Consider the following 288,358-nt stretch of genomic DNA (forward strand, 5'->3'; position numbering starts at 1 on the left):
AGATCCACCCCCCTCCCTCCTGCCTCTCATACCCTCCCCCCGGGCTGCACTCGCTGCTGCAGCGGAGTAGCTGCTGATTCACCCCCGGACAACCGGCGTAGCGTGGCGTAGCGCGGCGCGGCGTGGCGTATCGCACCGTCACTCTTTATATTCACGCTGCCCTGGCTACTTGGCATTTTCCCCTGCTCCCCGTCAGGAAAGTTTGCTGCGGTTTGTTCTGGACTAATTGATCGAACGAAGCGTTTGTTTTTTTTTAAGCCCACAGAAAGAGAAACACAGTAGAAAAGAAAAACAAAGTTTATTTTATTTATTTATTTATTTTTTGCCTCATCATGACCGCGGAGATGCGGCGAAGCAGCGGTGCATTTTCGGTAAGAAGATCATGTTTGTTTCACTCATTCAGCCTGTGGCTCTTCTGCCTGCTGCAGTTGCAGGCAGAGTTGTCCATTCATTGCTGATTCGAGTCTTTGTTTCCGTCTTTATTGGGCTTTTCTTCCGCTTGTGGGCAGCTTTGTTTGTCTCTCTGTCATTAAACTTCCTTTATCTTCTGGGCATTGTTGCTTTAACACGCTGGATATGTGGCAGCTTGGCTTAGTCGCACCGTCTGAACTAAATTAACAATCAGCGGCTGGTTGTTGGACGCAGAAGTTGGCGTGCAGCTTTTAGAATGACTTTCTTATCCTCACCTTATGTTAAAACGTGAGATACTGAAGCGGGTATTTGTGTTTCTCTATATTTAGCCAGGGTTAATCCCGTGTTATGTAATCTGGATGATTCGTGTAAAATATGGATAGAATTGCTCGAAAGGCGATACAAGCATGAAACTTTGCGTAAATGTTTTTATTTTTATTTTATCCAACAATGTTGGGGGGTAGAGACGAAAAAATGATTATAATTGTCTTAGCAACGGTCTCTTGGAAACCATTTTATTATGACCAACTGTTTGCACTCATTTTGTAGTAGTTAAAAAAAATTAAACTATTAGCAGAGCATAATTTATTGATGAAAATGCAACCAAACTATTTTCAAACTTAAACTTTTATTTGGTTCCAAATGAACATGGCGATGACTATTGTAATGCTATGAGAAATGTTGGAAGAACATGGTAAATTGCTGTTTATGGAGGCTTCATTGGGTCTTTGTGAGAAATTGAGATCACTGTGACAATGGTATGTCTCTGCCAGAGTTGGACCTCAAGATACTGAAATATTTGTGAGATGGTTCAAGATCAGATTTTCAAGCATTTCCACAAATACCCAATTGGATCTGACTTTGGACTCTGAATAGACCGGGGATGCCCAAGTCCAGTCCTTAAGCTCTACTGTCCTGCAGCTTTTACGTGCCTCCTTTCTAGAATCAAACGGCTCATCAGCATCTTTTTACCTCTGCAGAGGCCTGTGAGCATTCATGTGATTCTGGTTTGTAGAAGGAAGAATGCATCTCAAAGTTGCAGGATGGGACATGTTGAGGACAGGATTTCAGCTCTCCTGGCCGAGACCAGACCTGAATGTTCTCTGATGTAAACTGTTACTCTGGACATGTGCTAATGGGTGTCGCCATGCTGAAGGGTGAACCTCTGCCCAATGTTTGAAGCCTTTTGGAGCCTCTAGGGTTTTATCAGCGCCCCTCAAATCTCACCACGTATGAATAGAAATCCCCAGAATGCAACGTTACAACCACCATGTTTCACATCTGTGCTTTAGCCAAAATGTGTACATCTTGGTGTTTACCAACCATCAAACGCATTCTTTCATGTTTGTTTCCCCAACCTGGCTTGACTTTCCTTATTTTCTAACCAAATACATTTTCATGATTCTGTATGTTGGTGACTTGTGTTCAGGATAACATTCCCATTGGGAGTGAACCTCAAGTTTTAAGCATGTCTTATGGTGGAAACGCTGTTGGTAACGGAGTCCTCCGCTGCCAGGTCCCGATCAAGAACATCGAGCGGGAGCTGATCTGCCCCATCTGCAAGGAGCTCTTCACCCACCCGCTCATCCTGCCCTGCCAGCACAGCGTCTGCCACAAGTGCGTCAAAGAGCTGCTGATGCTGAACTATGAGGACTCGTTCGACGCTGGCTCTGAGAGCTCAGTGCCGGGCAGCCCGCGGTCCAGGGTGCCTTCCCCCTCCATGGAGAGGCTGGACAGGCTTGTCAGATCAGGTGAGTTTGGGCGGTAAGGAAAGCAAATTGATTAAATTCTCCTGTGGCTGGAGTGAATTTTTTTTCTCTTTTTTTCTTTGTATTCCAGGAATGGGATTTACAGTTGAGGTGATTAGCGTTGGGGATCCACCGCGTTTAGTTATTAATGGGAGCTGCTGTCGGGGAAACGGTGCTTCGACCTGATTAGCAGCTATTTGAGCTGATGGAAATTAATAACCAGACCTTGGGAAGAGATGGGTGTTGGGTCATGTCTATCGGCTTCCACTGAAGTCAAAATTATTTTTTCCACAGTAGTGTTGACTTCCTGTTATTCTGTTCCTCTTGCAATTTCCTTTTCACTTCAGCTTTTAACTCTGCTTTCAAATCGCACGTAGTTCAAAATCACATTTACTTTATAGAAATGTACATTATCTTCCACGCTAATGAGCAGAAATGGGCAGTGCGAGTATTTTGTGAACAATAAGCAAATTTTTAGCTAATGCAAATGACTGGTTCAGAGTGAAAAGGCTTAGTTTGAGCAGCAGGAAGTAGGACAAGTATCTGTGTGTTTAAATGTGGTGCAGACACAGCCCTCCCTCCTGCTCTTGTCCCACATAAACTGGAACAAACTTTAGAAAACTGTTAATTTCAGTCAGCACCACTTCTAATCTCATTCTTTAAAGGCACAATGGAACAGAAAAGGAATTTGATGGGCTGCTGGGGTAAAGTGCAGAGACGAGATCTGTCTGCCTCCTGATTGTCTCTGTCGGCTGCTTTTAATGCACCTGCGGGGAAACGAATGCCTCCTGGTCATTTATTTTTTATTTTGGGAATAAAAGAGTAGCTGCAACCTTCCAATCCTTCTACAGTTGTACGAAATGTATGTTTACTCGTTTAATTTAAACTTAAAATTCAGGGTTGGTTGAAGTGAGGTTGAGACGCTGCATGCTCAGATATCTTGATTATCCAGAGTTGGGGATTAGGATGATGGGAACGAGGCCTTTTGAGATGAATGAATGAATGCACTTTATTAATCGCAGAGGAAAATTCACATCCAAATTAACATAAATCATCCAAATAAAACTGGAACAAAGCACAAAGCTGGTCAGCAATTAAAAGTAGGATTAGGCTGGTGTAACTGCAAGAAATATTTTCATGTTGATGAAGGGTATACGTTTTTAACTTGACTTTTTGAATAAAATTTAAAGCTGTAGCCCTCAATTATTTTGAAGAGATGCATGTCTGATGGAAATTTAAATCTTAATCTAAACTGTATAGTTTTTATTTTTATTCTTTCAGAACTAATTCTCTGGATAATTTATCATTGTATAACTTGTTCCTTGTTTCTATAAATTTACTCAGAAATTGCTTCCAAGTAGATTCAACAATTTTTATTTTTTTGTTTTGTTTTTTGGTTTGATCGTCTCTGACCTGACATGGCGTTCGGGTCAGAGACGTGCCGGGCATAAACTCAAGAATGTGAATTCTTTCTGGTCCGTGAAAGCGTCATATTCAAATGCTAAAAGTTAAACCAGCCACCTTTGACTCTACAATTAAGAGTCTCCTCAGATAACCCATCAGTAAGGTATTCAAAAAATAATTGCAAGAAGGATAAATTGTCAATGAAACTAGTTTAAAGAGTTTATTTTCTATGACCTGTTGAAACATGTTTACTGTCCACTTGGGCTTTTTTTTTTTCTTTGGTTACTTTTTAGTTTTCAACCTCTGTCGAAAATGTTCAATCAGAAAACATTGGCAGATGTATGAAGACCTGGCTTTATTTTTGGTAGCGAGATTCATCACCGATATATTTTTCTAACAGACTGTTTTAAAACTCAAATATGTAGCCATGTTGACTCATAAAGTGTCAGTAAAGCAGTTTCAGAGTAACGGCTGTCACACCTCTGCTCGCAATAAAATAATCATTGACTTATTGCAGGAAGTTTAGAAAAAATATTTTCAATTGCTGTTAAACCTCATAGAGAAATTGGAATAATATAGAACTTCCCTCAGGAGGTCAAAGTTTTCCGAAAACAGATAAGAAACCGAACTAAAAATTCAGATCGATGAATCTGTTGTGCCTTACTTTCCAAAAATGCCCCTGGCTATTTCAGATTTGACACGCTGTAGTTATGAACCCGAGATGCCACGTTGCCATAATGAACCAGAGGAACCGAAATCCCTGGAGTACAGTGAGGTGAATGGCTTTCAGTAAGTTATTCAGCCTTGGCTGAAAAAACCTCTGCATGCTTTCAGACTCTCATTCAGAGCCTGCTTCAGCAGCCTGAAAGAGCTCATTCTTCACAGACAGGACTGCGTCTGTTGATGCAGGAAATGATCAAATCCTCCTTTTAGTAAACAAATGACACAACTTGCTGGTGCAGAAACTAACTTTGTATTTAATATTTGTTGTCACTTTTTTCTTAACTTGGGCTTTTTTTTATGGGTCTTGTGGAATTCCCTCTGTGATTAGTGGTGAATTTGCTCACGTCTTAAACGCATCTAATCTGCAGATTAAGAGGCTCAGGTTCTGTGGGATTGGGGTGTTTTTTTTGCTCAACTTTAAGCACACTGCTGGCTCAAACTCACAAATGGGGAGACTTGTTGTTGTTCTGCCCCCACTCCTCGGAGATCAGATAACGTGTAGCCATAGTGATGCGACTTGCCTGTGAGGAATGAATGAGGGATTAGATGAACGGAGGGAAAAAGACTTAAGCCTATATTTGTCGGTAGCCAGCTTGGACAAGATGTACTGGGAAGGAAGTCGGTGGTCACAAAAACCTTTTCTTTTTGACTATTGTTTAATTTTGATGATGAAATGCATCAGTTAAGATAAAGTAGTTTAAATGTCATGGAGATGTTTTATACAAAAAAAACTCAATTGCACAAAATTGAGAGGTCAAAACTCTTGCGTGAACAAATCCAAAAAAGAAACTAGCGTTTATTGTTGACCAGTAAGAAATGTGATGAATTTATCTCCATAACTGATAAGTTTCAGGTGTGAAATAAGAATGGCTTTATCAGCTGTATATAATTGGATTAAAAAGTTAATGGTTGGGCTTTTTGTCTGTTGGGTGATATCTAAAATCTCTGCTTTCAAGGACTTTCAGTTTCAAAGACCAAAGTTTAAAGGCCTAATATAAGGTTTGCTAAACAAAGATGATGTGAAGCTTTACCTTGGTCTTTCTGGTTGAAGGACAAGAAAAAGCTACAAAGATTCTGTTTGTTTTGTTTTTTTCCACAGGAACTGAGCCCCTTCACGCTACTGAAAATGTTTCTTCCAAGATGTTTTGGCACTCTGATTTACTCTGTAGAGAATTGTAATGTAGGAACAGCAAGACACAAGGTTATTTGTCGCCGTCCCTGCAGACAGATACTTTCACATTCTATTTCGGTTTCTATTCCTGAATGTTTATTTAATGACTTAAGAAACCAACTTTTGTAAATCAACACGATGCTCTGCATGTTAACTGGTCATTTGGCTGCAGAGACTGGCATTTAAAAGCAGCTTCATAACGGAGCTACACAAAGGATTTTGTGACAGAAATTAAATTGGTTCCAAGGAATCTCTGCCCCTGGTTGCCACTAGAACTAGACTGTAGGGAGGGGGGGAATGCAGTAAGCCTTGTAGTGCTTAAGTAGAATATTGTATTGTCTAAATATTAGCCTCTCAGATAATATTGGTTCACATTGATTTGAGGTCGATTAGTTATGACAAAATATCAAATCGGCAGTATTTTGAAAAACGGGTTGTAGGTAAAACTAGTTGTACAAGTTTTTTAATCACTGTCAGACTCTTCTGACCTGATTCTTAACATAAAACATGTTTGTGGTGCCATCATTTTCATGTTAAGCCCTTAAGCTTAAAGATAACCAATCAGAATTAAGCGTTGGTTAAATATACTTTTTATTCACAACCTGTTGTCACGTTTTGTTTTCTTGCCTTTTCCTTAGTTTAAGTTTGCTTATCCACTGTAATGCTTCTACCAGCTGGATTCACTCGTCACTTTCACATCATGTATCATTTAATTTTTCTTGTTGGTCTCATCTCACCTCTCTGTCCATTGCTTGCAGCCGCAGGGCGAAGGTCGTTTGGAAGTCGAGGTAGACGCGGGATCCGTGTTTTCAGTAGCTATAGTAGTGAGTACAGTGTTGCCATAGAACCCCTCTAAGACCCTAGTTTGGTTGAACCTCTGCCTCTACATTTCCAACTTTACCTCTCAACACAACCATACAAACCCCACTCTGTCAGATGGAAATTGAAAGGAATATTTATCCGTAAAGAGGCCAGCTTGATAAGAGGGTTGTTTCATGCTGATAAAGGTTTTGAAAATGTTTTAAAGCAGACAGGGGCCCTCTGCCAAAAAGAACACAAAGGACCAAAATTGGTGAGGAAGTTTCCTGGGAGTTGGTCTAAAACTGGAATGTGTGTTCATTGGCTCGACTTCATAAATCCTGCTGGCGAGTAGAACAGTTTTATTAAGAAGGATTAATGTCGTTCTCAATGTGAAAAGATAACGGCATATAAAGTTGAAAGCCTTAAGCATGTTTAAGCTTTCTGTGAGTCTCAAGTATTTTATGGACAGACATGTTTGCCCTCCAGCTCTTTCTCTTTAATCCCAAACCTGACAATCATACCATAGCTAGTAAAACAACTAAACGATAAAAATGTCTCGTCTACTGCTAATTATTTTATACGTTTGAGGTTTTAGATGAATCACACCGATGACTTAGAAAACAGACTCAATATCTACTTTGTTGATGCTCAGCTTTCGTTAGGATCAGGAGTAACAAACTATTCAAAAAATATATTCACCTCTTAATCCAAAAACAAGATGCCTTGGAGCATAAATAAGTTTGAAAGAAAATTGAAAATGGGCAACAAAGATGATTTTGAATTTGAAAATAAAAACCAACTTCTCACAAAATTACTTGGTCAGAGTCGGATGCCATATAATGCCAAGTATTGACTCACCCATCCATATCAATGGCATGAGCATTTCCAATCACATCCATTCATACATGTACATAAAATCAGGACCGAGGCAAGCAGACTGCCTCTACAAGCATTTGTGAAAGAATGTGTCACTTTAAAGTCTTTGGTAATCTTCAACGTTGTAACATGAAATGCCACCAATTTTCTGCAAAGACGAAAGCGAAAGACCTCCAGGGATTGGGAAAGTATAACAGAAATGTAAACTTTTTGTTTCAGATAAGTGATTATTATTGAATAAGAAACAATTCAAGGAACTTTTGTTTTCTTGATTGTGGGGACAAATCTCTTGGAGGAAATTGTCCCTTTTCAGACCTTCAATGACTTATTTAAAGCTCTTTCTTCAGCTCTAGAAAATAATTCATACATGGATAGTTTTGCTATAGGTGTATTCTGTCTGCAGTCTATTCACACACTCTGTCCTGAGTCGTCATGCGGTCCGAAGACATCCATTTATTGATCATAGAAATGACTGTGGGGTTTATTAGTTGCTCTAAATGAGGCTTTCATCATCCAATGACTTATGTTGCCATAATGTGCATTTATCTGTAGGAAGGTTTTGGTTCATATTTTGCCCATATTCAGAGTTTACCACCTTCTAGTCAACCATCCCCACACAGTCACCATCTCACCTAGCATGCACATGGCTACACAAATCAGTTTGCTGCTGCTGTGTCACAGCTTTTTACTTTCCTTCAGCTCCACCTTATTCCCGCAGAAGTGCTGTTTGAAGTGGCCTCCTTGTGTGTTTGGCTTACCTGAGGAGTGTTTGATTTAATTTCCAGGTCCCAGGAAACGAAGTGGAAATACTGGCTTGCAAACTGAGATAAATCCAGCACTCCTCTCTTCCCCTGTCCCCCAAAAACGTGAAGCAATATTTTGATTTCTGTGTGTTTACTGACTTAAGTTTGCTGGCTTTCAGTGTGGTCATACTGCTTGTCTCTGTGATGTGATCTTGTGAACAGTTTGTGCTGCTGCCTTGTTGTGATGCTGCTGCAGCATCGGTAACAAGATGGGTATTGTGCAAATCTCTTGAAAGCTCTGCTGCCCCAAGAGATTTTTAGTGTTGAACTGGACATTTGTGCATTTGCTTGACATTTATATCTATAGCATTTTACTACTTTGCCTCATGGTTATGTTCTGTTAAGATAATTTTTATTTTTGCAATGGGAAAACTCATTCAAATCACTGATTGCACTTAAAATTAGCATCACTTTCATTGTAGGTGTTGGATGACATGGATATATTTTTAATTAGCTGGTAGGTTCCAATCTTCATCGATTGCAGTCTTCATCTGATGAATCCTCACTAATGCTCCATTCTTCCCAGTTGGTTCCCCTTCTGTACTTTTTTCCTCTGGGTGACCTCTGCTCCCTGCATTGCCTGTGCTGGTGTTTTGCTCCATGTTTCTGAGCAGTTGTCATTGTGGAAATAAAGCACAAAAGGAAACATGCAGAGGCCCTATTTGTGAAGGCTGCGCACAATGGCATTTTGGCCTTAAGATCATAGCCGGCATGTCACCCCCAATGATGTAATGACCCAGAATCTAGCACAGATGAGGTCTCGGATTCAACAAAGACCCCCATTTGACTCTCATGGAAACTATTCCCTTCTTGTAATTCATTACATTGATGCTCGCATGTCCAAATAGAGCCTCTAACAAGACTGGAACCATTATGGCCTGAGGGTGTGAATCCAAATGGCACATGACCTTTACCTAATGCATGGCTCTTTGCTTTCCTTCAGGTTCGATCTCATCCCCGGGCTGGCGCCGAGGGTCTGTGACTCCCCGGGTCACCGCCATCCCGTGCCCCGGCTGCCAGCATGACATCGACCTGGGAGAGCGCGGCATCAGCATGTTGTTCCGTAACTTCACCCTGGAGAGCATCGTCGAGCGTTACAGGCAGGCTGCCCGCGCGGCCGTTGCAATCATGTGTAATGTCTGTAAACCTCCAAACCAGCAGGAGGCAACCAAGAGCTGCATGGACTGCAAAGCTAGCTACTGCAACGAGTGCTTCAAATTACACCATCCCTGGGGCACGCCCAAAGCCCAGCATGAGTACGTTGGTCCCACCACGAATTTTAGACCAAAGGTAAACGACAACGCTACATGCGAGATGTGATTATGTGAAGGCTGCACATAATTTTTTTTTTCTGAACAGTTTTTTAGTTTTTGACTGCCAGGTCTTGGATCAGTTTTGGACAAAACTTGTGGTTTTAAAGCTTTTTTTTTTTTCCTCCAACACTCTTTAAGTGTTACTAATGTTAAAAAAAAAGCTGATTTTAACTTGCCAAAATTAAGCTTCTATTGAGTATCTTTTTTTAAATTTTATTTATTTATTTGTTTTTTAGGTTTAGAGAACAAACATGAAAAATACCCCTCGTGATTTATGTAGTCAGTATCTTTTAAATTTGAGTCTGTAAAATATGATCTTCTCAAATGGAAACTTTGTCTGAAACGGATAAATGCATTGAATACTAGCGCTTATTGCTAACCGTTAGCCTCGCCATTAAGCAGCGAGGCTAACATTTACAGCAATTAGTAAATTTTACTGCTTCAGATAAAATGCAAAGGTTACCGTGTGAGGATGAAACCTAAAAAGATTCATAGACTTTTAGAGAAGCTAAATTTAATCAAACTGCTCAACTTAAAAATGCTTGACCTCTATGGGGGACCTTGGCATTTAAAAATGCAGTTTCATCTCTGTGTATTTTAGGACTTATTATTATTCAGAACTTCCTACTACTTAAAGTTCAGATCCTCTTCCCGTTTCCCTTCAGCTCATTTTTGATCTGTGTTGCTTCAACCTTGCATGCAGTTATCTGCTCTCCAGCCGACTGTTTCATACATTCTTCAGGTCTAATTTTAACTCCTTGTTTAAATGGATGCTGTAACTCTATAGTATGCAGCTGTGTGCAGCACTTGTGCCCCAGACGACTTCCTCAGACAATAATGGTGTGATATGTTGAATTTCTCAGGTGCTCATGTGTCCAGAGCACGAGATGGAGAAGGTGAACATGTACTGTGAAGTCTGCAGACGGCCCGTGTGTCATTTGTGCAAACTGGGAGGGTCCCATGCCAACCACAAAGTCACTTCGATGAGCAGCGCTTACAAGATCCTCAAGGTACAAAGACGGTTTGCTTTCCTGAAGAGAGAAAAAAAAAGATGAGTTGGAATAAACTTAAATTGTTTTTCTGCTTTGTATTTGGGAGTGCTACAAAAAACTTTCTCCAGATAACAAAGATTATAGTCTGAGTGAGTCAGTGGTGATGTTGTCATGGGCTGAAAAGCACTTTGGACTATTGATATTTTTGCAATAAAATCCTACATGTTGGACCTCGTTTGTTACAGGGGAATGCGTTCAGTGCGTATGGTCACACATTACAAAACTTCCACTGTTGTATTTAACTTGAGTTCGATTAAGTGTCGTATAGAAAATCTCATTTGCATTTTGTATTTTATCATCCCGTACCATGAATCGGCGAGTCGCTGGATCTTTTTCTCCTGTTGTAATATTAATGCTTCTTCTGTGTGCACCAGACTGTTGACGATTCCTCTGTGGAAATTGAAACCCAAGTGGAGAAACATCAGATTTATGTCCCCAGCATAGTTCATTCTTGTCCTTTTATATTTTTCAAAATGTATGGACCCCCCTAAGAACCCAGAATTTAGATTTGAGACTTTGTTTGCTGCGGCTACGAAAAAAATTCTGAAAATTAAACCTTAAACGGAATAATCTTGGTTTAAAAATATGAAATGGTTGATTAAATCTCTGGTGCTATTCAGAGCACGTTCACTGCAACCCTGTGTGCTCGTCTGTGTGGCTGCAAACAATGCATTCTTACATATTTAATGAGACCATTTGTTCCTCATCATTCTGCACACATTGTAACTTCAGAATAGATTGTGTATCAAATGATCTGAGCGGCTCTGGAAACCTCTGTCAGTGAGTTGTTTTGAGTTTCTGCTGCTTCTAACACTAATGTACACTCGGAACTACTTACAGTTGCTGCTGTGAATTGTGGGATGGGAGGTAAATATTGATCTGACCCAAGGCTACACAGGATGAGTGTTGGCACAAACAGAATTACACAAATGAGATCTTAAAGTGGTTCCATGTTTAAAGCATTAGTAAAAATATACTTGAATGCATGATGTTCTACAAGTTGTTTGAAATGAAATATTCTTTAAATGCTGCTGATCGTCTGTATCCCTAGGAGAAACTAGCGAAGAGTATCCATTATCTCATCAGTAAAGAGGACCAGGTCAGGACTCAGATTACTGAGCTTGACCGGCTCATCAGTCAGACGGAGGTAAGGGAGAGAGGACGCTGACTCATGCTGCTGCAACTCCTTCATTCTCTGCTCTGCTCAGGGTTTTTTTTTTTTTATTATTGTACTTGACATTCTGAAAATATTTTCTAACATGTTTTTTTATGCAATTAAAGAATACTATAACATAAAAGAGATATGGGGAAATTCATGAATATCGATGCAACCTATCAGTTGGTCGGATACTCTTTGTATGAAGATGAAACTGAGAGGAATCCAAAGCTCAGTTTGAACTCAGTTTCTTTAGACTACTTTTTATTTAAAATGCTCTACCCTTTTCTCTTTGAAGTTGGACTTTAGTACACATCCTATTAATATATCTGAGCACAATGAGAGAATTTTGGGATGCTCTTGAGTTTCAAAATGAATCAAAGCTGTTCTCTGTTGGAGACTTCAACACCGTAGTCTTCAGAATATTTGGATATAAAAAGCAGTTGCATTCATCAACCTTTCATTTATCTTTTGCATTTTTTTTATATGCATTTTTTTTATTTTGGGGGGGTTTAAATTTGTTTTTATTTATTTATTTTTTTTCCTGAAGGAAAATGGACAGCTTGCAGAGCGTGAAGCCAACGAACATTTTGAACGTCTGTTTGAGACTCTTCAAGAAAGAAAATCGGAGATGCTGAGATCCATTGAACAGTCCCGTAACAGACGCATAGACCAACTGAAAGGCCAGGTAGAAAACATCTTGATATACGTTTGGCCAATTAAATTAAACCTGGATAATTTAATTATATGAAACTAACTGAGGCGTTTTAATACGTTTAGAAACTGTATGCTTTTATTTGTGTTTTTAGAGTATGTATTTTATTATTATTTTTTTTTTTTTTAATGTGTTGCTTCTTTAAAACTTTTGCAGGTGGAGGAGTACCAGGGTATGTTGGAGAACAGCGGCCTGGTTGGCTACGCCCAGGAGGTGCTGAAAGAGACCGATCAGTCCTGCTTTGTCCAGACTGCAAAGCAGCTACATGTCAGGTACACAGCAGAATATTATTGCTAACTGGATCGATTCAGAAAAATGATCAATACTCGGGTTGGCAGTTGCACGAAGGATCTTCTGCAAAGTTAAAGTAATATTACAGCTGTGTTTAAACGGAGCTTAATATTACAGTGCAATGCCTAAAACCAGGAAACATGAAACATCTACTAAAACACAGTAGCTTTTAATTTTTTTTTCATGTGATGCGATGAGATTAATTGACTTAACTTTTTTTAATGTTTTTAAAATAGTCTGACATTCATTTTTGTGAGCTTTAACCTCTCGGCCCCTTAAACATGCATATAAATTGTGGGATGGAATATGATTTATTAAACATTTTAAATTGGCATGCAGAATTTGCATGCATAGCATTTGACTCGTGTTAAACGTTGCATGCAGACAGGTTGATTCAATATAGCTTGCGTTAATTTACCCATTAAATATTTTGTGCAATATAACCAGCTAAGCAAATGGAGAAGTATGTATCTAACCGAAAGTAAAAACCCTGCTAGAGTTTTGACAATAGTGCAGAAATCTACAAAAGACAGGTGTGTTACTTAAACTTGACATTGCAGACAAATATGGCAACAAATCAAACTCTGCAACCAATGTGTGGCAATGGGAGTAAATGGCTAATTCACCGTTTCTATAAAATGGGCTTGCATAAATTCTTAACGCAGTATAAAGACACTTAACTACATAAGATCATACATCCCCTCGTTTCCTCTCGACCTCGTCATCCTCAGAAACTCGCATACCCGCTCACATTAATGACATCTGCTCACACAGACGCACAACTCCATTTATGCTCTTAACAATAAAACACAAATTCACTTATTCATACACTCCATTTACTTTCTCACATATGGAAACGCATTACAACTGAACGCATCTTTGTTTGTTTTTTTTGGTCAAGATTTAGTCATGTGGATGAACATTTGGAAATCTGTTATGGCCTCTAAGTCCAGGGGCAAAACTTGTGCAGATCTAATGCAATAAAAATGCTTTTAACTGGAATGTTGCAATGTATCAAATCACAATTATGATCATAGCTACAATGCTGCCAACATTTGCAATCCCAAAGGCAGCACTTACAGCACCATGCATTCAGACTCTGCTGGCCAATCATAATTGTGGCCAGAAGGATAAACTTTTATACCAGTGCCAGATGTAGATAAAAAATTGCTGATGGAGTGATGGGACCATTGTGATGATGTAAAATGGAGGAAAGTCTGACTATTTTATTTATTTTTGTTGGATGTCTTTACTTGTTCCCTTGCTGCTGTTCTTAGTTGGGTTGGGTGGGTTTATTTTGGTGTTCAGCCTATTAAAGTGGTTACGTATGTGACTGCGATGTGTTGGGAACACAGTCACGTGCACAGAAGGGCACTTAAGGAAAGCTTTTTGCTGCAGTGGCCCATCGGCGCTGAGTGTTGCCGTATCTTCTGCACTAATCTGCTTAATTAATCTGCTTTAGCAGCTTTGGTTAATCTGGGAAAGTTTTCACTCTGGGGAATTACAGTGGCGAGTTTAGTTTTCTTGTTAAAGCTTTCATTTAGTTTATAGTTGGTCTATATTTGATTGCTTAGACGACCCCAGGCTAAAAACTGTGAAAGATCAGACCTCATGCAAGATGGTCTCTTCAGTAAATATCTGTGTTGATTCATTTTAACGTTTGTGGGATTTTTCTTGATTTCTTTCTTGCTTGTTCTTCAGGATTCAAAAAGCCACCGAGTCACTAAAGACCTTCCACCCTTCAGCTGACCCTTGCTTTGATGAGTTTGTGCTGGACACGTCCAAAGAGGAAACTTTGCTGAAAGAGATGTGCTTCGGTGGAGGTATAGCCACTCTGTTGCATTTTCTTTGCTTAAATCTTCAGTCTTTGTCTGCTTGTGTAATGTTTCTGTCGTCAAACTTAAATTAAAAATATGCTTAGAATTTCAAAAAATATATAGATTTTTGTCAATGAACATGCAGCTCATTCTTGGACAACTCCAAAAAAAAAGCAAATAAAATAAAATGTAGTCTTTTTTTGTGTGTTCATTAAGCATGTGGACACATTCCCTGTACTCGGCCTTTTGGTTTAATAGTGCTGTTGATGGCCATAACAAGTGGTTTATAATCGCCTACATGTCGCATGCTCAGCTCTGTGAAAGGGCAAAGAGGTCAGAGGTCGTCTAGGGTAAGCAAGTTCAGCAACGGATACAATGATGGCAATACGATCTACCATGCTCTGTGCCGTCTATGAAAGAACATTAATAAATACATGCACATATAGAATGGAGCCCATTGACATATTCAAGATGCAATAATTATATATTATATAAACGGAAAGCCGTATACAATTATCTGTTCAGATGAGCGCATTTGAAATATTATACTGATTTGGGAGACAGCTGAGGTTAAAATTACCCGACTCTTATGAATGTTGTACATCAACAATAAATTTCCAAAACCCTCTAGAAAATTCCAGAAAAGATTGAAGTTAATTATTTTGTCAAGAATGTGGGAGATTTTCTTTCCTTTTTCTTTTTTTGATGTAAAAATAAGCTTAAATGGCCTTTTAACTCCTCGTTTAAATGCGTTTGTCCAAAACCTATATTTTATATCTAGCTCAGTGGCAGCTGTGTCTGAAGTCTTGAATGTATGTAGGAGCTCTCTGTCAACATTGATGTGCATCAAGCCAAGATTTCTAATCGCTCTCCTCCTCCTTCTGTCTCTGCTTAGTTTGATTACAATCAGAAATACCTTTAGTCTTTAATTATTAGAGATGGACTAAATCTAAATCGGCAGTGCTTTTTTAACACCAGGAAGCTGACTTGATCTTTTTTTTTTTTTTCATGCTTTTTATGTGAAAGTGTTGCCTGAATCGGTCCTAACAGTCTTTAAGGGAAGAGTTTAACAGATTTAATGGAGCAGTTGGGTGGCAGCTGTATCGACGTTACTCTAATCTATACAGCCTGCAGGCCTTTGCTGCAGTGACTCACTCTCTTGTGTTCAGAGGGAAAAGATGCTGCAGAAGCTTTTTTGTGCTGCAGTAAATGAGTTCAGGTCTTGGTGGATGATGCATCAGTAAACACAGAACTGCTGCATATGTGGAAGAGTGCGCCATGCTAGGAGTTTTCATGTCTGCACCTGTTTGTTGGGGTTATGCAATAACGATGATCAGTGATTTTTACAGAATTTTTTTTCTTCATGGCGATTGTGTTTCCATGTCTTCTGGTTCTGTGTTTTATGATTGAGGATGATTAATCTACTCTTAATAGCCCGTGAAAGACTTGAACTTGATTCTCATTTGTGCTTCTTTTCCAACATTTTCAAAAAATGTTTGGTCAAGATAGTTTCACTAACATCCTCAAAACAAGCCTAATTTTGTCAAATCTGTACTCGATCTTACATTTGTCACAACCTTGTTGCCTGATTACTCATCTGCAAAAAAGACAATCCCTCTAGCTTGGTGTTTGGTTTTCAGAATTATACCAAGTGGTTAAGTAAATAAATCCAAAATGAGATCCCCATCTTATGCAGCTTTAACTGATTTTGCAGACAAAATGTGAAATCAAAGCACAAAAAGATGTAAACGGTGGATTGGCAATGGTGCTCTTATTGTATTGTGATTTTCAGAAGTTAATTATTTAACTCCATTTGAAAATGCACAGTGCCTTTTTCAAAAAGGAGAGCAGGCTGTAAAGAAATGTTTTCCAGACAGGTTAGTTGAGTAAATCTGCATTGGTAGAGCTTTTTAAAAAGCAGCCAGCAAGGATTTGAAAAGATGAAATGAAAACTGAAATATTGAACGAGTGAGAACGTCGCTCTGTCAACTTTTAGAAAGTTGGCGACCTTTCAGGTTAGTGATGTGAAGTGTAATGTGCTGAGAGTTTTCCCTAAAGTTTGTTTGATCTCTAACGTCGCAGTATGACAAATGAAAAGCAAAAGACAGATTTTATGGAGGAATACTTTCTCACAGCACTGTAGAGAAACAATTAAGAAATTAAAGAGCTGTAAATGTTTTTAAAGCTTCTGTGAGATGGTTGCTGTTTCTTAGGCAAGCTCTACTTCCTGTAAATGGAGAAATATTTTAAATGTGTGGAGGAAAGGTCAACTGGGAGTGAGAAGGAGAGGAAGACTGTCGGTGCACGGGGTGTTTCTACTTCCAGGCAGCGATTCTGTAAAAACCTTTTAAGCTCCATTAAGCAAAGTCCTCTTATCCTTTCTGCTGAGTGGGAAGTGATGATCCAACCCAATACGTTTCTTAAATTAGGACAGTTTCATTCTTGTCAAAGTTGATAATGAAGGGCAACACTTCACATTATAGGAAAACTATTTCAACTCTGCTTTGTCTGAGACAAATTTCAAGAATATATGTAAACATCATGGTCTTTTTTATTATTTATTTTTTTGGACATTTACCATTTCATGTGTAGATTTAATTCGTTCTTTCTGCTCCCCTCTCTACCAGTCCCAGACCCCCCTCTGATTGACTGGTCCCACAGCAGAGTTTACAACGAGGCCTCCATCTGCTGGAGGCTCTCTGAGGACCATCTACCAACAGATCACCATGTTCTAGAGTATCGCAAGTACGTTGAATTATAACAGTCACTCAACGCATTATAATGAGAAGAAATCTTAATTCCATCATCTTGTCTTTCAGACTTGGGGGACAAAGCCAGTCTCCATCTCCTGGGAATGGAGAGGACAATGGCGTCTGGAGGGCTGCAGACAGGGTGTATGGGTCCAGTGCTCTGGTGCACGACCTGGAACCTGACAGTCTGTACGCCTTTAGAGTTCGAAGCTGCAGGAACTCCATGTTCAGCCCGTACAGCCCAGAGGTCTCCTTCCACACTCCACCTGCACCTGGTAAGTTATTTTTACCCTTTTCCACTTTTTTTTTTTTTTTTTTGGCATGGGAGTTTTTTTTTTTTTTTTTTTTTAAACGGTTTCATCTCTATTAGAGAATCTTTTTTTTTTTTTTCTTGTGTAGTTGAGGAACTGTATGCATTCTCTTGATAAAGTTGGATTTCAACTTTCATCATTAAAAAGATCTGCACTTGCAGAGCTACTGGAAAGTATGTCCATGTACTGTATAGTTTATGCAATCAGTATCTGGCTGCGCCTGCTTTTGCATAAATCCCTTCATCAACTCAGCCTGTAGGTGCTCAACTTCTGGCCCTGCTGAGGTGTTGAACAAGCGAGGGAGTTATTCTTTTTGCTTGGGCATCTTTTACTACCACACTTTTCCTTCTACTCAATTCTCCACTAATATTTGGTTACATCACTCTGAATAGCAGCTTCTTGCGCCAAAAAAGTGCTGGACAACTGTCATGCCATTGTGTAGGCCGTAACATTGGTGTTAAAACATTTTCTTGGTTTAATAACTTAATTTTTGTTGGAAAGAATTTTTATGAATCTGTGATTAATTTGTCAATTTCACTCTTGGAATTAGAGAAATGAATTCATTCAGGTGTCAAACTGCACCTCTCATCCTGCTTGCACAGTGTGCTTGGCAATATTGAAAACAAATTCAAAACGTTGACAAAAAAAAACATGACAAACGAGACAAGAAGTCTTCAAAATCCACTTGAATTAATGTTTTATTCATGTTTTAATTTGAGAAGCACCTGTACTTCTAAAACTAAACTATTACAGAGATGCAAAAATGTAAACCAAGTAGAAAAATCTTTTACTAAAATCCCCCCAACTTCAGCCACTTCAATAGATTGTTGATGGTGTCAAATGCATTAAAGGGCAAACGGTCTACTGGAGCCACAATCCCCCTTTGTTGGCCTCATTTTGGCAGAAGCAGCTAAGCTCCTTCTCGCTGCAGTTTCTGGGAGCAACTGGTGACATTGTGATCATTTATTTTCTCCTAAAAAGATCATCAGATGACAAATTAGTTTTGTTTCTAAATACTTAATTGTGTTGGCGTGCCTACAGCAGGAGGTAATGAAGCAGAAGGGCTGTTTTTTTTTCTTTTTTTTTTTCTTTTTGTCTTTTAATGAAATTGGTTACCATGGTGATTTTCTAATCATTTTTGATGTAGCTAAAAGCAGTGTAGGTCATGTTTGTGTGGGAGGGAACAGTCTGACAGGTTGGAAATTCAAACTGCTGGCACATCTTTCTTGGCATCGTTTGCACTTGGAAGGAGGTTTATCCAAAATGTACTTAAATTCTCTTGTCTGGACTTCAATATAAACTGAAAAGATTGGAATCCGTCCAGTAAGTTACCTTCACTATTGTCTCTGTTCTGGTCTGGGTATGTTGGATTCAGATTTGTATGAAAATGCATAGATTTATTATGGATCTTTTCAGACACAAAATCATCTCCCAACATATTTTGCAGTAATTAAAATATTAAACTTTTTCTAATCATATAATTTAAGTGTATAACATACTGTAGCTTTGATTGTGTGTGTATTGTATCAGGATTATTTTTTTTTTTTTGTGTGTGTATTGTATCAGGATTATTTTTTTTTTTATTTTTTTTTTTTTGGTACAACATATCTTACTGGATCTTTTCTGTCCCTATCTCTTAATATATTAAGGAAAAGCATCTTTACTAGACTGCTGCTGACCCAGATTTATTCCATATTTTATTGGGGATAAATAAGTTTTATATTTTCCTTCAAGCATTTATTGCTTAGTTGTTGGCTTGCAGCAGTCCTGCTATTTCAGCTAACCTCAGTACTGTGGCAGAGCTGCTGTTTACCCCTCAGCTAGATTCATCTATTGTGTTCATGCCCTAGTTGGTATGAGGACTTCCCTGATAAATGCAAATGGTTTGGTTTTGCCTAAAGACGACTTGAGGTTGCGGTGGGATGGCTGAGTGAACATGTCGGCCCATGTGTCCTGGATTACTGTAATCATGGCCTTCGGCCCAAAAGCCATTTATAGACTTCATTTAATTGTAAGGAGATGATGTATATAAATGGAGCAAGAGATAAGAGGTGGCGATTCTGTTGGTGCATAAACCTTTTATAAATTTTAAAATGGTGTCATAGCGCCCTCTTGTGTTGGTGTCAACCACTTGCCTTTTAAAAAGTCCAACTATTTACATCCTCAAGGTTTCTTCTAAAATTAACTATTAATATTTTGACTTATAGGACTTTTATTCCTGATTTCTTTTTTTCTTTTTCTTCCCATAACCATCCCCATCTCCTCTTTCTTTCCATGTGCAGTTTTTAACTTCCTGTTCAGTGACAAGTGTGGATTCAGTACCGAGCGCCTAATTTTGAACAATCGTCGGGATGCTGTGGAGAGCGTGGCGGGAATGGCTTTCCTCCTTTCAGCAGAACGTGTGCAATCCGGCAGCTACATCGGTCTGGACTACATCATTGGGGACACGGGCATCTCCCAGGGGAGGTACGGAAAAAAATAATGGCATAAAACAAAATGCTTAATTTGCAACATCAGCATATTCATTAAGGATTAGGGGAGTCATATAACTGCTATTGTGTCTGTTCACAAAATTGTGGGGGAGAGAAAGTGAATAAAGCTTTGTCTTCTCCAGACACTACTGGGCCTTTAAGGTGGAGCCTTACTCCTACATGATTAAAGTTGGCGTGGCTTCTGATACCAAGCTGGCTGAATGGTTCCACAACCCAAGAGACACCAGCAGTCCAAGGTTTGTGCTAAACAGACAAGATCTAGGTAACAAACACAAGGAGTTCTGCTAAACGACTAAATCTGCTAACATAATCCTATTTATGCAAGAGAACTAGTGTGAACTCATAAAGAGCTTACTCACAGACAAAGCCGACCTTTCACATTGGATCCACTCGCGTTAAACCAAAGAAAAACCTTATTTTGACAATTAAAATCTGTGGTAATTGCATAAGGTGATAAGCATTCAGTAAGTAATTGGAGAAGAATTTTATTGTATTTTTTTTCATATCAGAAAATCATGTGTGAAGAAAACTGTTTGGCTCCAATTTTATATATATTTTTTTTTTGACAATTTGTTGTCAGGAAGGAGAACTGTAAAAGACATCAAGCTGGCCTCTAAATTAGGTGTAAAAATATTCATCTGCAATGGGTGTCGCCTTAAAATAATTACAAGAACTTTTGTGTCACAAGCTCAAGTATTTCAGTACAACTTGGTGAAATGCAGGTGTAAGGATCTGTTGGGAAAGAGAGGATCATCCTGAATCTTTTTTTCCTTTCTCCAGGTATGACCACGACAGCGGACATGACAGCGGCAGCGAGGATGCATGCTACGAGCTCTCCCAGCCCTTCACACTCATCACCCTGGGCATGGGTAAACTCTTTATCCCCAAGGCCTCTTCTTCCTCCTCCGTTTCCAATGCAAATTTATCATCCGGCGACCCAGGCAACCGCGTGCTTCCCATGCCCCAACGCCTGGGCGTATGCTTGGACTATGACGCACATCGGGTGTATTTTTACGACGCCGACACCATGAGGTGCCTTTTCGAGAGGCAGGTCGACTGTTCGGGAACGATGTTTCCAGCCTTTGGTCTCATGGGCAGTGGAAAGGTCCAGCTGGAGGAATTCATTACTGCTAAAAAACTGACCTTCTGAGAAAGAATGGAGGGAAGATGTTGATGCATTAAGACTTTAATAAATTACCTTTTTCTTGGGTATTTTTCTGTGAAAACCTAGGGGGTACGTTGTCCTGTGAGGGTAAAATTCAACCTTTTTTCTTAGCGATGGGCCAGTTATCAGCAGGGCTTCTCTCACCCCCCCCTCTCTGTGAATGAGATAACTGGTCCAATGTGTCCACATGCAGAGGTCTTCAAAGATTGATATGAAAGGTCATCTTTGCAAACCAAAGTCTCTGTATCTGAATTGTCATTGACCTGCTTTTATTTACCAGCTAAGATCAGCCGTTACTGAACTGGCTACAGAATATGTAGACGCTTTAAATATTTTAACCTGAAACAACTTACACTGGGACACTGCTTTATTATTCTAGATCATTTCTTGTTTTTTTTTTAAATGGTTGATGGTTCTGTGTGAAGGTAGCAGCAAAGGTTTAGATGTTAGAGGATACGAGGGAAGGTTGCTGCTAGTTTTGAAGCTTGCGCCTTTGTGCCTTTTTTCCTCCCCCTCCTTTTTTTAAAATAAAAAATAATCACACAATTACACAATTGTTGTATCTACCAGTTTACTCTAGTTTATCACTGAAAACACTACTAGTTTCAATGTTGGCTGTTTTGCACATGAGTAAATTGATGGACATAATCTCTTGCTTTCATCACTGCGTATATATTTTTTTTTCATTATCGATAATTGTGAGCACAGCAGTAAACAAATGGATGTCTTGCATTCACATACAATTTGTTCTTATATTTAATTATGTGACACTCACTTTTTTTATTAGCACAAAACACTAAATTTATCTGCAGTGTTGTCCAGTTACCAAAATCTGCTGTACTTTATAACTGCGATACCATGAACAGCCTGAAACCTTTGGCTATGGTGCTTATTCAAGTGCAACACACAGCTTTGTCACCTCACAGCCTTTTAACAGTTTAAAGGAAGCATTTATTCAGGTTTGTCCAAAAAGTGCCATCACAAAATGGTACCTTTAATTTTGGTGCACAGCCTTTAGGTGTAGCATGTTAACCTCTTTACTTTTCAAGTTTGGCTGGCATGGTGTAGTTGCTGTTGAATTTTAGGGACACATCAGATGGACTAAAAAGTTTTCGGACACCACATTTCATTTGGTTAACTTTGTTTGTTTTTTTTATGTGCCTGCACATGGGTTGGTTTGTACATCTATGTGTGTGTGTATACATATATATTGAGATTTCTGGAGGGTTAGGGTAACCGGTTTGTGTGTGTTTTCTCAGGTTTTTAGCCCAGATTTGGGTCTGAAGCTACCTACCTCTGTCACTCTGCCCTGGAAAACCTTAACTGCTGTCCCTTTCCTGAAAGAAACTTCTTGAGTTTGTTTATAGCTCTTCTTTTCTTTGTAATGGTTTCTAAATTTTGGTTAGGGTAGGACATCAAGCTGACATTTTTTTTTTTTTTGTGTACATACTAATCTGGAATTTGTTTTCTGTGGAATAAAGTAAATCATAAATGTTTGGGTGTTACTGTGCGGAGATGTTGGCCTGTTCAGCTGCCTTTTGTCAAGGGATTTTTTTTATTTTCCAATGGAACAAACTACTTCTCTTCCTGTTCAACGTTCTTTAGACTTAATCAATTTTTGGTGTAAAATGTTTTATTATTATTTTTAAATCAATAACTGATGTCTCCAATTTCAAAGAGGAATATTCAATTAGTGACGGTGTGCGTATTTTGTCCCACGTGTTTTGCATCCGTTTTCACTCCAGTCCTCACAGACCTAAAATCATATCAAAAAGTACACAATCTCCAAAATCTATGCATTTAATAATTGGCTGAAAGAGTTCAGTTTTATTCATACACAGAATGTATTGATCACAGAACAAATGGCTGAATGTTCTATATGCAAGATTAGTTAAGAGTTGCAGCACATATGTCATAATGCTTAATGTATTAGACTTTAAATAATAATGCACCCTGTATATTGCATTTGTCATAGATTTGGTCCTTAATGAATGCACAGATTGGCTCCATGCTTAAATACAATGTTGCACTTTAGTGATCTGCAGCACATCTGCTCTGCAGGTGTGTTTAATACTAGTGTCGTGTGTGTGTGCAATGGCATCAGAGGGGCTGTGAGACTGAAGAGTGGACGCCTGAGCCTTTAGTCACAATTTGCACTGTTTATAGGCTGTTTAGTGGTTGTAAATGGGCTTCTTAAAGAAAATTTTAAATGCTTCTAATCGTGTCTTCTTCTGAGATTGGATGTGGTGGTGAATTTCTGTGTGCATATATATATATATAGTATGTAAACATAATTATGGAAAGGATGTTTTTCTTTTTCTGTGTAGGGGATAAAGTGAATAAAACATTTCAAATCAAATTTGCCTGCCAATTTTTTTTTGTGCGGCTGTGGTGCTATTTAACATTTAATTATAGAGCCGAAGGGGTGAGTGAAGCATCTTTTAGCACATATAAATTGTGATGAAAACCTCACAATTTAGATTTTCAACATGACGCTCCGCAGAACACTCAGAGCATACAAATGCTGTTTGACATTACACCTGCGAGTAACAACATAGATTTTCCATTCGAGTCTTATCTGAAGCATATCAACTCAATTTTTATTTTCATAAAAAGTTGGAAGTGTTTTGATGTTCTATTCGGATGCACAACGTTGTCAAAAGGCCTGAGATTTGTGCCTCTACACAGACTATTCTCTCAGCAGTGCATGTGAGGTTGGATGAGAAGTTCTGGCTCATAGTCTCCCACAGGTCTGAAGCCCAGTAGCAAAGTATTTTACGCCTCCATATCCAACTCTTCATGTGATGAAATGCTCAGAGGCAGCTGCTCAGCCATGGAAACCAATTCTCTGAAGAGCGTTCATAGGTGCTTGATATAATCCACCTCTGGTCACAGATGTGATTTGAACACATGAATTTAATCATTTTAAGTCTCAGTACTTTTGGCAAAAACAATGCTTATGATTTTAACATTTGGTTTTATCTCCCAACATTTTTTTGATGCCTTTGTGGCTCAATGAAACAGTTGATTTCTTCTGAAAAGTTATTAGGAGCAGTTCTCTAATACACACCGTCAGCATGTGATAGTCTATATTATTGTAGATTATTTGTCAAAAGAAATTTTAATTTGCTGCAATTTCCCAAAGAGCCTGGAGAAGAGCTTTAACCTAAATTGTCATATAAATTCAAGTACATTGCTCCTGCTGAAGAGAGCTAATATGGTACTGGGTAGTTTGCTCCAACATACCAATTGGCATGGACCAGAGAATGCAAAAGTGAGCGCTGTCTGGGGAGCTCCGAAGATTACGGGTATCAACGTTAAAGGTGAAGGCTGGAATGTCATCTTCAATCAGCTTAATGTTCCAGTGACGTTCATGAATATTAATATGAAGTCTTCTCTAGTCCGCAACTAACCTGCCAGAATGTGGATGCAAGAGAAAATGCATTTTAAAGATGATCAGATGAATGGGTAAAGGTACATCACTCTCCGATTGCACCATCTGTTGCATTTTAAACTATAATTTGGTCCACAGAAGCTCGCTCACTAAAATTAAAGTTGCAGGTTTGCCAGAATGCATGTTAACAAGTCCCCACATTTTGGGGGTAGTAGTGGAGACAAAACTGGAGTTCTTTATTTTTTTTTTTTAGAATAACTGAGGACAAAACATGATACTGGTTTTTTCTCTTGACCAAGTACAGATCCTAATTCTATTAAATATAGAAGCTTTCAGTGTCTCTTCACTGAAATACGTAGAGCTGAAAGGAGGCATCGCTTCACAAACCTCAGACATGTTGGCTAAAGAGGAATGGGCTACAGTACCTGTTGACAAATGCAAACATCTCTTTGTGAAGTACAGACATCGTTTTTAGAAGTAACTATTGCAAAATGTGCCGTCGTAAACTATCAAATCAAGTGTATCGTCTTCTTTTATCCATGCAATTTAAATTTTTAAAAAAAATTATATAAGTATTCAATTTAAATAGTCAAGTCTGATTTGTGTTAAACATGGTGTAAGTGATGCTCACTAAGCCTGTGTCATACTATTTCAAATATAGTTATGCTTTTGCTTTTCATCCATTGAGGATAAATGGAATCTGATGCCATGTATGAGAAGCAAGTTCTCAGGTTTCTGTAGTGCATTTTGATGTTATCAAATTCTGACGGGTAATAAAGTCATGTCATTTCAATGGGTTAATTGATTTCATTTGTCTGTGTCGTTTCAGATATTAAGTCTTTAAATATCTACTTAGTTAAGATAGTGTGTGCTGAAATCACTTAAGAGAACAAAGTACTTTTGAACAAACATAGATATTTGTTTGTTGATAGGTGTTTGTCCTGTATTTCTTTTGAAGTAATCTACAGGCAGGAACATGTTTCATTGAATTGCTTTATGAAGTTAATTTCTAAAAAATAAGTTGCGAAATAAAAAAGTTAGGATTTTTTTTGCCTAATAGGCTTTGTCAGGATAGATTTTTCCTAGGATTCACTTCTTCTTGCAAACACCTCCATTGTATGTCTTCTTGTATTTTTACTGTTCCCCCTTCCTCCTTTGTTTACATATTTAAATTTCTCTTAATTTATAATCTATACAGCAGAAGCAAAAACTCAGGGAAGAGAACCAATGTAATAATCTGTGAAAAATGCCTTATGCTGTGTGATGTTTATCATACAACATGTTGATTATCATGCTGTATGATGTTTACTAATGCCAGCTTGATTATTGTTCCTCTCAGAGGCCATTAACTCAAACCCACACAATGCAAAATAAGCTGTTTTTTTCTGCAATGGAAATCCACCTTTCATTTCCAAACTGTTTTTTTTACAGTGGCCCAGAAGAGCCAACAAAATGCTAAATCCACAAAACAAAAACGATTTATAATGGAAGCAATGGTAAAAGTGCTAAAATATAAAATAAATACACTATTGAATAGGACCTCTTCGTTGCTGGTTGGTGGCCCTAAGTAATCACTAAGACTGCTATTGCTTTAGTCTTGCTCTGGTTATGAAGGTCCTATCTCTGCTATTATTTTCTTTGTTAGTAATGCATTAGAACAATTAAGTTGTCCGATATATACATTTCTCACATATCCAAGATTTTCTGTTTTTACTATTTGACCTCATTCAACTGAAATATTTCTTTTGTAAAAGGTTATGCAATGTGTAAATATCAAATTTCAAAAATGAAAACATATTACACAAGGATTAAGCATAGCAGATACTGCAGTTTCTAAGGCAAAGGCAACCTTATTCATCTTTAATGTTGATTTTAATTAATCTATCACCTGCAGAAAATTCAGGGAGAAGCAGCAGCAGCAGCAGGAGTAGGAGGAGGAGAGGAAGGAGGAGTAATGGACGTCACACCGCACAGGCTCGCTGTCAGTGACTGCAACGCGGAAGGAGGAAAACGACTCTCCGTCACTGAGGTGTAATTTCGGCGTCACCGCCTCACCAGGTGCACCCTTTAGTGTAATTCCCAATGCCGCTGTAAGACCCCTGACTTCTTCATGCCAGTACTAATTCATTTTAAACACAAAGCGGACATATATCTCCCCCCGGTTCTCCACTGACGGGCCTCGGTAAAGACTCTAACAAGGCGCTGAAGGTAATGTACGTACGATGACGGCCGCTTGTGTTTGTCCACTACCTGCTGCTAGCTTGAATGACCGCCTGAGCCACCGGGGCTGCTACTGTATTTCCGGACACTTATTATATAATTAATATAATTTCATTTCGATGCAACGTAAGGGGAAACATGAGCGCTGGAGTATGAGCGCTTTGAGGCAGCTAGCTAGTGTGGGATTTATGGTCGGCAGGCTTCAAAGCGTTGTTGACGTTGTTGGTTTGACAGTTGTGGCGTCCCGCAGGGCTGCTGCTGCTGCTGCTGCTGCTGCTGGTGGTTGTTAGCTGCTCTTAAATCTCTCCAGCTTATCCATCAAGACTGTTTAATATGCTTGCTAGCTAAGGTTCTGAATAGAATATAAAGCAACCGGATCTCTTGAATGGCCATTTATTACACTGTAAACACATTAAGGCCCATCACTAAGGTTAACAAGGTGTTAACAATATATACACCAAGGTTACGCAGCTCCTGTTACAGGACAACTTATGCGACATAAAAATAGTCAGACTTTTAAAGATGACAGTATTTATTGTAAGAGCTTGTGAGAATGATTGTGATACTTCTTGTGGTTTGTGGTTCAGTAAAGAGGTTAAGCTGAAACATGTTTGCCAGTTCAATTTCATAACCTGTTTTAGCAAAGTTATTATCATTATGTTTTTTTATCTACCTTTTTGTTACATGGTCGATATAATGGTGCATCGACTGCTGCTATCAGATTTACACACTAGACTATGAACTTTGCCTTATTTTTTAGATACGTAACAGAAACATACTGAAACAAATTTAGAGTTTGTTTCCCCCACTTTTCAGTAAAGACATCACACCTGAAAACTCCCACTTTTTTCAGTCAATAAATGCTTACTTTTAGATGCACTTTGGATCTGCAACACATTTTTTATGATGCAAGTTTACATTTGCTAAGTTAAAGCACTTGCAGTTAGCAGTTAAATGAGTTTGTGTACAATGAAATCTGTACAGGATTGAATGATTCTGGTCCTCCGTGGTCAGTGTCCTGGATCTTTTAGACATCTCTTTGATAATTAAAATCAATTCATGATTTCCAGGTTCTACTCAGAACGTGGTGACCCATGGAGGTAAATCAGCTAATTTTCAACATGCACACATCTAAAATCTGCAGAATAATAACCTCTAAGGCCGGAATTGCTTTTCTTTCAAAAAGCCGAATCAGCCAGAATTGTAATCAGCGGATCAGGCGTCTAACAAAACAAACATCAAAAATATGTTTGAAAAGCCCGATTGGTGAATTTTTACTCCTTGGAATTCTTTATCAAATTATCTGTTTATATATATATATTTTTTGTCAAAATCACACTTTGTGGACATATTATGTAACGTTGAGTCTTACATAAATTATTCTATTTCCATCATTCGGTGAATTGTGAGGAGAGCAGTGTGATGTAAGAGAAGACCGCAGAGTGTGTGATCTACAGCGTGTGGTTTCTGTTACCCGTTAAGAACTTGTTTTATTGGAAACACCCAGTTACTTACACCCAGCACACACACAGACACACACATCTAAGTATTCTTTCAAACTTGAGTAAAGCAAATGAATCTCTGTTCACTAACAAGAATATTGGATGAGTAAGCAAGTAGAGCTTATATATGAGATAGTTAACCACTGTTAAAGTGTTGTGATTAAAACACAGGACAGCAACGCTCAAATCACCCCATCTGAATCCGCCTTATTTGTTTAGTACCAGTGACGTGCTCATTTTGGGTGTGGCAGTGTGGAATAAAAATAAAAAAAAAAAGCTGAGCAATTTAGAAACCTACTGATAAGTATTGCAAATTCTGCAAAACAAAACTATTATTATTTTTAGATGAATTTACTGTTTTTCTATTACATTTCTTCATCTGTGTTGAAGGAGGAAATGATGCAAATGATCATGATCAGCATATGAACTTGTGTTTACTGACCAGTACAGCAGAACTATCAATAACTGGAAAGAGGAAGGAGGAACTGGTATGAAGCTTTGCTTCTCTCACAAAGTAGATGCACCTTTTGTCCTTTGGCCAAACGGGGAGGAAGTTTGCAAACTAGTCAGTGCAAACCAAGGTTTCATTCAGCTCTTATTTGAATTTGTCCTGGGCAGACTTCATGTTGAGCAGTTTACACATCAACATTTAAGCTGAAATATTGATGCATTTTTTAAAAATAACTTAACTTTTCTACTCCTCTGACAGAGTGGGCTGGTTGGAGCATAAACTAAAATTCGTGCCTCAACATCTCATTTTTAAACCATCAGAGTTGTATTGGCTGATGTTTTTTTTTTTTTTTGATCTATGTGAAGCAGCATAGTGCAAGTGCACTTAACCTCAAGATCACAAACTTGTGAATGGCCATTTTATTCCTCAGGATTTTCCGAAAGACAATAGAATGTATGATGCCATCAAACTACTGGATGTCATCCAGGCCACGAAGCAACCAAGCAATCTTTTCAAACTGACGTCTGTCAGCGACTTTGTCTCTCATTTGTTGAAGGGTTTCTTTAGACCGGAGCGTCCTTATATCCTCCTTGATGTTTTCAGACAGGCTTTAAACCATAATCGAGTCGGGGTGTGGCTAGTAAAAGCTGAGGCAAAAACTGTGGACTAAGTGTGTTAAGTAATCTGAGGCTTTTTACACAGCCTCAGATCGGTCTAGGTTTGATAAATTAAATCATGACAAAACAGTACTTGCCTGTGAGTAAATATTTCTTCATACCATTTTACTGGTCACCCAGTATGATTCGCCACTAATAGCATAATCTAAATAATCTTCAAATTAGTGCCCCGTTTTCCTCCCTCTTCGATGAGCTACATGATATTTTTTTAACTCTGGTATAACCGTCTAAAGAATTGTAAGCCTGTCTTAATGAGCTGGGGTCAAAGGTCAATCACCAGGTCAAATGGTTGTGGCAGGCATCCCTCTTTCCTGTATTGGAGGCGATCCCAGCCGATCTGGGAAGACAGCAGCTGAGGATGTATGCATGTTGTGTCTTCTCTACTTTCTCTTGCTGTTGAACTGATCCATGTGCTTTAGCTATCTGTGCTCATCCATTACATCAACTAACACATGAAACAATTATAATTAACTCCCCTCAATGTGTAGTGAGTTATATGGACAGCTATTTGCTGCTCTACTTTAATTTTTTTTAAATTAGTCAAAAAAAGCCCGTAGTTTGTTGGTGAATGTTGGGCCATAGCTGTTAGCTATAATTATGGACCCATGTGTCCGTTGCGTTGTGTAAACATTTGAGAAAAATCGATCAGCATCACATTTAGAACTTGATCGAATTTACTGTCCAGAAGGTGAGACTCTAATTAGCCACTTCACTGCAGGGTGTTACTGTAATCTTATTACTCAGAGACCAAAAACAAAACACTTCAGTTGCCTCGGACGTTAGAAGGTAGCTTCATCAGTGTTAGCAGGATTGCAGCGTAAGTAATCCTCCTTTGCGTAAGAAAACATTTGAAATCACTGGAATTAATTGGCTGTGCTGAAGTTTGACACCGTCTGTGTTTAAAATGTGCAAACAATAAGACCTGCTGGCTGTAGCTACAGTTTGCACAAGCAGGTTTAATGAATAATGTTAAGTTCTGCTTTCTGGGACAGAGGTGAGAGATAATTGACTTTTCTACTTGTTTGCTCAGTTCAAAACCGCAGCTGATTTATATTCCTCTTGTTGTACCTGCAGAGAGGAACTGTATCAGAATTTGCTCTTTTTGTTTTTCAGGCAGTACCGTGTCGATGCTTAGCAAGCCGTGGGAACAGCTTTGGTTTGCTAAACTGAGACTGTGCAGGTTGACCAGGTATTCTGTCCACAGATAGAAGTGTCTCATGGATTAGTGGTGTCTCTGCTTCATTTACGTGTCTATTAGTATTCACGGAAATGCACTTCCTGTCAGAAGTTTATATGCCGCCATAAAACATAAATGTTTTACTATTTTGAATTTTTTTTTTGCATAACCATGGAGCGACTGTGAGAAGAGGGCCTTCTCCAGAATCAAAACATTCTTGTATTGAAGATCATTGAAGCTATATTCTACATTCAGTGCTGAATGTATGCCTGCATAAACTCTAATCTGTCTCAGAAAGTTTAACGTCATCAACACGCTTTATGTATCATCAGTCCACCCACCAAACTACAGAGCAGTTCTGATCATAATTTAACAGTCCAACTTTATGAGCGTCTGTAACTTCTGACTGGAGCTGGATGATGAATCCTTAACAGAAAGTCAATTCCTCCCACCTCATATGCAAATAATGAGGCGGATTAGAGCTTTTATCACCTTGGGGCTGAAGGTTTATGTTTCTACATGGATCATTTTCTTTGACTTTATTGTTGATATAAAAACTCTGTGATACATTTTATGACGGATTGCAATTAAGTTATTGATTAAAAACATTGGACAACTAAGTTTAAAAAAAAAAAACAACTTCTTTCTATCCTGGCAGTTTTAAAGCTTTAGATTTAGCAGGTAGAGATGTTGCAGAAACCATTTCTAACTCTTTCAAAGAATCATGTTTTAAGAAAATTGTGGACTTCTACAATTCTGCTTAATCTTAGGTGCAATTTCCAGTAAAGGTGGCAGCTTAATCTGTTAAAGCAATTCGGTCAAAGTAGAAACCGCATGGAAATGTCCAGCCACCAGATTGGATAGTGAGGAGACAGGTACTGGGTCCCAGATATGAAAAACGTGCTAATCAACCTTGAACAAAAAACATACCGTTGAAGCTGCTAAAAGAACCTCTCTTTGAGTGCTGTACTGATAGGGGCTGAAAAGGCACTCAGAGGAAGAAACCATTACTTCAAAAGCAACATAGAAGTAATTCCAGTTAGTGAATACACTCAAATAGATAACATTGTTATGTTTGAATACTTAAAACATTATCACAAGTCAACAGCATTGAGGTTAAAGCTGGAAATAGATCTTCCAAATAGAAATTATCAGTACCAAAAGTGCTGGTAAAAACTGAGGCTTAAAAACAACAAAGTGGATGTTTGGGATTGGCTATCAAAAGAAAATTTGTCAGTTTAAAAGACATGTGGGAGCAAGGCAACCTAATAAAAACATTCCTCCCCTTATTTTGCCATTTTGTGTCTTCTGCAGAAAATTATTTTCTTTTAAAGTGTCATATTTTGTATATATATATATTTTTTTGCAGGCTTTTTGTTAATTTTTTGTGATGTATGCGTGTTTCTCCAGAGTCGCTCACCGCCTCAGCTTCTCCATGGGTGAATCGGGCTCACGCCGTTCCACACTTGTTTCACGCCTGCCAATCTTCCGCCGCAGCGCCAGCAAGCGGCAGGAGTCCCTCCCCTCCTCCCCGTCCTCGGGGGGAGTGGGAAACGGCATTCACACCTCCTCGCCCTCCAGCACCAACTCCAGCTCGGGCAGCACCGGCAAACGCCGGAGCCTGTTTCGCACGCCGTCTCTCAGTTTCACGGCTAAGAGGAACAGCGATCCACGCGTCCAGCCCATCAACCTGAACCTCACGCCCCCCCTGACGCAGACCACTGACGCAAACGGAAACAACCAGCAGACGGTAACCTCGTCGGCGTCCGCAGGATTCGGCGAGGGTGGCAGGCGTTCCAAGTCGCGGCACTCATTTGGGTTTGGGAGCCACAAGCAGAAGAAAATCCCACGCTCACAGACTGAGGACTTTGACAAGGCCTCCTCCTCCTCGTCCACAGCCAATCGAAATGTGTTCATCAACTGCATCAGCAGCTCTGGAGCCAACGAAGGTGACGACTCGGGTTTCCTCGATGACTTCAGTGGGGCCAGTAATAACAACAAACGCTCTTCGCGGCAGAAGAAGCAGCTACTGCCTAAATCATTCTCAGCCCATCACCGCTTCTCTCGCACGTCCGACCACCACAGGCCTCCAGAAGTCAACCTGGAACCTCCCAGCTCGGCCACCGTCACACCTGGGCCAGAGGGCCTCACACCTGGGTCATGCCCTGGAGAGCTAATGGGAGGAGGGGGTGAGAGCTCGCTTCAGTCCCCCATGATTTCAGAAGATCGAACAACAGCCATCACTCCCTCAGAGTTCATTCCCATAACAGAAGACTCTGTGTCGGAGGTGGACGCTCTCCCGGCGCCCAGTCCAGGATCCGGCTTGAACTCAGGGCCTGTCTGTGTGTCTGAGTCGCCTGCTGATGCTGCTCCACCTGATCCCCCAGCTGCACCTGAGAACCTCAGCGTGGCGGTCTCCACCTCTCAGGTACTTTTACTCGACAAGCGATAATCTGAGTCGGATTTTCCTTGTTCAGTGATTCAGTACATTTCACACAATCACTGACTAAGCCTAGCTTGTTGGTACTGATCTGCAAACATGTAACGTTTGGAGACTGAATCCACCTGTACACAAGCAGATGTAGAAACGCTGCAAAAACAGAACCGCCACGATCATAAATGTGTATTTGGAATCCTAGAACAACACCGCGGGGGGTCTGTGGCTCTCTCTGTTAAGTGTGCATGATGAAAACCAAAGACGGAGTTTTTCCTGCTTATGTTCAGAATTTTAATGGCTGTGATTATTCTTTGAAGTTTGATATGAATCACCCTTTTGTTGAAAGGTCCCAGGCTTAGAGGGGAAAAAAAAAAAAAAACTGAAGAGGCTCTCAGATACAATATGTGTCATTCCCCGTCACAATCTTCAAAAAGAAATTCATTTACTGAGTAGGTTCGCACTCTTGTGCGCTCTTAAGTTCACTTTCTGGCCTTTGAGAAGAAAATACTGGATTCAAAATCTCTCTCTGGAGATACTCACAAACTCTCTTCTTCCTTCAAAAGTATTCATGCCTCGTTAAATTTACATTTTACCACATTAGAACTTGAAAGCATTTTTTTAAATATAGGGCAACACAATGTAGGGGATGATGTAAAGTTGAAGGAAAACAACATATTTTATTTTACCAATGAAATAAATAAATAAATAAATAAATAAATAAAAATAATTAGTAGAACAGTGTTGTTGCAACATTGCTGGAATCACACCTGAAACTCTTTTGATGTTTGTCTCTATTGGCTTTGAAAATCCAGCAACTGCTGATGTTTTTGACCATTCCTCATTATAAATAATATTAAAATTAGTGACAGTGTATAATGTCTGGACATGAAGCCATCCTTGCTACAGTTTCTAGATTGGAGATTCAGGTCTGGAATTTTAATTGTTTATAAATAAGCAAACATACTCTAAAGGAATTGTATATTATTGCATTTTTCTATTTTGAAAAGGAATTAAATTATTTGTTTATTTACATCTTCTAATGCGTTTCTAAGATATAAAAAAGGCTTAAGTAGTTAAACGGAAAATATGCAGAATGTACAATTTTTTTAAATTTAACTAATCGTCAGACTAATAGATTGATTAATTACTAAAGTAATCGTAAGTTGCAGCCCTTCAGAAAACCAACGTTTGTTTTATATATTTATAACCTAAACTTACTGTAAGCTTCAAATCTCCATTCTGGACCAGAAGGCTTTGCTTTCGTGAAAAGTTATAGTTTTTTATTCTCCTGTGAGGTACTGTTGTGTCGATTCCCCTCCTAACTCTCAAAAACGGCAAATATTTACGAAGCAGAAGTTTTGCGCACTAAAGTGCTACTTTCTTCACTGTTTGCTATTTAAATATGAAGCAACTTTACCTGTGGACATTCTCTAACACTCACCTACTTAATACTTGCTGTAGCAGGAACATCTCTCTTTGTGAAGCATATTTTTACACATATTCAATAAAATATCCTCTCCTCAGGTTTTCTTCACCCCAGTCCAGTCCAGCGCTGAGAAACCCTTACTCCCTGACACCAGCACAGCCAACAACACAGACTATGAAACGGCCGTCTCCCTGTCCGAGCCAGAGACGGCCGTACCCTGCGCGCCTCTGCGGGAACAATCAGTGGAAGAGAGGAAAGAGAGGGAGGAGGAAAGACAGGAGGCAATGAAAGAAGGCGCAGTAGAGGAGAGGAAGAAGTTGGTGCAGGAGAGAAAGGCAGGCTACCACACCGAGACCACAAGTGAGAGCGAGGTGTGTGGGGCGCGCAGCGAGGGCTGTCACTCAAACCCCGAGAAAGCGGATAGGAGGGCGAGACACACTCTCTCTCTTCAAGAAAGAGGAAGCTTCTGCGGCTGCCACGAACCCAGGTCCTCTCATTTGAGGAAACCACATGCAGGTACAAAACTCAGAGCAACAGAGGGAATCACAGATTTACATGCAGAGTCACTGTCGCGCAGTAGCACTGCCAGAATAATCACTTGGCTTAGAAAATTCGACGCAGACTAGACTCATGTCTGGGAATCCATTCCACTGAATCTCAGACCTGTCTGACATTCCTTTGTGACGTGGGTTATTGAACCATTTCCAGGCAACTGCAGATCTTTGTCTGATGGAAAACATTTATTTAGCAGTGAAGGCGAAGCAGTGCTGGTTCTGCTTCATTCTTCTTCAGTTTTAATTATTCTAAATAATAAAAACGATCAGGTAAACCCTGAGAGAAGCCGTTAAAGTTTTTACAGGTTTGTAGGTATTGCAGACTAAACAGTGGAGATTTAAAGTTGTGTTGAAGAATAAATAATTAACCCTGTAACGTGGAGAAAAGGCTCCCTTTGCCCTCGCTTCTAAATTATTCTACATTTTAAAGTTTTGAATTGTTAAAAAAACAAACTTTGCAGCTGCAAAACAGGTAACATTCTCTGTTTCTGCCTCAGGCTTTAGTACCATTTGCTCTTACTGGATGAGAGATTAAAAAAAAAAAATCTTATCTTGAGCTTATTGTTACAGTTGCATAGCTCTACAGATTTATTCATTTTAAAACCACTGGTTTTGCAATTATAAAAATCTTCACACTTGCATGATGCGCCCTTTTTTTAATCTATCAACAAGTTTTTCAACTATTCTCTGAAAATCTGAAGTTTAATTTGCAATTTTTTTAAACCTTATTTTGTTCTTTTGTGCTTTTAAAAACCAAACATGAAAATAATTTTCTGAATGTCACTTATGTTATTAGAACAAAAAAAAATCCTTATTTTTTTAGCTATGAATGGAACTAGAGAGGAAAAAGAATTAGTTTCTATTTAACTTATTTAAAACGGAATAATGGAGACATTTGCATGTTAACATTCAAAATGCATTTATTGTATTAGTAAGGATTTTCTCTTAATACGTTGGGATATTAACATTATCTGTCCTGTAAAAGGCTTTAGAAACAGGCAAAAAGAAAAGGATATTGTTGACTGCATTAAGCCTGCACATCCACACAGGCAGAAACTGCTTTATTCAGTCAAGCATGATCCCAGATTTGTGCCTAAATATTTCTGTAAACATTTTTTTCAGCGGACAATGTAGTAGACGGAGAACATGCCAGACTTAACGGGGGGAATTTTGCAGCTTTAAACACCCTTAGAGGGAGTTTGTCCTTTCTGTCGGCTCATTCTTAGCCCCTGGGTGTCGTCTCGTTGTGTGCTTGTGCTTCTGTGTTCAATAAACCTTGTAGACCCCCATTTTTAGCTTGCAGTGCTCCTGTTTATTAGGCCCTTTTTTTTTGTTTTTTACCAAATGTTTAACAAAAGCAAAAGAAATTTTTAAAAATTTGTGTTGACAAAAAACATCAATGTCACAGTCCCATAATTTCTTAAAATAAAATAAAAATAAGTACATTATTCTTTTACAAACTCATACCCGACGCCTGTCTCATTTTGCTGATGAAAACAATTTGAAATGTAAATCTCCCAGGGTTATGAATAATTTTAGATCTAACTGTTTATACTGGCGGTTTTATGTTTGCAATATTAGAAACTGCTGTTCTGAGTGCTGAAACTGCACAATAAATGATGTTGTGGATTACAAAGTTGTCCAAATGGCAGAACAACCTGCCATCATCTACTGTTGGATCCCTTAACTACAGAGATTTGTTGCATTGATTCAGTATTGCAGGCTTTTTGTTGTTGCTCCCCCACGTGCTGTAAATGTTTATGGTTATAAGAGACTGAAACTATGGTAAAATGTTCAGGACTTCTTTCTGCTACGGATCTTATTTTATTGAGTGAGTTTACAACAAAGAAGCTGTTTAAAAACGAGCGCTTTATTACACTCTGGAAAAGCGCAGTATGTGTGTGTGCAGGTGGGTGGAGTGAGAAAGCACAGAAAAAATTGTTGGCATGGAGTCCTGTTTTTTTAATAACCTGTTGCTCTGTAAAAGGATATGGTATTGCTTCTCTGTTTCACTTCTAATTTTCGGTAAATCACTGTAGAGCAATTATAGGCACCTTCCTCTTGCTTTTCTGAGGAATATTCCCCCTGAAATCTGGTGTGCATGCTTCAGTTTTATTGTTACAAAACAACCTAGCTGTGGGGAGCCTGGATAAATGTGATTATTGCAAAACAATAAAAACAGTCTGAGCAAAACCAATATAGCCGAACGGCTTCATGAAGGAAGGATTTAACTTTGTTTAAAAAGCTGAGTAAGTAAAAGTGACTTTGTCATTTAGTTTTATGAAAGGAGGTTCATTCTCTGGAGGGATGGATCTTCCCACATTAGAAATTAATAAAAATAATATTGCATCTCGACAGTGTCATCTAATTTCTACAAATCTCTTTCTTGTTTAACTGTTTTTTGCTTTTTGTTTGCTGCTGTTCTCCTTCCATCCTTTGTGCAGCTTCTGTGTGCAGCAGTGCCAGCCCTTACCACGAGGTGATGCGGCTGGAAAGGCGACTGCGCTCCTCATCTGAGGGGGCCGGTGGGCCTCGTGTCCATGGAAACTACAGAGATGCCCCAGGCATGGAGGGAAATGGTCTGCTCAAGCACAGAAACAACTCCTCGTCGTCTAAACTTGGAAGTCTGGTAAGCCTGAAGCTGTTTCTCTCTGTTTAGGTTGCACCATAAATATAAAGACTGACAAACTGTTTTACTGCCCTGAACTTGTAAGTCAGGGCTCAGTTATTAATATATTATAGCTCTATTTCTTAGCTTTTTTTTTATTGTTAATGCAAAACACCTTAAACCAAATATTAAATTTTAATAATGCAAAAGGATTAATGAAAACTTTTGCTGGTGAAATAAGTAAAATGTATTACAATTAAGCATTTCTTAAGTCTAGTAAGAAATTAGCTTCTACATAACAAAGTACCTTAATGTTCATAAAATCAAATAAGTGTCTTGCAGTTAAAAAAAAAAATCCTCCTTACATAATATAGCTTAAAAATAATGAATACATTTTTGGGTCGATAAATATAAATATTTATCTGCTTTTCAGTGAATTTTCAGCATCCGTTCTTATACGTCAGCAAGATGTGGATAAGTTGGCATGTTTAACTCAGTTTGTTATTACTTCTCAAAGTGGAAACTGCCAAAATTTTAACTGTTGCATTTGCCTCTGCACCTGGTTCTTGGTTGTTTTGGTGTGAGATCGATGTGACCATAAATGATAGATATGAAATATGCAGACTGGATATAATTTGATCATGGACTGAATGTGATTATGTTAAGTGTTTAGTCTTTTTATTAGATCAAAACTCAAAATTTTTCATCTGAAATAGAAAATTTAATAAGTATGTGCAACAGGTTAATTCACAAAGGTGATTGCATTCACACGACAAATTTGCTGGTTAACAAACCAAGAATCACAACCTCCACACTCATTTAGTGATGGGCGCATTTTAAATGAAATATTGTTTGTGCTGCTCTGACTTTTTTCTGGTGTCAATACTCATGATGGTAAATGTAGTCTAAAATGATGGTTTTAAAGTCTGCTCGGCCACTTTGGCCCGCTCTTCGATTTACCGCTCAAGGTGTTGTGTCACAATCAATAAGCAGATGGACACTTTAGTGATAACGAGGTCACTTATGCATTGAAATTACCTTACAGCAATGTATGGTGCTAAGGAAAAAAGTAGGTACAGACTTTATTTTCCTTCACACATAAATGGCTTTGAGTTTGTGGTTGCACAAGAGGTGTTAAAAAAAATACATCTCCTAATGCCACATGGTGATCCAATCTAACCTGATATAATTCTGTAAGCTCGTTATTGGACTGATGCCTGATATCTGCGCTTTACTGTGTTATTTTTGTGTTTGGTAGCAATGTGTTACTTTTAGTGTATGTTCTAGGAAATGTGTACAATACACAACGATGCCAAATTTGACCGAGTGTTACTCTTTTATCCCTTTTACCCGTCGTCTCTAAAATTCTTAGTACATTTGAAAAGAGGGAAGATACACAAATGAACTCGCAGGTATTTAATCTCCAAACAATTATTCTGCAACTTCAGCTGAGACGCCATCTGCTTTTATCCAAATATACATTTCTTAAGGATTTTTCATGATAGAAATTTGCATGTGCTTCCAAATTTGTTCTCGCAGCCACACAATGAGCAGCAGTCCGAAAGAGTTTAGAATGAGTGGGGGGCAATTTTACTGTAATTATAGCCAGCTGCTAGGATACTCTGGTAAAATACTAAAAGACCTCCTCTAATATGCTTGCTGATTCGAGTCGGTGCTTGTGGCCCTGACCATGAAAATATGAACGCCGTTCCTTGAATTTAGAGTACACTCGTCTTCCCTTTTTGCCTCTCCATCACACAAAAACAAAACGTTTTGAAGGACAAACAGGAAGTGGTTGACATTTAAGCAAAATCCAACAACATGACACCTTTATGGACCTTTGCGCTTCCATTAATGCAATGTTAATTACCTGAAATGATATTTAGACAGCAACCAGAAGTGTTGAAAAAATAAGCAAAAGGCTGTTCTTGACTTCATCCCGTTTAAGGGAAACGTTAGAAGTTTAAATTGAGTGCGAATGCGTGAAGGACTTAGAAAAACTTCTTCAGTCATCTAACAGGTTTAAGCCTGGTGTTTACTTTGTCTGCCTGCTCACATTGCAGCAGTCTTTGTTGGTGCAAGATTTAGCAACATCCATTTTTGTTTTTGCCAATAGGTTTTAGCTGCGACTGGGCTGCTTTTCCCACAACATGCACAGGAAAAGCTCCATAGGAGGCAAACCAGTTTAAATCAATCCCATTTATTCTACCGGAGACTAAAAGCTTCCTCTGGGAGATTACACAGTGCAGGGATGTACGCTGCACATTACAGTGTATATTATAGACTGCTGCTGCCTCTCCACTTCCACTTTGCTAAATATTGTATAATCTCTTTCTCACCTCCTCCCTGCCTATGAAGTGCCCTTCTGGGCCTGAGTAATGGAGGAAAGGTAGAACCCCAGCAGTGTATATTAAACTATATCCTATCGCCTCTTGCTTCGTAAAATTTTATTGGTCAGTTTTATGCGCTTGTAGCTAATGAAAACCTCAGGATTTAGACACCTTTATCTTAACCTTGTCTGAGTGTTTTTCTAGTTTTATGCAATGATTGTATGCAAGCAATAACATGTTATGAATACAACGCCCTCCACACTTATTAGCGCCTTTGGTTGAGATGTAAATAGCCTCAGAATAAACCCCTCCTTTTACTGCTGTCGCAAAATGTCACTGAGGAAAGTGCAAAATCTAATGTTTGTTTTAAATGTTTAATACCAGCATGTTCATAGCCTCAGTATTTGGGAAACATTAATTAGTACTCTACAGTTGTTTTCAGAATGGGAAAGACAAGAGAGCATGTCGTTCATGTGAGGCAGACAGGTGTTGAGTCGAATAACGAATAATAAATACTGTAGCTATAAAAAAAATACTATTTTCCTAAGTTTGTACTTTTCTACATTCAAAGCAAGAATTTAAAAGTTTAAAATAACCGGTGCTGTCCATATTCCCTACTACGGTGAAATCATCTTTTTGCTACATTTGGTATTTGTGCTTTAATATTTGTGAGAGCCGGAGCTGCCCAATGTATCCAATATCAACAGTGACCTCAATATCGGTCTGTGTAATACTGCCTTTGCAAAGAACTGTTTGCATGTGGTAGGATATTGAACTGATATATAATAAGTGTTATATATCAACTTCTATAATGTATTTGGCCACTTGGAAGGACTTTGGCAGCCTTTAAAGCCTGCACGTCTGCTTTATTTCTGGTGGTGGAGACGCTTTACGCTCATGGAGAGGATGGGACGTCATGCCAAGGCAAAGAAATGGTTCATCTTAATCAATATTGTCATTGCAATTTTTTTCCCAGTAGCATGGACATAACTTATTTTCCTGCTTCTATGTGGCTCTCTAGAGTAAACCAAGAAAGGAATCAAGATTTGGACTGCAATGATAAATGCCCAATTTATTTACTTCTGTGACGAGAAGCAGTGCTATTGATCTCATTCTGCCTGCTATTTTTTTTTTTTTTTTATCGTTTCAAAAGCTGTGCATTTTCAGCCGTGGGTTCTCATAAGTCTATCAGTGACAGTGGAGATAATACCTTGACAGTATGGTGGTGATTACACTCAGAACTTGCTCACAAAGGAAGCATTACATGAAATATTCTCCTATCTCAGAGACAGCCAGAGCAAACACTTTTGTTGGTAGCTCGAATGACACACGGAATATGACAAAAGAGCCCAACAACATTTCCTTTCTCCCCTCCTGTATTTTTTATGTGCATTTAAACAGTAGCATAATACCCTGCTTGCTAGACATTGTCCCAATTTAACATTCCTTTTATTTCCATGCTCTCCAGTTTGTTTAGAGTGCATAGAGGGAAATTATTATAAGTGACTCTTGAATTAATCATACAAAAGACAAGGATACTTTATCGTTGGAACGGATAGTAATAGCTACTGCCAGATGGTAGAAAAACAAAATTGTAGCTAATATTTGTCCCTAATACTTTGTCTAAATAGCGCTAATAAAAAAAACATGTTTTTATTAGAGATATTTGTAATTGTCAAAAAATGTGGAAGGGTTATAACTTGTAATATTCAGTAAAAAAAACAAACAAAAAAACACCAAATTTTTAGCACAAGTTTTCCACATGAAAACATGTTGCGTACAAGAACGACAAAAACACTTTTGAGCAGATTTGCATCCAGTGCGATCTTTACCAACTTGTCTAGTACAATTGACATTTAATGCTCAAGAGTTGGAGTACTCTTCAGTCTCAAGCTGTTTGGCCAAACTCAAAAACTGCATTTTATTTTATTTATTTTTTTGTTGGAAATACAACAGCAACACACAGGTAAAGTGCTCTCCTGCTGCAAAAAGCCATTTTATAAAGTGGAAGAAAAAGGAGGAAAATAAAAGAAGTCCGTAGAACATCACCGAACAGAATATGACAATTTCTCTGTGTTAGGACTCTGTCAGCAGATGTGATCTTTACATCAAAGAAAAGATTCAGAATAATTATAAGTATAAATTAAAGTCACTTATTAACTTCTGAAGTAGTAGATAATATAATTGCACTGGCACAGTGGATGAAAAGCCAATGAGACCATGACATCAAACTCTATGTTTACACAGCTTCTCTGCAAAATGTTTAATCTGGCAGTGAACAGCTTTAGTGGAGGCATCTGAAGCAGAAAATCCCCCAAAATTAGTAGGAAAATGAGCTGACTCTGTGAATTGGAAGTGCACGTGTTTGGGACCTTTCTGTTTGGTCAAACTTTATTAGATGAAAGGAAAAGTGTCTTGATCGGTTTAGTCATAAGTCTTCAAAAGATGAGGGAAATGTATGTTCACCACAACTACTGGTTGGAGAGGTTTTTTTTTCTGTGAAATGGGTTTTAGCTGTCACTACTTCTAGCAGAAGAAAGCTTTTATTTGCATAAAATGTGGCTTTGCAGTTTTAATTTTCTTTATTACCTCGTTTTATCTTTTGTTTGCATTGTTTTCACTTTTATCTACTTTCACTTTGAGTTCTTTTTCTTACACAAATTCTGGATAGTTTAGTACTTTTCTGTCAAGCTAAGATAATTTATCTCTGACATTTCACAGGAAGGAAGTTATCCTACTGTAAGAGCTAATCCTTTATGATTAAATATCATCACATTTTTCATCCCTATTTGGTACCTTTAAACATCTCATCATGGCCGTCTGGAAAAAAGTCAAAGGATGAAGAGCAATGTTGCTCTTAGTATTTGAATTCATGGTACATGAATGAACAGAAAATAGAAAACGCAGTCATAACTCATTTCAGTAAATTTTCTAGGAACTTTTCTTAGTGTCCAATCTTTGTCATTTTTCTTTCCTGTGTTATTTGGTTAATTACATCCTCTGTGGATAAAAAATACCAAACTTTAATGCCCCTAAAAGCTTTTATATGTTGTGTATAGTCAAGGAAAAGCTTAAGAGCAAAAATGCTCATTAAAATCTCAGGAAGTCCAAGGATAAATCAACTGCAGCAAATATTCTACATTATACCTTTTGTTGCTGTGACTAATGCAACATGAAACAGTCTCAGTCTGCAGTATGATGTTTCCTCTTAATCCTGTGAAGGGAGGATGCGTAAAAAAATATAATTTGTGAAAGAATTCAGATATTTTTTATTTTTTTGCTTTAGCCTTCTCTCTGGCAGCCACTTTTAATAGCCAACTCAGCACTTGGGACACTAATCCTGTAAGATTAAGGTTCGCTCTCAACAGAGCAAACCAACTATTTAACCGACAATGTTTCGTATTAGTTGCGTGTTGGCCTTGATTTTGCAATGAGTAATGACTCCACATTGATACATTGTTCTGTCGTTCTCGGAAAATGACAAATGTCAGATGATAAACTGAGCGATTGCGTGAGGGAACTTCTCCGTCATGTGGGTTTTATTCAAGAAATGGATTTCCAATTTGACTGGACGTTCAATCCTCCGTGCCCTCAGGCACACTGTAAACACAAGTGGCTGGGAAGTGCCTTCTCAGGCAGGTTGAAGCCATTTGTTAGTTGGTATATTTTTCTGTTGCTGGAGGCTGTAATACCTGCCTGAAAAGCTAAATCGCTCTCACTTCATCTCAACGCTTCTGCCACCCAAAGCACTGAAAACATGTAATTTTCTTTGATTTAGGCTGAGTGCGAATGGAACCCAGTGTCTTTTAATGGAGCGAGAGAAACGAATTCTTCCTCTGATCTCTGTTTTGGGTGTCATTTTGCTTGGCAGTTAGGAGAAGGAACCATCTTTTAATGAGACCTGAATCTAATATTATCTCTATTAACTCAAGGATTATACTCAATCAAATCACAAATGTGAGGTAAAAAACGTGACATTGCTGGCTTGTAGGATCATATTTCTCTGGAGAGAGAGGTGCATTAAAAAGGGCAATTTAGCTTCAAATGCAATCTGTGTGCTGTAGTATTAAACAGGCTCTTCATTTCTTTTCCAATACCGTTTTAGCTTTTTGCTGTAAAATCTGAAATGAAGTCTCTTACTTTTTTTTTTTCTCTCTCTCCTATTTTCTGTAATGATCCTCCAATTGGGAAAAGCAGCAGTGTGATATTATATGTTCATCATACACAGCCTGTGCTGAGTTCATATTGCCTCTGGTAATAATTCTGCTGAGGTATGGCTGAATGGTCAGGACTGACTGTCCGTGGCTGCTGCTTTCAAGAGGTGGGAGATCAGCGTAAAGAGTGGGCTGCAGGTTGTTTATATTTATATTTGACTGATTTGTGAATCGATTTGTCCGATCCAGGTACAGATATGTTTATAAGTGTGGGTTATTGCACAACAGGAAAAGCAATTAAATGCTGATATGAATCTTTAATAAATTATGCATGATTTTACTGTGTTTTATTATTGCGCAAGGGAAATTTAATGAAGGTCAAAGTCCAACGAGGGTAATTAGTCCATAGAAAAGATGAAACCGCATCTTATTTTTCTTATTCATCATTGTTTTTACTTATTAATTTGGTTTAGGAGCTTCTAAATTAACTGGTGTTATGAGGTACTTAATTTTGTTTCAGATATTATTCAGATATATTTTGGATCATCGGTTTGTTCTAAACTTTTTTTGGGGGGGAAATGTCCTTCACATGACCATTAGGGGGCAGCATTGATCTTTGGAATGAATCTAACCAAATTAACAATATTTTTCTACATTATTATAATACTAAGATTATTAAATTTCTTTATTAAAAATAGTATACGTGTGTCATCAAGCAATGTAGCATTACACATTGTGGATTTGACTCTAGCATACTAGGTTGGAGGCAATATTAAAATGCAGCCTTTCCCTCAACAGTCCCGAGGCTGCTGATCATTTAGGATTTCTGAGGATTCAAGAAAATCACACTTAGATCTTTTTAAATAGGCATAGGCTTGGTATTAGTTTGTAATTCAGGAAAGGCTATGGAAACATGTCTTTTTCAGTTATCTTATTTTAAAATGATCCTGATTTAGTTCAAATCTGTTAGGGGAAAATAGCATTACAGGGATAAGTGTTTTAATTTAATCAACAATGTTTTTAACATATTGATAATTTCTTTCAGAAGAGCATACTTTTAGAGCTTGCAAGCATCATAAAACCAAAACTCAGAGTCCATCTTCGGAAGTTACATGAGCGCGATGCTTTATCTCGTTGTCATGGGAATTAAAAACTGCAGATTAGCAGAGTTTATCTAGTTTGCTCAGCAGCTAGTTTTTGCTCATCAAGCAAATAGAAAGCTGACAGATGTTACACAAAACTACAGGCTTATTTGTCATGTTCATTGCTTTCTCAAACAAAACAGTTATCATACTAAGATAATAAGATTCACAATATGTTTATGAGGTTCCTAAGCAATGAAGAAGGAATAAACATCTCAGTGGGTGAAGGCGGAGGAAAAAAATCTAATATCATAATAAAATGAGCTGCATTGTTTGATAGTTTGATGTCGTGCAATATTGTGAAAATTAGTTTTATTGTTTTGCCAACCAACAATAAAACTATGCTGCTGGAATGATAAAAAGCATATTCTATTGGAAATACAGAGGAAATGGTTTAATTATTTAGTTCAAGAAAATAAAATGATGTCTTTGATGCATGCGATTTTTCCTTTTTGCTCAACAGGACGTGCTGAACAACCTGGGCTCCTCAGAACTGGATGAAGATGACCTCATGCTAGACCTGGACCTCTCAGACGATCAGCGACATCGGCATGGTAACGTCTTCCCTGCCACCTTAATGTAGCTACGCAATCTGCGAAAAGCAACAAAACTCCCACAACAGAATTCAGTCGCCAAGATCAGTTTTCATTCTCTTGCTTTTGTTTATATTTTCCACATTTTCTCATGTTTTATCTCCCCAGATTTTCTTAGTCCGTCTGCCTTGATTCACCTCCTGTTTGCACTTGTGTTTTCTCCCTCACTATTTTTTTTTTATTTATTAGACCGTATCTTTTCCATCACTTTTAAAACATGAAGCCAGTATTTTTATTCCAACCAACATGCACCAACAACTTTGATCCAGCCGGCTCATTTGCAGCAATTTTTCTCCTTTGTTGTTTTGGCATTTCAGTCACACCAATATGGTTTGTGGTTGAAAAGCGACTGTCAGAGGAGAGTTATTTATGCTGCCGTACCTCAGTGTGGCAAGGACTGTCAAACTATAACTTCCTATAAAAATGTTATTATATTGAATGAGTGCAGTGAGTTGCTGTGACCACACCAGATTATAATGTGTGGAGTAACTTAAATAAATATCTCATTCATCAGATGTGGTGAAGTTAAATGACTCCCCTTTTTGAAAGCATTAGTGTTAATTACAGAAACATTACAGTAAATGGCCCATTTAGCAAGCTATTGTAAATACTGCCATAACTGATTATGTAACTGATTATTACCTGCAAACGTTTGCTTCATGAAAACATTTTTCATTCTCTCCGTGGACTACATTTAGGCTTGGTGTCACTCTCCCTTGTTTGTTTTTAAAGTTACTGAGAAGCTGCACAACTGATGGTTGATGCATCAAATTCAAACTGTGAGCCACAGTTGATTCTGTAAAATCAGTCAAACTCTCTTTAAGACATAGTTTGACACCTATCGAACAGCATGTCGTGTTATTTTTTCTCTGTGTTCTGGGTTTTGGTTGTAAATCTATCCTCTCAAAGACAAACTTACAAGCACTCGTAGTCCTGGTGACAAAACACAAGACAAAAAACTGCTGATCTGAACACTTTCTAGTATGTTTATATGCATGTTTTTATAAAATTATTTGTTTGAAGATGTCTGTGTTGAAAACATTCCTCTGATAGACTCCTGATTCCTGCAGACTGTCAGTTGCACATCCATAATCCAAAGCTCTTGTTCTGCCACATCTTGCTCTTTTGGACTCATATCTGGTGACTATGGAGCCCAGTGTTACCAGTTTCAGTTGACTGGAGGTTTTTGATATTTTCCTGCTGGAAGTAGCCCTCAGAAAATTGATTCATTGTGGCCATAAAAGTATAGATAGCATTAAGACGTCTGTGGTGTTTGCATGATGTTCAGTTTGTGCTCAGTGTCCCAAAAAGTCTAAAAAAACACACATTTCAAATCTTACCATTTTATTAGTTTATGCTTTCATTATTTATTTTTATTTTTGTCTATATTGTTTATTTATTATTTTATCTACTGTCACTTTTTTCTTAAATCATGCATTGATTCATTTCGTTGTATATTTCTTAATTGCATTTTCTTGCCTGTTTTCTTCTTTGTCCTTTATTTGCAATAAAATGAAATAAAATAAAATACCTCATGAATTAAAATAAAATAGTTAAATAAATAAATGGTATGAAAAAATTTAGAGCAAAATAAATAATGAAATAAAGAAAACTGATGAATGAATAAAAAGATTGGAAATTCAACTGAAAATTGAAAATGGTAGTAAAAAATGTTGAATCATTAGTTTTGAAAATGCTTAAAAAATATATGAATTTATGTTAAACTATATAATCGAATAAGTTGGAAAAATTATATTTTGGATGGAATATTTTTCACATGAATTGCTTCGTCAAGCCATTTATTTATTCCTGTGTCAGGATCCATCCTCTGTAGTTTTCACCACCTCTAGGTAATTAAATGATTTGTATGATAGCCTGATTCACAACTGGTGTTAGCAAACAATTGGACAGCTGCACCTTATGAAGTGGCAGGTGAGCGCATGTCACAATTTGACAAAAGCTAATCTGCTGTAATGTCGCTGAATGCCTGCTGATCAACTGATCGTGTGCGTCTTGTGATGTCATCGACCCAAATGCACACGAGGCAGAGTTCCGAAAATCTTTGAACGTTTACAAAGCTCTGTTAAAATGAAGATTAAAATGGAAACCTCAGCTCTATTAAACCAGATAGTGATGCTTCCCTGAGTGTTTTCAGAGGCAGGCTGGGTTTGGGCTGAGCCCCCAGTGCACTCACACCAAATACTCACACACACACACACACACACAAATAATGAAGGCGTCTCTACAGGCACTGGCTGATGCAGAGCTAAAGGAGGCACCATCATTAATACATACTAGCGCACAAGCGTGGATGCTTAGTCATTAGACCTAATGGTTTGCAGACTGTAGCATGAAATTAAAGGTTTGATGAATTGTTCTCATAAAATCAAGGGACTAAGATTTTGTGCTTGCTATAAAAGAGTGGGGTTCTTCTACATAATCAAAGTGAGTCATTTAAAGACACACACTCAAACGCACACCGCTTTCAGACAGCGGTCTACACCACCTCAAACACTCATATAAACACACACGGTCGCAAATGAATACACACCTGTCCCACAGGGTTCACATACACACACACACACCTACACACTCTTATTGGTGCTTCACATTTTTACCTCTCTCGTGTGGCCTGTTGAGGGCCTTTATTAAAAAGAAAGCTGTTTCACTGCAATTTATGACCAACTGAGTTCAGCAGCCATGGACGGACAGATGGACCTCTGCAAAGACTGGAGGAAATGCAAACTCTTGTGTTTTTCCTCCATTTTACTCTTTTCTTCCTCGCACCCCATCTGAACGATGGACCAATGGGTCTGTTAAACACGGCATGTCATTAGAAATCTGTGAATCTCGCTTACTCCTACATTTTTTTGTGTTTTTGTTTGCTTCACTAATAAATGTACTGAATAATGTAATGATTATGTATGTTTATGTTGATAGTGTCCAGGGAAGACTCGAGCCAGTCCCTCACATCCTGCCTCAACCTGCTTCCTTCTCCCTTGGATCCACCCGCAGATCGCTTGGCAGGGAAAGAAAACGTTCAGAGGTAAATTGCATTTTTAGGAATAAATACATCCGGCTGCTTTGCATATTTCTTACAAAGTAGCGAAAAAAATACAAAAGTACGATGTGTTATACTTTGAAAGTTTTGCAAGTGCAGATAATTTGAGTAGAGATGTCTTGCATTTTGAGACAGCAAGCACAGTAGTTGCAAAAAAAAGAGAAAAAAAGTGTCTTTGATGTGTTTTTAATAAACAACAACTTGAACTGAACAGAAAATAAAAATGAGTAGGCCTTTGATATTATAAGTAATCCTAGGAATGTTTTTTTTTATTATTATTTTACTCACTAAAAATTCAGAGTTTAGTGCCTTATCTCTTAAAGTGTGTTTACCCTTTTAATATTTTCACCTATTATCCCATCACAATCACAACTGTGAATGCATGATTCTGAAATAGGAAGAAAACTACCTATTTACTGCAATTCCATGAGTTTATTCAGCTGTTTCCTTCTCTCTATATATTAATATTGTCAGCATACGGTTTTGCTTCCTGTAACAATAAAGGGCTGAACAGTACATTTCAAATATGTCTTAATCACACTATCAGTGTGTGCAATATTCATGTTTCAAAGGACTGTTTGGAAAGCAATAATTGTTGGCAATTATATTCCAAGTGTTGTGAGCTTGCAATTTTGATGCTAATGTAATATTTAGCCAGTTGGACAGAGTCTGTAGGCAGCAGATGCTCACACTGGACTCAAACATTGCCCAAAATGCTAAAGGTCACTGAGCGACCTGAAAAAGAGACAAGGAATAGGCACGTATTGCAGCGGATGTTGCCATTGCAATATTTACCTCATTTTTGTCACAACACTTTCTAATATCATGCAGCCACACCTAACAGTTTTCTTCCTGGTTGTCCTGGAAGCTCCAACCATCTTCCCATCAGCTCTGGCAGGCTTCCCTGATGTCTTTCTGAAGAAAAGCATCCCCACTAGCGCCACTATGTTTCATGGTGTGTTCAGGGTTTTAGTGTTTCTCTAGACATTGCGTTATACGTACAGGCCAAAAAGGTAGCCTTTTGGTCTTATCTGTGTGGAGCACCCTCTCCACATGTTGGCGTTGTTTCCTACGTGGCTTGTGGAAAACTGCAAAGGGGAATTCTCTTGGCTAGGTGGCCAGCCAGGTCTGTGTAGGTTTGCCATACTTATTTTCAGAAGGTGGATTAAACAGTTCTCTGTGAGATGTTCAAAGCCTGGGATATTATTTCAAAACCCATCTCGGCTTTAAGCTTCTCCACAACTTAATTTCTGACCTGTCAGGATGTTTTTTGGTCTTCTTTTTTACTCTGTTTGTTCTCTAATATTCTCCAGCAAACCTCTGAGGCCTTCATAGACAGAGGTTAAACACACTGTGTTCCCCAATTAGGTGAATTCTGAGGGCAGTTTGGCTGTTTTTATGCAAACTGCATAAAATGTGAAAAGTTGTGCAAATACCCACAAACATACACACTAACAGAATGTAAAGGGAACCAGATGTTCGAATCAAATGTCGTGATTTAGGATCATTTTTTCCCCCTCGGTCTTAATGACTGCGTCAGTGGTGAAATCAGAAGTGATAAACTAAATGTTTTTTTCCGTCGCTCTTTTTCATTTGCAGTCGTCTTTCTCCTGTTATTTTGCTGTGATTTACAGGCACCATTTGTATATTTGGAAGCGCTTCTGTTATTTGTCCGAGTGCATTTTTTATTAGCATCAATCGACCGAATGTACATGATTTAGCTGCAGAGCAACAGCGTCTCTGGATTGCTCTGCTCATTTTGTCTCCAAAGCAAAATGTACCAAGAGAAGGGGCGAAATGGAGAAGACGATTAATCAGCTTGGCATCAAGTGGGGCCTTTGCTAACACGATTCAAAAAGGTTAAATAGTGAAATAATCAGAAACAGAATTACGATGTTGCTTAACAATTTGTGCATAACAAATAATTGCAGAGTAAACCTCCTGGATTATAATAGCCCTGATCATGCCATCTGTTACGGAATAGTATTATGTTCATGGCATAACAGAACAATAGCCACGGACACAGAAAGAAGACGGGCTATGGTCTGGTGTTGGCTGACAATGCTCAGCATCCAGCTGGAGCATGCAGTATGAAGCGCTCCTATTTCATACATGTACCAGTGGGCAATTACACTCTGCAAAACACAGCTTCATTTCAGTAGAGCTGGGAAGCAATTTAATTGATTACTTTTTAATTTATTTCCGATAACATAAAAACGGAAGGGCATTGCTTATTCCATGAACTCCCCTTCTTTGCTGTTTTGCATAAATGTGTGACGTGCTTAATGCTTTTTCACCTCCTTTGAGATGAAACGGAAAAGGTGAAGGCTGAATAAATAAATAAATTCCCCCAGAATAAATATGCAGGCTGTCTTCGTTCGCTTCCATTTTCCTGCTTAAAGAGAAAACAAGGGTAGAGTCTTAAAGGGAACATTTAGGCTTTGTGTTTGTACATGTGAGTGCCACTGTCAGAGACTGTTTCTTACGTATGTGATTTGATTTGGCCACTTAGCTTCTCTCAGAGCTTAGAGTCTGGATGCATCTTGTTCATATCACACAGTTGCTTTTCTCCAAGCATGCACACACACAAACACACAAACAAACACACACGCACGCACGCACGCACGCACACACACACACACACACACACAGAGGGAGCTGCTCTGTGGATGAGGCTTATTTGGTTTTATGGAGCCAGTGGGTAATAAAAGGTTGTATCACCAGTGGTGTCTGGTGGTCTATCTGACAAGCCTGCACTGATTATTACTTTACCTTTCATTGTTCCTCTCTCTGCTCGCTAGTTGAATTTATTTTGTTCCTGCTGGTGGCACCCATTGAGTAAATATACAGTTCTTGTCGAAACACGCTTACTCCGGAACAAACTGTCAAAGACTGTCTTTTGTTTTTCAGAGAGACTGGTCAACTTGTGTGAGTGGATTGAAGTACATTTTGAAAGATTTATACTGAACAGAGAGACTCAGGGCAGACCAAGGCCTCTCTTTCTGATTTTTGTTTTTACTTGTTGAAAATTTTAGTGAACAGAGTTTCTCCCTGTCTAGACAGTGTCAGTGAATCATCCAGGTAATGTTTTCAACCCACCTAGGCTATTTGTCAAGCACTTCATTTGTTGCTTTATTTATACTGATGCCTCACTTGTCTTTAAAAGCAGCTCCAGAGATACATTTCTGCCAGCACATACTTTATTTCTGCTTTCATAAGAGATTCAGGCTAAAACGTCTGTCAGCAAAAAAAAAAAACAAACGAAAACATTTCTTTTTTCAGCTAGATTGGATTATACGTACTAGGGTTTGGTGATATGGACTTAAAAATTTTTTATCACAATATTGCAAGAAATCTTTCTGTAATAATGAATATTTTGGCTGTAATATATGAGAGAAGAGAACCACATGAACACAAATAACTCTTAGAAATAGAGCTTATCAGCTATCAGCAAGGATACAATTACATACTATAACAACAACAAAAAAGATAATCTTTTATGGATACATTATATTGTAGCCTTCAGAAAATGGATGGATGGATATATTGTAGCCAGAAAACAAGAACAATAACCAGGTTATTGTGTTGTGGATTTCTGCCCAGGTCTCTCCTAAGAATTACATGTGGATCTCAATGGGGTTTCACCTGGTTAAATAAAAGAAATAAAATAAAACTATTATGTGTAGCTACTGTTTAGTAAATTAATAGCCTTTTTACACCTTTCAAATAAAACCAAGGTCATGCTGTGCGTGGAAAAAAAGCAACAGAAGACATATTTGGTACAATTTGTGGCGTAAAGGTGGAGCGACTGCCCCATATATGGAAACTGTTAGTCCTCCATGGAGCTGTTCCAGGTTTGATTCCTGACTCTGGGATCTTTGCTGCATGTCTTCCTCATTCTCTCTATGCCCATTTCCTGTCTAGCTCTGCAAATAAATGCCACTAGTGCCAGAAAAAAACTTCTAAAATAGAAGAAAACATTTATTTGACCAACATCTTTTGAAACACAACAATCGGTTTTCTTGCTGGGCTTAATAATTTTGAGAAGCAGTTTAGTGAAACAAAGATGTTTCCTTTCTCACCAGCCTTCAGCATGAAGGCCACCACAAATTTAGGTTTTTATTCTGTTCCTGTCAGATGTGTTCACAAGTATGCTGTTCAAAGCCCAACCCTACTGAGTGCATGCTGTTCAGCCTAAAAAATACATTCTTCAGATCATGAAAACATTTTATCATTATTTGTTGTTGAAACAGTAAAATATTTAAACCACTAAGATGTGAATAAGAATTTGTGTTTTCCAAAAACTTGTGGAAATAGATAAGTATTTGTTAATGTGGACTTTCTGCTTGAATCAAACATAAATAGCTTTTAATATGAAGATTAAAATAAAACATCAAGTTATTGTCCTTATTATTACTAGAAATAGCGGTCCCTCACTATGTTCATTCTGCTTGTTAAAATAATTGTTGAAGTCAGATGCTTCTAAGATGATCAGGAAGCAAATTTCAAAATTTAAGTTGCCAAGGCACACTACCAATGAGAAGATGTAGAATGAGGAGCATTTAGTGAATGAATGTGGAAACAAAGGGAAGTGTAATAAGCCAGAAATCAATTTGTTGCTAGTTTAGGAATGTGAGAGGCAATTTAAGTATTTAAATTCAATTTCACTATAAAAGTTCTTTGAAACCAGATTTTTATCAGCCATTGTTATCCCACAGTTTACGTCAGAAGTCTTTGTTTTCTCAGTGTCATCTCAATCTCAGGTTCACGTAGCGCTCAAGCATTTTTGCATAAAAGATAGGATTATCTACAGTAACCGTTCCAACCATGGCGGTCAAACATCAAGCGCTGATAAATCTGTATAACAGCCAAATTAATGTCTTACTGCAGGTGTAGGAAAAATATTTAAATGAGCTGAAAATGTTGCAAATTGATTCCAAATGGAAAACAGTGGCTGTAAATACTAATAAGCATAATTCTGTGGACATAAGATTTAGAAAATGTGTTGCAGAGGTGGCGAAGAGTCGTTAAAGTTTTCGGACAGATTTGACAAGCCTTCATTACCTCTGTGACAGCTGCTGTTAAATGCGCATGAGAAAATGGGTGGAAATTAGCGTTTCTCACTGGCTAAGGCGCAGCTGCTGGCAGGTGTTAATTTCCCACCATTTTAGTTCAGCATCTTAACTGATTTCCGCTAACAAAACATTTTCATACAACTTTTGTTGGGAATTTTACTAAGGCAGTGTCTAGAAGCCAAAGCTGGAAGAGGGGAGAAAGGCGAAATGTGTTTGCCCAGGGCTCCCTCTATCTTTTTCACTGCCTTCCTTTTCCTCCAAGTCTCTTTTGCTCTTTGTCTCAGGTTCCACATTCCCTCGAGGGGACATTGATTTGCTGCAGGCAGAGCAAGCTCCCTTCCTCTCGCACTCAAGAAAACACAAACACGCTCACACACACACACACACACACACACACATAAAGTGTTTTTCCTATCTCTTCGGAGGACGGTGCACAGATTTAATATAATTTTCCTGAGAGTTCACCTAAAACTCTTCCTTACATAATCCATCCCGAAAATAAAACTTCTTGTTTAAAACCAATGATTTGTATCATTGGGACTTCAGGGGCGTTGTGCTAAAAAAAGAAGCCAATCTGCACATTGTGTTCGAGTAAACAGATTCCTGTCCCCACAACACAATAGAAGCGAGTCCACAAACACACCTGTCAGTCAGTCAGCTTGTCCAGAGAGAGTATCGGCTGCAGGAGACCGACAGACGGACTGCGCCGAACATCTGCTGTAAGCTCACAAATGAAAACGCACAGTCTTGCATGCATACATCTGTTTAATGGTTGATGGTTGGATGATTTTGTTGTCAGGTATTTCATTTTCTGTCTTGAGATACAAGTACTACTTCTATAAAACCGTGGCATTAAATCTCTACGTGTTGAATCTAAATTGCGTCTTTGCTCGGATGAAAAGGAATGCAAAACGATTTTAGTGAAACTTGGAAGAATGGAGATCTGGGATTGTAAAGGTGCATATCAATGAATTAGAACATCAAAAAGTTAATTTATTTTGTTAATTTAGTTAAAAAAAAGTCAGACTTGTATTTATTCATTTCACGCAGAGTGATTTTTTAACAATTGTGGCTTACTAATGAAAACACAAAGTTTCTCAGAAAAGTAGGATATTAAATAAGTTAAAAAATGCTCATAAATATAGCAGAATTTCCCAAAACAATCAGGTGATGACTGTATTGTTTTGACACTTAACCAGCGGACAATTATTGACATTCTGCACAAGGGCGTTGCTAAAGACGACAATTATTCAGAGTGTTGTGTGTCAGTATTAAAGGAAAGTTTACAGGAAGGAAAAAGTGTGATCAAACTTTAAATTTGACTTTGACTTAATTAGAGCAAGTCCAGTCAAGTACTGAGTACATATGCTGCAGTGTACATACTATTCAACAGGTCAGTATTAGGATGTCGGAGCAAATGTCTCTGCAGCACACAGTGTAGATCACTAGAGAAATGCTACGCTGTGACAACTTTTATTCACAAAAGAAATGATTGATTGCTGCAGCTCTAGATGGCTTCACTGTCATCTACATGTGTTAATTCAAAACCTAACAGTTCATTCTGTAAGAAGAGACTGAGTAAAGAGGAGAATAACTCAGTTATTCGACAGATTTGGTTTTGATTTATCTTACAAACTTATCTTGTACAAATATTTAGATAGTGAAAACAGCCGGCTTAATGAAATCCGAATGAGCCACGTCTTGAAACAATGCAGATGGCATCAGTTACATGACATATTAATAAGGAGGATTTAGTTCTATTTGCTTTTTGCTAAATAAAGCTTTCCTTTGTCCTTTGTGCATGCTTGTATCTGAAATGGCAACGGCTCCTCCTGACAACAATAACTGTTTCCCAGCACCTGAAGGAGGGCGCATCAGACCAGTGAATATTTTGGTGATGTATCTTTAATGCCTGTGTTGCATTGTGTGTTGCGTTAAGACACCGACTCTTCCCCTGTCTTCCCTATAAAAATGACGCAGAGGAAATTAAATTTTGACAGTCGGGATATAGCTTGCCAGTTGCTATGGTAGCAGCAGTCTGCCTGTTGAGCACTCCCTGTCCATTCTTCTATCCCTCCTTCTTTTCTGAATTTACCACTGTTGATTACCATGCAGAGGACAGGTAGTCCGAGGCGAGGACATGCAAAGACCCAGAGGTGTCCCTGTCTGCCAGCGTGCAGCGGGCAATCAGTAATGTGTCAGCTCCCGATTCTGCACTTTCTGCTTCAGGACTGATGTGCAGACGCAACATATGAGAGCCTGTTAGGAGCATGCCAACTGTTGTGCTGCTTCAAGAGCAAGTTTATTTAAATGCAAGAAAAGAGAAGCTACTGAAACTGAATTAACAGGTACATTAGATGTAGCACATGCATTAGGTGTCAGCGGCATGACTACGAAAAATAAAACAAAAATCAAGGCTCTTATAACACCATCAGCTGGATTTTAGCACACTGCTGAGAAGCAACAGGAAGTGGAGAGAAAGTATAATTTCAGCATATTTCCTTCTCTTAAGTTTGGTTTCAGATGAGCCATTGTAAGCATCGGCCATCATGAGAATCCATTGAGTAAAAATACCACATTTTCATGGAATCAGAGTATTTAAACAGATATTCAAAATAAAAAATGTACTAACTGCTTTGATTAATTTTATTAAATAATGTAACATTCGAGTTTATTATGATACATAAAAGTGAAATGAAAATATTGAATCAGAAATCTCAAAATTTAGAAGAAATTTAAAGTAAATCCGCTTATTGGGCCGATTGGTTGTACCTTTACTGCCATTCTGCTTGGTACATTACCTGATTTGGATATTTTTTTTTTTTTTTTGTCTGTCATGGTACCCACTCTGCAGTCAGACATTGCCCAAACAACTATCCAATTCCATTTTTACAACTTTGCCATTTTAATAAAAGTTGGGTTACGATTAACTTAGATTATAGTTGCAAGCAGTTGCATTTTCTTGCTATACCTTCTAAAAAGCTTTACTTTCATCAATCCACAAAAATGTTTTCCCAAAGTCATCAAGATGTTTCTTGAATAATGTAACCTTGATGCATTGTATTTATTTTGTGTCTGTGGAAAAAAGGCTCTCAGTGAAGTTTGCTGAAGTCCTGATACGAGAAATAACTCTGTGCCATTTCCACATACTGATGTCAGCGGCTCTGATTCTCTTCTTTTGTTGAAGTGTTTTTGAACAGGGCATTCTATGTTTGTTTTATAAGATCTCTCAGCTTACTTCAGGTTGTCAAATGGAACCTGTTTGAGTGATGTCTTGATTCTAGGGTTGGCAATAGAGTTTAGCTTGTGAACTGGAAGTCAGCTTTCCAAAATGTGATAAATCACACATTTTTCACAGCAGATTGCATGAAATCGTCAATAAATGGAGCGATTACTTTTCAAAAGGTGACGAATACAGTGCAGTTATAGGGGAATGTTTAGATTTGTCTTTGTTGTTTTTGGTAAACCTGTTACTGTAAGCAGTAATAGATTTCTGTCATAATAGGATGAAGATTTATTTTAAAAGTAGACTTTCTCATCCTTTTTATTGTCATTGCAATAAATAGCACACAATCTATATTGCCCATCCCAATCTTTATCTATAACTGGCCCATGCCCAGTCCTTTGTATAATACTTTCAGCGTCCCTGTTCGATCTCATTATCTGTAATGAGATTATAGAACTGCCTCATGTACTCATAAACTAATGAGCAAATTGGTTTTAATGTTAATATTTAGTATAGAATATACCAGCTGTGGTGTTGTAAGACCCTACCTGATTTAACAGGTGAAACAGTGAGGTCAACACAAATAATCCATATGCTTCCCTCTATTCTCAATCACATAACATAACATTGCACATGTGCAACTTAAAAACAGATAAAGGAAAAATCCCACTGAGTCCTGGAGTAGTACAGGGCACAGATAAACACTGCTGCACGATTTGCCGACAAAAAGACGCATGCAGTTTAAGGAGGACGTTTTGGGACAAAGAGTAGATTTCCCTCCCTCTGTGTTCACTTCGCTAGTTTATAATGATGCAGAATTTCTTTATCCAACAAGAGGTGACATGAATCTGGCTTTCACTGAGTCTGGGGACTTAACATTATAATTTAATCAATATGTGTTGGTTATTTTGTTTGTTTTTCTTGACCTTGGCATATTTTACCTTGGGAAACTTGTTTTCATAATCTTACAGCACGTCTAGAAATCCCTTTTTTCAGCTCAGCAGCATTTGGTTCTCAAGATGCTTTAGAGTAAAAGTCGTGACTATTCAGTCTAATGAAAGCTCTGCCATGTTTACATCTGCTGCCATGCATGTCTCTTTTGAGACTCGTTGTTTCTGTCCCATCACCTTCCTTGCTCAAAGTGGATATGTGTTGTTCTAATCTGGCACACATAGAAATTAGGGATGCTCCAATCAGGCTTTTTGCTGCTGATTCCGATTCTGATCCATTAGGGCCGAACACTGCTGATCGCTGATCACTGCCGATCACCTGGATCGGCTGTTGATGTCTTGCGTTAGGTATAATAAGTGCTACTATGTTATCTGGCAAAATGGAAAAATTATCTGGCAATAAATTCACCTAATTCTACATAAAACATGCAAAATACTTACAGGCACAATACAGGCTGTGAGCGCAGATAACTTAATCCTTCAGGTGTTTTTCAGAACACCTGAAAAACTTGCAATCAGTAAAATAATATTTAACAGTAAGGTTCTCAACAGCCTAAATTATATACGAGTCAAATAAATCTCATAACAGTGCCCATATAAAATAACGTCAAGTAAAAAAAAGGAAACATTCACTCAAAGTCAAATGCAGGTTGCATCAAAATAAACAATCCTGAGTTACTAAATCAAAACTTCCTGACAGCGTGGCTAGCTGATTAATGCTGGTTCTGATTGGTCGTTTCTGACCGAGCGGAGTAATTCTGCAGAACACACAGAGAGTTCTGCAGAAACGAGGCAGAGGAGATAGATTATTTTTATAAGTTATCTGTCTTGCTGCCTTATGTTAGGACAGCGAAAGTTTAAAATATGTAAGTAAAATATTTTCTTTCATTTAAGTTACAAGCTGCAGCTGTAAGTCGACGTTGGTTGTGAGAGTTCGCTGCCGGGTGGAGCAGAAACGGCATGATGCTTTTCCGGGTGAACGTTGGTAGCTGTGCACTGCTTTACCTGCTGTCTGGCCACTCCGGATGTCTTTTTTTCCTGCAGTGAGCCTCGGCATAGCCAAAATCCGTCAAGTGTTTGTTTTTTAAATATCATATTAGACTCATTGTGTTGATGCATTTTGACGTGCTTCACCTCCGAGGTATTTATCCGTTGCAACACGCAAACTTCCCCATTCAATCGCAGTGTTGAAGTTCTTCACCACCTCAGGATTTTTTGCCACACACTGGTGCAGTGTGAAGGAAACACGGGATCAGCTGCACACACAGGCTGTGAAATAAGATAAATTGTTGTACTCTCATTCTATATTATTATTTTTAAGTTCTAGAGCCTTGCTTTTCCTCTTTAACTTGAATGTTTTGTAACTTTGTTTGTTGGAATTATCCATTACACACATTCTACTATCCCAGCAACAATTATAACTTGTAAAAGAAGATTTTCCTTTAAGAGTTAGTTTGGTGAGCTACTTTAATGTACGTCAGTGGTGCAAAAAAGGATCTGAAAAATACAACCTCTTCTCCATAATAGTCCAGGATCTTTGTCAAAAGTTTAGATATTATGAAAAAGATGTAATTATAAGAAAGTATAGTCATTGTTGACAAGATCAAATACATGCATTTTATTAACTAGAATAATTATAACTGATGTACAGAAAGGTTAGGTTTCCTTTGCATTGAGATTCAAGTAAAAAAAAAAGAAACATGTAGTTGATAAAAACTTGAAACAATAACTCTCCTTTAAAATAAAAATGGTGATAAAGTTTGAATTAGATGCCCTTACTGACTCTAAAAAAAATCCCCCAAACTGCTGAATACGGTTTCTGTGCAAACTATTTAAAGACTTGTCACAGTGAATATTTCTCAGTTTCGCAGTGCCGCTGTGACTCCTTAAACACAACAACCATAAAAACTCGACTCTCTGCCACGGAAGGACTTAAATAGATCCACAAGAGTTAAGAACTGAGTAGAACATAAAGAATAAACTATACGTTTTGATATGTTTGCCTTAACTGTCACATTTATATAATTTTCTATTCAGATTAAACAAGACATGGTCTGTCAAGAGACACATTATGAATGATTTACTCATTTAGCTTCAAATACAGATTATGTATTTATAGATGCTGTTATCAAATATTTATTTCTAAACCTTATTAAACTCTGTAAATGTGAAAAAAATGAAAGAAAATATTGCAGTCATACAAATTTCTGATAATTTACTGTCTTTAGTATTACTTGTATCGACATGCACTTTACAGAAAATATATTAACTGTTCCCCATTTTTTTATATTTGGAATATTTTATATCTTAATGCTTATCAGTCTGAAGTTAGTCATTGTTTAAATGGTAGATGGGGACAATAATTGAAGATCAAGTTTGAGATTAGTGAAAATGTCGTCTTAATGCAGAATAGACCAGCTGAGAAGTCTTCTGTGTGGGTTGCCAACATTGACAGAATCTTGGTTATACTTTTGTCATATATTGAGAGTTATTTCACGTTTCTCACACTGTTGAGTGTTTTTTCCGCTCCAAACAACAGTCAATCTAAAAACGCAAAATGTGAGTGCAGATAACTTAGTCCCCTATTTTGTCACACAGTGGTTGAGATGTTCTAACAGAGATGTTGCTATTCCAAGAGCCAGAGAATGAATGTGTACATGCAGATTAGTGAAGCTGCCATTTTGAGTCGAGAACAAGAAATTATGTTACTTAGTAGGTTTAGAGTTGGGTTTTAGAAGCTCTACGACGACAGAGAGGATGATGCTCAGCTCACAAGCACTGGGTGCTGCCCCTCGGCAGGCCTCCACAAAGCCTGCCAGTCAGAAGAAAATGGGCTTTTATGGGCTTTAAGAGCCCAGAGCTAATATTACAGGCGACAGCAGAGCTGAGGGGCCACATAACAGGCAGCACGAGATAAATAAGGATTTGTTTTGAACTCTGAATCATGCAATATTGTGCAATAAAAAATACGGGGCTTCAAATATGTATTATATGTCCTTTTTAATATCCTGCTCTTAAAAGGCTTATTTGTTGCACCATTGCATTTTTTGCCATGTTTAAGGGAGGGATAATACCCCTCATTTTTTCCACAAAATTTCAAAAAGTCTGAATAAAATATCTTTCATCAAAACACTTATGGATTACAATACGAATGGCCTGTTGCTCGTATTTTCTATAAAGCTGTGTTTCTAAATTTTAGAAAGTATAAAATATTTATATTTAAAGTTCAAACTTTCTTGGCTGCTGTAGTTGAAGCTTTATCATCAGTTATGCTTTTAAATTATTTGGGCCATCCCTGGCAGATTTGGATTTAATCTGTAACATAGTATTTTTTCTTCAATTGAAAATAAAAACAAACCCATTATTCTTCAACATTATCTTTCTATCTTTTAGGAAATGTCTATTGTTATCAGAAACAAATGAGATGAACAAAGATAAATTTAAATCCATCTTGGCTAGGGGTATGGATAATTTTAACTATATTATGGCGTTGGTGTTTCAGTTAAAGGCGTCCTCAATAAGCATGTAAGAGTGATGGCTAAGGATATCTCCTGAATATTCTGAATGAACAACTAAAGTTATATGCTACGCAAAAAAGTCTCGGTTTAAATCGCATGTCAATAAACTAGTGTCTTCTTGTTTTATTTAATTGCATATTTATTATTTACCAAGAAGATAAAATGGCCTTGGAAGGGAGTGTGCCTCCTCGGGTTTCTCTGACAGCTTATATTCATTGAGCCATAGACTTTGGTAATAGGAAACAATATCTTTCATCCATCAGATTCCAGCTGTCTTGTTGTTGGCACTTGACAGATCAGGTTTGCAAGCTGATGCCATGCCAAGAACAATATATTTCTGTTTCAACATAAATTGTTAGTCTGATTGAGGTCCAGGCTGTTTACTGGTCATGTCAGAGAGTTGAAGCCTGCTTCCCAAGAAAATGCTTTGAAGTGCTTTTGCTCAGTTTTATCCCAGAACATGTGATGTCATTATATCTAAGGCTGTTTTTATTATTCATCCTCCCATTTTTCCTCATTGTGACCTTGTTTTCTCCAGTTTAGGAATTAATGGGGCTTTATGATTTTCCCTTATGTTAATCCTGTTTCTCAGTGAGTTAATAATTTTATATTCAAATGATTAACTCTTCATTTTCCTCCTGTTCCTTTTTTGTTATTTATTCTTTGTTTTACACATTACCAACACCCACTTACAACTTACAAAACCAGAATGCAGAGCTGTGATATAAAATCCTATTAATAGCTTTGTGATGTTATTAATTTTTTTTTTTGCCTTCAAAATAAAACAGTTGAATGAACATACTCTAAGAATGCTGATTCCTTCTTTTATGATATGTTGTTCATAGCTTTTTATTAGAATTACTGCTTGTGCAGCCTATAGTTGACAAGTTTCTTACAATTGCACGGACTCAAAAATCAAAATGAGTGAAGATCTAGAGTTTACCATCATAATATAGGGAGGACTTATATTTGGAATGCTAAATGCTAAATAACTCAAGCACAGACATTTCATAATGTTTCTTCTTGAAGGGAGAGTTGGTGACAATAGAGAAGCTAAATCTAATTTAAATCATAACTTTGCCCTGATTCAGTTGGAAAACCTTTGTTCGCTAGTCCTGTTGTTCTGTGCAGGTGGTGACAACAATGCAACAAGAAACTAACAACAAATCAGAATTATGATTCATCTTAAGCAGTATCTTTAGTCTCTGTCAGGAACTAAGGCAGCCTTGCTGTGACAGGAAGAATGGAGATGGAAAGCTGAAGTGCATATGCTTTTATTTTTGTTTTTCACAGTGACAGCACTGTGGAACCATCTGCAGACTTTGGTACATACAAGCTCAAATTAAAAGCTCATTATGCATTTAGCATCTTATAATGTGGGAAATTTTAATATATAACATGTGATGTAATAGTTTTCTTTTAACATGTTAGCTTTAATGGCTGTAGGGTCATCCGAAGTATAATGAGGCAGCACTTTATTTAAACAAACATAGTTGCGATGTAATTATACTGTCATTGAAATTCTGGTTCTTCATTATCGGTGCTTGAGAATAAACAATGGGATACTAAGTAGTAAATAAGATGAACAAAATGCATCATCCAAATGATTTTCTCCTTTGGATACACAATTTACTGATTTAAGATAAAACAAAAACAAAAAATCAGCTTTGTGTTTGTTGGGTGCATCTGTCACTCATGGCATTCTGGCCATTTTTGATTCAGTTCTAATAAAGAATTACAAAAGGGCACTGTATCTTTAAAACATAACAGAGGAGAAGATCCTTTAGTGCCTGCATAACAATGTAAACTCAAGAGAGTAACATGTGTCAGAATGTCTCAGGCAGAAAGTATGGACAGCAGACAAACACACAGCCAGCCTTTTGAGCTATAAGCAATAATACTTCTCTTTTTTGGAATATTGCTCTAAGGCTTCCACACAGGAGAAAAATATTTATAAAAATATAGCTTGGCAGCATTCTCTGAAACAAGAATATGTTATGTGGCACATGGGATGTCAGTAAGATTGTTCTCTCCAAGCAACAACAAGTTGTAATATTAACTAGCACAAGTCTCTTCTGTTAACTCCCCCTGGTTTCTTCTTTGGGTCACCGCATTTTATGGAGAAAAATGAATGGCATCACAGCTGAACTTTTCTGCACTAGGGTTTTCAACCACCAGCCAAGTCATCAATTCATTTAAATTCCAGAGTACTTACAGTTACTTTATGTTACAGCACTAAATTAGCCTTTTTCCTTAAAATTCTTGGTTTTCTATTCCTAATTAATTTGTTTTTGTGTGTAATTTTGTAGGAAACACTTAATTTAACATGGAATGAGGCTGAAACATAACAAAATGTGGGGGAAAAAAATTAAATACTGTGAGTACTTTAGCCTAGAAGGAAAATAAAATTGGTTATCACTCAAATATCCGAGATGATGATGGTTGAGATTGGGAAAGATCTCATGTTGCAGTTATGATGTAGAGCTATCATACCAGTAGTATCATCATAGCAAAGTGTTTTTTTTTTTACACATATCCTCTATATTTGTAGTGTTTTGTTACCAATCAGAATGTCAAAATCCACAAATCCCTCTCAGTAAGAAACTCCAACAGATGATGAAAATAGTGCTAACAAATGAGCCATGTAATTTTATATCAGAACTTAAGAGGATTTTCTGTCATTTACAGCAAAATTTTGATTGTTTATTAACTGAAATAATTTAAAAAATGTATGAAACCGAACAATCGTAAAATATTGTGTACATAGTTTTTGTCTATAGCATCAATCTTTGTTGATGTTTTAGGCAAACATCAACAAACATTTAAAAAATATTTATATTTTAAAATGAACATATATTAACTAATACATTTTTATTGCATTATACATAGTTTTTGTCTATAGCATCAATCTTTGTTGATGTTTTAGGCAAACATCAACAAACATTTTAAAAATATTTATATTTTAAAATGAACATATATTAACTAATACATTTTTATTGCATTATATTGCCTTCAGTTAATCTACTAATAAAATTTTTTGGAATGAAGTTAGTTTTTCATAAAAACACATCGTAGTTGATAGTATTAGATCCAAATGAGGATTTTAATTTCGTTAATATATTAAGTAGATCCTATATAAAAAAAACCCGATACTAAATAAATAATTTGGCTTGAATTAACTAAAAATCTAATCTAGGTTTGCAGAAACGTCTCGGACGTATTCACATAACAAGTAAGTTGCAAGCATTTATCATGGGAATATTCACGTCGAGGACATGTTGGAAGATTTAAGTGACCTCCACGTAGGATGAAGCTATTCTCGCTCTTCCGAGAAGTCCATCAAGGATATTTTCAAGGAACTTGAAAAGCAGTTCTTGTTGCCGCATGTCCCATAAGAGGGTGGGGAGGGGGATGTGTCTCGGGAGTTTCTTTCCTGCTCTGCACTCACAGAACAAGCTCTCTGATTGGCTTGAGTCCTGAATCTTAGCAGGATAATGCTACATTCAGAGAAACTCGGGGAAGCACAATTTAACTGTCAAATGGGGACAATTCTGTATTGAAGCGATGTTTGGTAACTTTTTTTCCTTCCTCTTTCAAGGCTAGTGTGGTGGTTAGACAAGTTGACAGTCTCTGAAGATGATAGGCTTTGCCAGAGCAAAGTAAACACTCAGGAAGCCTTTCGTGGACCTCGTTTAAAACACGCATTGATTCGGTGTGCAGAATGCATGGGAAAGCAAAGAGGACATTAGGGTTAATCAGAAATTTAACCCTGCCATATAACATTAGTTTAAAATTTTCTTCCTCTCTCTGTCTGGAGAGTTGAATTCACCATTAGATTCACTGCCTGGAGCTCGGCTTGTGCTCACTCTTTAGTCACAGATGCACTTTATGTCGGAGATGAGTTTAATGGCAGCATTAAACATCCGTAGCCTCAGGTGCTGAATGCAGATGACTGCGCCGTTTCTGTCAGGTGGAAAGAAGGAGTGACAAATGAGGGTGATCATTCTCTTATAGCCGTGCTATACGGTTGTACTACTCTTGCACAGGCATAGATGTCTGCATTTCACACATGAGCACAGCCATACACACAAATTGGATTCCCCCCCATAAACGTGTTCGCCGTTGTCAGTAATGTTTAATGATGAAAAATTTGGCAGGGGGAGACCGAGTGCTTTTCTAAATGTGCCTCAGTGTTTAAGTGTCCCTTGCAATTATCATCCATGAGACAGTGTCCTTTTTTTATTGATGACTGACGAAGTTGCAGTCCAGTGTTTCTCACTGCTGCTAAAGATAACACACCTGAATCCCCCGCGGTTTGTTTGACATGAAGTCATTATTCATCAACTGAATATTATGGAAACCGAGACCTGGAAATATGCATATAGGTGTGTGTTTCTTGCTGTGCATGTGTTGTTTATTGCCTGTGTGTGTGTGTGTGTGTGTGTGCGCGTGTGTGTGCGCGTGTGTGCGTGTGTGTGTGTGTGTGTGTGTGTTCAGGTGTCAGCACCAAGAGCCAACAGCCTTGTAATAAAACACTGGTAAAATATTGAAAGTCATAAAAAGACAGATAATTGGCTTTTTCAGGTTGGGTGAAATGGATCACTTCTAACACAGCAGTTGAAAAATGGCTGCTGAGAGGAGTGAGTCAGACGGATGGAGAGGACAGTGGAAGTTAGAGAATGGGCAGAAAAACCTTGTATGTATAGAAGAGTACAAAAAAGGAAATGAAGAGAAGAGAGAGGAAAATGCATGTCCTCAAAAAAAATGAAAGATTAAAGAGAGTGGTGCACACTTTTAGAGAAAATTGGTGCACTAGAAAAAAAACATTTCTTTATTTTTCTTTCTTCTTTCTCTGAATAATATAAAAAAAAAAAACAAACTTCAAAAGAAACACTACTTTAACTGCACTTGGACATGCACAAGTAGTACCAGATTCTGCCACTAGCTGGTGTAACAGAACATACGCATCTATCAATTCAAATTAGGACTTTGTATAATCTCTTAATTGCTTACTCTCACCGAGTCCTATTCCCAGCAATCACATGCTTTGCAGATGTGCTGTGTGTGTATTTGTGGCCGTGTGCATGTGTGTGTGTGTGTGTGTGTGTGTGTGTGTGTGTCTGTGTGTGTAAGAGAGAAAGACAGAGAGAGCGAGCGAGGAAGAGAGAGAGAGTTATAGAAAACGTGAAATAGAGTGAGAGTGTCTGGCTACCAGCTCATGACAGTGAAAAGACAGATGACCCTGAGTGGAGGAACGGCCTCCCTGCCTGTATAGCATCTATCATCACTGAACAGACTTGTCTTCTACTGTTTGCTGCACTTCCTTTTGTGTGAGTGTGTACGTGCTCGTATGTGTGGGGTAATTACCCACAGATGAAACTCATGCTTAGCTGGAAAATAACTTGTCTTCCCTGTAACTACAGACCACAAAAATCACATGCATGGATGCACGTGCACCCACAGATTCACAGAACACAATACTGATTCGCTTAAAACTCCTGGAGGGAATTTCAACCGGGAACCAAGTCTTTGAGATATCCGTGATGTGCAAGTTTTGGCCCCAACATGAAGATGAGTCACCATATTTCACCAGTTTGTTTTTCCCCAGACAGCAGCTGTTATGCAAGTGTGCTCATACGGCGCACAAACAGCATGTTCTTCTTTACCAAAGCTGCTGCTGTCATTATGCATTAACCACTGGTTTTAAAGTTTTGTCGTTCTCTTAATGAGTTCGTCCGCCCGTCCGTCCGTCCGTCCGTCCGTCCGTCCGTCCGTCCGTCCATCCGTCTCTACCCTCTTCAAATACAGTCGCAAAATAAGTGTGAAAAAAAAAAAACTTAAGTTTGAAAATTTGAGTCTAAAGAGTATGGGATTTTGAAATGGAAAATTTGTAGGAATGTGAGAGAAGGTGGAAGTAGCTACATTAATTCTGAAACACTTTTATTTTATGTGATAGAACACAAAGCACAAATTATCTGTGTTAGTGAGGGAAAATGATGTGTGGTTGTAAAAACCTTTTTCACACTGAAATCTGAAGTGTGTTGTTCGTTTGTACTCAACATCCTCTAACTTGACACCCCTAAATAAAATCTGTTTTCAGACGCATCAAAGAGAACAGCTTCAGATTTACCTTTAAAAAAACAACGATTGAGCTTTACAAATTTTTAAGTCACTAAAGTCTCAAAAGAGAGATTAATATATTTGAACTATTCAGTCGTAGAATAACGATAAACCATCCTTGCTATGTTGCGTACAATCTAACTCAAATGTTTAAACAGTTAATGTGTGAATAAAACCTGATGTGTGAGATACAATTAGAAAAAAGTGACATTTCAGGAGCTGTTGTCTAATTTAAGTGTTTTACTGTGCTGCAATAAAATTATTATTAATTTCTGGGCAGCAATGAATAAGAATTAAGAAAAAATGTAATGAGTTTTCCTTGTCTTTTTTTACAGTTTCCCTCATGTAAATAATTTGCAACACTAAGACGGCTAACAAAAAGTGTCATGAAGTAGCTGAATTTATTTTATCAGGAGAATTTGAAGTGTTATTTACAGAAAAAAATAAAATAAATAAAACTTCAAAACCTTGTAAAAGTCAGACAAAGGGTAAATGTGTTACCCTCTGAGAAACCTACACATGCAGTAAGACAAAATACAAAACCTTTTGACAGAAAAGGGGGAAAAAAAACAACTTTGTTTTGGCGCTGCACTCTGCTATTTGACGCAGCGCTCAGAGAGAAGAATAACTGACTGATCTTTTGTCATTTATTTTTGCTCAACTCATCCCTCTTGAATAGCATGTGGGGCAACTGAGAAAAAAAAAAAAAAACACGCCGATAGTTCACCTTATCCAGAGATGTCAAACAGGATCAAAACACTACAAACATTACCGTTTTAGAGTGGGGACAAAAACACCCACAGCCTCTTGACAGACACCGTTCACCTGTCCTCAAAAGGCTGCCTGTTTCCTCGACATTTGTCTGAGCGGCTCAGCAGAATCCCCAGAGGGCGACCTGAAGCTTTGATACTGCATCAACTCAGTGGAGTGGCTGTCACGACAAGAGGGGGCGGGGGACGAATGGGCTAAGGGGAAGCTAAAGAGTTGGTAGACAAGGGCTGAGGAGCAGGGTTGGGTGGGGCTTGCTTTGGGAGGAGTTGCAGATTTAAAGAAAAAGGAGACGTTATAACTTGGAGATCTGGTAAAGACAAAAGCAAGTCGAAGCAGTTCCATCTTTTCAGAATATACAGTTCTGAATTATTTCGGGTTATTGATATTTTTGTGATATTCTTTTGGTCTAAAAAAAAATTGAGTTTCCAGCAGAATTTATTGTCTGACTTAACGCTCTCTGCCGCTGTTTACTTGGTCATTTTTCTGGGCGAATGAGACAGAAGGCCTCTCATCTCCTCTCACCCTCCTCTAAATGGCCATCAGTCAAAGCGAACATGCTCGCCTGATGATAAAGAGCTCCACGTGCTACTGACTGCCTCTTTTACTGCAATCACTCCCTCTCCACCCTCTCTTGTTATGCAGAGTATGAACTCAGAGGGTGTCTGTGTGCTTTTTCAGACAGGAAGGTGGTATTTCACAGCTCACCTTTTCAAAATGTCATAAAAAAGTGGAGATATGTATGCTGATGTCAAAGTATCACAATTTAACTGGGAGTTGTTAATGCATAAATTAAGGTCACGTCAGCATATTAAATTGTTTTGTTTTTTAACCAGTTTCTTGATGTGCATGCGAAAAAAAAAATGCATCATGAAATGTACACAGTCGGTATGCTTTTCTTATACCTCTAGTTTGATGTTTTAAAAAATTAAAGTTCAATCCTTTTTAATAAAGCAGCTGACTAAACACCCATTACACCTCTGTGTATCTGTCTTTTGTTTCTGTGGTATAGTAAGATGATTCATAGGAAAATAACACTCCCAGCATCTTTTGACTTATTTATCAAAGTACGATACACAATTTGATCACCAAAACCACTAAGGATACACTGATTTATCAATGCCAATTTCCTTAATTTTGGGAAATCGGTGATCAGCCGATTTTTACATGAGAAACCGATCTTAACCACCAATTTTATCTACCTCGGCAAAGGTATTTAAACCAACTGTTATCTTCTTCTGCTCTGCTGTGCGTGAGGTTTGAGTTGCAGACCGGCCCAGCAGTTCAGGTCTGTATGTTTGCAGTTAACAATAGTCATGTCACTGTTGGCAACTCATCAACTTTCTTGCTACATTTAGCAACATTTTAGACAAAAAAAAATTGCGATCTGCCAAAATCGGAATCAGCAGGTCAGGATTTTTATTAGATCGGCATAGGGTGCAAAGGGTGCATCCCTAAAAACCACATGCACAGTGAAAACTTTGTAAAGAAAAATTGAAAGCTGAAATTCAAATCTAATAACTTTTTGCTCCAAGCAAGAGGGTGAACAACTCCTCTACGGTGGTGGCCCGCAACCTTCCAAAAATCAGCTCAAGAAACCCAATTAATTTTAACACAGTATTTTTCAAATGGTAGAGTTAATTAAAACAGTAGTTAAGTTGAATTTTTTGTGATAAAGTGAGTGAAATTGACTGAGCTTTAAAGTGTTATCACTTTGTAGAGAGTTTTGGAGGCTAATTAGTCATCAGGCTTTACAAATGTGCCTTTTTTCGAAAGATTTTTTGGACTATCTGTAAACCTCGTATTTAAAGTTTCTTGTGTACATCTCTTCTACTGAGAGAGCTCTTTGAACACACACACACACACACGCAGTCACACAATTGGACGATGTCTGTGCCTTTTTCACTGGTCACGTACGATATCACACAGGGTTTTTGGAATTACTTGGATACCACAAAACAGCTGGTATCGCCACATTACTGTAGAATGTATCATCTACACTATCAGTGCTCACCAATGGCAACAAGGACAGCAGCAGGGAGAGCTGAAACCAGGTCAATGATCCTGTTTTCACGCTGATTCATGCTATTATTACTTTTTTTTTTTACTTCTCTTTGCCTCTTCTCCAGGGAACTGAGTCGACCAACCAGTCTGCTGCCCACTGAATGTAGCGTGGGGCCTGGTTTAGGAAAGGATGACGACCCTCTACCGCCGGGGCTGGAGAGCCTTCCGCTCAGACTGATGCAGCAGGAATGCACAGCGGTCAAAACCCTGCTTTTAAGACTGAGAAGGACATTACAGGAGGTGGGTGATGTATTTTCACACAGTAACAAGTATATGGTCACATTTGATGTGGATTTACAGTGCTGCCAAAAAGTAATCATTCCCTGATCACAGAACTTTCATATGAAATGCAGTTTTGAAGAGACTATCCGTTTTACTGACGAGAAACAAAGCTTTCCAAACCAATCTGGCCCTCGGTGAAAAAGTTATTGTCCCCTCAGACAACTTATTTTTAAGTGATTGCTTAATCCTATGGGTCAAGCAACTGAATAATGGAATTGTTGGCAAAAAAAAAAAAAAAGATTCTGAAAATTAATGACTTAACATTGGGATTCTCCTTTGCACAGTGGGAAAGTTTGGTTTAGACAGCTAATTCTTAAATAGTTTAAGAAATTAAACCATTTAAAAACTGTGCCTTACTTAGGTTATTGTTGTCTGTTGATAAAAGTTGTTCAATAGTCTTGAACATGTAGTGTGGCAAAAACAGTCAAAATCTTTAGAAATCCTTGAATTTCTCCATATTTATTTCTGCATGTTTTGTCCACTTTAGAAAATGTTTGCTGCTTTGTCTTTGTGTTTTACATAAAACCACCAATAAAATACATTGAAGACTATTGTTGCGACATGAGAAAATGTGAAAAAGCTAAGTGCTCTACTTTGGACTGATTAGGTTCTAAAAGCATCACATTATTATTTTTACTGGCATAAATTTATTTCAAAACTAGCACTCTCTCAATTGTTTGTCTCAATTAATCAGCTTTATTAAATCTCATAAAAGTGGATTCCTTATTTTTACATTGTCTCTTTAATCTTTTCTTTGCGTTTCTGAGGATGAAGCTATGATATGTCTTTAAGTGCCTGCCATGATACTGTTTCTGTGTTCTCAAGCATGCAGGCAATGCATGCAGAAATCATCCAGTTACAGACGATAACTTTGCTCCTTAAATGTCTATTTAGAGCTTTAGCTTTACCTCAGGCAATGAAACCATCTGATTATGAATGTTTGAAATTCAATAAAATTACCTTCACATTACTATAGGTTTGATTGATGCTAATGGTCACTTAGTAAAGCATTGACACGTTGCAATAGTGTAGTTTTGCAAGGTTTAACTATGCAGACCATAGGTTTGTATTAACTGCCTACTCATGCAGTCTTGTGAGTCTTTAAATGGTTGAAGACAAAAAAAAAATTATTTAGTGCCAATTTCTGTCAGGAACATAATTATCTTTTTTAATTTTTTGTTGTTGAAGATTTTAATTGTAGTTATGCACCACTACCAGTTATGCAGTTTCATAAGTGATAAATGTGGTTTAAGTTTTGCATTTTTGCCCAAACCATGCCAGAGGGAAATCTGAGTTTTTATGTGAAATGACAGAGGCATCAATGAATTGACTATGTTTCTGGCTGTGAGTTTATAGTAATTTGAAATCAAACAAATAATAGGTAATAGGTCACACCATAGTTGAATCAGTTTAAGACAAAATCACACCACAGACTGATACTCCCTCAGAAAACATAACTTTTTTTTTCTTCTATGATGTAGCTGTTTTTCCACATAAACGGTATCAATTATGCACCTCATACAGATAATTTATTTTATTTCATATTTCATACATATTACTAGATTTTAATAATAACACAACATAGCATGTTTCACTTGGCTCAGGTCTGTCCCACACGTCACATCACAAATACAGACAGGGGACCCCCCCCCTTTCACTGCAAAGGTTTTAAAAACACTTGCAGAAGTCTTGGGGAAAGCATATCATGGTTAAATATTTTCAACATACACAGATATGTTTGTTGAATATGTTGTTTTGTGATCTAATGCCTTTTTGTCCTTTAACTAAATCACAAAAATGCATGTTTAAGAGTGGTAAGACAGGTTCTAGCTGCCTTGCTTCTTTCCCCACTTTGTGCATTTGCAGTTTTTGGTACCTGTATTCCTGACTATTTTGGTGAATCAAAGTGAGACGTTTGCCACATGCTACTTTGTACATGATACATGCCCTGTCATAGAAGCTTTCAGGTCTCTTTGTACCCACTTTGACAGCCAATGATTTAAAGTTCTAAGCTATAATCTACTCATATCTTCTCCGTTGAGATGGGGTTATATGCCACCCATAATGCAAGCTTGCTTATAGGTCTTTTGGTCTGCTGAAGGGATCAAAATCTGGTATATTTCATTAAAGCCAGTTGACCCAAACAGTGATTATACCTGCAATGTAATTGTTAGGTGTTATACATTTTCAGAAAAATAAATGTAATTTATACTAAAGGAATACTTGAGCAATGTGGTTTCTGAACATATTTACTCCACAATTCAGTAAAAATACTTAGTTATCAAGATAAATAGAGTATTCTTTTGCTTTTATTATTGCAGCATTTAGCAAATAGAAATACAGTAACTTTGGTAATTCTAGCTGACCTAAAACAAGAGACATCTGGACTCATTTAATTTCAGACAGTGAGAGATGTGTGTCTTTTTTCGGTGCATGTAAAGTTCTGATTTCAACTGTAACTTCCTGGTTGGTATGATAGCTAGGAGTCTGTCATTCTGATCTTATTAACTTACCTAATTAAAAAAGGTTAGTTTAAAAAAAAGACAAGAAATTGTAAGTTACTCTGCATAAAAATGTTTGTAAATTGGTACAATTCAGTTGGCTGGACTGTTTAAGCCTTGACTGGGTGTGACATGGTACAGAAAAAAATGAAGGAGCAACTTGGTCCAGAACCTGGCAAGATCCTTTTAACAAAACAACAAAAAACAAACAAACACTTCAATACCTATATAATCTTCTAAAGATCAAAGCGAGCAGCTAACGTCAGCCCACTGAGGCATATGTACGGCTTTCTCCTGATCTGTTTGCTGTTCATAGCTCTGTTTTCTCTCCAAGGGCCACAGAGACGGAGCAAGAGAAACACGAAATAGTAATTTATAGAGTGACATAAACTAAAGGGATGATGAAGTTGCAGAAGAGAGAAGGGGTGCACAGCAGCAGAACATGAATATGAAAGAGGAGACACTTTGCCCTCTTTGGTTTCTCTGTTGCATCATTAACTTGCAAATTATGTTGCTGTCACGGTCTTTGGGCTTTAATTTGTGTGCTTTGGTTTGGTGTTCTTGCTGTATATCTATAGTATGGTTGTTTTTGTCAGTGCTGCTTTCTTCTTTCCCTGCACACCTGGTGTTAGTTTTCTAAGCACCACACCTGCATTGTGTAGGTGTTTCAGCTTCTCTGGCATAAACAAGGTGTGTTGGAAACATCTAGTATTTTAATGTGTGCTACGCTTTAAAATGAGTCAGTCACTTAGGGTTAGTGTATATTGTGGTATGTTTTGTCCACTAGAAATTGAAATCTTTCGGAAAAGTAGTGAAAATATGTTGTACTAAGACTTGGCCATACGCTGGACATATTTTATCTATCATTCTTTGTTCTGCGGATGAGATCTCGTGGAATATTCCAGAGCAACAAGTTGTTTACCAGATGAGGAAAGGGAACATTAGGACACTGTTAGAAATATGAACCGACCAAAAAGGATTACAAGCATTTCAGATCTGTCTTGTATGCACAGAAAAGCAGGCCTTGGTCAAAGATTGATGACAAGGAAGAAATGGTAAGCAAACGGGGCTTCATCCTGGATTGGAAATTTCAGCTGGTCTTCATTAAAACTGATTGGTTTCGTTGAAAGTTACAAATTGGCTGAAAATCTGACAAAAGAAGAATGACTTTTACACCACGTTATTTATCACATTGTAAAGTGTTTTATTTTAAACGTACAAAGTACTATTTTCTGTGACAACATGACTTGTGCTAGTAGGCTGCAGTCCTAATTGCTCCTTCCTGAATAGTTTTCTGAAGTGTCAGTGCTCAGCTTGTGTCTGTGCTATAATATTGTGTCAGGTCCTGCTATTTCATTATTTGCAGTGTTTTCTTGACGAAGCATGGCTTGTGTTTAAAAGACTGCTCTTCCAGTGATTGAACACTGAAAATTGTCTGTTTTAATTCTTCACTCCCACGTGCACCATTGGACTGTATCAATTGTTTTCATTTGTTTCATGTGTTTGACAGAATATTTTTGGTCAGTTGAATTTGCAGCTTAATTTGTTAATTTTTGAAGCTATGTTTGCCAGCCTATCATTTTATGCTGCCAAACTGCAGCTTTGTTTTGGAGTTTGAACTGTTTTAAAATCGCTTCCATTGGATTTTTAAGGAGAACAGCTGCAGACTTAGTTGCTTTTGTTCTGTTGCTGGAAGGAGGGTCATAGTCTGGGTCACAGCTTTATTAAAACCCACAGCATTATCATGATAAGAAAGAGCAGATTTTAAATACTGCAACATATGTTGTGTATCACAATAACCCCAAACTGTATCATGATATTAATTGTAAACTATGTCATCCGTCCTAATTGACGGAGCTTACTGTTGCTAGTGTTAGCATGCTAACACATATAGCTTATCAGCCCAGTGTTATGCCGGAGCTTGTTAATAACTCATCAATTTGTGCAACATCTAAATTCTAAAATAAATATGGGATTTTTGAAAGAAATTAATAAAAAAAAAACAACAAAAAAACAAAAAAAACACGTCAGGATCTGAGATCTTGCAAAGTATCAGCAGACACAATCAGTACAATTAATGATGTCACAAAAATGACCACAGGCCTTATATCGCTAAACCTCTTGGTATTCCTAGTGTTTACTTTGCACATTTGGCCAGCCATTCTCCGTCTGCTCCTAAATTATTTCTCTTTCAGCAGTTTATCCTCTTGGCTGCACAGAGGGAACATTTCTAAACTGCTGCTGTCTCGTGTGTGCGTAAAAGCAGCCTCACACAATGATCCCCATTTGTCAACGTCAGCCATGGTTTCTAACTAAAGTGTGATGTACCATTTGTTACAGTACATAGTCACAGCTCTTCCGGACATTGTTCTGAATCCCGACATACCTGTTCCAAGTCTGTTGTTTGACTCTAAGCCCTGCAGAATTGCTTGACTTTTTCTGTAATTATAGGAACAAGTTTGTTGCATTCGGGTTCCGGTGCTTTCTGAAAATTCTTGGACAATCTTGGAAGTCTAGTTTATAGATTTATTTGATGGAGTATAAAAGGGACATGCTAAGAAATAAAAAAATAGAAAATAAAAATAAAATTCTATGAATAAAGTAAAAATATTATGAGAATAAAACAGCAAGAGTATAAAGCTGAAATAATATGATAATAAAGTTGTAGTATCACAAGAATAAAACAGTTACATAACTTTATTCTCATAATTTTATAAATTCTATGTTTGATTTAGATAAGGATTGATGAAAAAATATATATTTTTATCCATCCAATCAACTATCCACCCTCTGCAGTGTCTCATTTTTGCTGGTTCCACTGTTAAATCCTGTCCACTGTAGAAATATTTGTTGTAAATTTATACTGTAACTGTTATTCTTTAAGATTGGTAAATAAATAAATAAAAATATTGGCAACTTTGGAATGTGAGCCCAGAAAGTATGAAGTTTTGACATGTGTGAGTTGTGTACACAATGTGTGAACATTTCTCTGGACTCCTAGAGCTAAATAGTGTGCGGTATGGTGCGAAAAGAAATGAAAACCAGCACCGTGCTGGAGAAAGGCTCGCTAATAAGCATAGTATTTCCTGTCTAGTCTTTCTACCATGTTGACCCAGGAACTATGATAACCCTGATATTTTGAAAATGGCGCTGTTGTCCTATAAAAACCCTGAAGTCAATTAGAGGGAGTGAAAATGAATGTCCCTTCTCTTATTTAAAGGCTTTCACTTCTTGATTTAGGAGACGTGAGTGTGTGATTAAAGGTGTGCATCTAACTACAAAACCTGCTTTTCTTTCTGAAGCCATTCATCATCTGTAGACATTCAGTTTCAGTGCAGTGCAAGTCATTAAATTCATGGCTCCCCAGCAGCCAATTCTTAAATTTGAGAGGCTTTTTACTGAGCCACATCTAATTGTAGGGACAGTTGTGTGTTAAGGGCTGTGGGACAGAGGTGACCTTACAGAGGATGTGTTTGTGTTGGAGAAGGAAGGAAGGAGGGATGCTGTGTCTGTGGGTGTAGTTGTCAGTGAGTTCACGGCTGTCTCTCTATGTAAGGAAAAGCATTGATCACAGATGACACATTGATGGCCTGGCGCCATAGCACACCTATAATTCTGATAGGGAGGTGTGTGTCTCTAAAAGGTCAGCCAAACCAATAAAACATCAAGTTTTTACCCTGCAAAGATTTGGACTCCAGTGTTTCTCCCAACTTATTTTAAGTAGGTCAAAGCACTATATTATCGGGGATTTGGCTGTAAAAAGTATGTTTTTCCAGTGTAATCTCCCACCAAACGACATACAGTATTAATCTGAGAAGGGTCAAAATGTGGCTAGAAATAAAACATTCATAAATTTGTTAAGAGTCTCTCATGGATGCCATCTTTTGCCCGTCTCTTGCTCCATGCCTCCTGCTTTATTTTTGTTTCATCCCACTGAATGCATTAAATGACCACACACAGGCCTGGCATATTTATGAATTATGAAGATTTTGGGTTGCTTTTCTGTTTGGATGATGACATTTTTAGGCATGACGTGTTTCATAAGACATGGTTTTTGGAAAAAGTACTTTTTTACGTCACCAACGCCTTAGAAACCTTGAAACAGATGCATACCTAACAATCAGCCTGCTAAACTTTGCATGGATGAAAGAAACTTGTGTAGGCAGTTCATCAAAACTCTGAGATTTAAATCCTCTTAAACCAAGTCCAGCATGCTGCAATTAATCCTTCTAAAGTAATGGTTACTCATAAGTTGCTCGGTGAATGCATGTGTCCTTCAGTGTGCATGTCCATCCATTGCCTGCATGGGTCATGTGGGTGTATATGTGTGTTTGACTTTGCTTTCTGCCTGGTTTTTGCTTGTGTTGTTGTTTGTTGCCAAAATGCCTCTGATCACGCTTGACGTTAGAAGCCAGAAAATGAAAGAAACCCGGTAAAATAACAGCAAGAAAAAAAAAAAGCCATGTCGCCCACCTTGACGTTTTGTTGAATCAATAGTGACTCCAGCTGAGATCAGTAGATGCATGTAAAATTGTCTGTCAGATATTTGGGGAAACAGTTATGGTATAGAGATTCGTGCTTCAGATGAAGAATTTCTGCTATATAGTTTAACAACAAAACAAAGTTCAATCAGTGCTAAATAATTCAGAGAGCTCCACTTCCCTCACACAGTAAAGCATAAATTGAGTCAATTTTATGAAGATTTCTTCACATGATAATTTTGATGCCTTTCTGATGTTTTTGTGAATGTTTCTGCAGAGCACAGAGACGAGTCCAGCCAGCAGCCTTCAGTCCCTACCCATCAGTCCTTGCAGTGAGAAGTCACTTCCATTAAAGGTAATCACAAGTAGGCCATTTTATCCTGTTTCTGCATTATGCCTGTGTATGCCGTATTTTTTATTAATTGTCACGGTAAACAGCCATGTCGTGAGAATATAAGTAATAGATTCTGGTGGTGCTGTTTGGCACTGTGCAGAGCCAGTGGCTCATTCATTTAGGCAGATGAGTCGATGATTGATATCAAACTTCACACAAACAGGAGACGACACGCGTAGATTCAGACTGCGTGGTCGCTGCATATAGCACAGGCTAATAAAGTGTTATTTATAAACCCTGGACTCCACTGGTCACACTTAAAGTACAATGAGACACATCAAGTCAGTGCTTTATAGCTCCGCTGATTGACTTAATCTGTTGTTTTTGTCTATAACAGCTCCTTTGATAACACATAATTTACCCTCAAGCCTCATTCATGAACTGCAGCGCTCAGTGACTGAGACGGTGGCTTACTGTGTACAGGAGAGAGAGCAACACAGGAATAGCACTTTCAGTTTTAGACCAGTAGCTATTTGGGGTCGTGTGGAGTTACAGATTGAAGGTCAAAAATAAAATATTTTAGACAAGATGCCGATCCTGGATCGGTCATCCATAACAATTATTAGTGCTACACAAGCCACCCTGCCGTGTGTCCATATTTTGCAATTCCGTTTTTTTTAATACTGACATGTGTATGACTTGTAAAACTGTATTGTAAGCTGTTAACGCTACGTCAATGATCAAACAAATCTGGTTTTCAACACAGACACCTTTTTACCCTTTACAGTGAGGTTTGTAGTCAATGAGCAGTGAAAGTATGACCGTGTTGGGGACTGGCTGTAGCTCACTGTGCGTGTCTGCGCTCAGCTGCAGGTCTTCCCCTCAAAGAGCACACAGCTGTCCATGCACGGCAGGGGTCTGCAACCTGCGGCTCTGGAGCCACATGTGGCTCTTTTGGCCCTCTACGCTGACTCTTTTACGCTTTGGCCAAAATCTATGTAAAACTGAGCAGTGTTTTAGATAGAAATGAAATAAAAAGGCTTATTTTAGCAGCTTTTCTGGGTGTTTTCATGCAGTATTTCCAAAGAACTTCCTTAATCAAAGGATACAGTAATATTTTCCTATGAAACACTCTATATAAGAAAATATATTCCATCTGTTTTTGTAAAGGTTTGATGTTTTCTTTGTTCAAAAACCAAAGAATGAAAATAAAATTATGGCTCCTTAACCATAACAACAGTGTTTAAATGCAAAGCATTTATACATTTAAGTTTTTGCTTTACAAAGAGTCATGTAGTTTTGGGGCTCTGGGCCATTATTACTTATTTTGCAGGAACCATCACAAAAATTGATCTTTAGATTGTAAATGTTGCTAAGACAAAAGTCATTTCTGAAAAACCCTAAAATGAATAAAACCTGAAAACCAAAAATGTTAACATGCAATGGTCAAGGCATTTGAGTTAAAAACACAAATTTTAACAAACAGCATCTTTAGGATATGAAAGTTCTTGCCAATTCAGTAAATGGGGCAAATCTAATTATACAATATAAATAGAGATGAATCCAGATAATAGGTGAGATAAGATAATAAGAAGATAATGAGCCTGACTGAACAGATGTTTGCTTTAAAGCACAAACTCTCATCTGCCCTCAGGTCCTCAGGGAGGCTGTTCAACAGGTGAGGGCCGTAGCAGAAAATAATTGTTTTAATTTTCACTTTAGGTTTCTACAGAAGCTGCGGAGGATCAGCGCATATCGATTAAAAAGAGTAGATTAAGACCATTAAGAGTTTTATTACTTAAAAGCATTTAATGCTAATCAGAGAAACCTGCAGTCATTTCCTAAATGGTGAGATAATTGATACAGACTACGCAGTCTTTATGGTCTAAAGTGTGTGATGTGAACTCGCTTTTCATTTCTTGTCAGCATTTATTGCTGTTGAATTTCAGTGTATAGAGGCGGTCTATAAATAAATGTATTTTTTATTCTTTTTATTTAGGAAAGCAGAACATTTCAGTAATCAATGTAAAATAAAATGGCATTACAAATTATGTGAATGTATTTAAAATAAACTTTAACCTGTCATAGAAGTTAAAAAAGAGCGAACTAAAGTCTCGGAGTTGGCCTATAAGAGAGATGGTGAGACACAATACAGTGTTATGACACTGACAGCTATGAAAATTATTACCATGTCTCCTGATCACAACACACAATTGTAGCAAATAACAACACTTAAATAAGAGCATGCAGAATAATTTAGTGGTTTTGTATCCATATCAGGCCAACTTTGTTTGCTTTTTCTCGATGAATTAGTTTTTTTTCGGTGTTGTTCGTCACATGTGTCTCCCTGAAGTGATGGCCTGTCCACAGTGTACTCTGCTTCCCTTTTTAGGAGAAGCTCTAGCTCCGTGTGACCCTTACAAAGTCAAAGCAGGTAGAGAAAATTGATGCATGAATGGATTTTTATTCAAACAAGGCACAAGCTCAGTTCTACTTTAAACCAGATATCAAACCACACACTCACTGATGCCTAAAATACTCTGGTCCAGCTTGTTTAGTTAAAAGAGCCCAGAAAAGAGCACAGCAGTCTGTCTGTGATCAAAAAATATAAAACTGAACCCTCCTTTGATCTGTGCGTCGTCTTCAATTTTAGCCTTATCATTGCAATTAATAGCCTTTTTTCCACATCAGCTCCTGCTGAATTATGAAGAGATCAAATAGGAAGAAAGATTGGTGGGGTAAGGCATGCAGGGTAGCGGCGAGAGCGAAACGAAGAAGAGGATAGCAAAAAAGACAAAAAGACAAAGATGAAAAGCGAGTGGAGAAGGGCTGAGCTGAATGAGAGAGGGGCAAAGTGCCTCACTTGCCTCGACAGGCTGCAGACCCCCTCTGTCAACCAAGTTCATCAGAGCCGTGTGATCTGAATAAGATTTATTAATCTCTGCAGGGAGCATATGTGTGGGTAGCTGCTGAACTGCCTGCATGTGTGTGAGTGTGTTAGCAGGGTTTAAGTCTACCCAGAGAGGGCTTTTGGCAAGCTTTTCTCTGACATATACCCTAGTTAGATCGCTGCAGACTTCTTGTTGGGGTGTCACATGGGAGAGTCAAGTCCCAAGTCTGCAATGCTGCCTGTGATCGTGTTTTTTTGTAATACTTTATGCACAATCTCATACAGTACAGCCAGAAAGTGCACACACCGCTAGTACGGAGAGGATTGTGGCTTTCTTTCCAGTGTGCCTCTGCTCAAAGTCTGCATGGGTCCATATCCGTATCCTGATGTGTGTTTTAACGAAAGCTCCATACTGAATATTACATTATCACACTGCATTAGAGTGTGCGTCTGTGTCAGTGAGAGTGTGCATTTCTGGCCTCCTTACTGACCTACATGAAGTATCAGTGGCTGCTAGATGATAAGGAAAAATTAAAAATGTAGGCTGGGACACAGCTTGAAGACGGCCTCTGTGGTTTAAACCTTCTGTGAATATTTGTAATAGGTGGACAGAATGAAAAGTAGGATCGGGGATAATGGTTTTACTAAACTGTCCAACCCTCTCTTAAAATCATTAATCATTAAAAGATCCCACCACCATAAATCAGTGATGTCGAAACTTGTTGCCATGGTGTCCAAGATCATCAGGTTGAGAGCGATAATAATTTTACTGTGAAGTGTTTTCTTTTTTTATCTCAAAAAAATGTTTTGATGAGCGTGGAAAGGTGACACATTTGGCAGCAATAGGGTCCTCGGTTCAAATCCCTGCTTCGGGTTTTCATTCAACACATCTGGATTCCCTCGGGGTACTCCAACGTCCTCCCAGAGTTTGAAAATAAAAATGCCTGATGGGTTAATTGTTCTCTCTAAATTGGAGTGGGGTGTGTGTGAATGGTTGGTTGTTTGGTTGGTTGGTCGTTTGGTTTGATTTTGAGGCATCAGAGTCAAGGGGAATAAATACATATGAATGCTGCATTTCTTTGGTATTATTTATGAAAAAAATCATGCATCACTTGTCTTTCACTACACAATGATGAGCTACTTTGTTGGTCTATCATGTAAAATCTCTAAAAAAAACCTTTGAAATTTCTGGTTTTAACATGACAAGATAGAAGGATAAGCAGGTTTAGAACATGGATGAATGGGTGGATGAATCTAAGAGACACAAAGGGAGAATGTGAATGACAAAACCCGGCATGTCCAAAAGAAAAGGTCACACATTGAATTCTGAATGCTACACTGCTGGACAGGACAGGTTAGGAAAAAAAAAAGGTCACATACCGTAATAATGTGTTGAATCGCCTTTAGCTTTGATTACAGCGCACATGTAGCAGTGGCATTGTACCGATAAGCTTCTACAGTAGAATACTGGATACAGTTTTTGCTGAGAACTTGTGGAGATCGTGGGAAAAATGTCATCCCAAATATTGTCCATGGACTTCCTGGTGGCCAAGCTATGTGTGAAAATGACATTTCAAGTTTCTTGAACCACTCTCTCTCAGTTTGAGCACAGTGAGTGATGGTATTGCAATCTTATAATATTATTGTGTCATAAAGGGAAGAAGTAAGGAGCTGATGGAACAACCTGAGCATTTTCCTGCTGTTCTAGCATTTTCCTGCTTACAACAGCAGGAAAATGCTGTAGGAGGTCAGCATTTTCCTGCTGACCTCCTACTTGTACAGTAGACACTAAACATGGTGGGTGCATCACTACATATAGCTCTCTTCTTACCCTGACACACCCTTCACTCTTTAAGAGGGTAATTCTGGACTCATCAGACCACACGACCTTCTTCCATTGCCAGTCCAGTCTTTATTTTTCCTATCGAACTCAAACCTTTTTTTCCAGATTAGCCTCACTACTCTGTGGTTTTAAACCAGCTTCATAGTTGTTTACTCCCATCCCTTTAGTTTTACATGAATTTTGTGTTTTATCTATTGAACATATTTGTTTGTTCTGCTGTTGTTTTTTGGGGTTTGATTTTAACCTAACGTTTAAGTGATTGCTGATTATGAATATATTTTTTTCCCTTCACAGTTTTTTAGCGCAGGTGATCGTCACTGACTATTCTTCCAGTTTCTAAAAATGCTTTGCCATATTCAACCCAATTCTAGTCCTTTTATATAATATCTGTTGATTTTTTTTTATGTCCCTGATGAATGTCAGTAATTTGACCAAATTTAGATAACCCAAGGATGTCTTTAAACGTGGTTATTTAATGAGAATCTACATACTACATGAGTTGGGTCTAAATAATTTGTTGCCAGATGAAAAGCAATCATCCATGCTGTAATTATCCAATGGGAGGCTCTTATTGATTTGCTTTGTTAAATCCAGGTGGTGATCTTATTTGAACAAGCAGTTGATCTTTCTAATGGATGTATTTAATGTTTGTTTTCAAAGTCAAAGTGATTAAAACATATGGTGTTCTGATTATTCTTTTATGTGCCATTTTACTATGAGGAGCCAGTAACAAAGTGCTCCTGAATAGGACATCATAAATGGTTCCAGCTCTTTTTGTAAACCAGCATGAAGAGGGGACTAAAGTAGGTATCCAAGAGGAAAGAGGGGTTTAGTTTATCTTTTGAGGATTTATGTATGTGTATTTTAAATTTGCCTTGAATCCAGTTTAAAGTCCCTGATGTCTGGACACTCATGAAAAACATTATTCACTGCTCTGTTGTATTGTCTGAGTTATCAGCTTATGGTGCCTCTGATATCAGCGCCGCATTGCTCCGAAGCCATCTGGCATGTCGTTGATTCGTTTTTTGATTGTATTGTCATACAAAGTCTTTCTTGATTGTATATCAGAGCCCAGTGTTACCCTGCATTTTCCTGCATAGTGAATGAAGGTCTCCACATGTGCTGTACTGTATGAGGTTTTTTTTTTTTTCCCAGGCAAGCAATCAACTCAGCTGGGAAGCAACTTCCCAGCTTTGCTTCATCAGACATTTTTTATGCAATTCGTACAGTTTCTCCTGTCCTTATTTAGGGTTTTTAGCTCTATTGAATAAACCCCTTTTTCTCCTGCTAGTTTGAGCTGTACCATGCTAGTATTGGAAAGATAGTGTACTTGCTTTTTTTCTTTGGTTAAACATGTCCTGATGAATCCTTTACACAGGCTTTCTATTTTGTTGAGGTTTCTTTGAATGGAAAGTGAATCATTTAACTTTTTTTTTATTTGGTGAGGGATCAATAACAGACATTGTTACATAAATGTCACAAAACGAGCAATTTTTAACACCGTTTAGACCGCTGTCACAAATCCCCTCAACTGCGTCCAGTTTTAATGCAGCCACTGTGGTGTATTTATCCCACTACTTTTCATACAAAATGTACCTCTCTTCTATGTGCCATTGCTAAATTAACCTGACCTACTTAAGCTTACATCTTCTTGACAACAGATTTTGTTAATCATTCAGCAATGATGATTTATTAAGAGGCTAATGTGTCTTTTTTTTCTCATTTGTGGTTGTAACTCTCCACAGACCGGACCACGAGTTTCCGGTTTTTAGTTACTAGAACAGTTGGTGATAAATTTGGCGTTAAAATGTTTTGCCATCACACAGAATTTTCACATAACTATTGGCAGTCCATGTAAAGTTGCACAAAAAGCTTGACGTTAACAGCATAAACTGACACAGCATAATTTAGACAAAACCAACTTTTAAAATTTTGTACATTTATTCAGTGGGGAAAAAGTTTAAAAATAATTGTTTTAGACAAAGCCACCGATTTTCAATTACTGGCAGTCCTTACAATAAGTTTCACATACAGAGAAATTGGCACATGGTGGGATTTGCAATTGCAAATTCAGGCGGTCCTGTTTATGCACTCTGTTCTCCAGTTAATTTTGTAGATTTATAATTGGAAATAAGTCAGGGTAGTGGACATTTTGTAACTGTTTGACTTTCTTCCTCTAAAATCAGTTTGCAGCTTCCATATCCGTGTGTTTGGAACTATTATTGCTTGAAAACCAACACTGGTTTAATGTTTAGATTCTTATTAAGAAAGGTTTGTTTTTAATTTGGTGTTCATTTTAAGTCACTTGTTCCCATTAGAAATATTTGAAGTGAGAAAACCATTAATGTGTTCAGTTCTTGTTTTAACCATTGTGTTTAAGGCACAGCAGTGACAACAATTCTTCAATTAACTTCGCTGTTGCTGTATTAGCAGCATTTTTGCAACATTTGCCATCCCGCTGATGGTCACAGTTGCCAGCGCTGCCCTGTGAAAGCAAGGTCTTGCTCTCTTCATGTCGTCTCTCCTTTCTGCTCCTGCGGTGTCTGGCAGAGACACTCTTTCAACAACAAATGGGACTAAACCTGCCCTGAGACTGAGGCTGCATGAGAGTAAAAACTGAAACAAACAGTGTCCCACTTTAACCTTTCTTAGTTTATGATCATTTGTGTACATTTACATCACAGCCATAGTGTTCATTCTGGCAAAGCCCTCGATATATTACACATAATTTGTTTAGCTATTCTCATCTGATCCAGAGAAGAACTCGGTTTAAAGAACAGGAAGTGAGCAACAGCAGCTGAAGGGTTTTAGACTGAGCAGGATACAGAGGTGTGTATGTACATATACAGAAAGGAGCATGAGTAACACGGTGGGAGGAAGAGATAACCTTTGACAGAGCTGAAGGCACAGAAAATAACACAAATATAAAGACATATCGCATGAGAAAAAGCTGAATTTTGGGGGGAAAAAGTCACAGTGTCAAGAAAAACACGCTACTTGACAATGTGATAAACTGGAGAGAAACTGGATGAGGAAGAAGGCGTCTGGTGAGGATGTGTGAGCTACAAGGATTCCAGGTTTATGTAAATGTAGATTGGTGAAAATGACATATTTTTTTTTATATATATATACAAAAGAAAGTAGAGAAGATCACAGTAGAAAGGTTGCAGAAAAAATGATGGATTAAAGGAGTGAGTTTGTCCTGGCACTCCAGAAGACGATTCTGAGTGTAAAAATAATCTACGGTAGCCACCTGAGAGGCTGCTGTGTCACAGTGCGCCCTAGTTTAATTTAAACCCAACGCATATGACACTGTTTCTTTTTTCCTGTTTTTAAACCAGATTTTGTCCCAGTTAAAGTTACTTACTGTATTTTAGAAGAAAGAAGAGAGAAATCGTCTCTGAGTTACTGTTAGAGGTCTGTTGCAAGCAACAGTGTGTTACTTTCAAAATGTCTTGGATAGCAAGTTTTGTACAGACTTACTTGAATTGACATTTGCATTTATTACCCGTGCTGCATCAGAGATGGATATTTTCTTTACAATGAAATAGTCGCCACTCTATCAAATGTGACAGAATTATAACTTAATATATAATCTGGTGAGTTTTAATGTTTTTATGGGCTTGTGCCCAGTGCAGTGAAAAATATAAGAAGGTGAAAGGGTTATATGATTTCAGGAAAACATAAACATTCAGGTACATCACCGATACAGGTTTTTCTATCGACGATGCTGGCGTTTAAAATTCAGGGTGATCGACTGTTTTAAAGAAAGACCCATGCTTTGTTTTACTTAGTTAAAATGTTTTTTAGACCCAAGTTTTTTTTAACGTGCTCAACATTTTCCTGCTTTCTTTCTCCTGATCTGCACAGTCAGTTTACGTGAGCTGATTGAAGCAGTAGTTTATTTTTCCTTTTGCAGTTTTATTCATGTGTTGGTGCAGATATCTCATATTACTCAACATTTCTGTGTTTTTAATCTCCCACTTTAGAACAATATATACTTTTAGAATAAACAATACATTTAAACACCCAAACGTTATTGGCTTCTTTGTCAGTGAGAGTACATTTAGATTCAAATTTAACATTTTTCTATTGCAGTATTTCCGCGCAATATTTTGCCTATGTTTGCTCGACACAAAGCAGAACATCACAGAGCAAACAGAGTGAGTTTGGACCCACGTAGTTTAGTAAGTAAAGCTCAGTAAATTTACTATGCAAAATTCGTCAGTAATTCATGTTCCTTTGTGCTGCATTTATGTCGTCCACTCTTAGGATCAGCTTATGTCAAGTTTATTCATGCTTTTTTAACACTAAGCACCTTAAACATCTTTGATGACAAGTCTCTGAGCATTCAGCAGATGGAGCATCCACAGCAAAGTGTGTACCAACGTTCCCTTAGAGGCTGAGAGAGCTCTCCTACTGCTCCGAAACTTGATTGTAACTACACATGTGGTGCAGCTCATGTTAGTGTGTGTTCAAATGCATGCATAGTCTGTAGCTGTTCCACCTGTCTTCACATCAATTCAATTCACCTCTTTGCCTGTTTGTACTCCCACTTTATTCCCACAAGTTCAGATTTTGTCTCTTCCTCCTTTATTGTCTTCTCTCCTGTTGAAAGAGTGAAATGAACAGCACCTCCTTTTCCTGGCACACACTGAGGGTTGGATCACTTATGTGCACAACATGGCAGTGAAACTTGTAAACATGCCAGTGGTTAAAAATGGCAACGATCCTCCCTTTGTCTGACCTTAAATTTTTCTAGCCTTGCAATTCACACAAACTTCCCATATGCTGCCACAACTTTAGCAGTGATGATATCAGAAACGATTTAGAGATTTTATCAAAAGTATCATCAGGACTTGAAACTCTATGTCTGCCATAAAATTTCCACTCCCCCATATGATTTTTTCCTCTGACAGTTCTCCTTGGGTTAGATCTTCAAACCTGTAATTGTGAAATTTAAAAAGGCCTTTTTACATGCTAAATTATTCATTGCTCCAACATCATATAAAACCTTCTCAGCCTTGGGCTAATTGCAGAAAGAAGAGTTAGACTGATGTGATTTCTACACAAGGGAGCAGAAAAAAAAAGTTTCCTTCTTATTAGAAGCCGTATCAAAACATTTCAGTAAAACTGTGTATCTTCACTTGATGGTGTGCCAACTGAAAAATTTAATAGCTATAAAGGCTAGACCAGATTAGCTTTACAATTTCAGAAAAGTCCAGCATGAATCGGAACACACTGGCTGGTAATCCAACATAAAATATTTAACTGGACTTGTACAGCTACATTCACATGTGATCATAAATAGTGTGGTTTTTTTTTTTTTGTGCCTGCACATATTAGAATATATCAACAATTTATTCATCTCCAATGCACTTTTGCACTGCAGGCTTGCATGACCCTATTGTACTCAGGCCTGGGTTGTGTTTGCTCTGACCAGAGTGTCGCCTCAAAAGTGGGTGGTCACATTCCTGCTGAAGCTGCCTAGGCCATCTCCCCCGATTACAGAAATTTACCTCAGCTCAAACTTTAATTAAATCAATCAATCAAAAAAAAAAAAAATCATGTTCATTTTATTATCCTGAAGATTTGTATTTGGTGCAGCTGAACCACTGATACGATCCCCCTCATTCAGGCATTCTTTCAGACTTCTGATCACTTGGATAAACGTTCCCTGATTTCAAAACTTTTACTGAAGATGCGCTTGTAAATCCAGTCTCTAGTGGGACAGCAGAGTGTGGATTCAGCCTCCAGATCAACATGAAAGATACATTTGGTTAAACACAAGCAGATGCATATAATTTATGTGCCACCTTTTAATTTCATTGTTTGTATGTAGTCACTGGAGCCACAGTCGGTGTCTTTTTTTTTGTCACTGTGGAGTAGAAAGCTACAAGTATTCATCTTCTTGATGTGTGATGGGACGATGTGGATTCTCTATTCATCTTCCTGAATATTAATTCAACCGCATACAAATTAAATGCAATTATATATGATTTTATTTACAAACACAATCACAGACATTGAAGAAAGTCTAGCACAACGTCTGATCGAGAGATCTGGAAGATAACTTATCTTTGTGACCTCACTTTCATGTTAAAAAAAAAAAAAACTGTCTGGGATTTGAACTTTGTGACATTGTGTTATCCTGCTGAGCGAAGCCCTGATAAGATGGAGACACTATGGTCATAAAAGGGTGAACATGGTCAGCAATAACACAAGGGTAGGAGTTTTTATAAATTGCTCGGTTGTTGCTAAGGGGCCCAGAGAAAAGTTACCTACAACATTACCTTACTGTTGATACACAGCCTGACGGATGCATAACATTGCGTTATGTCAAGTTGTAACTATGTTATTTGTGATATGCTGTTAATGGCAACAAACAACTTAACAGTTTTATCTAATAAAATGTTAATGTGTTCAAAAAAACGGTCTATTTTGGATATCTATATTACCAGATTTGATGAAAATAAACTCAAGGTAAAAGCTGTGAATGTGTGTTTTTCTCAAAATTGTGCTCTTGGTTTTGACACAGAAAGTTGCTAAAATGAAAAAAAAAAACATAAGAAGAAAATACTTTAAGATTTTAATTACATTTTTGAGTAAATATCCGTATTTAGCTATTCAGAAGGTCTTTGTATTCGTTATTAGTGTGTGACTTCATTAATAAAAAACTGAGTCTTAAAGTCAGAAGGGCAGTATGTTCTTGGAGTCAGAGCAACAGGGCAAGGACGTAGATAATGAGATCAAATCTTTGAGCCTTACTTAATATTCTGGCATCTGTATCTGCAAGTTTTCATTTTAGAATATTTTAGCTCACCACTCATGCAATAGATAACTACAGTTAATGAGATGCAATATAAACTGGATTTGGTTTAAATTAGCCAATAAATAAAATTATGATTAAATGCCCTCAAGAGAAATTGTCTATGCAGTTCTAAGAGATAAATTAGATGAGATTCAGAATTGGTTCCATTTTTATTGCAAAACTGTTTGTCGTTTTCTTAATTTTGAGATAATATGCACAATGAGTCTTCTGATTGCAGTTCAGCTATAGTTGATTTAGTTTTCTGTCTTTCTTGTAGTTTTTCTCTAATATGACCAAGAAATCTTGGCACAAATACTGTTAATACTACTACTAGTAATAATAATAGCATCGCTGTAAAACATGACACGAGGTTCGTTGTCTTAGACTCGACTTTATTGCTTTTTGATTTGGGTCTATTTTCTAAAATATTTTCTAAACAGTAATTGCTTTTCAGACACATGAACAAATTGGCCTAATGTTTCAAAGAAAGCAATGATGGAAGACAATAATGGCCAATTATGGTGCAAAGGCAACTGTAAATGTGGTGAAATGTACACTCTAGCTTCGCTGTTTCACAAGAACTTGTCATAAGAGTTGCAGTGATAGATGCTGAATGTCTGTCATAAAGATATTGACAGAAGAGGCGTGATTGAGAACGATTTGTTGCCCATCTTTCTTCCCAATGTGATTTGCAATGTGTTGGTAGAGTAATAAGAAAGAACCGTTGCATTTCTGACGGTGTGGTTCTCATAAAAGTTAGGAAAATGACAGATTTCTGCTAAAACGGTGCGATGCAATTCATCTCTGTAGCCTTTCAACTGGGTACTGATTGCAATTATTAAGAGGTCTCAACTTCTATACGAAAGCACATCTTTTCACCGAAGTGGACGCACTCCAGTGATTCTGATCTGATTTATCCCTTCAGAGGCCATTCCAATCACATTAGAAACAAATTCACATGCCCCACTTTTCTTCCACAGCCTTCTATATTCAATTCAGCCTTGAAAAATTGGTTAGAATGCCACCTGATGGGAGATTTAATTCTCCGCGTGGCGCTTCTTTCGACACTGGAGTAAACTTTGTCATTTTTACTGTTGAGTTTGTTGATCGGATTCCTGCATGAAATGATTTTTTAAGCCTGCTGCTTGGTACAGTATCAGCACTCGAGCCAAATGACTACAAGGTTAGGCTATGGATAATTTTTCTGACAGTTCCACAAAAAGTTTGTTGCACTCACACAAGGTGCAGACGGACGCTCGATGTGTGGATTTAACCAGACAGCTCATTTAGTTTAGCCTCCATTCCTATTTGGGTGAGATTAATTTTAGAGGCTGACTAATGTGGTAAATGTCGCAGCATGCAGCTGCTCTTCCTGTCCAATCTAAACCTCATGCTAGTCATTTTGGTGCTGCCTCTGTCTAAGCAAGCAGTGGAGAAAAAAAATATTTCTATTATCTATAAATAACGTTATCTTCTGTGTAAAGGCAGGGAAGCGGGGGGCCATTCTGATTCAACACCAGTGGGTTTTGTTTTTGTTAATTGTTTTCCTATTTGCTCTTGGAAAACATATGCTATTGGTTTTATCACTGCAGAGGCACTTAGCAGAGCTTTTAGTTTGTTAGCTTTTGAGGTAAACACAGACCTCATCATTAGTTGGGCATGTAAAATGGGGGAAGTCAGGAAACAAAATCATCCTAACTTTTCTCCTTACTTATTGCAGATTTTGTGTGTGTTGCCATCTAAATTCATTCACAGTGTCTACCACATTTGTTGCCATCAGGTTTGTGTTGAAAGTACTTATTGGCAAAGTTATAAGGCAGGAGAACAACTTCTGAAAACTTCTTGAGAGTCAAACCTTCTCCAGTGTTTCCTACTCCTCTGTAAAAAAAAAAAAAATAAATAAAAAAAGTAAGTCATTAGCAGTCTGGGGCAATCAGTCCCCAAAGGTCTGTGTAGTACCAAAAAGAAAATGTAAATTTCACTAAGATGGTTGATGGAACAACACCAAATTGTCTGACCACTTTCAGATGTTTGGACTTCTGATTTTCTGACTAGCTTCATTCTATAAATGATCAGAATTGCAGCATTCATTAAGAAAGTTGTGCCTGCAGCCTTCTCTTTGGTCATTATGCTATTCTGAGAAGTGCATCAATTAGCTTTTTCCAGTCCAGCACCCATTTTGGCTTTTTCTGGGGTCTGGCCAGCTATTTCATAGTTTTTTGATGAGTTTTTCTGTACTTGATGTCACGATTCCCGATTTTTTTGTTTGATATGATGATTACGGATTAGTGCTGATCTGTAAACAACAGCACAAAGAAAGTGAAACACAAACTGTATCAATTAAACAATAGAAAAGCCCTGGGCAATAGAACACAGGCTCAAAGAAACACCAGAGAGAAGCAGGCTTTAGGCAAGCCATACCCTGGAGCATCAGTCCTCCCCTATGGCCTAAAGTGCAGCACACTTAATCAATTTTATTGAACCTTAAAAAAACACTGTTGCTGGTATTTTTCATTGCAATTAGTAAACAACAGAGAAAAACACAAAGGAGACTAAGTTTTGAGTGGAAAAGAAAAATATTAAAGTAGAACAATTAGGAATTACTTAATTTTTCTAAATGAGTACCCCACTGAAAGGGACTTTCTCAAACTTACATAAAAGAAGAACCACAGACAACATATATGAGTTTTCAACCAAACTTCTGCAGAAGGAGAAGACACAGCGAACAGCTTCTCCAAGCCGCTCTCCATGTGTTCTGAAAACCTTCAGTTTGTTTGTCTCTTTTATTAGCAAGAAGGTGTGAAAAGGAATGCAGGGGGTGAAACCCCACATCTTCACAGTAGGATGCGAAATCAGAAACAAAGAAGGGGGGCACAGAAACTGAATTAACACACAGACAGGTTTGCAGCTCAGGAGTATCCCAGGAAGATCTAAGTCACCCTCTCTAAAAACATGCTTGAGGTTAAGGAAAGGTTTAATTGTGTCTCCACAGTTTTAACAAATTTGAACACTAAACCTCTAAAAAGAAACACAACTAGTAACATAAAATTACAAATGTAAGAATGATAACATAATAATTCTAACACCCACCACATAATTTTGCTTGGGCAAAAGAAAAATGAGTTCTAGGGTACCAAAAGTGTTGTCAGTCATTTTCATTGGGATTTTTTTTTTAACCACATGATTTCTGAGGGCCTCTGTAATCATGCACAGGTTGCATTTTTTTTTTCTTCATTGAATTTTGATGTACTTCAAGGAAATGTTCCAGGGTAGGTATCTGGTTTTGCATTAGCAAGGTCATTTAAACGGATGGGGAAGTAGATATATGCTTCCCTGCGGTCTCTCTGACTCTCCGTGTGTCCTTTAGCAAGACAGCTCCCCATAGTTTCAGATCATCATACCCAGCCGCAGGCCCTCTCTGTCCTCTCCTTCGCTCCATCACTACCCCCACCTCTACTTTTTTCCTAAGTTTCCCTCTTCATTTTCCTCCTGTTATCTTGCCCCTCTTCCCTTCTTTTCTAACGATGCCCTTGACGAGGTAATGACTGCCTGTCAATTTGTTCTGTCCATCTTTTCACTCATTACTTCTCGCTTGTCTCTTTCTTGTTCACTTTGTTATTCTTTGCCGACAGTTTAAATGCCTTTCAATTTTAAGAAACAAATTGAGTATTTTTAACAAAAATTGCTTGGTCTAACTTCTTACTTTTGACCTTCATGGGAGCCTTGTTCTCCTGTTTGCCGTCATCAAAACATGAATCTGTGATGGTTGCAAAACATTGGACAAAAATAGTGGTCATTTTCAGAATATGCATACTATATTACACAATATGGGGGAGCATAAACAATTTTATATATAGATAGATAGATAGATAGATAGATAGATAGATAGATATGCCATGAGGTGTGGTTTGTGGTGGTGAGAGAGAACGCTGATGACCCAGGTTGTGATGAAGATGATGAATTTAATAATGAATGTGGCTCAAAACAGTCCAGATCAGGCGGCACGGCAGAGACGATAGCGCACAGCAGAAACAACAGAGACTCAGGACAGAAACTGAACACAGAAAAACCTTAAAAATATAATATATATATATATATATATGTGTGTGTGTGTGTGTTATTATATGTTATTATTCTAAATTGTATGTCCCCTGTCTTTGTTGTGTCTATTTCCTTATAGTAATGTCCCATGACAACTGAAGGTCATATTAAATCGCTGTGTGCTTGTGATGGTGCCCCTTATACACATAGATCTGATCACTGAGCTGCAACAAGAGGAGATCGCTATTCCAAAACAGGCACAAAATGACAACTTTATTACATGCACAGAAGCAAGCAATACTACCTTCAAACAAACTCAAAAATACAAATAAAACACATGACAAACATAAAACCAGCTCCTTCTGCCATTGTTATGTTTGAGTATGGCACCCAGGAATAAATCTCGGCTACCTTTGGGTTTATGTCTAAAACAGTGTCTTTTCTTGTGCTCAGGATCTCAACAGAGAGGAAACCCTGCTGCTGCAGCTGAGAGAAAAAGATGAGCTGATTCTCAGACTCCAGAGTGAACTGGTAAGATTGACTTACAGGATAAACATAATTAGCCTGACTGTAAAACCAGGCATTTGTCCTGGTAATACAGGAATCCGTGGGGTCTTAAAAGTCAGAATCATCCCAATTTTGGGGGCTTTGAAAGTCTTAAATTTGCGTAGCTTTGAGTTCACACTCAAGTTTAAGAAACAAATTCAATATTTTTTAAATCAAATTTGCTTGTTCTAACTGCTTACATTTGACTGATGAAATTTCAAAATTACATCAGTTAGGTGTTGTCATATTGCTCAAAGGTGAGGGAATTACAGCGCATGTAAATGTCTGAATTTGAAAAAAGTAATAACTATTCTTAAAGCTATGTGTCTAGTATGTCTAAATATCTGGTTCAGATTAATGTTACTCATTGCTTCTTCCATTCTGTTTCAAACATTCCCTTTAGGAGGAATCTATTGTCAGATATTTAGATTTTCCAGTTACTTATTAAAAAAACCCCTCTGCTTATAAAACTTTCTTCTTATTGTTTGTTTAGACAAATTAAAATCAAAAGTTTTTTGTTTATGTTCCACTCCCAGCTCATTTGTCATGAGAGTGTAAGATTTATAAAGTTTGGTTTGAATTCAGACATTTCAGTCGTTGGCTAAAACCAGTCATCAATCACTGTAATGGAGCTTACTGGCATTGAAATTAGCAAACCTTGGTATAGAAGAAAGGGTCTTATATGCCAGAGTCAATAAACATAAGTAGACAATGTTTAATCCAACTTGCAAATGTCATTAAGTAAATTAAATACAAGTTGTCAACAAATTAAATAAGTTAGCTTACTTGTTGAATGTTGAATTTAAGTCAAAATGTTCTTAAATAAGGTATTCAGAAATCTTTAGTTTACTGAAACTTGCAGAAATACTGTTAAAGATGTAAAGCAAAACATTTTAAGTCTTTAAGGTGCTGAAAAGAAGACTTACCTGGTACAAAAATATGGACAAAGAGTCTGGCAGTCCTGCTTTTGCTGCCAAAGGAGCCCTGACCAGTCGAGGCATGGATTCCACTGGATCCCCTGAAAATTGACTGTGACGTCTGGTAGATAGAAATGATCAGCCTGTCAGTTGTGAGGTGGGGTCCTCATGTTACTCCAGCAAATCCACCAGATGCCTAATCTACCACAAGAGAACGTACCACAGCACAACTTTACCGTGTGTTCTTTTTTTTTTTTTTACTATTTTATCTTAATGGCAGTTTTATCTTGTAAAATGCTTTCATCAACTTTATTAAAAATGACTTTGACAATTGGTTCGAGGTTCCTGAGTCGAACATTGCCCAAAGCCTCAAATGTAAAAACTGTACAAGGCTTAACATTTTTAAGTTGAGCAATGACCTTTCTTCAAACAAAACAACTTTGAGGAAATCTACTGTAGATTAGAGTTGTTCACCTCACCATTCAGTTCTTATGATGTCAACACTGATCCTTATATTAGAAAATGTAAGTTTAGGAAGTAATTATTAATTAAGTAGTTAATAAATTAACTTACCAAACTTCTGTTTTGTAATGCATGCCAAACATTTTTACCTGACAGGGTTTGGTGAAGTTAAAGCAGCTGCACTGATGGCTGGAAGATGATAACCAGACTTGTTGCACAGTTCTGGGAAATTTGAAGTGATTTTGTGCCCTGACATTTTTCTGTGCAATCGTGTTTTTCTTTGTAGCAGATGCTAACCATTTCGAATTTAGAAGTGTGTAAAAATAGGTTTTGACTGTAAAACTGAATAGAAAAGTTCAGCAAACTAAGACGTTTATCTTTCTCAGCAACATGTTTATCCTTGCCATAGAGGACAGTGGCTGGGGGGAAAAAATCCACCATTAAAGATGAGGAAAAAGAAATGCAACAATGGTGCTGTAGAATTTTCATAATATAAGTATCAGTTGACAAAAAAAACCAAAAAAAAAAACCTTCTCTGTCTGTATATATAAGCTGTTCTCTCATGCGTGCACAGCTGAACAGCAGAATTATTGTACTCGGACTGAAATTTCTCCCAAAAGAAGATAAAGAGCCAAGGACGGAAAGCAATCCCTTAATTCCATCTTGTTCCATCTTTCAATACTCATATAACACAACACATTTAGTGAAAAATATATTGTATTACTGTATTTTTCTAGTGCTTTTGGTACCTTGATTTCTGGAACAGCCACTGAAATGCTCAATACAGTAAAATCTGTCATTTGTCATCTGCATGTCTGTAATTTGTCACCTGTTCCATCAAAGTAATGGAATGCAGACATTATGCCAAGCCTTTGCAGAATAATGTGTCAGTGTTAAAGCAGTGAGCGATGCCAGTACAACCCACTGACTTGAGTCTCATACAACATCTGTTTGTTTGATCACTTTTTGGCACCCGCATCCTTTTTTTTTTTCTCTTTCATCTTCCTCTATCACCCCGGTTTATTTCCCTGTCAGCAGCCTCTGTTTTAATCTGTTTTCCATTTTAATTTTGTTTGGTGCAACTGATGTGGACCTAATACTAAAGTCAAGCAAATTGGCTATCATTATGACATTTATATTACTCATATAATTTCTCTCTAGAGCAATATAATTAGTGGTGTCGTGTGCTGTAGCGATAGAACAGGCGCCCCTTAGAAAAGGGTATAGTTCTTGACTCAGATGTCCTGGGTTCCTGACCTGCAGGCCATTACTTCATGTCTTCCCCCTACTCCTCCCCATTCCATGTAAGATTTATGTCAAAAAAAGGCCACCAGAGCTACAAAATACTTTATAATAACATTGTATATCCTGCTGACCCTAAAAATTTAGGAGCCGGTTTGGTATTCAATGCTTGATGTATTCGTTGTGTTCAGATTTACAAAAAACATTGTCTTTAGACTTGTGTCGCTATTTTAAAACCACCTTTTAATGAAAGTGAATTCAATTTTCCATCAGATTATGTCTGCTCATTTATCCTAACACATGCCCCTCCCCGTCTGTAACGGCAAATTAATCCTGAACAAATTAGAGTTAAACCGTCTGGAAAAAAAATGTTTTTAGCGTACAAGTACATGTATATTCCCCAAATGGCTTTAGCCTGAGTCCCCTACAGCTAATGTGCGGTACAATGAAATACTCAGCCTTCCTCCAGAGAGTTTTTCTGACGCCATGAGTGTGAGTGAAAGGAAAATGTTGTTGCTGTTTTCTATATTGGCTTTGTGGGGCCATCTGGGGAAGCCTTTCTTTTACTATATGATTGCAAAAATTCCTCAAAAGTTTTCTCCTCTTTTGTTCTCCTTGTTTTTATATTTGTGTTTTTTTCCCCCCATTTGCTTGCAAAAGTGTAGGACATGTGGTCATTTATGTATGCTAAAATCCCTTGAGAATCTGTGCATTTGTGTCTATAGCTGTCAGAATATAGTAATTCAAGCTCATATCTGTTTGAAACTCTTAATAAATGCAAGCATAATCTTGCAGTTTTCCTAGAAATTCTGGGTCCTTAAAATATGAAGGAATGATAAAAATCTTTGCATATTCTGTATTTGTATGTGCATTATCACTTCCTGGGTTGTTTCTCTACTGTAACCAGATCTTTACCTTGTTTCTATCTGTATGTGATAACCAGGTCTTTTTTCAGATTCAGATTCACTGAACAGATTCACTGAACAGATTCACTGTTGTGTTTGCATTGTATGCTTGGACTCTGGCTGGATAGTGTAGTGTTTCTGCCTTACACTGCTTTAGATAAAAATTTATTTCAAAGCAAAGTTAAAGTGTAGCATCAGATGTAAAGGGCAGGCCACAGACAGTTCTCTTATTCTGTAAATCTGCCAGTGAAACCCTATTTTATTATCTCAGAAAAACTGATTCACTTTTCATAAGTTTTCTGTTGGTACTTTGAATGCACCATTAAGCTTTAGAAAGCCGATTTTGCTTTTCATGTAGTCAGACACGATTAATGGAAACTGCTGTTTTTAACTGGATTTGTGCTGAATTTGAAGAGGACTATAAATGCAGGTCCAGAGCTGGAATATAAATGCTTTTCTTTTATTTCCCTTACGATAAACCTTGTTTTAATTTGGTTGATTAATTTTTATCGAGGTTAATCAATTTCTCCATATGTCATATTCACTGCAACTTTCAACCCGTTCTGTTCTCCAACCCATGAGCGGCTCAGGGAGAAAATGTCAGAATGATTAGTGACAACGTCGTAAAGTGCTCCCAGTGGAAATGGTGCAGGGTTCCTCTTAGGGCTTGCAACCTTCGTTTTAAAAATAATCACGTAGAGGTAAGAGAGGAGTTGGCTGGTTCTTGGGTCCAGATAAAATTGCTGTATTTTGTCGAAAAGTGCCAGTGCTTCTGACTACAACCATCTATAAATCTGCCAGATAAAACCCATTAATTATCTCCTTGAAGGACCTTTTTTCATGTTGACCAGCTTTACCTTTCCATTTCTATTAATTCCTCCCCACTTAAGCAGTGCCGCCTTATGCCCCTGCAATTTGGCCCCTTTTTTTTTATGACATTTGTGATTTCCAGACAAAATACTTGATGTTGTTTTGAGTTGCTTTTCATGTTCCTTATGACAATTTGCAAAGCATAGATACATGCTGTGATGCATTGCTATTAAAAAGTATTTGCCCGCTTGAAGATTTCTTCTTATTTTTTTTTTCGCACTTAAATGTTCCATGTCATCAAGGCAAAGCAAATTTATTGTCTAACGCATTTCAGCAAAAAGGGAATTCAAAGTGCTTTACACGATGACAACATAAAACATTGCATTGCAGTGGCATAGTAAAGGAAAGAAATGAAAAGTTGGAATGCAGACTAGAATTTATGCCATTCCAATTACAAATACAAAACAGATGGATGTTTAACCTTGATTTAAAAGAATTCAGTATTTCAACATTTTTGCAGTTTTCTGGAAGTTTGTTCTGTAAGAGAGGAACATAAAAACTGAACTCTGATTCGACATGTTTTAAGGTTGATACAAAAACAGATCTGTGATGTTTTGTATGCAAAACCAGCAAAAGTATTTTCTTTGTTCTCTGAGCCACAGGAACCCAGTGCAAGGACTTTAGAGAGGTGGCGATGTGCTCTGTTTTCTTAGTTTTAGTCAGATCTTGATCAGCAACATTCTGGATCACCTGATTTGTGAAGACACAGTTGCAGTAATCAAATTAATCTTTAATAAAACTACATCTAAACAGAATCACAAGATCTCGCTAGTCCTTTGATCTCAATTTTCCAAACTAAAGAATTTCAAGAACAGATTCTAAGGAGTAGAATTCTACCAAAAATAATAATAAAGTTCATTGATAGCTCCACGAGGAGGTGACAAAGGAACCCAGAGCAACATCTTAAAGCTCTGTCGGCCTAACCTGCCTCCGTTAACATATGTATTCATGATTGAACGATATGAAAGAGCTCCAACAGGAAAAACACTGCCAACTAAAAAGAACACAACAGAATGATCACATTTTACAAAAACAGTTTTGCTGTAGATTGAGGAGAAAGAAATGGAGGAGAATTTTTTTTCTCCTAAAATGCTGGTATAAAAGTAATGCAGCATTTCACAAAAACATGATCACACCTGCAGAAAGTTTTTGGTGGCAGTGCTATGGTCTGGGTCTCTGAGAGTACTTTACGTCTTCAGGATTTGGATATATAAAACATGAACTCTGCTCTTTACCAGAAAATTCTGAAGGAGAGTGTTTGGCCCTTAATTTGTGACCCTAAGCGCAAACACACTTGAGCTATGCAGCGGCACAATGATCCACAGTATACCAGCAGGTCATACTTATAGAGGCTCAAAAAAAAAAAAAAACCTGAAATGCTGTTGCATGATGTTAAATAGTCCATTCATGCTTGAAAACCCTCTAATGTGCCTGAATTAAATCAATTACTCCAAGAATAGTGGGCCAAAGACCTCCACAGTGATGTGGAGGTCTTTGCTGGCAGTCGATGCCTTCAATGTTGGTAAAACCAGTTAGAGGAAATAATTTGTTCACATAGGACCAGAATGATTAGGTTTTTCCTTCAACAACTACAGTCATCATTGAAAATTACTTTCTGCATTTACTCAACTTATGTTTAGTATTATGGTAATTGCTTGAAATATTATGACTCTGACAAAATGCAAAAAAACAGTAGAAATCTGTGAAGGGGGCAGTACTTTCTTCAGAGTGCTGTGACTGGAGGCAGTCAACAGGTCTGCAGGGGGAGCAGCACCTCTCATTTGTTTGTATTTGATGTTTGTGGGTGGGTTGTGGACATGACTGATGCATGTGTGTTTGCTTTGTATGCAGGAGAGCGCCAGAGCAGCCCTGAAGATGAAAGACTGCCAAATGACTGATCGCACAACGCAGACAGAACACACAGGGGCAGAGGTAAGATGCTCACAGACAGCACACTGAGTGGCCCTGTCAGACTGAAACACAAACACGGCATTACACACTTCATTTTCTGACACTTCCCTAGCCACTAAACAAAGCACAGTTTTAATACACATTTCCTTTTTGTTATGCTATGGCCCAGCTCATATCGACTTCTCTTATTTTTATTTTTTTTCTGTTGCGGTCCAAGTTTTGCTCCAACTCCATTTTCTCTCTCCCAACGTGTTTTGCTCTGTATTATAGTCCGCTACCTGCTCCTCCCATTCTGCCTTCAAAGTCCCGCAGTGCTCAGAAAGAGTGCTGCTTCCTGCCTGCCTGCTCAATGCCCTCAGCTGACATGGCCTGTTTGGCTTCTCTAAAGGCTGACAGTATGAGCGCGCAGGAGACTTAATGGATGACTGTCTAAAAATGGCTGCCTGTAACGGAAACCGGAGCAGAGTTTTTGGGGTCTGTCTCCTCTTCTCCCTTTTCTTCCTTTTAAAACACCTTTTCTTCATCTTCCCTGCTCCAAAGGTTCTTTTATACCTTTAATCCTGGTGTGTATAAAGTTGGCAAGAAACATTGTGAAACGGAAAAAGCTTTGCCATTGTGTGAGCGAGTGGGTGCACAATACCCACACAACACGCTGACTTATCCACACAGATGCAAAAGCACACAAAGGCGGTGTTTGAGTAAAATCATGCAGCGTTGAGAGCAAAATGAAAAGCATTATTTGGGTGAGACAGAAATAGATTAACAAAATAGAGGAAGAAAAAGAAAACGCTTTTTGAGAGTGCATTTTTTATTATTACATTATTACCTTGTGTGTTTCTTTATTTTATTAATTGTGTGAAGACCAACGGTGTACAAGTTCTGCACTTGTGCACGTAGGGTCCTCTAGTATAGTTTATGTGAAGAATATTTAAAAATCATGTGTGCACAGTTTGTTAAAATCATAAAACTTAATGCATTTTGCTGGAACAATTTGAAGGGTTTTCACAAATATCTTAACTGAAAAGTGTGCCATAAATTGTTATTCAGTCCCCTGCACCATAAATAAACTCTTGTGCAACTAAATACTTTCAGAAGTTGCCTAATTAGTAATTGGAGTCCACCTGTGTGTAATTTATCCTCAGTATAAATCCAGCTGTTCTTTGAGGGTCTCAGAGGTTTGTTAGAGATTTGTTAACAAATAGCATCATGAGAGCAAAGAACACAGCAGATGGTTGAGGTGTAAAGTTACAAAGCTGTTTAACTTTACCATGATCTTAAGAGACGGGGTCTGTTGACCACGCAAATATTTTACCCTGTGCACATCCCAATGGGGTCGCAGCAGATGGTACGATTGGACAACAGGGGAAGCAATGAGGGTGTCCTGTCAGTCTTTCAACCTGACTGGCAGGCAAATCCCCAAAAACTTGCAGCTTTACCAATAGTAGAAAATCTTAATTCAGAGGAGCTAAAAAGAGATATACACCAGACTTTTCAGATTTTAATTTGTACATAAACTCTTACTAGAATCTTAAAAAGAAAACAAACATTACAAAACAGTTTTTAATGTTCCAAGGCAATGTATATTAAAAAAAAAATACATAAATTTTATGATATTATGACAGACGGATCAGCTGAAACATTTAAACCCAAAAGAAGATGCCATTGCATCTTCTTTTGACGCCGAGGCTCAAATCCAGGCGTGGGATTCATACAATAATAATGAGGCCTGTTTTGAATGTTGAAGTCTGAAAGATCAGTTTAATATGTTCTGTTTATGTGTTTATTTTACATGCTGGTGGTGACAGGACAAGATCTGATAGAACTATTTCACAAAGGAGTTGGCTTGTGGGGATGTTATAACATTATAGCCTACAGATAAAACGTACTCAACATCCAGAGATGGGAAGGGAAATGTTTTCTGCCGCATGTTGAATGTGTAGTAAATAAATGTATGTGATATTAGTTGGAAGGAAAAAAAATACCTACGGTAGATTAAATGGATAGTCTTAACATAAAAAAAAAGATTTGAGAAACCTTGCATTTCTGTTTTGGTGAAAAGTGAAATCCCTCAGTTCTAGTAGCAACAAAACATTGACTAAGTCTACAGGTGAGCTGTGCACAATGAGGCACAGAGTGAATCTTGACTCCATAATTGCAGTGCAGCACATGATTGCTGGTGACACTCCCCCTCTCTGTGATTCACAATAAGTCGTCAAAGCAGGTGCAAACAAGACAACTTCTTACCGTGGCTCTGGAGAATGCCACTTTATTGTTACATCCGAATTCAGGTACAGCTCTGAATCCTGTAATTTTGCCACACTTGTCATCAGTCATCATACCAGTTGTTTGTTTTTGTACATCTCTTCCTTTCTGCATCTTAGTTTATTTATTTTTTATTTTTTTGCATTAGGATACACCACAGTGTATGAATTGAATGACTGCATTGTACTCCAAGTGCCAGGACTGACTAATGCATTTCTTAGGTAGCCTGAATAGGACCACAGGCTATTGTGTGCTCGTTGGTACTTAAGGCTGAAGAAAGCATAAGTGTGGGAGTCTTGTGTGAGCTCCAACATTGAACAGTTGTTTGTGTATCGTTCTGTTTGTATTTGTTGTTCTGAAGCAGCCATTAGTCCTGGTGTGAACAGCAAAGTCGATAAAAGGCTGTTTTGTCAAAGCAACTTAAGTGTAAAATATTTACATTTATTACCCAGACAGTACAATTTGTTCATTGTTATGTTTTCTGGCCTCATCAATATTATGAGCTATTAGCACACTATAAATCAGGTTTACCTACCTCATCACATACTGCCTGTCCATATATTTAGTTTTCCTTCGGAGCTCTTTATAGTTTGTGAAGTTGTTTAATGCTCTTAAATCTGATATTTGCTTTCTTTCTTTTTTACATTCTAATTAATTAAAAAAAATGTAATTAAAGCTAATTTCTGACAATTAACTTGATTTGCCTCACCAGGAGCGTCACAAAGTGAAAAATATGCTCTATTTCTATTCCACCACCAATTCAATGCATTTAAAAGAAATTCAGCTTAAAAGATCCAATCAGCTGTATCCCCTCTCTGTGGTGAAGTGGCTTGATTAATTGGTGAGTAATGATTTGAATGCAAGAAGTGTGGCTAAGTGTCTCATCTGCTCTGCAGGTAGAAAACTGTAATATTAGCATACCAGGTATACTTCATTCATGCAGTCAGTAAGTCGCATGCAGTTTTTGCTTCAGAAGTTTACATATGCTATGTTGGATGAAATGTTTAAGGTTTCTTTTGTGTTTTCCTTTTTATATTTTTTTTCTGGAATTTGTCTCCTGTCAGAACTTGTTTACATGACTTCACACTTCTTGGCAGACGTCTTCAGATGTTGCTTCAACATTTCAGCAGTGTTCTTTGCCCACCATGCCGGTCCCTCCTATAGCAAAGCACCCACACAGCGTGAATCTCCCACCACCATTCTTCGAAGTTGGGATAATGTTCTCATGCTTGCCAGCTTGCCCCTTTTTTCTCCAAATGTAACAATGGTCATTATGGTTAAACACTTGAATTTCAGTTCCATCAGCCCATCATCTGGCACCTCCTGTTGTTTTTGGGGTATTTGCTTCTTTCATTCTGAGTAGCCTTTTAGCTCCTGCTGGTACAGGCTCTGGATAATGGCACTCTCTTTCCAGCTTCACCCAGCATCTTCGTCATGTCCTTTAGTTTGTTCTGTGGTTGATTTGCATATTTTCCACCAAAACATGTCCGTTTATGGTACACTGAAACCTTCTCCTTCTTGACAAAGCTGGAAATTCCCAATGTATTTGAATAAAGAACTGGTCACTCTTAAACATCTGAAAATTATATCCAAATATGAATCAAACTTGTGTATGTCCGCAATTCTCTTACATTTTGTGAATAAAAAAATCTGTAAGTTCTTGTGTTCATGTTAAATCCACAGATGTGCCTCCACTAAACTTAAATTTTATGAATTGACCTGAGAAGCTTGCATGCCATGACGCCATTCGCTGAGAAAATTATTTAAATTCAGCATAGTTTCTGTTTATATAAACTTCTGAACTTGAGAGTAATAATTTCTGAAAACCATTATCTCTCATTATTCAGCCATTTAAAAATATTCTGTATTTATATAACGTATTAAAACATCTGGTCTTGTCTGTATCTATTAAAGATGCTCATAAATGAGTTTTGAATTTGGAAATTGGACAAAGTAGTTATTTCTTGCTGGTTTTGTAAAACTACCTTTACAATGCTATGTCCTTGGTTGTAAATGGCTTTGCTGCCTATCATAAGACTATGATGGAGCTAAAGAGACCTCCATATGTAGGCCCCTCTGGAAGATGAGCTCTTAATTAGAGGAGCAGCTGCCTGCCCGCTAGCAAGCTATGCTAACAGCACAGGTGACTTAACTCAGCAGTAGCTTCCAGCATGTGTGGCCTGATTTTAGCCTCCCACCCCTCCCCATGTGTGTATGAAGGAGATAAAGGCCAAATGTGTTTTCGACTAGGTTCAAGACTTTGTGGGAGACGTTGCAGCATGTAGCAGGGCTATATAGGTTAGCTACCCCAGTGCATCAAGGACAGTCAGTGAGCAACCAGAAAAGTGTGTCTACAAGTGGGGCAGCTATTTCTACTGCTTCTACCACTTCTCAGGGTCGAGCAGTTCCCTCTCTCTTTCTCCCTCCTACTTGTTCTCCTTCTTTTCTAGAACGTCCTCTCACTTTTTCTCACATTGTTCTTGTTCTCTTCTTCTGGCTTCAGTTTGACAATCCCTGAAAGTGAACAACCTAGTCTGCAAAAGTTTTCTTCTCTCCCTTGTTTTCTTTGAACATTGTGTCCTGAGGATGGTCATTTGCACCAACTTTTGCTAGTTACATTTTCAATTTTCAAGACATTAACAGGTCGCAGGCCGGATACGTTTTAATCATTGAAAGGAAGGTCACAAAATGTAGTACAAATAGGTGGAGTGAATGTTGTAACTTGTGAAAAAATTGATTATCCTTTGAAATAAATTTTGGATAAACTGTTTTTTGCATCCAAAGAAATAAAAAAAAAAAGTAGTAAAATGGACTGAACTTGTATATCGCTTTTCCAATCACGTTGACCACTTAAAGCACTTTACTAGAGTCACACTCACCCATTCGCACAGACGCTCATACACCGTTATGCACATTGGTAAGCAAGTTGGGGTTAAGTGTCTTGCCCAGGGGCACATCAACATGTTGGCAGGAGGAGGCTGAAATCGAACCTGCATCCTTCTGGTCACAAGACAACCACTATGCCCACAGTCGCCCCTTAAAATCTACATCACAACATTATAATATTATATATATTTTACAGTTTCTATACACCATAGAAGTCATAGTTAATATGCATTTATTTGCTGATATTATTTCAGTTTTTTATTGTTTTATGTATAGACAGTAAACTAAAAACCAATGCAAGAAATGCAGTAGAGAATATGTCAACACTCTCCAAACTAACTAAAGTGTACGGTAGCAAAACAAAAATAGGGTTGGTGTGGTTGTCCATGCTCTAAATTCTAATGGCAATGTATTTCTCAACATTTTAAACATTAATGCACTACTCACGAAAACCTAGGGGCATTCAGTTTTCGGGTAAAAATTTCAGGATGAACCTAAAATGCACTATGACTTTACAAGTGAACTTAATATGACCTTTTCTCAAATTTTGAATGCACATATTCCACTGTTCAATTTTTAAGTACTTTTTGCACAACTTCCTGTTCTTTCACAAGGAGCTAACAGCAAAATTCATTGTGGTGATTGATCCACAAATCAATCTGTACATTTCCTGCTTCAATCAAAATTGGTATTTAAACAGCCCTCCTAATTATCCTCACATTTTGGCATCATGAGAGCAAGACAACATCTAATAGCTGACCAACAGTACCTTGCCATGGAAAGGCTTCAGACGGGTTGTTCTAAGACGGAAGTGGCCACTGAGCTTAGAGTGTCACCAGCAGGTTGCAACAGAGATACAGAGAGACTGGAAGAGTGACAGAAGACAGAAATGTACATCCTTTGGCTACATCACCAAGTGATTCAATGAGAACAGTGTCCTGTGGAAACAAATGGATAAATGCCATTCACCTTGTGGCTTACTAAAGGGAAGTGAGACCAACCCAGGCACTAGTGCCATCGTCTTGCATGGGCCAGAGAGCATAAATATTGGACAAGGGAGCATTTGGCCTCACTGTTGTTCTCTTGTGAAAATCAACTTATGGTGAACAAAAATTTTGGCTGCAAATGAAGTTGGAGATCTTAAGGAGAGTGTTATGCATTAACCACTGCCGTCACCACGTGAGCCTTTGGTGGTGGTGGTGTTACAGTAGGTGCTTTTCCACTGGCAAGTCACGCTCTAACTGGTTAATATGTGGTTTAATTCTACCCCAGTGGTGAGCATCTCCAATCTACAGTCTGTTCCTCACTTTTGTGCAGCAGCTGTGGTCAGCTCTCTGCTGATGACACCCAGTGATGGAGAACCTTCAGAGTGTGATTCTGATATTTCATTTGGTCTCATAGAAATTCAGTGCTTTCCGAACATGATGAACGGTCAGATCAGCTGATAATTTCACATATAAATACAATTACGGATGCAGACGAAAGACGTATTCAATCAGATCACTTCTGTTCAGTGCAGCTAGTACACCCATAAAGTAGGTAGGAAAGTTGGGACACAATTTGTTTTTTTCTTGAGTTTCTGATATGGTTGGTGCCTAAACCATGTGGAGAGAAAATTGGTAGATTAGAATAAATAAGTAAAGAGTAAAAGGGCTAAAATGTTCAGAAGTGTAATATGCTAAACAAAAATAACTTGAGCTAAAAGTGTAGCAGAGTACCTTTGGAGGAGAGGAGGGAGATAAAAATTTATTCCGACTATGGGACCTTCAGGGCCCCAGGTGTTTCACGTCACTTCAGTCGGCCAGCTGTTGAGCAGAGATGGCTAAATTGCCGGCTCAACTATTAGGACATTCAGGGGTAATAATATTTGATCTAGTTTTTATTATGAAGAAAGGGGTTTTAAAACTGCATAGATAAAATACCTGCTGTGCAACCTAAAAAATTCTCACCAACGGACGTCTGTTCAGTTACACAATGCAATGTAATCTTTGTGACGGTCACAAAGCGAAGCATTATTTAACAGAGCAGTCACTTTATAGAAAAATGAACACATATTTATACCTCTTATTGTGAGATGGTTCGTATGTAACCAGCTCTCTTTTCCCTTCAGAAGTGACGAGACAGAATTTGTTTGAGTCCAGGCATGGAGGGCTTTGTGAAAGAGGTTAAACTTTCCATGTGTCAAAATATTGCACCTAGACAAAAAAAAAAAAAACTTATCAAGTAAGACCAACTCCACATCAAATTGACTAGTCAGAGTTTTAACAGATACTTTTTTTCTTTTTTTTTACCTTTAAGGTCCGTCTTTCTGTGATTGGACATTACAGTGGTGAGGTGAAAGGGAAACTGAGAGAGTATGAAAGGAGAGGATTTAGAGAGAAAAGAAAGAAGCTTTCTTATGTCCGTTAGACCCTCTTTTGAATTGGAGGTATGGTGGTTGTTTGAATTTTTAGTTTTTCTTTTTAGGGGGGATTGAATCGATTGAGATTGCGTTCTTTCAGCAAGCTAATTTCATGGGCATTCTTAAAAGCATCGTTTTAGGGGAGAATCAAAAGCGCTTGGTGGTGAGCTCAGTCTTGTTCCATTTTTCCACTCTTTCTCTCTTTTTCTCTCACTATTTTCCTCTGTTGGTTTCTATACTCAGTAGATTTGAGCAACTTTTCTTTGTGGCCTTCCACTTCTGCCTTGCTTTGTATCCTCCTTTTTTGTCATTCCTTTTCTCCCCATGAAAAGAATGAAGGGAGCAGAGGGATACTCGCTTATTGTCTCCTTGTGGGCTGTATAGAGAACTGAATAGAGGAACATTTGGGTTTATCATGCAGATTTATCCCTCTTTGTTTCTCACTGTTTTTAGAAGTTGATGCAGATATAAAGGGAATATTTATGCAAAAAAACATCCTTTATGCTTCATGTATCATATACTATGTATAGGTAAAAATGGAGGGCCCTTGGTTTTTGTCTGTGTAATAATTTATCATTAGTAATTACTGTAGCATATGTGGCAACTTGTCCATTCTGAGTAATCATCATCTTTACATGTAGGATGTTTATTAGAGAAATAACTTAAAATACACTGTAAATGAAGCATGATCAGATTTATTTATGCAGGCTTACCCAGTTTTCCTTGTTCAAAATAACAGATTTATCAGTTTCCATGGTTTCTGGCATTCACAGCTCACATTTAGATATGTATCCCTATGACCCTGAAGCGTGAGGTTGCGATTGAAATTTCTAACCAAGGGCCAAATTTCCTCTCGTTCTTTCTTATTTTTGTGTGGGAAAAAAAATAAATAAAAAAATAAATACAACTTTCAAGATGTCTGTGGAGGCAAATAAACAAAGAAAGGCGGGGGAGTTTTGCATCCGACTTCAGTTCGGGAAAAAAAAAAAAAAAACTCACAGACCATTAAACACTGATTCTTAAACTTTACTCTTTTCCAGTAAGCATTTCTGCTTTTTCTATCATACGATATTCATCTCTTGAGTGAACTGCTCCAGAGAGCAGTTTGACTCAACAGATGTTGAATACTGGAGTAAGTTTGCTTTTTGGCTGCATTACTAAGAGATCGTCTCCGTTACCATCTTCCACAAAAGCTGCCACACTATAAACAACCTTCAATGGAGATATTTTGTGGATCATCCAGTAAGACAGATCATACAATTGTGAAGTTTCCAAAAGAAAAAAAAAATTGAAGCATTTTTTTTCTCTAATCACTAAGCATCGGCCTGCAGGAAGTTCTTTCTGCATGGCAACCTTGAGTCTCATAGGAACAAAAATGTGTGCCATCTAACTCCCCCAAAAGAAACACATCAACTATCTATTTATTTTTTTTTTTTACTTGAGAAAAAAAATATGAATTCAGCGTTGTAGAAAGGGACATCAATAAAATTTAATTACTGTTGCTTTGATTTCAGTATTTAGACTTAGACAAAAATATTGCATAAATCTGTTGCTGCTTTTAAGTAAACCAGGTAATTGGGCAGAATTTTACGTCGTGTGGAACTAGAGGTCCCATGACCTCTAGTAAGACCTCTATCTGCCCGACTGATATTTAATCAGTCAGGCTAAATGCAGAGATTGCTTCCAGTCGGAAGCTTTGCAGACAAAATGCTCCTGGCTTCCCCACTGTCGTTTTGAAACATCATACAGACAGATGGCACTCGCCCAGTTTTCATGGCAGATTGTGTTTCTAAAGGCCTGAAATATTTTACTCATAAATCATGGGGAAGTTTTACAGCTATCTTTCAGCCAACCAAAAGGGAGTGCACAGCAACAAGTGGGGGAGGGGCACTGCTAGGATACTCTATGCTTCAGCCACTACAGCATCTATTCTTACATGCTGTTTAAAGGATGGCTACTTCTTGATACCAGCAAACAAAACCTTGGCTATTATTTACCTTCTCTAATATTTTCCACTGGTGCCATCAGATCAATTATTTTGGTTGGTTTAAATATAGAGGGAGAAGCTGTTTCATTTCTACTGAAAAGGAATTAAGGGAATAGGGAACTCACTGCTGTACTAATGTGCTACTTTAAGCCTTAAACAGTAGAAACCTTGCTGCACGTAGTTGCATTATATTCTTGATAACGCAGGTAATAATTATTTAGAATGTTTTTTTTTTAATGTTAATATTAGTCCTTTAATCACCATAAACTCCTTTAAACACATACATGGCTGCAGTCAGTTGGGGTTATATATAGCACAACCACATGTCTCCTTTCATCTTTGTAAAAATTACAGTAACTGCGCCCTCAGGAAAAAAAAGTACATCCATAGGTTATTTTTCTTTGCCTTTGTTCCGGGGATGTTTTGTCCATTATTATCGATCCATTATGTCTGGGGGGAAAAGAAGCCTTTGGTCTTGCACGCATTTACTTATGTCTACTCATTACTCCTGTGTAAAGTGTTGACACAGATCATGTTCAGCTACCCCCACCCGCTTCTTAATGAACGCTTCATGCATCTCCCTGGGGCTCACAACCCGGAATCAATATGTACAATGAGATATGATTCTGCGTCACCAGTGCTTTCCACATCTGTTCCACTTTCAGGAGAGGGATGGACAGGTCCGGTGATGAGTATGACTATGTAGGTCTTCCATTCCTATTCCTGTAAACTAGATCATTTTGTACAGCCTGGTCCTTACTGAGTAATAGCGCTGCCTGGATAGAATTAAAAGGAAGGCTGAGAGAAGCAGGAACTGGAGAGAGGCGGTTTGCTGCCCTAGATGGAACATTTTACATTATTCTTCTCATATCACTTACAACTTTTTGTTTTTTCACTTTTACCCTTCATTGAATACGTGTATTTTTGTCTTTCCTGGTATTAACTTCTTCTGCTTTTTGGTTTTCTTGCTTTCATGATACAATATTCATTCCCTGGCAATGATCTGTTTTGCTTTCTACATATTACTTTTCCTTCTCTCTTGATGTGTCCCATACCACCCTTTTCTCCCATCTCATTTTAATCTTTTCTTAGCACTGCTATTGTTTTATTACTTTAAGACTCCATCTTCTTCTTCCCAAACATGTTTTCCTCCTGTCTTGCTCACTCTTACTTTTTTCCGTCATCTCTTTTGCACTTTTTATAACTATTCCTTCATATCACTCCTCTCTACATTGTGATTGTCAAAGTCAGCCTTTCACCTGTGTGCCTCTCTGCTCACCGTACCTCCCTCTCAGCTGTTTTATTACTGTTACTCTTTCACCCCACCTTTGCCTTTCTGCTCGTTGCTCATCTTGTCTTACTATTTCTCACTGACTTTTGTTAACCCTGTGGACTTCTCCTGGTATTTGTTTTTAAATATTGCAAACTAAGGCAGGTGAGTATAAAATAAACACCATGTCAAGGTAAAAGGGAACAGTAATGGTTATTGTCTAGCTATAAAAATAATAGCTGAAAATACTGTCTTACTGCAGTAATGCAGGGAACTAAAATGAACAAACCTAGTATTTAACATCAGTTATAACAAGACTAACACGTTACTAGAGCAATTAAGGCCTGATTTGCAGTCAAACGTATTGTTCACACAGGATTACATAACATTGGTTTTAGCACTACAAAGCATCCTCACATTAATGTGGCCCACCTGCATCTCCTTAGCAGATCCTCAGATTATAGCTCAAGGACCTATTATTATGCTCTATTAATATGCAATCAGCAAAATACTGAAAACCTACTCAACTTCTATAAATATACTTCTTTTGCTGTAGCATAATAACCAATGTTTATGTAAATACAAATTTACATAAAATTATCCTTTCCTGGTCCCCCAAAACAGGAAGATCTTGTTTCTCTCATTTTATGAATCATGTTTTCACATTAGTGTTATAAATTTAAACTAATCTGAAAAGATAAATATAGTCATCAAGGATGATAATCATTTTAAGGCCATACAGTTTCAGTCAGAAGTTTACATACCGTCATCATTGGGATCATTGTTTTTGGAATGATAAATACAACCTTCTGCTTCACTGAAGTTCAGTTGGTAAATCAAATTTATTTTGAATTTTTTCTCTAATCCACAAATGTCAAACTAAGACACACAGGCTCTAATTTTGTATATAAATACCACAAATTGGTGGAAAGTCACAAAGAAAGCACATGTTTTTGCATCTGTCAATGTCCTCTTCGTGACATAGTTGCTACTTAGTTGAAACTGATTCAAATAGCTTCCAATCAAAGACTTGGCATTTAAGCGTTATCCCTGCACTTTCCAAAAAAACTGTTTTTAATATGTTTGAAGGCACTTATTTCTTGCAACACCCAACTGTGTCCAGGTTTCAACCAGAGAAGGGGAAATAGGTTATTACGTTCAGAACTCACCCTGAGACAAACAAGACTCAAGCTTTAAAGATACTAGAAAATCAAATGGTTTTGATTAAAATTAAACAGACATGCCAAATGACAAAGATCAAGGTATTTAGCCCCAAAGACAAAATTACCATTTGGAGGAATCAAGGTAAGACGTTTAAACCTAAAAATACTAAACCAGTCAAGCATTTGCTACCTATGATGCGGGTGCATTGGACAAAGTGGATAGAATAATAAATACAGAGGAAAACCTGCAAATTTCTTAACTTTGCAACTCAACAGCTAGATGGTTGAAACGTGACCCATTCAGTGAGTCTTTCAACCGCAGTGTCACAAATGCATGACAAAACTTGTTCCAAAAGTGATCTTGATGTCAACACTGTTCAAATTGGACTATTCTTTAAAGTTTGGTCTAAGCTAGGAAACCAATTCGTATAAATGATCCCTGCCAGTTCTGATAAGAAAAGTGTCATATAAGATGGTGGGAATGATACTTGGATCATATTAATGACTATTAAAAAATGCATGGTTTCCCTGCAACTTGTCAATGCACTTTTAAACATTATATTTCTATAGTTATTTAAGCTTGTATTTATATCATTATTATCTATGATATTGGGGGGAAAAAATCCATAATGAAATCTGTGCTCTCACAGCGGTCATTTAAAATGACCGTTGTGTATTCAAAGTTCTGAGCAGAAAGGTAGGCGGGCGCAGAAGAAAACATCATAGAAATATGGTTTTACAGGCATTGGACCCACACATTTTATTAGGTGGTCAAAGATTGCGTCCTTGTCCCATTGCCATGAAGCTTATTGTCAGTGAAATGGTATAAGAGTCCTTGTTTTTGGCGAGCGCGTCCGTGTGTGGGTACATGAAGAACAACCTTGTGTGGGAATATGAAGAACAGACCAGCAGTATTTATAAACCTTTAGCTGAGGTGTCAGCCACTAGCTGGCTTTTTTCTGTTTGGTTATCAAATCATGTGTCAGTGGCAGAAGAAAAACCCTTACACAGCTCATAAGCTGGTAGAAATTAGTTTAAAAAAATGTGGTCAGTGCTATTTTTGTATAAAGAGAAACTCCATGTTTAGCATAGCTGCTAGTGATTGAGTGCTTGAGTGAATCAGGGCTTAGTTAGTTGCCTTTTTAATGACTGGCACAATGTTTTCTGTCATTTTGGTATTAAGACGTTCCTAAATATGGAGGTTTTTCACTGATTATTCATCTCCTTGCTTCTATTTTATATTATACTAGAAAAAGTCAGAGGTGCTGTTTGACGGTAAATCATTATGGTGTAGAAATCTATATTTTTTCCTTTTTCCCCATTGCCTCAGTTTTCAGTCTTTCTAAATGCATTTTTTCTACTGGTTACTCTATGTGTCATCATGTCTTTTGTTTTCAGGGCATCAAGGCGCATGGGAGCGCCACTTTATCATCAAGGAGACAACTGAGTGAGTGTCTCTGCTCTGATATCACCTGACTGGACGTGACTGTCTTGTAGTGGTCTCCCTTGATGTAACAGATTGGAATACAGGGGGTCTTGGTACTAAGGCTTGATTATAACCTGCAGGTCTAATCAAGGTTGATTAGACTTGGATCTGCACTTGTTTTACTTCACAAATCAGCTAATACTCTGCTTATGTCATTTGTTTTCCATAATTACAATAGATGGAAGTTCGTAAAAACCTTTAGGCGCAGTCATAATTTGGATTTACGCACTTGAGTTTAGTATTTAATTGTTCATTAGAGTGGATTACTCTAACAAATAATAATTACTATTGAAAAGTTCAGAAAATTACTGATGCTAAGATTTCGATGAAGTTTGGTTATGTGAGGTAAAACCTTGGTGGGTTAAAAATAAGCCAATCTTTTGCATAAATCAAGTCCTAGTATGGAGACCATTAGTGTTTTGCCACCTGCACTGCCTTGTCCTGTAAGGTCTACAAGAATGCTGCCTCATGTGCCGTACTGAGTTAATCCTACCCAAAGGGAGGCGGATCCACTAATGACTCTATAAGATCACCTATTTTCTGATAATGTCAATGTCATAGAACAGCTCTGTCTGTTGCAATTCAGTCCAAAAGCCAATGTAATATTTTCTGTGGATTATATCAGAAGGTATACAAGAAGAGAAAAAAAATATTAAGTGAGACAGTGGCTCAGAGCAGATCGCTATTTCACAACATTTTGTTCTTATAAGCCACTGATTATCGCTAAATACATGGTTTTCAGCACCAAACATTGGGTCTAATCTCACATGATGGCGAAGTGCTCAAAACCCAAATCAAGATTTTAGCTCGTTGTTAAAACTAAAGCACACATTTGGTTAATGACTTACATGTTTTATTTTTAGGATTGTTTTTGTGCTGTAAGATGCATTGAAGTTTTAATCGGCCATAGTGACAGCTGGATAACAAACTATCGGGAAAGACAAACAAAATGGCCACTTTATTAGGTACACCTTGGTAAAACTGAGTTGGACCCTTTTTTGGCTTCAGAACAGGCTTTGTTCTACAAGTCATAGATTCGACAAGGAGTCAGATCTCTGAAATGTAGGTCCATATTGACATGAAAGCATTATACAATTGCTACAGTTTTGTTGGCTGCACGTCCATGATGTAAATCTCCATTTGATTGAGAGCTGGTGATTGGTGTGCAGTGCGTAGAAGATGGGTAGTCGATGGCTGTACGGGTAAAGCCTTAATTGGCAATAAAACTCAGACTGGCACAGCGGTAACAAGCACAAAGTGTGCGCCAAAAAGAAAATCTCACACACTTTTACACCACCACCAGCTTGAACTACTCACACAAGTCAGGATGGATTCCTACAACAAATTCCGCCCCTCACAATTAAAAATTTCATCTAAAAATGACACTCGTTAAACAAGGGAACTTTTTTCTCAGCTGCTTCAGTCAAATTTTACTGAATCGGTACAAACTGTACCCTCAGGTTCTGTCGTTAGCTGAGATGTATTGTTTCATGTTCCTTTTGCCTACGTTCTTCAAAGTTTAACGGAATAAGTATAATAATAACATTGGTTTCAACAAGTGGGTATTTGAGGTAATTGTACCTTGTATTATCGTAGACTAGTCTGGCTATTAATAACCCATTTTCATCCAAACCCCTATTGCTCACTAGATATATTTCCCTCTTTGGAACATTCTCCATAAACCTGTGAGGTTCTCGTTTTAAAATTCCAGCTTATCAGCAGTTCTGAAATGCTCAAACTAACCTGTCTGGTACTAATAAAACTTCATGTTCAACTTCAGCAAGATTCCCAAATTCATAGAGCTTTTGGCTTGTTAGTGGCTGATCTACTCCCTGTGCAAAGTAGTAAATGAAAAGGTGTACTATACTAAAGTGGCCACTCAGTGTAGTTGATTGTGAACATGTGAAAGTAACACACATAAATGTCATTTTAAATCACAGAAAATGTTATGTTGAAAATATGTTGTCAAAAAGGGAGGTCAGAAATGTAATAAACTAAAAAATGCGCCAAGGGAGACAAGCTGAACAGAGAGTGCTTTTTTTTAGTATCTGTTCCTCGCCTACCTTCCTGCACTGTATTGAGTTGTAATCAAGCATGCTGTAGGCTTTAGAGCACCAGTGTATGAATGCAATATTCCCTCCTGTTCGTGTGTAAACTTTACCCTGTTCCTCTTCGCACTTTGAGCTATAATCCCTAAATGCTCTGGCCTTTGGTTGACCTCTATTACTTGTGACTTTATCCAAACCAGCTTGACGCTCCCTCCTCCCTCCACTCAGCCACATTCCCAGAATATAATTTCACTGGAAGTTGTAGGCGCAGGTCTTACCACAAAACATGCACACAGATCACAAGTCTTCACTTAAAGGCCACATCCATTTTAAACATAAAATATAAAAGTGGCTGTTTTCATATTGTGTGTGTGTGTGTATGTATGCGTGGATGTGGATGTGTACAAGGGGCTTTGAGATCCTGAACCCCCATGTTGAAGGTTAAAGCATAAAAGGCAGTAAAAGCCATTAGCGTGTCATTTGTTTGCTCCATTTACGCAAGGGCACCTATGCACTTTGATGCCTATGATGAATGCATGCTTGTTTGTCTGTGTGTGGGTGCAGTTAAGTTACTTTTTTTTTATTTAAACATTCAAGCAAGAAAAATGTCATCATCTTTGTGAGTGTATGCATGTATGCCCCCGATTTTTCTTCCTCATTAAACTCTGTGAGGCCTGACAGTAAAGCTGTTAAATTATTAGTTGCTTCTAGACCAGTTGCATGGAAAGCAACATTAATAAGCTCAACTTTTTTATTTGAGGAGATGAAAACAAGTGTTAGTCTCTCTGGCTAAGTGTTGAGGCGAGGGGTACTTCTTGATTAATATTACGTTTAATTTGAACTAGATGATGGCACCAATGGAAAACCTCCATTTTGTAATATATTATGGGCCAAAAGTTATGTCCCTAGTATTACAGTCGCCCACTTGCATAAAGATGTTGGTGCCATATTTTATTGTTCAAAATGTAATTCATTTGCAGCATCCACATTTTTTAGCTAAAAGAAAAAGTGTCTTTAAACGGAAATTTTCAAGTTAGATAAATGAATGTTTGAAGCTGGTTCACATTTTGCGTTGTCACATTGCAACCACTGACCGTAAGCCTACAGCCAGAGCTGTCCAACTGAAAATCTGTGGCAAGATTTGAAAAATGCTGTTTATAGACTGACTCCATCCAGACTTATTCAGTCTTACTCACGGGTCTTGGTTAGTGGATGGTAGGCTACAGATGAATTGGGAAGCATAAAGTAGTCTGGATTTGAATCAGTTTGATTGAGCTTTAGCTATTTTGCAAACGGCAAAGGGCAAAAATCTTATTGTCTACATTGCAAAGCTTTGGTTAGGGTGAGTTTTATCTCTTTTTTTCACCTCAGTGATGCTTTCTAAGGTGGGAAGTGATAATATTCCATCCAAAACCTGCTTTTTCCTTTTTGAATAATGAGACAACTTATAGAGGCCTTGGCATAGGGGCTACATTTTCTGAAACACACATCTGTAAAGGGTTCCACTCATTCACAACACCAATGATTCTTTGAGTTTCACAAAATTACACTTTTCATAATCTAAACCAATAGCCTCAATACATTTAGTGGTAAAACTTAAAGGCCATGACTTGGAACGATCACATCCCATGTCACAGAAGTCCCATGCAGGGACATGAGGATGAAGTGCATTGCTGTGCAAGGTATAGGGCTGGCCCTGGACTCTCCAGGCATACCAAGGCCAATGAGAATTCATTTGAATTGTAAATGCCCTGACTCTCTGTGATTAAGTGCCTTGTGAAGCATACATCTGCAGCTAGCAGAGCAAGTAGTTAGGTTAATATACATGTGTGGGGTACAGGTGGTCCACTGATACAGACTTAGTGGGGAGGGAAAGCAGGTGGAAGAACTGATAGAGAGACAGTCTCTCTCCATGTGGTTGTGTTTCTCTGTGCTTTTATGCATGTGTGGAGGTTTTCAAGCCTGTCCAGTGCTAGTCAAGCTGAGATGAAAGATTTCTTCTCGCAGGTTGGGGTTGCATTTTTAAGAAATGTGGTGTGTGCGTGTGCTATGTTTGTTTTATAACTCTGAGTTGAAAAAGGGCAGGAATTATTCCCAGACATGCCTCCATTTGTGAGCATCCATGCATATGTGGATGAATCACATGTTTATATCACTATTTCAGATACCTTTCGCAATCCTGTTGTTGTCTGCCCAGTAGTCAGGCAGATGAGAAAGTACAGGTGTGTAGGTGTGCGGATCCGTGAATGTGGTTTCCAGCTAGAGCTCTATGTTTTCAAGGCAACACTGGATACATTCAGTTGGTCCCTCCAATCTGCAGGTGGGACTTCAGAGGGGAGAGAAGCCGCATCATCTTTAACAACCTCGATTCTATGTCATACCAGAACACAGACGTGAGAGCTGCCTCTGTGGGGGTGTTTGTATGTTTGTGTGTGCTCCAAGGCTGGCTAGCCGCCAGAGCACTTATCTAACTGTGATCCAGCACACCACTCACTGTGACTCCTAATTATAGACAGAGGTACTCAAACAGACACATATACACACAGTTTGTACATCCTCTCTTGTGTACCATTCACACTAATGAGGAACACTCCCCAAGGAAGTACCCACACTACTCTCGACTCCTTGATAGAGGCCACAGTGAGCACCTCCTCTGGCACCCTACCTCCCCGTCTTCTACTTGTACAGAATGTCACACCAACCCATAAACACACAAAGAGACAACAACAATGTGAACAAGACTAGCAACATGAAAGGGGGGAATGTAAAGAAAATTGGATGGAAAAAAAGATTGAATGAAAACTGCTGTGGGGAATTGAGGAGATAAAATATGGTTTGCCAATGAGAGAACAAGCCAGCAGATATCATGTTGAGGGAATGGATAACATGGGACCTGGAATGACTGGTGAGACAATACAACAAGGAGGTGAAGAGATGGAGAATATTTGTTCTGTTTACTTATTGAGATCCAGAATGCATCATCACAATCCCCTCACACTCCCAATGGCTTTTCTCCAAGTCCTTCTATCTTTATGTCCCCCTTCCTTCCCTTCTTACCTCATTTATTTCTTGCTTTTTCCTTTTCTCTTTTTCTCTCCTTTCTCTGTCATATCACAACATGCTGTTATGTGGCTCTCAGGCAAATCCCTAAATCTTTCAGTATTGAGCTCAGGATGCATTAGACTGTTGTACGTCGCTGTGCCATATGTTATGTTCAATAAAATATCTTTTTACATACGATTGTTTACTAGACTGCTTCAAGCTCAAATTAGGATTTTATAGGAGAATATTCTGTGAAAGCTGTTGATCTCTTACTCTACAGTACAGGTGTGACACATTACTTAAAGGGCAACTACTTGCTGGCTACTTTATAAGATTCTCATCCATTTTGCCTTCACAATTGAGATAAGTCTTCATAGCATAGATTCAGCTGGGGTTGGTTTGTCATGTATTTTGGGAAACATTGATATGCCAGTGCTGTGCACTTACTGCACATTTTTAGGTTGCACATGCATAAAGACGATACCACATCCTTAAGATGCTCTGTTACATTGAGATCTGGTGACTGTGGAACCCACTGGAGTATATTGAAGGGAAACTGGTCTCAAACAAAACCAGTTAGAGATGATTTGAGCTTTGTGCTATGGTGCATTATTCTGTGAGAGTCACCATCATAAGGTGGGTACAATGTGCTCATAAGGGGATGGACATGGTCAACAACAAACACTCGGGTAGGATGTGATATTTAATGAATAATGCTCAGTTGGTATTAACAAACCAAGAGTCTACCCAGGAAATACCCTGCATGCCATTATATCATCACTAACACCCTGAAACTTTTATGCAAGGCAGGATGGAACCATGGTTTAATTGAGTTCGTAGTCTGAATGTCAGCTGAAGAAGAGACTCATCAGACCAAGCAAAATGTCTTGAAATTGTTATTGTCCAATTGTCTTGGGCGTATCAGAATTTTAGCCTCAGTTTCTTGTTCTGGGCTAACAGGAGCAGTACTAGATGTGATGTTTGGCTCCAAGTGCTTTTGATGCAACAAGCAACAGTATCTATTGCTCCTGCTGCTGTTACTGTGATTTCAAAGCAGTCTGCCCATTCTCCTCTGACATCAGATAAGCGTTTTCATTCTCATGTACTTTTCTCTTGCTTGAACAATCCTCTGTGGTTGTGCATTAAATTTCCAGTAGATCAAAAGTTTCCGAACAGCCCACATAGCACCAACAACAGTACCATCAATAGTTACTTAAATACTCTGCCTTCGTTATGCTGATGCTATGTTTGAACTTCTGCAAGATTGTGTTCAAATGTCTAAATGCATTGGGTTGCCACCGTGTGATTGGTTTGTGTTAACGAGCAATTGAACAGATGTTCCTAATAAAGTTGACAGGAGTGTGTGTAATCATTTTCACATTACTTCCATTTCAGATGTGTTTGGGCTTGCAGCTCATGCTAGAAAGGGGAATAAAACACACCAGATTAAGTAGCAGAGCATGCAGCTGAAATCCAAACCTCCTTATATTCTTGTGTGATGAATTGTTGGTGAATTATCTGACCTTTGTGTGATAGACACAAATCAACCGTAAAATGTTGACTTGGGATCTCATATTTTTGGTTTTTACATTGCTGTGCTAATTTTACATTTTGGTGTTGAGAATGTTGTGTGTTAACACAATGAACCAAACATGTTTGAGTGGCGTATTTTTATTAACGTTCAATAATAGCAAGTCAGTTACTGTGAAAAAATAGCAAAGTTTGTACTGAGTTAAAACATGTTAAACAGTTTTCATTACAACTGATGAGCAGAGTTCTCTGGTTGATCCAGCTGTTGATCTCCCTCTTTAAACATCTGTTATGGTCGGAGGATGAACTTTGGGGTATATATGTTTTGTCTGTTATGTTATATTTGTATATGTTCTGTCTGTTAGAATCATGTTCTTTACATTGAGGTTAACACTACACAATGGATGTGCCTTAGTCTTGTGCCAGGGGGTATTTGTAACTTAATTTACGGAAGTATGGATACAAACCCCATCCTTGGATACTTTGCTTTAACAAGTGGCTACATCTATTATGCATATTCCCTTTAAAAAATATTTTATCTTTTATAATGAAAACACAAAGTGTTCAATAATCCATCAATGAGGATCCAGATGATATGTAATAAATCATATATGTTATTCAGTTCCCGTTTGCAAGAGTGGCTAAAAAGGATTGTTATTGTTCTCAACAGAGCTTTTAGAAGTACTTCCAGTTTGAAAAAAGAAAAGAAAGGCTGGTGATTGTGTTATGCTTCATGCTTCAAATATTTATAGGTTTTATGGCTCTAAAGTAGGATGTTTGCCCTTTAAATAAGCTCTTAGATTGATCAAAAACATCCTCCAGGCATGTGCAATTAGTTCTCTAATGTGTCTTTCTCTGTCCTTTAAATAACTTTGTTAAGGTGCGACCATTTTCTGTCTTACATAGTGCTGACAGAAGAGAACAAAGCAAACAGGACAGGACAGAAGGGACTGTGGTGGCCACTGCTGTGTGCCTCTCATCCTTTCTAACCCCACCTGTCCTGAGGGGCAGTGCAGGTGGACCATCGGGGCTGTCAGCAAAATGTTCATGTGTGTGCCTTTCTGCATCCCCGTGTGTGTGTCAGAATCTCTGATCTGTGCCCCCGTGAATGGCTATTTTCCCCCCACAGGCAGGACACTGCGACACAGGGAGCCAGGCACCTAACTGGGCACAGATGGCAGCGACAGACAGAACGGGACGTCTGTGACATAAACACGTTAATAAATAATTATCTGAACAATGACAGAGGGTACACCAGAGTAGACGGGAGGCGGAGCAGAAGGATAGGAGGGTAGGCTGGAAGGATACATCATCCTGATGGAGGGATGTAGATTTAAGAAAACTGTAAGAAAGAATGGAATGCGTTTAAGGTGGAAAGAAGTGAGGCAAAAGAGGATGAGATAAAGTATAAAAAATTCTAACAAAATTGCGGAAATTAAAATGTGCACCGTAGCAACGACTGTTGATCACATAGTGTCTAAGTCTGTTAGCTTTCTGTCAACTGTTTTTCTAAGTGGCTATGGAAGTATATTATATCATGTGACCAAAATGTAACAACAAACCTCTACAAAGAATATAGAGAGGTGAGACAGATCAGAACGAAGGGACTCGGTTTCAAACGTGGAAGAACAAGGTGGTGGATTTAAACCTCTGATGATAGAAGCGAGTAAAACAATGAGGTGCATTGAAAATACAGAAAAGCTTCAAAAGTCGGTGAATTACATTGAACGTATGCCACACCAAATGAATGAAAAATGAGTTGTGAAGCTTGCAGAGATCATGCAAGCTTCGCACTAGCTTGTGCGAGTATATGTCCTGCGCTGACCTAGCGTAAAACTACACAAATTTGCACAGAAAAGCCCCATTTGCTCCCTCTTCTCCCCTTGTAAACACTGCCTTGCCCTCTGTCCCCTTTTAATCCTGCACCTGTTTGGCATTTATTCAATTTTTCTTTGTTTTCTTCATTATCTTCTCTCTGCCAACTGCTTTTGCCAGTTACTCCGGCTTTCAGTGTCAAGCACCATATTTGTGACCAAATATTCATATGTTTAAGTAACGGCTTAACATAATTAGAGCCTCAGAGTTTGACTGCAGTGGACATGCATGTGTTCACTGTTCATGCAACACCACTCTATTTTTTTCGGACTCATCCCTCCTTCACAACCTCTTTCCCTTGTTATTGTCATATTATTTGTAATAGTGAATTGTAATTTCTGCTCATTTATGCTTTTTTTACATTTACTTCTAATTGCAAACAAAGATGGCATTTTAATTAATCAATGCTAGCTGTACCACTAATTCTGATCTCTATAATGTGATCTTAATAATCATCTTCTTTCCTTTATAATAGTAGCTAAATCCAGGTGTTGTTCTAATTTCTTCTTGGATTATAAAATAAGGTTTTTCTGAAAAAAAAAAAAATTGCTTTGTATTTAAATGATTCAATTTACTGTGATGTCAATACTGTTTGTAGTTCACATCTCTTTATATCGCTGATGCAATATCTGAGCTTTTCAGTGCTTAGAGGATAGAAGCAGACGCAATTGTTTTAATTTAGAAATACATTCAGCTGGTCTGACCCTTCACATTAACCTATACAAACATATTTACATCTACCATACTCAGTCATCCCCATTTTCCCCTTAGTATGCCTCCCATGTTTTCATCTCCTCATTTGGACTGTGTCCATATGTGTGTTGACCATACTCATATTACACCATCTCTTTTGTGTCTTTTTTTTTGTTTGTTTTTCCATTCGTCTACCTTCATTTGTCCGGAAAGCAGTAAGCAGCATGGTGTGACGGAGGAATGCAACAGGTATGCATGTCTGAGATGTGTCACAACACAAACCTGGGCCTAAGTGTTTTCTTTCTAAAGTTATTTTCAGATCAGTTTCATTTTCAAATTATAAGACACTGCAAAAAAGAAAAGAAGAAGAGGTCGGGAATTTGGTGTGATCATCTTCCTCTTTTTTTATTTTTTTTATTTTGATCATCACTGACTGATCTATTGTGGCAGGCCATAGAGTATGTAATGGCTGATGTGCCCTCTGGAAAGAAATAACCTCACAACTGGCCCAGCTTTGTGTGTGCCATCTGCCATCTATCCATCATTTTTCTAGCCATATACCGCTCAACCTGTTTCTCTCTCTAATCAAGACAGCTGAACATTTGATTTACCTTCGTTATGGTAAATTTGACCCCATGGGTGTAATCCAGAACATTCTATTTCTGTGTCGGTCTCAGAGCTCTCAAGTGGCTTTCTTATCCCTGCCAAATCTCCTCGGCTCTCTTCCTTTCACTCCTAAAGATGGAAATCAAAACCCATCTGTACGTTCTGACGGCATGTATGAGAATGCAGAAAAAGGGGACTCTTGATTGACTGTGGCAACACAACTGCTTCAAACGACTGAGACCCTATTTTCAGTATTGATTGACTGAGCTGCGTAGATTTCCAACTGTTCCAGAATAAAAGATTTAACTTTATGACTCCTAATGATATTTCCTCATCACATTTTCCGTGCTTGATGATGACGAATGCAAATTTAAGAAGTCTGTGTCTGCTGGCATAAAAAATCCACAGGGACATTTATCACTACAAGCTTCATTGTCTAGTTCTCATAATATAACATGTGATTGATATTTTGATAATCATATTATGGTGTCCTTAAAATTGCTGCTGTTTATTATTCATTGCTCTTTTCAAGTAGTCTGTGTCTGCTGGCGTAAAAAATCTATGTGAATGATTCTCTTGAGATTTGTTGTATGTGGCATGATTCTCTTGAGATTTATAAAAACAAATTAATTTGCCTCAGCAGTCATTTGCATGCCTTAACTACCTGTCTGGAAGTAATTCATGCTGCGTGAAACCTCAGGTTGGCTGTTTTGATTGATAGCAGGTGATTTCCATAGCTGTGATTGCATTACTTTGTTTTTGGCACAGTTGGGCTTCGGGACTTGTCACAAGTCAAATTTCTCACTAAGTTTAAACTGTTTGAACTGCACCTAACACGGTGTGCAGAAATGTTTATGGAGCTATTAATTCATCAAGAATAAGAAAATAATATTTTGTTCCTACTAAAGTCAGTGTCTTTTTTTGTGATAAATTGCTTCGGCTCAGAGTCTTGAAGTAGAAATAAAGGTAGTGAAAGCAATAAATGGGTTAGGTAAATTACCACTCAAAGGAACGTACACCATATGCAAAAAAATAAAACAAATAAATACAGCAAAACATATAAAGTTACTTCTTCAACACATCTGAATCAGATGAACTGGAGCCCTGATTGACTGCTGATGAGGAACTTAAACTATTTTATTCTGGATGGAATAGGGTTTCATCTAAAAGTTGTAAGTCCATAGCTCTTGCGGACGGGTCTTGGGCACCCTTCATTCAGGTGTTTTAAATGACGTCTGAAGAAGCAGAGAGATGTAAGAACCAATTAAAAGAGCTTTATGAAGTACTGTAAAGTCACTGTTTTATCAATTTAAGCTTATAAATCCTGGACTCAACTGTATTGTGTTTAATAACTGAATGCAGTTGAGTTATACCTCATTAAGGAGGGTTGACAACTCAATACAATCCATCCTCCTCAATAAGGAGGATGGATTGCTCCAAAGTCAGTAGCTTAAAATGACCAACTCGGCTTTGAGGTTGAAAACATTTTTCCACCAATTGACATTATGAACACATTTTGAATGGATTGGATTAAAAGTCATTTTGTCTTGTAAACTGACTCGAATGAGTTTAAGTGATGCTAATTGAAATGAACTAGCTCTGGAAATGCTGGAAATCTGATGGAAATCTTAAGGGCCTGTATTCTCTCAGCCAGTGTTTTCCAACCCTGGTCCTTGAGACATGCTGCCCTGCATGTTTTATTATTAAACAAAAGCAGCAATAATTCTGATATAATGAAAAGCATCAATAACTATTTTTAGATCTTTCAACATGAGAAAGCAGTTAAGCTTGCAATTCATAGTTTGTAGCAACTATTTTAACAGTGCTGATCTATTCATCCAAGCGTAGAGCTGAGTCTTAAATTACCCTCAGATTTTTCACATCTGGAAAAGTATGTTGGTTTAGTCTATTAGTAAAGTCACTTGTGGAATAACTTAAAGCAATAACTGGAGCTTTGTTTTCATTTATAAGTTATCTCATATTCGTGATTGCATGCCCTTTTTAAAGAAGGCATTAATGTCAAAAACAGGCCTTGCTCAGTATTCATCTTAGTGTTCATTCTCTATTATCGGAGCTTAGCAGCGTTTGACTATCAGCTGAGACACATAACCATGTTCTCATTCGATTAGCCTAAATTAGACAAAATTGTCTGAGTGTGTCTGATTTTGATTTAAAAAATGAACGACTAGGACAAGGCTGGGCAAATGATCAAATCAAGAGTGAGCATGGAGGATTTAGAGTAATGGGTTTGGAACAGCATAAAAAAAAAACTGAGAAATATTTCAGTGCTCAGAAGAAGGCCAAGTTGCTCAGTTTTGTCTCTAGAGAGAAGTTAGCATTTTATCTGCCCTTTTCTGGTGATGTGACATGTTTTTTCCATCGCTGATGATTACAAAACAGATGTGTTGACTCAATATGACAAGCATGGAAAAAAGAATAATGTGTTGAAACAAACAAAGCAACAGTCATTTTTTTTAGGAAGCTGCAAAGCTGTCGAAATTCCTGATTCTGTCCTGCAGAATTATAGAGGCTCACTGAGATAACAACCGATGGCTCACAATATCACTAGAGAGTTGCTCTTTAAGTCTTTGTTTTTCTTCGACTCACATTTTCACCCGGCCCTTCTTAGTTCACCGTTTGATTGATCTGCTCTGGCCTTTCCGCCTTAAGATACTTCATGTACTGCACTGGTTTGCGAATTAAAATGTGATTGATCCGTTGTAGCAGCAGACAGCTCACAGCGCCGTAAGCTTAATATCGAAAGTGTGAATTTGTGCCATCATGCTGATGCATCTGTGCGTCCATGTGTTATCAGCCATCTCTGTGTTTGCCTGTGTGAAGACGGTGACCATATTTGCAGAGAGCCTGTGCTGGTGTGAGAGTTGTGGAACAGCTGGTATGTCTCAGCATGTGGGGGCTCTCATGAGGAAAGCATGTGAGATTATCCTGAAACACAGCAGGAAGCTACTTAAACTCTCCTTGAAACTAACCAAGCATTTCCTTTAGCTACAGTGCATCTTATTGTCCACGAGGAACTCTCTGTGTTTCTGTGGCTCGTTGTTTGGCAGCCTCATCAACTTTGTAGATATTTTAGTTCATCTGTGCTCAGCAATGGGTTAATATACATTTTGCTAGCCACTTTATTAAATACATCTTGTTAATACCAAATCAGACCAACTTATGCACTCAGAATTGCCCTTATTCTTCAAGGAAAAGATCGGACTATAAGTCTAAATCATTCTCCACAGATTTTTGTCTGTATTGAGACAATTGCATTGTATGGTTAAAAGACTTATCAGCTGGACATCCAGGATGAGAATCTTCTTTTTCACCACATTGCAAAGGTGCTTTATTGGATCAAGATCTGATATTTATGGAGATTTCAGGAGTCCAGTGAACTCATCTTGTTACTGTTACATTGTTATTTTGGTGAGAAACAATTTCAGCAATCCTCAGTTGGTACTACGGCTCCAAAAGTCTGCCAGAAAAGTACCACCCACATCATAACACCACAAGCATCAGCTTGAAATATAGGTACAAGGCAGAATGCCGATCATTAATGCCAACTTCTGACCCTGCAGTCTGAAATTGAGACTCTCCTGACCAGGCAACAGTTTACCAGTTTGTAATTGTCCAGTTTTGATGTGCTTTGTGAAATGTAGCCATAGTATTCTTTTCCGTGACCTTCTGCTGCTGTAATCCCATCTGCTTGAAGGTTTGAAGCATTGTGCTTGAAGAAGGAGCAGACATTGACCAGGTATTTTTATCATTTGCATCTTTTTTTGAAATACTCTCTATAAATGTAAGGCAGGATTATATATGAAAATCTCAGACGTTCAATACTCGGAAAAGCCCAAATGGAACCAACAACCCATGTCACATTCAAAGTTACTTAAATCACCTTCTTTCCCCCATTCCTGATGCTCTGTTTGAACTTCAACATGTCATATTCATCGTGTTTTTATGATGGTTTAACTGAAACCTAAATAGTTTGACTTGCATGACAGCAACTTAAACCTATGGTTGCTACTGTATGTGATAGGTTGATATCCTATATTATAGGTTGATATCCTACTCACATTATCAAACAGTTGAATAGGTGTACATAATCAAGTGGAAGAACATGCGTTCTGGCTGCTAGCATAAAAGACATTACATATCATCTATGCAAGATTTTCCTTCCCTTTTTCTCGGCTCCATCCTTCATTACCCTGGTGTAGCAGGTCTTTATTAATGAAGGGACATCTGTTTCATTAAAGCAGAAAGATGCCTGGGAGAGGAAGGGATGGAAAAGCTTTAAAAGGGAGCACATGCAGAGTACAAAAATGAGCGAGGGTCAGACATGGAGAGATGCTTGATGGCTGCAGGGGGTTTAGAAGCAGACCAAGTGGACATAAAAGGCAAAATGAAATAGACATGCAAGGAGATGTCAGACCTTTAGGCAGGAATGCTCTCATTAAGACTCATGCAGTGTAGAATTGGGTCCTGCTTTTTACACCCATATATGAATTGTACCTTCACTAACAATATCACATGAATCATGATACAACAAAAAAATACCACACGCCAATTTCAACCCAAACATGTGGCTCTGAGGCAGGATCAAGCGGTAAATCATTACATTTATCATGATTATGGTAGCAGAAACGATCAACACAAAGGACAATAACGAGAATTGAAATATAAATTTTAAACTCAGGGTTTGAACACCATAGCATTCCCTGTTTCAGTATCTGATTTTCTGACTGCTCGTGAAGAAATAGCCAACATACAAGGACAAGGGCAGCATTTTTAAGAGAGCTTGTTGGTTCATATGCAGCAGATTCAAGGGGCACTGCATCTAACAGAATTCGAAGACAAAGTAGCAGGCTGTTTTTTGGTCTTGTTCTATGCAACTGAAATATTTTTGACACTGTCCTTCGGTGCTGCATCTTTGAAGCAGTGAGTGTCTGCAGGATTCACATTATATATAATAAAATGAACAACATACAATATAATGTAGTTACTCATATTTAAAGTGAAGTAAATGCTTTGTCATAGTAGTAATAAAAAACAATTGAATGTAGCTGTAGCAATAATTCCAAGTGTAGCACTAATATATTAGAATTTAATTTACTTAAGCAAACCTATAGAATCAAATTTGCTAAATGTATTTGTTTTGGGGGTTTTTTCTCAAGTAAACAGGCTTAATGTGCAAAGCATGACACTGTTTTGTTGTGATTTTATAGAGTAGCACTTTGCAAGTACAGAAACTTGTTAGCTGATGTCAGCTGCTATATTTATCTTACTATATGACTAAGTAGAGTTTGCAGTTAAGACAAACCACTCAGCTTTCTTACCGTTTTAAAGTAGTGCAGCAGCAGCATTTATTGCTGTGACATAACATTTTTGGAGTTGTTAGTATCTTAATATAGCTTGATGTCCATGTCTAAAACTGACAATCAGCCTAAGATTTTACAAGCCAGACTTTATATCACCTGAGGCATCACATCATGCCTCCAGTAGAAGAGATGTGATTTTGCATATATGGAGGTCTTTTTTGGAAAAAAGAAAAAAAAAACATTTTCTTTCCCACAGAACACCACACAAGTTCAGCAGCTTCATTTTGGAATGAAATTATTCACCCAGTAGCTTCATCAGCATTGTGCCAAACAGAAGAAATTATAACTGTACATACAAATAAAGTAAAATCAAGAGCGAAGCAGTTTTCCATTTGAAAATATAGTACACAATAGACAATACATTGAATCATAAATCACCAAAATGGAATCAAAATAAATAATTTTCTCAAAGAGTTGTAAAGTTTTGTCATACTATATTACAGCTGAAATCATTTTGCTTGTTGTGGAGTAGCACTGGAAGTATACCAAGCTCCTATTAACTTGTGATTTAATTTGGCTGTCAGCTAGCAATCAAGGCCGCAGTCAGCTTGTTTTTATATTTAACTGGGAAGCCTCTTGCGATTACCATTTCTTTTTCAAAGGACAGATGGCCAACACATGACACCATTACAAGTTGGGGGGGAAAAAAGCATGAGCTAAAAATTTAAATTAACATCAACACACATAACAACAAAGCACACGATGGAAATCAAACATCTAAAAGGTCTAGCAGCGTTACCCTTAAGTTACAGAAGTATTTTGTAAGAGCTTTAAGCGAGTAGCTAAAATGTTGAGCTTTGTGGTATTCTGAAGATAATTCCATTAACAGTGTTTTAAAGAGAAAAAGATGTTTTTTCCAAGTTCAGAAAATATTCTGGGCACGCTAAAAAGAAGCCAGCTTGAAGATGCTTAGCAGATTTGTCAGTCATATCTCGCCATATGCAGATTTAACAGAGCGTTACTATAATAAGAGTGATGGGTGGTGCTCCATTAGTTTTCATACCATGACTGTTTTTGACGCTGATTTCTATGTCTTGTAGGCCGGGGTAATGAGTATGAGCCTTCTTTCAGCCAGCTGACTGACAGTGAGCAGCATTAGGTGGTGGGGGTCAGCTCTGTGATGTTCTATGTCACAAACAGCCTCAAAAAACCTAACCAGTAGGTTAGGTAAGAACATTTTTTGGAAAGCCTAACTTTTTTAAAAATCTTGCTATACTTTGGTAACAACTAACACCTTGTTGGTGTATGCAGTTTGTGAAGTTTAACTTTAGAGATTTATAGTTTCTTCAGATTCAAACACACATAGCTGTTGGACTAAATATGATCAAATTAAATAAGATTAAAATTATCTTTGGTAGGATTTTGTGCTAGAGCAGATCACCTCGCCTTATGTTTCCCTGATCACCTCTTTTTTTTCCCTACACATTAACTAAAAGTGACAAACCACACTTGTATGAATCATCTTTTTTGTCATATGAATAAAAAAAAAACTCTTTCCTGAGAAATGCAACCCATTTTACTTTGCTTTTAAAGCTATGCAGCTAATAAGCACAGTTAGATACACATAATTACAAAGAGCTTTACTCTTATTCATAAGCAAATATGAGCAACAAGAACACGACTTTACCTCCTGAATTAAAGAAAGATAGCCATTCTGTAATTATAAGCACCCCTTTAAGCTACAGCTACCTCATGCCAGGAGTTGATGGCCTCTTCTAGTACTTTATAGGGTGACATAAAATGCAAGTAAATGGGACATTTACAGCTTGCATTCAGCACTGTCCTTTAAAGGGGAAAACACAACACATTAGATTTGAGTACACATGCAGTGTGAAGGACCTAAAGAGCAGAACAAATGGAGATAAGTGCACCAAAAGCTACTTTAACCACATGTTTAATTTGAGGTCATGATGACAATTACAAAAGAACCTCGCAGGAAAAGAAATGTGTTGGATTACAAAGTAGAGTAGTTGGGGGGAAAACAAACTAAAATAGGAAAAAGGAACATTATGTAGTGCTTTGAGGTCGCATATGGTCACAGAGTTACTACCCACATGCACATGTTAAATGGCCAAGGTCGGATAGAGTCACAGTAGGATCACAAGGTCCCTGCAGAGGACCATGTTATAACTGACAATTATAATTAGGCTAATTAGTGTAACAAAACCATCATCACAGTGGGTAATGACCTGGGCAGGTCAGCAAGTGTGACGGATGGATGGATGAAAGTGAGAGAGAGGCAGGTAGAGTATTAATTGGGGTAGGGCTAAGGAGAATGATGGATGGGTTAGTGGGGGGGAGTCATAGGGAGACATTTACAATTTGAGGAGATCAGTTTAGCAGATGTTGAGAGATGTATTGAAGCCAAGACAGCATGGGTGTTAGACACCTTTAATCCGTCTTTCTCTACCTTTTGTAATGTTCACTGCCACACCAACAATCGACACAATCAAAGTAGATTTTTTAACTATTTATCTAGTAGCTGTTATCTTACTGACATCCAAAAAGAAAACAAAAATATCAGTTAGGAGAAATTTTGAAAAAATTCAGTGTTGTATGACGGCACAGGCAGAGTGAAGACAATATTTTCAAAATAAAAATATTGGCCACAAAAACAAGACATTTCTCCATGAAACAAGAAAACTAATCAGGCAAGCTGTCAAGCGGTCAAAAGCAGCACCAAAAGAGCTGGAGAAATGGTCAATACTGGTTGTGTTCTTCATCCAATACCAATCACTTCTTTTTTCAGCAGTTCTACACTATCTAGTAGTGTAAAGTAAAATAAATAAATAAAAAAAACAGATTTTCTACAAAAATGCTGAGCTCTCAAAAAAATCTAATTGGCTAAGTTGAGTTATGGTCTGACAAAAGGACACTTTGAACTTTTGGACTCCACTTCCAAAAAGTATTTTTGGCTCCAAAACAACATAAAGCACCACCAAAACATTACAATACTTGCAATGAAACATGGTGCCCAGAGCATAATGATCCAGGCTGATTTCATTTCCTGATGAAAGTGGAGTATTAGTCACGATGGATGAAAAATCCTAAATATCAGTGGCTTTTGTCCCAGAACCTTTGCGCGTCTACAGAAGATAAAGTGGGATTGTTTTTTTCCATGACCACAGAGTGTAAATCAACAGAATAATGGCTTTAACAGACAAAAAAAAATGACTGAATGGCCTACTTATTGTGCAGAACTAAACCCAGCAGAAAATCAAGGTAATGACCCGAAGGGCGCATTGGCCCTAAAAATCTCATAGATTAGGAGAGCATTTGCAAGGTAGAGTTGGCAAATATTGCTAAGTAGAGATGAGTCACACAGATGTATTTGTTCCAAAGATACACAGAATACATAAACTGGCTGAAAACCTGCTGAAACAAAGTATCAGTTTAAAGGTTTGGATACTTATGAAACCAGGTTATTATTTTTATCTTTTACAGTTTATCGTGTTTTGTCAACACGATAAACTGTAGCCTTCATGCAATTTACAAGTACCTTGTTTTCTGACTGAGAGTTGTTAAATGATGTTTCTTCACATAAGGCTTAGCACATTAAATATTGTGACCCACCATCCGCAACTTAAAGTTTAAATGTTGAAATAATTAGGCAACATTGGATTATGTCGATGTATTGTGAAGCTGAAATCGGATAACTTAAGATTCTTAGTTCAGGACAGAACTGCAGTGAACATGGGTTTCAACTACATCTCAAAACCAGATTCACAATCAGACACCCATGCTTGTTAGTCATTTGTCAAGAGGAAAAAAAGAAAAATCTATCAAAAAAGCATACCCTTGCTAAATTTATTTTTTAAACCCTCGAGCCAAGTTTATACCCAGTAAAACTCCACCAGCCCGTCATCTATTGTGACTCAGTTGGCCTCATACCCACCCACACACTCAACCACTCGCCCTTCAGCCTCACTTCACACGGGATTAAATGTCTTAGAACCAAAGAACATGAAAGAACATGACATGTGAGTGAAAGACTGTGACACACACGGGGGAGAAAAACGGGGGAATAGAAAGAATAGTGAAATAGAGTGCAAGAGCAAGTGTTTTACTCTGAAAATGTTCAAAACATTTAATACTTGGCAGGGGAATCTGAAAAAAAAAAACATCTAGTTCTTTTGTGCTCCATTGTTTCCCTCATTCATTGATCCAACATAGTTCAGTCTTCTGTAGGTTTTTAATGTAAATCTCAGAACTCTGACATCCATTTAGTCGTGTGTCATTTCTGTAATTTGCCTTCCACCCCACTGAAATAGTACGGAGCTTCAAACAGGCTGTTGCTCCACTTTAGGAAGTCATATGAAGCTTCTTTACATTACTCTGCAAACACAACTTGAAGTCTAGTAGTTGTCATGTGTTTTTTAAATTTGTTTCCAGTCATTCTGAGAGCAAGAATCTACAGTACATCAGGAAAGTATTCGCAGTGCTTCATTTCTCCTTCCTCTTTCTAAACCTGTATAAATAACTCATGATGACACTGTGGAACAATTTTAGATTTTTTTTTGCTAATTTATTAAAATTACAAAACCAAGAACTCACATTTACATCCTATCTAAATGATTTTATGATCAGTCCCTTTAAAGTCTGAACTTCTCAACACATAGTTGAGTTTTTTTTTGTTTTTTTTTGATAAATACAAAGAACGTATTGAGGTTAATCATACTATAAAAATGGCAAAATCTTCTCTGAAGTGTTTGAACTCCACAAACCCAGATTTTGAGAGGTTGTAAACGAGCTTAAAATCTTTGTGACCTCCTTAATTCAAACAGCAAAAGATCAATCCTAGAGCAAAGTGGAGAATACTTACAAGATTACTGACGAACTCTGGGTTACTTCTCACATTAGCTTACATCAATGTTTCTGAGTTCAAATCACAGCACTGACCGCTGATGTTTTTGACAGGGTGCTAAAGAAATAACATTGTTGTGCATCTGCCATTTCACAAAGATCACCGGGGAAAGCCAGACGCCTACCATAAAAATACATTTAATCACGAGAATATAATTTTGAAAGATATTTTATGCTGTTTTGTAAGGAGTAAAAAAAAAAAAGGAAAACACTAATGTGATTTTTTTGTCACATTTTGCAAACTTCTCCCCAAAGCTGTTTTCTTAGAAAATGCCCGCTGAACGTGGAGTTGATGCCTAAATGCAACACTAATCTAACACAGGCCTCCAGACTGCAGCTGAAACAGCAGGACAGAAAAGTTTGCGAAGGCGTTTGTGTGTACATGTCATGTGTGAGTGACTGAGCATTGAATAACGGTAGAGCTGTTGTCTCTGACACAATAATAGGTGTAAACAACACTTCCTCCTGCTGTTATTGCTCTTTTCGTGGAACTAGCATTTTTCTCTTTTTTTCGACGAAGAATCATTAACACCAATGTGAGGAAATTTGCCAAATTTCTTATAAATTTGGACCTTCTTAAAAATGTATTTCAAACTATGTAACTAGATCTGAGAACTACCACAGTTTAACCCTAACCCTAACCCTTGCAAAAGTTTGAATGGCCTGTAAACTTCTTCAAATGGTCATCCTCCTGAACAAAACAAGGTGAGATTTACTCAAAATCAGCCAAGAGGCCCATGGTAACTTTGGAGAAGCTCACATTGGAGGATCTGTTGATGCAGATTTTGTTATGAACATACAAATCTGGCCTTTATGGAAGGCAAAGGTAATAACATGGCTGGTATGGTAGAAAGTGAACTGCGGTAAGTAGTACATGTACAAATAGGTCTGACTACATAGAAATAAATTTCTTATGTTAGAATATTTTCTAAAATTATTCAAATATGACTTACGGGATCTTACTCAGTGATTTGTTCTTGTTAAAATACAGTGGGTTGGTATTGCGTAGCATTGCATGGGATTTTTTTTTTTCTGACTCCAGGTTTTTAGGAAGCTCAAAAGCACAGAAGATTATTAAAGGTTCACAACCCTCAAGCACATTTACCAACTCTTATAAAAAAATAATCCCATGAGGATTCAAACGCTACAATCGAACACAGCGGCGGCAAAGGTAATTTAGGAGAGAGGTTGTCAGGAAGGAAGAGAAATTAGGACGTCTTTAGAAGGAGCTGGAGAATTGGAACAGACACGGAAAACCTCATAGTTGCCATGGTACCAATGGAAAGGAAAGAGGAATCCCTGTAGTGTTAAGCATACACGTCTTGTGAAATTCTCCAGGGCATTTAACCCACAGGCCCTCAAAAGCACTTCGTCCTACAGGTACAGTCAGAGTGTTTCTTCGTCACGAGGCTCAGAACAGTGCAGACAATGTTAGATGCTACAGGATGCAGTGGCATATTATGTCATGTGTGATTCAGTTTTGACTATATTGATGATTTTGTTAGGACATGAAAATGGCTCTCATGGTTTCTTTGTTTCTTTGTCCATTGATGTGCTTTTCATGTGAACTTAATGCTGTAAAGGCTCAGGGCGGAAGTGTGATTGTGCTTAAGTGTTAGTCATTTCTGTGCTTAAGTGTTAGCTATTTGATGAAATGATTGAGTACCAAGATTTCCTCATTTCTTTTCTGATGCACTGATAGCTTAAGAAGAAATATCCAAAAATAAAGTAGCTTCAATCTTTTAATCTGTATTCCAGGGAGATTATAATTCATTTTAGAAAGACCATATTAACTAAAAGGATAAAAAATGGCAGTAATTCTTGGATGCTGATATCCTCTGACACATGCTTTTAATGTTTTATTAAGCTGAATTAATTTGAATAATATCACACTTTATTAACCCTCAAAAGTGAAATTGGCATACTTGTTATTACCAGGGGGAATAAAGGGGAAATAAATCTGTAAAATGTAAGAATAAATAAGCATTATAGACAGCCTTGATGTAAAGCTGTCATTAAGTTTGGAATGTAAAGGTAAGCAATTACACATTCATATTATGCAATGTGTCCACGTCTGTGCTTCAGTCCCTTCCATTTCAGTTCTTTGTAAGAAGTTTGAAACTCCTCCTCAGAGCGACAGTATTTAGTTAGCAACTCTTACCATCTTATATCTGCCAGATCTACAAATTAGCTTGTTTAGAAGTTAGGGGCCTCATCCTGAGCTTTTGTGGTTTTGGACAGCCTCTCCTCATGAACAAATCTCCTACTGGCTGAATTGCACATCGAAATGGAGCTAAGAATGCCAGAAGTCCCAGTGAGCACACTGAGCTGCATGATCCTAATCTTTTTGTCAAACAAATAGTTAAATAGATTTCAATATTGCTTGCATCAAACGACATTGCTGTTTTTTTTGTTGTTTTTTTTGTTTTTTGTTTTTTGTTTTTGTTTTGTTTTTTAGCTTTAATTAATAAATTGAAAATAAATGTAACCTTGGTGTCTAAGAAAAATTGTTACAGAATGTGTAGAATACAGTTTTGGACCTCACAATTCTCTTTAGATGCAAAGTTACACCCAAACCTCTGGCAATGTGAGGTTTGGGTGTAAACCTAAATATTCCAGGTACTATGAAATAAATAACTATATCACCTAACAAAATACTGTGGTGTGGACTGTAGCAGGACCACATTTAATATTTTTATTAGGGTTTAATGTAACCATTACAACAGAAGGACCTGCAAATCCGCAGATAGTAATTATGTTCAGTTTAGAGAGGTGGACCTGCGGTTTATGGGGCATGAACACTTCAGGCTTTATTACAACAGTTACAAATATCACCAACAAGCACTAATTAAATTATAATATTGTAATAATTAACTATTGTAGATCATATTATGCTCATTGGGTTTTTTAAAGGTTTTGTAAAATTATTCTATTTGTGTTGGGCTTTTTTTTAGTTGAGCTTTTAATCTTTTTACTTTTTATACTTTAGTTATTCTTTTACTAGATTTTGGATCACAGTTTTTATCTTCTCAGTTAAATTCATTACTCACTCTTATCCTCTCACCTAATAACTGCTTCTTGGAGCAATTACCCTTGGTCTTTTCAATTATTCAGACTCATTTCGTGTATGTCTGGCTTTGTGGTTCAGTTTTTCTTCCGTTCATGCTGTTGCAATCCAATCCCAATGTTTGGTCTTTCAGATTTGCTAAAAAAAAAAAAAGCTGTGTATTGTTTCTTTGGTATTCTTATTATATCAGGTAAACACATGTCCTCTCTCTGTCATTTGGTCATCCTATATTGTGAGCCATCTTTATCTAGACTAAAAAGAAGTATACCATGCTAATAATAATAAAAGTCTATGTAGTCGCACACAAAATTGCAATCAACTTCTATGTAATTTATAGTACACATCAGTACATTTTCACATAAACTCTTGTAGTATTAGTTTTGTTTTCTTTTTAACCAATCTTCTTTTTTTTAATGTAATTTCCTTTGGAACATTTTTGTTTCAGCATAGATCTATTTTGCCTTAATTTGCAGAAAGCCTAAATGTGAACAGATTAATCTTAAAATTATAGAGTCAAGTGATAAGAATTCATCAAAAAGTAAATTACATGAGGAGATTCACAGCTTCTTGTTCATCCTTTAAAACCATATCTCTGTAGTAGCACTGAATTGTGCCTCTGTGAAGCCTATGGAAACCAGCAGTTAATTGTCTCACCTTTAACATCGTTTTTTTTTTTTTTTTTTTTTTTTTTATAAATCCATTTGTCGAGGCTTGTTTTTGGTATTTTTTAATTGCTCTAGATAATAGCTTATAATTATATCTGCAGTAATTCAGTTTTGTAAACAATAGAAAAGGGAAAAAAGCCCTAGAGGATGAATATATTTTTAGGAACAAATTGTAAAGAGAAATGAATTTTAGCTTCCGCAGGAAAAAGATGAAAGACTATTTCCCCTTGAAGGACAAGCCTATTTCAGATCTATACAACTCTACCTGCAATCTAAAAACATGGTTAATGCTTTCTATTTATCTGCTGCTCAAAATTTATGACAATTTGGCTGTATTCTCTTCATAACTCTGAATATTTATCAGATATCTTGCTATGTCTGTTGGAAATAGAAAAAAAAATTCTTTGTATAACTTGTCTGGGATTTGCGTCTTTTAAACTTACTATTTTTTTTTTCATATAAAAACATTGCCTGGTCTATTAACACAACAGATTTTACAATACTCTATAGAGTCATCGAAAACACGAAACATATTCACGCTGTTATTTGCTTGTTTCAGTCTATCATCCAGGCATCCCCAAGAGTTGCATTCAATAATTTGAAAAAGATTAGATTTGGGAATTATGGAAAAGGTCAATTTTCACTCTGAGAAATGAGAAGACAGCAACACAGTGATGTGTTTACTGCATTTAAACTGCTGATGTACTGAAGAAAAATAAGGAAATTGACAGATTTGTGCACATAAAATGATATGTATAAAGATGTTCCAGAGATGTACATGAGCACCTTTTATGTGAGGTTCCTGTGATTGGGTAACATGTTTAAGACTGGAGGCAATTAAGCCAGAGGAGGGTATATTTGTTAGGGAGGAGTCTATTAGAAACACCCTGCTTCTAATCCGCCATCGACAATCACACTTTGTACTTATTGAGTGTCACTAGTATTGGGTTTTGTACATATATAAATATGTATATTAAGTACATTATTTCTACTATAGTCACACAGATTTCAGCAATAATTACTGTTACAGCTTTCTTGGTTTTCATTCAGTTAAATTGTAATTTCCATGGTATTATTGCATCTTAAATCTTAGGTTTTAATTGCAATATGTAACACTTGATTTCTGTTGTTTACCCACCAGTGTGTCTCCTCACACATTTTTATTTTTTGCCTCAATATGCGCAAACCATAGCTGGTCCTTGACGTGTCGATTATTTTTCTGTTGAGCCTTTTTCTGTGATCATAAAATGACGAACACGGTCATCAACAATACTCAGAAATGCTGCGATATTTAAACTTTAATCGGTACCAAGTGCCCCAAAATCTGCCATGTAAATTTCTTCCACACCATTTCACCACCAGCAGCAGCCTGAACTGTTCATAAAAAAAGTCAGGACAGATCGAAGCTGTGACACGCAGCTTTAGTTTTCAATCCTTAGTTGATGAGATTAACACTCAGTTTGGTGTTCTGCCTCAAGTTTCATGTCAGTGCAGGTTCAGAGAGGGTATTCCTCACAACCTGGTTGTAACAAGTGGTCATTTGACCTACTGTTGCATTTGTATCATTCCAAACCTGTCTGGCTATTCTCCTCTGACCTCCCAGGTCAGCCCAAAAAATGTAACATTAATCTTTACTACTGCCTCTCTCCGGATATTATGTCCTCTGTAACCCAAGAGTTGGCAGTTCATAAAAATCTCAGTAGATCAGCAGTTTCTGAAATACTCTGACCAATGCATCGAGTTGCTGCCATGTGAATGGCTGATTGTTTACTTGTGGTAACTAACACTTGGACATGTTCGCCTAATAATAAAGTGGCCGGTGAGTGTTTATCAGTAGATTATTTCCCTAAACTTTGCCTGGCACCCATTTTCAAACATAAGATGCAATACTTTGTTCCTTCTCCACACACAGAAGCCAATTACATGGCTCTTATTAATGTAGTCGTCCCATTTGAACGCAGTTAATCATGCATGGAGTGGCAGGAGGATAGAGATTAGGCAGCATGGGCTTACATATCTTGTAACATGTCATGGGGATAGTTATTTCAATAATGGAGCACAAGTTACATAGAAGTTGTAGGGGTAGAGTTAACTTACAAACTGGTTGTCATGGTGGTGGTTAAGTAAAAATTTCATTTTTTTGTGTGTGTTTTTTATGTTTTTGTGTCAGCATGTCAACTTTCATAGAAATTCATGGAGATCTCACAATCAATCTATTAATCTTGCAAAGTCACTAAACATAAAAATTTCAAACGCTTACATGTGGCCATGCAATGGACACGTTTGCATGAAGCATTCTGTCACCATGTTGGTATATGAAGCAAGGTGACAAGTGGAGGCAAGAACACATGCAGGGCATTGAGCTCACACTCGCATGCAGCTTCAGGGTACAGCGGAGAGAGAAGCACATTAAATCAGGCTCACATCAAGTGTAACCCTCCCTCAAACACACATCACATGCTTACAAACATGCCAGGGGAAACACAGACACAGTCTCAGAACAGGGTGGTCTAACGAGCCTCTGGTGATTCAGGACAGATTCGGGACACTTTGGCTTCATTAGTCAGAACAAAGTAGGCCAGATACCTTTAGAACTTAACTCTTCTGTTCCCGGGCCGCCTCCTTCCTACTTAGTATCACTGACTCTTTTATCCCCTTCTTCCCTTTCTTCTCTTGACCTCCCACTTATTTCTCCTCTGTCTCTGCTCATCTGTTTGATCCTTTCCCTTCTTTTTCAAAGTTTGCTCTTATCTTTTGGAGACATTCGACCATCTGTAGCAGTCTTGTCCCTCTCTTTGTTCCCCACCATCTTCACCGTCCACCCCCCTCTGACAAGTCTCCCTCTCTCTTCAACCTTTTTCTCTCTTTCGGTCTGTGAGATGCCCCAGTGTGGACACACCCACATGCTGTGAGTTTGATCTGATACAATTTGTTGCAACATTAATGAAAGCATAAACCTATATGAATATTGATAAGCTATTCTTTTGCAATCTCCACATTCCGGATGGCCTTGAGGCCAACTAGGGAGACTCACACCAAAGATAGAATATTAAACTGACAAACATTGCTAATGAATATTCAGTGACGACATGAAATCTGAAATTGACATGGATTCTCATGTCTTCCCCCCTCTGAGTGAGATAATTCTCTGCACTTGCACGGCTGCACATACTTTGGGCTGTGGCGTGTCCAAAAGGGAGTTTTCTGCTTGCACAATCTCTTTAGTCAAACAGACATGGACAAGCCTTTGCATCATGATCCTTTTGTCTGTATCACCTTGTTGATTAAGCTGATTGTCTGTGTTAGAAAGACAAAAATTCTGCAATGCTTCTTCATTCTTATTCAAGATTTTGAAACAATATATTTACAATATGTTCTTGGTTCATTTTGCTGTGTACGTTCTTATGAAAATTAAGATGATCGGTGTAATAAAGTTATTTATTTTTTATCCTTTTAACTGTCAACCTCAAAATGCTTGGGTCCAGGAGGACACTGCTGTCTTGACAGTTGAGGGTTTTAAACAGGAAGCTAGACTTTTTCTTTTTACTGTTTGGTCATTTTGCAGTTTTTGTCCTTTTAGACCCGAGTTTTTTTGAGTAGGAAAACGAGGAAGATGTTTTTTAAATATCTTGGGAACGTTTTGTCAAACTGGTAAAGGTACAAATGACCCAGTGTCAACTTCAATAGATGGCAAAGAACAACAAATGCTTGTGAAATTGCTGCTTTAAGTTCTTGTTGTTGTCAACTTCTGTCATCGAATGTGTTTGAAAATGATGACAACCTATTAAAAAACAAGGGTCTGCTTTCTCAAGGGAATATTCACATGGATTGATGATTATGTGAACCACATTGTATATATCTAATATACAATGCTAAATCTAAATTCCAAAGTTTTTGGCTTTGGTAAAAAATAAGGAAGTCCCTGTTTAATAGCATCTATGTTCTGACACACTTGAAACATTTTAGGTTTTCTGAGATTAATGCTCTATGAATGAACTGCACTGACTGAATTTACAGTCCAGCGATTAAATGGTATCCATGTCCTGACGGCTTGCTGTGTTTGTTTTCTAGTACTGTACTACATCTCTTAGTAAATTATCTGGAGTATTTTGTTTTTTACAAATATTCTCCCCCAATTTACAACATAGTCAGACACATAAGCTGTGTGAATACCCCCTCTGGGTGTTTGACTGTGCAAGGTTACACAAAACACTTAACAGACATAACAAAGTACAACTTGAATCTACTTGACTACCGATTTGTTTTCCAGTGGACAAAAGGGCTACAGTATGGTGAACGCCAACAAACCAGCAAAGAACAAAGGAAACCATGCTGAATGTATACGGAGAAAGAAAATTACTTTTAGTGAATAGATCAGGATCAATCTGTGACAATGGCTTGGCATGGAGAAAGGCAGAAATCAGAAGGGAGCAAGGGAAACAGTTTTTTTCTAAATAAAACATGAAGGCAGACAAATCTAAGTGCAGGAAGCAGAGAAACAAAGCAAAACATAAATAAGCAAGATTTAACAAGCATTGATTGACATTAACCCAAAAACTCTGCCCAAATTCACTAGTCATACACAATGAACAACATAACTCATGTCCAGTGTCATTCCATGCACTTTATCAAAACTTAGTTTAAGAGAACATGATTCAATTCAAAGATGGCATATGATTCTTTATAATTCAGTACTGTGAGTTTCTAAGAACGTACAGAATAAGCTCGAGTTAATAAAAAGACATTTACACTGCAAGAGTAAATGATCAGATAAAAGATAAAGGCTCTAAAATAGCCTTCACTGTTTGAAATAAGGAAAAGGAATACGTTAGATCTAGTTTGCAGTGAAAGTATAATGTAATGAATTTCCAGCACTGTCTCAATGCATTCCTAGTGATATATAGATACAGATTTTTTTTTCTGCTTATATAAGCTGCTAAAGATGTTAAATCGTATATATACTTTGTTCTAGACTCTCCCTTATGTTTAAGGGAGTTTCAGGTGTAAAGATAAAATAATGTATTTCAATCACTGTAGTCCAATCTTTTCATGCAAGAACACTGGTGATTGTCAGTGAGCCTATGTCATCATATATTTTTTTTTACTGTATTTTCTGGAGTTTTAAACCATTAACAAAACTGCTTGACTCGGTGTACAGGTGTTTGTAACACACTCTCTATAAGAGAAACTGTTGGCCTCCTTACAAACCTGAATCTTGTCTTGATGTGATATCTTGGCTAATTTTGACACCAATAAAAAAAACTAGTTATTTTGGATGAATAATATTTTTGTAAACATTTAAAAGTATTTTGAAATAGCTCCTCTTGTTTGGATTTATGTAGGTTTAGATGAAGCTCTTCATCCCAGTGGGAGTGGTCTTTGGCCACTCCAACTGGTTGTTACTTAAATGTCACCTTTTTATTTATCAGTTGATGAGCTTAAAATGGGACAGAGCACAATCAATGACAACATCAATGTTGAATGTAGGCTAATGATCTCTGTGGCTTTTATGTGGGGAAAGATCCAATTATTCTGCACAAAAATAGATAATTAAAACATAATTAGAGCAAAATAACTTTTGCAAACTCATTTTCTTTTTCCCACCCCATTTGGAAATCGTGCCTCATTTGAAAAAAAAAATAAAACGGCTTTCTGAATTTTTTCCAGAAGCTTTGCGAGACCATCTGCGCTCAACTTATGCTAGTGGAGATCCTATAATCACAAGTCATGCTTAAAATTGTGTGGACAGAGTCTTCTGTTCTTTGCATTCGGTTGTTTTCCTGATTAAATTTTTTGTAACAGTCAACTGTGAGGATCTATTTTCATTATGCATGCTTATTTAGCTGTAAGGGGCTCCAATATACCTGGTGAGTAGTGCACAAATTCATTTATATACACCATAAAATAATATAATGTAACAGAAACGCTCTATTTAGACATTTGAAATTAGGAATAAGTTGAGATATTAGTTCAGAATACCAACATGCATCAACAGAGATTCTCTGAAATTTATGTTTTGAGAGACTTCACATGGTTGAATGTGTTATTTAAAGGGCACACAGTCTTTACAGAGTATCACTTTATGTACAGATCTTTGGAGATATGACTACAAGCCATGTGTACCTGAACCAAAGAAGTGGCCTCTTTGTAGACTTTTGACATTGTCCCTTATGTTAATTGTCTGTAAAAATAGTCACTTGCCTGGAGTTAACTGACCAAATGAGGGTTGTTTATTTTTGTAAATGAACACCCATGCTGTTTTGCACAAGCCCACACTGCCGGCTCAGAGGACAGACTCACTTAGCTGTGACAAACAGGTACTTGGTAATTTTATGACCTGAGGTGCTGATGCAGCAGAGGAACAGTGGGGGCGTAGATGTGAAATGGGTTGAATTAGGACAAATTAATTGGAGTTGCATTCGGAGTTGGTAACTGCCATTGCTGATCAGATCAACTAATCTTCTTCAGAGTAGTGTGTCCCTTGCAATCACACACTTGCAGATACATCATGAAGAGCATAATGTCAGACAGTTTTGCCTATGAAGAGCACTCTGTTTTCTCCAGCAAGGTCCAGTAAGCACCAAAGTGCAATGAAAAACCAAGCTTTCTTTATTCAGTATGTTAATGGTCATTTTAATGTTCTAGTTCTGAAAGCTTAAAGTTGTCTTACTTGTGTTACTTTGAAATATTGTAATACAAAATAACGTCCATGAAGCAACATATTTTTGCCAAAGTGACTAAAAAGAAATAAAGTAATGTTCCCTGCGATAAGAAATATTTTCCCAGCGGCCGGTGTCGCGTAGTGTTAAATATATGGAGGAAATCTATCATTAGAAACATCTCTGTCTACTCTGCCTTCTCTTTCTGTCCTAGTGAGTGGATTGTGGGTGCAGCGGGGCACTCAGTTGTTTTTAATGTGACGACACAGGTGGCAGCTGCAGCACTACCATCGGGCCGAGCAGACATCTGATGGAAAAATTTACCCAGTGCTTTTTTTTTTCCTTCCTGGAAAGCTCCACTCTTCCTCTGTGTTTTCTTCATGCATCGTTTTTCAATCTCTTCTTCTCCCTTACTCCCACCTTTCACATCTCCTGTAGTGTGTCAGCCCACCTGGGCTGTCACACAGAACAAGATGAGAAATGGGAAAGCAGCTCATCAGCTGCACCAACTGACAGGAAAGTAAGTGTGTGTGTGTTTGTGTGTGTTTGTGTAGGTGAAGGTGTATCTATATTTATCAGGCTGGCATGTGAAGAAGTAATAATTGATATTTAAAGTCAATGCATAGCAGTATGTTCTATGAACATAAGCACATTTCTACATGAGTATGTAGATACTGAGCTAATGCAGCATAACTGAACTGTTTGGTTTCAGACTGTTTGGAAGGACAACATCACCACCACTCTTTTATTAAAGAACTAAACCTATGAAAAAAACTTTGATTCAAGAAAGTAAATAACCAAATGATTGACAAAATGTTGTCCACATGGTGTTGACATCTGTTTAGAGCAGTGACATCAATGCTTTGCAAAAATCGTGTGTGAAATGTACATGTTCTCAAAAAGACATTTTATTTAATTTTTACAACTTTTATTTGCTTTTAGTGCTACTTGACAGTAAGACCCTGCGTTATTTTAGCACTGGACAGCATGTAAACATGGGTATGTGGAAATCTTGGCTCAGAGTTAATACGATCACCAACATGTCACTGAAGCTTCAACATTTCCCAGCCTACTTGTATTTCCTGCCCACATACTGACTCTGTGCCCTTGGCATTTCGGATGGCAGATAGCTTATTTTCATTCCCATAAAAGTTTAGGATGAGGACATTTAAATCACCCACCCTTTTTCACCCTCCCTCATCCACCTTATTCCCATTACCAATCACGGTTTGCCTAAATTGGGTTCACAACTTCCAGACCAGCATTACTACCTACCTTCCCTTTAAAAGGCGTTGAACATAGTGTGGTTGTCGGTGTCAGACAGTGCTTATCTACTGGGGTTTTCATACAACAGCATTTCTTTGGATGACAGAACATTGTCCAGCAAAGAGAAAATGTCTCACATGCAGGATTGTGTAGGTAAAAATACGGTTTTGATGTTGGAGATGAATGGGCAGACTCTTTTGAGATTATAGAAAAGGCAATAGTGGGTCATATAACCATTAATTTCAACCAAAATATCTGGGATACCGTTTCTGAACCTGCAGCATCTTAAGTCTTGAATCAGTTGCAGAACTCCAGACCAGACACCATCCTGTCAACCGAGAACAGGAAACTGAGGCTACAATTCCCACAGATTCACCAAAATTGGACAATGACAGACTGAATAAACATTGCCTGGATCGATAAACCTCAATTTTAGCTCCAACTTTCAGGGTCAGAACTTAGTAAAAACAGCATGGGGGATATAGATCAGTCCTGGCATATATCAAGGGTTCAGGCTGCTTCTGCAAGTACCAACTGAGCACAACAGTCTTTTTAAACACAACAGTCTACCTCAATATTTTTGCTGACCATGTTCATTCCTTTACAACCACAATGTACCGTGTTTTTAACACAATGATGTGATCACTGTACTCCACTGAACCTCCATGTCTACATGTACTGCACCTGAGTGATTCTGTCATGTAATTATGGACCAAAGTGTCTGAGGAAGATTTCTGACATGATGTTGAATCTATACCATAAACAATAATGGTAGTTTTAATATGAAAAGGTGGTCCAATCCATAAACAGCAAGGCTAACACAGTTGCTGTTGAGTTTATGTGGATGTACATGATGTAGCATTTGGTGAGAATTTTGGTGTATTCAGCTTTTTCTTTCCAAAAACCTGGAGGTTAGCAGCGTGTTTGTAATTGTTTAAAAACACAATAAAACCAGGAACAGTATACGGCTACAGCCATATTTTGCATTAAAGCTTTTAAAACTTGTTTGCCGACAGTTTCAGATTTTATGGCAGATTAATTTGTACCAGTCAAGACCCAACATGTTTTAAATATTCGTGGCTGGTGGTTTTGTTGTTGTTTTTTTCCTTGAAACTGATTTTAGTTGTGACTCTTCCTGGCGTCATGTTGCACACTGCACATGGCACATAACTCAGCAGTCTGGTGGTGAATGTACACATCCATGTACAAAGGGTTTGTGCTCACACATAAGCATCAGAGAATCTACAGTTTCTGAGTTTTCCCACATGATGTATCAGCCTGACAGCCTGTACCGCACTGTCATAACTTCATACTTCATTGTTTTCCCTGCTGTCAGTCCATGAATCTATCTTGTCAAACTGTCAAGCCTTTATACTTTATTGCTGTCTTTGATCTCATATTTTCTGTATGCATTCATCAGATGCAAAATGTTGTATACAATGACACTGATTTTAAAGAAACTTTATTATTAAGTTATACCTAAGAGTAAGCGGAAACAAAATTCTCAATGTCAGACAGCTGAGTGATCAGACCTCTTTGTACTGATCCCTTCTCCTAAATATGTCCAACCTAAAGCCATTGATTGATGTGATTGGGAATATAAATTGAAATATAAGTTGCAGAGCCAGTATTCTAACATTATGCAATGTACTCAACGATGCAGCCTCTTTATAAAAAGTTTTTGGAGACATCCAAATTATTTTTGCCTTAAGTCTATAGCAGATATACTCAACATATTTAGCTGGAAGACACTCCCTTATCGAGGAGGATGGTACATTTTTGCAGAGTGACACTCTACACTCTGCATAAAATAGCGTGTTTACATTTTTTCCCCCTCTCTGTTGTTTGACAAGGTGCCAATTCAAAACACGTCTACGACCTTACTGGGGGAATAGAATGAGCGACATCCAGTTGTGAAAGTTGAAGAATTTAGAGACATTCCTTGGAAGCGCAGTCAAATGTTTGGTGTTTACCACCAAAGAATTTAAGAAATTTAAGATTCTTTGTGAAGCTTTGGGTTTTAATGAAGAACAACGCCACGGTTACAGCCCTGTTGCCTTTGGTGGGGCTGGTAGAAAATAGCTCCTACAGTTTTACCCTTATTAAGGTGAAATAACCTCAGGCCTCCTGCCAGGTCTCAAGCAGATCAAAGAAATGTCAAACCATGGAAATGGAAAGAGTCCAGCACACTGTGTGGCTTTTCTTATCATGACACCTGCTGAAATAATATTTTTTTACTCTACTCAAGAACATGGCACTCTAGTTTTATGTAAGCAAATATTATTTATCAGTAGTTCAATCCGGCGGACTTATATATATATAAAAAAAATAGTTAAATGACACAGGAGAGTATTGTGGAGATTTACATTGACCATCAATGACAGTTATAGAAATGCATTAGGCTTTAAAAACAAGGTGTGGATGCATCACAGCTTTTGTGATAATTAGACAACTAGAGTAAGTGCCATTTTGACACATAAGGGACAGCCAGGGGCAGCAATCAATCCAGAAACTGAGTGCTGAAGTACACAGAAAAGGGAGTTTGTTTCAGTAGCTAATATGGAGCTAAAATCACTTGGATGCAGTCCAGTTAAAACATCTTTGTATTCATTAAACAAATGGCTGTCGTTATAGCAATCAAACTCTTGTTTACATTTGCTGACTAGATTTTTGAATGTGTGAGCTGTTAATTTGATAACTTATCTTGATGATGAGCTTCATGTCCTTAAAGTTAGAAGGCCTCATTGCCATCACTCTAATGTTTAGCTCCTTCCACAAATTCTCAATCAGATTTGAGTCGGTACACTTGCTGGGCTGCTCCAAAATGTTATTATGTCCAGTCAGAAGAAATGTGTTTTTGAAATTAAAATGTACTTTAAGCCTAAATCAGCCAAAGGTATGAATAATGTCTGGACTGTAGCTTCTTTTTCTGTGTTGGATTCCTTGTGGACAGAAATTGATGTCAGATTCTTCTCTGTCCACCTTGTAGCTGTCATGGCTTATACTGATGCTAACATTCACACTTTCTGTCTCACTACTTTTTTCTCTTCATCCCAGTCTCTAGCTTTCTAATTATCTCTTTCTTTCATCTTGTGTAACTTTGGTTCTTTGCTGTCACCTTTTACTCTCACTTCGCTCTGCAGTTCCCATCATCTGTCGAGCTATCCGCTTCTTCTTTGTTGTTTTACCTCCGTGTCATCCCATCACCTTTATTCTTTGACCTGCTCTTCTCTCCTTATTATGTTATTTGCTTTTGTCTTGATCTCATATTCCCCTTCCTAACACTTTCCCCATCTACTTATATGTCCTTTTTTTGTGTTTCTTAGCTCCTATCCTTACTTCCTTCTTTCTGTTCATTTCTGATTTGTCACCTATTCACATATTTTACCTTTTCTACCCCTCCTGCTTAAGATTTTGGATGTTATTTCTTTAGCCTGTGGTTGACGAGGGTGTTTTTTGTTTTTTTTCCAACGATTAGGCTCATACACACTGAGTCACGAGGCTTTTTGGAGATATGGTGGTTGATGAGCTTTGCCAGACTCTCAACATCCCTGCCCAACAGAGATGCTGAAGAAACCTCATTGGGCCTCGTGGCCACAGCATGGCACAGACTTCGATGCTGGCCAGTCTGTGTTTTCCATTGTGGGTGGATGTTTAAAACCCTGGGGCAGCGCACTACTCAACTCCCCCAATCATAAGAAGTGACTAAGAGCTGCTCGTCAGACACTTGTTCAGCAAACCTAAATGTTGGCTGCGATCACATTTGAGGCTTTTACACAAAGCTGTATTTGGATGGTTCTGATGCTAGCAGACATCCTGATGTTACTCATGCATTTTATCAGTGAAAAATATCATGCAGTTGCCAGGCAACATGTAATACTTTATAAACTGGATGGAGCACTAAGTTGGATATAGTTACTGTTAACAGAAAGTTCAGGAAATTACATATAAACACAAATCTAAGACTTAACTTATCTAATATTTTTAATGTATTTTCACTCCTTCTTAGTGTCAATATCTTGTTGAGTTTGTAAAATTAAGCTGCACTAATTGTTGTTGGCTCCCCAAAATAGTCTTGTAGACATTCTGCAATAATTTGCATAATAAATATACAGAATCAGTTGTGCTGTCAACGAGCTCTTGGGGGAGGAAAAGAGAAAAAATAAATTTTATGGCACAAATGAAAAATGAATACGGCATTTGAATGCACCAAATAGAAGCATACGGTTATTATGATGTACTAGATTGTGCAGTTCGAAGTATAGCACGTTTGGCATACCAGCTCATCCGTCAACAATGTCCAAGATATGACATCCAGCTTTCTGAGTGACAGTTTGCTGCTGTGTGGGCTGGATTGACTGCTCCTTTCATGTTTTCAATCTTTCTTCATTATTTTAGACCCGGCCCCACCCAAACTGTCATCAGCAAATGTCAGTGAGGGGCCTATCCATTGCTTCACCTACCTCCGCCCTTCCCCCTACCTTCTGTTTTTAATCTTTAGTTTACAGTAACATGTGCTCTGTCTTCTCTATATAAGATTCAGTGTAGCTATCATGGTTAACTTATGCACTGCAGAATAAAAACAGGGCACATCTGTTTTGGAGTTCATGTTCACTATGAAGTGAAATAAAGATGGTATTATTCCAAGGTTTTATTGGATTGCGTTTACATAGTCACGGAAATAGTACAAAGTTTGGCCAAACGTAATTGGGACATTTTGGATGCATTTTGTGGAAAAGCAGAGGGAAAAAAATGCATCAAATTCAAAAAGACCAGAGCTAATTGTGACAAACAGTTAAGTTAAAATATTCACCGTTTGCTGAAAGATGGTGTTAATGTTGACGCAAAAGTTTAAGGAGATTTTAGTGTTGAATAAAAAAAAGCAAATTAACGATTATATATATTACTTTGTGTTTACTTCCAAACTAATGGCACTTCTTTTCTCCAAGGCAGTTGGCCACATTTAACAGAAGCCTTTTATTCCTGGATTTAGAGGATAATCCTGCCATATTTATGTTTATTAATGTCTTTCAAAGGTGGGCCAGAAAGTGTCAGATTCTGGAAGACTAAATCTGCTCTTGACAGGCAAGTAGGTTAAATATTTAGTCTGCTGAAAGCAGGTGATAATTCAGATGCAGGAGAAAAAAAAAACAAGAGAAACACAACCTGCTGCATTGCTGACTGTAGGGAAAGAGGGCAGGAATTTCAAAGAGCACATGTTGCATCCTTACTTCCAGTGCAGCCAGCCTGATGTTTAGTTTGTCTATTCTGGATTATAGCTTTGGGATTTATTTGCATTCCTCCCTGCTTCAGTTACATGATCTGACGTGTACACTTGCAGATGCTGTTAAAAGCATATTTTTAAAAGCTTCTGCCAAAAATATTTTAAGTCAAGTCATTGTCTTTTATTCTCAAGCAAACTGGTAAAAGGAGAAAAGAAAATTTTGCTTTTTTTTGTTTGTGTTTTTTTTTTTAATGATTTGCTGCTTTGCATTTAAAGTCTAGTTCTTCTATTATTTAAAAAATTGATCTGTGACTATCGGAAACATAAAAATGTAAAAAAAAAAAAATGTTCAGTTATTCTACTTATTTACTAACTCAGAGTATTCCATGCTTACAAAGGTTGAAAAATATAACGAAGTCAAAATTAAATGAGTGAAGTGAGGCAAAGATTCTGCTACAGGCCGTACAACAGAGATTCACTTCCTAAGCAGTTCATGTATCGATAAAAACCAGCAAGTTCAAAGTGAAGGCATTCCAGTGCCTTGAGACGGCAAACCCAGGCTTAGTTTCACCTTTTGTTTGACTGTATTTGGATGATTTATCCTGTTAACTGCCCTCAGAGACTCTTCGGAGCACAGCATGTCTGTGAAAAGTCCATTTTTCAACTCAGAATAAATCGTGGAAAATGCTAGTTAAAGCATTCTTGTATTCGATTGGAACTGAAATCTCGTTTCTCAGCTTTATGTATCACTTTGTTTATTTTTCAGCTACCTTGTAAATTTACTGTTAAGGCTTTATGCAGCAGGAAGCGGTGCAATAAAATATTTGATAAAAGTTTGATCATTTTTTATAGATTTACCGCAAGTTGTTTGTTTGTTTATGTCCTTTAGGATCATGGTGATCATTCAGAGGCTACATAGTTAATTTTTCCCATAAATCCTGAATATTCACACAGGGATTAGTGAGATACTTTTCTAGTATGAGGGTTGGTGGAGTAAGAAAGAACAATTTAAATGTTTTATGCTTTAGTAAATGTCTTTAATTATTGCCAAATGAGAATTTACCAGTGTGGTACCTTGCAACATCATTCATACGCCTTCTGTAGCTAGTTATTATGGAACAATATCCCAAGCTGTTACCATCACGCATTGCCCTGTTCCATCCAGCGTAATAAAATATAATTTGTGCACTGTCCAACAGTGTAGAAATGCCCAGCTTCATTCTGTGCAAGCACTTTTTCTGAGAATGAAATTAAAGTTTCTATAAGTACAGAGATGGTCAAGATTTAAACCAAAAGAAAGCTCTTACTAGCAGCAAAAAATAGTTTTTTAACCCTCCCGTGGTCTTAGTGCGATGCTCAAGAGGAGTGTCAAAAATGTCGTGGTCGGAGGGCGTGGAAGTGGAGGGGTCGTCCTGTCAGACCATAAATTTTGGAAGCTATGCAAAAAAAAACTTGTAAAATCACACGCAGCCTCAGTGCGACCCAACCGGACCGCGCACAGAGTAAAAATCTTGTGGGGTTTAAAGACCGTGGGAGGGTTAAAGTAGTGACGCCCTCAAGAGGACTTGATAAAAATGCATGCCACACTTTTCAGCTTTTTTTTTTTTTTTTGTAAAAATCCTGGTCTTTTAAGTCTTGTTCAAAGTTTGACGCGACTTTGCATTATTCTATTCCCCCCAAAATACATCCATGTTTGTGGTTATAATGCAACAAAAAGTTAAAAAAGTTCAAGCGATGTGACTATTGTCACAAAGCTGCTTTTCCGGTGTTTCCCTCTTCCAAAGATCCACATTAGCTTTTAGATCGTATGACGTGTTCGGCATGAAAGAAGCTACATAATTAATACCGACAAAGTGTAACTTCTCTAAACTCGGTGGGAAAGATTTGCTTTTTAAGCTTCATTTATTTTGTAGATGTCTTTAACTAGACTTGACTCAGCTTTCCGTTGCTTTATTTTTCAAGTTATGTCGAACTGAGATTTCTAGGAGTTGCAGCTCAGTGTAAACATAGATCATTAATTTGTTTCTTGTCTAAGACAAATGATGGCAAATATTACATAAGTGAAGTTTATTAGGATCTGCTAATGCAAACTTCTCCACGGCCCCTTTGCTTTATTCTTCACGACTCTATAAAAACGAACTCTAGAGGAGCCCCATCTGATTTACCTTGGTCTGGGTGTGTGTATGACGGTGTAATTGTGTCTGTGCATGTGCGTGCACGTGTGTGTGTGTGTGTGTGTGTGTGTGTGTATTCCTAGGACCATGTGTGAGACCGAGGTACTCTCCAGAGTGTTTGCACACAAACACACACTGGCAGCCCGGTTGCCGCAGAGCGTGTACTTGAGAAAGGACACCTGAGTTTGTAAATCAGTCTTGTTCTCTTTTTTCCTGCACAGTTTGCTATTTGCTCCAGTTTTAAAGTCATTTTTCTTTATCTCTGCGTTTAATCACTTTCGAACCAATTCTCTCTTTTTTCACCTTCTGTGTTTTTTTTTTTTCATCTTTTCTTCTTTGGTTTGGCTGTGTATTGTGTATTTCTCTTTCTGTTCAACCTTAACCTGTGGTGCCTGTGTTCATTAGACCCACATGCACTCAAATTTAACCACCAAGGTTTTATTTGATCCATCGAAGATGATTCATGGTGTCATTTTCAGATAGACCAGAAATCTCCCTTTGATACGCAACATATGTTTCCTCAATCAGCACTTAATGCAGTCTCTGGTAATTGTTTTCTTCCAAGGCGCCTGCCAACTTGTATCTCACTATTTGTGCCTTACCTTCTGTTGTTTTTCCTCAGATGTCTATGGGTGGAAAAACAACTACTTTTTTTTCATAAGATTAGTGATTTAGCCCTAATTAAGCCGCCCCGCATACATTGACAAGTGCGCAGCAGATATTCAACGCTGTAACAATTCCCCCATGTTTTCTTCCCAACGCCCCATGTTGAAAATGTGTCTGGTGAGTTAATTCTCACTCCCCTTCATTAGATCAAGGAATGTGTGAGATGTGTTGTAGTGTTTATCCACCCATTAGAGTCCATTAGAAAGTAGGGATGCACTCCCCAAGCTCTTTAAGAAAGCTGTATGGACAACGACACTGTTTGATGTTTTGGCAGAGTGTGTTGCATGAAAGCGTATTGCAGCTCAGCTGCTAGAGAGCAGATTTCTAAGCTTCAGTTCACGTTTTTATTTATTTGAAGCTAATGAGTGCGTCAATTAGCGTTCCTTTATCCTGCAGGTGTGGTGTAATGTATGTGACGGACATGCAGAACAGCGGTTCTAAGGATTTACCAAGGAGAGTCCTTTTTGAACTCCTTTTTTAAAACGACCTACGAGTATTCATTCCGATAACACTAGGTGTTTTTAGACGGAAATATGCCGTTTTTCTTTTCTTCCCTTTTCCTCTCGTTTTAATCCAAGCACTAAAGGTGTTATGAAAAACACAAACAAACAATCGCTTCACAGTCTACTTTGTTAAACCCCACAAACTGAGGATCCATATCATGAACAAAGTGGTTCTGAAAGAGGTTGTCCTTGTTCCCGTTTCTTTCATCTTGAAGATCATCCTTGAATGTGTTTACCCGATCTTGTTCTTCATACAGCAGCTTGAATAAGAGCTTACCCTATGCAGAATCCTTTCATATGTTGGAAGATAGAAATCGTACATCAGAGCAAGATTTCTAGTCTGGCGTTGAGAAAAAATTTGCCTACTACCTACATTTCGTTGCGTTATCTTTGTTGCGTTGAAGTATTTTCTAATATTTCATCTGTCTTAATACATATATATATATATATATATATATATATATATATTGCCCTGCAATGGACTGACAGCCTGTCAGTCAGGGTGTACCCCGCCTCTCACCCATTGACAGCTGGAGATGGGCAGCAGCACCTTTCCCAACCGACTGAAGTCGCTGAATTACCTCCCTGGTATGTCACAAAGTTTTCCAAAGACCTGCTCATTAACCATTCATTTGGTTTAGACTCCTGTCCTACTGGAAATATGCTAGACTTTGTGCCAACAACAACAAACCAGCTCTTTTGTTCGTTTCACAAGGACTGTGTAGTTTTTAAACGCACCTCTGGCACACTATACTCCCACAGCACACACCCCACAAAAGACCTTGGGGGGACCTAATTGTAAGAGTTGTCTATACATGTGGATGGAAAATCAAGCTCTTATGATCCCCACAGCAACTTCTCAGCAAGATTTGGTCCCCTCTTCCAAAGCCAGGATGAGAGCCACATCACTCCCTCTAAACATACTAACCTAGTTATACTATCTTATGTTTATATCTTTTTTAGGAAAAAATGGAAAAAGTCAGACGGTTTCTTTAACCCTACCTGACCCTAACCCTTCTTTAACAAACAAACAAAAACTACACACAGTGTTATGCAATCAGATTTGGTAAACATGTTGCTGTGGTGATCTTAGAGAAACTATTAGCTTGCATTTCTAATGGTCTTTAGCTGGTCACCTGAACATGTCATTTTCTAGATCCAACTGTTACACTTTAACCCCAAAATGTAATTTATACCAAAATCTCTACCAGTATCAGTGGCACTTTTACCAAATTTTGGAAAGTATGGATCCGAAGCATCAGCATAACACTAGAAATGGAACTTCTATAGATAATTTGGCCTGTTAAACATATAATAGTAGCATTTTCTTCTGCCTGAAATGAAAGTATGATTACCTTGTTATATTTGTGGTCACTGGTTTCCGAGCAGCTCCCCTCTGTTTGCAGGTTAACAATAGCACACATGCAGCTGGCAGTCTAAGCACTTCATGCTTTCGGTTAGCTGTGTGCTGGCTAATCACATTTCTGCTGACAAGTTCAACATGGTTTTTCTTTTTACATTAATTTGTAAGCAGGGGTGCATGGAAACACAATGAAAGCACATAGGCATCATGCTGCCCCCATGCACACCAGGAGCCTATATACATTACACAGACACATGCTCATGCATATGCACAGAGCACAGAGGGAAAAAAACACACACACACACACACACAAACAGAGAAGCATTGTGTTAGAAAATGTCAAATCCGCTCACTTTCCCTCGAGGTTCAGTGTCAGATGAGATTTTGTTTCTTTGCTGAACACTGCACAGTTGGTCCCGGCGTGATTTCGGCTGCAAGTGTGTGAGATTGAGAGCTACAGAGAAGAGGGGCAGTGATGAGATATGTTGCATAAGGGGGTGCAGTGGAGTGTGAAAGAGAACAGGTGGCTCCTTTTTCTGCCATCTAGCTTTATGTGCCATCTTCCCTATTGTGTCTCTGTGTGTGTGCGTGTACGTGTGTGATAAACAGTGAGATTGCCTTGTGAGTTAGGACTTAAGCGTACCTTAATAACATATCTCCATAAATGCGCTGCCTTGTTCTGCTTCTCTTTGAAGGCGTACGTTTGCTCGTTGCAGAGTTATGGTCGGTTCGGAAACAATTAGATGAGACAACAGAGGTCCAACGAGATGATTCTCCAAATGTCATCCAATTAACAACCTATCGTGAACACGGGACACAACTCTCTCATGCTGCCTGTCTCTTCATTTTGCTCTGTCTGACTGTGTTTTGTTCTCAAATAATCCCTACTCTCTTGAGACAGACATGTTCGGTGACTAACATTTGAAAAATGGCAGGTTGTGTCACACACTCGCTGCCAAAAAGAGCAGAGTGAGTTGTTCTCAGTGAAGTCTCTCTGATATCTGTCTGTTTTTCTGTGTTCCTCTCTCAGATCAGCCTTCCAGGCCGGTGGTCAGGACTCGGCAGCAGCAGCATCAGCCTGGCTCCAAGGGAGCGAAGGGTGGTGCGGGGAGCGTCAGCGGCACAAGGAGGGGACCACTATAACCAACACCACCCTTACCACTGTCGGCCCACTGCTGCCGCAGAGCGCCACGCTGCCAGGGAGGAGCGCCACCACCAGGGCGCTGGGAACACTGCAGGTCATCTGGCTTCAGGCTCCTCAGACCCGTCCTCCGTCCAGACCTCACCCACCACACCAGCCCAGACCAGTACATATCAGCCCCCAGGTTCCACCTCGGCTTCACCTCCTTTCTCCCGGCAGCCCGAGAGGGCGTCCTCCTCCTCTGAGTCCTTAACTCCAGGAGGAGGAGGAGGAGGAGAAGGAGGAAGTGGAGCGAGTCTGTCCGGCGGGGTGAAGAGAGGAGGCGGGGATCACCATCCGCCAAGCCTAATCCCCCGTGCAGTCGGGGCCAGCGCTTCTTCCAGTCTCCACAGCCTCGCAAGCAGAGGGAGCTCCACACAAAACATCTCGTCATCAGACCGGGCCTCGCCAACACCTCCCACACCTTCGTCAGCTTCCTCCTCTTCCTCCTCCTCTGCGTTCACCGGCCGTTTAGGACAACCACCTCGCGGCCCTCTGTCTCTGCATAGCTATAGCCGGAAAAACGTCTTCCTCCAGCATTCCCTGCACACGGCCGAACTGCAAGCCCTCACACAGAGAGACAGTTGAGGATGCCAAAAAAAAAAAAAACAGCCATAAGCAGCCATATCATCAGCTCAAGTTATCATAAGGGTTAATATTTAGGAGAAAACACTGCTGCTGCTTCGCGCCAAACTCACCCTTAAAAATAAAAAAATAAATAAAAATCCCCCACCCGTCCCATTGCGCTTACAATCACTGTGCAATCCAGACCAGCTCTTGATTCACTTGTTTAGAAATTAGCTTGATTTTTACACATGCGCACACACGCATCAGGCGGTGAGATTGAAAAAAGGCACTCACCCGTCTATCATCGCTCCCACGTCGTGTCATGCTGACAGTTCAGATGAGCTTACGCCCACAGACACACAAACTCCACACAAACACAGTCACCCACACTCAAACTCACACTTTGACACAAAGACATCGCCTGTGATATCTCTGCTTGGCCATCTGCACCAACAGCACGGCGGCAAAGCTGAATGAAAAGACGAGGCGTCTGCATTGTTAAAGCTCGGTTCTTTATTTGACCGCCTGTAACAGTGAGCCCCATTGGCCGCTCAAGAACTTTGGGAACCCGACTGTGATTTTTGCTCGTGACCGTGTTTTTCTCAAGCTGCCAAATCCCTCGTTGAATCAAATCCTCATTCCTCATTGGTCCAGGTTAAGAGACTGCAGTCCTTGTGATACAGCATGCTTTTTTTTTTAAACATTTTTAAAAGAAGGGAAAAAAAACACAGCCGAGCATTTAATACAGCAGCCACTTAACTCTCATTACAGTATGAACTTTCATGTCAGTGTTTTTAAAACCAGTCAAAACTTCCATGACATTAATTAACCTGTTTGTATAGTCTTTGTTTTTTTGTTTTTTTTGAGAGAGAGAGAGAAGAATTTTTTGTTCGAGAAAATGACTTGTGTTCTTTCCTCAACATTTTATAATTGCAGGAATACAAAGTTAAGATGCAACATACGTTATACTGGATGGAATAATGAGTCTCACAAAAATAGTAAAGCTAAAATAAAATTACATTTTAAATTTAAACGAACCACAACCTGTATAAGCTATTGTTGCACTCCAGTTTGAGTAAAACAGATTATTACCTCTGACAGATTTTTCACAGAAATTCCTCAGTGCTTGTGATAAAAACCTGAGCCGGTCATTGGCAGCAGATGTCTATGGGCGCTTCGTTGAATAACGGCAAACAGAATTGTACTGAATAAACACACTTGGATGTTTTTTTTTCCTCTTAAATTTATTCTTAATAATACCTCTCTTAACCTGCTGCAGACAGATACCACATCACAGTTAGTTTGTAGAAAAGTAAACATCGCAGTAGAAGGGTACCTCCTACAGACGACATGAGGCCGAGAACAAAATGATGCAGCTTTTGCTGCGACGGTGGTAACAGTTTGACTTAACCATGCGGAGCCCTTTAATGCCCTCATTTGGGTTGAGAATCGGCCTTTAATTTAAGAGGAACCTGACAACTCAGCATTCCTGCCATGTTCAAAGACAAAGCGCCTCTGCCTTTGCCATCAGTAGATCATAACAATGTGAATTCCTGACATAAGTTGAGCTAAAACCCAGGTCCGTGGCCAGATTGTGAATATTTAATGGCAGTCGTTTTAAATTTTGATCAACTGATGAACAGCCTGTTTTTAATAATTAGTTTACTCTGTTCCCCCCCCCCCTCTTTTGCTCTTCTTTTTGAACTTAGAGCCTTGTAAAGATCAGCACAAAATGTGAATAACTCAGATTCCGATCCAGAATGTTCTGCATTGTATTTCACTGATAAAAAAAAAAATAATTTCAGTGTGAGCATTTTTAGAATCAGCAAAAACAGGGAGTGCCTCTGAGTAAATGTCACCTATTTGGGAATTTCTTTCCTTTTCTACAAACTTACTGTGAGGTGGCGTCTTTCTACAACAGCTGAGGGAACCATCACTGATAACATCACAGAATATTACTTCATAAATCCGAACCCTCCCCTTATAGCTGCAAGAAAAATGTTTTTTTTAACTACTTGCGTAAGGGAGTCACTTAATTGGGTTCTGCATAAAGAAGGAACTAAACGGGGAAAAAGTTGCATCTTTACTCAAAGACTTTACAAAGCTTTTACTCAGTTCTTCCTGTTTCAGTTTAATGGTGATATCTCATCGTAACAAGACTACAATCTACGTTTCTTTTGTCTATAAGGTCGTTTAAGTGACATGAACATTACTGCCAACATTTGCTGACTCATATCTTTTGGGACAAGGTGCGTTTCAGAACGACTTACTTTTTGTTTTGTTAACTGAACTATATAACGATCCCCTTGTTTTACTACAAACTGATGTATGTTTTCTGTGAACTGACCAAATCCTGGAACTGGTCTTTCCCCCCTTGGCTTTGAGGTAAATGGATTCTACAGAGTCAAGCAGGAGGTGGGAATTTGCGCTTGTTCTTGGTGCGAGCGAGTAGTTCACCGCCGCTGGCATCTACAGACTGGTGAGATGTTGGAGCGCTTGTTGACCTTGTCTGTCTCTAAATAGCACCTGGCTTGGGGGGGACCTGTGTAAATGATGTGTGTGTGCTGTAATGCACACATCACGAGGGAAAAAAGGTCCTGGTAGTGGCGAAGAAGCGCCTGAAGCCCAGCGGCTCTGATCCTGGTGTTGGAGGCTGCAGTTCTGCTTGTGGTCTGTTTCTCCAAGACAACTCTCTGGTATCTTTTGATTGAAATGCCATTGTTCCCTCCGGTTCCTCTCTCCTGTCACTTTTTTTTTGCGTGCATTTTGTTTCTGCTGGACTCCAGCGTCTCGCCAGCAGTCTCCTTCCTTTCGTCACCTCTCTTTCTATTGGATCTTCTTCTATCATCATCTCCTTTTCTCTTCTCTCTTCCCTGCTAAGTCCACTGATACAAACCTCATATTGTTGTATAATGCGGCATTCTCTGGGTGCTGGTACACACACAGCCGTGTTGATTTTAACACCGTTTTTCTAAGCGAGAGCGAAATAAAGACAAACGCAAGTGAAACATGAGCCAAACATTAGATGCTTCATTAGTTTGCAGGCAATCCTTCTGTGTCACTGGCTGACCTCTTTAGTAATGCTTTTTTTTTTTTACATCCCTCACTCCTGCATGTTATAAAGCTGTTGACACCATGTGAAATATTGTCAGAGTATTTAGCTGCCCACACAGGTTTTATTTTTGCTCTTCGTTTGAATTGGCTGTACTCGATGCAGCGGCACCGAAGAACACAGCGCAGAGGGAGGCAGCTGGTTGTTGCACAAAAGAAAGAGGTCACATCTGACATTCAAGTTCAAATCTGGCCTTGAGGTCTTTTACAAAGTCATATTTTTTTTAATTTGTTTCTAAATTGAAATCATGAACTGATGGTGAGCTCTTACTGCTGGGAGTGGACAAACATTATGAACCTCAGTACATTATTTATTTTTTATCAGGATGTTGTACGTTTAAGACACTACATGTCTCTGGAGATTTTTTTGTTGTCTTTTTTTTGTGTTTTTTTTTTTTTTGTTCATGCTTTTGCCTTATTTAAATGAATTGCCATAGGGACAGTTTTCTGAAAGTGTGTTGGGACTTACAGGTAAGGTAGCAGGCATGACTATAGTAAAGATTAAAAAGAAAATGATGATAATCATGTAAATGTTTTATGCTGTTATAAACTTTTAGTTTTCACTGTAATTATTTCTTTTCTTTCAATTCTTGTAATAATTAGATTGAAATGTATATTTGTGCATAAATTATTGACATGTTGATATTACTTTGATTTTTGTGTTTAAAAGAATATATTATGATTCTTTAGTCTGTGTCTGTTAGTTGGGATTAAGGAAATTAAAACATGAAAGCAAATATATTTTTCACACTTTTAAGTTTCAAATGCAGTCAAAGGTCTGACAGATAACCAAAGGCGTTTCAGGCCTTAGTGGTGATTAAACAGAAAACAAAGAAACTCCATGTTGTTGTTGTTGTTGTTGTTTACATCATCTTTACTTAAGATTTATTTTAAATAGATAACTTTGCTGCTGTATTCCATCTAAAATACAGGCAGGTATCTATTAAAGCTGCTTTTTTAAGGATTTTTAAGGTTTTTTAAGGTTCTACGGTGGTGTTAAAAGGAACAACAAACCAATTTATTAGTCAAATGCAACATGTGTAACCACAAAATACTTGGCTTTTGAATAAAGATATTTATTATTAAGGAATAAACAAAATCCAGACCTCAATAACTTGCCTCGAGTCTTTTAGAGAAGAAATTATGGCCCACTCATCTTTGCAGAACTGTAAGTATTCTTTACTATTCCTGGATTTTCAATTGGTACCAGATGATTGACTGGGCCAGCCAGATGAAAAAGATATCAGCTTTATCTTTTTTTTATTATTATTATTTCAAACCAATAAATACTGGCTTTGTTTGTGGGATCATGGTCTTCTTCAAGGAATCTGCCCTTATTTTGTCTTTATATACTTAAAAAAAATCCTTGTATGTTTTTCCATTTACTGCTCCACTTTGTTGCATACAGTTTATCTCTACCACAAGGTAAAAAGAATTTCCCTACACCATGATCTCCCCGCATCCAAGGTCCACTTTTAGTGAGTTTTAGTTCTTTGATGATGCGGCATACCATTTGTCTGCCAAACATCCAAAGAGACCTCACCTGAGCAGACTCAAATCCTAACCCTGCATCAAACAGTCATAGCTTTTCAGGTTATTGTGTAGAGTCTGTCACCTGTTCTTTCTATAAACAAACTGCACCAAATAATCCCAGGTCTTACTGACTGTCGGTGGTTATTTTTGACTTCAATGTCAGAAATCTTGGTAGGACGATCTGGTATATGATAACAGCCCCAATGGTGCTCGTTGCAAAATCCAAACGGAATCTGTCTCTAACAAATCCCATCAATATGTTTGCAAACAACTTGGAAGGGCTCTTTGCTTTTACCTAGTTTGTTCAACACTTGGTTCACTGGAAACCTTTTATAGACCATCACTTTGAACTAAACAATCTGATATTAAATTGCACTTATAGGGAGCTACATTACATTGTACAGTAAATACCGACATATCTCAGTGTTTTTCTTTGCTCTCTCCCTGTTTGCACCTTCTTCACGTGTTCGCCTGATTTCTCTGTCATTCCTCTTTATCACACATAACGTAATGATTTTCTTGTATGGCGCTGGTCAGTTGGGTTGCTACCAACATCCCGTGTGTAATTTCATTTCACAGCTTTGCTAGAAATGTTTTTACTGAAGAAAACATTGTGTTCAATACTTCTTTTCCCCCAACTGTAGACGAAATAAATGAATAGATTCATACTGTGAGCCTCTGACCAGTTAGACTGTCGATAGCTTTGACGAACAGCAATACGTCCATGTGGATGAAGTTGTTTCTAACATTATGTGGTCATCTGAAACTGTTTTTAAACTGTACCTCTTCAATAAGAAATTATTTTAATGGATTCATCTGTGGCAAACGTACTTTGCTTTGTATGTTTAGCAAAAGTATTTCAGCTCAGTTTTTGTCCAACTCACTTTATATCCACGGGCGTTTGTTCAAAATTTTTGTGTCCTTATTGATAATATTTCATACAAATAAAATTAATAAAAGCCAAAAAAAAGTAACTTTTTGTATCTTACTTTTTATTGCAACATCAGCTGTATGTGCAGAATGACTTAGCTGTCCTGAATCAATAGGAAGTGGTTGCACACTACATTCCTACTAAAAGGAGCACTTCAATAAAGCAGCAAGTCTAAGGGACCTGCTTGAAAGTCTCAGACGTAGACGTTACTGTACAAATGTCTAAAGGACAGAATGAAGAAAGACTCAAAGCAATGAAAATGAAATCTCAATGGCCATCGCTCTAACAGGCAGCCTTTAGAGGAACTTTTTTTTTTTTTTTACTTGTAAGATATGAGAGGACTTAAAGAAAGATCTCACATGACAGTGGGTGCATACATAAGTTATTTCTTCCACATTTAAAATAATCTACTAAACTATTTAAATATATTTCCATTTGGCAGTGACCGTAAAGTATGGAAGTATTTAGAAAATCAATTACATTAGCATGAGTTTGTGGGCGCACATGTGTGTGTGTGTTTGCTTGTGTGTGGGATGTAGACTCTGTTTACCCCTCAGGGAGGACCTGTGCATGCTTCTCATTTCTGGACTCACTCAATTAGTGTTGGTGATGTTCTGACTGGCTGAGTAGCTCACACACAAACGCACACACACACACACACATTTGCGTGGCTATCTTTATGGGGACTTTCTATTGACTTCCATTCATTTCTACAGCCTAAACCTAACCTTTACCCTTTTCCTAACCCTACCTAACCCTAACCAAAACTCAATTCACACCTTAGTTCTAACTCTGACCCCTGACCCAAAAACAGGGTTTCCCCTTGTGGGGACCAGACTTCGATCCCCACAAGGAGCAAATGGTCCCCACAACGTAGTATGTCAGGAAAATCGTCCCCACAAGGTATTACAAACAAACAAACGCGCATACACACACACACACACACACACACACACACAGGATTTAGAATACAGCAGGTCTGCTTCTAAGTTGCTGTAATTGATATGACAGAAGGTCAGCACATCAGCAAACACACCTCTGATTAACAGAGCTTTAAAAACACAAAAAGATCACCTGGTCGGGATAAATGTTTGTTTAGCTGATTGTAAATCCTTTGCCTGACGGAAGATTTGCATTTCTGGTATCGTGCTGTTTGTAATTCTATTAAAAGTAACTCACCGGTTTATTTGCTGGCAGAAAATGAATCATTAAGCAACACAATGAAAACATATGAATCTAAGGACAGATTTTTATTTATTTTTTTTCTGGAAAAAAGGGATAATTCTTCATGACTAACATATTAAAAGAAGCTGCTAAATGCTTCAATGGCTGGTGAATATAAAGATGAGCCAAAGATGCTTCAGTGTTTCTTTATCTGTCTTTGCATAAGAACACAGAGGAAATAAAATGCACACCAAGATGAGCTGGACAAAAGCAGCCAGCATTCTGGTGGGACTTAATCAGAGACTGCCGACTGAATGCAAATGACACAGGCTGACCTGTAATCTGAATGAATAAGTTGCTGATGGTAATGTTTCTCTCAAGTACACAACGTACTTAACCAGATGGCAGTTATCTTTCAAAAAGTATTTTTCTAATGTATTTATAATGTGTTGTCTCGGGGGGCTGATTTTTGTGTTGGTTTTGTTTTTTGACTCATTTTTGTATCATTTTATGTTCTGTTGTCTGTCCTGATAGGACTACTGTTTATGGTTTGTGTGTTCCTTCATAATGTTCATTTATTTAGCTGTTTCATTACTTTTTGTTTCTGTCTCTTAGCCTTCTGCTCCCTTCATAGCTAATCTCCATCAGTCAACCAGTACAGCAGTAAAAGTGTCTATTTTAAAAGTTGAAACACTTTAATATGCATACTCACTGAAAATCTACCGCAGAAGCTAATATCTACAGCCAAACTTATTCAGACCATTGGGGACACAGCCAATCAATGCCAAGGAAAGTAGATAGTGCTTCTGGATTGGCTACTTTACCAGTATAGTCAAAAGCATGTGAAGTAGCGTTGCACCTTGGTATTTCAGCTTTCTAAGCTGCATTTCCAGCAGAAAATGTTGTAATTTGAAGGTATGTTCCACAGCAAAAATATGCAAATAGGTGAATCTGCAAATACTGAACCTCAAATAGGTGGTGACTCACCCCTAATTTCTTCAATTTCTTGTCAGATCTTTCTCATATTTACTGTATGTTGCAATTGGTATTTACTGCTGCCTCCAGCTGACCTCCTCATATATATCAGTTTTGTTTAAAAATATTTTTAAGCAACATATTTGCTCCTTATCCTGCCTGACACATGACATATCTGCAGTTCAACAAGAAGTTTGTTTCTGATTGGAAACGACACTGACATCTTTCAAAAGACAAGAACATACGAGAGTTGTTATTTTGGACAAAAATAATAATCAAGAGAAGTTTTATTGGCATTAAAACAAGCAAACCATTCTTATATTTTCATTTGTTTGCTTTTCTCCATTGGCACTTTTAATCATTTGTCTTGGACATTGGGAGATTCCTTGACATTTTCCTAGTCTTTACCTCTTTCACAGATTTTCATGTCAGATTTAGGTTTTCTCTCACTGAGGTGTCATCTGACATCTAGGTGAGATGAAAAATTTATTTATTTTAACTGTCATTTTCTCAATGTTTGCTTATGGATGTAGCTGGCAACCGTTTAAAGTGTGTGTTTGTTGGAAGGTTTTGGCTGTACCCCCTCAGGGTGGCTGACTGTTTGTGCCGTGTTGCACCGTTTTCTCAACCATCTTGATCAGATGAAAATGCGTAGGTGTTTAATTAATATGCCAGCGATGACTCGGTTACAAAATTTCATTCTGGCAACATGCCTAAAACCAAAAACATACAAAACTCATTAACATCTGTTTTTCCTTAAAAGAAGGGGAAAAAATGTATCAAGCGTTGTCTGTTTTCAAAAATACTCCCCACCATCTCTCTCTGTATACGGATTTAAAAGATATCTGGTTGTTATATTTCCCTCCTAATAAAACTTCTCTAAGGGGAGGGATGAGAAAACAGTATTGCTTAACCTGAAATGTTCAATATTAGTTTTATACCCCAACTCTCGTCTCATGTTCAGTCTTTAAACTCTGTAATGTACACATTTTGTGACTTTTACATGTTATTTCATCCTCTCCCCTTAAGCTTACATTTCCAAGCAGGCCAGTATCGGTGAGGATGTACTGGATCCATTTGCCATCTGTCACTTGCTCTCTCCTCTGCCTTCCCTCCCTGCGTTTCTCACTGTCATTGTCTCTCTTTGCCTGTCTGAGTAAATCACTCTTGTTGTCTCTTCTAACTGTCCAAGGCAAACTTTATTATTGCATTGGACGGCCAAAAGGCTATTAGATTGCTCACTTTGCAGCAAAGGCAGATACACCAGCACCCAGCGCAGCTTGCAGCCGGTCCCTTCTGGTACACAGCCTTCTTTCTCTTTGGCCTGAAGTTACAGATCTCTCACTCTCTTGCTTGCACACATGCAGACACACTCACAAATGCCCACTTACTGTAAAATCTGACTTTTTTTTTTTTTTGTAGGTTCTAGGCATTTGCCAGTAAATTGGAGTGGGCAAAATAAACACAGTCACCAGAGGGGCTAAACCAGTCTTATTTTTAAAGTCTGTACTGTGTATTTTGGTCATTCAGTTAAAAAATAGAAACATACAATATTCATTTCACACAGAGTGGTATATTTCAGACATTTGCATCTGTTATGATAAGGGCTTACAGCTAATAAGAACACAAAATATAGTTTTCCCAAAATTAGATTAGCACATAAGACCAATAGAAAAAAGAAATACAGAAATGTCGGACTGCTAAGAGGTATGTGATGAAATACTTTACAATGTTCTTGGAGTTGGCAGTAGACAGCGGACTCACACCTCTCCACTGTTCCTGCAGAAGAGAAACTGTGACTTCCAAACAAAATGTAAACATTTCTTTCACCTGAGCCGAAGACTTCGGACCATTGAACAATAGTCCAGTACTTTTTCATCTTGGACCATGATGGACACTTGTGGCATTGTTGTTGATTCAAAAGTGGTTTAAATAAGAGGTGCAGTGTTTATAGCCCATGTCCTTAACATGTCTGTGTGTTGTGGCTCTTGGAGGACAGGTACTAACTGCATATCAATGCCTTTTGAGTCTCCCCAGGTTTTTGAATGAGCTATGTTATGAAATCCTCTCAGAGTTGCAGTTATTCCTTTGGCTTGTGCAACTTTTCTTTTCACTTAATTTTCCATTAATATGCTTGGATTTAGCATATTAATGGAACAACCAGTCTCTGTAGCAATGACCTCTGGTGGCTTACACTCCTTCTGTAGGGCGTCAGTGACAACACGATGCCAACAAACATGAGATTCTGATGACATGTTTAATATTTTAAAGAAAAAAGTAAAGCATGCAAACATCACGGTTCTAGAATGGAACCTACTACACATTAAGACGTACATGTTAAAAATAAAACAGGGTGAACTCACCCATCTTTTATTTATTTATTTTAAACAACAAAACACACCCCATACCAACATTGACTCAGGTAGCAGGTCTCACCAGACCCAAAAAAGTGGGCCAACCAAAGTGCAAACATCCAGCCAACCCATGCACATGCACCACAAACAAATTTGAAACAGCCAGCACCACCCATGCCGCACCAGACCACCGAAGGGAAGAACGCCAACGCAGCAAACCGAAGAGCACCACACAAAAGTCACAGCACACACCGTGAAAGAGGCAGCGCCCACTCCCAGACCCGGAACCACCAACATCCAGGCCAGCCATGCAGCAACTATAGAGCCAACCAAAGTAACAGCCCCCGCAGGCCAACACTACAGAAACAGCGATACCACTGTTCCTCCATGCATTTGAAGGGACACATCTTTTATTTTGTGACTGGAAGCCAGCTTAACACTTTGGGCTTTTACGTTCCTTAAGCTGCATCTAGTGTTTGGTCTTTGGGCGTATCACTGCCATCGTTTGTGCCCCTGAAGAAAATTGCATTGTAAGGAAATTATCAATGCTACTCTCCTCCACTGCCAGCACTTTTAATGTGATTTATTGGTCTACATGAGCTCAACAAGGTTGAACAGAGGTTACTGTAACCCAGAGGCAAATAACATGCACGCTGCAAGATAAAGTTCTTCTGTCCTTAGCCTCAGATATAACAAAGTGTAACTTTTAGTCAAGCACTTTGTTCATTCAAACATTCATTATTTTTGTAAGTTCAGTAAAAACAATAATTATATAAAATATTCCTGATCGCTTAGGAAAATGTAAGCAATTAACAAAAGCAATAAAAAAAAACATAGCTTTGTCGTTAAATTTAGATCTCCTCATTTCAAACAGTTCAGATTATCGGTATTTTGGATTCCTTTTTTTCCTCTGACCACCAATTTTCTTGCAACCTCTGGTGTTTAGTTATAAAGTTTGTTTCTTTGCCTTAGCCATCACAACAAAATGACCATTTTAAAAATGTCTACATTTATGCACGCTCATCGGCTGCAGGGATGTCATGTTAATTTCTTTTGCACCCACAACTTGTATTTGTTATTAGTTAAAGGTACTTGTTGCAGGATCTGACAATTTTATTTTACTTATCTACTCATACAACAACTTTTTACTCACTAAGCATCTTGTATTTAATAATTGCACTGCTTGTGGTTCATCATTTACTCTTATATTGTTTGCTTTCATTTAACCTTTCATTTTCCAGACAGTCTAGCAACTTCTGTCTGTGGAAAGTTTACCGCGAACTTTTGATGACTTTTGCCAGCTGTGACTTTGTTCTGACACATCAACGTTGCAGAAAACATTTTTTTTCCTGTGTTGAATAGCAGAGAGTCGTTGCGTCAGGTACTTTTTGCAGGCTTGCAGAGTTCCCACGTTCACCGCTGCAAAGATACAGAGAGGTCATTTCTTTTGTGGTCAGAGAACGAGGTGATCTGACAGAATTTGTGAACACGTCCCATTCCCTATTGGATCAAAAATAACTAAATAAATACTTGAAACAAACATTTGTGAGTATATGTCTCTGATTGTATTCCATCTTCAGTGGTTCCTAAAACTAATTTTTCTAACATTTTTATGTCCAAGTTTTAAATAGCTGACAATAACACCATTGAATGAAAGATTAGTGATTTTGGTTTTCAGGAAAAGCCTAATTTACCACTAAGTCTCATGTCTTGAGCTATACGTCGCTTGAAAAGCAGTGACCCTTTGCACAATAAACCAAAGACTACATTACGTTTGTAGTGACCAAGAAAGAAGCCTGGAGGTTTAAATATCACTTGTTCAAACAAACAGGACAACAATTTCCAATATGTCCAATAAATGTAGTTTTTGAATGGATAAATCAAATAAATGGCTGACATTAGCAGCTTCTGGAATAGCTCTTCCTCAAGCTCCACTAAAAATGTCATAAAAAGTGGTCAGCTAACTAGTCAGAGATATCACAAAACTCATCACTGTAAAAAAAAAAACCAAAAAAAAAAAAAAAAAACCAAAGCAGTCATTTATTTAAACTTGCTATGGGATATGTGATCAAATATTTGTGTGGAAGCATTTTGAACACTAATATATAATTGGAACAATTTTTTAAAACATTTTTGCTTTAAAAAAAAAGTTCATCTTTTTTTTTCAAACTTAAACACCCAGTTCTTATTTTTAAAATATACTGATGCTATATATTACTTAATTATTCCATCCTAAAAAGGAAGAGTTGAAATAACATCCCAACTTTACATAACATTCACGAGAATGATGAGTGCGTGTAAAGCTTAAACTTCTTCATTCATAGAAGTTGGAGGACATGTTACAAAAATAAAGCTTTGGTTTATCGTGTTGATTTTACAAAAAAAAAAAAAAATCAAATAGCTGAGATGAAAGGCGTGGTCTTTAAACATTCAACAGCACAAACTGAAGCACAAGCAGAAAAGTTTCTATTAAACTTTCACATTAATCTTTTTTTTTTTGCTTGAACTCATAATAATTAAAATTGTGAATATTTTACTTTCTTTCAGGAAAGCAAATATTACTGTCATTAATTAGGAAGCATGCTGAAACTTCTGGTTCCCATTATGTGAAGCAGTTTTCCCATTCCTACTGTAACACTGGGTGAAGGGACACACACACATCTTTGAAGACGCTGCACAGTGTGTAGTTCCCTGCAGTATAATTGGTGCAGCTTATCTACAGCTAACAAAGTCTCTCTAAAAAAGAAAAGTGAAAAATCAACAAATTCTGGTCCACTGCAGGGTGCAGTATCGCCGGCCTTCCTTTGATAGCAACATTTCAAACGTGTGGAATAGGCAGCGTACTAGTGCTTCACCTCCTAAACCAGAGTTTTAGTTACTGACTCTAAAGGTTTAGTGACACGATTCTTGTCAGTCTCTGACTGAGTCTGGTTATTCAGTCTCTCCTGACCTGATTTTGGTAATATTACATCTTCTTTAAAGCCAGCCTGAGGTAGAAAGATTGCTTATTTCACCTTACCAGTTAGATTTCACCAACTTCCTAATTATGCAGCTGATTTTCACCTCAAGGTTTTCATTAAATATCCCTGCTCTCATCAAATATGATTAATCGTGTTGCCATGAGAAGATCTCCAAGTCCCGCTGTAAATTCAAGAGACCCTTTTCCTTCTGGCCTCACGTTGTAAGATAATATAAATTGTAATAGGGTTGTTAGAAAGTTGGTCAAATTAATGAAAACTTTTGTCTTTCCATGTAGATTACAGTCAGATTAGTTTCATCTCTTAAATGTCGTGATCAATAGAAACAAGATTCTCTGTTCTGACAAACTCTTATGTGAATGGCAAGCATCATGTTTGAAGGAAACTACACTACACCCATATTGAAGCACGGCGGTGGCCTCATTATACTATGGTGATCTCTTCACCTCTGACTAATTTCCTATCAGAAAAAAGAAAAAAATACTCATATGAATGAAAGTCATTTCAGATCTAAATCAGGTGTGATTATGTACAAAACAACTGAGCTGAACTGTCTGGTGGAGCCAGGGGGAGCATGACCACCTCTACACCCAACCCTACCAAGTGATTGGTTGCCATGGGGACTTAACTCACCAGCACAGCTCCAGGACAAGCAGTTCCCTTCTGAAACAGTTGGTGGCAGTAGTGAAATATACTTAATCAGCATATGTTTATGAATATAGGCATATATTTTTAAACATAGGCATATATTTACTCGATTAAAAGGAACATTTCTGTCTTTAGTGAATTATTTGGAAAATAGAGATGCTTTGCTCCAAAGTGGCTCAGTGTCCAATTAGTTTTTGGTCATCTTTGAGTGAACAATGCTCCCAGCCTGAACAACCCAATGAACATTTTCTGGTTCCACAATCGTGAACTCTACGTGTCAAATTAAAACGTACTAGCCTGGCCATTGGCTTCAATTCTCATCTCCCTTCATTGCTCTACCCAGGGTTTCTCCCACTCAGCTGGATTTCTGCAGCTGAATGGTCCAATAAACAAACAGAGGAAGAAGAAGTTGTAAACATCGACGTTGATTTTCTGCACTGTTTTAGAATTGTAGTCTGTCTGTAGATTGGCAATGGCAGCAGAGGAAGTGAACAAAACCGTTCAGTGTGTGTCAGCCACACTTTCAAATAATGAGTTAACATTAACATGCATCTCATTTGGTTTGGCTCTTCTCTCTTTGCAGTGGAGGATTTGTTCTTTACAACACAGACAATTTCTGGTAAGCATCGAAAAGCCACATCGCATATGTCGCGGCCAAACATTAGCGATTGGTTAAATTGAAACATTCAACACAGTCTACCCCTCGAGGAAGCAATCTTTTCTCAATAGCCAATGGTTCAGACCCTCTACGAAGCAAAGTGTAATAACTGGTTTATATAAGGCTAAACATCAGCATGAATGGAAGGGGGAAAAGGATATTGACAACAGCATCATAATGCTACGTATGCTTGTATTCTTCTCTCAGTCCCACAATGTCAAACTCACTCTTAATCCTTTTGTTGCAGATTTTTCCTGTTTCCACCATATCATCTTTGAGGACAAAATGTTCAATTGCTCCCTGATATTTGTTTTGCTTACAAACATGTCCTATCAAGAAGACAGTGTACACCTAACCATAAATGGATCCTAATGTTAAGCTGGTGCCGTGCATACATCACTTAGAAGTTCTCTTCGACAACTGCAATGAAAAGATTTGGCATAGTCAAAAACCTGACATGGCTAAGCATGTTTTGCAGCCTCTCTGCCATTTATCAGCTTTCATTTCTAGTTTTGTCGGTTTGCATCATCCTCTTTGTTGCTCATCACATTCGTGGGTCCTGTCAGCCTCTCAGTGTGTTCTTCTACAATCCCCCTCTGATCCAGTGCTTGAAACCAGAGGCGATTCTGATATGACTCGACTTGTTTGCACAGATCCGCAGCTTCACTCTCAGCTTCGCCTCTATCATCTCTCTGGTAGATTTTGGCTAACATATATGCAATACCTGAGCGGCTGACCTAACCATTTACTAAAGTTTACATGAGTGCATTCATCTGCCCTCCTATTGCCCACTCAGAGACTCTCTCTGCTCTGCGATACCAGATTTCTGTGAGTTGAACACAAGTCAAATTTAGCCTGGCCTTTTACTGGAAGCAGATGGTATGGTATTATGTTGAGGATACTGTTATCCACTGATGACTCTTCCAGCCTACCCACTCTACCTTCCTGCTCTTTTCCACCTCCACTGAGCCAAAATGTGAACCATAATGGGACTTCTTTGTCTTATAAAGAGAATCTGGTGCATTGAGGAGCCTAATCCTGCTAGCGGTATATTTTTATTTCTTCCTCCTCATGCTCTCACCATCTTTAGCCACTCAAAGATCATTTGCTCCTTCAGTTAGCATGAAATACATTTGACAATGAACACTCCAACAGCTCTTCCTTTCACTGTTGGTAATGTGTGAATCCCATCTGCAGAGACTTCATATTACAATGTTTCACACACAACGGGATGTGAAGACTGCAGATTTATAGTGAATAATCTGTGGTGTCTCAAGCCAATTGTCATCTTTTATTTGTCTCCTTCACATCCAATGCTTGAACTATAGAAGGTACATCAATCAATTAATCAACCAACCCATCAATCAATCAGCCAATTATTTGATTGACCAGTTTGTCATATCACACCACTTTGCCAGAAAAACAAATCCAGTTTATATCGGAATTAAAAAGATAAATGAAAAATAAAAATCTAACCACTGCCAGTTAAAAAGATTAATCACCCCTGGTCACATTTCAATGAGGGAAAATTAAGTTTATCATTTCAGTTGGTGAAATTATCGATTTAGCTACCCTTTCATGCAAAGGAGTTAAACACAAAGTGTTTTAAATAGATTGAAATTGACAGACATGAAAAGAAACAAGAAATCCCCAAACTGAGAACATTTTTATAAAGGAGAACTTATTTGTAAATTTATCGAAATAATTATAGAAGATGAATAAAAAGTCATCTCCAAGGTATTGCACTAGTAAATAAATCTTGATTTTTGCCTTGACCGAACGAATGAAAATTCAGAGACGTCTTAATGTCTAAAATACATCTAAAACATGCCCTGACTAGTATTATTAGGTCATCATGAAATATAGCACTATACACCTGTGCATCACCAGCCTAGGTGTGAATATTAATATACCTCCAGATGAAGACAACCCGCAATGGCAACATGTACAGGTTGACAAATGAGGGGCAAAAAATGTATCTCTCATAAAACTCTTATGAATTAATAAAGGATTTATCATCTATGAAATGAGAGTTGAACACAAACGCGGGGATACAAAGATTTTAATCTGTGTGAGTACCTTTAGTAGAATGGTGTGGTCAGCAGATCCAAAGTCTGCACTAAGGTGTATTAATACAGGTAACATAACCTTGATATGATCCATGCTGCACCTTAGATCATTCAAAATGCTTCTGTAAATAACTAAGTCCAAAGGCAGGCTGAAATACTTCTGGAATGTTTTGAATGTGCAAGTAGCATTTTATATGATTGTTTTTTTTACGACTTCAAAAATAATAATAATAAAAATAAATAAATAAAACATGAATTTGGTCACAGACCACTCAGCTATTTCTCATCAAATAAGATTTATAGGAGAAATTATGTATTTTCTGGGCACATAGTGCCACCTTATACCACAATCACAAAATCTTACCTTCATTTGTAGTGAAAAATGCTGTAATCAAAAACAACTCAAATAAATTTGACTTTGCACCGTAGCCTGATCTCATGCTTTGAAATCGGCTTCTGTCTCTTTAAGAACCTCCTGCCGTTTCCAACACTTTCCCCTTCCTTAAACCAGAATATAAAATAAAAATACTGACTGAGTCTTGTACAATAAAAAATCCCAACAAACTGGTTTTCTGGTTAAATTCAAAATAACTTTCAATGATTTCAGCATTGATCTGTGTAGAAATACTCTACCAATCAAGAGAGCAATCAAGCTAAACACACAACATCAACTAGTTTGCTGATGTTCATGCAAAATTGCAAATACATCTGGTGAGCTGAGCGAGACCAGTAGTCAGACATCAACCCGTTTTTAGGTAAGCCACACTTTAGATCATTCACTTTCATTAATGATTCTGCATCTGCCAAATATCATAGCCAGAATATAAAAGCAGGAAAGTAAGTGGGGAAATTATGATAAATGACTCTTTTGTAAAGTCTCAGAAATGAGTCAGTGCACCTTTGTTGTCTGCAGACTTTCAAACTTAAATTATGAAACTGAATGTTGCTTTAAAAAACCAGGAGCATATTCTAGCTTGTTTCAAGGCTATGTGTATTAGGTAGTTAGATATGCATGTTTCCAAAATGCACATCATCTTGTTAAAAGAAGGGCTTAATTTTTTTCTGGTGTTTCCTTTAAAAATAAAACAGTTGCTAGAAAAAAACTCTGTTTTGTTTCTCATATTTTGAGTCCTTTCTTGTGTTGCTTTATGTCCTGTTTAGAGACTGTTGAGTTTTTCTCTGGCCCTTGTTTCCTTGGAGTGTTATTTTGGTTTCCGTTATTTTCTCTTCTTGTGTCAGCTTTCTGCTGCATTCACTGCTGTTCCCCATCATATAAATTACTCCCCTTGTCTGCAGTGTTGCAGAAGTGTTTATACCCCTAAAGCCTATTCACATTTTATAAGAACCACAAACTTGAATGTATTTTATTTTAATTTTATGTGAATGGTCAACACAAAGGAAAAAAAAAAAAAGATTCTTGGTCTGACATATTATGAACTGGGAAATCTGAAAAGTGTGGTGTGCTTTTGTGTCGAGCTAATACTTTGTAAAACCACATTTGCTACTGTTCTCTAGAAGTATTTTCATGTATGTCTGATGGGCATTTGTGCCGTTTTTTTTATTTACAAAATAGTTTAAGCTTTTATCAGTAGCAATTTTCAAGTTTTATTGAATTATTTTACCATTTTGATTTATGTGTTGATTTATGTGTCAGAGTTGACTGGGAAATTCTAGCACTTGAATATACTTTGATCCATGGGTGAAAGTAGACGGGTACGGTCGGGAACTGCGTACCCCTAAAAGATTTAGCGGGGGGTGCGCAGTACCTCTCAGTACCCTGAGAGAGGAGCGGCTGTCTGCTGTAAAAAATCAATGGGTGCATGTGCAGCCATGGAGCCGTGGATGTCTGCAGCTCCTCCACTTCTTGTGGACCTGTTCTACAACTATGCAGTACTAACCATTAATCTATCACATACAATCACAATAAATTACATTGAAGTTTGTGATTTTACTGACAAAATGTGGTTTCATCATATATCAGTATTTAGCCAGTGTTTCTAAAACAGTCTTACTTGAATCGGAATATTAAAGCTTCACAACAAAAAGAGGGATCAGTCCAGTTGGTACAAACCAACTCGGGAAATAAAAATGAGTTTATTCTACTTTAGGTGGATATTGTTTGAGTAGCATAACAGAGCATAAAGTATGATGCAGCTGTTCTCAGCTATTCATACTTGAGCATCCTGAAACAATAACTCATAAGTACAAATTTATTAAATAAGCAACTGTGTGCCTTTGAGCAGCTGCTCTGGGAACTCACAGACAATATTTGCAAAGTTCATCAACAACAGCCGACTGCTACCTTTGAGGCGGTGGAGTTCAGTCCCGCACAGCTTCACACACCAGATTTAAATCAATGGGTCGTTAACAGGCCTCTGCAGAGTTTGATGTAATGCAGAGTTGGTAAATCCGCCATGGAGCAGGGCTACACAAGGAAAATAAAAATTGCGTCAAGGATCAGGGCTGAAATTGGACATAGCTGCCCGTTATCAAGTTTGTAGAAAAGCCTGCTGTCTTATAATAAATATTTTTACTTAATTAAAAAGAAAGAGGGAGCAGAGGTCTTGTCAATCAGTCACAAGGCACAAAATTAAATTTATGGCCTTGGTGTGTGGAGTTTGTGTTGTTCAGGAATGTTATTTTTTATTATTATTATTTCCAGCTCTGTGTTCAATTGCTCATTTCCGATTTCAGCTTTTCACTAAAACAACATTTATTCTGTAGAGCCGATGAATGCATTTGTTTTGGTCTCCATCATTGCATTGACACACTGCTCACATCTTGGTTTCGTGTTTTTGATGTAGTGTGCTTTTGTAGAGGTTCCCTGTTTTCCTTTGACTGTTGCTGGATCACTGTGTTTTGCCTGTAGCTTTTGGTTTCAGATCCTTTGGCTTGCTGTTTGTTAACCTTGGATTTATGTGTTTCCCGGTTTTCATGCCTCAGTTTGTATTACGAAAGGAATTTAGTTGATTTCATTCCACTCAGGTTTCAGTCTGCTTTTGGGTCCATCTGCCGTGGACTTTAAACAGTTGTTGAAAATTTTAAAAGAAAGAAAATCAGACCAGTTCAGAATTTCATCAGATGTGTCACTATTAAGGTGAGTTTTGTGGGGTTTTTTTTGAATATGTCTTGTTAATAAAGAAAATTCAAAAGGTAGTATGGATAAATGAGACATTTGTTTAGCACATTAACGGATGTCCTCATTGCAATGTTTTTCAACTATAATAAATTATGTTATACTAATATGTTGGTGTTTCAAGTACATAAATTGGATAGTTAAAAATCAGAATGTTAAAATCATTCAGTCTATTTGCTTTTTCTGCTCCAAAAAACTGATTGCTGATTTCAATTTCTGCTCGTGTAAGGATATAATTTGTATTTCTGCTTTTGCCTTCAACAATTTTAGTGTAAACTGAGGAAAAGTGATGAACCCAAAATGTCAGCTGTTAACAATATTGCAATTGGGCTCAAAACAACAGTCAACATAAACATATTATTTGGGACAGAACTTAAACAGAAGACAAACCAAACAGATAGTAAACAACAAATGTCCTCTCCCCTTACAATCAAGTGGTACGACCCACTCAGGAGCTTCTGCGAACTGAAGCAGCTGGAACTCTTTTCTTTGTGGCACTCCAGCAGCAGCTCTGAACAAAACGAAATCAATCTGTTGCACATTTCCTACCAAGCAAAGCGTACCAGACATTTCAAATAGTTAGCTAATGTGTGTACTCTAAATAGTTTGCTAAGGAAAGAGTCAGGCTAATGAGAATAAATATTTTATTTTAGTTGAATATCTGAACTGTCAATCTTTGAATTAATTTTAAGAATGGAAATTAAACAGTAAATAAGTGTGTCTGAGTGGGAACAGCCCTGATTATGACACCAGTTGAACGGTTTTGGGCCGTTCCACTATAAACTGTGTACAATACATGACGAGTGTAGAATGGCCAAAGGGGAAATTTGATCAGATTTTCTACTTTTTAAGTGACCAATACATTTATGTTGTGCTAGAAATATATGTTAACGTAATAGTTGTTAAAAAAGTGTGGTTTGGGTGATGAGGACATTCAAGGGCTTTTTAATGACACTGAAGGACGTTTCCAACCATCACTCTGTGCAGAAGATATCGACTTGTCTTTTTAAGCATGATGAAGTTTAAATCTTACATGTGTTGGACTGGTGCTTAGGCTATTTTAAAGACTGGCTAGCTAAAAATTTTGTCCAACTTAAAAATGTATATATAAAAAAAAACTGATGACCTTATATGTGGCCCTGTCAGATTTCAGCCTGAGGAACTGGAGAGTCTTGCTCTCTTTGCCACATTTGCTAAATAATCTGTTCAAAGTTTTGGTGTAAGTTTTGTCTCTGCTTTTTTGGATGCTGAAGACAAAAAGCTGAGTTTAATGCCATTACATCAAACGTTATCAGTCTTTTCACATGCGGAAAAAGAATAAAATTTGCCTTTATGACCCAACTTCAAGAAAGTGGTGAGATTTTAATGATTGTTAGAGAAAAGCTGAGCAGTCTAATGATGATGTGAGAAATCTGTAACTGCTTGAGTTTCTGCAACAATTAACCTCTATTAGAAGATGTGCCTGTGTGCTGTTTATTGAGCAGGTAAATTTAGTTTTTATTGTAAGATTGTGTGTTTGTGTGCATAATGTGCTTCTTGGCTGCAGCAGCTGTCAGGGGACCACCTTAACAACAGCAGGCTCATTTGCTGCATGATTATCGACGGGGCCCCCTACATTTACAGTCCAACCATATGACTTTGATGCAGACACACAGCGTTTCTTGTTTATTATAATTATACCAGGCTAGTGTCCTACCATATGGCTTCCACTTGCTCATAATTTCAGATCTCTGCAGAAAGTGTGTAAATTAACAAAGTGATGCAGTGCGAAGTGCTAGTAGGTAAACAAACTTATGTCCTCTTAGCTCCAAGATTCTCTCAGCTGTTTGGAGATAATATGAAATTTTGAAGAAAACAGTAACATGCGTTAGCAGCATTGTTTTGGGGGATAGTTGGAGAGTTATCCAACGTCTTCATTAGTTGAATGCATGTGAATAATAAAACAATTGTCCAAATACACACACATTCACTGCAGCATCAATGGAAACCTGCGCGTACCAGCAATTTGTTCTAGGATTAATGGATTGGAAAATTATTTTAGGTTTGCTGCAAAGTCAGTGCAATTCTGCTGTACTAACATGCTCAATTATTTGCCAGAAATTATTGAAATGTGGCTGCTTAAGTATTTGGTCAACCCAAGAAAACCATGTAGTTTGTCAATATCTTTTTTCTTTTTTTTTTATGAAAAAGGTTTGAACTCTGGATTTGAAACATCTTCAAATATGAGTTTAAAAAAATCTTAATCTGGGGTGCTTAACAATGATCTGATTCATTAAGATTGGCAATTTTTTTCAGCCACTCATTTTAAATATGATCATCTACCTTTGATATTTGGTGATTTCTTTTCCCAGCTGTCAAAAAAAAAGGGGGAGGGGGGGAACAGCCTCCAGGATTTAAAGCCCTACCGAGAGATGAGAAAATTAGACTGATCCAGTCAGACCTCGAGTCCTGCACCGGCACAAAACATACACTCCCCGACATACACATCAATATGGACCCAACTTAAGAAGAGAAACCCTGCAGGCTATGGAGCCTCTACTTTGATCTCCATCCATAGATGTATGTGGCCATGCAGTCACATGTCCTTTTGATACATTGCTGATAAAGATAACTCTGAAATGTCTGTTTTTATTTTATTTATGTGACTTGATGGTCAGTTGTCATCAAATTTCTCAAGCCTTCTCATTTTATATATATATATATGTTCTCAGCAAGAAATCGCCTTTGTAGCTGTTTTAGGTGGAATTTTATCAATTTTAACTATATTGATATTGTCACTAATGTGGATATTTTTATTGATTAGTCTGTTTTCAAATTTAGAAAACTTTGACATTAACTTAGAAGCTTAGAATTTAAATGCAAGTTAAGACTAAACATAATTCACCTAAGCATAATCCAGCTTAAAAATATTGTATCTGCTGAAACATCAAGTCAAATTAAAAAAACAAAAAAAAAACTTCTCAAATACCATTTTATTTAGACTCGGGGCTAAATTCACTATTAAACTGTACATGTTGCAAAGTGTGTTTTGGCGTAAACTGTCATGTTTCTGGGTAAGTCTTGACTCTCAGGGAGAATTACATGAATATTTAATGAGTATTTACAAACATTGTGTATAAAATAGGAGCTGTGATGTCTAGGAAGAAGAGGAGATGCAAGAACAGCAAAAAATGTATGAAGATGAATAAAAAAAACACGTATAAAGAAAATTATGCTTATTGTTCCAGGATTGGAGGCTGACGTTGAAGAGGGTTGGTGATCTAGAAAATGGATGGAGTTTGGCGAGTACCTTAGTTCCAGGAGAGATCCTTTGTTTGCTTTCGAAGAACGGATGGTGAAACCTACAATGGCAGTGAACGGAGGCTGCTGAAGAGCGGGCAGGCACATGACAACTGGAGACAATGGAACAGTTGTGGAGGAAGTTGAACAAGCGAACATCAGAGGACGTCTGACTCAGAGGGGTCTGGTGAATAGTTTCAGAGCTCGGTGAGAGAATAAAGCAGAAACTTCAACCTGGAGGAAACGGAGAACATCAGGAGTGAGTTCAAGTCGGGTAAGCTGGACGATATGAGTAACGTTTTCAAAAAGTAATGTTACACATTGAAATTGTCATGTGGTGTAGACAACTGCAACTTTTTAAAACGTTTCAGGCTGATTTGCTTTAAATTTAGACACATTAAATTAGTCTTAAATTATCTAAAGGGCAAGTCAGTCATTCAGCTTCTATGAATAACCTTAATATATTTCAATTAAATATGGTTGCTGTACACTTCCAACATAGTTAGCATTGATATATAACTTCCTTATGAGTATGTATGATGTATATTTAGTGTGTCATGTTTAAAGTCCAACTCTGCTGTTGCTGTGTAACAGAAGCAAATGATTCCTGAACAAAACTCAGTGAATTATTGATAAAGGTTCTTGGTTTATTGCTCATAAAAGTATTGTACTTTTTTGTCATTTAATTATTTCAAATATAGTATTTCATCTGCAGAAGAGCTCTCCTTTTTCCAGTAAAAATAGAAAGATCAGATGCTTATTTTTTGCACCTCTATTTTAATTTACACCAGGAGATCAAAAAATGAGATGGGTAGAATAAGCACAAAATGTTGTTGGTAAATAATTTTAAGTAAATGACAAATTATCTAAGGATAATGAAAAGGTACACACTTGTCTGAGTTTAATGTCCACTGTGTTAAATTTGGAGCCACTCTAAAGAGCCAAAATCTAACTAAACACCTTTCCATTTTATGGTCATTGTAATGTTTGTGCTCAAGAAAAAAAAAAAAAAAAATCATGCAAGTAGATTTCCCCCCCACATGCGAGCACACACTGATGCACTACATAAAACATGTACCACACACGCAGTTATATTTCATGAATATATGAAGCCATATGTTTCCAAGGGAAGGAGGTGATTTTTTTTATTTTACTCTTTTAAAACGGATTTATTTTGAGCACGACTACAGTTGTGAAGCCTGATTGCTGGCTAAACGCAGTGCAGTCATTTAGTGTGTGATTGTCCCTCTTGTCTTGATGCTGGATTTCAAAAATAATCCAAAGTGAAAATGTTCACAAGGTCTCAATTTTGCTCCCGCGTGTGTCTGCATGCTGCTTCCCGTCATCAGTGTCCTCGTGAAGAGTGAAGTGAAGACGCTCCCCGTGTTTGGAGGATTCAGAGAAGAGTCCCTGCAAGACAGCTGTGTGATGGTTAACAGGAATGGGACGGTTCGACCTTTTCACTGAACTGTAGTGTTATGTTTAAATAATACGTTTTTCGGCTCTAGCGCCCTTCATTGAGAGGTAAATGGACAGGAAGGATGTAGGGGAGAGCAGGGGAAGACGTGCAGCAAATGGCCTGACACCAGGAATTGAACCCTAGACATGTTGAGGGCTGCATGTAGTCACACTGTTCCATCCGGAGGATACGCAGATTTGGAAGGATGTGTTTTGAGCCGGGTTTTTAAACCGAGGAAGCGAGTAAATGGTACAGATATCAGGTGGCACCTGATTTAAGAGCTAGAAAAAGAGAAGGCTCTGGTCCCCATGGTGCTGAGGAGGTTGGAGGAGACGGAGAGGTGAATGGAGGCAGAGGACCTGAGGGAGCAGGAGGGCTTGTGAATGTGGAGGAGCTGGGACAGGTAATGTGGGGCGAGGCGGTGGACGGGCTTGAAAGTGATGAGGGGCAGTTTAAATCGGATCCCGGAGTTGATGCGTAGCAACTGTAAAATGGGAGAGATGTGATGGAAGAAAGAGTTTTGTGTGTGTTGATACAGGAGGAAGAGTTTGTAACCATTCAAAGTTGACAGACGGCCTTCTGAGGGAGACATCTCGGCTATTTTTATTTCTCCTCTCAGAGTCGCCTCTAATCCAAAGTGTATCAGCCTCTCGCGAGTTCAAAGAAAATGAGGCATTTGGTCTGTTCCTTAAGTCAAGCAAAAAATCCTGGAAAAGGATATCGGATCTGAAGAACTGATCCCTGTTCACTTAAAACAGAGCCTTTAAACTTTGTTCCTATAGAAACTGCTCTTCTACAAGCGACAATAAAAACAAATGAATGATTTTTATCTTAATAAACTATTTTATGCAAAGAGAAATCAAAACAGTTGAGAATGTTGGCGAGAAATTTTGAAAATGACAATATTTTAACCAAAAGTCATGCTTTTGTAATTGGATGCAGCGTTGATGCATCTCTTACTTTGTTTCATCTTTGTAAGTACCAGTGTTGTTATAAACTTTGTTTTATTCATTTTAATTGAGTAGATTTGTCATAGTAAATGTACTCTTTATATACCTCTGCTGGTTTAAATTAAAATGCAGATATTGTTGTATTTTTTAAAGCTCAACTGCAAAGTCTGCAAAGTCTCAAGGGCTGAATTTGAATAATATCACATTGGTGTAATAGAGATTTTGCTGCCATAACTCACTCTATAATAATCAAACAGATTTTATCAAAGCCATGTAGGAAAAAGAAGTGAACATTATGGGTTTATATGCTGAGGGCTAAATTACAGCACAAGGCAGGTGTGATGATTGGCGAATGAGTAGCACTCATGACACGGGGCTGTACAAATAACCAGAGGACAGGCTAATAAAGCACTTTGCATGAAATAAAAACAAGGACCAAAAATCATGACTAAAATAAAAAAAATTAAAAAAAAATCAGCCTCCATCCCAACTCTAAACATCAGCCAAAAAACATGTTTTCACTTCGGATACCAGGAAAGCAAACAAACAAATTTTCTGCTGATCTCAATAATTTGGCTTCATTTTCAAATATCCAATCCCAGATACAAACGGGGGACGTGCAGCCAAACTCATTCGCAGCATTCGTAGCGAGCCTCGCCTCATAAACGCACGGGAGTAGAACAGACGTTTTTCAGTGCAGGTTCACCTTATTTCCTCCCAGTCTTTCAGAGGCTATTTTGCTGTAGTACTGAGAGTCTGAAGCATGTGTTTGGAGAATATTTATTTTGACCTGTTTCATGGCTCCCTCGATGCATTGCAGCTGTGAGCAGTCATGTGTCTCATTGATAATGGGGAGGGGAGGCGCTGAGAGTGAGGGAGAGATGGAATTGTGGCGGCAGAGTGCGAGAGGGTGAGTCATGCCTCTATTTGATAATGATGACCCATTGGTTCAGAAGTGTGCGCCACAATCTTAGTGGCGAGGGGAAAACCATTTGATATGCTCAGGACATCCTTTTGGCTCCCGTGCGCTTCAATTAAGTTCCTGCTGTTTGTGGCTTTTAAGCGTGCGGCTCCACTAATCTGATGCGTGTCTGTGGGTGACTGGAATAGTGCTTTTGTGTCTCAGCGTGTGCGAGTGTCTGTGCTGGTCATTGTGAACAATTTTTTTTACATATTGCAAGCCCTATCTGCTGGTGATGTGTCCAAAGAGTGATTTTTTTTTTTTTTTTTTTACATATTGCAAGCCCTATCTGCTGGTGATGTGTCCAAAGAGTGAGATCCGTGATGAAGGAATGATTATTTTGTTTTTGGACATTTTATTTCTGTAGATGTTGAATTGTAATTCTAACTTCATACTTGATTACAAAAAAAAAATAAGAATTTGTTTGCAGATTTCACAAAAATTATAACTGAGAAGTGGAGAAAATGGAACGCACCATTTTGATTTCTTCCTTTTCTTAGAATGACTCTAAGCCCATAGGAAGTGTTGAAGAAGATTTTAGGTTGTAACATATTTAGGAAAACTCTCTGGCTCAATCTTCTTACGGATCCCAGGTTCTCCCAGTGGACAGCGTGTAGCCACACAGAAAACAACAATGAGTGCAGACGTCACAGAATTACAGAGTTTAATCCAATAGAAGACAACTTATGCAAATTACAACAGAAACTGCAGAACAGCAGAGACATACATTCATTTACCTGAGACAAATGGAAAACAAGAAGGAAAGAAAGAAAAGCAAAGACGTCTTTGGAGAATTGCAAGAGCAAATCTAGTTTGTTCCTCACGTGCACAAATGTTTATAGTAAAGGCCTATTCTTGTCTTTTAATTTATTCAAATAAGGCGTATCTTTGCTCATCCAATCAGGAGCTGTCTCTGACCCTCTCTAAAGTTAGAGACTCCCTGCAATTTGTTTCCAAGATTAAAAGCCATTTGTCCCCTTTGTCTAAACAGAGTGGAAGAAGAGACTTTCCTGTACTGGCCTGGACTCCTGCTGTCTTATGGCTTTTCACAGATAAGTGTGAAAAGCTGGAACTTCTCCTGATTGTTTCCCAGACAAAAGGCACTTTCAAAAAGATCTTAGCAAACAATCTGCTGCAACTACAGATAAAATAAAGGTCAATAGGGCAGAATACGTTATTAATCTCAAAACTATAATTAGGCTATTTCAATCAAGACATGTTAAGTTTTAAAACTAACATATTATAAATTTATTTTCTTAACAGAAGAGCTACCAACAAGTTTAGAACAAAGCACGCTCACATGCAGGAATAGCCCAAATCATGAGAATTTGCTGCAAGTTATGAGAAATGTCTACAGATAAATATTGTTGAATGTTGTTTGGCAAGGAGAAAGGTTGAAACATTCAGTTCTGACTGCATTTAGAGAGAAATACCAGAAGAGTTGAAATAACAATTGCAACAATTGGTTTAACAATAAATCCAGGGTCGCTGAGGACAAATGCATGAAAAGCTTTCGGACTTTTTTTTTCCCCATTCAAAAAAACTTTATCTGCCATTTGAATTCCAATAAAATACAATGAATTTAGTGATTGTAACATAAACAATGAAAGTTAGAGGTTAGAATACTTTCGAAAGATGTGTGTCAGCCCTCATGTCATTCTTAACGATAAAACTTTTATCAGGAGTGTGAATGTCTTGCAATTTGGTTTAATTTTATTTTCATGAAGTCCAAAATAATTGTTTCAATTATGAATTACATTTAACTTAAAGCATTATCAACTATATAAAGAAAATAAAGGTAAATATTTAGAAAGCAAATTTATAAATTTGACTAAAAACAGTGATGCGTCTGTTGACGCTGGCGTGATAATCATCTGTGTTAAATTTACTCAAATCTGCTTGGTGGTGCAGTTTTACAGCAAATTTTCTATAGGAAGAGATTTGCTTCGGGAAAGGAGGTTTTTCTGTATTCACCAGTGGATTCTTATTTTTATTACGTTCCATCTTGGCCTCAGGGAGGAAGTTCAAAGAGCACATGTCCTGGGTGAGACGGGTCGAGGATGATCATGCCTCCATGCTGCTTCGCCCTGATGGAGTGCTGCTGATCAAAGAGGAACTGTTTGTAGCTAATGATCCTTTCAGCGGAGCGAAGGATGGGTTGCACCCCCTGCTCGTCCTGTTGCACTGTATTAGACAGTGATGGAGAATGTGACAATGAACCCGACGACAGCTCTGCACATCCTGATCAACGGCTCCTTTGGGAAGTTGAGATTTTTTTAGGGTATTTTAGAAAGGGGGTGGGGACTACCTGACAGCATGGGGGAAAAAGATTCGACAGAAATGACTGTAGAAAAGGTTTGATCCACTTTGAGCTTAAATTTGGACGTGCTTGGGTAAAACCTATGAAGGTTGACATTTTTTAAAAGTAATACAGTAAACATTTACCGAGAATTGGTTGTTTTTATTTGCAACATCCCAGTGCTTTGTAACAACTGGATGATTGTGGCGATGGTGGTCGGAGTTTGTCCCTTCGTTGTTGGGAGTTTCGATCTCTGCTCCGTCTGTCTTTGTCTTGTCTCTTGGGGCAAAAGCTTACCTTTCCCTCCTGGTGGTGGCCAGGTGGCGCCTTGCCTCTGTCAGACTCTCCCCCAGGGCAGCTGTGGCTACAGTCGAGTAGCTAAGCAACATCAGTGTGTGAGTGAATGGCTGAATGTGGTGCAAAGCGATTTGAGGTCCTCTGGAGTTGATAAAGCACTATACAAGTACACACCATCCAGGCCAACCATCTCTGCTGTGGCAATAAATAATTTGATGTTGACTGTGAAGCCATATGCATAATGCAAGAGTTACTGTGTAGCAGATTTTTCTCCCTGAAGCCTCTGCGGTGGTTGATAAACTATGCTAATCTGTATTAATGTACTTAAATGATCAATACCATTGCTCTAATAGCTTATCAAAATTCTGTCTGTTGGATAAATTGCTTCCAAGTGAGAGTCAGTAGATTTCTCGGATAAAGATTTGTTTACAATCAAAGTAGGTAATCATACTTGTATTGATTCTCAGGTCCATTTCCTAATGATTTTATCAATCAAGTAATAATAATAACAAAAAAAAAATCAAGAAAAAACAAATATGCTAAAATTAATTCTACACACTATTCCAGCTAAGAGAGAAAGGTTTATGAAAAGGAAAATGAATTCTCACTGTATTGTCTATGTGGGTTAATGATTCATCTTTGATCAAAAGTTTACAAGTCTCTCTAGAGATCAAAGGAAAACGCCTACAATTGAGTTCTAAGACTCTCAGTTTGAGGACGGCACTTTGGGACAGGAGAAAGGAGGAATATGAGGGTTTTTTTAAAGGCTCCTTTGGCAGGTTTATCAGGCCCTTAGTACTGTCTTAAAGGAACGTGGAGAGGAACTCCTCCATGGTTCAAAATCAGGCTCTTGTTTCAGCCACAGAACAGTCTTTAACTTCCATTAACTTGGCTCTCACAGTCAAGTTTCTCCTCTCAGCTGACAGAAATATCCCAACACAGCAGCTGCTCTTTTAGGTTGAAAGGTTACTCAAACTGTAAAATTGTTGGTTTTGCTTCCAGTTCATTGAATATCCTGGTTGTAGCTCACTATCTCTCACCGACTCTCATGAGAGACAGAGACTCGCTGTCTCTGTCTCCCACAGCGAGTCTCACAGAGACAGAGACACTGTCTCTCACTCTTTGTGCACTATTTGCGCAAACAAATCTCAAGTTAAACAGGTGTGACCGATTTAACTTGGTAACTTCTCATTGGTTCTTTAGTGATGTTCCTTTCTGTGAGACGTGTCGGACGTCCGTGGCTCCTGAAAGTCAGAGCATCGGGAAGAGGAGTGTAACAATGGCCTCATCAAAAGACCTATAAGAACTAAATGTTGGTTTCCAGCAAGAGTGTAAGTGATTAAATGTGTAAAAAGTGACAATGCATATAATTACCTATTTTTCTCCAAAATCACTAAGCAATTTTTTACCTGGCTTTTGATTGACGCTCTTGCAACAAATCACCTGGGACCCTCCGTCCTCAAGAGGAAAGTTTCATTTTCTCAGAAGAGTTCAAGGTTTGAATATGTCCAATTACATATAGATTAAAAATAACTGCTTTAAATACTTGTGTAAAACTTAAAAAAAAAAAAGAATTTGGGTAATATACTTCCATAGAGGCATTTTCTATTTTAAAGCAAAACGCAAAGTATTTATTAGTCATCAATCTATAAAGTAAACATTCTGAAGGTTTATTTTTCCATTTTAATGCATTAGAGCATCAACAACATGCGTGTTGTGACAGTTGGCTTCTCCTGTTTTTCAATTGCTCTACAACTACTTCATTGTCATGAAAATATGCACTGGTCTTTGTTTTGCCTGAACACAACTGGATCTGTTCTCTTTTCCTTGATGCGATGTTAATGAAACTGAACTGAGGAAAGAAAGTTGCTTTCGGAGCAATCATGTTACTTTATAAAGACTTTTATTTCATGCAAAAGTCTCTACTTTTTGCATGAAATAACTTTGTCTTGCATTTATGAAATTATGAAGATGGTCCATTCACTATTCAGTCATAAAAGTTCCTCTCCCTGTGCTGTAACTCAGATGACAGAATTAGGCCTGAGTGTCCTTCTCATCACATGTTTATTGTGGCTGTGCAGTTTTGGTTATCAATAATGCTGCTTGTGCCCAATTATTTCTCTCTATTCTCTGAATCTTCTGATAACTTGCTCTGCAAATAATGTGAAATAAGCCCAAGTCATTTTCCTGGAACACTTGAAATTATTGTACAATGTGTGTTTGTGTGTCAGGTTTTTGGCAAATTTGCAGAATCTTTACACATCCCAAATTCCCAAGAGCTCGTCTTACTGCAGATCATGGTACTGACCTGTTGCCAGTTGGTCTAATCATTTGCAACATGCTCCTCCAGCTGTTCCTTCATCTTCTGTCAACTCTGTCTCTTTAGTATCTTTGGAAATCACTGATGCTTCTTGTATCGAGACAAGTTGCTATTTTTCATCAAATGGTGGACGTTTTTGTTTTCTTTTGCAGTTGGAATTTTTTAATTCACTTTTATAGCACCAACTGTTTTAGATTTATAGTTGTAAAGTAGTTTTAATCAGAAACTGATTTGTACATTGGGGCCAATTTGGAGCACAGCGGCTTCCACTTGTGAAAGCATTGAACTGAAACTCGTGTCAAACAGAATTGCATGTCAATTTGTCCATTTGACAGAAATTAAGTAGACTACAAGACCAACTTCTTGGCCAAAAAGTAGACAGAGCTGTGTCCAGATTGATTAAAAACATGCACCTTAACTCAGAAGCTTATTCAAATTTGAACAATGTCTATGTATAATTAAAGACAAACCACAGCAGAAAGAGAAAAAAAAAAGAAGAAACTACTGTCAAGCAAAGAATAAAAGGTAATATAACATTTTTGTTCTCATTTTTTCACAAATCTTTTAGCATGCCATCCTTCACTGGAAGTAAGCTTTCTCACACTTTCTCTCTCTCTCTTAGGCTGCAAGTAAAATTAATTTAGTGGCACAACGTAGAGATGACCTTCAAGCAACATGAAAACTACCCACTAAACACTGGTTTTATATCACCAGACATAGATGTGAGATGTTTTCCTTGTTTAGTTTTTCCGTTGTGTTCTTTAAGTGATCATTTGTTTGCATAGTTTGCAGCTTAAACACCCTGCAATATAAGGTCATTATTTTCCCATTATCTAGGGCCTGGAATGAGGAGCAAATTAAATGGAACCATTTTAATCTTGAATAATTTAACATGTTTGATGAACATTATTGACTAATGGATAGGTAAAAGTAAGAAAACATTTGTTACCCATGAATTTTTATTTTCTGATTTTTGAAGTCTTCCCACTTACAAAGCAAGGGGTGGACTGCAATTTTAAACGACTGTACGTCTCAACTGTGAGACAGAATCTTGAAGAAATTCAGAAAAATGTCATCGTAGGATTTTTGAATATTTCCACCTACCAACCAGCAAGAGTACCCAGCCAGGTCAGCTGAGAAGTTGCTCTGTTTCAAGAATTTCAAAGTACTGGTGTGAGCGAGCCAGTCTCCAGATATGAATCCATAAGAAAACTTTAGGAAAGCTGAAACTCGTTCAGAGCCTGAACGATCTGGAGAAGAGCTGCAAGGAGGAGTGGGCCAAAATCCCCACAAATAATGCAAATATTGGTCGGCTGCACAGGGGGCCTTCACAGAACATGTCTGTTTATAGGCAAGTCTCAATTGACTTTTGAAGACAAATAATTGTTTGTAGAGGAGATATCACAAAATATTAGAAAGTTCTACTGGTGTTATTACTTTTATAAGGCAGCGTGAAGTTAAAAAGAAAATATTGGTCAAGAAAAGTTTCTTGTGACCAAGTATTTTCTGAACAGAATCCTTTTCTTAGCTTCTGCATTTTCAGTTTTGCCACTCAGCATTCACTGTGACAGTCTCAGGGTAACAGCTCATGAAAAATAAACACAAAAAAAAGAGAGAGAGAGAGAGCTCTGAGTCGTTAATGCTTTAACACAGTTGTTGAAAGTGCCATACCTTCCTCCGTCATGATCTGCCACATAATCTGTAACTATCCAGGTGGCCCCTATATCAGCAGCTGGAAATCTAGTCGGTGAGTGCCATTGAGTCCTCAATGACTTCTACGTATTTCAATGCGTCTCTTCAACTGAGGTTCAATAGAACCGACAAGCCGACTTCATTTTTCCTCACCCACTCCACCACCTCCCTCCACTCCGCCTTTCCTTTATCTATACCTTTCACGGTCAGGCGGCTAGACGGACAATTAGACGGCCCTTCTCGAGGACACAGACGGTTCACATTTGTGTGGGTGTAAATGCACCACTGTCTGTGTGACGAGGCGATGGAAGGACACCACAACTTTTAGACTTTTCTAGTCTTGCAATCAACACGATCTGAATATAGCTGCACATCTCCACGATGATTCACACACTACCTTTTGTAGGACACAATAAAGGGGTGGTGACGGGGGAGATGGAAATCGCTGATGGCGAGGATATTGATATGCTGGATGCACTACTGATGCTGTTACTTATTTTATGTAAACATGCACACATTGAAGTGGGAGCACCGATATTTTCTCATTTCCAGTGTTGCACCCCCCCTCCCTCTCTAATCTCATCTCTAAGTGAGTAGAAATAATAACGACATTGGCAGCAATAAGCAAAGTAAATTCAGAAAAATGATCACCTCTGTCTGTATTTCTGAAACAATTCAGCCAAACAAACGAGTGAGGAGCAATATTAGAGCTTGTGTGAGAGGGAGGATTGATGGATTTTACACTCCTGGCTGAATTGACAATTATCCGTCGGGTAAAACTGAAATAGGGTTGTAGGAATGTTCAGGACCTTTGTGCTTGGAAACCCGAATGAAAATATTGCAATAATTTACATGAGTCCTTCGTACTCTTTGTGCCTCATTTATCTAAAGATTTAATATGGGCATTCTCTGCACAGCTCTAAGAACTGCCAGGGAAAGGGATACCATTTGGAGGAGGAGGGAAAATAAAAGGGGAAAACAGATGCAGCGTAGAGCTGGGAGCAAATTCGGCCCTAAATCTGCAAATCGTAAGCAAATTATGGATACACAATTTCTTCCTTCCCTAGCAGTGGCAGGTGATGCGGCTCATCTTGCGATCTATTGCTGTGAAATCTCAGCACAATATGGACTGGAAACAATTTAGTGGTGAAAAATGTGCAAAAGGTGACTCTTCATTGGTTTCCTCTTCACTTGCATTATTTCAAGGGCATGCAGGTTTAAGATAGCTACTTACTTGGTAAGTGCCGATAAATCAGAGGCTGTCCCTCAAAGGAGTTCACTTTTCACCAACTTGCATACGGGCAAACACTCTCAATCATTGTCACAAATCCAATTGTCTGACGAGGCCAGGGGAAGAAACCTACTTCCTATTCAATGTGTTTCTTTGCTCTCTGTCTCCTCATTGGCTCGGCATGATTAATGGGCTCTCTCTACCTCACAGCCGGCCGTGTGTGTCTATTTGCATGTGCGCGTCTGCGATGTGCAACTGCGCACTGATGCTGCGTGAGATCAAACAATACATTATGTGCATTTGATTCCAGGGCAGTTAATTTTGTATTTAATTTAAAGCGTAGACGGAAAATGCGATCAATGCAGTGAGCATAATGGGCTGTTATGAGATACAGGTGGAGTTTCTGACTAGACATGTGGGGTTTAATCAAATATGCACAAGAATTTTCATCTTTTAATGGCGTTGCTGTATAAAGAACTCTGTCCAATCAATTAACTTTGAAAACATCACCCGGAGACAAAAGTGTCCAGAAAAATGGGTGACACTCGTAACTCGGCTCTCATGTGTCCTCCCTATGGTGTTTGGGGATGCTGTAGTACCTTTTTAAATGCATTGATTTAATTTAATAAGACCAACACCGGTCCATTTAAGCAGTTTGCTAGAACTGAAAGTATAATATTATAAAAAAAAACTAATGTCCTCATAATTCTAAAATAGGATTGAGGCTTAAAACATTTCTGATGTGGCTGCTCAGTCAAAATGAGTAATGAAGTAAGTCTTGGTTGAAAAGATCATCAAAAAGCCGGGCACTAGTATGAACGAGGTTCAGGGTGAAATAATCTGACAGGAGTCACTCGTCCCTGAAAGACACAAGACAGCCACTTGGGAATTTGACAAAAGGTGCATGATTGACATCAGTCATGTTGTGAAAGTCACAGGGTGACGCCGCCAATCTATGCCTGAACCCACAATGATTTATGTGTCAAGATCTGAAACTGGCAGTCTAATGAACACAAATGCATTACAACTAGCAATCTTCTACAACCTTTGAACAAGTTTTTATTTTTTTTTTTACTGTAACATCTGAAATGGTTGTAGCTTATTTTTGGTGACTTGTTGTCAGGACTTGGATAGACTGAAGATGAAACGTGGTTTAAAGAACATTTCTTCAGCTCCTTTGCAAAAAGTGCAGCGTGGTCACTTATTTTCAGAAGTCACCTAACTATTAGAACAGAGTCGGCCACTGTGGGGTTTAATCACTGCATAAATCCAGCTGCTCTGTGATGGCATCAGACGCACGATTATGAAATCCAAGGAAAACACTGGACGGGCCGAGGAAATTAAGAGATTTAAAGTAGTTGTTCATAAAGCAATGTTGGATGTTCTTAATTTCTTGTGAGGAACAGTTTATTCCATGACTTTTTACTTTGAATTTGTGCCGGCCAAGGGCTTGATAGATTCCCCAACAATCGACCTGTAATTTCAGACATTTACCTCAGAAATGGAAGCATGACCTTTCTTCGATTACTTTTTTACTCCCATTTCCAAACAAAGTTGGAGACTGAATTCTGAATCTGTTTTGAGTGTAAAATTGTGTGCATAACACCAGCTTTTTAACTGAAAAATGTCAAACACAGTTAATACAACACGGCCTACTTATGTTTATTTAACTGATTTTTGTTCTGTGAATGTGCTACACGGTGGTGCAATTGTTAGAACTATTGTCCTGCAGCAAGAAGGTTCTTAGCTTGAATGCGTGAAGCTTGCATGCTCTCCTCATGCATAGGTGGCTCTCTCCAATGCACTTGCTTCCTACCACGATTCTAAAATAGAGCTGATTTGTGAAATGGTGTCTATAAATTGTAGCGCTGAGTGCATAAATGATTGTCCTGTGCATGTGTGTGTGTGTTTGCGTGTGTGTGTTGCCCTTTATTGATTGCTTTAACGGGCACCAGCCCCCTCAAAACCCTGCTGAGGTTAGGCAGGAATAACAAAGGGAGCTCTGGATGGATTGATGGAAACTCCCATGAACTCACTAGTAGCAGACAGATAAGTAAAAGCCGCATATGACACAAATAGAGTTTAGTTGGCAGTTATTGCTCCATCATTGACCTGTCTGAGTGGTATCATGTTTAAAAGTGCATCCTCCTCCCAGTGGGTCAACTGGAAGCTCGGATCCGACAAGTCTTTACCAGACCAGACAAGGTTTTCTTGTGAAATGATAACCTGGCAAACTGCTGATTTGGCAGCAGAGTTGATGCCGTCAGTCTCTGGTGATTAAAAAATGCCTTGCTCTGTCAGTGTTTTGTTGGATTTTATCACTAAAGTTAAATAAGTCCTGTTGTATTTCTCCTTTTTGCCTCAACATTAAATGATCAAAATTAAAGGCATCAGCAAATAGACATTTGCTTTTTTTTTTTTTTTTATCCATCTTGGCATAATCTGTAATTAAACAACTCATTTTTGAGTGTAACAATAGTGTACAAAGGAGCGTTCACACATTTTTCAAAATTATGCTTTTTAAAGTTCAGGGTCAAACTGTTCTTTTTACAGATTTCACTGTCTGATGAAGTTTAATGTTTATTCGTGTGGCATTTTCAATTTTTTTTTTCTTTTTCAATTCAAGGTAAAATCTTTAATGCAACATATAGCAACATGCAGAATGCTTTAATGTATTCCTTTTCCGAACATATCTTGTGCTGGTGAGATGTATTTTTATTCAATGATTTACTGCATAATGGCTGACCTTAAAAGATTTCACTACTGCAATATCCAGAGTAGCAGAAAATCCAACTTCTGCTTATTCAGAGCACATTGTGTTAACGGGGAATTCAAATGAGATGGCTGAACAAAACCTAAATCTAGCTTTTTATTATAATTTACCAGAAATTTATGACACTGGTTCTGCTGTTGGAAGGCGTTTAAACGCCCAGAGTACACCCAGAGCTCAGTTCAAGGGCTTTCTTCTTTTGTACTTCTAATGAGCTTCTACATACTGTCAACTTGCCAGGCACTTCCTGTATGCATACTTTGAAGGGTGTTTCTAGAAAAACACAAGAGGAAACCTATTGCTGTAATCTATTTTTTTACTGGTGATAAAATGTGCATTAATCTTCTGCATTTACTTTTGGTACACAATTTCTTGCACAGCCAAATTCTTCCTTAGGCCATTATATTGTGGACCAAATTTTATTTTGAAATCTGACTGTCCAGGCCTTTAAAAGCATGAGATAAAGACCAAAACAAAGCCCTGAAGAATACAAAAGTGCATCTCAACACACTACAGTATCATTGGATGCTTACTGAATTTTAATAATTACATTTTAAAAATGAATAGTTTTTACAGTGTTTGAGGATCTTTGGCTTACTATCCAAATGCAAAAAAAAAAGAATAAAACAAATTCTTAATACAGGGTACAGAAAATAAAAAAAAAAAAAAAAAAATGAATAAAACAAATTCTTAATACAGGGTACAGAAAATTATGTCCATGTATTGTACAGTAGGTCAAGTACTAAGACCTGATTTATTGAAATCAGCATTTCAATAAAGCTTGTATGTGCGTAGATAAAATGTTTAAATTTACCTTTAAATGGCTGTTTTTACTTTAGACGATTAAACAAAGCCTCAGTCCAGGTACGGGTGAAGAAGAAAAAGATGTAGTCTCCGGTTCAGGCTTGTACCTCTTGGAAATGTCTGTGTGGTGGCCTTGTAGCTCTGACTGTAGCTGCAGTTCATACTTTAATTCCTACATTAGTCTTGAATGGGCTTTGCTTCACAATTGTCCTAAGCCCGTTGTTTTTCCCATCGTTTCTTAATTTTTCTAGCACGCTTTTTCCTTCAGCATCATTTTCCGTTGGTTTTATTGCATACGGCATTTTGTAAACATGCAGCTTTTTTGCAGTGACCTTTTCTAGCTTATCTTGTAGATTGTGACAGTGTATGTTTTTAATCAGGAGTCTTTCTTGTGATTCTGCAGGCCTTAACATTAGCATAGCAAACTACATTAATTAAAAATTACTTTTCTGTCGGTTTTGTGTTTTAGTCAAGACACAAAATCTTGGGTGTGCATTAAGACAATAAAACTAACGTAACCCGTTGATACAGCTGGTCTTTTTATTTTTGAAATGAAAATGAACTATTTTCTCTGCATATTAGGCCAAATATTCTTCAATCTTACAATAATTATCCAAAGATGTTATTAGAAAAAAAAAATTAGAAGTATCACACATTTTTAGCGCCAACCACAATTACTATCTAATTATACAGTGATGTAGCCCACACTCAAAATGTCATTGGGATAGTATTATTGAATTGGCTGAACATTACTTGGAAATAGGAAAATGTTATTTTTGGAGTTAAATTGTGCCCTCTGGGTTAAAAACGGAGCCCGTAATGACACAAACGGTTCTAGCTGGCACATGAGCAGTTGAAGGTGAATAAGGGACTTGGAGCCCAGAGAACTCTTAATCCAGCATAATTCCCAGGTTTGTGCTGCTTGATGACGTCTGGAATCGCACTGAACTTTTTAAGAATAAATATCAAGTTGAAAGTTGTTCTTTTAGTGGATTTGTGGTTTATGGATTTAATAAAAGCTTCAAAAAGGTTATGCACCGTAAGCCTATAATAAAACAATGTTAAAAACTGAGCTACAACTAATAGTCATTTGGGTCAAACTGCTTTTTCATATCCATCTTAAGTGTTGAATGAAAAAGTAATGTAAAGTAATTTGTCCACAGAATTAAACAGCCATTTTCTTTCCCATTTTCTCCTCACATTAGGTCTAAAGTTGATTATGCCTACAGCCAAGTGGCTGGAGCAGAGTCCTCTACTGTTGGACAAAAGTACTACAGGTTCCTCTGACACCAGAGAGCAACTTATGGTGATGCAACAGGCCATCACTGCTGAACTGCGATGTCGAGCTAAATTCGCTGAATCAAAACTCTGTTAACTGTAAATTAATTTGGAGGTGTAATATAAAACGAAAGAATTAAGTCCTCGACATTCTGGGTGAAATATGTTTTAGACAAGATAAATATCAAATATAATGGCGCAGAGACAAAAATCTAAAAGAAAACTAGGCACACACCTGGATGTTAATTTCAGGTACGTCAGAGTTTCACATTTTTTTCACAATTGCTGAAAACAAAGTACTTGTTAGAATTTACTTTTCTTTCTTTTCTGTAGCCAGATGAGTTACCACTCAGTACATTAATAGTCTGTCCAGATAGCTCATCAATAAGTAAAAAGAAAATCTGCATCTGGTTGTGGTTGTGAGGACAGATGAAAATAGTATATCTGGCTTTTTTTCTTTCTTTACGCATTGGCTTAGTTTGCAAGAACACATTCTACATTTTTGATGACTACTACAGATCCTAACGAGGCAAAACGAAGAGAAAGCATTTCTTGTCACATTTGATTGTGTTTTTTCCCCCACTAGAGATTATATGTAATATCTTTTTGACCTTCGGTACCCTAGCCGTCTTTTAAGCATTTTCCTGAAATGCTCTTGATGCAAAAATATATACAATAAAACTCAGTGCGTTACTCTATTAGTACCTGTACACATAAATCCAAAGACCTCTTGTGATTTTAGTGTTGGATAATTATTTGAAGGCCTGTGTGGATAAATGTGAACAAATTGCACAGTGAATACAGGTGAACACACATTTTCTTTGATCATTTATTCCTTCCCTCCTACCTCTTTCCTTGGCAGCTGCGAGGGAACACAATGAGTCAGTGAGCTGTTTTTACTCCTTTCCTCTTCGGTTTTCTTCCTCAGTCCAGGAGGTATGGAAACGTGGGCATTTTTCCATTCATGTTCTGTCACTTTTCCAAGTTTACTGGGGTTTTTTTTTTTTAAGTTCCAATTTACATTTGTGAAGACAGACATCAACACATCACTTTGTGTAACTAAACCGCCCAACAAAACTTATGTTTCTATCGATATTTCAAATTTCATGCTTGGGATTCATGTGTTGGCTCATTTTCTTCACATATCTATGTATTTTCTGTATTAATCTCTGGAATAATTTGGCCTCACTCAAAACAATCAAGTATTGGATGACCTGTGAGTTTAACCTTTTACAGCCAGTTGGATTACTTGACGTCACTTCCATAAGCAACAAAAAAGTAAAACAGTTATTTTCCTGGGGGATTGTTTTTTGTTTTTTGTTTGTTTTTGTGTTTTTGTTTTTCTCATGGGAAAGATTAAAAGTTGGAGAGGCTGGAGAATATTTTTATTTTCCATATCAGCCTTGGATGTGTTGGTGACTTTTGTTTAGGTTTGGTTTAGCAGCTGATTAAAAATTGATAACTTTGTCATTTAAGGGAAATATGACCAATTGATAGGTTTTTCATTTCTCCTAGATATCACAAATACAATCATGCATAATAAGAAATTAGGTTTTCATTTGAGAAAATTGGTCAAATTTGTCACTACAAGATTTAATTTCTGGTTAAAGAGATTTATGCAGAAAAAGCAGAAAGTTATTCAGCTGTAAAGTTGAATAACTTAAAAATAAAATAAAATAAAAATGTAAAGACATTTTTGCCCACAATGTACATTTATAGTGTTTTTTTGTTTTTGTTTTTTTTGTTTCCAAATTTTTGATTCTCAACATTGGTCCATAGTCTTTCTTACAAGAAAACATGCTCTAAAAAAAGCTAAAAGAGGAAAAAGGATAGAGGAAAAAATTGTTCAATTGTCCTTATTGATGCCTGAGGGCTAATGATGTCAAAATGGAGGATTTAGTTTACCTTTGTTACCTTTAAGTCCCATCTGTATCCTATTGTATCATATGGCATGCAGTGCTGGCCAGCCCTGGTAAAATCCATTTTGCGTGTGTGTTGTTGCTCTTTGTTTTGAAAGTTTGTCTCCCGACAGCATAAAAATCAACTAATGGCTCTCTTGTCAATAGAGGGAAGAAGCAAAAAGGGTTTTAGAGGGGAGGCAGACAGGGTGGCAAGCTGGTGAGAAATGAATCAAAGAGAGAAGATATGAAATGGGACGGAAGGGAAAAAGATGGACAAGAATGGATGGAAGGGTTTGCACGGATTGTGTGGCTAACCAACATGAAAGAGAAAGTGGGCCGCAGCTGGGATAAAGCTGGGGCAGCCTGCTATTAACAGAGCAGAACGGCGTTGAGAAGAGACTTGAAAGTCTGCTTCGCTTTGTGTCCTCCCAGTCTTCGGTTCAAATATTTGGTGCAGTAATCAGGATATTTGATTGAAATGATTTTTTACTTGATAAGTAATGCTTTAAAAGATCTATTTAAATACAAATCTGTTATCACATGGCAATTTGATTCATGAACACTTGGTAGATTTTTTTTTATTATTCCAGACTGCACAGGTGCTGTTCACCGATACAGAAAACAGTAATGAATTAATGCATATTTGCAGTTTTTGGTCGCTTACTGATGCTGTTGCAAATAGATGGCCGTGTTTGGATAACTTTTCATGTGCTGGCATTTCGACACCAGCTGAATCTGTCTGAAATCTGGAATTGGTCTTGTAAAGTGCCTTAAAGTGATATTTGCCTCAATATCAAATTGAATTATTTGGGCTGAGTTGGTCTAATGCGGTTGGATTGCAGAGAATTGGATCTGTTTATCTCGTAAAGTGCCTTGAGATGGTGTTTGTTGTAAAAGGGAGTGAAACAGAACAGAAAACTGAAGTACTTTTTTTAGGTATGACAGAAAAACATTGTGCATCGTTTTCATCCACACTTCCAAATGTTGCTTACTTCTTCATCTTATCTGTAATATATTTAGCCTGTTACACTAATTTGATCACCATCTGTAAATTAGTGATTAACTGCATTTGATCTCAAATTTGTATATTTATGCAACATTGACACAACTGAATATGGTTGGTTGTGGAGTTTCCTATAAACACCAGGTGCCACTTTAAATTATTCATATTGATTTCAAAGTTCAAATTGATTAAAGTTCTGAAATCAGCATTGCAAATGCAATAAGCTGTTAAGATTTTTTTTAGGCATGCAGTCACTGCAAGAGGAGCAGATGGAAACATTCTGACTGGTCTGCCAGCCTGCCGACTAGTAGAGGTAACCAGTCCAGGAGGAATCCCCCTCCTTTCCATCTCATTGTAGAGGATCCAAATCGAGTCCAATGCCAAAGGAAATATGGTCTCTCCAACCCTTGGTTGTACCACAGAGTCTTCCCCAAATTAGTTGTGCATACATGACCCCAAATGGACTCGCCAAGTAGGGATCCTGACATGATGCCCAAATTATGCTGCTTTTAAAATAGTCAATGAGAGGCACTGTAAAGAATGCCTTACTTTAGTACATGTTGAATGCTACTCTCCTGTGTGTATTAAAGCAAAGTATCTCTGCAATTTGTTTTCTAACAGAAACCAAGTGCATCATTTCTAAAATCATTTGTATGGACTACTCATGTGGTCTATACAAATATATGTTGGCACATATGTAAAAAAAATACATCTGCATTTTTCTCTGCTTTGTGATTAGTGAAAAAGGGAGTTGTGTTTTTATTTGGGGTTGTTGGCTCTGCACCTCATTTCATCTTGGTTTCTCCTATTTTTCACATCCTGGGAGCGAAGCAGCTGGTTGAATCCTTCATATATCAAACGTTTTGGATTCCACATTTGAAAGATTTAGACATCTTTTGTACATTTCTTTTGTTTGTCTCCCTCTCTTCTGTGGTGTAACTACCACCAGTGTTTAACTCTTAGATTTGTTTTTCTTGCAAGAGTCAAACATCTGTTATTTGTAAACATGAGGTCATTTTCTCTAGTAACTTATATAAATATATGGCTAAGCTTTACCTTTAACTGTGCATATTGCCTCATTTAAATGTATGGAAAATGAATCAACACAAAAACGATATTTACTCAGTGGCAGTATTTTGGGGGTAGATGTGCCTCTGTGCCTCGTTTCAGAGCTCGCACTTGCAAATTCGGGATTGCACACATTTGGTGCCTGCAAATACATTCCTGAATGTGCCCCTGTTTGGTTTGCTCCTGGTGGACCGCTGTAATAACACCGCGGTGGGTCAAGAAGGATGACTCACACCAACTTCTCATATGAACTTCACATTCTAATGAAAACTTTCTTCACATTATGCTTATGAAAACATAAGGATATTACATTGCATTTCAACCAACATATTGCCTCCGAACCCACAGTAGGTTTAAAAACCTAATTCCATACCTTTATTAGATTGTATAAAAAAGAAATGTTGAAATGCAAGTACTGTCCCTGGCTAAACTGTTCTCTCTTTTTTTTTTGAGGAAACAAGGAAGTACATAAGATTGGTAGTATTAAGTTTCTTAATCAAAATCCTACGCAGCTAAACCCTATTTTGAACTTTTAATCAAATGGACACAAACTAGTTCGCACTTATCTCTAAACACATTGACTTTTGCAACAGTTTTGCAACTCGTCTCTAATAAAAATCCGTTGCTTTGCTGCAGGCTGCACAGAATATAGCCGTTTTTAACGAGGGCTGAGAGAAGAGAAGAAAACGCATCACTCCTTTGTTGACCTGCTTATACTGACTCCCAGGAAGTTTTGAATTCAGAAGATCAGAGTGAACAGTGTTACAATCCTCTTTAACATATATTCCTAAAAACTAGCACCCTGATTGTAAGTGACTTCAGTCAGTAGTATGTTTGATCATTCCAAGAAATGCAATAATATTTGCAGTCTGTCCCCTTACAAACTATTTCTGCATGTATTTACAGAGCCTTTACAGATAAGGTATTTGCTCTTGCCACTTCATAGTAATACTCTGAGAACGCTGGGAAACATATTTGCAGTGCTTCCCTGATCTGTTTCAAGCTGGGTTATTTCTTGAAATACCTTTCATGAAAACATAAAATGTAGCAGGGTTGTAAAATCTTGTAGCAGGTTAAGAGAAGCTGACTAAGACATAAAGTTGAGGGAACTTCTAATATTTTATGCGCCAGGATATGATCAAAACAATGTAGTTCTAAAAAAATAAAAATAAAAAATAGAGCAGCAAACCATGAACTATTGTTGTGTAACAAAACCGGATCAAAATGTAGTGTGGTGAGGGTCTCATGATTTGAGAACTTGTAAAGCCAGCGTTAGTACCAGTACCTCAAAATAATTGTGCTCTGTGTGAAGCATTATCATTTCTCTCATTTGTCTTTATTCTTTTTGCAGGTGAGTTTAGCTGGCTGATCAGATGGTCGAGAGTCTGATTTTGGAGAACTTCATGAGTAACAAATGATTTTGCAATTAGTCCAGGAGGATAGTTGATCAAAGAGAAAATTAGACCATTAGATTTTGGAATACAGATTCTGTTTTACGTTGAGACAGAGATCATTCAAACCACCTCCAGATGAGACAAAATTTCTGTGAAATGGCCATGCTACATCTCAGTCATTGTTGGAGTAGTAATGAGCTAAATATTTAGTATGATACCATGATAGAAGTGTGACAGTTTGATTTTCAAAGAGGCTGAGTGAATTTAGTAATGGATCACTGTCCAACTTAAACTGTTTGGTCTACCTGAGGTGTAGAAAATCCGGATACAGTGTTTATTTTTTTTTATGCACTCAAACATGACCTATACACCTTCAAATTTTCACTTTGTCTGCTTTGTATTTTTATTTTATTTTTTTCCCTAAAACACCATGGTTCAACAAATATGAACTGAATTTTGTATAACTGCTGGTACTCATAACACAATAAACATGTTTAGGTGATAAATCACTTCAGTCCTGTTCAGGCTGTCAAGAGCAGAGGAGAGCTCGTTTGAACAGTAGAATTTGTACAATATATCAGGGATTACATGGAATTTGTATAGTTAGTTTCTGTATAAATGATAACCTCTGACCAAAAGCTTGTCTCTGCATTGCAGACACCCAGACCAAACAAAAATGGTCAAATTAAGTGTTGTGCTGCCTTTCTAAATTAATGTAGCCCCGGAGCAGATACTTAAAGATGAGTCATAAGAACGCTTTGACCTGTGGGTCGATGCTCAGAAATGGCTTTAGCATTCAGGGCTTCTCTTGGAGATTTTTTGCTTTATAATCTTTTCACATTTTTAAAATGTATTTTTGCATTTTTCAGTATTGCATTGACACCACTTATAGTGTTTGTTTTTAATATCTCAAAGTGTTTTTATTTTCTTTTTTGGCAACATCCACATTACAGTTGCATAAACAAGAAAAAGGAATAACATCTTAGGTTGCAAAAGAATGAGCGCACAGGCTGAAGAAAAAGTATTGGTCCATTGAAGAAATCAATACTGCTAATTACCATGCAGGATGTCAGGTTCACAAAGGTTAAGACAAGTCTTTATTTCAGCATACAGCTGCTATCTCTGAACACTGAATCTGCATCAGCTATGGTTTGAATCACAAACATGCCTCCTGTTAACAAATCTACTTTTTGTTGCACTGGATTTGGAGGAAATCTCACCTTTGGAAATTGTTGGTGCTGCTGAACATAATTTGCTGCACCATGTCATTATTTTTCTTCTCACGTACAAACAAAGTTAAGATGACATGACATCGCAGAACCTCAAAGGGTCTTTTTGCATCAAGATCCTTAAAGCACGCACATTGTCTGAGGTAAATTCAAAGGATCCAAGTGAGATTGAATTTTCAGATGATCCAGAGTAGACGGGTGAAAGTGCTTCCATGTCTTGTTCTGAACCTCTGTGTAGCTTTGTTGGATATGTGAAAACTTCAGAAAGTTAGTTTTAGTCAAATTAAATCTACAGATTAAATTCAGAACCACACATTTGTGAAAAAATATTCTCATCCTTGCAAAGTTTGAAGAATAAAACTGAACGAGACAAGAAAAAAATTCTGAAGTCGCACATAATGCCTGCCTTTAACCCACTGTACTGTCTAAGCTGTTCACATCCCTGTGGGCCTCTCAAGCAAAGTGGTGCTTCTGGATGCTGCATATATTCAGACATGTAACAGTTTCTCTGCATTACTTCTCTGTGCAACGAATGGGAGTGTTTATTCATTTTAACCTTACACCAAGTTATGGACCACTTGTTGAACTCTTGGTTTTCTGAGTGAACTGAATTTGAAAATGACAGTAGATGGAGGGAGGTTTGCAATACTGAGTCTGAAATATAGAAATAAAACAAATATTACACAGTTCTATATTTCATATATGCTCTATGTTCTACTAAACATTAAAAACATCATATGCTGCATTTATATATAATCTTTTGCATCTCTGCATGTTCTTTCAAATGAGTTGCTTCACTGCAATAATTGGCTTTAAATGGATTGTAGGTCTGCATCCTAATAAAGTTTGAAGTGCTGCTATGATGGGGAACAACAGGGGCGAGTTTGCAATGCCTCCGTGTGTAGGAGTGTTGATATGAGTTGACTTATCAGACTGCATGTCTGTTTACTAAAGCCTTAAATCAAATTCATTACCAAACACTTGTCCGCAGTGTTCCATGTCGACTTCAATTTACACTCTACAGTTTCCAAGTGGTAATGATCATTTGCATTTTATTTAAATATGCTTGCATTAGAGTGACAGCAGGGTAGAAGACTTATAAACCAAGTTAAATTGGTTTTGTGTGTGGACATGTTTTGAAATGTAGCATCTCCATGAATATACTCTTTAGAGTCTCACATATCAGGAGTTTTAAATGACTGTAAGACGAGCGGGCTTACTATTTACACTTGATGTAAGTCACATCACGTGTATATTCTCACACCACTGCAGTTAGGAAACTCCAGCTTTTAATCTTAGTTATTTTTGTTTAGAGGAGAAAATATTCCTATGAGAAGTAGGTCTGTCTTTGGGTTATCTATAAATATTAAGGTGTGAATAAGTTTAGGGTCAGGCATGAAGTGGTAATAGTTCATTTTAATGTGCCAGAGTTAGGCTATAGGAATTAATTAAAAATGGAAGTCGCTACAAGATATGTGAAGACAGATGTACTCTTTGTGCTTGTGCATGTGTTTGTGTACTTGTATATGGAGGACAAATTCTACAGTATTTACTAACAAAGGGAGGTCATTTGTGTAAAGTGAAGACTTTTTCCTTATCATTTCTCTTGTAGCGCTCTTTTAGTTAGATTTGGAGATATGGTGTGAATTAAGTTTTGGTTAAGCTTGGGGTTAGGAATAGGAATAGACTAGTAATGTTTAAGGAAAATGTCTGGCTTAGGAATAAACGCAGTTACTAAAATGACTGGAAGTTAATGCAAAGTCCTCCGTTTGTATGGAAGTACAAGGATGTGTGTGTGCGTGTGTGTGTGCGTGCGTGTGTGTGTGTACACCATGTGTGTTTTAGCATTTGTCAACTTGCATTTCTCAATTTTCAAGCAAATGCCAAATTGTGAGGATCAGCTGCTGATGATGGGGCCCAAAGCCCAGGCCCCATAAGAAGTAACAGTTTTGGGTTGGGGTTCGGTTGAGGACTAAGGTGTAAATTGAGTTTAGGTTTATGCTTAGGCAGGTACAGGTAAGGGTGAGGTTTAGGGGTAGACTGTAGGCATGAATGTAAAATAAAGGGAAGTAAATGGAAAATCGTCAAGATCGAAAGACGTGTGCGTGTGTGTGTCTCATCACCTGTTCCTTTATGGGTGGTACCAGCAGGTCTACTCCCACCACTGCATTTCGAGACCAGCAGGGAGGAGCACTGGGAAACAGAGCACTTTCCAGTTCCGTTTGATGGAAAAATCCTTTCAGGATTCCTTCTGGCTGTCCTTCTCATCAGATGTTCAGATCACTTCAGCAACTTGCTGCTCACTCACTTGTCTGCCCCCCTTTTATTGTTCCTTAAGCACCTCCACTAGAAAACAAAGGCAGATACTGCCAAGCTGATATTCTCTGCCATCTCCCTATAAATTCACCTCCTCCTGGACCTCTTTCTTTACAGCAAACTGTAAGAATCCATCTGCTGGTCCACTTCTCTTACATTTATTTCCTACTTCACACAAAAACCACTTACATCCTCCTTTTCCATGCCAAAACGGAAATCTGTCAAAACCCAGAAGAACCATCAACCTGTGCATTAATTTCAATAAACCTTGCAAACTTTTATGTTGCCCATAATTAACACCAGCACAAAAGGCTGTATACAGTAACATTTGCTGGACTGGGATCCTAGAATTTTTTTCTTCACAGCAAAAAATCTCTTCTTGTAGTTCTTGATGATTTGAGAAATAATTGATTTTTGTCCAATATCATTGGCAGCAAAATTCTTGCTTGTAAAGCCCTTGTGATGCAAAACATTATGACTGCACGTGTTTCCTCTGAGGTAATGGTGTCTAGTAAAAGGGGGATTCTTTCCAAGATCCCTCTCTGCTGTTTTGACACAGTCAGAATGTGATATCAGCTGCTCTGTTCCTGTAAACATTTCCTCCGAGCATCATTGAAATTATGCTAGCAGGTCATTTCTACCTGGTGGAAAAACAATAAGTGTGTTTTCGGGGGATTTTAAGTCGATTTTCAATCAATTTAATTCTTAACAGCAATCTAGATTCATTGCAAGCAATAAAATATCATCATTTATTAGTTTCCATTATCTCCTCTGCACAGAGTGTTGACACAGGATCTCCAGCAGAACCTGAAATGTGTGAACATATCCAGGCCCCGGGGCCTGATGACATTTCTCAGGGTGACTCTGCCTCACTGCATTGCAGCTTCCTTGGAGAAAATCATGATTGACAAGAGAAGGATTTCATGCACCACTCCTTTCTCTCAATCAGAATGACAAGTTAAAGAGCCGAGCACGGTCGCACAAAAGTTGACCTGTCGATGCGCGATCACGTAGCTTAGGGATGTTCGTCTTCGAAGACACCTTTGAAGGCCCAAGAACATCGAGGAAATTCAGACCAATCACGCAATAGTTTTACTTAGAAAGAGAGGGTGAAACATTTGCCTGGGGAGTTGAAAAAAACAGGCGGACGACACGAGGCCGAGAACAAAATGTCATTTTCATGACATAACTGTGACCATGATGGCATGGTCTGTTTGACCATTTAGAGACCTTAAGTCTTCTCTAATAATAAGACCATTGAAATTATGTAAACACTTTTTGTTTGGACTAAAATAGTTTATTGACTTGGCATTGGAACACATTTCACCCAGTGCAACTTCTGAGCAATCGGTTAAATTTTTAAAATAAGTTATCAAAATGTGTACACCATATTTTGATTCTTCAATCAGTTAGGACTGGAAAATCAACAAATTTGTAATTCTGAGACTTATTCTATAACCTTCAGAAATGCATGTGATCCCAGATGTTGGGAAGATTACCCTTAGCGGAGGGACCAAAAGCTGTCGGATGTCAAATGCAAAGTATAAGATGGTGATAGCTGTACAATTCACATGTTTTGATTTGCTTTTTCAATGTGCTCAGAAATACTTGCCCTTGGATGCTGGCGGGAAAATTTCCTGTAAAAGCTTTCCACAACTGAATTACATAGGGAGCTGATCAGCTCCCTCAAAGCAGCCTTAATGTCAGAAAATGTGCACATCGTCTGAATGGGATCCAGACTGTAAGTCATGGGCATTTGATGCGAAGCAGAGTTTGTTGACAGTTGTCCTGTGGTCATAAACTCACAGGCACACCAAGACACCGGCGCAGTGAAGCGTATGTTTGCAGTCTGACTCTGCAGCATTTGGAAAACATATTTATAGTGTTGTTAGTCACTTTAAATGGGTGATATGTTGCACTGACTTCAACAATAAGAGTGCTGAAATGTTCTGGAGCTGTCTGAAAAAGAAGAGACTCCTTTCAACTCTGCAGAGTGAATATGCCTGTTTTAACTCTATATTGGATATGTCCCATGATGTAAACTGCTGGAGGCTAATAATAATCTTATAGCAGAGAGAGCATTTTTATTGCTAATGTCGCAACGTATTCTGACGCTCACAACTTGAAGGCATACATTTCAAACAACTGCGTTTGTCCTGAATTGTTTTGATTTTCTGTTTGCAAAACAAAAAAAAAAAGTATTAAATTGTCAGATAGTTGAGCTACGTCTGCTACGGTGTGTCTCCATGTCAGGTTAGTGGCTATCTACCAGCACATTTTCTTAGTAGGTTATTAAGTAACCTTGTGGCGGTACAATATTTCAAATCTCTTTAGTTTCATAAATCACTCCTCATAAACCGGTCCATCTCCGCGATATAAGCACTAGACGGTGGAGTGGTATTTTACTTGAAATCACACTCGTGGAGATGGAGGACTCTCTGGTAAGAAGAGGTTTCAGATGAACTGTTTAAATGTGGAACACACTCTTCACCCTGAACTGTTAGCTGGAGCGAGTCACATTTCTCTGTAGATTTTGTACACCTTGTGCTTCTATAATATTCACTCCTGTTGGCAAAGCATCAAATGCTCAGTGATCCCCTGATTCTTAAGAACAGTGTACACTTTTAAGATGAGGCATCCGTTTGCAAAGTCTGATATTTTGACTAGGTAGAATGCAGTGGTGTGAAAGAGTTTGAGCGCTTCTTTATTTCATTCTTACTTGAACGTTTGCAGTATTGAAGTGTCTCAGAGCATCAGACCCACTCGTCTTAGCATAGTTATAATTTAACTAGGCCACTCCAAAGTCTTCGCTCTGTTTTTCTTCAACCATTCAGAGGTGGCCTTACTGGTGTGATTTGGATAACTGTGCTGCTTCAGAACCCAATTTTTGTTTCAGCTGGAAGTCACAAACAGATGGCTGGAAATTCTCCTCCAGGATTTTTTGGAAGGCAGCAGAAATCATGGTTCCATTTGTCACAACAAGTCTTCCAGGTCCTGAAGCAGCACAGTAGCCTCAGATCATCACACCAACACCACCACATTTTTCTGCTGGTATGATGTTCTTTTACTGAAATTTGGCATTATGTTTTTGTCAGATGTAATGGGACGTACAACATCCAAAGAGTTCAACTTTTGTCTCGTAAGTCCACAGAATGGTTTCCCCAAAGTGTTGGGGATCTTCAAAATGTGTTTTGGGAAAACTGAGATGAGCCACTGGTGGAGACAGTGAACTCTGGTGTGACAAAACAGAGTAAGGTTTTAACAAAAGGAGGCAGTCAAAGCTTTTCACACAAAGCTATGTAGGTTTTATTTTTTCCCCCTCATTATTAATCACCTTCATTTAAAAACTGTGTTTTGTGCTTACTTGTGTTGTTGTTGACGAATATTTTAAATTAGTGTGATGTCCTGAAACGCTTCTGTGTGAAAACAACAACAAACAAAAAGGGAATCAAGAAAGAGGTAAATACTACTTCACACCAATGTAGAACATTTATTTTTCTAGAATGTTTGCAGATGTATACATTTCACATCAGGGGTGTCTTTTTGTGGGGGTGGTGTGATTTTCAACTGAAAAAAATGCAAATTAGGTGTTGAATTGTTTGTTATTGTATGCTATTTACATTTGAAATGCCTGTTGCCTAAACATGATTTCAGCACTTGAGTTGTGGACAGCTTTTGAAGACTCGGAGTGCGGTCATCGTTACAAAGCTACTACTACTAACAAAAATGTCTTGATGACGGAGAACAAAACAAAAACTGCTTTAAGATGATACAAAAACCTGCTTTAGCACAAATTATCACTCATGACTGAGGTATGTGAAATTTACACAAGATCACAAAAAAATGATTCATAGAAGATGGGAAAATAATTGCTTCCTGACCTGACGAGTCTTAATTTTTGTTTCTGAATTGAGTGTAATCATTAATTATTTAATTTGGGATTAAAATAAACTTGGAAATAGGGATCTATGTTGGTTCGCATCAGGCAGCAGCTGGTAGTGTAATGATTTGGGGTATTTTTTCTTGGCACATGTTGGCCTCCTGTGTAACAACCACATATAATATAGTGTATACATTATAGTGTATTTGAAAAAGCATGTTGCTCCAGCTTTGAGATCAGCACTCATGACGTGGAAAGCTTTAAAACCTCAGCAATTCACTTGAGTTTTTCAGCATGGACAGCTCCCTAGAGGGGGAGCTGTTTGAATACATTTTTATTATTAAGAAACAATCTGTAATGACGAATATAAACCATTTTTCTATGATTATATTTGTAGATATATTTCTTCAAATGTTGAGATGGAAGATGATCAGGGGAAACAACCGATCCCTCATACTTAGAGAGACTCTTGGTGTTAGGTCAGTACTAGGCTCCAGGCCAGAATACACCTCTTCCTTGTGCTTTTCCAGTCTTTCAGTCTCTGCCACTCCACAACAGGCTCCACCATTAGCTGCAACTCTGCATCCTCACTTTAGATTAATGAAAGGGACAAAAAGACTTAGTCTGTGTATTGTGTCAGATGAGTTGGTTTGCCTCCAGTCGTGATAACTTCATATCTCTCCAGTAATGCTGCAGTGCCTTCATTTATGCCTAAGGTGCTCAAAGGGAATAATTACAAAAAAAGAGCACACAAATATCTGGATTATATTTCTTATCTTCAAATAACACACTTTTTCTCACCATTGTGGGAAAAGTACTTGCGTCAAACAGATGACCCCCGCCCCGCCCTTTGCTTCTTGCATCACTCTTGGGAGGGGAAAAACGCATTTACAAATACTTTTGCATATCTCTGCAAAAGGTTTACATTTTGTCACTGTGGTAAAAGGTGCCCTTTGGGAGTCATGCTCTTGCTTAGTAGTTCACAAGATTAGATTGCGCACCCTGATGCATACCGATGCATCCCTTTCTGCCACATTAGACTGCCATTAGCATTAATGGCTGGGTAGGTGGACAGGTGAAGTACTGCTAACACACTGCTACATAAACATGGGAAATAAATAAATACAAAGGTGCCTTCTGTTATTAGGAGAACTACGGTGATTTATCGGATTTTTTTTTTGTACTCCCTGGATGAGTGGTGATGGATTGCTTCATGTTGTATATTTTCCGTGGTATCTTCTTGTGCACAGTCTAATTAAAAGCCATGCGAGCACAGAATGATTTTTCAAAGAATACTCTGTAATGGGTTTGCAACTGCAATTACTTTTTGATTTACATTGCCCTACATAATGAAAATGGATAGTAATCAACCTTCTTTGACCAAAACAAACCAGTCTGCTCTTTAGCTTAAATTGGAGGGTGTGACATTTGTCAGAGTGATTATTGTACCAAATAAACAATCAAATGTGTTTGAATTTTAAACATCTGATTCTGTGTATAAAAAATAAATTTAAAAAAAATAAGTAAAATGTTAGGATGTGGACAACATGAATGTCGAATTTTACTCTGGTTTAAAAATGTCTGATTTTTTTTTTGTTTTGTTTTTTCGTTATTGTATAAAAGAGAACAGATAACGCAAATACATGAACACTCACACAGATGCACTCAAAACATGCATGCTTGTAATGACAGGCTGTGGTTGTGAGAAAATCGGCCTCTGCCACTCTAACGCTTAATAGCTTTAGTGTCCCGTCTGATGGTTTCAAGCATAGCTGCTTCACACAGTCTGCAATCAATCACTTCTGTTTCTTCACATGTGCATATGAACATGAATATACAGACCTTCCAAAGATAGGCATTGCCCTTGAAAGCTGGTGCCGGTCATAGGTATGCATACTAAACAGCTACCTGAATCAGTCCTTCTGCTTCGGAGATGGAAGTGCTTTCTGACCTGCTAGCTCTCATGGGTGTCTGTGTACATTTTTAAGGGGTGTACGCTGATAGCCCCTCAGATAAAATCTCACTTTCACTTATAGGTCTAAACACTCTCAAGGTGACATGACTACCAGGTTGCACAAATAAAGGGCAACAGTCATTTAGAATGAAAGGAACAGGCTTAAAGGCTTCCGCAGTCTTATACCAACATGATGTGTGATTTTTCTTTTTGATCCGTCTTCACAAGACAAAAGTTAAAGTACGAAAAAAAAATTCCTCATATCTTTGTATGCTACAGTCACATTGAAATATTTCGCATCTCTGCTCAAGTATCTGTAGAAATTTACAAGTTCCTAAATAGATTATTTTTAGGTGACACTTTAGTTTCAAATACTAAATATATTCTGGTAAATATTTTTTTTTTACTGTTTTTCTTAAACCATCTGATTAAAAGACATTTTCTACAAAAAAATAAATAACAATAAAATGACTTGTTTTTGTTGTAAATTGGCTAAAACATAATAAAAAAATAATTTGTGGGAATCGTACATATTCTAAATCAGACATACATTTTAACTGAAGATAGTTATCAAACAATACAGTCAAGTTCACATGATTATCCAAATCAGCTAAAACTTTTTCTTGAAGAAACCCAGCAAAGGACTAATGGATTTTGCAGCAATTCCTCATACTGACTATGTATGCAGTGGTAGAAGAAAGGAAACACTTAGCAGAAAGAAATCTCCAGTAGAACCTGGCTGAGTATAAGTGGGCATCTGCCACGTCCAACTGAAGGTGTGAAAAGAGCAAACGCACAAATAAAAAAATCTCAGAGAAAGGTAAATGGTTAATAGCAGAAGTAGTGAGCTTAGTGGCTTTATCTAGGAGAGAAATGCAACTTATCAAAGAAGTTATGCGCCAGTTTTTAAGCCAATAGGATGAATGAGAGCAAAAGCTCAGCCAATAGTAATAGCTATGAAGGAAAATGGGCTAAACAAGAGTATCATCTATAGAAGAACATTAAGTTATTGGCAGCAGTAGCTCAACTAGCTCAATGACCTTCTGCAGGAAGATCACAAATTAACAGAATGCCCCTTCAGATATAGCTTCAATGAAGAGAGAAAAACAGAGATTATCTGTACCATAAATGGTGGCTCACTTTAAAATTTGGTTTATAGTTTTTGCCCGTTGCAGCTATTATGCTTATGCACTGGAATATATAGATGACTAGAATTTTGACGTAGTCCCTGTGCTGTTGGAAGGAGATCCTCCACAACTTCTACTGCTTTGTAGCCCCTAAAACATTTTCTTCTAGGGTTGCTCTGAAGTTGGTCCATCTCTGGCTTAATCCATGTTCCTACAGTACTCACTGACTTCTTTGCTTTCCATGTTGAGGAAATGCCTCCAACAGCCTTGTATTGTCAGCATCATGTTTCACCATGGGAACAGTGGCAGCAGTAGCTTTCCACCATCAGTGTGTGAATGTGTGCATGAATTGAGTGAATGACTGAAGCACAGTAATGGTGTGAAGCACTTTGGGGTCATCTGGACTTGACAGACAAGAGAAATAAGGAAAGCTGTTTGGAAATATTTCTGTTTGCAAATTATAGACAAACTTGTTGGTAACTAAAGGAATGTTGGTTAGCTACAGGGTGGATGCAAGTTAAGCAGCAGGCTACTTGAGCAAATTGCCTTAGGTGTTACTCTGCGACAAAACAGCTCTCTGTTTTTGTAAAATACCAGTTAAAACTATGTACTGGTCAATTTTGAGCAGTGCTTCATTATACATAGTGTACATCACAATAATACCTGGGTGGATAACATGTTAGCAGCAATAAACATGACCTATTTTAGTAAACATAATTATGTTGTTCGTATTTATTTATTAGGCATTTATGAAACTTTTGCGTAGACACTATGACACTATAGTAACTTAGAAAATGTGATAATCCCGTGGCAATTTTCTAGTGATAGCCCAAAGTTATTTCTAAGATAAATCTAGCATAAGATAATGCTAAAAGATAATTTACTTATTGTAATATAAACCTTTATAAGGAATGGAATTTCGAAAAGTTCCGGCAAAGAAATGCATTTTCTCTATTCACGTTTTGTAAAATTTCCAGCATTTAAAAGATTTTTATTTCCTCATCACATTACCATTATTGATACATAATTATTCAATGAAAGCTCAGTATTACACTGGTGTTAAAATTATTATCCATCCATCCATTTTCTTTACACCCTTGTCCCTCAGTGGGGTCGGGAGGGTTGCTGGTGCCTATCTCCAGCTAACGTTCCAGGCGAGAGGTGGGGTACACCCTGGACAGGTCGCCAGTCTGTCGCAGGGCAACACAGAGACACACAACCCATGCACACACACACTCACACCTAGGGCAATTTGGAGAGGCCAATTAACATGATAGTCATGTTTTTGGACTGTGGGAGGAAACTGGAGTACCCAGAGAAAACCCACCATGCACAGGGAGAACATGCAAACTCCATGCAGAAAGACCGGGGCCGGGAATCGAACCCAGAACCTTCTTGCTGCAAGGCAACAACTCTACCAACTGCGCCTCTGTGCAGCCCTTAAAATTATTATTTAAAACTTTTTTTTTTTTGTCAGATTCGGCCTCAAAGTTGGGATCTTTCTGTTTGCTTTTATCTACAGACAAATGTTAACAACCTGCAGCCCACCTGTGGAAAACCAGTCAACATTAGTCATGAAAGTACACATGTATGTAAATGTACAACAATCCTCCGTGTATAACAGGATAAAAACCTAACTATAAAGTCGAAGAAACACCCAGGAGACCCCTACCATAAAATTGTTCCAAGCCATAGATGAGGGTAAGAACATAAAAGCTTTTTTAAAGCTTTGAGTGTTCCCAAGAGCACAATGGCCTCTATAATTGTGAAATGGAAAAAAAAGGTTTGATCTACCTTCCTCACTTCTCTCTGAAGATGTTCTGACTATTTCCATCCAGTCTAATGAAGCTTGACAGGTTCTGCTGGGAAACACTCTGTAAACCTAGCGTTCCTGCCAAACATACTTTTACAATTTATTGAACTAAGGATCTGTAATCTTTTCAAAAATTCTGTTTTCCCCCAAATACTGACAATTGCAATTTTCTAAGATGAGCTATCCACAATGTTCTGGTATGACTAACATCCTTTCACTCTGGCTTGCTGTCATAGCCCATAAATATTACTGTTAGGTTAATTGGATTATTTAAATTGAATCTTAGGTGTGAACATGTTTCCTTTTTTGTGTCTTTATGTTGCCCTGGAATGAACTGGTGACCTGTCTATGGTGGACCCCCACCCTTTGTCCAATAATCACGGGGTGACTGTAGAATAATAATAATAAATAAATAAATAAATAATCAAAGATTACATGAGTTATTTTGTGGTTTGATTTTATAAACTTGCAGTCACACCAGCCTTATGAACTGTGCAACAACTGAAAGATATGATGTGATTTTTTTATGTGGTGCAGTTTGCTAGGCTAATTTTACCAGGTTTTCTTTCTATTTCATTGATAATGTTGCTTGCAGCATAGTTCAGTCTTCATGACATTAATTCTGTGAACATAAGTCACTGAAAAAGTTGTCCTGATGATTAACAAAAAGAACAGTTTGTCTTCAGCAGTGTAAGACTTCATGGCAAGCTTTTCAGATGGTTCTGTGCAGCTCTCACTTCTGTCTGTATATATTTAATACCAGTGGGTGGAGCAGGTCACGTGACGTAGGTTGTAGCTTCTCAAGCTGGTTTCCATAGTAAAGGACTAAAAAAATAAATAAATAAATAAATTCACTGTAGAAAATTCTCATTCAACAAACAAAGCAATGTGCACCAATTATGCTACAGTTCTGAAAACCGTGCCCATAAAAAGGCTTTTAAAATTTGACCATGTAAAATGTGGTTCAGCATCTCACCTGGGGTGTGTCAGACAATAGACTACCAGCTGAAATCAGGTCCTGATATCAGTGAGGGACATTTAATGGAGAACCTTTAAAAAAAAGTCCATGTTTTAAAGGAAATGGTTTTGGCACAGAAGTTAATGGAACAATGTTGTTTAAGGGTTTGCATAAAAGAGTATAAAAATGAGGTGGCAACATAGTATTAATTTAGGGTGCAAGTCAGCTTAGGAGCAATGTTGGTAAAAGCATTACAACTTCTCAAATATCATAAAAAATCTAAAAATGTCCAGACTTGAACCTATTTTGGTGCAATAAAGATGAAAGTCAGTCATGTAAATATTTCTTCAGGCCCAAGTAAACACGGCATCACTGAACACTTCAGATTCAGATCTTCAAGCATTATTGAATTTTATATATATGCTGCTTTTTTCTATCTTTGTAAATAAAACAAAAAAACAAAACAAAACAACAAAAAAAACTTTGCAATGCCTGCTTTTATGGATTAGGATTTCTTCATTACCAGTGGACAAAAAAATAATTGAAAAATAATCGGAAAGTAAAAAAGACCTGACCTCAAAGTCACAGATTAAATCTCTCATTCCTTCAGTGTGTATTTCCAAAAAGTGTCAATAGCAACCTGATGCTCCCAACGCATCTAATCCCTAATCCAAGGTCTGTGTTAGATTAATAGAAGCCTTCAGGATTGCTGTCCATGGATTGTTAAGTGTGATGGATGGCTGGGTGGACAGAGACAAAAAGATGGGCACGTAGATGCTGGAAATGAATATAAATCATCAAAGAATGTATACAAGGATAGATGAAAGGATTTGTTTGTGTAAAGTGAACAATAGGGTTGATCAGTGGATGAATGAGATTCAGTCTGAATCGCAATGATATAGGGTACAGATGATAAACATATGTTGTAAATGGAAAATGATTAGAGGACCAAATTAAGCAGTGCTGCTCTAAGCAACTTGTCATTGAACTCAGTTCTTGCGGAGTTGGAAGTAGACATTAGGCCAGCAGCCTAAAGAGCTCCCGACAGTGCTGATGCTTAGTGATGCAACCCAAGAGTTACATGCATCATTCCTTCTAGGAAGGTGAACTTCTGAAAAAATACATTTTAATGAATTTTAAAATGTATTTATGCATGACTTTTTTTGTCATAGTGCCTATTTCCCCCACCTTTTTTTTTTTTTTTTTTTTTTTACATATTTTTAACCGAAGTGTTATAAAATCCCTGATGTTCCAGGAGCATCTGTGTCACCGCATAGAAAAACCTTTCTCTATGAGGCCCTGCTGATATTGGCATTCATCTAAATCTCAGTTAATTAGAATATCATTTAAAAGTTTTGTCACCTCTGTAGTTGGATTAAAACAGTGAAACTCATTTGTTTGGAAATTGGAAAATCAAATAAGTGAATGATTTTATTCCGGAATACCAGCCCATTGAGAAACATGTACTGTTCCGAATGTGGGTTGGGTTCCCTTTATATAAATTACTGCATTAATGCAACGTGGCATGGAGGTGATCAGTCTGACTTTGAGGTAGTGAGCTCAGCTTGCTTAAATAGTGCCATCTAATTCATCTTCAGTAGTGACTCTGATGTCTCATCTTTGTCTTGACAGCACTCCAAAGTTTTCTCTTTGGCCAGCAAATTCTTCTAAAACCCAATCAAGCACACTGATATTCCCATTAAAGCAGGTATTTGTATTCATGGGAGTGTGAGCAGGTTGCAAGTGTTGCTACGTAATGAAATCTCCACATAGTTCGTAATTAGAGGGAACCATGGGGTATTTTACATTTTCTTAGAGGACTTTGTTCACTCTGAACTTGAGAAAATAATGGATTCCTCACTGACTGCAAAAGTCACAATGGACCTCAAACAATTTGGATTTTGTTCCTCAACACTTCCTCCAGACACTGCGGCCTTGATTTCCAAATTAAATGCTAAATGTAATTTCATGTGGAAAGAGACGCTTGGGTCATTGCACAAAAGTCTGGGCTTCTTTCCAAAGATTCTTGTGACGTTCTGGTCTGGCTCCCTTTTACTTGTGCACCTTGTTCAACACCTTTTCCTTCAACTCAACTGTCCAATAATCCAAACATATGCAGCGAGATTCACTGCCAGATTGGTTGCCTTTTGAGGGTTAGTAGAAAATATTCCTCTTTTGGTCTTGTGTATTATTTAAAAAAAAAAAAGCTAACTCATGGCTAGTTATGATTTGTCGATTAAAATAATGTTTAACATTATCACCACTTGAAGTAAATCGCTCTGTGTGGAATTAATGTGAATTTCATTTTTTTAATGAATTCATTTCTTAATAGTGTTTTGTGATGCACCTGTATTATCTCTCTTTACCTCTTTCTGTTAGATCCACTCTTACAACTTCTAGATATTCCCATTTCATCTTGCTTTTCCAAGGTAATTTCAGACAGTAGATGCCCGCCCTCGTTTGCAACCTCTCTCTCTCTCTCTCGCGTCTCCTCCCTCCCCCTCTCCCCCTCCACCCAGGCCCTCACGGACGCAGCATACCTCCTCTTCACCAGCCACCGCTCGAGCTGGGGCTGAGGCGAGTACCAGCATACGGATTGCGGTCCACGGAGTGTCGTTGTGCGCATCCTGTGTTATGTATATCTTTTTTCCCCTTGAAATTTCCTACATTTTCCCTTCCAGTGTGTGCTGAGGAGCATTTGGAGCTCTCGTGTTGTAAGGTCTAGCCTCCATCCCCATTCCTACAGGAATTCTACAGACAATTGTGGAATATACACCTCTACGTGGTTATTGCCATGTGACAAGGCTTTTTCAGGTTTGACGTTTCCATCCTCCTCAAGAAAAGTGGCTGCTTGACTTTTGGCTATATTCAAAGAGTAGCTAAGTGAAGGGAAACCTGAAAGGAACCCCAGGAGGAATGGAAGTTTTGGTCGTTGGCTTGGTCCTCTGAGAGGCTGCTGCCGCTGCTGGTGGCGATTGGTGCAGGAGGGGAAACTGCGTCGCCAGGTCTAAAAAGGCAGGGGGGATCTCGGGTCATTAGCCATCACAGGACCTGCAATTCAAGACAACAAGGTTTCCCCCAAACGGTCTCTCTCGCTGTCGAGTCGTCACAGATTTATTTATTTTTTCAACGATCGGTCACATCATCCGGCCCCTCAGCTTCGACTTAACGCGTCGGCGTTTTGGATGCGGCGTGTTTTCTCTCTCTTTTTTTTTTTTTTCCCTTCACTGCAGCTCGGCGCCTCTCTACTCACCCAGAATCTGATTTAATGTTCGGAGGAATTTCAACAGGGTACAAGTCTCTAACTACACCCTGGAAATCTGCTCCTCGATTTTTAATTATTATTATTATTTTTTTTAACCTCCATCTCCTCGAACGCAAAAAAGAGCAAACCGAGACAGAGATTGATGGACTGAAAGAGGAGCCTCGTTTCACGGGATTTTAACTCCGATCAGAGCTGTAGTTTTTCCTGTCTTTCTTTTTCTGATCTCTGGACATAATGAAAGTTCTCTTGGCTGTGTTGCTTGTTGCCGTTTTTTGGAGCCAAGAGTGGAAGTCTGCGCTGTCGGATTCAATCATCCATATCGGTAAGTTACTGCGCTTTTTTTTTTCTTTTCTTTTTTTTTTTTTCTTGCTCCCCAGAATCACAGCAGATCTCTGTGTGCGTCTGTCAGGAAACAGACGGGGGGATTCAGCACTGATAAAAGCGCTCCTGCTTAAATCACATCACGGCTTCCCTGACGTACTGATGTGGCTCTGAGTTGGACTTATTTCTGTTGCATCCACCATTTCACTTGGGTTCGAGTGGCAAATGTGCTCAGAAATGCAAATTACGCCTTATAGCGAAGAGCAAAGTTTGCACTATAGTCAGATAATTACTCGCAGCTTCAATTTTCATGATTATCACTAATGCCTCCTGTTATTTAAGTAAGAAGAGTCATTTTTAGACGGTGTAGCGTGCTTCTCGGCTGTCTGAGCACAAAACAGGTGGTTTAGGATTGTGTGATGCTCGCTCCCCTGGATTATCCTGAAAAGCAACAAATTTCATACTTATAGATTATCCTTGAGCACAATGGCATTACCGCCAATATCATCCTCTGTTAGATACTGCAGTGCCAGAAGGTGGTGGTGTTGTCGGTGGTGGTGGGGGTGTCTTAACGTCTTTTCTGTCTTTCACCACCGCCTGCATAGTGTCACTGTTATATTGAGCGTGTTTCCGACATCAGGAAGCGTTATACAGGAGGGTCTGTTAGCAGCTGCAGAATGGAGGGGGAGAGATGGGAAGAGAGCGAGGAGCGCGCCGTATACCGGATGAGAGGCGCTGATGCTGGGAACGCATAGTCGCTGCACAACTGGGTGGCTTCGAACAACCAATATACAAGAAATGGAGAAGGAGAGAGAGGAAGAGACCTGGAGCAGAGTGTTAGGCGCGTGAATGTCGGAGTCACGAGCACTCATGTGCACGCGCAAACGTATACACCAGTGGAATGAGATAAGCACCTGTCCGTGATAATTTTTTTTCTTTTTTCTTTGGTGGTGCCACGGTTACGATCCTATCCAGGTCTTAACATTCACACTTTCAAACACATATAAACCGCCTCACTAATCCTGTGCTTTGTGCTGCCGTACAGCACTGTTTGTTAATCAGCTGGCCGGGGTCAGAATAGATAAGCCAATTTAGAGGCTACCTGAACGCAGCCTGCCAACAGCTGGATCAGGTCGAAGTCTGGGCTGCAGTCCAAACGGATGCTTCCAATTAAACCAACAACTGCAATTGAATGAAATCTGGTCAAACAAAGAGGATGCGATAACGCATCAAAAATGTGATTTCCCCCCTCATTCTCTTTCTTCTCATGAACTTTCGATTAGCGGTATTTTTGACATGGCTGCATTTGCTCCTCTGCTGGAACAAAAAGTCACAGAGGCTTCATTTTGCATACAGGATTCCACTTTAGAAACTGCGGCTCTCATCCTTTGGGGGTGCCGGTGTAATCCACCGGTTAGGCAGATCACCCTGCGACTGAACGGTTTGATCACAGCAGCAAGCCTCATGTTGGGCAAGTGTCTCACAGTGAGCCTCTGAAACTTTATCTCCTCACATACTGTAAGTTTCCTCAGATAAGACTTTTCACAGTGTGAGCAGAATGTCTTATGAGACATTTGGAGGCGTACCAGGACTAAAACGATCTGTGCAGACAACCGGCAATAACTAGATACTCCTGATATGCACTCCCTCCACATATATTCACTGATGCTTATTTCTTTAACATATCACATCCTATCTGCGCATAATAATAAAAAAACAAAAACAAAAAAAAAACATGAAATCTCATGGTATTTGTTACATGCTAAATTATCACTTCTGCAATTAACCTCTCAACCTTTTGAAAAAAATAGATTGGATTTTTATAGCATATCCATCTAATCATCTTGCAGTAGTTCAATGAACTCTAAAAATAGCAGATTAGTCTCTACATTTCTATAGCAACATTTCTGTTTGCATTTGACTCCTTTAATCAAAGAATGTGAACATAGATTGTATTATATGTATATAACACTTTAATATTGTATTTTCCAGTCTGTCACGATTTATTTTTTTTTTTTTGTATTTTGTCTGGTCCTGTGACTAAGTCAGGTGCGACTTTTATATGCTCCCCCACCCCCCTCTTCTTTGTGACGCATATGTCTGGTGCATTAAAAAATTATACTGATGGACATGAACCAAGGATTAAACATTGCTGTCTGCAGCCATGAAGAAAGCTAATCATGGACTGAAACGAAGATGGGCAGAACTGGAGGAACAAGTCCACAGTTGGGTACATGGAGCGTCCTGATGGTTTCCTGACGACTACCTTGTCTAGATAGTTATGTCTATCTGTCGGTGCCAACTTCTGAAACTGCAAGAACACCTGTTGAGGACTGTGAATAATCATGTCTCCACACCCTGGTAGCTTCCAAGGCAATGAATATAAATAACTTTGCAGGCGGACCGTCTTGGTGTTGCCGCTTCAAAGCAACCACCTCTCTATCATCCTGGATTTACACTACTAGTCTCCACTCTTACGCACTTTACACTACTAGTCTCCACTCTTACGCACTTTACCAGTGGAGCAGTCATTCCTGACCACCATAAATTAGAGCACGGACATTGGTGCATCAAACTGCCACCAAACTTCCAGGCCAAAACCAACCGTTTGAGAGTTTGTTGAAAAGCAACTGAACACAATGTGTCACTGGATTATATCATTAACATGAACAAGATCCTCCTCACATTTGACAATTTCCAAATGAAATGCAACTTACTCCAGTGTGACTTTTATGTGGGTTTTCCTCCTCATGGGGCATTTTTTGACTGAATCAACCTATACTGTGGGGTGATTTATGCTCCAGAAAATATGGTATTTAAAGCCAACCTCTGTTGCACCAAGATCTGGTATAGGTAAGTTTAAAAAAAATCTCACAGTATAACTTAAAAGAGAATAATCCATTAACAACTAAAGATGAATCCATTAACAACTTAAGACGAGGTCAAAACAGTTTGCAAAACCACTTAACAGCTAAAATTAGTTTGCAAGTCATGAAGCTGATTAAAAGAAACGCAGCATACTCAGCCAAAGCAAGAAACTCGTTTTCAAGTAGAGATGCACCAATAAGTCATCCAGAGATTGTAATCAGTCTCTGGTCCCTTGATTATCTGATCAGTGATCAGCAGCTCAAACACTCAAAAGATTTTCCTTCTCCTTTAATTTATCAAGACTATGGGATCTCACTACCTTCAGTATGTAAACACTACAGGAAACAAACGACCTCTTATGCACCATTTTATATTTTCAAAAAAAAAACAGACAAAAGGTTAGCGATATCTTCTTTGATGCACATATAAGAATAACTTCATAAGCTTCTTATTTTCTGTTTTTCATCCCCAAGTAAAAGATAAGTAGAACCAAAATCGTGCACAATAGTAAAAGGACATAGAACCAAATCTAAGCAGTAATAAAGGTGATATAAACACAACCCTAAAATAAAAGGATGAAAAAAATAATTAAAACAAACATGAACAATAATTTGCCATCTCAGTGTGTTGAGGCCCTCTGGAAGTTGATGTTTTAAGAGTCTGAAAAACTGAAGATAAAGATTCCTAACAAAGTACTACTTTTATCAAAGTACCGGTATGTGTTCTTATGTTATAGTCTTTAGGGGTGGGAAAGTAATTCTTCAAATCAAAATCAAAAGGTCAGACTTTAAAGAAAATAAAAACTTGACAGCAGCAAATACAAGTCTCAATGGAACACAAATTAAGAACTATATTGAGAGGTTTTTCATTTTTATTTATTCTTTGTTCTGATCAGATCTCATCCATTTCCACCATGTCCTTTAACCTTGAGCTAGTCCGGTAAAAGTTAGCCCCTTGTGGACTGTGTTGAGGTGTTAAATTTTACCCAATCGTTAAAGTTTGCCTGTAACGTATGTAATGCACCAGTTTGGCACAATGAAATTGCCTGCAGTGTTAATAGCCATCCTTCGCTGCTAAGAACCGATCTGAATGAGGTGGCTGCTAATGTTAGTTCAATATTTGCAAGTGTGGCCAACACGAACTGAAGGGCTTCCTTCACTTCCTCCTCTGCCATTGCTAAAACTACAGACTGACTACAATTCTAAAGCAGCGCAGAAATTCAACATCCATTGTTCACAACTTCTTCTCTTTGCTGTTTGACTTGGTTGAAAATCAACTGGGGAGAATCTGAGTCAAAGGGAGAAAACCCAGACTGCTGGAAATGAGAACTTTTTTTTAGGGGAATTGCACAGAAAGGCAATGGCCAGGCCAGCCTTGACCTTATAATCTCTAAATATAGCTGATTTGATGTCAAAGCTTAGTGGCATGTGAGGGTCTAAAAAAGATGTGGTGTCAGTTTATAAAGTGTGTTGCAGCCTGTAACAGGTCCTCTCCTGGGATTACTGTGTTTAGCTTCATTTATCTTCCATCAACTCTGTCCAGCTTTCCTCTCCTTTCTGAATAAACTCGTTCCCAGAATGTGATTTATTCAACATAACATTTCATAGTGAGGAAAGTGAATTGCGGGTGGTGTAAAATAAAAAAAAAAGTAAAAATGAGGCTAATATGATTATTTTAGCTTTCAAAAAAGGGGAGTGTCTGAATTTTGGAGAAATTTCAGGTAATGGAGATGCCTCATAATTGGTTTGATTAGTAATAAAAGGTGCCTAGTTGTGGCATTTACAGGGGGCTCACTTTAGCAAAGCTACTGTGGTGCTGCTTGCCAAACAAAACTGGGTAAATATATACCCACTGCAGACAGGTTTCCACAAGCAGAAGCACACCTTTCTATTTGCAATAAAATCCAGACAATGTTCATGCCGAAGGAGCACACTTTTATGTGCTCCTTCAACACTCCTTCACATTAATCACTTTGTAGAAGCGATTAATGTGAGACCCATATTTCTCATCTATATGTTCTAAACTAGTGGTGCAAAACTATTCAGATTGCCAAGTGAAGAAAATTGAAATCACAACTGGTTTGGTACAGTTGATTGAAATATTAGGCTGTTTTCACTCTCATAAACGAACATTGGTTGTATTTTTGGGTTTTCTTTGTGTTCAGGAGCAAAGGACGGATGTGGGTGGTTGGCTAGCTGCTGAGATTTCCATCCACAGAGACTTTTTTTTCCTTTTTAACCCTCCTTCTCTCCTCTCCACCTTATTTCAAATCAATACTTCATTTCCGAGCTAGCCACAAGTACTTTGAATCACAAGAAAAGGTTATCGCTCCCAAAACAATACTTGTCTCCCTCCTCCCCCCACTCACGCACACAGTTCATGTAGAGTCCCTGCTTATCCATACTTCCACAAGAGAGCTTGAAAATGGCAGATAAACCAAGCTGAGTACGTAGGGCGTAAACTTACTGAAGCGGGAACTATAGCCATTTGTTACACAAAATTGTATGTTCTTGTTTTCAAGATGTAAAAGGCAGCATTTTGTTCTTGTGGATATATCATTTCCAATTTCCATACATGAAGTTTCTTCTATCTTACACTTGATCTTCTCTATACACATACAAGGCTAACCTCTTTCTCTCTTTGTATGTTCATCATATTGACTTAGGAGTGCATGAGAAAAGGAAAAACCCCACTATACTCTGCATGCACGTCACATTGACGGGTCAGAAGTAATCCTTTTTTAATCCCTTTGTTGCTGTTAAAGATGGAATGAGGGTAAGAGATGGAAAGAGAGTCAAACGGAGGTATATATCAAAAAGAGAAAAGATGGATGACAGAAAGTAATACACTTTGACAAATGCCGACTATGTGCCATCATTCCATTTTTAGCCCTCTAAAACGTCAAAGCTGTCAATCTGTAGGAGACTTTTCATTATTTTGGTGATATTAACAGCAGTGACCAGCAGATAGTTTCATCTTGCTCTGTCCAGGCATTAAATGTGATTGAGCCGCTGGGGAGATGGCACTACTGCCTCGCCCGTCTCCCTTCCTCTTCGCCTCATCCTCTGTCGCTCTTCCCACTTTGTCTCTCTAATGATCAGCATGCATGGGGAAGGGGGGGGGATCCGCTTGGCTCTCACAGTGCCGTGTGCGGCATGCCAATGGGTCTTTGCTTTACAAGGCCAGTTCGTATGGATTTTATTTTGTGTGTGTTTTTGAGATATACAGACAGGAAGGGCCGTTATATGTTCTGGGATTTGGGCAGCCCAACTGGGTTCTCAGTGTGGAGTCTCGCTGGTTATTAGCAATTCATCCATTGGCTCGTCGAGCATTCCAGATGAGAGTTGGATGCTTTGCTTTGACACTGTGCCTGGCTCATCCTGCTTAAAGTCATGATTTGTTTATTTGCTTACTCATTGCTCTTCATTAGGGACATGCCATTTGGATATTAGGTACTGTAATGCAGTGTGGCTGCTGTAAAGCAACGCTGTTTTAAATGTGCATTTTAGATCATTTTAGATTGAATGGAAATGTGTTTCTAGCTGCAATTAAACTAAAGCATAAATGATGTCAAATTTCCCAAAGGTCTTTGAAGATGTTTTAAATTGTAAAAGCAAAGTGAAAAGTTAAATACAAGTGAAAGCACCCAACACCAGCGGATATTGTTTGACACACAGTGACATTCTATTGTGAAGTATTGGGAAACTGTTTAATTGTTTTAATTGTTTGTACAGTCTGCCTGTATTCAAAGCATTTAATAGCATTTGATGCTTTGTAGAGCCACCTTTTGCTGCAATTTCAATTGCAAGTCGTTTTGGGTATCTCTCAACCAGCTTCACACAGAGGCAGACAATTTGACTTGATTCTTTTTGCAATACAACACAAGCTCAGAGTAGATGGAAAGTGTCTGTGAATATCAATTTTCAAATTTTGCAGCAAATTGTCAATTGGATTTTCTGAAGGTCTGGGATCTGACTAATGCACAAAGCTGCTTTGATAAGCCATTTCACTGTGGCATTGGCTGTGTGCTTGTGATCACAGAGATTGAAGGTGAACCCCCTCTGCTCCATTTTCAAGTCCTTTTACAGCCTCGAACTGGTTACTTACCTATCCCTCCAGAAGAAAACAATCCTTACAGTATATTGCTGCCATGTTTCACTCTGAGAATGAATGGTGTATTTAGAGTGATTTGCAGGGTACATTTTCCACAGCAGTGCTTAAGCCAATTAGTTACAGTTTGGAGAGCCTTCTTCTACATGTTTTCTGTGGCCCCTACATAATTTGTACACTTCAAACAGGACTTAGTTTGATTGTTTCTTTCAAAAGTGACCTTTTATTGCCACTTTTCCTTAAGTCAAATTTGTAAAGTGAACTACTTCTGTCTTTGTCAACATACTTTCCCAGAGCTGCGAATATCTGCATTTTCCTTGAATATTTGGATGATGGTGTGAACAGTGCTCCAAGAGATGTTCAAAGTTCTGTCTATTGTTTTATAACCAAATTATGCTCTAAACATCTTATTCATGATTTGTCTGATGTCATCCCTGGTCTTTATGGTGCTGCTGTTCACTAAATGTGCTTTGAAAAACCTTTTGAGGCCTTCAGAGAACAGCTGTATTTGTACTGACAGTAAACTGAAAAACAGGGTTTCTTCAAAAATCTACTATTTACTAAGTAGTTGCCTTCTGAAGACTGAAGGGTGTACTGAATTCTAATCATGGATGTCTGAGTAAAAGGTAATGGGTACAAACTAAATCATTTTGTTAAAAAAGAAATAATGTGTACTTTTCATCCCACTTGATAAAACTGCAATACTATGCTTATCACAGAAAATGTGCTAAAATATGTTAAACAATGTAAAGTTTGTACAAAGTTTTGGAAACTTGATTTGCTATGTTAGGTGTTTTAGGATCTCAGAATGGCTTTTGTGAATCTAGGCTGATTCAGCTACATTGAGATCCAGGCTAGGTTGCTCAGGCCTCATGTTCTTCATGTCACTTAAGATAGTTCTTCACTACAGTGGCTCTTTGTTTTGAGTTCATTCCTTGCTGTAGGACACATTTTTGATTTGTTGATGGATGATTTTTTTAAACCTCCTAAGTGTCTGACATTCACATGTTGTCCTAAGATCTGACCTGCGGGTGTCATGAGCGAAGATCCAATTATATTCATTAATTACATCTTTAGCTGTCATGAAAGATTTGATGCTCGATGGGTATGTGACATTTATTCGTAAATTTGCATTATTCAAATGTGATGTACTGAAACACTGTAGCTGTAAGTTGAGAGTAGCCGATCTGTGTGTGTGTGTGTGTTTTTACTTCAGTGTCACAGTAGTCTTTTCTTTGGAGAAAGAATTCTAACAGTTTCTGTGTTTGACTGTCTGTGAAAGTGAGAATAGGGGTCCCCACTTGGTTTTATGTATGTCTATATCTTGGCAGCTGTCAGTAGAACTTTCACGCTCAAATTCTATTTGTTTACATGCATACCTCAATTTTGTGTGTGTGTTTGATCTGCAGATATGCATCATATCAGAAAGGCGCGGGGGGGTGAGGGGGGGACTTGCAGTGTGCATTAAATGCTTCATATGTTTTGACTTGTGTGTCCCAGTGCAGAGAGAGATGCTTGTCCAAGCTGTCTGTGATGTGAAATATTTAGCACCTCACACTCTATTGTGCTTAAACACTATGGGTTTATGTGGATGAGCAATTCCAAGTCGTAAACTGCATCATATTTCTTTGCATTTTAGAAGTATTTGAGACTACGTATCCTCTTGTGAAGACAGTGACATTGACATTTGTGCTGGGGTACTGAGGCAGAACTTTTTACCAGGTTGTGGAGACGGGGAGAGGAAGGGAATACGTTTGTGTTTTGAGGTTAAGATGGACTGACAAGTAGCTGTGAAGAGAAGTTTTGTTGCTTGTCAGGGGTTGAGTGCAGAGCAGGCAACAAGAGACATCCCAGGCCAGCCCAAGGTGCTTCATCTCACCGCATCACTCACTGATGCAGTTGGATCAGACCTGATGGTCTTGAAGGCCCTGTTCGACTAAAACCCACAGTCTTCTGTGATTGTATTGCATGTGAGGGGTGAGATTACAAAACAGTATTTCCATCTTTGAACATTACATGGAGTGCAGTAGGTAGTGTGTGTCTTCACTTTAAAAACATGGTCATTACATAAACTAACAGGCCGAGAAATGAGACATAGCCTAGATAGAGGCTAATCAAATGTAGGCCCCAAGGGCCATTGTCCTGCAACTTTTAGATACGTCTCTGCTTCAGCACATCTACATTAAACAATGAGGTCATTGCCAGGTCTCTGCAGAACTTGACAGGATACTGACAAGATAATTCAATTATTTGAGTCAGGTGTGTTGGATCAGGGATCAGGGGTGCCATCAGGAATTTTGGGTCGCGAAACAAAAAATTAAATTAGGTTCCCCTTGTGCAGCTGCGGTCACCAGACGTCTTGACTCTCACTGACCCATCAAAAGCTTTGCAAAAGTAATTTTAAAGGCTTGCAACTGTCTGTCTGTCCTTCGTCCAATAACGGTACTAGCACAATATTTACCACCAGTGAATTCTACAAACAGAATTTTGTAAGTGAAAGTATAACTTACATGGAAGTTATTGTAGGATAGTAGGGTAATTGTTTTCCACCATCCAGCCTCCAGTCCAAATAGGGCTATTAATATTATAACGTTAATTATTTTATGATTGTTTGAATTTCTGAAATTAATAAATATTTCAGCTTTCTTGTGTAATAGTAAAGATAGCAAAAGAGAGACAGGAATCCTCATAAACTTCTTGTCATATAGTTTGTTAGTGAGATAACATTTTTAAGGAATATACAGCATATGCATTGTAATGCATTTTATTTATTATTTAGACGTTTCATACATTGATCCTTGGCCAACAGACCAATTTGTATGATCCCAGTCATCTATTGAAAACATGCATAGTGTGCAGTACAGTTTCAGACTATGTGAACCTTGTAGCAATGTGGGAAAGTCTTATGGAAGAAATCCTCTCCTCATAAACTAAGCACAAACGTCGATATTGCCACAAATGTAAATTGTGTACAAGTGCACTTTAATTGCATGGACAGCGTATACATGTACAACGGCAGAGTTGTAGTGAACATATCAGATGTCCTTTCAGTAGGACAGCTTTTTCTTCTGTCTCTTTCATGTTTTCAGACTATGCATACTGTTTTTCCTGACAAGAGAAATGATTTCTTTGTCCTCCAGCAATCTGTCCTTTGTCTCATTGGGGCAGGAGGTGCCCTAAATGTGCATATAATGCATTTCCTTGTGTGCAGCATAGTTACTGTGTCTCAGTTTCTCATGCACTGATGTGTGTGAGCAAGAGGTGGATGAAGCAGTGTGGATATTTTATGAAGTGGCATCTCAAAGAGCGTATTTGTTGGCACACCTCCTCACCGTTCTCTGTGAATATAGGCGCATGGCTGCGTGTGTGTGAGTGTGTGTGTATTTATGCGTGTGACTGTCAACAACAGTTACAGGCAATGTCCATCACTCCGATTAATTATTTCCTCTACACCAAATAATGTTCAGATGACTTTTCATTGCACAATAAAACAAGGAGTGCATGACGATGGCAAGTGTGTTCAACAATGTGCACACAAAAGATACACCCACACACTCAGACTGTGTATATGTGCTACAACGAAAAACACAAGAAATGTCTTCACATATTGTTAGGTAAATTGTATTATTATCAAATGTTTTATTACCTTTATAATGTTCTTGCTTTATGTATTGTTATTTGTTTAGCTATAAAAAATTGTATAGCTAAAACTGCAGTCAACATTTTCAGACCAAATATATATATATTTATTTTAGCTTTAATTTTATTTCTGTATTTTACCATGAACTTTGTTGTAAAGCCCCTTCCAATGGAAATCCATGCATTTTGTAATGTATAAACATAAATATTTAGCTTCAAACCAGGCATCATTTCATGCACCTTTATCATGCATCAAGGTCATACGTGAAAGCACAGATGAGGACTAGGGGCTTGAAGTTAATCCGTCTCTGATACTCCAAAGCGGCAACAAAGGCAGTCACAGACCTGAACTGACACTTTACCCTTACCAGCCACTTTATTAGGTGTTCTAGGTTCAGGTTTGACTCCTTTTAGCCTTCAGATGGATGCAAATATATGTGTCATGGATTTTGCAAAGTGTCTGAAACATTCCTCAAGGAATGTGATAGATATTGGCATAATAGCATCACACGGTTGTTGAAAATTTGTCAGCTGCATATTCATCATATAGATATCCAATTTCCATGGATTGATGTGCTGCTTATGCTAAGTTGTGACCCTACAATCTGGTGTCACAGCTGTATCGAGACTCATCAGACCAAGCAACATTTCCATAATCCGTTACTGTCCAGTTTTCTGTCCTTAGCTGATAGGAGTGACACCTAGCTTGATCTTTGCTGCTGTAGCCCATCTGCTTCAAGGTTTGACATCGTGTGGTTAAAGATGGTATTTTGTACTCCTTGGTTGTTGGGGGGGATGTTTGAGTCACTGTCATCGCAAAGCAGCCTGCTGATGCCAGAGGTCAGTAAACAATTGGCACATTTTTCACAGTTCACTGGATAGTCTTTTTTTCTATATTCTGAAAAGATGTTGCATGGAAATCTTAGCACATTGACAGGTTTTGAAACATTCAGCTAATAACCATGCTAAAGTCACTTGAATCAGCTTCTTGTGCCCACCCTAAAGTTTGATCTTGAACCTCAGTTGGGAAAGTTCATTTGAAATGACAAAGAGGGGAAATGACCAGCTATGATCCCATCCAGATGAAAGAAAATACAACATATTCATTTTGACTTATTTTCCCTCTCTCACCCTAAGTACACCCAGACTAGTTTCAAACACACTTGCCCCTGGTATTGCCAGCTGAGCTACTGCAGACTTAAAGGCACAGCCTGTTTCTAATACTCCAGGTTCAGATGAGTTGATGTTTTACATCTGCTGCTTTGTTCTTGTGTATATGTGTTCTGTCGCTTGTTGAATATCATAATTCTCTACAAATACATTTCCACTTTGTCGGCACTAACCTTGAATCTGTAAAGTTCTGGGCTTATTATTGGGTCATTTAAGCTTCACCTGAAAATATGTTTTAATTTGTGTTGTTTGCATTTCTTGTGCTGCAGTAAATTAGAGGATGTGTGAGGATGAGAGCTTGGAAATACGATTCCAGTACCGTTATCTTTTAATCTCTCCTCTAAGCTGTGAGTTCTGACCTGCCCTTTGGCCGTACTTCTTGTGAATCTCTTCTAACTCCAACTCTTCAATCCAGTGTCTATCATGCTGCCAGTGATTATAGAAACAGACATTAGGAGGTGTTAAACACTTTGCTAATTGCTTTCATGGAATTGTAATGTGCTATTTGTTTTGCTTGACACAGTTGGCAACATGTCATAAAGCTGCCTACATGTGCCCATCTGGTTTGCAGATTTCAGTCTTGGGCTCATTTAGAGTCTGGAAAAAAAAAGAAAACAAATTGGCGAAACCAGGAAGCAAATGTGAAAACGTGTTTTGCATTTTGAAAGTTATGTGCATATGATAAAATGCACACTGCTATTCTGCAGCAACTGCATCATGCATGCGTCTTGCAATGCAAGCAAGATGCCCTCAAATTTCTCACAAAATGTAGATCCCTAAACATAACACACCCTTTGCTGAGTGCAAAACTGTTTAGTTTTTTGTTTAGTTTTTTTTTTCTGTGACAGAAATAAATACTAAATAATGATTATGTAAACATTTTAAAGCCTCATTTGGAGCTTTCTTTAAATGGCTGCAATTTAACTAAAACCTCTAGTAAGTGTACGTTTTTAAATTGTTGAAACATTAAATAAACACGTATAAACATGTACCTTTAAGGTTAATATATGAACATGATTAAAAGATTAATTATATCAAGACAAAGACAATGCAACTCTAGGTTATTGCTCAAAAGGGTCACATTTATTTTTCTTTTATATGGTTTAAAGTGTGAAAAAAATTAAACTAAAACAATTGAAACATTCACGTTATCATAAAAGTTGGCCTAAATTACTGTTGCAACTGGCAAAAAGCGCAACTCCTCTCATTCTCGAGATGTGATTATGGGATGCTAAATGGGAATGTAACAGTGACCCAGTGATAACCTGCAGATCCAAATACTGTGGGGATGTAATGGTAGTTAAAGTCCTTGTTGACTGCAGGTACTGGACATTCTGTTCATTGAGCTCACATTTGAGTATACATAAATGAAATTTACGGCTTGAAGACATCAGTGTGTAATAATCTAATATGCTTGACTTTGTGAGTTGAGTTGTTAAAATAAATTAAATTCTTTGACTGTATAGAGTAGATGCCCAGATGCAGCATTTAATTTAAGCTAATAATTTAAAGCACTACTGATGTCAGGTATTACAGCTTCAATAAATAAATTATTAATGTTAATCATAAACTCAACTGTCCCTGCAGTTTTATTTAGTTCTGTCCCTCATTCGTAGTTTTAATTGGATTAATTCTTAAGTGGGATATGTCACTTACCATAGTTGTTCTGCTTATTTTTAACAGTATTCATTCAGACATAGCATTTTGCATTAATGAAGATCCTAAGGCTACAAACCGTATCTGTGAAGTGATTTCTGTCTGTGATGTACGCAAGACGTTGCGTTGGACAGAAAGGAAAAGATGTTACAGTAGCTTGTTGTGACCTTTCAGAAAGCTGCAGTGGTCACAGTTGATACTGCAGGTCCCAGTTGTAGAGACTTATATGCTTTTATGGTAATCCTCAAGTTAAACTGAAGTGCAAACTTCACCATAAATTAATCAGTGCTGATCTTCCAGGGTCCTTTGAAATTCAGGATATCTTGCAAATTGTTTTGCAGATAAAAAAAAAAAAAAAGTTATTTACAAAAATGCTAACCATGTATACTTGCAACGAAGAGCCATGAATATTGATTACGAGTGCAATATTTAAAGTAGAATACACCGTAACAATAAACATATTCTTGAGGTCAAATTACAGGAGGCTTCTTTTTCTGGGAAGGTTTTTTTCTGTATTTGAATGTCCTCCTCATAAAACATTATTTTGGTCACAGATATTCCTCAAACTGTTTTTTTTTTTGTTTTTTTTTACCCTCTTCGTCAAGGACAGTACTTTCATTTAAAGACGTAGCTCAATGTGTAATGCAGCCTGCTTCAACGATGTTAGGATTTACAATGGAAAATTTTAACAGAATAATAAAAGATTAATATTTATGTAAAATTACAAATATACGCATGTTCCACGTTTGTTTTTTTTTATATGATATTGGTTTTCATGTATTATTCAAAGAGAAGCTCGTGGGAGACCAAATCATGGACTCGCAAGCTTAAATTCAATCACAACCAGCACTTAGTGCACTGTGGATTCTTTTATTGAGACAGCATCATTAGATCCTGTCTGGCTGTGGACATCCCTCTGGGTTTGCTGTCGTTCATCCAGCCCTTTTACATTTTACTTGTTCCCACTTTTCTTCCCCTTTTTTTGTGTCCTCTCTTCTTTGTCTCCTGCCTACACACACTTTTCTCACTTCAGGCACTTTTCTGCTGACCTTTTAATCAAAGAAAACATCACACCCATGTTTTTCTTTTCGTCAAGCTTGTATTCTTGTTGGACTTTTTTTTTTCTTGTAATCACTGAGTATCTGAGTTTTTTTATTTATTTATTTATTTATTTTTTGCTTTATAAGAATTATAGAGCGTCTGTAATGGGATCTATAAAATAGCACATTTTATTATCTCAATTTGGCAAAAATTGTTTGAAGTGTGTATACTCCAAGTGGGGTAAGATATTTTTGTATGTGAAATATGAATTTATATTTATATATTTAATAAAATCATGTGAGGAACACCTTGGATTAAGCCACTCAACCAAAACCAGTTGGCTAAAATGGCCAGGCAGGTTAGATGATCCACTTACTGCCCTAGTTTGAGCCGTGCTGGGTTGTGTTAATTGTTTTTAACATTTTAGCACCTAAAAAAATAAATTAATTCCTGCTGCACTTAAATGTAAGCTACGTTTAGACAAAAACAATCTTGTCGCAATTGTTTTTAGTCCTTACAAGCTGATATCAAATTTTACATTTCTTTAAAAAGCACCTCAAAAACCTGTTTACAACTAGATTAATGATATTGTGTTTGTGTTTCTGTCTGTGCTTGGAGTCCTGTCTTTAGTACGGTGGACTGCACTATTTGTGGTCAGCTAAGCTGAGCTTAATTGTCTCAGAACATATTTCAGAGATCTTGGTGTTCCCATAATTTAAATTCTAACAAAGCAAGTTTAACCTGTGGAGTATCCCAAGGCAATTACTTTTATACTACTATAACACAATACATTTCAACCTTTACATGCTTCAACTTGTATGTCATATTTGGGCCTGTTGTGCACCACGTTTGTATAATGTGATTTTAAAAATATTTCACAGTCTATTTCTCTTTTCCCCTGAAATCTTATGCACTCCTTTACTCAGTAATATCAATAAAAGGATCAAGGACAAATTCTTACCACTAAATAATGTCAAAATCGAAATGCTTATATTTTCTGTCTCAAACAATTTAAGCCTTTCTCAACTTGCTTTAGTCAAAAGTGAGAACAAAATTGGAAAGCTCGTGTGATACAATACAAAGCAGCAATCTCATCTTCTGTGATGGCATGGAACATTAGTTTCCATGACTTTCATAAGAAGATGCAGATTTGAATTTGCATACTGGAATATTAGTGGGATATAAACAGACAATATTCTATTTCTTCATTATGACCCCATTTTAAGGACTGATTTAGATAATAAAAAAAACGTATCAGTTGGAAAAATTAACTTTAACTTGACAGTGCTGCTATTCCCAATCACAAGCTAGTTTTTAGTTTCTTTTACGTTCAAAGCAGCCGTTCTAATGCTGTCTGACAAAACTCCATAAATGTCCTATCAGTAGATGTCTTGCAACATAGGAGCTAGTATTTCCACGAATTTATTTTTGCCATCAGTCATTTTATTTTCATTTCGGTGGTACTAACATATAACTTGACTCGCATTTACATTTTAATGTGACCTCCAGATGCAGATGGCAGGGAGTCTCAAAACACACAGCTCCTTCATTATCACTGAACGGAGGATAATATCTAAATGTTCTTTTAGAACGGTTGTATTTGTTCCTCAAGAATGCTGCATAACTGCATATTCCGCTGATTTGACTTGAGATATTATTTTTATTTTAGTCCTCGGATTTCCTCTTTGTTTCTCCCTTCCTTTAACCAGAATGTAACAAGATGCTGTGTGAAGTACTAACTTTCTCTATGTATTTATAGCTTCAGGGAAAGCTGTGTGCTTCGAGCAGAACATCTACGCTTCAAGTAAAATCACCACTTACAAAGATGCATTTAGGCCACTAAAATGTTAGTCATGAGGCACTGTTTGGAGAGGGGGAGTTTGAATCTCTTTATTTGCTTACTCATTTGACCATTCACTGCACATCGCTGTGAGAGTGACATTGTGCAAGCTTAAGGTTTGTTCTTTACAACCACTATGCATTTGAATAAAAATAACCGGTATTAAATAAAAAGAATTAGAACTGGACATCTGGTAATCCCTATGCAAATGTCTTATTCAATTACAGTATTGTCCCGAGCATAAGTCTTGTAGCTAAATCTTAAAAAGTTAAGCTGAAAATCCTCTTTAGTCTGAAGGTCCTAGCTCTAATCGTCAGGATATTGTTGTTTTCAGTATTATTAATTCCTCTGAATTTTGGTGACCTGCGAGTGAATTTCTGTTGAAACAATTTCCTATTGATATTTTTGGTGTTTGGCTGGAAATAAACAAGACTCTAATTAATGTTGCCGCATCATCCATCAGTTGCCATTTGGGGAGCAAAAAAGACAGTATTGCTAAAACTCTCACACAGTTACATTTAAGAGAGTTAACTGAGCTTAAAACAGGGCGTGCACAATAGGATAGTACAATAATTCAGGAAAGGTTTAGCGTAGAGAGGGAGAGCAAAAGAGGATTAGTTTCCCTCCAAACGATCGAGCCACAAGGGTCTCAAAGTCTTAATGCAAGGTGAAAGTCAAGTAAACTTTTGACGGCAAAACAGAGAAGTGCAAAGAAAACTTGCTCAAAAGATTCTTAAGTTTTATTTTAGTCCTCGGATTTCCTCTTTGTTTCTCTGTTCCTTTAACCAAAATGTAACAAGATGCTGTGTGATTTTTTTGTTGTTGTTTTTTTGCATTATATACACCTGTCATTGGAATATCATTGTGTTTCAAAGCATTTTTCAGAAAGTGGGAGTTGTACTTTTGCATTTTTGATCATTTACTCTACAAGTAAATAAGTTGTATTGTATGGTGCTTTAGAATAAATATGACATGTAATTCTCCAATTATAATCTGAGAATAGCCTCTGTTAGATGACCTCTAAAGTTTATTTGTATGCTGCGAGTGCTTGAAACCAAAGTCGAACTGCTTGTTTGTGTGCAAAGTCTAATTCTTATTAAGATTCATGGGTAATTGAATTTTCTCATGAATGTTATTGCAGTACACAATAATTTTCTTCATCTGTAAATTCCTAATGTATCAGTTAATTCACGTATTCTGTGCTCAAGTTGTAGACACAGGCAGTCAGCTGCTATTGCACATGTACATGAACACAGACACTATCACAGGGCTGTCCTGTCTGGCTGTGCAGTTCAGCAGAATATGAGAACAGACAGTCTTATTTTTCTATCCTCATGTAGTTGCCGAGGGTTATGCACTCTGGACAGCCATCTAAACCCAGCACATTACTGTGCAGTCAAACCAAATCAGGGCTTGTGTGTACGCTCGCCTACTGCATGTGTGGCTGCTGTGAGGGGTCACCGGAATGTAAAGCTATGTACAATATGCCTGCATGCGTGATCGTGTGTGTGTAACATGCAGTGAATATGGAGTTAAAGCACTTTGGTAAGCCCTGATGTGTGTGTGTGTGTGTGTGTGTGTGTGTGTGTGTGTGTGTGTGCGCGCGCGCTTTCATGAAGCTTAGGTCTCTAAATTTATGCAGCATGCAGGGAGAAAACTGATGTGTAATTGGCCTTACATTCCTTGGGGGAAAAATTAAAGTGCATCTGAACTGTTGCCTTACTACGGAAAAACGGAGGCAGCAAGGGGTTACTCAACATGTGAAAAGTGATGACAGATTACGAATTCTAACAAGAAGTTTATGAAGTGTCCTATAATTATGTAGACTGTTCATTAAAAATAATGACTTAAACTTCTGCACATTCTGCAAGAGGAATGCGATTTCTTCTTGTTGGCGTCTTATTAACCTATTAGCAGGTGTTGATGCAGCAGTTTGATTATTTTTTTTCTTCAAGCAATATAGAAAAAAAATCAAACGCAGACTATGCACTTCAGAATAGAACTGTGAACAGTCTTCAGACTGATGAACCTGATCGATCTCTGATTTTAGACAGAGATGAAGCACATTTATAGATTAAACAAATGTCCTTTCAGTCTCGGTGCTACATTTTGTAAATGGTTATGCAACACATTTTCTCATGCATTTGCATATAACAGTCACATCAAAGGTTTTGCCATGTTAGGTCTTGCAAATTAATAATTAAGACAAAGTGTAACTACTGACGTCATCAGTGACATAATCGGACATCAGACTGATGACGTCAGTCTGGCATCAGATTTCCCAGCAAGTCTAGCGGGACTGCTAGGAAGTTCAGCTAGCTGTCTTCTAGCAGGAATCCTGACATCTGGCAGGATTAGCTGTGGTGAGTTATGAGCAGTGTTTTCATAGTGAACCTAGTGGTTTATTTTACCTAAATAGTTCCTTCTTTAAATATATTTGTATTTTGTTCATCTGGATTTTTTTTTGTTACCTCACTTTTTTTGTAGAAGTTAGTAACTTCGATTTAAGTTCCCATGAATTCATCCCAGTTTTTGTGAAGCGAGTACAGCAGAGTATTGATAAAAGTAAATGTTCATGACAGCTGCCATTATAAAGCAGCAGATTGTGTCAATTCCATTAGTGTAACAGTCAGTCATTGGGAGAACGCAATATCATTCTTTACATTGAACAAAAATAATATGTTTATTTTAAGCAGCATGTTTAGCCTGTAACCGTAAGACATTCTTCCATTGTTCATGTTTCTGGTTTAGATGGAGGTTCATGCTCTGCCGTCGAAGGGAATCCTGTTTGCAAGAAAAGGCTTTTGCTGTCTTGGGATAAAATTTCCTCAGCATAGAAACTCTTCAGCTATGAAAATTCCTGAATGCCAAAATTGAATTTGAAATTACAATTCCAGTAGATGTTTTGAAAATAGCCAAAAGTTTAAAAAATATTCATCCAAAGTATCTTGCCACTCTTGTCGTGACTCCAGCTTTACGTAAAATTCACAAATGTACACAATGTTTATTGGACTTGCAAAAATGTTGACGTATGAGCACGAGAACAGATTTGAGAAACTCTGGAGAGTAGTAAAGCATTCGGCTAAGATGCAGTTCATTCTCAATTCACAATTTGTTCAACAAGCTTGGGCACTGGAAGAACAGTGCTTTGCCAGAAAGTATTTATTAACTTGCTCAATAAGACATTTATAATTCAACTTTGAGAGGAGAAGCTTTTCAAAATGTGTTATTTTCAGAGAGGTCTGGATTCAACACACGGATATCTGGTGGGTTAGAGGTTGGTGTAGAGAAAGTCAAGTGAATTTATCCAGCAGTAAAAAGTATTCATGGATAATTTCACTTTAAAATGTGAAAATCTCAGTTTTCTACTGTTATGTAATTTATTGAAATCAGGCCTCATGTCAATCAACATCAAACCAGAAATTTCATATTTTAGCTAATAGAAGTTAGGACGGAAGAGTGTACTTTTTAATGTATGTAACGCAAAGCATGCCTTCCAAAACCCAGATTGATGGAGGGGAAAACAACCAGGTACTTTTGTCTATTTGGGTTGTTTGGAGTGTTTCTGTCTTACCTGTAGTGCACAGCAGGTATAGATGATGGTTTATTTAAATCTCTTTTACAAAGAAATGCTCTCCATCAACAAGCAAAACTGGGACAATTCTTGCAGGATTTTGTGTGAATTTCATGCCAATAGAATAACGATATTGTTGCTATGGAAAAATGTTGACCGGCTCCATTCGGCTTTCAGACCGGCTTTATTCCTAAATAAGCTGTCATTGACTTTGATTCATCACTGTGGAGACTCTTTCAAACTCACTCTGAAAGCTGGAACATTATACCAGTGATGGTAAAGCTTTGCTAGTGACATAAATTAAATCACACTCCTTTGTCAGTCTGAACAGCAGGGTGCCGTCACTGACCTGTTCTGCCAATACACACTCCAGGTGCTTCTGGAACTTCTCTCTTGCATGGAACAAAATCCATGAGAGAAGCAAGTCAGACTCTCCTACTTGACTGTTGCTGATAAACGCAGATAAATGGTGCAAACAGTGCATGATTGATTTGCCATAAACAATCTGCAAACACAAACAAGGCTCCCCTCTCTGCAGGCCTCCGTACGTGAATACTTGGCCACACCAAAGCGAAGTTTAAAGCAGGGCAAGTTTTCATCAGAGAAGGCAAACATGCAGAGAATTTACCCTAAAATGCTTAAATGAGTTAATTTCTTAACATGAAAAACTTGCTGTGGCTCTTTGGGATCATATTAAAATGCAGAAAGAGCAAAGAGAGTCTGAGGAAGCGTCTGCCGACTTCAGCTGGGGAAGAGAATGTGAGCCATCATCATGAACTGTAGTGTTCATGAATGCTGGTGTTTTAATCTCGACACCGTGTTGTATTTATGTTTAAAACTGATTTTGAACCTTAAAAATAATTTGTTGAGTTCTTGCCCTGGCACTAAGTAAACATCTTTTTCTTTTTTGTAGATAACACACGATCTAGGTTGATTTAGATCTGTGATGCCCAAGAGCTGCTCTTTGGAACTAAGTGCTAGCTTTTGTTGCGATCTACCAAATGATACAAAGATGTCAAAATTATGATTGAAACCAACATATTTTATATGCAAGCACACACTGTGGAAGTTTTTAAAGTTAAGGAAAAGCCAGTGCATTTCCTACCTGGGAGTAGGAGTTAGTTAGCAGGAGCAGGTAGCTAGTTTCTCATAGTCAGCGCACTAGGAGCTGGTTGCAAGACTTAAGCAGCAGGTGTTTTTTTTTTTTTTAGTTTAGTTTTTTTGTTTGTTTTTTTATGGGGGCCCAGAACAAAAATATCTGGGCAATGTTTCATTGTTTTTTATTAGTTAGTGTTAAGAAATTGATGTAGTATTATCTCTCCAGTGCAGAGGCCATCAGGGGTCCGGACCAGTTGTACAGGGTCACCTGCCCCTGTTGGCTTCTCTCTGGAATCGCCCATATGAACGCACATCTTCTGAGGTTGGAATAATTTTCTTTTCAACTGGTTCCAGAAGTGTCATTTCATACCAGTTGTTGATCTGGATTTTATTTCAATATCCATTGTGCATGTTGGTTTCTCATTTTCAGCAGTAGGATTATACACAGTAAAAAAAAAAAAAAAATTTAAAGAAAAATTCAACAGCAATATTTCCACCAAATGGGAAACATAAAGCAACAGGTTTGTTAGAGGAAAAGTTACTAAAGTGCCTGTAAATTAAGAGCAAAAAGATGAACAACTCAAAACCACTCATATTTGTTTTTACGCTCTCTCCATCAGCTCTACTCTACACGCACGGCAGTAGTCATGGCAACCGATTGACAGACAACAAAACACCTACTGCATTATGGGCATTATGGTTTTGGTTGCCTTGGCACTTTCCAGTTTTCTCTGCAGGGTTGAACCTCCTCCTGTGCTGTATGATTTTTTTCTTTAAGGGTTTGCATCATTTCATTTTAATGAGACACTGATCTAACAAACTCACAAGACTGTGGAACTAGTTGGATACTTACTTGAGGGTGCAAGAATTTCTTTTGTACTTTCAGACTTGATGTGTTTTAATTAAATTATCCATAACTGCACAAATCTAATTTTCTTCCCAATTAAGATTTTATCTGGTAAACTGTCAGGAGATTTTCTAAAAATATAAAATAGTCAATTTGTTGATTTATATACACCTTTTCTACTTTGTCAAAGAATGCACCTTTTTTATTTTGAAACTGATTTTAGGAGGTTTTCTGTCAGGTGTCTATCCAGTAAACATTTTTTCTGTGTGTGAATAGTACCCAAAACTTATTATGTAAACACTAAATTCTTAAAATTAACAGCCAGAATACATCTTGTGTAAAAATGTCTCTTTGAGAGAGATTAATAGCCAACAAATGCCAAGTGTTCTTGGTTATTCACTCATAAGTGGCAATTTTCTTAATCAAGGGTACTTTAGAGACACTCTAAGGTGCCCTGATGTCCTTTCTTTGGGGTAATACACCTGTTCAAACACATTCACATTAGCATTAAATTAGGCCTTTAAGTGTGCAGATACATTAGTAAAACCAGACTGTTTAATTGACACTAACTGGAAGTGGCAAGAGATACAGAATGGGTGGGGCACCGTGTTGTTTATAAATTATTTTTTTCAGTTTATGGTTCACATAATGCTGAAAATATTACACTAAAGTGATGTGATTTTTCTTTACTCTAAGACAGAAGCTTTTTCCAGATAATCCCTGCTTTTTCCATGTTTGTGTATCTAATGCCGCTTTGAGGCCACAGATAACATGACTGCAAATTTTCTTCTCCTGCTTGCCTGCTTCACGTGTAAGATCTTTGCAATTCTGTTTTTGTTTCTTCTCATTTTTCACCCTCTCACCTTTGTGATGAGACTCTACTCTGTTGTTGATGCACAGTGAATTTTGTCAAGCTGTAGACAGAAAAATAGGCTTCATCTCTTTGCATTACAGTTACCAAAAAAAAAAAACGTTTTTGAATTTAAAGATGGCAGAAAATAGAGGGATTATTTCCAAACAAAATCTAGTTTTTAATCTTGATGTCTTGATGTGTGGTTGAATTTTCTCCTAAAAATATGCGACGAGCTTGACTTGGTCATAGATCAAATTGTGTGTGCTACAATGTTAAATGCATGCAAAAGAAATTCAGGAGCTTTACTTACTGAAAGCAACATAGCTTTCTAAATGCGAGGTAGATGTGCAACAGTGTAATTTCATTACAAGACCTTTGGAGGCGAAGCTTTGGTTAAGACAACATCGATGGCTTTCAATCCAATTTTGCAAGTCTGTTCAGATTTGCCGTGGTTTTCTACAACAGTCACTGAAAAAAAAGCATAGCTTTGTGTTTGCGCCTGCTTATGAAATACCAAATGTCACCAACAGTTTATGCACTGACGTTTTGCCTGTCTGTGAAGGTTTCGAAAAAAGTTTCCATAAGCTAACAATTATTACACTGCTCATGCATAGCAATCCACTGTTTTGGAGAGCCCTGGTGGGCATCTTGATATGAATTTTGATTTGCTTTTGGTGACCTGCTGTGTTTGTTCTTTCCTGTTACCGGACCATATTCGACTGATATGCAGAGCAGTAGATGTCAGTCGAATTTTTGGACATTACCATGATTTTGTACCCCATGCTGTTGGTGGCCTCTGTGATTACAGTAGCCTGTGTCAGAAAGCTTTTCCTTTTCACTGTTTGGAAGAATCATGCTTGTTTTGTGCAGATGCTGTCAGGCAACAAGTCCAACAGACGACGACGCAATTTGGAACATCTAATAAGCTCAAATCATAGCCTGTTTTGTTTGATGGTCCTTTAATTAGAACAAAGACCCACTCACAAACAGGGAAATGTCAGTCTGAAGGGTGGCTGTAATAGTGATTAAAAATCTTTGCTCTTGTGTTTCCCCAAAATGTCATTACTTACTACAGAGAAAGTATAACTTACTTTGTACCATTTTGTGATGAAAGCAAGTGCCAACTTGAGGTGTTGCTAATCCACAGAATAAAAAATATATCTTTAAGTTTCCACAAAATGCTGGGGTTTTCTATATTAAATTTATTATAGCTGTAATTTTGGAGCTCTGTCATTTTAGGGCTAGCATTCATCCAGATTTAAGTAATATTGATTTGCAAGTTTTGTTGAAATTGTTCAAGTCTAAAACTGCAATAAAAACTAAACTTTTATATATATAAAACAAGTTTTATCCTCTTCCTCATCCTCTGACCTTTGTTTCTGGTTTATTTCATAAAATGGCATCCTTTTAATATTTTTGGCAGTATCTGTTGGCTGAACATCTCCTCTTTCAATTTATTATTGGAAAAGATGCTATAGCTATGAGTACTGTGGCAAATCTCTCTCAAAGATATGCAGATATAGTAGACATCCATTATAACAACACAAAGTTTTTTTTTTGTTTTTTTTTGTAAATTACACTTTGCTTATAACGGGAGGTGCATATTCTATTCAAACCAATTTTAAAAGCCATTTTCTGCTATATAAGGGTTTTTTTTTCTGCTTCAAGGAGGACGGTGCCCTCTATTAGCCACCCTGCTGTTGAATCAGATAAAGTAAAACTACTCCCTGTTTATTCTCTTCAGGAATGCTTCTGTGATTGCATTGGTCAAAAGGTGAGCTTCAACAGAATTTAAAGAAGTAAAAAAAAAAGAAACTGTTGTCAGTTTGTTGGTTCAAAAGCGAATAATATATTTTAAGGCAAACAGGAGTCGAAGTACACTAAGTGATGCTTAGGGAAAAGGAAAATTAATCAATCTCTAACCCAAGAGATTTACTAGGCAAGAGAGAGTTCAAAGTGGCTGTCAGTGCCCGTATGAAAGTGCCTCTTTATGCAGATAGGTGATGCAGTCCATACCAGGGTCAACACAGAGGTTCATGTACTCACATCTATGGGCAATTTTGAATTAACATTGCAAAAATGTGTGGAGTTTGGAAGAAAAACTGATGAATCCAGAGAACTCAGTTATGGGAACAACATGAAAGCTCACAGAAAGGCCTCATCTGGCATTTGAAACCTCTTGCAGCCCAAACCACTGTCCTGCTGTCACCCACAATATTCACAGTGACTAGAGGTGCTTTTAGGCAAGATCTTGATTCCATTACATTTCTCTTAGCACACTTGATTAGGAGCCACAATAGTGTTGCGCTGTATGGTTTTACACTGGTTTACTGCAAATTGGAGGACACAGCCAATCCTTAATAAAACCTACCTAAGCCCCAATTTGGTTTGATGAGAGAGCAATCTGTTGATGCGCTCGTTGTGACATTAAAAATTTAGGAATGTATAGTGGAGGCTGACTGACTCCCCAATGAGCTCCACACAATCCATTGCCAGAGAGAGTGATAGGAAAGTAGTATTAGATCTTGCAAACTGACCAAAAATTGTCAGCCTTGGTTTCAGATTATAGACCACAATCACTAAGTAAATTTGACTCTTTTAATTGCCAGTCTAGATGTGGTTCCATTACGCTACCCCGGACCTTTATCCACCAGAATTTAATTACCCTGAATGCCCATTCCCCCTGGGCTGTTTGTTGCTTATGTTTCAACTGCCAGTGCTGTTTATGTAAATTACACCTGCTAATGCTGAAAGAATTGCTTCTCATCAGCCTTCTGTTGGCAGGAGTTCTGCTGGATATATGTGGGATAAAGGAAAAGTCTCATTTCACAAAAAGCGAAACAAAAGAAGAACGACTTTAACAATGATTCTCTTACTGCAGCTCTTCCTTAAAACAGAGTTGAATTCAGACTCCAGTCAGGATTGCAACACGGTGCTCCATAATCTACATTTTTTAATTACAGCAGTTACACTCTGAAACAAAATGAAAATTTCCCCAAAATCTGTGGAAAACTGTCATTTGGTTTATACAGTGTTTGTTCTTTGAAAGATAAATGGTGTCACACACTATCAGAAACAATGTAAGGATTGGTTTCCTAATTCAATGGAAAGCAGAAATCAATTTCTCCAACTTGAAATGCTAAACACTTTCCCTTTATAGAGCTCCACCCCAGAGGTTCAAGCCTTAATTAAAAAGTAATCACTACCAATTGGGATTGGTATCTTGGGCAACTTCCTACCAAATATAAACTGCTCTTACCCTGGTAGAGGCAGAAAGGGTTAGTTTCCCACAAAAGGCGAGTCTAGAACTCAACCACTTATCTGAACAGTCTTTGTCAAAGTGTCTATTTACTCCAAAAAAGTGTGTTACTGCATCAAAGTGTTAAAAGTGATATCCCCAATAGCAATAATACCTACAAGAATGGCCTTTGTTTGTGTTATAAGCTGGCACTTCTGCATATTTAGTATCACCAGGCACATAACCTTTGGCCATATTTGCCCTTTATTCCTCCGTCAGTTCAGGGCAGTTTAATGTGGCTTGTTCTGTTGCAGTGTTTCTCTCCCTCTTGTTCTTTGGTTTGTGTGCTGTTGTGCTTATACTAAAACCTATTTTTGGCTCTTATTTGGCACTGTGAGTTAATGTAGTAAAGAGAAGATATTATTGTATATGTTTAATTTCTAAAAAGTTGTATTTCTGACGTAATTTCTGATGTATCTCATCAGGTTGACACTTCAGGACAAGTCATATTGTGGGAAATGTTAACACACTTTGGATGCCTGTTTGGTTTAGTATTTTATTGTACAACATGACAAATACTTCAACATGCGACCATGTGTCACAAAGAACTACGTCCAGCTTTTCATCAACAGACAATACTTAAAAATAAATGAATAAATAAATAAATCTGAATTGTATTGCTTTTCTGGATTGAACACCATTAGAATTTTCCTAATCCAGTATGTTTTAGTTGATTTCAGTAGGTGCTTTTGTACACTTAAACAGTGACTTGACTTGTTTTGATGGGTTGAAGATATCAGTATAAAGTATGTATGTGCATTCATTTGGAACCACATTTCACGTATTTACAATTTTGTGTGCAGACATATTCTGCATGTTGGTGATTTTTATTATTATTATTATTATTATTATTATTATTATTATTCTGCATAGTCAAATTCAGCACTGCTGTCATGTTCAGGCTTCCGTTTTACTACTCGTGCTTAATTAACATATTTCTCTACCTTCTCAAGGTCGTTGGCAAAATGTTCAAAGACAATCTCACCAACCCAGGCCAAACAACAGAAGAAAGCTGCATCAAAATGATTATTTTTCTCCCCATAAATCTTTAAAGGTCATTCTTCTTTTGTGGGAAAAAAAAACTTTAAAGCATTAGAAAACCAACTTAATCAATATGAGAGAATTCCAGAGGTTGAGACCACAATGTTTCTTTCCAGTATTGTGAAGTTTTATTATCCCTCCTTCATCCTCACTGCTCCCCTCTCGTTCCCCTTCTGTCCTGCCCTGTTCATCATATCTCTGTCTTCAGCCTCTTTTTAAATCTCTTCTGCCTTCTTTATTTGAATACGTTCTTTCATTCGCTATCACTGTGCCGCTCTCCCTCTCACAGCTGCTCGACTCTCTCTGTAAAATTCTATTTGTGAGGTGTCAGAGGTCGATGAAAGCTGGGCGTGAGCTGAAAGAGAGAGTCATAACAAACGACACGGCGCAGAAAAGACTGATTTAACATTTATCGCAACAGTGCAGGGGCTGTTGAGAAAATTGGTGGAGGACTCTGGAGGTGTATGCTACACATCAGGAGAAGCTTGTCTGCGGTTTACATCATTGTGAGTGAATCTTGTGTGTGCAGTACAGGCTTTTTCATAAACAATTTAAATCTCTTAAACAGGTTCTGAGAGATGTTTGTTGGCTCTCGTGCAAAGACAAAGGGAGAAAATACAACTCTAGATTATGTTAAGAACTTCTGGTTAATGTTTTTTCTTTCTTTCTTTTGGATCATTGCAACATTTAGAAAAGGTAAAATGTAGAGTGTGGTAACTGTGCTCACCAGTTTTTGGTGTGTGCTGGAAATTAACCGGTTTAGATCTCTGCCTGTTTGTGTGTTCCTCTGCATCAGGATGCAGTGTTTTATACGGCCATCAGCATCTGAAGAGAGTCGTAGTGACAGCAGATAATTCTTGTAGAGGAGTCCACTTAAGGAGAAGCACAGATGAATCAATTCTGGTCACAGCCCGAAGACTGAGGGAGACTAAATATAGTCGTCCAATAGATGTCATACAATACTTCACTATACAACAATCCTCATCTTGTCTCATCAATAGGCCGTCTTTCACTTCCCAGCATTTTCAGTTCATTAGTACAATGCTAAAAAGGAGCCTTTGATTTGATGGGCTGTCATTAATACACTGTAAATAGAGCCCCTTACTGCAATTTGTATTTGTTTTTGTCATTTTTTTAAATCAGTGTTCCCACCAAGTTTAGTTATGCAGCTATATATATATCCATCCATTTTCTTTACACCCTTATCCCTCAGTGGGGTCGGTGGGGTTGCTGGTGCCTATCTCCAGCTAACGTTACAGGCGAGAGGCAACACTGAGACAAACAACCATGCATACACACACTCACACCTAGGAGCAATTTGGAGAGGCCAATTAACCTGTTAGTCATGTTTTTGGACTGTGGGAGGAAACTGAAGTTCCAGGAGAGAACCCACGCATGCACAGGGAGAACATGCAAACTCCATGCAGAAAGACCGGGGCCAGAGGTCGAACCCAGAACCTTCTTGCTGCAAGGCAACAGCTCTACCAACTGCGCCACTGTGCAGCCCCTTATTTCAAAACAGTTTTCAAAATAGGTGAAATACTCTTAACTGCAAACTGCAGAGCTGAGTAACGCTGACTCATGTTTCTCTCACAGGTTGTAAAAGACACCTCTTGTTACAAACGATCACAACAGAAAGGCTCTTCAATTGCTGTGATTAATGAATTGATTCAACAATTGAGCATGCAACGTTAAATCAGGTTTTTCCTCCCGCTTTGAGTTGGATAATGATGCTAAACTGTTTTTAGGAAAAATTGAGCACTCTATTATAAGTTGGTGATATCTAATTTTTGTAGAAAAGTAAAGAGGTAGGTGGTTTTTAGGGAAGATGTTGTTTTTATTTGGGATTTATTTGTACATACGTTTGTCCCATTACTTGTTTTGTAGATTTTCAGTGATGCAGACTGAAACACCTTTGTAACTGTGGGAGGGAGGTGGTGCTTATATATATTTTTCTTTGTTGTTGAAATTCCTTCTAATTTCTTTAAATAGAAATTTAAATAGGCTTATATATTAATGGATGCATCAGTATATAAGTATATTATCCAAGAGTTACAAAATGTGTTTAAAAATAGCCCATTTTTTCAGAAGGTTTGGAGTTTGCTGTTGCTTAACCAGCTTATTAGTATGTGTTTATTTTTCCATTTGTGACATTCATATTCATAGTACTGTTTTCTCTTTTTGTTGCTTTCTTGCTGAATTTTTTTGTGAGCCACTAGTCTAGTGATTTTGAAAACTTGTATCAAGGGCAGCTTAAAATCCTTTAAATAAAGACTCTCTTTGCTGTGAAAAATAAACAAAACTAATGGATCTGCTTCCCGTAACTTTTCTGTTTTACTTTTAAAATCTTCCAAAACTAAAACAAAAAGTTAGCCTTCTAAATGACACACTTTGTATGCAGATGAATGGATTTTGGCATCTAATGAGTTTCCCAAAGGTGTTTTTTTGTTGTTGTTGTTGTTGTTGTTGTTTGTGTGGCCGTCTAATCTTGGTGAACTTTATAAAGCCAGTAGATGCTCACTAATGAACACAAACTGTTCCCGTACTGTGCAGAATCGCTTACAGCAGCAGTTGTGTAAGGTTTAGGAGCTTGTGGCTCAGAATCCAGCTCATCATTCAGTGACCAGTATTGCAGCAATCTGAAAATAGGTAGTGACATATTCAGGTCAGAGTTGTTGGAGGCAAATAAAGTATCAAGAGCTTTTTCAGGTGTTTGTCAGTTGGAAGGGGTGACTGTGAGTTTCTACAAATTAATGTTTATGAAGGGGGAGACAAAAGACAAAAAAGTCTGCCTTGCCCAAGAGGGGTGGTTTTGAGTCTATCAATCAGTGACAGACTAGTTATTATAAATTTTGTGTCTCTAGATGGTTATTAAGAAGTTTTTGTCTCGAGCCATCCATTTGAGATCTGTCCTGAGCTGCAAATCATCTGGCAAGTTCAGACCTGTCAAAGTGTCATTCATTTCTGCTCAACAGGGAACATGAGGAGGAAGTTTCAGAGGAGACGGCGCATACGGCTTTAGACAGGTTCTTTCTCCATAACTCAGGCCATAAATGCTTTTTTTTTTCTAATTTAATTTATTTTTTATTTATTTTCACGCATCTCTTTTATTGGTGTATTTTAGTGGCAGCTTGTCCATCAGCCGCAACAGCTGAAGTGAGCCGCTTTGATTTTTAAGATGGCAGTCAAACTGACAGCACAGTGTTCTTCATGGTCCCCTTGGAGTTGGTGTAACAGAGGCTTCAGCTTGACTTTGATGTATTATGTCAGTGATACAGACGGATGCCCTTACATACTGCTGAAGCAGAGACATTATGCATGTAATATTATTTGTACAATTTGTAGTTAATCTCAGCCTTTACAGGCTGAATGATTGCTGGTATTCGACTAATGCATGATGACTCGCATGCAGTTGTCTGTAGATTTTAAATAGCAATTTGTATCCCTTTGCTCTGCTAATTAGAGCTAAAACTGTCTATAATCAGGATGAATTACTTTTGCAAGAAATACAGGAAGCACTTATTTCTGTTGGAAATCTAGGCTTACCGCTTAGATTTTTGGAAATACTCAGACACCCTTAAAAAGTGGGAAAGCCAAAACGTTATCTGATCTACCTGATGCCTAAATGTCTTAAGCTATGAAGTCAAGACTCCATGTGCAATATGACTAACTGAAATCTACTGATAATGTCTTGTGCATGAGCGCTTGAAAGAAAATGTCTAAAGAACACAAGAAGCAGATTTCCTTAATATTACTATAATTATAAATTTTGAGGCATGCAGTTTTTTGGTGATTGGTCAACATTACAGCTATGCAGCTTCACCCTTTTACATAAAGCTCTAATTTTATTTCTGAATAGTTGCATTCTTTTCTGCTTACCTGATCGATTGCACGTTTGTAAGTTACCCTTGAGAAATTTTATCACATGTTCTATTTGATCCATAGGTAAACCCACTTGGTAAATAAAAGCAAAAAAATCCATATTTTTCCTTTTAAAATATTGACTAATAAAACATTTTTGATTCCACAGAATTTACTTAAAACTGTTTTTTTCAAGTAAAAATGAGCCACTGATTTGGAGTCTTGCTGGAAGCTATAAAAAAAATCCCAAAATCCATAATATTCCATAATATATTGAGTAAAATATCAGAAGTGTTGTGTCTCATCTGACCAGTCAAGTGGAATATTAAGAATCAACTTGTCAGTGGATCACAAGACATGAAATTAATAACTTTTTTGTTTTTTATGGGAACCATTTGTGTAGGAGGAGTGAACAGGCAGAAAGCAGCTGGCTGAAATTAATCTGCCTAAATCGGATCAAACGTGAGCAAGACGCGCCGAGTCAAGTCTGTGACTTGTTGTTTTTGTAGGATTTTTATGGCAGGACATGGAACTTCTTTTGTTTATAAGACTCTGAAACAGAATAAGACTTTCCCAATAGATTATATGCAGAAAAAAATACTATAAAGCACATATTTTTAAATGTGCCTGGTGAGCCACTTCTGTGCAGCTTATGTATGAGAAAAGCATACAAGGACAAATGAAGACAGAACGGCTGGACCTGAACAAGACAAAAGAAGATCGGAAAAAGCTAAATCCTAAAAGAAATGGAGATAAGACAGAGAGCGACAAATACAACCACAGAGATGTGAAGAAAGGAATCCTTGCTTTGCTACGCTGGTACCTGCATTTCTGTGCAGATAAAATGACAAAGCACAGATGAGTTAAAGATGGATAACACCCTGAATCACAGAGCAAGTATTTAAAGTTAAAGTGAACTAACAAAATATACTCCTCAAAAAAATAAAGGGAACATTTCACTTTAATTTTGTGTGTGGCTCCAAATCCAGGCCTCCATTGGTTAATAAATTTGATTTCCATTGATGATTTTTGTGTGATTTTGTTGTCAGCACATTCAACTTTGTACAGAACAAAGTATTCAATGAGAATATTTCATTAATTCAGATCTAGGATGTGTTATTTGAGTGTTCCCTTTATTTTTTTGAGCAGTGTATTTCTATAAGATATTGGCTGGAGTTGTGTGTATTAAATAAATGGTGAAAGGTAAAAGCATCAAACTGACTGAGGTAATGGCTGTCAGAGCAATTAATTAGGGAGCTTTGCAGAATAAGGAGGGAGTAACATGGTAGAGAGGTGACATGGAGTGTTAAGATCATGGTTTGAGAATGGTTATGACAGTTGCCTCATCCTGAGCAGTTGTCGTCGTCGTCCTGTATTGTCCTTGATGCTGTATAAAAAAAGAATGCACATATTGTTATGAAGTTTTCCTCTCAAGTAATTGTCACAAAGACTGTAGAAAGTTGTAGGACTCTGTTTTATAAAAACAAAACAGGACAGATGTCTTCACCCTCTCCCACAACTCACGGCCAGCAGCACCGACAAAACCATTAAAGTACCGGATGCTTCCATGAGTGATAAAGAATGTTTGGAAGTTGTTCTGCTGCATTTGGACCAACTAATTAGAAAACAGAGTGTTGTCTTGTTTCCTTCAAACTCTATTTTCTAAGTATGATGGAACCAAAGCATCCATTACCATTTCTAATTACAGTTAGGAAATTGCATGAGCTATAAGCCTGTGGTCAATATTATTGGGTACAAAGTTGTATTCTTTAGTGCTTTAGTGACAAAGCCAAAATGTGCTGTTTACGCATTACTTTTCCTCTCCCAAATTTGGACAGTAAAAATAGTTAAATCTGGAAAAACACAAGTGTAAAATTATGCTCAAATTTACCTTACCCATCATGCATTTGTAATTTACACATTTGTAAATGAGTTATAATATATTTTTATTTATCCTTGTCCCCTAACTCTCCAACCCATTATCTGTGTAGAAGAACTACGTTTCTAAAGGAATAATTTTACAAATCAAGAAGTCTTGATGGCACTTTACAATTCTCCACAAACAAACACGCTCAAAATATACAAAGAAGAGCTCTACACTTTCTGCACTTTGCCCAAACTCTTACACACTTACAGCTGCCTTTAATTAGGATCACATTTCAACCCTGACAGTTGAATAAGTGAGCTGTCTATTCCCAAGGCAAAAATAGCAGGCTAATAAGTACTCAGCGTGAACACAGAATCTGTTTAAATGCTTCGACATTTACATTAACCATCCATTTTGCGCTCTGAAGTTATATTGATTTCCCCCCTCGATGTTCGATGCTGTTTCAATCAATGCTATTCACTTACTGATTAAACATCAAATTATCATTGACACAACCCAAAATCGAAAATGCTTTTGTTTGAGAGGATTCTGTTGTAGGCTGTCAGCAAAACCGATCTTATTTTTTTCTTTGCATTTCTGTGCTAGGTTGGGCTTATCAATGTTATTTATTTGCATATTTCTTGTCACGTTTCACTCAACAATACACGCGTAAATATGCTCTTTGGCTGCTTTTTAACTTGAAGTCCTTAAATCGAGCTTTAGCACAGCAAATGATACTGATGCTTCTTTTACTCAAGTAGTGCAGCAGCAATGCATCTTTAAATGAGACCTTTTTGTGACCTTCTATACTGTTAGGGGATTGGCAATCTGTCTGCCCAGTGCTGTCTGTAGAGATGCTGTTATAACAGCAGTGGCAGCAGCTTAATCATAGACATCCACAGAGACAAAAAGAGAGCACCACAGCATGGGTAGAAACATATCCACCAAAGCAAAAGGGAGATGGAGTGCAAGGGGGAAGCCTTTTATCTGGCCATTACTTCCTCCTCTGTTCAGAGCAGCAAAATGAAACAAAGACATATTGACAAAGACTGAGACTGTTCATATGTCCAGTGGCTGGCCTAAAAACAATATTATGCCTTCTCTCTCCTTTAATCTTCCATTTGTAAAAATGGAAATGTCTTGATTGACAAAGAAATAACATTCAAAAGTCAGAGACTGAGATTAAATAATCCACATGGTGACATTGTAAACATGGGTCATTCATGACTGTGGTAAAATATATATATATATATATATATATATATATATATGTTAAGAAATATGAGCAGTTTTCTGTCAGGTCTACACAGGGTTCATTAAGCCCATCTTTTTTGTTTTTTGCTGTATAATCGAGAGCATGTCATCTTTCTTTGCCATGATTTCACATATAAATCCAGCCACATGAAGAATGCTATTACAGAAACCTTCAAAATTACATTCAGCAAAGAACTAGAAACTGAGACTATAAAACCATATTGCCTGTGAAATATTGTGCTCACAGAAAAAAATAATTTTTTCATCTTTTGCACTATATGGGTAAGAATTAAATGCATCAACAAGAACTATGAGGTAGATTTTATTGGTCTTTGTTAGCTGCCTATAGATCAAACCCCATTTTGGAGCCAAAGGAGGCACACAGTGTGGTGGCAAATTGGAAACTCAAGGCTGAGACTTCATTATGACTCAGTCAAAAGGAGACTGTGAAGAAAACCCCCAGCATCAACATAACCAATCAAAAGTATTAAAAGCCAAGTCACGCAGAGTTCATTGCTGCATAAACAAGTCGTTTAAAAGAATTATGAGGCCATTCAGTAAATCTCCCTTCAGATGGCAACAATATTGCCTCAACTGTTGAAGACCTCCCAACTCTGTAGGCCAGTCCCACATTACACAGTTGGGGAATCTTAACGGAAGACAGAGACATTCAAAGACTACGACCATAGCAGGCCCCTTTCATTTCATATTTCCTCTACATTTAGAATTTATTCACAGCCTGAAACCCCTTTTTCTCTTTTCTGCTGTTGCCTTGGCACTCTTTCTGGATCAGCTTTCAACAATTCTAGATATGTCAGACCTGGTATTCTTTTAATCTAATCCAGTAAGACCTGGGGCTTCTGGGAGTTGTTTGCCATTCTGAAAAGTCAGTTCTGGCTTTCATACTTGTTTTTTAACTGCATGTGTGCATTGTAGTTTTAGGCTTGCAGGCGGGTTAAAGAATGTCTTTCATATTTAGAGCATAATGAATCAAGTAAACCTAGCTATAATGGAGTAAAAGTAATGTGCAAATGACAAAGGGCATTTTATTTTTTATTTTACATGAATTCACTGCTTTTCTCCATGACTCACTTACTCTTCCTCTTTCAACAGAAGATGGTTAGCTGATTCTTTGTGTTGCAAATGCATTTAGCTTTTGTTTAGACAGTGGAAAAAAATGAGTTTTCAGTGAGCTTCAGGGTTTTTTCCCATCTATAAAACATGCTTTATGAAAGATGAGGAGGACAGACACACACACGCACATGCACACGCGCACGCACACACAACAAAAAATGACATATCTACACCATAGGAGGTGGTATAGATAGGATGCGGCAACACAAAAAATGATGCGAGTATACCGGGCCAATCGGTGGCACTGCAAAACTGCCAGAGAACTAGATAAAAAAACGAAACGGCATAAGGTACATGTGGGATAGAGAAAGATAAAGCTTGGGCATTAATGGTTTTAAGAGAGACACAGCTCATGTGGCCACACAGAAACAAGAAGCTGATGTTCGGAACATTATTCACTCTGGCATCCAGTTTCAAAAAGGATTTTCTGGTCTCCCAACAATCTGAATCCTGTGGATACACAGACAAGAAATAACCTTTGCGGATACACCTATAAGACCATCTTAGTGTGAATTGACAAAATTATTTTATTTGAACTTTTTACTAAATTTTTGCTTGAAATACATCAAATTTAATGAGTTTAGGTGAAGACCATTTGTGAAAATGTTACTTAGGTCACTTATACCAATGCACACCACATTTTTAGAGTTTTAGTTGTAAAAAAGTGTATCATTTTCTTTTCAAATCACTTAAATACTAATTTAGAGTTGGTGGGAATCACCTAGAACAGCTGGGCACTTGACAACCTGTAACGTATCGGTGAAAAGCCAGACGAACGTGACCATGGTGGCAAAGGAGGTAAGCTAACCTGAGTTAGGGTAGTACTGCATCAAGTTAATGGCCCAGAGTCCACATGGACGAGGACTCCTACAGTGAGCATTGCAATAAAATACCTTAAATGGGTCTGAATCTTGAGAACTCCACAAGCATCACTTGGCTTCCTGAGAAGGGAAGCCCATGATACACTTACTAGCCCTTAAATTCTTTCGCAGCGGTTTAGAAGTGAGAACAAATATCCATTAGGTAGCAATGCACAAGCAGACCCACAGTACATCTTCTCGGGGTGCAAAACTACTCTGCTTCAGATGGTGCCACAGTGGGATATTACAGAGGCTTGCAGACCTGCTGGAAGAATGCAGAGTGGCAGCAATCAAAACCTCCAGACTAAATCACTGCCTCATCATAGCTTTGATTTGATAAGACAATGTCAAAGATATTTTTGTCTCGAACCTGGATCAGCAAACATTGTTGCATCCTTATAGAGGGGCGAACCTTGAATGCTTCACTACATAAATAATTTAAATTGAATATTGGTCCCAACGTAGCATTGAACAAAAGATCTGTATTGATTCAAGGTAGGTCATGAGAGATTAAACCCTTTTTGGACAATAGTTAATCTTCCTACCAGAGGTCATACAAACATGTAGGCCAGATGTTGTGGCCGCCAGCAGCTAAGAGGGTTCTTGTAACTGTGCCTGCATATCTGCCGCAAATTAAAAATACTCTAGTCCAAATGCTCAGATCTGGTTTGTACATGTTGGAAGGAGGGCTAAACTGTCTCCATCTACCCCATGAATCTAGGAGCGAGTGTGATTGTTGACAAGTCAGTCATCCAGCTGCTGAGGGCAGCTGTTGTGACGAGGGGAAACTAAGGAGCTGCCAGTGGAGGCTGGTTGTCAGCCAGAGAAAGGCTATAAAGACTATTAACACAGTCCATTAGGGTCAGCTGCAGGGGGTAGTATGGTGAAGTCCACAGAGAGCCACTGACCCCACACAACAGGAAAAGTAGAGAGCAAAACATTGGTGAATGGTTACGCCAAAAGACAATCCTAAGACTGACTCTGGGGGAAGTGCAGCAAGGATGGTGACCAGTCAGGTTTAGCATATCCTGTACAGCGTGTCTATATATCATTAGAAAGTTCTGACATTTCTTGATACTTGATTTCTTTGTGTGAAAGTAAATGTTTCCATCAGGTTTGATCACAGCCCTCATGATGAGACCTGAAAGGCATTTTTCTACAAAATCTCTCATTGCCTCAGCTTGGGTGACATATCAAATAAATAAAAGCTGCATATCTGGAATGCATTGCATAGTAAATTCTTGTTCCTTAGCTTTTTTTGCCTTGGGTGATTATGGCTTGATTAGAATCTTTACTGGTTCAGTTAGCATATTGTAGTTAATCAGTCTTTAAGTGCACACCACCTGCAAGTATCCCCCCTTTAATTTCCAGAAGTAATTCACAGAAGTTGTAAAAGGGCAATCAGGTTTCTCTCTCTGTGTCTGTGAATAAATCTAATATTCATAAACCCATACCCATTGTGGGATAAATCTAGTGTAGTGCATGGCAACTTAACGACAGCAAAATCTTCCTACTGGTTTGCTGCACAGGCACTTTAATATAACAGGTATAAATTTGTAATCACAGACAGACTCTTCATTGTAATTGCTGTGAAAGAGAACGTGTTAGCCTAATAGATTAATGCAGTCTTATTCTGATTGTATGTCATACAGTGTGACATAAGCCCATCAAATCGACGCTGTTAAACATGACAGCAATCGAGGCATAAGTACAACTGCACATTAAGATAGTTTACATTTTATTTACTCTAGTGTAAATCACTAAAAAGCAACATAATTTACTCAGCCCAAGAAACCTGGTTCAGCAAACATTGTATCTTTATAGATGAGTTAGCCTTGACCACTTTTCACTGAGCTTTACAGCACAATGTCTCTTCAAGCACTTCAAATGTTGCCCAGTTTGTGTGAATGAAATCAATCTTGGACAAGACAGCAGGATATTCATGCAGGATTTAATTTACAGCTTCCCTGCAGTTTGTGGGCCTTTAAAACAAAGTGGGTTTCTGTTTTAGCTAGCTCTTTGGTACACTCTACCGGGGCTACAGTACACTATATATCTCTATGGCTTACCTTCGTCCTTTTTCTTCCTGTTCATATCCATATGAACAGACTCCATATATATCTTGGACTTAAACACCATAGGCGGCACTCGTAAAGTTTAATGTTGGCTCTAACAAGATGTCAAGGTCACACTGTTGTAATGTTATAGGAAGCCTCTCCCTCGCTCTCCCTCTCTCTCAATGAGAAGTAATGAAGTTCTATTGGTCATAGTTGAGGAGGCCCATTGTTCAGCTCAGAGAGGGAACATTAATGGAATGGATTATTCACGACAGCTTGCTGAAAGGTTTATCACTCAGTCATCCTGGAATATATTGTCTGCTCATGTCCCTTGTTGGTGTACCATTTCTGTTTTAGTGCTGCGCAGAAGTGCATCTACTGCACACGTAAACACAGAGGCTGCATGCACAAAATGCTTTAGATTGTTATTTTGTGGGTTGGGGGTTGGGGGTTGTCAGGATTTCCTGGACATTTCATAAAACTCAATATGGCATTGTGTTATATTAGCTAAACTATGTCTCAGCAAAAACGGCATAAATCTTTTAGCAAGGTCAAAACCATGTTCTGAGGCTGTAGTCCTCGATGCAGATGTGCATCGAGAACAACTCGAACAACTGTTCGATTTCAGTTCTCGGGCTATTTGCTGCATGTTTTTGCCTTCTCTCTCTTCCTGATTTCCAGTCTGTTTACTGCCCAATAAAGGCCAGCAGAGCCTAACTCCGCCCCCAAAAAACTGAAAAAAAACCAAACAAAAAAAACATGCATTGTTAGGTTGTGTTTTCTTGAAAAGCACCAGACTAAACCACAAGCTAATTATGCAATAAAAAGAACTCATGACTTCAGACTTAAAGTTGTTTTGTATTTCATTTTAGCTCACTCTCTTTTTGCTCTCTGGGCTCTATCCCTTCATAAAGCACTTAATGAGGTCAATCAAGTGCATCACTATGGGAGATTAATGTGGTTAAACTGTCTTTTGGTGAACTCTTTCCATTGCTGTTGTTTGCAGTTTTTCTTCCTAATGCATTTTGGGTATTTTAATCAATACTCTTCATAAATGGTGCAAGAATGAGATTGAAGGGAAGTGCAAGCTGAAGTGTGAAAACAGAACCACCTAAGAGCCCTGAACATGTGTTACTTGACACAGAAAGCTGTGTACCAAGTCCCACAGGCCTTTTTGAGTGTGTTGGTTTGTGTGTGTAGGCTCCTAGCCTCAGAACTTCCTGCTCCTCCTAAGCACCACTACTTCCTGACCTCTTTACTTTATTGTTGACTTGTTTCCTTGCCCATTTGATCACTCAATTAGTTTCTCCCCCCTGCACCATCAAACTCAATTTATGTGCCTAAGCCCGTCATTCCACCAGGTCAGAAACACTTATATAGTCTAAATCTTCTACAATTACAACAGTTCATATTGTAATTGGTGCAAGAATGAGATTGAAGGCAACCGGCAAGGTTCTTGTGATTGAAGCATACTTTTTTTTGGCCAAAAAAAAAAAGAGAGATTTAGCCCAGGGGGGTTGAAACCCTGAATGCTTAGAGTAGATAGGATCTCAGGATTCAGTACATTTATGCCACAATTTCCTTTTTTGAGCTGAATAAAGGTAAAAATGTGTTTGTTTTATTTTTGTTTTTCATCTTGTTAGATATAGCTAGGGAGTGGGATTTCATACATTGTGTAAGTGCACAATAATTCCTGAAATATTATTAAAATTAACCTACTAATTTAGAGCCGTTTCTCATTACATGAAGAACCATGGTTTTCTTAAAAAGGACAGTGGAATTAAATAATAGGTTAATCTCATTTAAATTGAACGCAACTTGATAATTTTCATCAGCTCTATCAAGACTATTAAAAAAGTACCTGCATGTGTATCGCTTTAACATTGCATATTATAAAGACAATTTGTGTGTAGATTAAATTAAATAAACAATTTTCCCTGTTCCACAGACTAAAACTGTGTCTTTAAAAAAATCTGATCAATTTATTTGTTGGAGATTTCTGACGTCTACCATGTGTTTGGGACTAAGAGAGCATATTTTGGACACCTATTCAGCTCAATGAAAGGGATGTCTGGATCCCTCTGGTCCCAATGATTCAGATAGAAGGGATAGCACCTTTTCAGTTTGTCCATCTTCTTGATCAATAATGCATAAACGCTCTCATAACATCCAAAATATGTTCTCCTTCCATATGCAGTTAAGCAGAAGACGGGCTATGATCTGATTTTCACCAAGAAAGACATGCTGGTTGCTGAAAATTGATCCTCATGTGCATCCAGCTGTAGGATGAATGCTTAGGGATCTCTTTCCAAAAGGGTTTGCCTATTTCTACTTCCGCAGAGTGAGGCTGTAACGATTCCCTGAGTCTAGGGAAGTAATGTGTTCAGTTGTGTAGGCTACGAAATCAAAGCACTTGCATTGCTGTATGTATAGTTTAGTAAATGTATCATTAGCGTTAAATATTACATTATCATAATCATTTTACTGTATTTTTAGCTTGTCAGTTATACATTGTCCCCTTTAAAACCAATGTGGAGCTTGTGTCTAAATTCCAGTATGGAACAACAAAATGTGACAGGTTGCACTACATGACCCTTTTTTCCCCTTTTTTTTCATCAGAGAGAAAAATATATTTACAGCATGACAAGAAAGGCTTTTGTTGTGATTAGTTTTTTTCTTTTCTTTTTGGTGCCTCTAAAATGCTTTCACAGATGGCTCTAAGGTTATTGTTCTAAAGTGCTTGCATTCACTGTTAAATCAAAGGTCAGGGATTTCATGGTTAAACAAGTGTGTCACTGTAAAGGTCTTGCAGGATAAATGTACTTATTGCAAAAACATGTTGTCTCTTTTAGCTTTCAGTGACAGATCATTCTGTTAACATTTACTTCCCAATGTGATTTTAGAGGTACCTTCTTGGTTATATTCAGAATGGAAAACTATGCATCAGTGCAGGTTGACTTCAATTAAAAAGATGAAAAAGAATTTTAAAAAGTTATATTTTCAGTGCCTACAGGAAAATGTGGTACTAAACTGCAACTTATACTCGGAATCACGGCCTTACTGATTGAGCTTTTGTCACTTTAACAGCTCCGGAAACTAATCATCTACCAAATCTTACATTATTTGAAATACGAATGATTACAAGGGTAGCCAGTCATATTAACTTATAGCAATGACCCAGAATTGTTTAAATTACTGTCTTCAGTAGTTGTTGTTTTTTCTGCTTTGTTTTTGTTTTTTTTGCAGATTCAGTGCTGTAAAAGTAAGTGCCGATAAAAAGTCTGAAAAAAAAAAAAAAATCTTAATTTTGTAATCTACAAGGCCTTTCCCCATTTTCATGAGGTGTAACACTTAACTCATAAAAGATTCAGGCTAAATTGTCAGTTTTATATTGATCATGCAATCAGGCTTCACAGCACATATTCCATTAACAAGACAGCATCCGTGCTTCTTCAATGGAGTTTTGTTATTGCCCTGTGGGCGGCTAAAGATAACCTCAGTCTCAGCCTAATTCCAACCTAAAGATGATGAGCTCCATTTAGCTTGGCCTGATTAACAGTTTTCATCTATTTGGGACTCGTATGACCCAATCTGTTTTCTAGGCCTGTGCCTTCATGTGCCTGTGTGCCGTTCAGTGTTTATGGGTAAGTATAGAAATATTTAGGGTCCCCAGTGAGAGGTTTATGCAATGAGCTTTACAGCCAAGGACAAAGTGTACAGGTGTGTCCTTGCTTTTAATTCTGCATCTGGGATGTAGTTTTGTATGTATGATATGAGACGCACAGTAACAGACCCACGGTTTTGTAAGTTCTGTTGCATCACACATATTTCAAATACATAGGGATATAACTTCAATGAATTTGTCAAATACACTGACCAATAAGGTCACATACTTGTTTGTGCCTAGTCTTTCCAAGGTTGTGATGGAGAATTTGCAGTTGTTGCTTGTAAGTGTTAGACAAAGCCCAACAGTATTTCCCTTTATATGCTTCTTTGACATTATTTTCTCAGACTTTTATTTTCCAGAGTGTTGTTATGAGTTATTTTATGATATTCTGTGCTGTCTGCTAAAACATGTATCCTTTGGCATTTCGTATAAAACTTTTCCCCCCCCCCATCTTAACTTTTTTTTATTACATACATTTTTGTCTGCATCAGAGCAGTTCAGGTCAGTGTAATATTTACCTGTTTCTTTTTCTCCTTTGTTTCTGTTTTTCTTAAGACCCACTTTAGATGTTTTACAACATAGCTGGAATCCTAATTTTAAAATGGAATATGCTTAAATAATTTGTACTTGTTATGTTTTTATGCTCATCAGTAAATAACTATGAATAAAACAAAACATTTACACCAAAAAGTATTTTGTTTTTCCAGCAGATATCGAAATAATTGTATTGAATAATTGTAGTCAACACCAAAAGTCAAATCGTCCAGCATCATATTAGAAATGTATTGTGAAAGGATCTGGGTAGATTCACTTTTGTAAGGCTGCACCTCATCAATTAGAGGAAACTTAAAGGGTATTTACAGCTGGTAGGAAGTACCTAGTTTAAAGTTTGGTCAGATCTTTGGGGAGAAGGAGGATTGTGTAATTTCCATAATTTTGAGCTGTTTTCAGTCTCTTCATCTTCCTGATAAGTTCTTGTGATTTATGAGTTTATTGAGCTGTAGGTAGACTGAACTGAAGTGTTTCTATAATGGGATATGAGTTTAGCCCTTTCCTTAAGATAATATGATATGAAATGGAGCTATGTAAAAAAATAAATAAATAAAAATTGGTATGTATTGAAATGACAGTTCATTCCTACTCCCGCAATGAAATCCAGGTTGAATCTTGCAAGTTGTCTTGCTTTTTAAGTCCATAAGGTTATTATTTAGTCAAACTTGTGGTTATCCTGAACAAATGAAAATTGCATTGTGATGCTGAAAAGCAGCAATATGAAGAACTAATACAGACAGATGGCAACAGCAAGAGACTAAAAACAGAAGAGGGGTGAGAAAATGATTTATAGTCTGAAAGGGAGCTGATCTGACTGAGGAATAGAAAGAAAACAGACTTGCACATCAAGCTCAGAGGGTGGTGCAAGTTTGTGATTCATGAGGCAGCAGTGTCACGAGTCAAACTTTTTACCTCTAGCTGCCGGAGAAAAGAAAAATGTGGTTGAGCAATCAGAAATAAAGAGAATTTAGAAGTGGATTTTCAGTCATTTGGTTCAAATTCAAAAGTTTGCAGGTATGACAGAGTCATGGAAGATATCAAAAAATGGAAGGAGCAAGGGAGAGTTAAGAGCATAAAAGAAAAGGATTGACCACCAACCACACAAGGTTCATTGCATAATGCATGTGATGGGATCTGGTGCCTGTAAACGGTCTGTGAATCTTTCATTACATTGAACTGATCAAATGGTACCATTTGGGAGAAATAAAAGTTTGTAATAGTGGACAGAGCAACCATTGTGTTTGTTGAGGTAAAATCCCACTAAAGGAAAATGTTTTATATAATGTTTGCATTTGTCTGTTTTGCTACAGTGAGTTAGACTCGGAGTGTAAGACAGGTTGCAGTTCTTGTGGTTGAATTCTTTGTATTTGAGGCAGAAACGTGCCGTTCACTGCAAAGCAAGCAAGTGAGCTAAGACATAAGACACAATTCCACTTCAAACATGTCATGGCTTTTAAATGTTCTATGTGATTTCGACACATGGCACAGATTGGGAGAGTTGACATCTGTGGGACTGAAGGTTAGTCAGTGCATTTGTGTTCGGAAAACTTCCCTTAGATATACTCTAAGTACATGAAGAGAGAAGACCAGTCACTGCAATCACTGAATCAAATAAAAGGTCTTCACCTTCTTTCAAAATCAACATCGGGCTAGTAATACGCTTGTATTCAAATTACTGATGAAACATATTGCAACTCTTTAAAAGAAAATCTTTACTCTTATTCAGTATCAGATAGAATCCTTGTCTTTTCGTAAACTGTATTTAAATACCTGATTTCAAATGTGTGGCATCTCTAAATTGTGAAGCGAATGTGACCATTTTTTGACGATTAAAAACTGTCCATGGTAGACTGGCTAGAGATCAAATGGTTTCTTTTACAGTATCACTTCTGTTACACCATTAATGTGCAAAACAGATATGAATTGACATGTGAGAGTATACAGTTACAGATTTAATATGTTACTACTTTCTGAAATACAAATTGTCAGCTAACACAACAATGGGTTACTTTGTATGAAACCTATTCATCATCACCACACACAGAATTGTGATTTCTTTCAGCAATGCCACAGCATCTCCTCCTCTCCTCGAGAGTTGTGCACAAGCAGGAGGCTGATAACCACTGACCTGCCTGCTGACCTGCATCAGCCTCTGTCTCAGAGCCATGCAAGTTTGCATACCAACTTGCCATGAAAATCCTGAGTGGTTACCAAAAGACCCATATCACAGTGCAAGAAGACCTCTGCTGTTTGTAGATGTAAAGGTATTAATCTATAAATTAGATCTGGATTTAGATTTTGCATTGGCTTCCTTAATACAATTTGTTCATTCCTGGATTCCGATGGTTTGTAGATAAAATGAATAGAAGCATTTATTACTGTAATAGTAGGTTGTTTTATCTAAGTTTTTAACAATAAATGCATCAGATATACTTTTGTTGTTTCTGTGTATTTTAACAAATGTAAGATGTGTAAGATCTTTAGATTTGTGCCATATGCTGTGAAAACTTGCAGGGTGAAGAAAGATACATTTTTTACAAGTAAAGGCTACGTACTTGGTCTTCTGTTACCATTTTGAACCTCACTGCTCTTCAGGGTCTCTGCCACGGAGTAATGGAGCCCAACAAAGGTCTTTGAGTTACTATATCAACACAGAATTTCGACTAAAAGTAAAAAAAAAAAAAAATAAAAATAGTTCACTCATGAAAGGGGAACATTGTCGGTTTTTCAGATTATTAAGCACGTTGCTTATTCTTTTGTGCAATTCAGTTCACAGGAACATGATGCAGGGTTGTACCCTGTTGTCACAAGGACAAGCCCAATTTTTTATTTTTTTTTTAGTTTTATATTTCTTTACACTCCAACAAAATTTATGTAATTAAAGGACAGAATTTTACCTTCATTTTTCAATGTTTCCATTTGTCAATTGAGGCCTTTAGATATTTATGTTATTTAGTTTCTGTTTACAATCATATGTGGATTAATTTAACTTTGCTTCAGATTTGCTTGCATTTCAAAGATCTTCAAACAGAACCTCAAACAACTAAGAGAAATGTCTTGGCAGGGGAATTCAATGAATTATGTTCCCCTCTGCTACAGTGGTGCCCTTAAGTAAGTAAAGCACTTAACCTTCAGCAGCTCTGGTGGAACAACTCAGTGGCCCACAAAAGAAGACTGTGGGTTGATCTTGAGTTTAAATGTTTGTAGATGTAAACAAACCTTGAAGAGCTGCTGCAGTAGGTCGTCTTTTGAAGAGTGTTAGGTATTGTCAAAATCCTCTCTCGTGTCACATGAATGTTTTTCCCCCGCCCTTTTTTTTTCTTCTGTGTCTCTGCTACCATAGCAGAATAAGCAGTAAAAATCCACCCAATGCCACATAGTCTGTCTCTGAATATATGGTGTGAGCTATGGATTAATAAACTAAGCCAAGTTCACACATTTATAGTGCTTTATAAAAATCTTCAGTTTTTTTACTTGTTTATGTTTGTCCTTGTTACGGCCCGCACAGGGCACACAACATAAAAGGTCCAGACAATCTCAAATTTGACTTTCTAGGCATGGCTGTAGAACCCCTCAATAGCTAACTTGGATAAGAACAAGCTCTTAGGCAAGTGATGCAGGGATTGGTTATTCGATCAGCCAGTCAAGATTTAAAATGTGAAGCAAGTATGTGAAATAAATTTAAAGAATGATAATTTAATTTAAGACTAATGCATTTGCTTGCCTAACAATAGGAACGCTATTGCATTGTTTGCCATAATTGTTTTGAAAGTAATATTGTGGAAACAGAATTCATGCAAAGTGCTTGTAGTAATACTGATAGTAATTTCCAGAGATATGGACTCTACTAATGAGGTGACTTCTTTGCAGTTGGTTGCACTGGATTTTATTTACAGATGTCAAAGTGGATTGGGCATGGACATGCCACACCTGATGTAGATTATTTGCAAAGAATGTCAAGTTTACATCATTTTCCTTCCATTCCACAATTACAGTCTAAATTGTTCTTATAGCCTATCACATAAAATCCCTTGTTACGCCCCCAAGGTCTAGGGGTTCAGGGGCGGTAACATAAAATGTGTCCAGAGCAAAAGTGTAAAGTAAAAATGATTTATTACAAAATAAAGTTTCACAAAACAATACAATTTAACCCAATTAATGCAAAACAAAAGGGATTAACAAACTCAAGAATGTCAGGTGCAAATTAAAGTTACAAAATGTCCAAACAATTCAGTTCAAAGTAAACTCAAAATAAACCAAAAGGGGAAAACGGGGAACACACAAAGGGAATGTTAAGGGGAGCACCAAGCCTCCCAAACACAAACTTCTAACTTGTAGTTAACTAGAGCAAAGTCAAAATTGCTGAACTGGACAAGCAGGAACAAAGAAAGACCAAACTAGCTTAAAACAGTTGCAACTACCCAAACAAGAGGAGGCAGCTTCACAAAACCTCTTGAAAATAGCTGCCCCACTAGAGGAATGGATTCAGGAGTCTTTTATAGGGTGCAGGTGGGCCTCATCAACGTCTGATTGGCTTGACAATCCTCTGCTGGTCAAATGGTGTAGCTGCTTTCCTACAGCCTTCAGGCAGCCAATCAGGAAGGTGTGCTCTCACAGCTGAACCTGCATAACAAAAAGGGAGCCTGAACAGCCAGAGGCCAGGGGCTGTAACATCCCTAAAAAAAAATACTTTGGTTTCTGTAACCTGATAAAATGCTCAGTGTGTGAGGCCTGCTTAAATCTACGGAAGCGCATTGCTATCACGCAGGAAAAAATTTTTTTAGATCGCTGTCTCGTTATAACGAGATACGTATCTCGTTAAAACGAGATAAGTATCTCGTTAAAACGAGTTACGTATCTCGTTTTAACCACAGTGCAAAGCAGCATCAGTATCTCTACATGTTGTAGACCAAACATGAAGGGAAACCTGACCAATTCATGTTAGCAACTGTACTAGCCTAGCATAATACCGCCACTTCCTGGACCTAAAATTATCTCGTTAAAACGAGATACGTAACTCGTTATAACGAGATACGTAACTCGTTATAACGAGATAAGTAACTCGTTAAAACGAGATACGTAAGTCGTTAAAACGAGATACGTAACTCGTTATAACGAGATACGTAACTCGTTAAAACGAGATACGTAACTCGTTATAACGAGATAGCGATTGAAAAAAATTTTTTACTGCGTGATAGCAATGCGCTTCCGTATAAATCCAAACAGATGTGATTAATTGTATTTGTCCAATTGTTTTTTTGTTTTGTCTAACTTATTGTCTGAAATAATCTGTAATTTGCTGCACTGAAAATAAATTTGTGTTAAAGAAACAAAAGATCTTCATTCAGTGGGTATTTTGATTTAATATACTAAAATGTGAAAACCTTGTCATTACTCTCTCATGCCTGGAACTCTGCTTGGAAATTAATTGGAAAAGACAAAATAAGAAAACAATGCTCAAATAAGTCAATCATACTTTTGCATTATTTTGTATCAGAAATGGGTCAAGTATAAATAGCATGGGAAGAATGCATGATTATTCTACAATTGAGCTCAGTTTAATACAGTGCACTGCAGTGACCCAACTCCTACTCTCTGTATAATCACCTCAGGTGAAGCAGCTGTTTCTATCCTCTCAAGAGGTTTTCTTATTGTTTTAAACACAGAAGAACAAGACCGCTGGAGTTGGAACCACAGATGACAAATTATTCATAATAAAATATGGAAATTCAAAGGCAGAAAAAAAGAATCATGAATAGCTAAAAATGGTAACAGTGCAAGGGGTCTGAAAGAATGGAAAGTGCTTAAGAAAGCTCAGTTTGTAATTAGGTTGGCAAGTTTCCCAGGCAGACATTGTGTTTTAAGCACACTAATGCATTGTGCATACTGTTGGTCATAATTTTAAGTCTGTTTATCTTTTAAGTCAACTTCAGATTAGGGAAACTGGTAAACCAGATCTTATTTCATTGGAATTATTTTGAGCGGTTCTTAAAAAAACGAGGAACACGTTATTTTTATTTATTTTTTTTAAACTTGTGTAACCAGATCGTTATGTGTCGCAAATTATTTCTGCCCAGGTCCCTTTTGCAAATAAGATCTGGATCTCAACGGGGTTTTACCTGGTTGAATAAAGAGAGGAAAAACAAACATTAGTTTTTTTATATTTCGTTGTCTCCAAATCTAGAAGAACATGTGAAGGAGCAAAACTGCACCTTTACTTGTGGACCTAATTTTATTACTCAGCTAAGTAAGCAATGCAAAATAAGGAGTGGTCGTATTTGATTGCAATACGATATTGAGGGATAGTGTCTTAAAAGGTGTGCTTATGTTCATATAAAAAAAAAAAAAACAATGCAATAACCTTTTGAAGTATTTTGCCTGTGTCTTGATATTGCTTGAAAAATGTCAGACCAAATATTAGCCCATTAATCGATATTGTACAGATTGTTTACAAAGCACTATTGTACAGACTGTACAGATTATTAATTTTCACTGTTCATACTGTACAGAATCTTACATCTTACATTTTATATTTTATGCATGTATCTTATTTTTATTTTATTTTTCATATTGTAATTTGATCTGTGTATATGTGTATGCTGCAACTGCACAGTAATTTCCCGGTTGGGATGAATAAAGTACTTCTATCTATCTATCTGTTGATATTGCTTGAAAAATGTCAGACCAAATATTAGCTGATTTTTGTAGACTAAGAGTTGTAAAGATGTTATGAGCCATGGCGATGCGTCTGAAAACATTAACATACCCACTCAAGTGCATATTTGATGTTTTCATAGTGCTTGTTTTCAGTGTTGGGTATCCTGCATATGAAATTTGTGAGACTTTATTTGAATTATACATCCTTTTTCCCCCCACATCAATTATTCAGCTCGCAACGCAAGTGTTTCATTTGGTCATTAACATGCACAGCAATCTGCGTATTGTTATGATTGTGTGAAACACAAACGTACAATAACATTTCCATTTGCATCCTCTCCACTGTAACATAGATGTACACAAAAAATGAATCGGTTAAGCAACACCTTTCATTTTTACAGAGCCCGAATAGCAATGCAATTTGTATGAGTTCAAATGCTATTTCTTTTTGCATCTGTAATTTGGAACAAAGGGAAAGGTTCAAGGTTGAGTCAGAAAATCACAGCCTCAGAGTGGGAGGGTGAATCTAGGCCTTATGTGAGGAGAGCAAGACAACAAAAAGAATAGGGGATGCAGGGAAGATAACAGGGATTTTGTAATACACAGAGACAGCGAAGATGGAAATGAAGAAAATATAGGATTTAAGGGCTCGGCCTGAAAAAAGACTATAGGAGTGAGGGGATCAGACGGGGAAATCGAAAGAAAAGATTTAGATGTAACGTATAAATGGAGTGGAAGTGGGAATGAGTGGAGCCTGAGGTGGATAGTCGGGCTGCAGTGCGAGAAGTGGTATCTTTGTGATAAAGTGCTGGTCGGTGGACTAAACAGGGGCATGAAGTTGAAAGCTGGGGGTATAACAGGTCTCCAGCAGAGGGGTATAACCTTGTCTGTCAGTCTTAAAAGAGGTAAAAGTCTGTTTCACACGCATCACCTTGCCTTAATTGTCCCTCTGCTTATTTTCCCTCAGTTTCCCCTGCCCTTCTTTTCTCACCTTCCCTACAGACCAAGCATAGAGAAAAGATGACTTCGATGTTCTTTTTGTTTAACGCAACCTTCTACCACTGCCCTGGTATTGGACATAAAATGAAAGCCTGTTGTGCAGCCCTGTACTGTCTCCAATGAGTTATATGATTATACAATATATGCTGGTAGACAAAAGCTATTATCCACAAAACCCAAGGTAATACCGCTGGTGTTCTGCTGGGAAAGACTGCTGGAAAGAACTAACTCAAAAACACCAACAAAAAGGTTTAGAGCTGGTATAGAAAACAGAAAAATCCCTTTTCAGTTCTGTGCTCTATTGTACCAGCAGAGAGGGCAATATGATTTGCATATTAACAACCAGCCATGACATACAGATTCAATATACATCAGAATAGTGGTGACACATTTAAGTGAGTTTAAATATTTTGAATATTGATTTTGTTTGTAAATATGTGACTTCTGCAACACAGCATTGAGACTCATTAGTAAATGTTTGAAACTACATAACATATAACTCAACATTTGTGCTGATATTTTTTGGTATATTTGAATGCTGAGGTTGAAAAATCTGATCATCTCATATTGTTAAATTGGTTCAGATCTTATTTGTTAGACCAGAATTTGTTTGGTCATTATAAATTAGAAATCACAAAAATCACACATGGGGTCCGTCAAGACACGGATTAAACCTCTTTTAAAGGAAAACAAATCCGTATGCATGAATTATAAGTAATTACATGCCCACATCAAAACTCATAACTTTTGCTAAAGATAATTGGAAAGGCGGTTTCTGAACATATTTACCCCTTTATGTAAATATGTCTTAATTTCTTTCCTATCAGGCTTTAGGCCACATGACAGCACTGACACTCAATCAGCCTGTTTGGTAAAGGATATTCTCCTCAGCAGTCAGAAGTCTGTGTATGCCACTTTACATTTCTCTCTTATTACTCCATTTCAGTGCAGTGTGTAACATTGTTTATTGAAACATACATATTGATGGAATGGGGAAAATAGGAGGGATTGTGTGGTACTGTTCTAAATTGGTTCAAATTCTAACTGGCAGGAAAGGATTCTTTTTTTTATCATTCAGTAACTATAAATTTGGGCAAGCAAAAATAATGTTGGTGTTTTTCAAGTTTGAGTTCTTCAGTCATTAATATTCATCATCTTTATGACTCCTAGATTATAAATCATAAAGCACAACACCTCTCACTATATGTATGCTGAGAACATGCAACTTTATACCAGCAACAATGAAACAATGCAAATGATTTGTACTACACCAGTTGTTAAATTGCATAAGCGTAATTTCTTTAAATGCTAGATCTTAAAATGTTTGTCATTTGTCTTTGATGTACTAAATGATCGTGGGCCAGAATAGATTTTTGGAAACAAAAAAAAAAAACAAAAAAATCCTGCAGCAGGTGATTTGTTGGCTTGGAATGTGCTTTGGGTCAATTCTGCATAACTCAACTGCACTTCAGATCAGGGCCATGAACTGATGGTCAGGCATTCAGGATTTTCTGTTGGAGGGCAGAAATCTTGGTTTCATCAAATATGACAAGTTGTCCAGGTTATACTGTGGCAAAGCACGGCCAGACTATCTCACAACTATCACCATCTTTTTAAGGTTTTATGTTCTTCTTCTGGAATGCGGTGTCAGTCTTCAAGCTTAAAATTGTTACCTTTGTCTGACTGATAGATTTCAATGATGTTTCTGTTCTTAGTTGTCTCTAGATAAGGGCATGAAATTTTACTTTTTGAGATTTTTTTTGCCTACTCCAAGTGTGGATGTTTTCAGTTTTTTCTTATTTCTTGGGCAAGTAAATAATAATAATAATAATAATAATAATAATAATAATAATAAAGAATTTTTTAAAGTGATTTCTAGAAATGGTGAAATTGTGCATAAATGTTGTAAATCAGCTGATTTGATGATTTCACAAGGCTGGTGAAACCTTTTTCACTGAGGACTAATTTTTTTGAGTAGCTTATGTTCTCTTAAATAAGAGAGATAATATAAGATCCCCACATAAAAACTGCATTTTGTCTTTAATCATGTTACCATTATCTGATAAAAAAAAATGCTTGATCTGTGACCACTTGCCGAGAACAAACATAAAAATATCCGTAATTTGGCAAATAATATTTGACTCCACTGTTGCTTGTTAAGTTGGCCATTGCCCATGATCCTTGGATTTCCATGAGCATTACTGCTACTACAGATACTATTACAGAGACTAGTGGTGCTGTCATGCTGGGCTGTTAGTGGAACATACTGATAAGATCATGCAGGAATTGCTTTCTTTTCTATTAATTTGACATATGGAACATTTATGTAACTGTTTATGCTTTCCAAGAAAGGTGTATGTCACTGTACATGGATAGTGTTCCCTTCTACATTTGAATTGAGCTACTAGAAACCATGTTCTCACACATGTATGCCATAAAGTGTGTTGTACTTTCAAGGACATAAAAGTAATGAACAAGATAAGTGATGCTATATACTCAAAATACTGGTAGAGCTTTATATATTCCATAACATGGCCTTAGATGACTGAATACTGTGCATTTCTGACATGGTTTTGCATTTGAGTTGGCATATTACATGTTTAGTGCTCCATATAAATGCTAGGATTTCTTCCAATATAAAAGGCTTGCATGTCAGGCGCACCAGCCTCACTGTAAGTCACATGCCAGGAATCTAACAAGAGCTTCACACAAAGTGTGTCTCCAGCTCCTAAGTAATGACAGCATAAACCATGTTTATAGTGATGCTATTCACCCAACTGGGTAAGGAGAGTGCACACACAAAGATGTGTAGAGATATATGTCACCTTGTGAAACATTGATCATGCATGTCTTGTTTTTTTCATCTAGATGGGATTAAAAAAGGTGCAAGCGTGCAAAGGGTTACTAAGAAGAGGTTCATGAACCAAGAATGAATAGGAGTTCTAAGAATGTAAAGGGACATCATTTATGTTTAAAGTATATGAGGAGGAAAAAAAATGTAAGATGAAGTGAAGTCTGCTGTCCATCTAGCTCTGCTCCATGAAGTTAATAAACTGCCCAAGAGCAAAGCATCATGGGTCATAAATCATTCCAGAATGGAAAGAAAGAGAGGTAGAGTGATGAGAGGAGGATAGGGGGCACGGGCAGAAGGAAACGGGTCAAGGTCGACATGAGGAGACGAAGACTTGAAGGGAAGAAATGGGCATTGGATATTAAAGAACAACCAGTGAATGGCCCAGATATTTGCTGACCTTGTCCTCATTGGCTACTCTGCTGGCTGCCTTTCTGATGGCAGACAGAGTACGTTTGGAAGAAGTAAAAAGAGAGAGGCAGATCCAAAAGTAGAGAAAGTTCCTGAAACTGTGTGCGTGTGTATAGGTGTGTGTGCGTGTGCGTGTGTGTGTTGGTGGAGGGGGGGTCGTGTTTGCATGTTCTCATCTGACTGCCTTCGCACCCTACCATCTTGCCTCCCAGTTTCTCTGACATAGATTAATTGGCTTCTATAAATCTAGGTGGAGTGCCAGTTATCTATGTAATCAGCAGCAAAGTGTGAATAGGCGGAAAATTAACATTAAATTGCACATCATGCTCTGGGTCTCGGTATATGGCAGCTCACTTTATTTTTCAGAGTAAGAACAGCATGAGGCACAGATGTTTCATCCCGTCATGGACAACATTTCTAATTCCTTTCTTGCTGTTAATAACAAAGAGCTTTTAACAACCTTGCCTGAACTCCCCATGGTCCTTTACTAGCAAAGGACACAATTTGGTCATTGTGCTTCTGCTTATAATTTTTCTGCCCTAGTAATTAGCTTCCTGCTTTCCAGGAACACTGTGTTTGATTCTATAATGGCAAATAAGTGAAAACATGATGATGGCTTTTTTTTTTTTTTTTTGGCAATAAGTATAATTTTTCATCTGTTCCATTTATTTTGAGTCAGTTTAAGTCAAAATGACACAACGTGACTGTAATATTAAAACTATGTATTTGATGCTTGGCATCAAGTCTTGATGGTACAGCCCAGGTGTGTGAAACAAATCATAGCTAGAAAAACAAGTTTTCTGAAACAAACTCATGAAGCAAAATCTCTTTTTTCTGAAATTCAGAAGGTGACAGGAATGTTTTTTTAGTTACATTTAGGAATTATGTGACTTGGCAAGGGGGAATCGATGCCATTTGTTTTCCTTTGTGACATTTTCTTGGAATGACGTCTAATTAAACTCTGTTGCATCACTTGAAGTCATACATTTTTACATTGTCTTCCACCACAGCTTGTGGCCACCAGTTCACATCAGGGAGACAAGGAATTAATCAAAAACTCACTACTTATTGTAGCCTCAATTAATAGACAAAAAATGTATTGTCAGAATTTGGCCTGTTATTTTCCAATCCTCCAGATTTTTTTGACAAAGCAAAGAAGTTGAGTTTCCGTTGATTAAAAGTACGGCTCTAATTTTTTTCTTCCTCTACATTTTTGTTTAGTTCAGTGCTCTGTCAAAGCCCGTGTGCTCTCCTCACTGGTTTATTACAATGCAGAGTGATGGATACAAGCAGCTTCTACGGTACAAATACTGTAGATACAGTGTACTTTTTGCAGGATTGTTTCGGAGTTTGTTTCTTAAGGAATGTGTGCACAGGTTTTAGGTATGGATATGCACAAGATATATTGCCACACTTATTTTAATCTTTTTTCAAGCGCATACCAGTTGATTTGTGTGTTTGTGTGTGTGGAGTGTTAGACGTCTTCACGATGAAGTGTGAAGCCCTGCGCACGTTTCTCTCTGTCTGCAGATGCTCTGGACAAGCCCAGTCAAAGCCGTGCGGGATAAATTTAGCTCGTGCTAACACCCTTGGAGGCCTCTTAATAATTGAGAAGGCATCTGCTCCAATTAATGTGGCCCTCTAAATGGAATCCCTATTTAAATTTTCTCTAACTGGGTCACTCTCTTTCTCACTCTTCTCTGTCTCGCTCTCTCTCTCTGCGGTGCAGGGAAAAAAGAAAATGAGCCGCCTTCTACTTTTAAATGGTTTTTAGGGTTTCTGAAACATCAGCTTGGATGTTTAGCCTGAGGTCTCGTGAGCACACACACATGCACACAGACAGTGAAATAAAGTTTTGACAGATTTTTTTTTTTTTTTTTTATGTAGGCCTTGTTTGAAAGAGAAGAAATCTGGAAGTTCTTTGAACTCTGACTTGATTGAGCAATCTAACTTATTAAATCAAAAATTGGAGGGAAAAGTTACCTTTTGGCCTTATTATGGCTGTAAGCAGTTTCACAGCTACCTTCTAGATCTTGATTAGTCACAGCCCGCTAGTGCTTAAATTGGATAAAACCTTGATCATCATCTTAGACATAATTTTATCGCTTATTCAAGCTTATATTTCATGCTGGATTTGATTGCATTAGAGAATAAAATATAATCTTGCTGAGGCAGAGAAAGTCAAAAAAATCTCTCAGAAAAGTGTGCATGTTTTACACTTGATTACAGAAAATGGTTCTCATTTAATGTTAGAAATAGAACAACAAATAAATAAATGCAAGGTAATAACCAAGAACTGAGATAATGTGATCAGATCTGGGTAGGTGTCAAAAGTATCGTAAGTTTCTTACTAAATCTAAATCTATCCTGTTCTGCCTTTTCTTGTGCTTCTGTGTCACTGGAAATGTCCTGAGGTAAAATGAAGCGTTAAAGTCAAGGATGCTGCTATGGTCCTTTCAGGGGGAGTCAGATTGAAGTTTTAGACTCTGTATTAGCTTTTCTATGAGTCTGCTCTTCTGAACAGAAATCTCAGGGGCTGTTCCTGGAATCTAATGGAGTCACTCTTACAGCCACAGAAGTGTGCTGATTACAACTGGCACTACTGATGTCTTTAGTTTCTTTAAATTCTCAAATTTCTCTGTCAGTTCTTTTTATATTTGCAATTTCTTCTGCTCTTCTTCATGATTCAATCACTTAGGATCCTTGCATCTTACACTTCTGTTTTGTCTGTAGTTCATCGATCACCACAGTGCCTATTTGCTCAGCTATTACTGGCTTGTCAGTTTCCCCCACTTTTGGTCGCTTCTTCCACTTTAACTGTGAGCCTTCCAACCCATTTTCAGCAGAGATGATCCCGTAGACAGTTACAGCCAATTGGTTGAGATGCTCTTAGATACCATGACAGTTCAATTGATACTTCTGAGCACGTACTGGAGCTTACTTGCATTCCCTGCCTGCTGTCAATTTATCAGATTTCTCTTTTTTGTGGTGCATCTTGGCCTAAGTCAAGCATACATATCCACATTGGTCAGCAGTCGGTTTCTGAGATTAACATTGCTATGTGAAGCTCTACTGAGAGGAATACAAATAGAGAGTGGATGTTCATAAGTGGTGCAGTGAGTCCATTCAGCTGGTTTATTTGAGGTGTTTTTGCCAAAAGACTCAGATGCTTTGTGTCGCAGAGCACTTGCTTGTTTTTGATGTCACACAGTGGAGTTCTTTTGTCCTATGTTTGTTTTCAATTTACTAATAGGACTGAAGTCTAGTAAAATGTCGATGTGAAATGAACTGACACTTCTGGCTTTATTTTGAGATGTATTGCTGGAGTACAGAGTTGTTTGCATGGTCAACAAGTACTGGGATGTATTTTCAATTTGTATTTTTGTTCTCCAACAAAACCGTTCCAGGGTTTCCCCGGAATCTATTTATTGTCTTCCACTTATCTGAGAGTACATCACGAGGACTAACGGGTCCATTAAAGAAACCCAATCATCTCTCTCTCCCCTGTGTCTCTCCCCATCCCCTCTCTGAGTTCCTCCCAAACCATATTTTGCTTCTGCGACCACAGAAGCGCCAGTCCCTCTGGCCACCCGGTAGCAGTCTGCTGTTTCATGAGTTCCCAGAGACAAGTAAGCCCAAAGGGACTCATCATTCAACTTGACAGCTTCCATCACTGCTCGTACAGCCGTTGACAGTGGGGGACCACCAGGTCAGTTATCCCAGGTCCAAGAATATTTTTTTAACATTGGCCTTTTAGGGAAGAAAAATATAAGCTTTATGTTTAAGTTGGGGTTTGCTCTGGGTCAAGCAGTGGCTCCGAAAAGGCACCTGTTCTATCAAACCACAGCTTTACCCTGCTTTCATCTTTGTGTCCTCTATACAAATGCTGTTTTCAAACTTGGGAGTTTTTCAGCCATGTCCTGTGTCTTTGCTCGTGAAAGACATAAATACAACAGGACAGATGGGTAACGTTAGAGGTTGGTAGCGTTAATGGATGTGCTTTTTTGTAACTTGCTCTAAATGTACATTACTACTAGACCCCTCCTCACCATTGCACCTGCACACCAGATATATGGCTGCAATTAAGCGACCATGAATGAAAAGATGATGCTGCTCCAGAACTGCAACTGCTAAAGGAAGATTTGGCCCATGGAACTGGAGCTCAAACATAAACATATCAGTAAAAGCCAAACATACAAATGATTTGGAGTAAGTATGATAAGCCAAGAGTGAAGCAGTTTAAAAAGTCACAAAATGTATATGCCAAAGCCATCTGTACGTTTAAAAATAGTTTGAAGAATGCATTTTCAACCCCTCTGTCACATCCATAGACACATTTTAAAGGACTTAGTTTATCCTTGATGAATTTGACCAATTCTCTCTTAATTTGTTTAAGAGATTTCATGACTAAAGAGATTTTAGCCACACGTCAAATATCACTTTTAAGGTGAGTTGGTTTTTGTCATAGGAAAAAACATGCATTTTTCTACACTGCAGGAACCCTTTGCTGCTCCAGTGACTACTAAAAATGTAGTAAAAACAAAACACCAGAAGGTTGATCTGCACAATGCTAGAGGAGACACCTTGAGATATTACTAGGACTTTTAGTAGTTTTAGTTCCACTGAGCACACTCCTTGCATCCTGAACATAAAAGTTACAATCTGAAAATGGAAATGAGGAAATCTCCTGTTTGATTTTTATTTTTTTTTCCTTCAAGGAATATTTAATACAGGGAGAACTGAACAGAGTGCGGTAAGATCTGAAAGGAAGTAAAAACTGTAAATCATGACAGGAAAAAAAAATAAAATCAAAATAAAATCAATATTCAGGAAGGGGAACACAACAACACAGCAATAAACTATGAAACGAGACCGGAATGAAATAACTACTGTGGCACAAACTATGAATCATAAATTACCCACAAGAAACAATCAAACCAACAGGCAAAAATTCAAATACCCAAGAAATGCGAAACAACTGTGAAATCTCAAACCGACGTATCACTTTATGTTTTCAAGGAGCTTTTGTTTTATATCTTAGTTTTTTTTGTTACACCATGATGCTTGTATGTGCTTGTATAAGTGGCTCCATGACTCTTTGAAGTTAACTTCTGGATTTGATTAAGAACCGGTTTTATACTTTAGTTTGTAATATTAATGCTTTATGGATGAATACATTTAAAAATGTCACCATGTTTGTCTCGTATTTGTATGACATTAAGAGGAACTCCAGCTCTTATATTTTTTCACTTAAAGCACTGCATAAAAGGTTTTTTTAGTGGTTTCATGAGCACATGTTTAAGGCCAGAGGGGATTCATCCTTTAGAGTTGTGTCTCCAGATTATTGAATGCATTTGCTCTATTTTTCTGCCGACTTGATTCTTTTACGAAGCAGCAGAAGACTCTATCCTGGCTGAGAGCTTTATGCTGTATGATGTTGCATGTGTGCTTCATTCAAAGTTTTATCTTCTCTTTTTTAATTCTTGTTTATATGATAATGCACCTTGTGATTTTTTTTCACCTGCTATTATACAAATAAAGTGTACATACTTCCTTAGTATACCCATTTCAACTCTGCTTTATCTGGTAGCATCTTGCAGCTGCCCTTGTGAGACAGATGCTATATTTGTGTCTCAGATTCTGTCTCATGCGGTAAAGCTCACCTTCTATTTCTGATGGGTTCGTTGAATAATCTTATACTCCAGTCTTTTTTTTTTTTTTTTGCATCTATGATTATTCAGCCACTTCAGTGTGCTGTTTGTACATGCCGTGCAGTGGCTTTTCCTTTGATAATGGTTCCGTACCCTTATTCAGTTTGTGCTTACTGCAGTTACTGCAGTGGAGTTCTGTCCTTTGGATTGCAGTAGCTATTTATATCTAATTTATCAGTTTGTCACTTAATGAGCTGGCCTAGGCCTCCTCCCGACTTTCTTCTCTTTTAGCTTTTCCGACGATAACAAACCTTATAATCATGGCATCCTGGTTCTTTTTGATTAGTTTTTACATGAGCAACTCTGGTTTAAAATCACAACTGCTATGTAATCCCCAAAGATTTTCTTGTTTGGGTGATCCTCTCCCGAGTCACAGTCTGAGTGAATCTGAGTGTGATTTGTATCTGCTTTGTTTTTGTTTTTTTGTTTTGTTGTTGTTGTTTTGTTTTGTTTTTTATATCATTGTTAGCTAGTTTGTAGTGAGGAGAATTTGATAATCGATGCCATACCTGTTCCCAACTGTGGATATGCTGTATGGTTGTAAGTGGGTGTGATGCTAAAAATAGCCATGGCTACAGTAAGAGTACAGCTGAAACCTAACTGGATGAACAGTTAAATATATGGATAGAAACCATATTTTTTCTCTTTTTATTTTTCCTTCCTGTCGATGTTAAACAGGTATGTAACTGTCACTCATGTACTACATACATTTTTGAGATTCTACTTCAACTGCATCCACTCCTTTCCATTTTGTTAAATTAGCTGGGTGCATCAGGAACACTGCTTCACACAACATGTATTTATGTTCAATCAGCGACATGACACGACTAATACAGTATACAGTTATTTTTAAGCACCTTAGTCCTTTCACTGAAACTCTTCTTTGAAACAGTAGATGTCAATAAAAAGATAATATGCCTCTCATTAACAAGTGGTAGCAGAAAAGGAGTCCTGAGGACGTCTGCTCTTCATGTGCAATCCTGTCTCTGTAGTTTGACCAGTGATGTGCTGCATTTGAAGCCTATGTAAAATTTTGCTATAACTATGCCTTCTATGGTTTTGTTCAGCTATATGCAGGCCTTTAAAAACCAGCATGCTTTCAGACTCCATCCTGCTCCTCTTTTTGCTGGGTGAGCTCCAATTGCACCATGTGTGACAACAACTCTGTAAAAACATAGATATGCTGAACGGGCAGAAATGACTGAACAGATTCCATCCATTGTAGGCAGTGTGGTTTTTTTTGTCCACACTATTGCAATTCTAAATTTGGCTAGAGTATCTTTTTGAACAGGTGTCCTAAATATTGGTACAAACAGGCAAGTCGGTGTTTATTCCTATTAGGTGGTTGCAATAACTCTACAAAATATATCACCCATGGCCCATCTTTAACGACAAACAAGGAGGGTAGCAGTGCAAAAATATTAGGGAAAGCCAGTAAGCTGCTGTCACACTTTCTTCTACCTTACTGTGTATGCTTGCAATTTGTAAAATATGTTACCGAGGAGCTGAGTATTACATTCTAAAAAGAAATGGTTGCTTATGAGATGGAAAGCACAAAGGGGCTGCCATAGCAAGAGAATGCCATCACCTCTTTAAAGTACTACTATTACCGTTGATGCTTGTTGGACAGGAAAGTTGTCAATGGCTTCCCCAAAGGAAAATGCTGCTTTCATTTATGGCAAGGAAATAACTTTGTTTAATTTTATTTAACTACATAGAAGTGGCACCAGTTGTGTGATGATTGGCATAATTCTGTAAACCTAAAAAAAACTGAAAATGTACTAAGCCTCCCTAAAAACACAATTAGTTGACCTCTAAAAGTTTTTGCAAATTTTTGTAGTTTGGTTACAAGTAATTTGTTTTGTAAAAAAAAACAAAAAAACACTTGTAATTCTTGTAATTAAAGAATTGCAGGAATGTTTAGACCAGGCTGTAGCCCAGAAAAAAACAACAACACTTGTAATTCTTGTAATTAAAGAATTGCAGGAATGTTTAGACCAGGCTGTAGCCCAGAAAACAACAACAACAACAACAAAAAAAAAACATTTAACCTCTGTTCTTCTAGAAAGTGTTACATAAACTATTTATACCAGCATGTTGAAAGTTAAAACAAAAATAACCCTTTATCAGTTTCCTGTTACTGAAACTTTGGGGGTTAATGTGGTGTTGGTTCTCATATTTCCAAGAGAAGATTTTATTATGGCAGATCAAAATCCCTTTGCTTTCACAGTCAAGCAGATGACAAACACAAGCAAAACAATTATTTTTTTGTTTTTTAAATCAGAGTTGCCATTAGAGATTGCTTTTTAGACACACATTAATTCTATTTAAGTATAGCAGCAAAAATGCTGCTATAAATATGCATATAGATGTGTGCGTGTATATACATATGTGTATATCTGTACACATACACATGTGTGTATATACACTTTTTACAAAATAGCCAAAGGGAAAAGCTGAGTATTACATTCTAAAAAGAAATGGTTGCTTATGAGATGGAAAGCACAAAGGGGCTGCCATAGCAAGAGAATGAGAAAAGCAAAGAGGGAGATAAGGTTAGCTTAAGAGAGGGTGAGGTGAATTCAAATGAGAATGAAAGAATGTGGAATATTGGTAAAGAGCACAATGTGTAGGGAGTAGTACATGTCTTAGGAGGTTTTTTTTTTTTTACAATGGGTCTTGCCTCTTTAGAGCTCCTCTGTGCCATAGAGATCAAAATCTATAAAAGAAGCTTCAATCTGAATTCTGCATTCATTCCAACTAGCATCTAAGCACAATTCTGCCTCATGTTCATGTTAAAAGGAAACAGTGGCTCTCAGAAAGAGAAGTACTGCATAGACACTGAGGGGGAGCAAATGTGGAGGTGGAAAAACACTGGCATAGTCAGATTCTGTGACTAAAATCAGGGCTAAAATAACTTTTTGCTCATAGAAAGAATTGGGGGGAAAAAAAATTGGTTTCTGTGGAGCTCACATCTGCATGGTACATCGAAGGTCATGACACACCTGTGAACCTTCTAATCTAAGCTGTGGAACCTTTTAAAGTCCCAAGCGGCAACACATCAAAACTAGCTCGTTTAGATTCTTGAAATCTGCTCTAATTGGTAGCAGCAGCTACCATGGGTCACAAAGCAGCTTAAAGCAGTCATTAGTTACAATCAGCTGTGCAGTTTTGGTGTAAAAGCTAATTTATTTCCTTTCATCTATCTAAAACCAGATATGAGCCTTCCGGGAATTTGCTCCACAAGACTCCACATAATTAACATAAACAACACCTGAGCACAGCAGATATGTTACAAACATATTAAGCATCTCGTGTGACCAGGTCTTGGGTTACTCATGAAATATGTTTACATTTACGTAGTTCCACTGTGTCTCATCTGAAAATTTATATATAGCACTATTGTAAGTGGGCAAAGTCACATGGGGAAAGCATTTCTTAATCCATGTAGATCTCCTCACATGACTGGCTTTACATTAATATATTGACATAAACAGCTTCAATCTTGGAGCACAACATATACTGATCCAGACATTTTGCGGCAGATTTTGTTGTGGGATGGTTGTGATCAGACTGTGGCATTGCTGAGGATTTGTGGGAGCCCAGGTTGCTTTTATAGAGATCTTTAGAGGTGTTTCAGTCTGGTGTCCTCATTAGGCGCCCCTGAATGACTAACAGTGGAGATTCAAGCACTTCTCAAGCATGCTGGAAAGAATCAAAGTAACGCTCTGGATTTGTTTGCTGAGAGAATAACTTCATAACATGATATAAAAAAAAAGTTAGTTTTTCTAAACATCCCCCCGGTATTTGATTGGATGAAGAGAAGCTCTGGCCAATATATCAGTACTTTCAGTGTAATTATTAAGCGAGGTTAACATACATTTTATTTCATTGAACCACACGAACACACAATTTCTATAGGAGGTGAATGCTGCTAGTCCTCATTCTTTAGATAATGAACTTGAGAGGCGGGTGCTCATGCCAGTTTTCCTGACAGAGCAGTTTGCACCCCTGCTGACTTTATAGATGTCCCTATGTAATGAGAAAACTGGTTTCTGTTGAAAACTCAGGCACACACACGCATACAACACAACTCAGCTCGCATTATTACAGCACTGATGGCACTATTCCACATGATCACCTTTAGCCATTAAAATACACAGCTGAATGGAATACAAATTATGACTTAGCATTAATGTGTGTTGAGTTTTGTTCCACTGGTGCTATACACAAATTTCCCTTTCTGATTCTGCTCCACCGAGACCAGACTGAAGCATCACAGGCAAGGTTTGAGGTCGTGTGTCCAATTTGCAGCAGAAGTTAACTTTCTAAACAGTAGTGATATAGTACATCAGCAATGTGTCTTGGTTTCTAATCACATTCACATTTTAGATCGCATGCATTGTGTTGTGGAGGAAAGAAATCACCATATGGCCTAGAGCAGTGATTTTCAACCACTGTGCTGCAGCACACTAGTGTACCATGAGTGATCGTCAGGTGTGCCGTGGAAATTATCCAATTTCACCTACCGTATTTTCTATAGATTATAAGCTGCTACTTTTTTCCTACACTTTGAACATGCGGCTTTTCTGTGGATTTTTCTTCAACCACCAGGGGGCTCTTTAGCAGGAAGTGAATTATTGGAAGTCAAAATTGGAAATCAAAGAAGAACACGCCAATTTTCATTTAGAACAAGCACATGCTAGCAGCAGGCACGACGGAGAAATGTTTTCAAACTCATATGATGCAGCTTTTAAGTTGAGGAGTATCGATCTGGCAGTACAGGAGGGAAATAAAGCCGCTGCACATAAACTCGGCGTGAACAAAACCGGATTTGGAGACGGAGAACTGCGTCATATCCAGCAGTTATTAGGACGCAGCCCTCTGCTGGCAGAGATCCCAGCGGTCTGTACGTGCGGCTGATATATGTAAGTTTCCATGGGGGGTGTCAAAAAAATTTGAAGGTACGGTTTATAGTAGGGTGCGGTCATAGTCCGGAAAATACGGTAATTGGTCTTAAAATATTTTTTGAAAACGAATTAATTATCTGCAAATAATCCCATCTTTGAGTGTCTTTGCTGTAGTAGTGACTAGCGGCGTAATCATGTAATTTTATTACCACTAGATGGCAGTAGGTACAGAGCATTTTACATTAAAACAAGAGAATTAGTGAGGCATGAACGTTACTACATTCATGCTTCACACATGACAGTGTTGTGGCACTGTTCAGGTGTACCTTGGCTCAGAAAAGGTTGAAAAACACTGGCCTAGAGGTAGCGGACTCCACCCACTGTCTGTCTCTACAATCATTTTCCATAAATTAGAATATGACTTCAGATAATGCTTGTTTGTCAAATTAACAAACAAGCATAATCTGTTTTTAACGGTGACCTTTGTGGTAATCATGGGGAAGAAGGTACAGAAAAAAAGCAAAGGTAACAATTATGTGGGAAGATATTAAAATAACTGATTTCTCAGGTTCTTGTTATTGCATGTTTTGTTCTAACCCTTGCAAATGTATTGACATTCCTTGAAGTTTCATATTGTGACCATAAAGACCACCTGTAATCACAATATAGCAGTTTTTTTTTGGACTTTCATTTTCACTTGTTGGTTGTCGTAACATAATGAATTGTGATAAAGTTGAAGGGATATGAACCTTTTGCAAGGCACCATAGCGTACGCGTAACCATTTGTTCAGGATACCGATATTTATCCACCCACCCATCTCAGTAACATGCAGTTTACCAGTTTTACTTTTAGCAAATATAAAATTATTTGTATGTCTTTGGATAGGTGCAAACTCATACTCACAGGGGAAAGTTGAACTCAGCAGTGGAGTTTTAAATATGTGAAGTGATGTGGCCGACTACATCACCACTTTGCCGTCATTCGTAACAGCAAAGTTACGAATGGACAGGGACAGCTTTTGTCCCTGTCCATTAATATTTCTATGGGTAATAGTTTCTATATGTCTGGGGGAAACAAATCTTATCAACTTTCAATCATGTAGATTTGTCAGATTATAGCTCATATAATATGATATTAGAAGGTCTACATAAGATATGTGAACTCTTCAAAACAAGGCAGTAGTGGTGTTCTAATAAATCAGCCACCAATCATTATTGGCTGTTCGCCATGAAAAAGTATGTGACCAATGTATCTGCCACTTCACGTTACACAAGTGTCGATTACTATCTGTGGTTGCCAGTCACAAAAACTGATCACCTGAATCTCATTGTTCGAAGCTTGCAAAGTGCAATGTACCTCCTACTTTCCTTCATGCTGCGCAAGCTTCCAGCAGCAAATCTAACTCTGATTGGTCAGAAACAACCAATCAGAGCAGTGATTGGAAATAATAAGTGATTGATATCTGTATTGGCAGTAAGAAATCTGATCGGAGCGTCCCTTATAGAAAGTTATTTGAAGAGTTTGAAGTATGCATTATACTAATTTTACAATCTCTTGCACACTACAAAGTTAAACATTTAATTCAGTGTAAGCACTGTGTGCATTTTGTACTTGATGTAAAACAGCAGAAACTTAACAAGTGAATTTTGTTAGAAAATTTATTATTTTTCTATAATCCCTAATATTTAATAATATCTCACACACACACACACACACCTACACACACACACACACACACACACACACACATATATATATATATATATATATATATATATAGTAATTCATGTAATGTAACTGAAGCCAAAAAAGAAACGGATTCAGTTTCAGAAATTAGGCTAATAAGGATCTTTTAAAGATGGAAAACAGAAAAATGACTGGAGCATGTCAAGACTCCAAGACTGGTGAAATCAGTATGGACAGGTTTTGTGCTTCCTCAGAAATAATCAAGAGAGAAAAAAACCCAAGAAAGATATAATTTGGAATGTCTTTAGCATTTTATTAAACTGATCCACAAAGCAACAAAGGTTACTTTGGGTTTCATCTGAATGTTTAGTGTAGATTATTACTGGAAAAAGAAATCCTCTTAGACATTTTTACTGGAACCAAACTATCATTATGTTATCTTTTTCGCTTAAAAAGAAAAAAAAAAAGTAAGGCAACAAATAAGATCATTATGTGTATTTTTAAGTGCTGATGCATTTACCTTTTTGATTGTGTGGCTTAGTTTAGATATTTCATTGACATTCTATTTCCAGGTTTATTGAACCAGCTTTAGTCCATCTTACAATTATTTCATCAGCTGTTGGTCACCATGACTTCAGTGTGGAATGAGATTTCCTCTTGTTTTGTTGCAATTTAATAGACTCCAAACCCTCAAGGTCTTGTAAACATTGGAGACGTTCTCAGTGATGACATAGCTCAAGGAAAATGTGTTTTCCGCTTTTGATAAAGGAAATAATGTTGTACAGCAACTAATCATTGCTTGAGGGGGTTTTAGATTTGATGGTAGTTTTTGCCTTGATTTAATTAGACATTGCAGGGTGAATCAGCCTGTGTTTAAAACAAAGCATGAAGCTATGTGTTGCACCTGGCTGGACTAAGCAACACTTTTATGAACCAATAGCTGAATACGTTATTGAATTAAACTGAGTTAAATTTAAGTTTGAGCCTGCATATTTTTGGGCTCAGACTCCCAAAGCTGCATGCTTTTCTCCACACTGAAGCCATGTTAAATGGTTAAAAGAGGAATAAAAAAAAAATCTACATCTTCCCACTAGGATGTCAAACTCTGCTGACCATGCTTGCCAAGCTTAGATCATCTGACGAGAGAAGTTCAACTGAAATAATTTGCTGTACATTTGAATATCTTTCAGTTAATATGGCAAGGATTTTCTCAAAGCCCAATAGAAAGACCTAATCAGTGTGGGATGGAAAACTTGGTCTTAAAAGAGATTGAGAGAGCAGATTGGCGTCTCAAGTGCAAACCTTCTGGATTAATTTGCATGTGGTGCAAGGCAGATTGCTTTGGAAATGCATTAATCTCTAAATGAATATGTTTCCAACATAGTTATGTCAATTGTTGCATAGTAACATTCACTCTCTCCCTAAATCTGTACTGGCTGGTTTCACTTACTGGAGTGAGAAACACACTGAACTCAGATTCACCCAGCCACACTTAAAAGCATGCAAACAATCATGCACTCATAAGTAGCCAATTTGGGGGTAAGGGCCATGGCCAAGGGCACATCAATATGTGGCAGGAAAGCTGTACTACTTGTCCTCCCACTGAGCCACGCAGCCACGCTTGAAAAGCCAGCACATAGCACAGGTTACGACAATTATGAGAAGACAAAAATGACAAGGGGGAGAGAAAAAGAAATGACATAATCCGCAGAAGTCGCTGTTGTAATTCTGAATTTCTTAGTTGTTGTTATGCTTTTTTTTGTGTATGCATTTAAGTTTTTGTTTATGCCTGTCTCTATGTGAATATGTTTGCTGGAATTTTGTGTGTGTGTGTGTGTGTGTGTGTGATTCAGGTGTCAAACCACAAATGCCAAATGATTAATTTGATCTGGATTTGTCCTTCCATGTCAGCTTGTAGCTCTCTCCACAGCGCTGCTGTACATCCACTTTAGCTGGTGAAATAGTTAGGACTGTTTCAAGAACTAATTGCAATGTAGCACTCTTAGAATAACAGTGCTTACTGTTTGCTAAAAGCACTTCTTTTCCTTGTTTTGCTGTGCCCCATTGTTTGACAAAGACCATTAAGCACTCTAATCTTTTTTTTTTTTTTTTTGCACAGAACATGTGATTATGAGTCCACCATTTCCACATCCAACGTGTTCTGCACTAATTTCCCATAGTATGTCTCCAAAGTCCGTATGTCTTTTTTTCTTGACGTTGTTTTATAAAAAAAAAAAAAAAAAAAAAAAAAAGAGGCTTTGATCTGAGAAACTAAAATAAAGTGAGCTTGTCTGATTCATTCTCAAGCCCACTTGGGGGGTTCTGAACGGCCAAGTTTTAAAAAAGCATTTTAGGTTGAAAATCAAACTGCAAATATTTGTAGCAGATTTGATAGTCAGCATGTGGATTTGACTCATTGCTTCACAACATGGTATCCATTTTGTACATTTTGGATAAAAGAAAGCTTTGTATATAGCATTGGTCACGTTTTGTCTCTCTGTTGTGGTCATTGAAAACTGATGAAGGTTTGCTGAAATGCAGCATTCGAGTGAAGAAATCTCACATTCTGCTCATGAATAGAGCTGATAGCCTCATTGGAAGGATTCAGGCTTCAGTTTCATCGCTCTCCATCACACTTTCATGAACATTTAGCAGCCACTTGCTGCCACTGGTGCTAAATGCAGCTCAGTGTTAGTTGGCACTTATGAAGCATAGTTGTGGTTATTTATCTATTAATTTCCAGTTTCCTCTTTTTCCTGAATGTTTTTTTTAAAGATAACGCCATCTGTTTTGTTTTTTGTTTTTTTTTCTAAATCATCATTAATTATTTGCCAAATTGAACATTGAGTAATTTCTAGTTTCTAACTTGACTAATTTGCACACCAAGGACAGCAGTAATTATTGGGATAAATCTGTTTTAATATTGTTTAGACTGGTGCACCTTTAATTTGTTTCCTATCATTTACTAAGCAATAACAGTTTGTGCTAACATCTTTCTGTTTTATTTAATAATTTTTTCTAGCCAAAAGTTGCAGCAGAATTATCTAATTTTTTCACTGAAAATTTAGTGAAATTGTACATTGTATTGTGTACAATGACATTACGATAGTTTTATAGGTGACGTCTATGGTGGAACAAGTTGGTTTTGTGGGTTGAAATATGGCTTCTTTTGACACTATACCATTCTAAAAGTAAAGGTAACAAAGCATTTTTCAGCGCTTTTCAAAAGCACATTTCTTTTCTAAGCAATTTAAAATATTTGTGCTTCATCGCCTGGCTTCCCTGTAGGTCAAAGAATGTCCAAAAAAATACACAAAAAAGCTTCAAGTAAATGACAAACATTGCACACTTGCTTTTACTGAATCACATTGACTTTCCCATTTGTTTTATTAGAAATCTGTATATGCACTTCTTTTACACCCAGGTAAATGCATGCAACAGACATGCATCCTGCCATCTATGCCTTATATCCAACACTCTGTGGGTGTTGGATCCTGAGGGCCACCTACCTTACCGCAGTAATGAATAAAACAACAGCCACTTGGATGTATCTCTCTCTGTGTGTGTGCACAGAGGTTCTGCTGATATGCTGGCTTGCAAATGAATACCTTTTGCTGGCTATTTTTGCTGGAGCTCTGGCAGTTTCTGGTGATGCTTGTTGTGGATGTGTGCATGCATAGATAGGTAGGTAGGATAGATAGGTAAGCTAAAAAAAATAAAATAAAAATAAGAATTGCCAAACCAAAAGACAAAGAAAAACAGGAACAATATTCATGATTGCTATAAGGAATAGGATATACTCTCTCTTTGAACTGCAGTATTTACATGCCTCTTGAGAGTAATCAGTGTTTGCATGAAATTAACTGTTTGCTATTTTCCTTTAAAGAAACCATGTAATTATTACTGTTATGATTTTTATTTTTATTTTCAGTCCTTCACACAGGATGAAGCCTTGATCTTTTTGACATTTTAAACGATGCATCTAATTTTGTTTAGGACTCTGTAATAAAAACAAAAAAAAATCTTCCTTTTCTCAAAACTATAAAAAAATACTGTACATTTTTTTTTAAACTGTCTTACACTTTTATTAATGAAATTCAATTCAGAACTTTCCAGTTGCAAAAAGACTTAGATATGTCTTGGAACGTAAAGGAGCACTGTGACACTGATTTGTTAAGAAGTTACAAGCAGCATCTCTGAGCAGCTGACTTCAAAGCAGATTGACTGACTTCGTATTCATCCGATTTCAAGATGATAATGCAAAGGCCAGTTTAAACTGTACAAGTTGCTGAATAGAGCCCAAACACCAGCTGGCATCAGGTAAGATGATGCCAAAGTAGATGTGTAACGATAAAAGTGAAATAAGCTTACAGAACCTGAAGTTGAAATGAAGGGGACAAAAACATAGAC

General features: G+C 37.8%; 3 protein-coding genes across 15 annotated transcripts in view; all 3 read left to right on the plus strand.

The window, feature by feature from the left end:
* trim36 (tripartite motif containing 36) overlaps positions 1-22,784 on the plus strand; it is a 26,295-nt gene extending 3,511 nt beyond the window's left edge. Inside the window, exons 2-15 of one of the 5 annotated variants that reach the window (XM_016669501.1) lie at positions 1,928-2,162; positions 6,216-6,281; positions 7,920-8,000; positions 8,881-9,227; positions 10,114-10,260; positions 11,354-11,449; positions 12,009-12,146; positions 12,330-12,445; positions 14,166-14,287; positions 16,909-17,026; positions 17,101-17,306; positions 19,625-19,808; positions 19,957-20,070; positions 20,615-22,784. In XM_016669501.1, coding sequence (XP_016524987.1) covers positions 1,928-2,162; positions 6,216-6,281; positions 7,920-8,000; positions 8,881-9,227; positions 10,114-10,260; positions 11,354-11,449; positions 12,009-12,146; positions 12,330-12,445; positions 14,166-14,287; positions 16,909-17,026; positions 17,101-17,306; positions 19,625-19,808; positions 19,957-20,070; positions 20,615-20,984 — 2,340 coding nt within the window. In that variant the 3' untranslated portion in view covers positions 20,985-22,784. Of the gene's footprint in view, positions 1-7; positions 372-1,927; positions 2,163-6,215; positions 6,282-7,919; positions 8,001-8,880; positions 9,228-10,113; positions 10,261-11,353; positions 11,450-12,008; positions 12,147-12,329; positions 12,446-14,165; positions 14,288-16,908; positions 17,027-17,100; positions 17,307-19,624; positions 19,809-19,956; positions 20,071-20,614 lie in introns of those variants that run through there. The other 4 variants (XM_016669503.1, XM_016669502.1, XM_007548102.2 and 1 more) reach the window with 4 other exon arrangements.
* A 3,536-nt stretch (positions 22,785-26,320) lies between these two features.
* On the plus strand, positions 26,321-161,248 carry ccser1 (coiled-coil serine-rich protein 1). Of its 6 annotated transcripts, none has more exons than XM_016669507.1 (13): positions 26,321-26,601; positions 30,357-30,432; positions 31,831-32,848; positions 34,382-34,799; positions 37,282-37,466; positions 45,535-45,625; positions 48,605-48,710; positions 70,512-70,686; positions 77,988-78,065; positions 94,083-94,160; positions 100,423-100,503; positions 113,850-113,898; positions 156,593-156,806. In XM_016669507.1, the coding sequence occupies exons 2-13, from the start codon at positions 30,371-30,373 to the stop codon at positions 156,703-156,705; spliced, it is 2,454 nt and encodes an 817-aa protein (XP_016524993.1). In that variant the 5' UTR covers positions 26,321-26,601; positions 30,357-30,370; the 3' UTR covers positions 156,706-156,806. The 6 variants fall into 6 exon arrangements, with proteins under 6 accessions (XP_016524993.1, XP_016524995.1, XP_016524994.1 ...); XM_016669509.1 differs by lacking the exon at positions 113,850-113,898 and adding an exon at positions 123,342-123,374 and having other exon boundaries at positions 156,593-156,674; XM_016669508.1 differs by lacking the exons at positions 113,850-113,898; positions 156,593-156,806 and adding an exon at positions 100,753-101,295.
* A 56,129-nt stretch (positions 161,249-217,377) lies between these two features.
* Positions 217,378-288,358, plus strand: part of grid2 (glutamate receptor, ionotropic, delta 2) — a 437,740-nt gene continuing 366,759 nt past the window's right edge. Inside the window, exon 1 of one of the 4 annotated variants that reach the window (XM_016669506.1) lies at positions 217,378-218,436. In XM_016669506.1, coding sequence (XP_016524992.1) covers positions 218,349-218,436 — 88 coding nt within the window. In that variant the 5' untranslated portion in view covers positions 217,378-218,348. The remainder of the gene's footprint in view (positions 218,437-288,358) is intronic. The other 3 variants (XM_016669505.1, XR_001661638.1, XM_007548108.2) reach the window with 3 other exon arrangements.

This window comes from Poecilia formosa, unplaced genomic scaffold (genome assembly GCF_000485575.1).
Source record: "Poecilia formosa unplaced genomic scaffold, Poecilia_formosa-5.1.2 Scaffold25, whole genome shotgun sequence".
Classification (NCBI taxonomy): domain Eukaryota; kingdom Metazoa; phylum Chordata; class Actinopteri; order Cyprinodontiformes; family Poeciliidae; genus Poecilia; species Poecilia formosa.

Coding starts and splice junctions, on each gene's coding strand:
- ccser1 (XM_007548104.2), top strand. CDS start 30,371: ATGCTTAGCAAGCCGTGGGAACAGCTTTGGTTTGCTAAACTGAGACTG. Junction 30,433..31,830: donor AGACTGTGCAGGTTGACCAG/GTATTCTGTCCA, acceptor GTGTTTCTCCAG/AGTCGCTCACCGCCTCAGCT. Junction 70,687..77,987: donor TGAGAAGGACATTACAGGAG/GTGGGTGATGTA, acceptor ATGTTTCTGCAG/AGCACAGAGACGAGTCCAGC.